Source organism: Oncorhynchus tshawytscha, linkage group LG31 (assembly GCF_018296145.1).
Source record: "Oncorhynchus tshawytscha isolate Ot180627B linkage group LG31, Otsh_v2.0, whole genome shotgun sequence".
NCBI lineage: Eukaryota > Metazoa > Chordata > Actinopteri > Salmoniformes > Salmonidae > Oncorhynchus > Oncorhynchus tshawytscha.
In genome coordinates this window covers 4,479,976-4,699,275 of record NC_056459.1, presented here as the reverse complement: position 1 = coordinate 4,699,275, position 219,300 = coordinate 4,479,976, and the positions used below count along the sequence as shown (strand labels likewise).

Genomic DNA, 219,300 nt, shown 5'->3' with positions numbered 1-219,300 from the left:
AGCATGTACGTTTGAGGAGTGTGTGCATCTGTGTCCGTGTGTGTGTGTGTGTGTGTGTTGGAGGAAGTCCTTAGTGTTCTGCCCCTCTTTTCTCTCTGACACACTGTATTTGATTCAGCGGGGAGGGCAACATCTGTTTCTGTTTTATTGTTGGAGAGAACCGAGGGTTAAGCACAAGGAGTACACTACTTCATTAACATATGGTTTAACACTTTGACTAAGTAGCACGGAGTGGAATGTGCTCTCTCGCTCTCTGTCATCTCTTGTGTCGCTGAACTTCACAGTACATAATGTTTGTTCTTGGCCAATGTTTTTTTCATGGCGAGTCGCAAGTAAGCCTTTTTTTCTTTCTCTTTCTTGTTGTACGTGTTCAATTCTCCCCTCCGTTATTTTTTGGTTTGTTGTTGTATTGAAATGTGGGGACTCTCATGTTCCTGCTCTCTTTCCCCTCCCTCGCTCTTTCTCTCGCTATTGCACTATCCTCTTCCTTGGTCTGTCCACTATGAGGCTTTGGGTGTAAGTGAGTTGAACACTATCTATCCTGTCCATGGCTGCTGGTCTGTCTCAGTCCCATCATCACTTCAGGTGGTGTGACCGATTCCCCACTTCAGCAGCCAAGGGTTAAGCCTCTTCCCCTTATCAGTTATTACAGCAGGATCGAGATCAAATTTGCGCCCATCCACTCGTGTGCACACACACACACACACACACACATACACACACACTTCACCTGGTTGAGCTCACTCTAAGCTACTTCTCATGTGTTGATCTCCTCCACTCCTCTGCAGGGCCTATGTTGTCACTCCAGAGGAACCACAACAGTGCTGGTGAATCATTACTGTCGGACTCCTCTCTCCGGTCTCACTCTCCCCTTACCACTCTGGCTCACTTCCCTGTGCCTGTGGAATTATCAGTAACTGTTCTGATAGGAAGCCCTAGACTGACTTGATAGATTCCGCACTGATGGATTCCGACAGTGTGGCCCTTGTTCGTCGTCTGCGGGAAAGGTTTTTCCGGCTTCCAGTTGCAGCGGGCGTTCTGAAAGCCGAACGGTCGACGGGTGTAGCGGTGAAGCCCGGCGACATTTCCCTTTCCCAGCGCCTCTCGCAGCGGCTTCCTGCCGCTCGACATCAAGGGGAGAGTCGGGGTAATTACAGTCGCGTTTACGTGTCAGGGAGAGTCAATTATGTCAGGGGGGGGGGTGAAGAGTAGCATGATAAAGGCTGTGTTTGTGATCCCGAGAGCAGGTGTGTGTGAAAGTTTGTACCCCGCGCCACTGTGTTAATGTGCTGGAGCTCCACAGGTTGCCAGAAACAATAAGGCCCCCTACCAACAACACACCCCACCTTCAATAGCTAGTGAACAGGCCAGAGCCAGCACAGTAGGGAACTGGAACCCGGGGCCCTCCAGCCGGCAGGCGCCACTGAGGAAGAAGGGGTGCTGTGAGCGTGCTCATTAAAAGTCTAGCGCTCTGCCCTAATGATATCCGCTGGCGCTCCCCCCCCCCAGTGAAGAAACCTGGGCCCGTCTGGTCTTGAAGTCTCTGTCACTGCCTCTTAATGAGGAGCCGAACTCGGGGACGACCGCTCTGGCTCTTTGTGGTACAAGATGGCCTCTCTCTTTCCCTCACACTTCCCACTGCTGGGTTGAGTTCAGGAATCTAGGGGACTGGTTATTATTAATAATTTACACCACAATGATGGGGAAGTTGGGAGATGAGATGATGTAACGTGTAGCCTTTGGTGGGAAATCCTCAACCCTCTCTCATTCAATTTCCGTGGGAAAGTACAGGATCCAGATAGGCCAAACATTGAGCTTTGATGGCACCTTTCATCCACTATGTAGGAGTCAATATTAATTTAAACTGTGTTTGAGTCCCATTTTCCACCTGGATGAGTGTTGTTTGATATCTGTGTATTTTCACATGAATCATTTAGCTTTGGTGTCCTTTTCCAGTGATAAAATTCCAGGAAACTCATGTTAATTATTTGTCCTTCCAGGTTCTAGGCCAATAGACGTCACCAACAAAACTTCCCCTTGGGCGCTAAGCTACCATAATTGTATTGTTGTGCAACATTTGGGGGTTTTGGTGAGTTTGTACAATTGGGCAAGCTTGCTTTTCCATTAACTGTTGTGCAACCTTTCCTGTGTGCCAATGATAAAAACACTGTGCAGTCAGGTTTTTCCAGTCATATTAGTGGTATGATGATGTCATAATACAGGAAATGGTGTGAATCCCTCGCTTTCTCTTATGCTGTAGTTCACCTAAAAGGGTGTGGAGAGTGTAGGTGTGTCCTACTACAGGGATCAGGTTAGTTACTAACACTTGTTTCTCTGTGTGTGTGTGTGTGTGTGTGTGTGTGTGTGTGTGTGTGTGTGTGTAAATGGCACCACTTTCTCACAGCCTCTGAACAATGGGGAGGGCACAGTATGCTCCCTCTACAACTCCGAGGACGTGCTATATTGCAATGACGTGACAATGATCTGTCGTTGCCCTCTTGGGATGGGTAGTTTGTGACTATTGTGTATATCTCTATCAAATCAGCCATTTCTCCTAGTTCTTAAATTGTCTCCAGATTTAAGTTGTCACGAATTAAGCATTACATCACCTCCCCCAGTGTGACCTCTCCCCGGTTTAAGACATTACATTGAATAAGAGGATTGATTTATTGATCAAACTGGACCCGGGAGATAAGGATTATGTTTCGGCTGTGTGAAGTTGTTGACACTCCTGTCGCCAGTGACCGCTCCAACATGTGACGGCTTGGGCACGTGCCCATCGACTGTGTATCTGTGGGGAGGGAGGAGAGGGTGGGAGTTAGTTTGGGGGTTGGGGGCTCAGCCTGGCAGGCCAGCTGGCAGCAAGGGCAGCCTCCAGCTCGGCTGGGTGCTGTGGGCATCCAGCTTGGCACACCGCGCACTGCGACAGCTGGGACCAGGGTGCCAACCAGGACAGCGGCACAGCTATCTGCCATGCCTACTCAGAGAGTCAGTGGGGAAGAGAGGCAGGGAAAGTTGACGAGAGCCAATAGTATGGCGGCAGAAGTGAAGTTGGGGTCAACGAGAGCCAATAGGAGAGCAGGAAAGGAAGTGTTAATGATGGACAATAGCAGAAGAGCAGAGGTACAGGTACAGTAGAAATTGTGGTTTCCCACTGTTTGAATGTTCAGCTCCAATGACTATGGCAGAAAGTGTTTAAAAAATAGAATTGACTAAGAAAGGATCTCCACACCATTTACTCTGTAGATCCCTATCTATTATTATGGCATACGATTCCTCCACACACTCTCCTTATCAACTGAATGTTTTGCATACTATTCACTGAACTGCGCAGCATGAAAAATGCCACAAGTTAGGGGCAAATCCTAACTCCGGTTTAAATCGAATTACACTTACAGATGCAGACCTTTTATTTGATCACTCTCTTGTTGCCGAGAAGTTTCTTGCACGGCAGGAAATTCCAACTTTTAGTGTATTCAACGTTTAAAAAGGCTTCTAAAGTTTTTAATTTCCACTTTAAAATTGCCACCTCGATTTGTCCTAATGAAAAATGTATCAACATCTACAGAAAGTTTAAATTCATTATAATCCACATTTCCCGTTTCCTGTTGCTGCAGGATTATTTTCCTATTGTAGCAAACTGGCTCAAATTAGGATCCTACATCTGTAGTCATTCATTGATGTCAATGGTAGACTAAGAGAAAATTATACTTAAGTCAAAGTATGGATTTGCCCCATACTGCACTGAGATCAGTTTCTTTATTCTTTGTCTTTTATAGACCTGGTCTGGATATGAGCAAATCTATGCAGGAAAAGTGGGTATCTACACTGTCACTGAGATATGTATCTCATAAAGTGGGTTGAATATCCCACCCAGCTAGCCAAGCTCACTGAAATATGCATTCCCTCTGATGTGCTTTGACAGCTCCAACTGCCTCAATATTAAACCCCTTTTGAATATGGAGTGAAACGGCTAGGTCAGATAAACATGACAGTTAGCTCCCAATGTGTGCTTCCCTCGCTCTCTGAAGCTGCAACAGTATTCAAGCATACACACTCACTGGTCAGTTTATTAGGTACAGTGCATTTGGAAAGTATTCAGACTCCTTGACTTTTTCACATTTTGTTACATTACAGCCGTATTCTAAATGTATTACATACAAATCCTCAATCTACACACAATACCCCATAATGACAAAATGAAAACAGATTTTGACATTTGTGCACATTTTATTAAAAAGGATACCATACTTATGTAAATATTCAGACCCTTTGCTATGAGATGCGAAGTTGAGCTCAGGGAGAGAAGGGCTTTGGTCAGGGAGGTGACCAAGAACCTGATGGTTACTCTGACAGAGCTCCAGAGTTCCTCTGTGGAGATGAGAGAACCTTCCAGAAGGACCACCATCTCTGCAGCATTCCACCAATCAGGTCTTTATGGCCGAGTGGCCAGACGCAAGCCACTCCTCAGTAAAAGGCACATGACAGCCCTCTTGGAGATTGCCAAAAGGCACCTAAAGGACTCTCAGACCATGAGAGACCAGATTCTCTGGTCTGATGAAACCAAAATGGAACTCTTTGGCCTGAATGCCAAGCATCACGTCTGGAGGAAACCTGGCACCATCCCTAAGGTGAAGCATGGTGGTGGCAGCATCATGCTGTGGGGATGTTTTTCAGCGGCAGGGACTGGGAGACTAGTCAGGATCGAGGGAAAGATGAATGGAGCAAAGGTCAGAGAGATCCTTGATTAAAACCTACTCCAGAGGGCTCAGGACCTCAGACTGGGGCGAAGGTTCATCTTCCAACAGGACAACAACTCTAAACACACAGCCAAGACATTGCAGGAGTGGCTTCGGGACAGGTCTCTGAATGTCCCAGCCAGAGCACCGACTTCAACTTGATTGAACATCACATTGCCAGCAGCAAACCCCCATGCATCCCATTAATGGCTTGATGCTGCTGGAAGTGGTGTTGGAGGGCCAGTAGGAGGCACTCCTTCCTCTGGTCTGAAAAAAAAAATCCAGATGCCCCAGGGCAGGAATTGGGAACATTGACCTGTGTAGGGTGCCGTCTTTCAGATGGAACGTTAAACGGGTGACCTGACTCTCTGTGGTCACTAAAGATCCCATGGCAACCCCAGTGTCCTGGATAAATTCCCAATCTGGCCCTCATACCATCATAGCCACCTAATCATCCCCAGCTTCCAATTGGTTCATTCATCCCCCTTCCTATTCCCCAGGTTGTAAATGAGAATGTGTTCTTAGTCAACTTACCTGGTAAAGTAAGAGTTAAATAAATCAAATAAAAATCTCTGGGCAGACCTGAAAATAGCTGTGCAGCGACCTGACCCATCCAACATGACAGAGCCTGAGAGGCTCTGCAGAGAAGAATTGGAAAAACTCCCCAAATACAGGTGTGCCAAGCTTGTAGCGTCATACCCAAGAAGACTCGAGGCTGTAATTACTGCCAAAGGTGCTTCAACAAAGTACTGAGTAAAGGGTCTGAATAGTTATGTAAGTGTGATATTTCAGTTTTGAATTTGTAAGAAATTTGCAAAAATTTCTAAAAACCTGTTTTTGTTTTGCCATTATGGGGTAATGTGTGTAGATTGATGAAAAAAAAAATATATATATATATACATATATTAGAATAAGGCTGTAACTTAACAAAATGTGGGAAAAGTCGAGGGGTCTGACAACTTTCCGAATGCGATGTACACCCTGTTCACGAAATTGGATTGCTTCTACAGACACGTGGCTGTGGCTTGTTCTATAAAGCATGCAGACAGGCATCGAGGCATTCAGTTGCTCTTCGAGTGAACGTTAGAATGGGATAAACTAGTGACCTAAGCGACTTTGAGCATGGTATGATTGTCGGCGCCAGGCGCGCCAGATCCAATATCTCAGAAATGTCCGCCCTCCTGGGCTTTTCACGCTCGACAGTGTCTAGGGTTTAACAAAAGTGATGCAACAAACAAAAAACATCCAGTCAGCGGCAGCCTTGTAGGCAAAAAACAGCCTGTTGATGAGAGAGGTCAAAGGAGAATGGCACGAATCGTGCAAGCTAACAAACAGACAAATAACGGCGCAGTACAACAGTTGTACAACAGTGTGCAGAACGGCGTCTTGGAACTCACAACTTGTCGATCCTTGTCATTGATGGGGCTATTGCAGCATACGACCACACCGGGTTCCACTCCTATCAACTTAAAACAAGAAGCGGCTCCAATTGGCACGCGATCACCAACACTAGACAATTGAGGAGTGAGAGATATCACCTGAAACATGACAGAAGGTTCAGTTTACTTGAGTGGCCTGTGCAGTCCCCAGACCCCAACCCAAGAGCACCTTCAGTATGAGATGGAATGGGCTGTAAGCAGCACAAATGTACCACTGTTGTCCAATCTTGAAGCAACTGCATGATGCCGTCACATCAGCATGGACCAACATCCTTGTGGAACATTTCTGATCCCTTGTAGAATGCCCGAAGAATTCAGAATGTTATGGAGGCAAAGGCAGGTACGAGATGGGTGTACCTAATATACTGTCCGGGTGGATATGGCATGGAATTCACACACACACTCGCATAAAATCTCCATGCACACTTCAGCAGACATAAAACATGACACAGACATACAGTTGAAGTCGGACGTTAACATACACCTTAGCCAAATACATTTAAACTCAGTTTTTCACAATTCCTGTCATTTAATCCTAGTAAAAATTCCCTGTCTTAGGTCAGTTAGGATCACCACTTTATTTAAAGAATGTGAAATATCAGAATAATATTAGAGATAATTATTTATTTCAGCTTTTATTTCTTTCATCACATTCCCAGTGGGTCAGAAGTTTGCATACACTCAATTAGTGTTTGGTAGCACTGCCTTTGAATTGTTTAACTTGGGTCAAACGTTTCGGATAACCTTCCACAAGCTTCCCACAATAAGTTTGGTGAATTTTGGTCCATTCCTCCTGACAGCTGGTGTAACTGAGTCAGGTTTGTAGGCCTCCTTGCTCGCACACGCTTTTTCAGTTCTGCCCACAAACTTTCTATAGGATTGAGGTCAGGGTTTTGTGATGGCCACTCCAATACCTTGACTTTGTTGTCCTTAAGCCATTTTGTCACAACTTTGGAAGTATGCTTGGTGTCATTGTCCATTTGGAAGACCCATTTGCGACCAAGCTTTAACTTCCTGACTGATGTCTTGAGATGTTGCTTCAATATATTGTGACGACCCTCCCACTCTGTCTGCCGTATTCTCTCTTTATTGTTTCCTTATTAGGATGTCGGTGGGCGGAGTTGGGAGGGTCGTCAGCTACATGGGAAACACCTGGGCCCGGTGTCTCCCAGGATAAATACACCACTTCCCAATTCATGGAGGAGACGCTCTCCATGCAGACACCTTTATGGATTTTGTTGTGTTTCTTGGTGGTTTTTGAGTTGTTTGCTTTTAGCATCTTTTCAACACCCTGCATTATCACATTCATGCATGCAAAACACTCACTTACACTACTGATTACTGATTACACACACCATTGTATATTTTCCTTAGTTGCTTTAGTTAATAAATATATTTTTTTTACGCCTTATCTCCACGTTGTCTCCCTTTTGTTACGGGCTTTGAGCCGGTTCGTAACAATATCCACATCATTTTCCTCCCTCATGATGCCATCTATTTTGTGAAGTGCACCAGTCCCTCCTGCAGCAAAGCACCCCCACAACATGATGCTGCCACCCCCGTGCTTCACGGTTGGAATGGTGTTCTTCGGCTTGCAAGCCTACCCCTTTTTCCTCCAAACATAATGATGGTCATTATGGCAAAACAGTTCTATTTTTGTTTCATCAGACCAGAGGACATTTCTCCAAAAAGTATGATCTTTGTCTCCATGTGCAGTTGCAAACCGTAGTCTGGCTTTTTTTTATGGCGGTTATGTCGATATAGGACTCGTTTTACTGTGGATATAGATACTTTTGTACCTGTTTCCTCTAGCATCTTCACAGGGTCCTTTGCTGTTCTGGGATTGATTTGCACTTTTCGCACCAAAGTACGTTCATCTCTAGGAGACAGAACGTGTCTCCTGCCTGAGCGGTATGACAGCTGCGTGGTCCCATGGTGTTTATATTTGCGTACTATTGTTTGTACAGATGAACGTGGTACCTTCAGGCATTTGGAAATTGCTCCCAAGGATGAACCAGACCTGTGGAGGTCTACATTTTTTTTCTGAAGTCTTGCTGATTTCTTTTGATTTTCCCATGAAGTCAAGCAAAGAGGCACTGCGTTTGAAGGTAGGCATTGAAATACATCCACAGGTACACCTCCAATTGACTCAAATTATGTCAATTAGCCTATGAGAAGCTTCTAAAGTCATGACATTTTCTGGAATTTTCCAAGCTGTTTAAAGGCACAGTCAATTTAGTGTATGTAAACTTCTGACCAACTGGAATTGTGATACAGTGAATTATAGGTGAAATAATCTGTCTGTAAACAATTGTTGGAAACATTTCTTGTGTCATGCACAAAGTAGATGTCCTAACCGACTTGCCAAAACTATTGTTCGTCAACAAGAAATTTGTGGAGTGGTTGAAAAACAAGTTTTAACAACTCCAACCTAAGTGAATATAAACTTCTGACTTCAACTGTACATGCATACATACACAAATCCACACACACACACCTCTGTCTGTGAATCCATTACATATCTCTCATAAGCCTTTTCAATCCGGCGGACCCGGGGCTTATGATCTGGCACACAGGAGGGGCCACACATCTTCCAACTGTGTGATGATGTATTGAGAAGGGAGCGGGGAATCCAAGGAGTGGCGGAGAGGCGGGTGCATAAGGGGGGCGCGTCAGCCTCCTGTCATAATTGCCCACACCTTCTCCTTTCCCCCCCTAACGACCTGGGATGGCAGCACTTTGTAAGGCCTGATTGTGATTAATTGCCTGCGTAACATTGCTGGAGCGGTCTAGTTCTTGCATGTGGGTCAGGTTGTACTTTGTGTTGACAACGAACCTTGACATACCCACAATTAAAGCAAACATTTTGCTAAAACTTATATAAATGATTTATACTGAACAAAAATAGGAACGCAACCTGTAAAGTGTTGGTCCCATGTTTCATGAGCTGAAATTAAAGTGCCTAGAATTAGGCACAAAAAGCTTACTTCTCTCAAAGTTTGTGCACATTTGTTTAGATCCCTGTTAGTGAGCATTCCTCGTTTGCCAAAGATAATGCATCCAACTGACAGGTTTGGCATATCAAGAAGCTGATTTAACAGCATAATCATTACACAGGTGCACCTTGTGCTGGGGACAATGAAAGGCACCACTAAAATGTGCAATTTTGTCACACAACACAATGCTGCAGATGTCTGAAGTTTTGAGGGGGTGTGCAATTGGCATGCTGACTACAGAAATGTCCACCAGAGCTGTTCCCAGAGAACCTAATGTTAATTTCTCAACCATAAGCCGCCTCTAACTTTGTTTTAGAGAATTTGTCTGTACGTTCAACTGGCCTCACAACCGCAGACCATGTGTAACCACACCAGCCCAGGACCTCCACATCCAGCCTCTTCACATGCGGTATTGTCTGGGACCAGCCACCCTGACAGCTGATGAAACTGTGGGTTTGAACAACCAAAGATTTTCTGAACAAACTGTCAGAAACCATCTCAGGGAAGCTCCTCTGCGTGCTCGTCGTCCTCACCAGGGTCTTGACCTGACTGCAGTTCGGAGTCGTAACTGACTTCAGTGGGCAAATGCTCACCTTTGATGGCCACTGGGACGCTGGAGAAGTGTGCACTTCATGGATGAATCCCAGGTTTCAACTGTATTAGGCAGATGGCAGAACGTGTGTATGGCGTTGTGTGGGCGAGTGGTTTTCTGATGTCAACTTTGTGAACAGAGTGCCCCATGGTGGCAGTGAGGTTATGGTGTGGGCAGGTATAAGCTACAGACAATGAACACAATTGCATTTTATCAATGTCAATTTTAATGCACAGCGATACCATGACGAGATCCTGAGGCCCATTGTCGTGCCATTCATCCGCCGCCATCACCTCAGGTTTCAGCATGATAATGCACGGCCCCATGTCACAAGGATCTGTACACAATTCCTGGAAGCTGAAAATGTTCCAGTGCTTCTATGGCCTGCATACTCACCGGACATGTCACCCGTTGAGCATGTTTGGGATGCTCTGGATCGACATGTATGACAGCGTGTCCCAGTTCCCGCCAATATCCAGCAACTTCGCATAGCCATTTAAGAGGAGCGGGACAACATTTCACAGGCCACAATCAACAGCCTGATCAACTCTATGCGAAGGAAATTTCACGCTGCATGAGGCAAATGGTGGTATTCCCAGGCATGTTATATCCATAGATGTGGGCATAATTAATTTATTTCAATTGACTGTGGTTTCGTTAGCAGTGCTTTGAATATATTCAGTTTAATGCTAGTTTCCACTACTGTATGTGTAACAGTATCAACACCAGGTGGTCTGTGCATTCAAGCCCACATTATCCCTCTGAGCTAAACCCAAGTCATTATGTCTTGGCGCCAACACAAGCCTTCAGGTCTCAGTCATGGTTACTCATCACGCAAGTTTGGTTCACTGAACAGCCTTTGCTACACATGATAAACCCACATACCCCCATCCACTCCCTAAAAATAGTAGAATTTTATACATAGTCTACTAACAGATACAGCCCCACACTGTCTTGCGACACACTAACCCTCATTTCTCACAGTTCACCTGGAGGCTCTATTTTACCTTATGCAGTTTTACAGTATGCTCTCTCTCTTGGCAGAGAAAGAATTTGTTCCACATTTTATACTCTTGAATCCTCTAGGTTTTTAGCTATTACAGTGAATGGAATGTCTGATAGTGATACTCTCCAAGCTGAGAGAGAGAGAGATTTCAGCTGCCTGAATTGGCACCTTTTAAATACGGTAGACAGCCATGAAATAATCTTAAAGACAGATGAGAGGGAGAGAGAAACCGAGCAAGGCAGAGACACAAGAAAAGAAACAGAGTGTGGAGACCGAGAGAAACAAACATGTGGAGAACCCCTTTCCAAGAGCCGGTCTTGACCCTTGAACTATACTTAAAGATGTTACAGTTCATATAAGGAAATGAGTCAGTTGAGACACTAATCTATGGATTTCACATGACTGGGCAAGGGCACAGCCTTAGGTGGGCCTGGGAGGGCATAGGCCCACCCACTTCTGAGCCAGGCCAACCCACTGGGAGCGAGACCCAGCCAATTAGAATGAGTTTTTAACAAAGCCCCACAAAAGGGCTTTATTACAGACAGAAATAATCCTCAGCACCCCCTCAGACGATCCTGCAGGTGAAGAAGACGGATGTGTAGGTCCTGGGCTGGCGTGGTTACACGTGGTCTGTGGTTGCTAGGCCGGTTGGACGTACTGACAAATTCTCTAAAACAACATTGGAGGTGGCTTATTGTAGAGAAATGAAAATTCAATTCTCTGGCAACAGCTCTGGTGGTCATTCCTGCAGTCAGCATGCCAACTGCACACTCTCTCAACTTGAGACATCTGTGGTATTGTGTTGTGTGACACAACTTCATATCTTAGAGTGGCCTTTTATTGTCCCCAGCACAAGGTGCACCTGTGTAATGATCATGCTGTTTAATCCATTTCTTGATATGCCACACCTGTCAGGTGGATGGGATAATCTTGGCAAAGGAGAACTGCTCGTTACATCCCTGTTTAACAAGTATATGTGATCAATTTGAGAGAAAAAGCTTTTTTTCTGGAATGTTTTATTTCATCTCATGAAACATGGGACCAACACTTTACATGTTGCATTTCTATTTTTGTCCAGTATATATTTATCCGAAAATGGCTGAACTCGTTGAACTGTGTCTTCTCCGGCTTCAAACCAGCTATCTGTATGTACTCTGTGTATACTCTGTGTACTCTGCATGTAGTGGCGGCTGTAACAAACCTGCCAAACCCTGCCTCAACACACTGTGGCCCTATATTACCACAATCATCCAGGCCCGCTGGTTCTCTCATGTCTCGCCATTCTCTGCCTGGGTAGCCTCCTCTGTTTACACCCAAGCCCGTCCTGTCCGGTGCCGGTTCAGGCCTGACATACAGGAGATAAATCTGCATCTTCTGTGTGCGCCATTGGAGCGATGCTGTCCTTCCCTCTCTCCATCTGGGTGGTTGACACAATGCAAAGCCAAAAGTTCAGGTTTAGAAATTCCCCAATTTCCAGGGTTTAGCGTGGATCTAGGAGAGGTGATTTATGACAAAGACCCTCCTCTGATAGAGGGGCGGAATAAACACCTGGTGATCGGGAGACTTGTTTGCAAACTGCTCATTTTAGGGCCTTTTCATGAGAGAGCAGTAGCGTGAAAGAGTGAGTTCAGGTCTCTCCTGTGGTCTTTTTTTGTGTGTAAATACTGTGTTAGTGTTATGACACACATCTGCAGCTGTCTTACTAATGATGGACAGCCTGGCTGATCTATGTCAATGAAAGTTTTTTGTGTGTGTGTGTGCGTGAATGTGTACTTGGTTATGCGTGTGTGTGTGTGTGTGTGCTTTCTTGTGAGAAACTTAGGGGTATAAACGTGTTAATGTTCTGATGACGTATACCATGTATAGGGGATGGTCTGTTTCTTTGGAGAGACATGTACAGTGCCTTCGGAAAGTATTCAGTATTAATTTTTTACATATACCTTATTTCCATAAGTAGTCAGACCCTCAAAATTGAGCTCAGCTGCATCCTGTTTCCATTGATCCTCCTTGAGATGTTTCTACAACTTGATTGAAGTCCACTTGTGGGAAATTCAATTGATTGGACATGATTTGAAAAGGCACACACCTGTCTACATAAAGTCCCACAGTTGACAGTGCATGTCAGAGCAAAGGCCAAGCCACAAGGTCGATTGAATTGTCCGTAGAGCTCCGAGACAGGATTGTATCGAGGCACAGATCTGGGGAAGGGTACTCAAAAATGTCTGCAGCATTGAAGGTCCCCGAGAACACAGGGTCCTCCATCAATCTTAAACGGAAGATGTTTGGAACCATCAAGACTCTTCCTATAGCTGGCCAGCCAGCCAAACTGAGCAAGCGGGAGAGAAGGGCCTTGGTCAGGGAGATGACCAAGAACCTGCTGGTCACTCTGACAGAGCTCTAGAGTTCCTCTGTGGAGATGTGAGAGCCTTCCAGAAGGACAACCATCTCTGCAGCACTCCACCAATCAGGCCTTTATGGTAGAGTGGCCAGATAGATGGCACTCCTCAGTAAAAGGCACATGACAAGATTTTCTGGTCTGATGAAACAAATATAGAACTTTTTGGCCTGAGTGCCAAGCGTCACGTCTGGAGGAAACCTTGCACCATCCCTATGGTGAAGCATGGTGGTGGCAGCATCATGCTGTGGGGATTGAGGCAAAGATGAACGGAGCAAAGTACAGAGCGGTCCTTGATGAAACCCTGCTCTAGAGAGCTTAGGACCTCAGACTGAGGTGAAGGTTCACCTTCCAACAGGACAACGACCCTAAGCACACAGACAAGACAACGCAGGAGTGGCTTCGTGACAAGTCTCTGAATGTCCATGAGTGGCCCAGACAGAGCCCCGGACTTGAACCTGATCGAAAATCTCCAGATAATAGATAAGAAGCAATGCTCCCCATCCAACATGACAGAGCTTGAGAGGATATGAAGAGAAGAATGGCAGAAACTCCCCAAATACAGGTGTGCCAAGCTTGTAGCGTCATACCCAAGAAGACTCAAGGCTGTAATCGCTGCCAAAGGTGCTTCAACAAAGTAGTACTGAGTAAAGGGTCTGAATAGTTATGTAAATGTGATATTCAAGTTTTTTTATTTTTAATAAATTAGCAAACATTTCTAAACCTGTTTTTGCTTTGTCATTATGAGGTATTGTGTGTAGATTGATGAGGGGAAAAAACAATGTAATCAATTTTAGAATAAGGCTGTAACCTAACAAAATGTGGGAAAAGTCAAGGGGTCTGAATACTTTCCGAAGGCACTGTACGTTAGTGGGGTACAATAACAAACAGATTCAACGTGGCCGAAGTACGAGTTATATAAACCTAAGGGTTTCTACATATTGTGTTTGGTGTACATACCACCAGTCCTAATGTAAAGAGCACAAACACTGAAGTCCATTCAGCCTGTCATCCTGTGCTCACTATATTAGCAAGCTGACATGACAGCAACAACGCTGACATTACACATCCAAGTATATGTGACCAAATTATGAAAGACGAGCATTGTAAATTTTGAATTCCGTAAAGTAAGTGTGGAAGAGGTGAAACAATTGTCTATCAACAATTACAAGTCACCGGGGTCTGACAGCTTGGATGGAAAATGACTGAGGATAATAGCAGATGATATTGCCACTCCTATTTGCCACATCTTCAATTTAAGCCTACTAGAAAGTGTGTGCCCTCAGGCCTGGAGGGAAGCGAAAGTCATTCAGCTACCTAAGAATAGTAAGTCTCCCTTTACTGGCACAAATAGCTGACCAATCAGCCTGTTATCAACCCTTAGTACACTTTTTGACTTTCAGCACGCTTATAGGGAAGGAGATTCAACAAGCACATCACTTACATAAATGACTGATGATTGGCCTAGAGAAATTGATGATAAAAAGATTGTGGGGGCTGTTTTGAGGCTTTTGACATTATCGAACATAGTCTGCTGCTGGAAAAACATTTGTGTTGTTATGGCTTTACACCCTCTGCTAATATTGTGGATGAAGAGTTACCTGTCTAACAGAACACAGTGTGTCTATATATGCGGATGACTCATCATACACATCAGCCACTACAGCGACTGAAATGACTTCTACACCCACCAAAGAGCTGAAGATAGTTTCAGTATGGGCGGTAAGGAATGCCAGTCCTAAATATTTAAACAACTAAAAAGCATTGTATTTGGGACTAATCATTCACTAAACCCTAAACCTCAACTAATTCTTGTAATGAATAATGTGGAAATTGAACTTGAAGTTGGGGTGATTAAACTACTTGGAGTAACCCTGGATTGTAAACTGTCATGGTCAAAACATATTGATACAACAGTAGCTAAGATGGGGAGTTGTCTGTCCATAATAAAGCGCTGGTCTGCCTTCTTCACAGCACGATCAACAAGGTAGGTCCTACAGGCCCTGGTTTTGTCACACCTGGACTACTGTTCAGTCGTGTGGTCAGATGCCACAAATGTGCAATAGGCTCAGAACAGGGCAGCACGGCTGGCTTTTGGATGTACACAGAGAGCTAATATTAATAATATGCATGTCAATCTCTCCTGGCTTAAAGTGGAGGAGAGACGGACTTCATCATTACTTGTATTTGTGAGAGGTATTGACATGTTGAATGCACCGAGCTGTCTGTTTGAACTACTGGCCCACAGCTCGGACACCCATGCATACCCCACAAGACATGCCACCATAGGTCAATTCACTGTCCCCAAGTCCCGAACAGACTATGGGAGGCGCACTGTACTACATAGAGCCATGACTACATGGCACTCTATTCCACATCAAGTAACTCATGCAAGCAGTAAAATTAGATAAAAATACACCTTATGGAACAGCGGGGACTGTGAAATAACAAACACGATGACATACACACTATACACACACATACACATATATTTATGTAGATATGTGGTAGTAGAGAGGAGGCCTGAGGGCGCACACTTAGTGTGTTGTGAATGTATTGTAATGTTTTTAAAATTGTTTAACTGCCTTCATTTTGCTGGACCCCCAGAATTTTCCTTTCGAGTAAATATTTGATGAAGGGACTTATCATACAGCATAGCAAATGTTGTTCTATAATCTTCATGTCGCCTTAGGCATTCTGTCCCTGCTTCAGTCAGCAGACTCGCTTCAACATTCAAATGAATAAAGAAACTTCCCATAACTGACAAACAGTGTACAGGCAAACTTCATTTAAACTAACCTGATTTTCAAGAATAAGTACCCGGCCAACATCCTTCTCATCCCCACCCACACTCTACTTTCCTTCCTTCTCATCCCCACCCACACTCTACTTTCCTTCCTTTTCATCCCCACCCACACTCTACTTTCCTTCCTTCTCATCCCCACCCACACTCTACTTTCCTTCCTTCTTATCACCACCCACACTCTACTTTCCTTCCTTCTCATCCCCACCCACACTCTATTTTCCTTCCTTCTCTCCCCACCCACACTCTACTTTCCTTCCTTCTCATCCCCACCCACAATCTACTTTCCTTCCTTCTCATCCCCACCCACACTCTACTTTCCTTCCTTCTCATCCCCACCCACACTCTATTTTCCTTCCTTCTCATCCCCACCCACACTCCTTCCTTCTCGGCACCCACGCCTAACTTACTTTAATTTTCATCTCCGTTTCTTTTTCCCGGGACAAAACAAATCAGGAAGCAAATGAGGAGGGAGGAGAAATGGGAGGTGAGGCATAACAGAGGAAAGGGGAGGAAGAGACAGGGCGAGCCAACAGATGACAAGCGGAAGAGAAGGAGAGAGAGATTGGACCTACGTGATCAAGAAAAAAAAAGCCCCCGAAAACAAGGGCTGAAAATAAAACGTGAATGAGAAAATGTTGGCCTTTTTTTCGTCCTGGGTAAAGCCAGGAGTTTTTCCTGACCACATTACCTGACCAGAAATTACACAGGGCCCTAATCATATGTTATGATATTGTCACACCCTGACCATAGTTTGCTTTGTATGTTTCTATGTTTTGGTTGGTCAGGGTGTGAGCTGAGTGGGCATTCTATGTTTCATGTCTAGTTTGTCTATTTCTATGTCTGGCCTGATATGGTTCTCAATCAGAGGCAGGTGTTAGTCATTGTCTCTGATTGGGAACCATATTTAGGTAGCCTGGTTTTCACTGTGTGTTTGTGGGTGATTGTTCCTGTCTCTGTGTTTGCACCAGATAGGGCTGTTTGAGTTCTCGCGTTTATTGTATTTTGTAGTTTCTTCATGTATAGGTTTTCCTTTATTAAAATAACATGAATCATCATGACGCTGCATTTTGGTCCGACTCTCCTTCACCAAAAGAGAACCGTTACAGATATTCCAAAAGATCAGGCATAGAATAAAGTACATGAATATTTGTCTTCATCTACACGTCACAACTATATTGATGGGAGATTTCGGCTTTGTTTTCGCGCTGACATCAGTCTTTCCCTCCTACATTCTAATCCATACCTCTAAACAGTGTTTGTTCCAAAGACATCCTCCAGCATTGTTTGCCTGACCGAGTTAATTGCGGAATCCAGGCAATCAAAAGTGCATGAATCAGCAGCAGCAGCAGCAACAACACAGATGTGAGAGCAGCAAGATACAATATTCTGTGGTAAATCCAGGATGGTTAAGAAAGACCGCTTGGAGAACAAAACATCCAAGAGGAACAAATGAGGTCAGTACAATACAAGCTGTGTCAGCGGAGAGCAAACGTCAGCTCAACGACTTCAATCAATAGTTAATATGCACCGTGTAAACATGGAATATTGAGAGAAAATGTGTGTTTTTTTTTTTACCATACAAGGTAGGTAGACCAGGAATGTTGCAGACTAATCCATTATATTTGAGGGAACAACAGTCAGTGGATTGAGTTTCTAGTGTCATTTTAACACAAAGTGTTTTCTACTCCATGGAATATGGAGAGATGGGTTTTTACCATACAAGATAAATCGATTGATTATATTTCACGATATAAGACTTATCAGTGATTAGATCGCTTTGTTGCGAATAGCGGACACTTACACTTTTTACTTTTTCAACAATAGAAAGTGTTTTTTTACTTAAACACCATCATATATATGCCTACATGGTAGAACTCCTGCTGCCATGTAAAACACCTGGTAATAACACCTGGTAATAAAAATACTGTACTGTACACTGAGTGCGCTATGCTGAGTGTACAAATCATTAAGAACACCTAACATTGAGTTACAATATTAGGAAGGTGTCCTTATGCCCTCAGAACAGCCTCAATTCGTCGGGGCATGGACTCTACAAAGGTGTCGAAAGCGTTCCACAGGGATGCTGGCCCATGTTGGCTGGATGTCCTTTGGGCGGTAGACCATTCTTGATACACATGGGAAACTGTTGACAAACCCAGCCGCGCTTGCGGTTCTTGACACAAACCGGTGAGCCTGGCACCTACTACCATGCCCCGTTTCAAAGGCACTTCAATCTTTTGTCTTGCCCATTCGCCCTCTGAATGGCACACACACACAATCCATGTCTCGACTGTCTCAAGGCTTAAAAAAACCTTCTTTAACCTGTCTCCTCCCCTTCATCTACATCACGTGTCAATCTCATTCCACGGAGGGCGAGTGTCTGCGGGTGTTCGCTCCTCCCATTCACTTGATTGATGAATTAAGGTCACTAATTAGTAAGGAACTCCCCTCACCTGGTTGTCTAGGTCTTAATTGAAAGGGAGAAAAAAACAAATACCAGCTGACACTAGGCCCTCCATGGAATGAGTTTGACACCCCGAACAATTGACATCAATATGGGATCATAGCTTTCACCTGGTCAGTTGGTCATGGAAAGAGCAGGTGTTCATAATGTTTTATACACTGTCTACTGTATAATCAAATCAAATCACATTGTATTGGTCACATACACATGGTTAGCAGATGCTAATGCGAGTGTAGCGAAATGCTTGTGCTTCTATTTCCGACAGTGCAGTAATATCTGACGAGTAATCTAACAATTTCACAACTACCTTGTACACACAAGTGTAAAGGGATGAATAAGAATATTTAGATATAAATATATGGATGAGCGATGGCCGTGCGACATAGGCAAGATGCAGTAGATGGTGGAATACAGTACATGCATATGAGATGAGTAATGTAGGGTATGTAAACATTATATGAAGTGGCATTGTTTAAAGTGACTAGTGATACATTTATTGCATCCAATTATTAAAGTGGCTAGAGATTTGAGTCTGTAGGTAGGTAGCAGCCACTCAATGTTAGTGATGGTTGTTTAGCAGTCTGATGGCCTTGAGATAGAAGCTGTTTTTCACTCTCCTGGTCCCAGCTTTGATGCACCTGTACTGACCTCGCCTTCTGGATGATAGTAGAGTGAACAGGCAGTGGCTCGGGTGGTTGTTGTCCCTGATGATCTTTTTGTCCTTCCTGTGACATCGGGTGCTGTAGGTGTCCTGGAGGGCAGGTAGTTTGCTCCCAGTGATGCGTTGTGCAGACCTCACTACCCTCTGGAGAGCCTTACGGTTGTGGGTGGAGCAGTTGCCGTACCAGGCAGTGATACAGCCTGACAGGATGCCCTTGATTGTGCATCTGTAAAAGTTTCTGAGTGTTTTCGGTGACTAGCCGAATTTCTTCAGCCTCCTGAGGTTGAAGAGGCGCTGTTGCGCCTTCTTCAGCACGCTATCTGTGTGGGTGGACCATTTCAGTTTGTCCATGATGTGTACGTTGAAGAACTTAAAACTTTCCACCTTCTCCACTACTGTCCCGTCGATGTGGATAGGGGGGTGCTCCCTCTGCTCTTTCCTGAAGTTCACGATCATCTCCTTTGTTTTGTTGACGTTGAGTGTGAGGTTATTTTCCTGACACCACACTCCGAGGGCCCTCACCTCCTCCCTGTAGGCTGTCTCGTCGTTGTTGGTAATCAAGCCTACCACTGTAGTGTTGTCTGCAAACTTGATGATTGAGTTGGAGGCGTGCATGGCCACACAGTCATGGGTGAACAGGGAGTACAGGAGAGGGCTGAGAACGCACCCTTGTGGGTGTTGGGGATCAGGGGAGTGGAGATGTTGTTTCCTACCCTCACCACCTGGGGGCGGCCTGTCAGAAAGTCCAGGACCCAGTTGGACAGGGCGGGGTCGAGACCCGGGGTCTTGAGCTTAATGACGAGATTGGAGGGTACTATGGTTTTAAATGCTGAGCTGTAGTCGATAAACAGCATTCTAGCATAGGTATTCCTCTTGTCCAGATGGGTTAGGGCAGTGTGATTGCGTCGTCAATGGACCTATTGGGCCAGTAAGCAAATTGGAGTGGGTCTAGGGTATCGGGTAGGGTGGAGGTGATATGATCCTTGACTAGTCTCTCAAAGCACTTCATGATGATGGAAGTGAGTGCTACGGGGCGATAGTCGTTTAGCTCAGTTACCTTACCTTCCTTGGGAACAGGAACAATGGTAGACATCTTGAAGCATATGGTTACAGCAGACTGGGATAGGGAGAGATTGAATATGTCCATAAACAAAGCAGTCAGCTGGTCTGCGCATGCTCTGAGGATGCGGCGAGGGATGATGTCTAGGCCGGCAGCCTTGCGAGGGTGAACACTTTTAAATGTTTTACTCACGTTGGCCACGGTGAAGGAGAGCCCACAGGTTTTGCTAGCGGGCTATGTCAGTGGCACTGTATTGTCCTCAAAGTGAGCAAAAATGTGTTTAATTTGTCTGGGAGCAAGACATCGGGGTCTGCGACGGGGCTGGTTTTCTTTTTGTAGTCCGTGATTGACTGTAGATCCTGCCACATATGTCTGGTGTTTGAGCAGTTGACTTGCGACTCTACTTTGTCTCTATACTGACGTTTAGCTTGTTTGATTGCCTTGCAGAGGGAATAACTAAACTGTTCTATTCGGTCATGTTTCCAGGTCGTCTTGCCATGATTAAAATCAGTGGTTCCCGCTTTCAGTTTTGCGCGAATGCTGCCATCAATCCATGGTTTCTGGTTAGTATTGCACAGTTCTAAGAGGCTCCCAGTCCTCAGTAGTCTGTGCTACTTTGTGTAGCGATAAGACTAACGCAACAGGACATTCATAATTAACCCAGTACTGTCAAGTCATGTGAATAGTCTGACATGTCCTCACTTGTCATTTTGACCTTTTGTGTGCGTCATTTTCTCCTCCATCAACCCAGCTGCCTGCATTCCTCGTTCTCCTGCGAGGGGACTATGAGGGGTGGGTCTTTGATCTATCCCCGCAGTGTTTCTACGTTAGAAAATGGTTCTCTTACTCCGCTCAAAAATGTATTTCTTTATGTGCTTTATGAAATGGATTTCTGATTAATTTTACATCACTGGTGAGAAATTGAGCCATGTCTATTTGACTATGAGTAATCAGTGGTATGTGCTATATACTGACAGCATCAAAGCTCATACTGTAAGTTCTCTTTCTCACTGACTCACCCCATCTCTCTCACGTCTCTTTAACACTATATCTTGCTCTTCCTGGAGCTGTCTAAAATTAGAACAAGAAGTCATTCAAATGGGTAAAACAAGAAAAAGGGTGAGAGAAAGAGGGACTATTTCCTCACAGTGTTAGGAGCATCTTTCCAGCAAAGAGTCATGGGAAGGACTGCATCCAGCTCTCTGATTCCATCCAAGCAGATTGGAAGAGGGAAATGGAGGATCGGGCACGAGGCAGTTCAAAGGGGTGAGAAAAGCCTGCTTAGATGTTTGGCAGTGGAGTTAATACACTAAGTCACACAGCAATAGAGGGCTTTTCCCCTGCATCTCTTCAAAGAAAAAGACAGGAAGAGATTGTGTATGTGGATGGAATATACTGTGTGTGTACTGCACAGTGCATTCGGAAAGTATTGAGACCCCTTGACTTTTCACGTTATGTTACAGCTTTATTTTAAAATATCCATCTACACACAATACCCCATAATAAATCAAAACTGAAATATCACTTTTATGTAAGTATTTAGACCCTTTACTCAGTACTTTGTTGAATAACCTTTGGCAACGATTACAAAGCTTGGCACACCTGTATTTGGGGAGTTTCTCCCATTCTTCTCTGCATATCCTCTCAAGATCTCTCAGGTTGAATGGGAAGCATCGCTGTACAGCCATTGTTTGGTCTCTCGAGATGTTAGTTTGGGTTCAAGTCCGGGCTCTGGCTGGGCCACTCAAGGACATTCAGAAACTTGTCCCGAACCCACTCCTGCGTTGTCTTGGCTGTGTACTTAGGGTCGTCGTCCTATTGGAAGGTGAAATCTTCGCCCCAGTCTGTTGTCCTGAGCACACTGAAGCAGGTTTTTATCAAGGGTCTCTCTGTACTTGCCCCGCTCATGTTTCCCTTGATGCTGACTAGTCTCCCAGTCCCTGCTGCTGATAAACATCCCCACAGCATGATACTGCCACTACCATGCTTCACCGTAGTGGTGGGGCCTGGTTTCCTCCAGATGTGGCGCTTGGCATTCAGGCCAAAGAGTTCATCAGACCAGAGAATCTAGTTGTTCATGGTCTGAGAGTCCTTTAGATGCCTGACAAACTCCAAGTAGGCTGTCATGTGCCTTTTACTGAGAAGTGGTTTCCGTCTGGCCACTCTACCATAAAGGCCTGATTGGTGGAGTGCTGCAGGGACTGATTGGGACCTTATATCGACAGGTGTGTACCTTTCCAAATCATGTCCAATCATTTGAATTTTCCACAGGTGGAGTCCAATCAAGTTGTAGAAACATCTGAAGGATGATCGATGGAAACAAGATGCACCTGAGCACAATTTCGAGTCTCATAGCAAAGGGTCTGAATACTCATGTTAATAAGGTATTTCGTTTTTTTTTTTAATACATTTGCTAAAATTTCTAAAAAACAGTTTTCACTTTGCCATTATGGGTTATTGTGTGTAGAATGATAAGGAAAACATTTAATTTAATCAATTTTAGAATAAGGCTGTAAGGTAACAAAATGTGGAAAAGGGGAAGGGGTTTGAATTCCTTCCGAATGCACTGTATATGTGCGTTCATGCATACGTGCGTGTGTGTGTGTGTGTGTGTGTGTGTGTGTGTGTGTGTGTGTGTGTGTGTGTGTGTGCGTGTGTGTGTGAGATTGGTTTCACTATGAATAGTGTGCTGACATGGTCTGTGTTCTATATTATTTACACCCAGTATCAGTGGGATTAGTAAAGTCTGTTTATTATTCTATGCACTTGTGGTTTGCATGGATAATTGTACATTAAGTGGATTAGCATGCAGTGGGAATCCCTAATGGGAATTAGCTACTTTGCTTTGAACACACGCAAATCATCATGCACTGTAGTACCCATCCACTTCTGCAACATCAGCATATTTCAAATAGTTGAAATCAGTGCTGTTATTCATTTTAATAAAATAGTATATAGAGTTTTAATGAAACTGACACTTGTTATGATTCGGTTCTGCAGTTACTTGTGTGATAGTCATATCTGATGTGGTAAGTCTCCGTTAGGTTGTTATTTGACACTCTTCATCATCTAAGGATCTCCAAACTCTTTGAGTTCCTGTTGTTTCTTCTTTCCTAAGCCACTCAACTGAAAATAAGAGATTCTTTCTTTAATCATGTAGTTTAAAACAATGCCATATGTAAAGTACCTCCTGCAGGCTTTTTTTTATGAGAAACTCTGCAAAGAACAATATAAAAAAGTATTCTCCCGGCTTCAATATCACCCAAATCCCAAATCAAAATCCGCCTCGGATAAATTGCAGTGGAATACAAATGAGTGGTTCAGGAGTCAGCGGCAGGGATTTTTAATGAGGACAAAAACCTATCACCACATCTAACCTGCTCCAGTTCATTTGCTGCCTTGGCGTCCCAGTAGAATTCCGGATTAAATTTCAGCGTTTCGGCCCCAGCTCGCTTTGAGCCCTGCAAACGATGACCGTCCTCCTCCCACATCCCAGAACATTTAAACCCTCACTTTGCCTAAAGAAATCCCTGCTCCTGCAGTCTAAAGGTCATTTGAAATAAATAAATAAAAAGGAGGAAGATTGCTATAGCATCCCACACACCAAGCTCTGAGCAGCATTTGAAAAGGCTGGGAACCCCAACTTAACATTCATTTGCCTAGAGGTATTCCGTGAGCGTGAGAGAAGGAGAACACAACTTCCAAGACCACACTAACTCCCACTCAGTAGCCGTAGCTACATGAGTCGCACTGTGCCTGTACAATGCTACTGTACTATATGACTTACTGAAAAGTCCTCTGGCCTTTTTAGGCGTTGTTGTGAGATGTCTATTGGCTTTGGGAAAGTCTACCACCAATGTTTATTGCATTGGGATGTTGAGCCCTCAAGGATTTAAATGACCGGGATTCTATTAGATTAAGTTGATATTTCTCCTCCAAACTTTTCACCTCTCCGAGTTTGCAGATATCATCCTTGAGAAATTATTAGAACACGTTGGTGACAAGACAATGGATGTGGAGTGAACATTTGAATAGGTGTAATGTATCCTAAACCCATCACAACAATGCCAGGGATAAACATTGTGTACAGTAGAACACACTCCCAAGGAGACCATGAATAGGAGATTACATCAATATAACTCAATTCCATGTTTTTATGAGCCTCTCCCTCTCCCTGTCTGTACAAAGTGACCTCTATTAGGTTTGCAGACCCTTTATTGCCCCCCCCCACACACACACACACACACACACACACAACAACAAATCCTGGCCTGCTGTGTTTTGGTTCCCAATGAGGGTGTGTTGGGATTTTGAGGTTGGGTTACACGGCCCTGTTGTGTTTGTCTGTTTTTGTGCTCACACACACTGCGTGCTCACACACACACACATCCTTTATCCAGGTCTATCTGCGTCTCCAGCCTCCTGGAGCACTCGAGCTCGTTACATCATCCTAAGGGGAGTTATCTGTGCCCGATCTGCACTCTCAAAGGCTGTTTTGTCTTCCATCTGCCTAGAACTCCCTGAACCCTGGGATTACCTTCCCAGCCGTGGGTATTTGTTTACCACCGCCCTAATTCACCGTGGCCTTTATCACAGTCGCCTGCCGATGCGGGGAGGAAGTGCTGCTTCACAAACAGCTCATCTGTATACCAGGGGAACCATAGGAATCCTTCAGGTAATCCAGCTGTTCTCAACCAACCAGAGGTGCCCTGTCTGGAGTTGGTTTAGCTCCCGAGTGGGGCTCCCGAGTGACGCAGGGGTCTAAGGCACTGCATCTCCGTGCTAGAGGTGTCACTTCAGACATCCTTGTTTGAGTCCAGGCTGTATCACAACCGGCCGTGATTGGGAGTCCCATAGGGCGGCGCACAATTGGCCCAGCCTCGTCCCGGTTTGGCCGGTGTAGCCTGTCATTGTAAATAATAATCTGTTCTTAACTGACTTGCCTAGTTAAATAAGGATTCAATAAAATAAAAAATCTCATGTAACACCATGTAGGAAAAGTGGGTCAGATTAGTTATAAATTATAACAGCAATTAATTGGTGATTAAATTAAATGTAATTGCCAGCAAGTGATTGCCACGAATAGCACGAGGGGCACAATTACTTTCAAAAGTAAATGAAGGGGTCCCTATGGCCCTAAAGGTGGCTGGTGATGGGGGCCTAAAGGAGGCTTTGTCTCAACGGCACACTAATACCCTATTTACACTACTGAGTCGAGCCGAACTAAGCTGAGCTGTATTGAACTGGCCTGGGTACAGGTTCCACGCATCCATAATTTATGGAACCAAGCTGGAAAAGACCATAAGAAGAGGGAATATCTGAGCCAGTACAGTATGGTTCAGGTTGGCACAATAGTGTGAATCAGGCGAATGTGCAAAAACATTTTTTTTGCCAGCACGGTCGGACTCGGCACTGCAGTATGAAAAAGGTAAAACTGAGGCTGGCTAACCCCCAGGATTCTGGCCCAGCTCCCAGCCGGTCCCTCTCATTGGTCATGTTTAATTACCACCCCCCTTCTTCCTAAACTAATTGGCCATAAAAAAAAACGAGGATGGCCCCTTCACCCAGCCTGAGTGTTGTTCCACAAAATGGCAGCTGTGTAGATTATGAGGCATGGTGTGCCTCCTCAAGAGCGATTTGGAGCTATTAATCTTTGTCATTAGTCAGTGCACTTTGGTTTGTGTGAGACTTTGTGTGAGATCTTTTTCGGCTCTGCACATTTATAGTTTTAAATAAATTATTTTTTATATGTTTGTGAAAATCTGTAGATGTATTATGTCTGATCAACCTATAGGCCTACACTTTCACTCACTCCTGAACCATCAATTTGTGCTATGTAAACGTTACCGTAGGGCACTCACCTTTGGTTACCGTAATTTTGTTTGCACACTAAAGCAACACTGGTTCTTGGCCACAGCCGCAACCTCTACTACAGGTAATAACATCAAACTAGTTATTTAAAGACAGTGGTGACAGTTTATCATCATTACTTGCAATATAATATGGAAAAACAATATATACTTATTGCGCAAAGTATTCGATAGTTTTCGATATTTTTACTCGCGCTTTAAATTCTTCGGCGAGAGCGCTCCAGTTGTGAATGGGTGCATTCGAAGCACTGCCTTTTCCGGTCCCAAGGATAGACCAATGGGAAAAGCGTATACACACTGATGGGACGTCAAATATGCTTCCATCGTGTCGGGATTGGAACATTACAGAGTAAGAATCGGAACAATTGAGTGTTTGGTAATTGGACACTAGGATCAAGGAATCCCATATCTGTAACAATTTCAATGCATTTGCGAAGTCACATTGTAACTGTAAGTACTGTCTGAGATCGTTGCGTCCGTTTCTTCGTTTATATCAGGCCCTATTCTCCGATGAGATTATTTTTTTTGTTGCGTGTATGAGGTCTGTCGGGAGATTAAAACATAAGAGAAATGCAGGGATTTGTGAGGCTACATTTGCACTGATGAACCGCTCTTGTTCTACTACGCTTTACTCGTTCGTTTATGGAACCATGGAGTGAAATATCGCTTTAGAAAGCGCGAGGAACAAGACGAATTCTATTCCGAGACCTCTGGATCTAAACCCGCCACACCGACTGCTTTAAATCCCAGCCGGCGTGTTAACGACTTTTACATCTCAGACGTGGGATACCTTTTCTGTGTTGGCCAAGGCAGGGAACCTCACGAACCCCTGCCGCTACTCTCGCAGGGTAAAGAGCAAATAAAAAGGCTTCGGGCACCTCTAACCGGGCGCAGTTTAGCATTTGAATACAGCTTGGCTGTATGAGGGAGGGAGCGAGAGGGGCAGAGTGCGTAGGATATTTGATTTGTTTTTACTTGGTCGAGGGAGTGAAATGGTAAAACTAGCTAGAAGGGGGAGAAAACGCATTTAAAATCGCCCACATGCTCTGGATCAATCGCTGGATTGGGGCACGGAATACGAAGAACTGGGAAGACACGAGTTTGAAATCTTTGCGGGCTGGAAGATGGCAGAGGGGTGCAGTTGGAAGTGGTGAGAGCCTAACTTCTGGCCACTTCGAATTTATTTGTAAACAACTTGCCCCTATTCGTAGGACACATGCAGGCCAAAAAACGATATTTAATCCTGCTCTCTGCCGGTACATGTCTAGTTCTACTGTTCTACTTTGGAGGTGTACAACTTCCATCTTCGGGCAGGAACCGGCATGACCGTAGCCACAATGGATATCGCCCCGACCAGCCGTGGCCACACTTCTCGGACCCTTTACAACAATTCCTACTCTGGGATCAACCGGACACCGAGGAATACAACATTCACATATCGCCAAGGCAAAAGAGGGACGTTAACACAAGTGTGTACAAAGGCAAAAGATGTCGCATGGATTCGTGCTTTGATTTCTCAGCATGCAAAAGGAACGATTTCAAAGTGTATGTCTACCCCCAGCAGAAAGGGGAGAAAATCTCTGAAAGTTACCAGAATATTTTGTCGATTGTTGAGGGATCCAGGTTCTACACCACTGACCCGGGTCAAGCTTGTCTATTCATCCTGAGCTTGGACACCCTGGACCGGGACTCGCTGTCTCCGCAGTACGTGCACAATCTCAAAACCAAGGTCCAGAACCTTCATCTCTGGAACAACGGCAGAAACCACCTCATATTTAACTTGTACTCTGGGACATGGCCGGACTACACGGAAGACCTAGGTTTCGACATAGGCCAGGCCATGTTGGCCAAGGCCAGCATCAGTACCGAGATCTTCAGGCCCAACTTTGACGTGTCCATTCCGCTGTTCTCCAAGGAGCACCCTAGGACCGGAGGGGACAGGGGGTACCTAAAGTACAACTCCATCCCACCTTTCAGGAAATACATGCTCGTGTTTAAGGGGAAGCGATACCTTACAGGGATAGGGTCAGACACGAGGAATGCCTTATATCATGTCCATAACCAGGAGGACGTGGTGCTCCTCACCACCTGCAAACACGGCAAGGATTGGCAGAAACACAAGGACGCACGCTGTGAAAAGGACAACGCAGAATATGACAAGTAAGTTATGTGTTGACGGATTAAAACGCATTTATAAGTGGTTTCGGTCATATTACCACTGTGTACATGAACAGTGATCACCTTTGGTCTCCATAACGGAGTTTACAATGGGTGTCCTTTACCATTCCAAAACTGGGCACCCTTGCGTGCATCCTTAAGGGTCTCCATGGCGTGCGGTATGGTGTGTGTGTGTTTTGTGAGCAGATTGTGAACTCATTTTATTGGCACACAAAGCCATTGACTGCTATTCTCAGGGACTGCAATGGTTTATGATTCCCTTCCTGGCCTACCCCCTAACCTTGCTCCCCTTTCAAGCGTGAACAAAAAAAAGTCTCCAGCCAGCCTGTCCATTACCTTTCCCGGGTCTGCCTAAATCACCCCGGACACCGCCCCCCTCGTACACAGGAATTGAACCCACTTCACTGATATTGTAGCCAAACGAGGATATGTATTCAAATGTTTTATTTGCAGTTTACTTTAACGGAATAAAGCAATGTGCACTGTGGGAGTGTGTGTGACCTTGCATCACACTGCTATAAACTCCCATTTATAATGAAAAAGCACAATGTTTATTAGGCCTAGAATTATTAGCCAAATCAGTTGGAATTCTGTTGTGTAATGCTGTTAATGTAATAAGGCCTGGCCTGGGTAGGGTAGGCCTGGCCTGGCCTGCATCCCAAATCAATTTCATCGTCATGGCCATATTACTTTGATAGTAGGCTAGGGTTGTGCTTTGCGTATTCTCACTGATCGTGGAGACCACATCTCATGTTTGGTCGCAATGATGCCAGTTTAAGTCAAATCACCCAAAGGACAGGTATCCCATTGTAACCATGATAGGACACTTTGTCATGGAAGGTTACACGAATCGTAAGCGTGTAAGCCCCCCCCATACTTTAGGCCAATGATGTTACTGTTTAAAAGTTCAGGGAAGTGAGAGATTGGATAAGACCGTACTACATTGAAGACTAAATACATCCAGACACTTGTGAGGGGCCATAACTAGCCCTATGTCCCAAATGGCACCCTATTCTCTATATAGTGCACTACTTTGTCTTGACCAGGGCCTAAAGTAATGCAGGGAATAGGGTGCCAGTTGGGACACACTCTATCTATAGGCCTAGTTTGGTCAAAGGGAAATAGAACTAAAGCTGAACTTTTCATGAACCGAAACTCACTGAAATGAGAACACGCTGCCCTATGACACACTGCCAATTGCAAATATGCTTTAACAACATCCCCACACGTAAGTGCTGGTCCATTTTGTTATCTTTCTCCCCTTTATCTGCCCTTGCAATCTGCTCTTCTCCCAGAGTGATGCTTTTGGCTCGTGTCACCTGTAGAAATGTCATCCATTATCTAAATTCCAGGTCATTTTCTCTCGACTGCTCAGGTTAGCACTGACATGGCTTGGACTGGTGCGTACTCTATGGGCTGCGTTCACAGCCAGAGTGTCTCTCACAATCAGGGGTGTATATTTTTTTTAGATATTTTCTGTCCATAGAGCTGTAAAACAATGGAACTCTCAACGTGGTGCCTCATCTCAACCTTTTTCCACTCTTGACCTCTGACCTTTCAGCCTCCTAAGAGGAATGTGGCAGGAGCAGCAGATATGGGAAGGCTTTTAAAACACACGTTCACACACAGGCAGTGCCTGGTAGCCCCGGACACTGTTGAAGGATTTTGACAATTGAGACATGGATTGTCTTAGTGTGCCATTCAGAAGGTGAATGGGTAAGATAAAATATTTCTGTGCCTTTGAATGGGGTATGGTAGTAGCATTGGCGTGTCTTCATGGATGACAAGTAAAAATTATTTTTCTCTTTAGTCTGTTTTTTCAGAATTTTTCGGTCAATTTGCAGGTGGCTGAAACTCACCGGAGAAATCATCCGAGTGAGGGGAAACAGAACCTCTGTCTCAGTATGTGTAGCCCATGTATCTGATGCTGTCTGGAATGAAAGAGCTGTAGCATTTGATTAATGCCAGAAAGCATCTGGCCTACCTTGATATTAAAAAATAAAAATAATAATAATTTGAGCTGAGGTCAACAGTGGGTTGTCCTGATGCAGCAAAACACCCCGAAAGGGAGGCCAGTTTTGGATTTGGCTTCACACCAATCAAACAACATCCTAAGCAAAAACATAATTGTCAGACAAATGTGTCTGTTTTCTGGTACCCCTTTTGTTGATGTCCTGCAGTAGCTTGCTTGCTAAACTGGCCCTTTCCCAAGCCACGGATGGAGATGTGAATTTGGACGTGTGGTTTTGACTTAATTCTCTGTACAGGCCTATGATTGATTCTGAACTTACCATCAATGCATATATTGTGCCACTGGCCTGGGCAGATTGAAGTTCAATATGTAGCCTAGATGTAAGCCTACATTAACTAGCTAGCCATCTTTGCTGGTTCATTGTTGCCCATGTGAGGAAGTTAGGCTAGCAAACATTTTAGCTAGGTAGCCAATGAAAACAGTGTACTGTATGACAGAGCCATAGACTGTTTTGCCATCATGAAAGAGAGGAGGATAGCATTGGTGTTCAACTAGTCTACAAGTAGGGTGGGTCAACTTTTTAAAAACTTGCACACCGACGGACACATCAGTACCATGGACAGCCACATGACTACATTGTTTTCAGTGTATTAAACTAAGAAAATTGCCTTGTTGTTTTGATGTTTTTAAGTTGAAATGGTGCTGGAATATCAGAGTCAGTGCTCCTGTTGTCTTTGTGCTGACTTGTGGTAACTCTCTGTGGTTCTAAATCAGTAGTTTTAGTAAATGGACAAACATGGACTTGCTTGACCATGCTGCAGGTCATGGAACTGTTTGTTACGTGCAGTATTTGCTTGTGGACTTCACCAGACAGATGTTCTCTGGTTTTGTGATGAAACAAACGTGCATGTAGTTGAATTTATTCCGCCACTGTGACTCTTTTTAAAAAAAAAAATGTTTTATATATATTTTTTTTGTCACGTCATCATGGTGTCTCACAGTGGTGTCTGAACGAATGGGTTGTAGAGCAAAAACCGCAATTATCTAAACATGTTGTAATATGGTTTTTCTATTGGCTTGGCTTCCCCAGTAGATTGTTACCCACTCACCGCTACAGAGTAGTATGTGCCAGCCACACCAGTTTGTGTCAAGAACTGTAACACTCAACCGTTTCCTGTGTGTCTCACTAATGGTCCACCACCCCAAATGACATCCAGCCAACTTGACACAATTGTGGGAAGCAGTGGAGCCAACATGGGCCAGCATCCCTGTGGAACGCTTTCGACGCCTTGTGGAGTCCAATGCCCCGGCGAATTGAGGCTGCTCTGAGGGCAAAAGGAGGGGGTGCAACTCTGTATTAGGAAGGTGTCCTTAATGTTGGGTGTACTCCGTGTCTGTGCTGCTAGTTACATTACAGCCTATATCAGAGTACTCTATCATAAGCTGTGAAATCTGTCCCAACTTTCCAACATGCCTCCTCCTCTCTTGAGTTTTGCTGCGTATTACTTGTTTCTTCCTCCTTACAACTTTCCCAGCAGACGGCTAGATCATGATTCCCCCATTTAATAGTTAACCAGTTTTGTCGGCCGGTATTGACTTTGTACTTTTAGCCACTTCACTAGCAGGCCGCCACATCTCAAGGTCACTCCAGGGACTCCTCTACTCCGTTGAGTGGGGGTGTTTTTATGAGAGCCAGAGTGTATTTGAGTGTGTACTGCATGTCTAAGAGTTACCCAATGTACGTGTGTATCTTATGTGTCTGTTGTCTTTCCTGTATGAAGCCCCCCCCAAGGCTGCAATATCAGGCAGAGGGATGGGTCGGAGGGATGGTGCATTTTTCATTTTTGCAACTGCGTCATCAGCAGGAATGTTCCCACTTGAGTAAATCCTCTTGAAGAGGAGGGGGCTGGCCATGCTGCGTTGCTCTCTCTCTCTCTCTCTCGTTCATTCTGTGCGATCAGAATGAAATGGAAACACTGTGATTTGGGGCGGCGGTGGCTTGCTGCCATATTTCCATTTCCTCCTTTACGACGCAGAGCGTGGCATTTTGTTGACACGGTGCCAGAGATGAATTAGCAAACCTGGCCAAGCGAAGACGGCATCCCCGTCTTATCATGTTTAAAATAGCATTATGAATACCATTTTCACACGTCGATGGCAGTTATTCTCTGGACTGATCTTGGCATGATAGTAGAGTGGATGTGGCACTCGAGGTTAACACAGAACATGTCATTTGCTGCATGCCACGGCCTCATACTCGGGGGAGGGGGTGTCCATGCTCCCCGGTTCGCAGTTGTTTGCTTACTCTTGTCAGATTAATACATCATGAATATTTCATCGTCCTCCTCTCACTTAAATAAAGCACTGGGCCATGATCACACCAAAATATGCTAATGACCAGCAGGAAATTAGCGGGGAATGCTAGTTTGCCCTAATTAGCATTGTTTGATTATTTCCATGGAAGAGTCCATAGTCTAGTCTACACCGGCGTGGACACTTTTGATCTCACCTGTCAATCTATTCATCCAATTTCTCCTCGACGTGTTTATGTTTATGGTTCCCTCACAATCAGAATCTCAGTTGTCGAGGCTTTGTACTCTATGATCGTCGGCCCCAACTCTGTGGGGGTTGCTCCTGATCATGCTGATATGTCTGTCTGCTTTGCATCTGTGTTTGTGTGTCTGCACACCTCTGTGGTGTGTGCGGGGCGAGGATGGGTTGTGAACTCTGTCTGTGCCTTGGCGGCCCACAGTCACCACGGGGATTACCATGACGACGTGGCTCTTGGCCCGTGGCAGCTGAGAGACCAGGTGGGACGAAACTGAGTCCGACCGAGCTGGGCTTTACTGGCTCAGTCCCAGTCCAGCCACCTCCGCTTGGCTAGTGGTGGGGAGGGATTGATCAATCGGGAGTGTTTCACTCCGAATGAACATCGATCTGGGCATTAGGGGAGTGCCGGGGCAGCCCCCTGTGGATCATTTCCTCCATTTAAGAGCCCACCGTTTCTCCAAAACCGGAGGCAAATCACGCAGCAGTAATTGAAAGTACAAAATTACAAGGTGGGAAAAGAAAGTCTTTTTGTTCCTGGACTGTCAGGGAATGCTTGGGAGGCATGAATTAATAAGTTGGAGGGGTACAGTGGTAAAATCATCTCTTCCCTCTTCCCCCCTACTCCCTCCATCCACTAAAGTGATGCGTTAGGCAGGTATTATTTTTTTTATTTGACCTTTTATTTAACTATGCAAGTCAGTTAAGAACAACTTCTTTTCAATGATGGCCTAGGTTAAAAACCTCTTGCTCCTACTTGAGACGCAGACGTCCCATCTAGAACTCTGGAAATGCAAATGTGCTACGCTAAACGCTAATAGTATTAGTTAAAACGCAAACGTTCATTAAAATACACATGCAGGGTATTGAATTAAAGCTACAATCGTTGTGAATCCAGGCACCAAGTCAGATTTTTAAAATGCTTTTCGGCGAAAGCATGAGAAGCTATTATCTGATAGCATGTAACACCCCAAAAGACCCGTAGGGGATGTAAACAAAATAATTAGCATAGTCGGCGCTACACAAACCGCACAATAAAATATAAAACATTCATTACCTTTGACCATCTTCTTTGTTGGCACTCCTTGATGTCCCATAATCAATACTGGGTCTTTTTTTCGATTAAATCGGTCCATATATAGCCTAGATATCGATCTATGAAGACTGTGTGATAAACTGAAAAAAATAGCGTTTCATAACGTAACGTCATTTTTTAAAAGTTAAAAAGTCGACGATAAACTTTCACAAAACACTTCGAAATACTTTTCTAATGCAACTTTAGGTATTAGTACACGTTAATAAGCGATAAAAATCATCAGGAGGCGATGTAAATTCGATAGGTGGTCGTCTGGAAAAAATGTCCGGAAAAAACTCAACCAATACATCAAGTTGGAGGTCGGAGGGAATCGGTTCCCTTGGGTCGGTTCTACCAAGAATCAAATCCGAAGCAAATGAGAAGACTCTAGACATCCTGTGGAAGCTGTAGGTACTGCAACCTCGGCCTCATTTAATACGGTTCACCTTTAACAATGGGTTGAAGTGGCGCATGGATATTTTTTCCACTTTCAGTGATCAGATTTTCCTGCGCTTTTCGATGAAACAGACGTTCTGTTATAGTCACAGCCGTGATTTAACCAGTTTTAGAAACGTGAGAGTTTTCTATACACACATACTAATCATATGCATATACTATATTCCTGGCATGAGTAGCAGGACGCCAAAATGTTGCGCGATTTTTAACAGAATGTTCGAAAAAGTAGGGGGTAGGCTTAAGAGGTTTTTAACTGCCTTGTTCAGTGGCAGAATGACAGATTTGTACCTTGTCAGCTTGGGGTAAGTTAACAGGCTATCCACTCAGTTTAAAGGATACTAAGAAATCAAGCCAAACATCTGATTTGGCTGTAAATTGAGTAACATGGCTGAAAATAATTTAAAGATGATTGAGGCCCCAATTGGTTGTACGTAGATTTAACTTCTTTAAAAAAAGTTTTTTAGCTCTGAGGCATTTGGAAGACCTGGCATTTACATTATGGAAGCCAAATGATTTTTGAGTTCTGACATCTGTCTCGTTTAGTGCATGAAAGCTTGTTCATCCGTGCTACTATGTGGATATGCTGTGGCAGGGCATCTCAGAGCATCTCATATTCTCTACCTCGCTGGCGATTTGCATATATACTTTGAGGAGAATTATTTTTTTAATTTAATTTTACCCTTTCGTGGTATCCAATTGTTAGTCGTTACTATCTTGTCTCATCGCTACAACTCCTGTACGGGCTCAGGAGAGACGAAGGTCGAATGCCATGCCTCCTCCGAAACACAACCCAACCAAGCCGCACTGCTTCTTAACACAGCGCGCATCCAACCCGGAAGCCAGCCGCACCAATGTGTCGGAGGAAACACCGCCACAGGAGTCGCTAGTGCGCAATGAGACAAGGATATCCCTACCGGCCTCCCTAACCCAGACGACGCTAGGCCGTCGCCCCATGGACCTCTCGGTCACGGCCGGCTGCGACAGAGCCTGGGCTTGAACCCAGGGTCTCTGGTGGCACAGCTAGCGCTGCGATGCAATGCCTTAGATCACTGCGCCACCCGGGAGGCCCCAATACTCATTCTTCTGGGGTAATATTTTCTCCTATACTCTACTCTTTCAGCACCTCTGACTGTTCTGTTTGTCTAGCTTTCATGGTCTACATTCTGAACGACAGCCCACTTGTGTTTGTATTTCTCTGGGTATTCGTTGACTGTAATTACTTGGAATTAGATTTAGCCTTCTTTAAGAATCTCTCTACAACCAATGAATCCCTGGCTGAGAAGCATGTGGGTCACTGGAAATTATATTCCATAAAGCACTTCCTGTAATCTAATGTTTTATTGTCTTCTGGGGGATCTCCTACTGTTAGGGTGCTCAAACTAGCCCAGTTGGCACACGCTTTACGGTCAGTGTGAATAGGCTGTGGTTGCATGCTTGTTAGCCTACATGGACTCAATTGGTGCTGTGAGTGAGGTGGGCTATGGGTGAGGGGGATGGTCATCTCAGGGATTCGTCGCTCTTCCCGAAATGACTCTCTGTGACCCATCCGGCTTTTGAAACCCATGACCGACCCCCATCTCGTCAGCGTGGGGGCAATAACCATGACCTACTTCTGTTCAGCACACTGACCAGGAACTGAGGCCTAGGGTAACTCGTTTTTTTGCTCCCCGACTGTCCTCCCTCAGGGCGTTACAGCACCAGGGGGTAGTTTTACAGCAGGAAAGGCACATTTGATAGCCCCAGGAGAAATGTAACACCACCTCGTGTCAGTACTTCAATGGAACGGCAGATAGTTTACGTCACCGTCTGGCCTCAATACACTGACCCTTTTCACCACCACGAGAGTGAAAACAAACGCCTCTCTCCACTGTATTCATATTCAAATAGTAATTTGTGAAAGGGGGGTGCCTTTGAATAAAAATTTTTTAAAAGCATTATGTTCCTGAAGAATGTTGACGTGTTTGGTAGAAAGTAGGAGGCTGGCCATCAGTGTTTTGCTGAAGTGGTGGCAGAGGGTCGTCTGGCTTGTCCTCCTAGCTTGTACTTTATGGGTTAGTGTGACTTCCCCTTTGTGGGTGTGAAGGCTCTGCTGCCCTAGGCGCTTAGAAAGGGGCCCTGTTGTGTGAAAGTCTGCTCTGGTTCATTAGCCATCGCCTGTGCCTTGTTGACGACGACAGCCCCCATATGGCTGCTCTGCCCCCCTCATTCCAAACCTCTCAAGGCTCTGAGCACCAAAAGTCCAGTCCCACGTCCCTCCCCCTAGATCTCTCCTCTTAGCCAATCATTACTTGAGGCTGCTCTCTCATTTACTTCCCCCCTTTTGAACCCTGGATGCCGGCAACAATGGCTGCTCAGACACTCCAGCAACCCCCCCCCTCTCATTTGGTGGAATCTCATGACACTCCCCACGGATCACCAGCCAACCCACACTGGGGGGGCGGAGTGGGGGTGGTGGATGTAGTGGGCGGCACCTGGTCTGGTGGAGGAGACTGTATGCCAAGCATGGATTGGGAGAATATTTAATTATTTTGTCTATCAGTGCAGTTTATTTTTTTGTACTTTGCAGTTTGTTTCTCTGTTTATTCACGAGTTCCTACATGGCCTCGTTTTCAGTTAAGGGGATTCAAAACAGGCGTTTTCTTTTTAAAATCATTTTAAGCTCTGCAAACTTAATCCGCTATACATATGGAATCTGCCCTGGCCGTTTACCAATTAGTGCAAACGCAGAAGTAAGCCAACGGCCTTCATGGGAAGGTAATGAAGGCATTTCTTCCATTAGGATTCTTTTGTGAAAGTCATTTGAGGTTGCATTTCTGTTGAGTGACTCAGAGGTGGCCCCCGCAGCCTGAGAGAGGACAGTTTCCCACCATTTTAAACTCTGTGTTCTGTGACCTAGGGATTTGTGGTTTTTCATCTGTCATGATTTTTTCCCCCCCCACCTTTTTTATTTAACTAGGCAAGTCCAGTTAAGAACAAATTCTTATTTACAATGACGGCCTACCGGGGAACAGTGGGTTTAACTGCCTTGTTCAGGGGCAGAACGACAGATTTTTACCTTGTCTGGTAAACTGATGCCGACGGTAATGGTTGCTTGTACAGTATTTTGAAACTGCATCCTGGTTTGCAGTGTTTTAGTCAACCGCATCTTCGGGATCAAAGCGACTCGAGGCCTGTGCTGGGAATCCGGCGCTTGCGCGTCTTACTCCGGTTAGCTGCTTGGCAGGTGATATTCCCGAGGTTTGAATGTTTATTTCCACAGGCAGTTGTGACACGGCAGCACTTTGTTTCCAGAGCTTCTGCTTTCTTGTTTTGTCTTGACGCTTTTGCTTGCTAGACTCCACGTTCTCTCAAGGTGAGAGCAGGAGGGAGGTCGGGGGACGCGACGTTGTAGAGCCATAGGCACAGTGACACCCCGGAATTTAACGAGTATTTTAATTCGGGTTTCAAGGTTTTGACGAAGCTGCTCGTTTTTATCTGGGGGGGGATTAGTGATCCTTTTTAATGCAGCAGTACATCTTTATGCCCTTTTAGACTGGTAGCAAAACTGTGACTAACCTCCCGCCTTTCAGTGTTTTATTCCCCGAGTCAGTGTCTCGCTTCTTTTCATACCGTTTGAATCAAATCCCAAAGTTGTTCATGCATGTTTGCCACCCCTCCCACTTGCTTTCTATGTTCATGGGTGTGTTTTGTGTTTAAAATACTATCACACTTAGGAGCGTGTTTGTTTCTGTCTCAATGAGTTTTCACTGACGTCTTTATGACGTCTGTAGACGTGTTTGTATCATGTTGGTCTGGCTCTTTGGCCTAATGGTTGTGTTTTAACCGATATGTATCAAGGTGTATGTAATGCAAAGTAAAATGCAACCATTGTACTAATTGTAAGCAATAGCAGGGGGTCACCTAGATTCTAATTTCAGCATCGTTTTCATTGGGATAGCGCTGCTCTGAGGTGAGCGTGGAGGACTCGTCGAGATAAATAAATGTCCGATTGTTGTTGTCACTGAATCTAGGTTTGGATGTTTGGTAACAATTAGGCTGGGGAAATGTTAGCTAAATTTGAAGTGAGTGCCAAATGACACACTATTCTAGTTTGCTCCTATTAGCTGATCAGAACATTTTGCTAGCATGTTACACAAGTGGATTTTGCGCTTCACTCACGTAGTAGACTGTCCTACTTCAGACCCAAAGCCTGTGACTTGCCTGATAGTCAATCAATGTGATTTTGTTTCACGGAATCTCTGTCTCTGTCTATTGGTTAATTGATCTCTGGCTGGATAAGTGATCGATGAGCCAACAAATTTAGCTATCACCGATCGGAACAATGTAGCATGCAATAATGTAGCCTTAAATCAAGTGTTTTATTTTTCTATTGGCTTTATCTATTCCTGTTGACCCAATCCCACTGAAACCCACAATCCTGACTCCTAACTTTATTCTCTGATCCATAGGTGGCATTATCAAAGCACGTCTTGCCTATGCATGTCAAAATACCTCTAACATTTCACCTGCTTCTCTTCGCTGTTTCCGTTTGCTGCCCATATGAGAGCTTTGTTAGAGAATGTGTTATCAACAAACGGTATGAGAGTGGCTATGGATATATTTTTTTAAACAGATGGTCCACGTTAAGATGCCTTGATATTTAAACAATTTACTCTCCATTTTCCTGTTATTCATGAGCTGGTCTGCTATCTGTGGTATTAACTCGATTTTTGCCAAATTGGAGATTCTGTCATTTGTTGGAGGTTATCTAGCAAGCTTAGCAAGTTTGACTGCCGATACAAAGTTTGTACGGTCCGACAACGCTGTAGCCTTCTCCAGGTGCACTCTTGTGTCGAGGTAGCCTAGGCCTACTGCTGAAATGTGCTGAATTAATGGAGGAACATGATAACGCTGGGAATTTATGAACGGCCTGTTTCGTAGTTCACAACAATGTCATTGGTAATCAAAGTTACTCTATCATTTAGAGGTCGACCGATTTTATGATTTTTCAATACCGATACCGATTATTGGAGGACCCCAAAAAAAAGCCGATACCGATTAATCGGCCGATTTATTTGTTATATTTTAAAAAATGTGTTTATTTGTAATAATGACAATTACAACAATACCGAATGAACACTTATTTTAACTTAATATAATACATCAATAAAATCAATTTAGCCTCAAATAAATAATGAAACATGTTCAATTTGGTTTAAATACTGCAAAAACAAAGTGTTGGAGAAGTAAATGTGCAATATGTGCCATGTAAAAAGCTAACGTTTGAGTTCCTTGCTCAGAATATGAAAGTTGGTGGATCCTTTTCAACATGAGACTTCAATATTCCAAGGTTAGAGGTTTTAGGTTGTAGTTAATATAGTATTTATAGGACTATTTCTCTCTACCATGTGTATTTCATATACCTTTGACTATTGGATGTTCTTATAGGCACTATAGTATTGCCAGTGGAACAGTATAGCTTCCATGCCTCTCCTCGCCCCTACCTGGGCTCGAACCAGGAACACATCGACAACAGCCACACTCGAAGCAGCGTTACCCATTGCTCCACAAAAGCCGAGGCCCTTGCAGAGCAAGGGGAATAACTACTCCAAGTCTCAGAGCGAGTGACGTTAGAAACGCTATTAGCGCACACCCTAGCTAACTAGCTAGCCATTTCACACCAGCCATTAGGCTGATAGGCTTGAAGTCAAACAGCTGTGCTTGTGAAGAGCTGCTGGCAAAACGCACTAAAGTGCTTTTAGAATGAATGCTTACGAGCCTGCTGCTGCCTACCAGTCAGACCACTCTATCAAATCATAGACAGAATTATAACATAATAACACACACAAATACAAGCCTTTGGTCATTAATATGGTCGAATCTGGAAACTATAATTTCGGGAAACAAAACGTTTATTTCAGTGAAATACGGAGCCGTTAGATAAAATACCTAAAGGATGGCATCCCTAAATCTAAATATTCTTGTTACATTGCACAACCTTCAATGTTATGTCATAATTATGTAAAATTCTGGCAAATATTCGTTCGCAATGAGCCAGGCTGGCCAAACTGTTGCATATAGCGTGCAATGAACGGAAGAGAAATGACAATTTCACGTGATTAATATTGCCTGCTAACCTGGATTTACTTTAGCTAAATATGCAGGTTTAAAAATATATACTTCTGTGTATTGATTTTAAGACGGGCATTGGTGTTTATGGTGTTTATGGTCGTTCACCGATTGTGCTTTTTTCGCAAATGCGCTTTTGTTTAATCATCCTCCAGCGTTGCATCGATTTATATGCAACGCAGGACACACTGGATAAATGAGTAATATCATCAACCATGTGTAGTTATAACTAGTGATTATGAATGATTGTTTTTTACAAGATAAGGCTAGCTCGCAACTTACCTTGGCTTCTACTGCATTTGCGTAACAGGCAGGCTCCTCGTGGAGTGCAATGAGAGGCAGGTGGTTAGACCGTTGGACTAGTTAACTGTAAGGTTGCAAGATTGGATCCCCGAGCCGACAAGGTGAAAATCTGTCGTTCTGCCCCTGAGCAAGGCAGTTAACCCACCATTCCTAGACCGTCATTGAAAATGTGTTCTTAACTGACATGCCTAGTTAAATAAAGGTATTAACTTTTTTAAATCGTCGGCCAAAAATACCGATTTCCGATTGTTATGAAAACTTGAAATCGGCCCTAATTAATCGGCCATTCCGATTAATCGGTCGACCTCTACTATCATTACTAAATATCAGTTTTCACTTGCTGTGAAATCTTTACATAGTGGAGCAGCCAAGCTGGTGTTGTGCCAAAAATCTCCCCCTGCCAGAATTCCCCCCTTTCGTGTGAGCGCTCAGACTCAATTGTTCATTTTTTAAAATTTTTTAGTATTTATTTCACCTTTATTTAACCAGGTAGGCTAGTTGAGAACAAGTTCTCATTTACAACTGTGACCTGGCCAAGATAAAGCAAAGCAGTGTGAACAGACAACACAGTTACACATGGAGTAAACAATAAACAAGTCAATAACACAGTATTTTTTTAAATATTTTTTTAAAGAGTCTATTTACATTGTGTGCAAAAGGCTGCGACTTGCTTGCTAGTTTCCTTGCCTGCTGAAATTTTCCTGCTCCTTCTATCTTGGGACTGCAAGGCCTGGCACACTTTAGAATAATTTTGGTAGAGGATACACACGGGCACACTTCAGAACCCTTTTGATAGCTCATGTTGACCAGTAGTGTGTGCCACAAAGTATTTGACTTTTGCCACAAAATCATGGAAAATAGGAGGGGGGTTTAGGCAGGCAGAAGGAAATGGCCTTGCCGAAATCCCCCCCTGCCCCTTCTAATTTCCTTAATTTTGTGGCTAGAGTCAAATACTTTCTGTGGCACACACTACTGGTCAACATGAGCTATCAAAATGTTTCTGAAGTGTGCCAGGCCTTGCAGTCCCAAGATGGAAGGGGCGGTTCTGGCAAGGGGGAGACTTTCGGCACAACACCGGCAATGTGCCGCAAAGACTATCTTATTTTGGAAGAACCTTAGCATATTGACCATATCTTGGTTTTAAATGAGTACTTCTGAAACTTGGTCGATTTTTCTGGGAAAATATTAATCCCTACTCCGTGTGTGTGTGTGTGTGTGTGTAGTCAAAGTATGTGCTGTTGGTGTTTTTTGTTTCGTTCGGACAGGTAGATTTGCACTTCCCGTCTGAGTCTGTCCATTGTGTTTGTACTACAGTGAGAGGAGAGGGTATGCTGTGTTGGCAGCCAGTATGTGTACAGTGTGTATCCTCTAAGTCGTGCCAAATCAGTAGTGCGTTCCAGATTTCTCTTCCTCCTGTGGAAGTCCTCTGGCACTTTGCTTCCCCGGTGTATCTTGTTTGGACGAATGCTGGGGCTGCTTTAACTGTGACCACTCATGTGGAACCCTGGAAGCTACACAAATGAATAATTTATCAGCAGGATATTTATTCATGTCTTTTTACTCTCTCCGTTTTTGTAGTATACAGTGCTACTGCTCATCCTTTTTGCAGGTAGCCTCGGGTTTTTATATTTATTCAGCGCCACGAATGCTGTGGGGTCTTGTATTATCGCAGACTTAAGAAATGTAATTAGAATTTCATCTTGGATAAGAAACTGATCTTAGCACTGTTTTGGGGAGAGTGAATTTGAGTTCAACGGTCTTAAAAGCAAGGAATACATTATTCCGTTTAAAGAATATGGACTCGGGCTGAGCTCATTTTTTTCCCCCCCTAGTCGACTTGTTGATTGTTTGGCCGACAAGACACCTGTTTTGATTCGCGCCTATCTGAGTGGACTAATGCATTGTGGAGGCCGTAGGGATGGCACAGTTCATCACTGGAAGATGTGCTACTGAAATTGTATATGGTTATATTATGTAAGATCTTATGATCATCATCATAAATGTCATTGTAAAGCAGCCTTGTATAACCATCAAGCTGCAGGCCTAAAAGGGCATCCTGTTTATTATTTAATGCCGTAATTTACTTAGGTCTATTTCAATGCTTTTATATAGGCTACTGTATCAATCAATCATTAATTTGTTCATGTCGTCACACAGCATACAAGTCATTCATGATTTGCATTTTTGTTAAATGAAATAACGCGTCCCAGGAATAATTAGTGTAAACAATAAAAAATAACCGTTCCATGTAGGAAATTGCATTCACGAATGAATGCGACTGTTTTTAGTCTTTGCTGTAATAAAGGCTTCACAAAAAACTGAACTTTACAACACTCTGGTACGCTTATAATTGATTTAGTGTTTACATTGTTCCAAAAGGTCTGAAAAATTAGTGTAATCTAACAGCATCTGTTTGGCACATATAATATGCACGCAGCGCTTGCTCTTTACTTTACTCATCTCCAGTATTTTCTACAACTAGTCAAATTTATTCCCACATCTGACTTCCCCTTTACCTCCTGAGCAACCAGTAAACATTCCCCCATTTCGAGTTGGTTTTTCCATGTCCTCTGCATCATTTTGCTGTCACGTGTGTTTTGGAGTTTGTTATAACCAATTTATTGATGTGATTATGATAGACTATTGGTCATGTGAATGTGATGCATACATGTCACGTAAAGAGAGAAAGAGTTGAGGGAATAGGGTATGTTTTTCCTAAACAAATGGCTGGAGCCTAATTATGTTGCAGCTTCAGCAACACGGACAGCGCAATAAACACCGATGTTCTGTGGTGGTCGCAGCAGCAAAGAGGAGAGCGAGACAACGTGTGCTAGTCACTCGCTGTAAAAAAAAAATTTAAAAATGTACAGCTAGTCTGAGCCCAACACAATCAAATTAAGTGCGGCCAGGGTCCCTCTAGTCATTTGTCTTAATTATTTCAGCAAACGGTGCGCTTAAAGCATCAGACAAGCTTATTGCATATAATTGATTTGATTAAAATGCACACAGGATGTTTCGATTTTATAAAAACATTCATCCGATCGAGTGGTTGAAAGAACAGACTCTCAGTCGAGTAAGAATATTTCTATTGGGGTGTGTGTGTGTGTGTGTGTGTGTGTGTGGTGTGTGTGTGTGTGTGTATCGGGACAGCCCTAATATGGACTGGGGCTTGAGTTGCTCTAGGCCGTTGGCATCTTGGCCGTTGGCATCTGATCACCCTTTCAAAAGAAATCAAGACTTCACAAAGATGTAGTCTGTATTTCATATAGCCTACCTATTGGTTTTGGTGGTGGACTCAAAAGGACATCGAAGGATGGTACCTTATGCCTTTACACAGGCACTTGTGGCGTGATTGCAAACAGATCATTTGACTAATTTAAACCACTTTCTTAAATTCTTAATCTGGCTACATATCCAAAAGATGTGCCATGCCATATTCTCTGAATATTGCCCAGATGAGCCCCCCATTCTATGTAAGTTGGTGAGTTCGCATGGCCTTTTCTGGGAGCAGGGTTGTGTTTTTGGCACGTTGCTATGTAGAATAAACATGTCTCTGTTGGCTCTTTGTCTTGCCATTTCTATCAGTAACATTTTGGTTAATAAACGTGGCCCTGGTGAACTCTCCTTGCTCTATAAGGAGGCTGGTTAAGGTCTCCTGAGGAGGCTTATGCTGGTCACATATTCTGCGATAGGGTCGGTGATAAAGGTTCCCTGTACTTTATGCACCCGCTGCGCTACACCTTCCCTCCTAATCCCAGAAGAGGATTAGGATCAGCACTGCCTCTTGTTAACTAATCGCTTCAATGTTGCCCAGCTCTCCTGTCCTCTGGATTAAGGGTGCACTTTCTCGCTCTCTTACTGTCCCTACTGGCTGAGGCAACATCGTCTAACCTACATATTGTTGGATTATGTTCATTCGTAGATGCGATAGTCGTGAATGTAGGCCTAGCCGACATGCAAGTGTTGACCTTGTAGCTGTCTTAATTTTGAGCCGAACAGTCTGGGTGTGCGTATTATGGTTCAGAAGTTGTAGAATATAGTTATGATGTGCCGTCTGGGTGTGTAGTGGTGGTGACTAGCGTGTGTTCTGCCCTTGGGCAGATTGTCACCGTCAACCTGCTGGTTAATGATTGACAGGGCTCTGAATTTTCTTATCACAGCGGTCCCTGTCCCACTGTCACTCCAGCACCTTGTCGAGGCCGACGACCCACATCTCCGACACCTTTTATGAGGTGACTAGCCCTCACTGAAAATGAATAGGTATGTCTATTGCTGGATCGCAGTGTTCTAGCGTCCTACCTCCTTTTGAAGTAAGGAGATGGAATTCGGTTGGGGATATTGTGTGCTCAGCCTCCCCATCGGCAGGCTGTATTCTCTCTCTCTCTTCACATAATGATTCACGCAGGCACACAGCAGGACAGGAAGCCCTTTGTCTTAATCAGAGTGGCACTCTCTCATTACTCTATGGTAATTCATGCTATTACTTACCGCGTTGACACTGCAGGTCTTTGATTGTGAAATTCGTTATCATCCAGCCTTGGGGCCACAGGCTCCCTCAGTGCTGGTTGGTGCTGTGAATGTGAATAAGCCTTTTTGACTGTTTGTCTTACCCCCTCTAGGCACAGTCTGGGATTGGGCTAGAGATCAAATCACATTCAGGTCAATGTACACTCTACTGTGAAAGACCTCTTGGACTGTGTGTGTGCGTGTGTTTTCTCAATAGAGTATTTTTTTTGTGTGTGCCCAAGCTGTGGTAGTGCCTGGACTTGCGGAAGTTGAATTACTCACGAAGGGGGGAAGTCTCTTCTCTACATGTCACATTCCATTGAGTTCACACAGATAGCTTCCCTCCCTGGCTCTAACTCTAGTCTCGACCAGTCTCACTGTCTGGCTTTTCCGTTTCCAGCAGAGGAACTTAATCATGCACCTCAGTGTAAGACAGCCAGTGTACACACGGCGACATGCAGAACTTCATTATGGGAAACACAAGCGTAGCGGTCAGGTTCGCAACCCTCTCCTCTAATGACGTTGTCAGCGCAGCACCTGTTCCAATGATGATCCTCTTTTCTTTTCTTTTGCTCTCGTTCCAACCCAGAGCTAGGTTGACGCAGCAGCGGCTGGGCAAGCCGAGTGCAATTATGTGGTTAAAGAAAGAAGACTGGCGGTGCTAGAGAGGGCTGAATGTCCTGGATTAGACTGCAGAGGCCCGAAGGAGAGCATTTTGTGGCAGTAATTTAGCACATGGGTGCCTCCGCTGCAGGGGTTATTGTAGCCGTCGCGGTCTGTTGAGTCCATGTAGACGCTGCCTGTGTTTTCAGTCTGACTGGCCACTAGACTCGCAACAATAGACAGCCAAATAGACCAAATCCTACTGCACCTGACCTTAACACAGACAGACCCCAATCAATTACCATACATGTGCTTGACCCTAACCGAAACAGACATTGGGAAAGCCTGACCCGAAACACAAACAGACCACACGTGTTTTGGACCCAAGTCAAAACACACCACAGCCCTGACTGTGCATGTGTTCGGCTCGTATACTTCGACAGACCACTTGGGGACTTGACCAGAACATAGACAGAGAACACGTGTCTTGACAGACCACACGGACTGTCTGAGCTGTACTTTTACCACAACAGAGAATAGACAGACCGCTGCCCTCGGTTGCTGTGGGGAGGGGTGGTGGCCCCTGCCATATTTAGCGTTGCGCGACATTGTCCAGCTTAGGATTTTTAAGCGTTAACCAAAAACTGCCAAACTTGTTAGCTCTGCTTTCTCTTAGCGCTTACTGCTGTCTCTTTAGCGCTTACTGCTGTCTGTTAGCGCTTGCTGCTGTCTGTTAGCGCTTGCTGCTGTCTGTTAGCGCTTGCTGCTGTCTGTTAGCGCTTGCTGCTGTCTGTTAGCGCTTGCTGCTGTCTGTTAGCGCTTGCTGCTGTCTGTTAGCGCTTGCTGCTGTCTGTTAGCGCTTGCTGCTGTCACGATTGTGCTGACGCTCCAGATCCTGTGACGAGCAAAATGGACAGATGCCTGCTTGTGCCAGGAAAATGAGCCATTGTTTCAGGGAAATAACAAGTATTTCAAAGGATGTCCTTATACTGAGGGACAATTTAAAGGGTGTGGAGGAGGATTGTGCCAAAGAGCAAGAGTTGAACAGAAGCTAAATGATAGACATGAAACGGATGATCATAGCCTGACCCTGTTCAAAAGTCAGAGCAACACTTAGCCACAACGTGTCACTGCCATTGTCCTCTGCTTGTCTGGAATAGTTTCTCCTTGTTGCAGTCCACTCGAAAAAAAGTGCCGTTTCCAAAGAGCTGTCTCCTCTATCCCTTCCCTTCTGTGTCGTGTTGAGAAAAGCTTTTGGCTGGCTGTTGCCAAGGAAAGAATGACTCCAGGCAAAGAGGGAAAAAATTACATTTGATTTTTTTACCTTCAGTCTGCCATTCCAACCCTTCCCTTCCTGTCACTCTCTGTGCTGGAAAATCTGACTTTTTCAAGGATCAAAGCCCACTGAAAGAATAACACCATGCCCAAACGGGACGCGAGTGCTATCGTGCGCAAATTGATTTTGTCCCCCCGCAGCAAACGCAATCACGACACGCAGGTTGAAATATCAAAACAAACTCCGAACCAATTATATGAATTTGAGGACCGGTCGTAAGCATTAAACATTTATGGCAATTTAGCTAGCTTGCTGTTGCTAGCTAATTTGTCCTGGGATAGAAACGTTGAGTCATTTTACCTGAAATGCACAAGGTCCTCTACTCCGACAATTAATCCACATATAAAATGGTAAACCGAATCGTTTTTAGTCATCTCTCCTCCTTCCAGGGTTTTTCTTCTTTGGACTTTATATGGCGATTGAGGAGACGGTAGAGGCAGGACTTGCACCGCGTTCAGCGTCACAAATAGAAATTACTTCTATTTTAGTGCTTGACACCGCAGACGTGAGCAGTGCGGTTGCAATGACTGAATAACGTGTGTACATTTTTATTTTGCGACTTGAGAGGTGTAGTTAGCATGTAAGCATCAGTCTGCCCTATTCTGGAACAAAATGTTACTGGTTGATATACATTTGTTTGAAGTTAGATGGACTTATCTTTTATTTTTGAGCCTACTGAACTTGGTAAATCCATGACTTACCGAGTTGACTTGACACACTGTGCTGGTTTTGAGTGAACCTAATAATTTTTTTTGGAGGCGTTTGTCACTCACTCGAAGAGCTATAACTAGCCATAGAAGAATCACAAGGATACAGCTGGGCTGAACTTACCTTGACCTGCGTTTCCTGTCAGTCAACTGTAAAATAAGAAACTAGGCGCCTGTAAACTGGTAGTGAGTATCTGATCCGGGAGGGCCAGGGCTGATATTATGGAAGGAAGATGCATTGTCAGGATTTATCATGGCTTTACAGTGGGGAAAGGGAAGAAGACGTTTGCATTTAAATCAACAGATGGGAAGCCACTTGAGCCCTACGAGGAAATAACATTCATCACAATGACTTCTTACCTAGGTTAAAACCCATGCAGGGAAGAGGACTTGGTGCAGTACGAGATGAGACACACGGCTTTGTGCTCAGCTACATGTAAAAGCCCCCTGCTGTGTTTCACTTGGCAGCATAATCTGCGTCTGACACGAGAAGGGATCCAGTTACAGCTCCGTTTCAATATTGTTAAATTATCAGGTTCCGTTATTGATCGTGCTGTAGGAAACTGCCATAGCTGGCTTTAATGAGGTGGTTATCCAGCTGCTTTGTTCAGGGGATAACAGAAAGTTACTGCATTTTAGCCCCATTCATTCAAAATTGTTGAGTGTGTCTTCATGACAGAGTATAATTTTTTGAATTTAAACTTTAGGTTTCCAAGATCCTTACACTCTAAGAAAATAGCAGTGTCCCCCCCTTGTTTTTCTCCTCCGCAGTACGGCCTCCAGAAATAGCCGCGGTGGAAACGGACACGTCTGGTAGCTAACCGCGTGACCAGAGTTGGTCCGGAGAACAAGGCTGACTGACCCACCATACGGGTTCTCCAGTCTCTCCATACACAGCTTCTTTGTGCTCTTCTTTGTCCATCATACTTAGACTCATAACATGTAGCATGTGACTACATAAGCGAGTATTTTATCGACTCGACTCCACATTTATTACAAGTAATCATTTTCTAGCCTTGGCATCGAAAGTACGATTTTTTTTTTTTTTTTGTACAGTTGGTCCTGCAATGCTGTGCCGGCTATGGTTATCCTGCGCAGAACTGGGCCCTATTACTGCAGTATTTTTGGCTGTAGGCTACCGTCCTGTGTGACCGTCATGCCATCTTGTAAGAATGCTGTAAGTCTTCTGAGCAGGACCTTGTACAGGGAGAGGAAGCAGCAGCAATGCCTCATTAGGCCATGGCAGGGAGAATGAGCAAGAGGAGGAAGAAAGATAAGGGAGGGGTGGGGGGCAGAGCAGGAAGCTCCATAGGTATCCGTAGGGTGGGAATCTCTGGAGACAATCAAGAGGAGCAGTCGCTTTTTTTTTTCTTTTTTTTTCTCTTCCCCATAGCAACCAATTTGCGCAATTGTTAGTCAGGGGGAAGGGGATAAACAGACCATTGATCTCTCACTAACTCACTTGCACTTTTTTTCCTCATTTTTCTCCGTTTCTCAAGCCTTCCTTCCCGCTCCTCGCTATCAGCGGAGATCCAGATTCATTCTCTTCCCCCTCAGTTTGAAGCTATGATCAGATGGCTTGTACGGCACTGTGGGGTATTCCCCGGTGCCTGCCTTTGCCGCTGGATCTGCCCGTGGTTTACAACCGTCAAATTGACACTTCTTTAAGGGGAGAGGAGATCAAACGCATGCCTCGAAGCCTGATGCGAGCATGCAAAGCTTTACCACTGAGAGAAGCAATGGGGAAGTCTAACTGTGCGTTGACACACTTTGTCAGCTCGGTTTTATAAGAACAGAGACCATGCTGTTATAGTATGGGGTGTTATATTCTTCTGTTTGGTGTTTTGTGTGACGATCGAAATGGTTGATTCACAGAAATCGGCCTTCCCAATGTTTTTTTGGCTGATAATATACGTTAAATGCCAGACGCGTCACTACGATTCTGAACGTTCCACTAAGATCCTACCAACCATGCTGTATTTCTTGAAGTCAATATTCAGTGGGGAGATTTGTTTTGAATTCAAACCTGGTCACCTCAATAAAATTCTCAGTCAAAACCATCCATCTGTCAGAACTTCTGTCTTTTTAGGTTAGGAGCTACAACGAGAAGGAAGTAGTAGCTATTTGATTTGATGTAGGTAGCTGAGAAGGAAAACAAGCGTTTGAGGGGGAGAAGGGGGGTTCATTGTTAGGCAGTCTGAGTCCTTCAGAGCACTACAGCCATGCCTCCAGAGCAGCATGGAGCCACCAAATGTCTGCCTGTATCCTGGCTCCTGCCATAGATGGCCTCTTATAAGGCTGGGAGACCGGGAAGCCGTGTGAGTGCACTCCCACAAAACGGCAGGTAGCCTAGTGGTTAGAGAGTTGGACTAGTAACCGAAAGGTTGCAAGATCGAATCCCCGAGCTGACCATGGTAGAACTCTGTCCTGCCCCTGAACAAGGCCGTTAAACCCACTGTTCCTATGCCGTCATTGAAAATAAGAACTTGTTCGTAACTGCCTTGCCTAGTTAAATAAAGGTTTAGAAACATTTTTTAAAAGCACAACCTCCCTTTCACCTGTAGAATCCCCACATGAAACGACTGCGGTACGTTGCGCTCACCCTGGCAATGCTGCATCTCTGTTTCTGTGGATTGGAAATGGGGCAAGAGGGCACGGCTGCCTTGTGGTGCACAGACTTAGAGCCGCACAAAGTCTGTGTGTGTGTACATAGTCAAAATGTATGTATGCCAGTGTATATTCTCATCCTGGCACTGTCGCAGGCTTCCCAACACCCAGCCAGGGATTGATTCTGGGGAAGAAAAAAGCTTTGATCTCTCTCGCTCTCTCTCTCTGTTCCCACTGAGGGCTCAGTCTCTCCACCCTACATAAACCCCATGCCCATAGAGATTGTCAGATGCTATTTAAAGCCATCTCCTCTCTGTGCCCTAGCCTTGTTTGTCCCTGTGTGATGCTATAGATGGTGTCTGCCTATACCGCAGTGACCTAGGGCTGACCGTTAGCTCTGGTAGGCTGACTCGTTCTCGTGTCTGATGTGATCACTGATAACCCAGTCACCTGTGGATGCATATATAAAAGGGTTTTCCTCAGTCTTCCACCTTGCCCAGTTCTCTCTCTCTCTGTCTCTCTCTCTCTGGCGGTGAATAGTTCTGCCTTTTTTGATTCACAGCAACACTAAATTCCCTTTGAAAGCATCAACCATCAACTGCCTCTCAACAAAGGCTGAGAGAAGTTCTATTGTCTTTCTATCCTTGCACTGCCCTCTGAGTATTTTTTTTATCCACATGTGTTAAGGGAGAAAGTGCTGAGATGTCCTCCAGTTGCATCGCCCACTTGCAGAGTGTTGTCTAATATTGACGTGTATTTTTTTGCAATCTGCTTGTCCGTGTGGCCCACTACTACTCAAGTCAAATGTTATCCAATTTTATTTGTCACATGCGGCGAATACAACTGGTGTAGACGGTGAAAATATTACTTACAAGCCCTTAACCAGCAAAGCAGTTCAAGAAAAATAGTTAAAATATTTACCAAATAAAGTAATGAATTGAAATACACTCCTCCTTGCTTCCGTGTCACCGTGCCATGTGTCACAATGAACTCTGTCTCTGACACTGGCTGTCCTGTGTCACTGAGCCTTTTGTGACTACCATGTCTGAGTGTTCATAACTCTGTCTTGTGTCACAATGACTCTGCACTGTGTCACTATGGCACTCTGACTCTGTTGGGTTGCTATGCACTAACAATAGCGCTCTGCTGTCATTTTGATATTATATTGGTCACTGAAAATGAGCCCCTTTCTCTCCTCATACATAATTGTGTGAAGCAGTTCACATGCACTTTAATTCCATGTCTCCCAGCTCTGAACCGGCCACGTTCAGGAACACTTATGCGGTGACTGTTTTCATGACATAAGCAGACTAGGGAGCCAGCTCTGTAATTTTCTCTTTTTTCCAGACTTCCCATTTTGCTTCCATGGACAGAAAATCCAGGGCGATGAGGGAATACCCCGTTTTAAAAAAATATATTTTTTGGTCATTTGATATGGTCTGTTTTGATGTGAGGGGATAGTGTGCAGCTGAACTGTTGCTGCTATTCGGGCAACATGCTCTTCAGTCCCAGGGAACATGTCTACTGACACATGATGTCTGACCGTCTGCGTATAGTCGTACTCCCAGGCTTTTTCTCTTTCTTCCCAGGCTTGGGGGCTGTTTTGTAAAAGGCCTTCCCAGACTGATTTACGTTAGTTAAGCTCACAATTTTTCCGGTAATGCTGCTCAGCTCAGTGTTCATGCTGATTAGGCATTCTGATTTTACGAGTTAATGTTTTATTTTTAAACGGTTCCAATAATATTCCTTCATTTTGAACTCTGTAACCTGCCTTGGATGAGGAAACTTATGTACCGCCTTGAGTCGAGCACATGAAAATGCCCTATAGACACACCAGCGCAGGCAGTCAAACGATAGAAATAGTGGCGTCGACCGCCGGGGGGCTCTTTTCATCCCCTTAGCGTGGGGGTGTGTTTGTCAGGGTTTCCGTTAGGAAAATGTGCACCGGACAAATCTCATTTAGATCACGGCCGTTCATTTGAACAGAACATGCAAGTCGAGGATCCTTTCGAATCCGATGCGCACTTTGACGATGTCAGAATAACTGTCCACATTGACTTTTTTTTTTTCTCAGCCAGCAAGACAAGTAACGGACAGCAACATCACTAGTTGACCTATTCTATTGGTCAACTTGTCGAAAGAAATGGCCCTGTTCCAAACACACTCTGGGACAGTTGTGGGGCAATCGATGGGTTGGAGATGACTTAGCCTAATACAGAAGGAAGCATGTCTGTCTAAAACAAAATCCGACAACCCCATAATAGAGTAGTTTACCTATTTACCTGGTCGGCTTGTTGTGTGTTAAATGCAAGATACGTTGTGAGAGCCATAGGAGGGAAACATTGTATTCAGATTGGTTGTGCATTTGACTGCTTAATGCCATCGCTGGAAAACCCGTTTTGAAAGCAGTTGTAGCAATGTGTTTTGAAATGTTTTATTTGTCTCTTTTAATTGTGCGTGGCATTGTTTTGTTTTTTACAAATGCAGATTTACAACCACAGTATCAAGCATGGTTTAGGCCCAGCTGCTCAACAGAGCTCTTAAAGGGGCAATGTCGTCTTAAAAGGGCAATGATATACTTTGTGATAGAAACATTTTTAAAACGAATAATAACAATCTGGATGTTGTGTCCATTTGAAGTAAATACAGATGGACAAACCACATGGAAATCTTATAGCCCCAATGCTTCATCAGTTGGACTGCAGGTGATAATTGTTATTGGTAATAGCCCATCTGATAATTGTATTTTTAATAATTTTATTTTACCTTTTATTTTACTAGGCAAGTCAGTTAAGAACAAATTTTTATTTTCAATGACAGCCTAGGAACAGTGGGTTAACTGCCTGTTCAGGGGCAGAACAACAGATTTTGTACCTTGTCAGCTCGGGATTTGAACTTGCAACCTTTCAGTTACTAGTCCAATGCTCTAACCACTAGGCTACCCTGCCGTCCGATAATAGACTATGCCTAGGCTGTATGGATAGTTCCAACAATGTTAAAACATTTTGACCAATCTGAGCAATAGAAAAGGCGTTCTCTGGAGTGACGAATCGGGCTTCACCATCTGGCAGTCTGACGGCTGAATCGGGGTTTGGCGGATGCCAGGAAAACGCTGCCTGCCCCGATGCATAGTGCCAAATGTAAAGTTTGGTGGAGGAAGAATAATGGTCTGTGGCTGTTTTCATTGTTCTGGTTAGGCCCCTTAGTTCCAGTGAATGGAAATCTTAACGCTTCGAGTTTTAATGTCACAAGTACAGTGAAATGCCTTTTCTTGGAAACAAAGCCCAACAATACAATAATCATTAACAATGTATTTTGAGAAAAAAAACACATGAAAAATAAGAATAGGAAATATGAAATACACCATTTTAAGTAAGCATACTATATACAGGAAATATTTAAAGTTAGTTCCAATACCATATTTGCATGTGCAGGGATACTGGAGTGATGGAGGTAGATATGTATAGGGATAAGAGGACTAGGCAGCAGAATATAAGATGGCATACATTGACATTTTAGACGATTCTTGTGCTTCCAATTTTGTGGCAACAGTTTGGGGGAAGGCCTTTCCTTTTTCAGCATGACAATGCCCCCGTGTACAAATTGAGGTCCATAGAGAAATAGTTTGTTGAGATCGGTGTAGAAGAACTTCACTGGCCTGCACAGGAACCCTGACCTCAACCCCATCAAATACCTTTGGGATGAATTGGAACGCTGACTGCGAGCCAGGCCTAATCACCCCAACATCAGTGCCCGACCTCACTAATGCTGTTGTGGCTGATTGGAAGCAAGTCCCCGCAGCAATGTTCCAACATCAAGTAGAAAGCCTTCCCAGAAGAGTGGAGGCTGTTATAGCGCAGAAGGGGATACCAACCCATATTTATGCCCATGGATTTGGAATGAAATGTTTGACGAGCAGGTGTCCACATACTTTTGGTCATGTGGTGCATCTACCTCAAATGCCTCGTACCTCTGCACATTGATCTGGTACTTTCTGTATACAGCTTCATTATTGTGTCGTTTAGTCCTTGTGTTACTATTTTATTTTTAACTCTGCATTGTTTGGGAAGGGCTCATAAGCAAGCATGTGTGTTAAATAAGATGCATAACGAATATACACACAATTTAATACTACTAAAATATGCAAATGAACCTTTAGACCTTTAGACCAATAAGTCAAATGTATTTCTCCCCCCAAATAATTTGTAATGGTATGGTTTTTTTTCTCCTGGAAAATTGTCCGGCAGCAATTTCATTTATCAGCTTTACAATTTTTTTGTTTGTTGTGGCCATAAGCCTGCTATTACCGGCTAAAGGAAACCCTGGTGTGTGTGTGCGCGCCCGTGCTGTTCAACGAGCCCCTTAGCGTGTGTGTGTGTCCTTGGGCACAGGACATTAATATTTGTAAACTCAGCAAAAAAAGAAAAGTCCTCTCACTGTCAACTGTTATTTTCAGCAAACTTAACGTGTAAATATTTGTATGAACATAACAAGATTCAACAACTGAGACATGAACTGAACAAGTTTCACAGCCATGTGACTAACAGAAATGGAATGATGTTTCCCTGAACAAAGGGGAGGTCAAAATCAAAAGTAACAGTCAGTATCTGGTGTGGCCACCAGCTGCATTAAGTACTGCAGTGCATCTCCTCCTCATGGACTGCACCAGATTTTCCAGTTCTTGCTGTGAGATGTTACACCACTCTTCCACCAAGGCACCTGCAAGTTCCTGGACATTTCTGGGGGGGGGGGGATTTATCAGCTTTACAATGCTCAATGGGATTGAGATCCGGGCTCTTCGCTGGCCATGGCAGAACACTGACATTCCTGTCTTTCAGGACATCACGCACAGAACGAGCAGTATGGCTGGTGGCATTGTGATGCTGGAGGGTCATGTCAGTATGAGCCTGCAGGAAGGGTACCACTTGAGGGAGGACGATGTCTTCCCTGTAATGCACAGCGTTAAGATTGCCTGCAATGACATTAAGCTCAGTCCGATGATGCTGTGACACACCGCCCCAGACCATGACTGACCCTCCAAATAGATCCCGCTCCAGAGTACAGGCCTCGGTGTAACGCTCATTCCTTCGACGATAAACGCGAATCCGACCATCACCCCTGGTGAGACAAAACTGCGACTCGTCAGTGAAGAACACTTTTTGCCAGTCCTGTCTGGTCCAGTGACGATGGGTTTGTGCCCATAGACGACATTGTTGCCGGTGATGTCTGGTGAGGTCCTGCCTTACAGCAGGCCTACAATCCCTCAGTCCAGCCTCTCTTGGCCTAATGCGGACAGTCTGAGCACGGATGGAGGGATTGTGCGTTCCTGGTGTAACTCGGGCAGTTGTTGCCATCCTGTACCTGTCACGCAGGTGTGATGTTCGGATGTATCGATCCTGTGCAGGTGTTACATGTGGTCTGCCACGGCGAGGAAGATCAACTGTCTGTCCTGTGCCCTGTAGCACTGTCTTAGGGGTCTCACAGTACAGACATTGCAATTTATTTCCCTGGCCTCATCTGCAGTCCTCATGCCTCCTTGCAGCATGCCTAAGGCACATTCACTCATGAGCCTGGACCCTGGGCATCTTTCTTTTGGTGTTGTTCTGAGTCATTAGAAAGGCCTCTTTAGTGTCCTAAGTTTTCATAACTGTGACCTTAATTGCCTACCGTCTGTAAGCTGTTAGTGTCTTAAGGACCATTCCCCATGTGCATGTAGATTAATTGTTTATGGTTCATTGAACAAGCATGGGAAACAGTGTTTAAACCCTTTACAATGACGATCTGTGAAGTTATTTGGATTTTTACGAATTATCTTTGAAAGACAGGGTCCTGAAAAAGGGACGTTTCTTTTTTTTGCTGAGTTTTACTTAGATGTGTTAGTGAGTTTGTCCCTGTCTCAGGCCCACTCTGTGTACTGTATGTATATAGAAGAGCTCTTGGTCCGTGTCCCCCCCCCCTTCAGCCCATCATGTTTGTCATCTGGTGTGTTGGACGGTCGTTTGGGGCCGAGATCACAAAATCGGAGAGCAGGTGGTCGCTGCTTAGTTTAGCCGAGGTGTACCCGGCCCCTCTCCAGTGCAGAGGTCAAAGGACGAGCCAGGAAAAGGCTGCTGCCGGACTGCCAGAGACATTCCGGCCATTCCTCTGTTGTCTAAATTGGAGCCAACATGGTGGCCCCTGATGACCAATGGGCAATATGTAGCGTTACTTTTACAAGGTGACTATAGGAAGCAAAACGGGCCTGACCGGGGCACACTGACAGCAGTCTGAAAACAACACCCAACAATTTGAGCTTGGAATCTGTTATTTTGATTAGTCTTCAATGAACTGTTACGCAAACTATTGTCATCACCGGTTTGTTTAACTTCACTTGCCAAGTCCTCATAGTCCCTTCTGGGCACATAAGGCCACAAGTCCTCTCTTCGTAGCTATATCGGGTTCTATTTCCCTCTCCAAAAACATGTTCTCTCAGAGTAATGTAAACATAGCAAAGCCCTATTCAGGCACTTGAAGGTAGAGTAAGCAGTCTGAAGGGGAGTGACTGAATTATTTATAAGGCTGATGGTCGGCCGCCTCGAAGCAGGCGTCCTTCAGCGACTGGCTGGACTCTCAGCTCAGACAGGACGCCAATGCCAGCGTTGCCAGGCTAACCCCTGGTTCAAAGGAGACATCACCTGCACAACCCAACCGACAGATTGGACAAAGACCTTCATGCTGAATGGATTGAATATGATTTTCTGAGAGGAAGCATTGAGACAACCTGCGAGGAGTACTATGGTTTGTCGAACCAGTCAAATTTTTTTGTGTGTGTTGCAGGCGGGGTTTTCAGACATTTTTAATGTCATTCCAGTGGTGTGCGGCAGCCAATGGCTGTGTGTGTTTAGTGTGTTGCCGAGCTGCTGATTCCTCAGCAGGGCTATTTGAGGGAGGTGGAGTCAGTGTAGCAGGCTAGCGGCTGAAGGGTTGCGAAGGAAGAAGTCAAGTGCGCCGAACAGCCGCTGCAACGGAGCTCGTAGAATGCCTCTTTCCACGGTGAGGAGGAAAGGAGAGCGCTGGGAAGGAGACAGGAGAGAGGGGGGGCAGAAAGGTCAGGACTGTTGGGTGTGTGGTGGCAGGCTAATTGATCAGCTTTTACACCGAAGCTGTGATGTTCTCTCTCTCTCTCTCTCTCTCTCTCTCTAGTCTAGCCTATACTCTGGCATCTTGAGAAGTGAAGATGGATGTAGGCAGCATTGGCTACACAGGGATTGTAGATCCCAAGGAAATGGTGTTTGTGCTCACACAATTCCAGCACCCAACAAACAATACAGTACCACACACACACACACACACACACACACACACTGCAAACGATCCCACAAAGCTGGAATCTCCCCTGGCAAGTAAAATAGATGTAGCTTTGCACTTGTGTGGGTTAGGTGCTGATGTGTGTGGTTAAATGTCCCTCTGTGTGCGTGCGAGAGTGTTTTATGTCTCTGTGTGCGCATGTGGCCCCTGACTGTGTGGATCTGTACCCCGGGAGCCTTGAGGGTGATATTAATGAAGCATCTCTCTGTGGAAGGAGCTGTCAGTGCAACACTCCTCTCCCACCAACCCCCTCTGTGATTAATAACTACCTCTCGCCCCTGTGATGGAATGCAGGCAGCCCCCCCTAACAGCACACAATACCTTTGGAAAAAATATATATAGCTTAATGAGACCAGTGCATTAGCCTATCCTGTTAATAGGGATATGTCAGTGTGCCAGCCAGGTCTGTTGCCAATCTAGACAGAAAACTCTGGTTTCTCTTGTTTTTGGTGTGGTCTCTCAGAGGTTAGAGCTCTGAGCTTTTTAACCTTCTTGTAATAAGGAAAACTGGTATGGTCCAATCACTACATAACGCATTACCAGGACATCCCACATGTGCACTCACCCTCTCCACTTAAATACTGCCAGCCGTGCATTACAAACATACACGTCACCGATGTTCTGCACTTACATACAGACGCGCTGAGCTGTGAAATCCGCCCCCGTAAGCAGCCACATCATTTATTTATTTATTTATCCAGGTCATCTTAAACAGCATAAGGACGGCGTCCCAAACGGTACCCGTTAACCTATATAGTGCACTACTTTTGTCCAGAGCCCTATGGGACCTCGTCAAAAGTAGTGTACTACATAGGTAACGGGGTGCCATTTGGGATGCGATTCATAGGTAGTAGCTCTGTGAAAACATTGGCCACCCTCTCTCCCCTTGAAGCCTTGGTGAACTGACAGCCGCCCCTGATGGTATGCTTGTCTTACAGATATCAGAGGTGGTATGTGTTGAGACGGTTACTTTGAGAAGCTTTGATTCTGGGACTCCTACGTTTTGAGCTTAGTGTTTCTTATTTCTTTTCCATGGCGTTCTGTGTTTTTTGGCTCAGTGGTGTTTTTAATTAAAAAAATAAAATAATTATAGCCCTCCCTGTGGAATGGTCCAATCTAGCCTACAGGATGCTGCGGAGCAAACACTGCAATGGCCAACGGAAGTTTCTGATTGGGTTGGAGGCAGGAAGTGCCAGTGTTACTTCCTGGGGTAAGTGTTTCACCCATTGGGACCCCGAAACCCACAGCGTGTTGTCCAACTATGTGCCTGGTGCGATAACGATCAGACTCTCCTACCAAGGAGAGAGAACAAATGAAACAAGCAAATACATCTGAAGTACACAATAATTGTTAGACCTGATCGTAATTCAAAAGGAGCCTAAGCCAATTTGAAATTTTGGGATGGCGCAATTCCCTCAGTAGCAATGTTAATTTTAATGTTAGTCAGTTTTTCCCGACTCTATTTGTGGCCTAAACGGAGGTTCTGTAAGGACGTCCCTAATTCGAACTGAGGGATTTTCTGGGTTGTGTCAGTCTTATGCCAGCAGGCGTTGCAATGTGCAATCAACAGGCACCTCTATGCTCCCGTCTCCTAGACCACATCAACCTTCCCATCAAGCCCTCTTCCCACTAATGGCATGATGAACAAACACACACACACACACACAGGCTTGCTGTTTCAAAGAACACTCTCGCTGTTGCCCAGTAAAAGCAAGACACTTTGTGTCAATCAATTACTGGTAATCTGCGGTTAGCATGCTGAAAGTAACACTTTTAGTTTCTTCCCACGTGGCTACAGTACTGTATGTGCAGAGGAAGTTGTTGGGTTTCCACACGTTGCTTCACCACACTGCAAAACCTAATAGAGAGAGATGGAATATCCGCTGCTGCACAGCAGGCAATGAGGAAGTACTGGACATGTCTAACTAAGGCTACGAGACTGTCAACACACAGATTTAGACTGGGGGTGGGTGGGTGGGGGGGCTTTGTTTAGGAGGAGGTTGGGATTCCTCATGCCCTTGTCTAGTTGATTTGTCTTCATCTTCAATAAGTAATAGTTTCAAGTACCAAGGAATATAGGCTGTGACTGTAGTGATTTGAGGTGTGAAATGACTGACTGAAAGTCATTTTTGTGCGGGGATAACCCCTTCTGTTTTATTTTTTCACCTCAAGGAGTGCATTTCCTGACACCTGCAGGGATATCTTTTCTTCAACCCACGTTGAATTTCCTCTGCAGTTATGACACCTGTGCTCAATCTTTCTCAGATTGAGGTGGGAGGAAGCAACACAACACACATTCTACACATTTATGAGAGGAGGACAAAATGTCAGGGTCTCAGAGGGTCTCAGAGGCTGGTGCCACTGTGGGCATGTAGACTGACTGGATTTGGACTCTGGCGGGTGGATTTCACTTCTTAAATGAACTTAACATTTCTAAACGCCCAAGGGAGTGACCGAGACATTGTGGTAGGTATGGGCATGTGTAATTGTCTTGACTCCATCTTCAACCAGAGCAACAAAAAAATGTATACTGTAAAACTATTTAGTCAAACTTTGTCTTTGCGGGACACAACAAAAGAGAAACCAAGGCAAGCATCACACAGTTCTGCTCACTCAATTGGGTTCTGACTGCTCCCTTTACACATGCGTGCTGTTTAGCAGTCTTATGGCTTGGGGGTAGAAGCTGTTTAGAAGCCTGTTGGTCCTAAACTTGGCACTCCGGTACCGCTTGCCATGCAGTAGCAGAGAGAACAGTCTATGACTGGGGTGGCCCGGATTCTTTGGCAATTGTTAGGGCCTTCCTCTGACACTGCCTGATATAGGGGTCCTGGATGGCAGGAAGCTGGGCCCCAGTACTGGGCCTTCTGTAGTCCCTTAACGTCGGATGCTGAGCAGTTGCCATACAAAGCGGGGATGCAACCAGTCAGGATGCTCTCTCTATTGCAGCTGTAGAACTTTTTGAGGATCTGAGGACCCATGTCAAATTTTCTCCTGAAGGGGAATGGGTGTTGTCATGCCCTCTTCACGACTGTCTTGGTGTGTTTTAACCATGATAGTTTGTTAGCGATATGGACGCCTAGGAACTTAAAGCTCTTGACCCGCTCCACTACAGCCACGTCAGTATAAATGGGGGCGTGCTTGGGCCCCCCCACCCCTGTAGTCCAAGATCAGCTCTTTTGTCTTGCTCACGTTGAGGGAGAAGTTGTTGTCCTGGCACTACACTGCCAGGTCTCCTCTCTGTAGGCTGTCTTATCAGGCCTACCACCGTTGTAGTTTGCAAACTTAATGATGGTGTTGGAGTCGTTCTTGGCCACACGGAGTACAGGAGGGGACTAAGCACACACACCTGAGGGGCCCCCGTGTTGAGGATCAGTGTGGCAGATGTGGTGTTGCCTACCACCTGGGGGGCAGCCCGTCAGGAAGTCCCGCTTCCAGTTGCCGAGGGAGATATTTAGTCCCGGGGTCCTTAGCTTAGTGATGAGCTTTGAGGGCACTATAGTGTTGTACGCTGAGCTGTAGTCAACGAACAGCATTCTCACGTAAGCGCTCCTTTTGTCCAGGTGGGAAAAGGCATTCTGCAGTGCAATAGATATTGCGTCATCTGTGGATCTGTTGGTGTGGTATGTGAATTATAGTGGGTCTAGGGTTTCTGGGATGATGGTGTTGATGTGAGCAATGAACAGCCTTTCAAAGCACTTCATGGCTACAGATGTGACTGCTACGGGCAGTAGGCATTTAGGCAGGTTACCTTGGCATTCTTGGGCACAGGGGTTATGGTGGTCTGTTTGAAACATGCACAGTTGAAGTCGGAAGTTTACATACACTTAGGTTGGAGTCATTTAAAACTCGTTTTTCAACCACTCCGCAAATTTATTGTTAACTATAGTTTTGGCAAGTCGTTTAGGACATCTACTTTGTGCATGACACAAGTAATGTTTCCAACAATTGTTTACAGACAGATTATTTCACTTAATTCGCTGTATCACAATTCCAGTGGGTTAGAAGTTTACATACACTAAGTTGACTATGCCTTTAAACAGCTTGGACATTTCCAGAAAATGATGTCATGGCTTTAGAAGCTTCTGATAGGCTAATTGACATCATTTGAGTCAATTGGAGGTGTACCTGTGGATGTATTTCAAGGTCTACCTTCAAACTCTGTGCCTCTTGGCCTGGCATCATGGGAAAATCAAAATAAATCAGCCAGACCGCAGAAAGACCGCAGAAAATAATTTTATGACCTCCACAAGTCTGGTTCATCCTTGGGAGCAATTTCCAAACGCCTGAAGGTACCACGTTCATCTGTACAAACAATAGTACACAAGTATAAACACCATGGGACTACGCAGCCGTCATACCGCTCAGGAAGGAGACTCGTTCTGTCTCCTAGAGATGAACATACTTTGGTGTGAGAAGTGCAAATCAATCCCAGAACAACAGCAAAGGACCTTGTGAAGATGGAGGAAACCGGTACAAAAGTATCTATATCCACAGTAAAACGAGTCCTAAATCGACATAACCTGAAAGGCCGCTCAGCAATGAAGAAGCCACTGCTCCAAAATCGCCATAAAAAAGCCAGACTACGGTTTGCAACTGCACATGGGGACAAAGATCGTACTTTTTGGAGAAATGTCCTCTGGTCTGATGAAACAAAAATAGAACTGTTTGACCATTATGTTTGGAGGAAAAAGGGGGAGGCTTTCAAGCCGAAGAACACCATCCCAACCGCAAGGCACGGGGATGGCAGCATCATGTTGTGGGGATGCTTTGCTGCAGGAGGGACTGGTGCACTTCACGAAATAAAGCTTGGTCGCAAATGGGTCTTCCAAATGGACAATGACCAAGTATATTTCCAAAGTTTTGGTAAAATGGCTTAAGGACAACAAAGGCAAGGTATTGGAGTGTCCATCACATAGCCCTGACCGCAATCCTATAGACAATTTGTGGCCAGAACTGAAAACGCGTGTGTGCGCAAGGAGGCCTACAAACCTGACTCAGTTACACTAGCTCTGTCTGGAGGAATGTGCCAAATTTCACCCAACTTATTGTGGGAACCTTGTGGAAGGCTACCGAAACGTTTGACCCAAGTTAAACAATTGAAAGGCAATGCTACACTCAATTAGTATTTGGTATGTAAACTTCTGACCCACTGGGAATGTGATGAAGGAAATAAAAGCTGAAATAAATCCTTCTCTTCTATTATTCTGACATTTCACATTCTTAAAATAAAGTGGTGATCCTAACTGACCTGAGACGGGGAATATTTACTAGGATTAAATGTCTTTAAGTTAAGTCTCTAAGTTTAAATGAATTTGGCTAAGGTGTAAACTTCCGACTTCACCTGTAGGTAGTATTACAGTCTCTGTATTTCTTATAACCGTCCGGATTAGTGTTCCTGCACCTTGAAAGTGGCAGCTCTAGCCTCAGTGTAGCTGTTGCCTGTAACCCATGGCTTCAGGTTGGGATATGTACAGAGGCGTCGGGATGTATTCAGACCCTATGACTTTTTCACATTTTGTCGCGTTACAGCCTTATTCTGAAATGGAGTAAAAGGCACATGACAGCCCACTTTGAGTTTGCCAAAAGGCATCTAAAGACTCTCAGACCATGAGGAAAAAGATTCTCTGGTCTGATGAAACCAAGATTGAACTTTTTGCCCTGAATGCCAAGCGTCACGTCTGGAGGAAACCTGGCACCATCCCAACGGTGAAGCATGGTGGTGGCCGCATCATGCTGTGTGGATGTTTTTCAGCTGCAGGGACTGGGAGACTATTCAGGATCGAGGGAAAGATCAACAGAGCAAAGTACAGAGAGGTCCTTGGTGAAAACCTGCTCCAGAGCGCTCCGACTGGGGCTCAGGTTTACCTTCCAACAGGACAACGACCCTAAGCACACAGCCAAGACGATGCATGAGTGGGTTCTCTGAATGTCCTTGAGTCAGAGCCGGAGTCCGGACTTTACCCCGATCTAACATATCTGGAGAGAACTCAAAATGTTTGTGCGGTGACGCTCCCCATCCAACCTGAAAGAGCTTTTGAGGATCTGCAGAGAAGAATGGGAGAAACTCCTCAAATACAGGTGTGTCAAGCTTGTAGCGTCATACCCAAAAAGACTTGGCTGTAATCGCTGCCTAAGGTGCTTCAACAAAGTACTGAGTAAAGGATCTGATTACTTGTGAAATTGTCCAATTTCAACTAAATTTTTTATACATTTGCACATTATTTTTTACCTGCTTTTGATTTGTCATTATGGGGTATTGTGTGTAGATTTAGGAGGGGGGGGGGAACTATGTAATCCATTTTAGAATAAGGCTGAAGTCAAGATGTCTGAATACTTTCCCGAATGCACTGTAGGTATGCGCACTATTGTTGCACCTTTTTTTTCTACTGCCGCCCTTGTTCTTAAGATGGCTTTTTTCCCCCGATTGAGTACTCCAGTACTTGGGGGGGAGGGGGGAGAATGTGAGTAATCGAACCGTCCTACATTCTTTTTGGGTGTCTGTTGCCGTTTGTACAAAACTCTGTTTTGCATGTCCCCTCCTGTACATTTCAGCCGACGCCTGGTCCTGAATATGGGTAAGGAAGGGCAACCTTTCTCTACGCAAACACCCACACTGACATACTGTTCATGGGAACTGACAACCTAGTTTACATTTGAATGGGATCAGTTCACTAGCATTTTCTGAACACAATAACGACCGTTGAATCCTCCAAGGATCAAAAAAAACGTTTGGCCTTAGGAATTCTCTATTTACCCCTATTAAAAACAGTTAACGCTTCAATTAAGTCTGAATGTACTCCAATATTCTACCTGCATAGCACCTGGTTCCATGGCATTTGACGAAGCCTTAAAGGAGAGAGGGAGACTGGGAGTTGTATCGAGTTCACTGCTCTGCACAGCTGCTCCCAACAGCGCAGGGATTTATGGGTAGCCTTAACCGACAAACCGCTCTTGCTCAGAGCGATTCCATCACTCTGGAAATATTCTGGTGTGTGTGTGGAACAGGAGGCTGGGACCAAGGGCTCGGAGTCTTGAGATTTTTTAAAGTCCCATCCCTTTGGCCACACAGCCTCGCGCTGCAGTCTTTGGTCAACTGGGACTGTGCCCTAAAGCCAACACCTCAGCCAGTCAAGTCCCTCTTTCTTCTTCTCTGACAGAGAGCGGCTCACGGCCTGGTTTCTGGGCTTCCTCCTCTCTCAGAGAAAATGCCAAACGAGCGTTAGACGTGTGGCTGCCCGCTCACGACACACTCGCACAATACACCACACACGTACACACACACACACACACACACACACACATATCCTCGAAAGAGAGGAAACCAGAGCAGCTAGCCAGAGCAGTTTTTTTCTCTCTGCTTATTACATTCTATCTGATAAGTTCTGGAGCCCACATTTATGACCTTCTGATCTAGCATGCTAGTTTTTTTTCTCTAGGTTTCTTCCTGTTTTCACACACCACAGGGACTTTCCCTTGTCGTAGTTCTCTTGCTTTGAAGGGGGTGTCAGACATTGGATTTTTGTTAAGTGCCCTTCAATGTGAGGCGTAGGTTGTTTTTATTTGAGTGCTCTACATCAGCCCCCCCAACCAAAAATAAACAATATATTTTTAACTCAAGTCTTTCAACTTACTCTTGAAAGTTGTAATAGTACAATGCACAAGGTGCAATTTTCAAAATTGGGTAGTGCATCATGAGTTCATCTTGTCATTGTTGACCTTAGAGTTATTTAGAACTGTTCTGAAATGTCCAGATCAACTAGTCGATGCCAGCGAATGTTTTTTTTGTTTGTTTTTAGCCCATAGATTTTTGTTTGAAACACTCAAATATCACATGAATACACATTAGACATGGCAAAATGATTTAACTGCAAGATTGCCTCTTCACGTCTTGGCAACGTGTGGAATTGTGGGAAATGAGCTTTAAAACCCGCAACATTTTCTCTCCGACAACAAGTTTGTGTCATGAACAATGCATGTGCCCATAGAAAAAGATGGGGCACACACTCTGGATGTTCCCCAATGCTGGAAGTGGGGCCTGAGTGAAAAAAAAGTTGAGAAACCCCTGCTCTTTAGTTCCCCATGACATTGAACACAATTGTCATGCTGAGCGTTGCTGGATAAGTAGACGACTGTAGAATATCCCACTTCCTTCACATTGTGACTTTTAAAAAAAATATTCAACCTTCTCATCGAACCACGTGATGTGCACTGTATGCAAACGCCGCTTCTGCTGACTAAGACGGCATGTCATTTCCGAAAAGAAGCCTCTCCCCTACACCCTCCCGCGTTCACTCGTCCACGTGTCCCTTCGTCCGTGCCGGACAGACGGCATTGTCCGCATGTACCCGTCACATTTGTCCCCAACCTCTTCACTCCAACACTCCTAATCGCACATGTTGTGGTGTACTACCTCTCACAGACCCATCAAAAACACAGAGACTGGAACAGTGGCGGCTGGTGAAGGGGACTATCAACGGGACATATCTCTGTTAATTTCTTTTCCTTGCTCTTCTCTCGCTCGCTCTGTGTTTTTTGTTTTCTCTTGCTTGTTCCCTCGCTCTTTTTTTTTCTTTCTCTCACTCTGTTTTCTCTCTCTGCTGTCTGGTACCCCTGTGTTTGACCTTTGGCAGGGGAGGGTTTGATGTACGCCCCCTGGGGGGCGAGCGGAGCGGCACTGGGGGGGGAAAAAACTGCAGGTCGGGGGTATGGACGGGTCACCTCTGTCAGGACTGGGCTGTCGCGACAAGGCCCGCCTGCTGATTTGGCTGGCCTAATTGTTTTTTTCCCCAGCAACCCTCTGGTGGTGTCTGCATGCTGCTTAGAACGTGAAGAGGAAGGCTGGCTGTGATTTGTGGAATGCCACAGCAGCTAGCTAGCTAGCATTTGAATGTTATGCCCCGACGAGTGTTGTGGATTTGTAACCGAGCTGCTTACTGGCGTAGACCTAAGGGTTGAATTAGAGATGGGCTATTCACTGTTGAAGTCAACACTAATCAAGCTTGTTCTCTGTCAAAATGGATTTGTGCTATGCTAAGAGATGTTTTTTCTTGGTGTGTGTTTGGGGGTGTTGTGTGAGAGGCTTTGGTGGGGGGAGCGTGGGGCGGCAGCGTGAGAACCCTCCATCTGCGGGGCGGCGAGCATGCTCAGACTGTCAATGGCGCCCCAGCGGACATGTAAACAAGCAGGCTTGGCCAGGGCCGCTGTCACAGGCCCACTGTCACGCCTCTCAAGACGCCCTTTCAGTTGCCCGAATAAAAGGCCACTTTCATCCTCTCCACCAAGGAGCGAGGCATGATCTCCTCAGATTAAAGATTTTTTTTTTTTTTTTAAGTGACTATTTTTCTGGCCTAGAGGAGCCCAACCAGCAGCCTTGTGGATAAGTGGTCTCTGTAGATGAAAGTTGACTAGCGGTACTGAGTTTTCGGGGTCATTCTGAGGTCATGGAATGAATAATTCACAGCATTATTAAAACATTCCATTGTTTTTTGCCTTTTCGGACAGGTTGAAATGAATTGCTTTTGAAAGCATTTGTTGTCCTGGTTGAAGTGATGCTCTTGAGATTTACTGGGGAAATTCCTGGTGTGGGAATGCAGCAGGAAAATGTGTGCGTCGGCGTTCCTGTACTAGGCAGATTTGTGTGTTTTTATGTGTGAGTGCATAAGACAATATGTGGGCAGCGGTGTTTCTATGGAGGGGACTGTGTGGGCGGAGTTATTACATGTTAATGATCTGCACACAGAGGGGGGTGAATTAACATACAAATCTATTTGAAAGCATACAAAATGCATAACACACACGCATGCATTATTGACCCTACTTGTTCAAAATAACTGATGCGGGTAAATGGAGTAATGTTCACATTTACATACTAACTAATCAGAAGGGCATTTTACATCCCAGTGGGTCTCCACACGTTTCTGAGGTGAAAAATGGAGATCCAGCTGGTTGGAGAGCAAAATGTCTCTTTTCTCGTCTCCTCTTCTCTGTTTTTATTTCCGCCTCCTGTTGTGTTTTTTGTCTGCTCTTCATAGACAGTTGACGGTCTCCTCTGTTTTCCCGTCCCCGCCATGGGAATTATTTAGGTCGCTGTGCCCCTGAAAGAGACAGGGCACCCTGACCACACGGGGTTGGTGGCACGTTAATTGGGGAGGACGGGCTTGTGGTATAGGCTGGAGCGGAGTCAGTGGAATGGTATCGACCACCTCGTTTCTAAGTGTTTGATGCCATTCCATTTGCTCCGTTCCAGCCATTATTATGAGCCGTCCTCCCCTCGGCAGCCTCCACTGACCTGGACATATTGGGGAGATGGAGATGATTATTTTCTTTCCATTTTCTTTATTGGTTATCAGTGTAGTTGTCGGCCCGACACTGATATTGCGTCAAAAAGGCCAATATATCAGCCGACAACATTGGTGAGCAGATAATATCGTATTCTCAACCCTCATCTCTTTCCCTCCTTTTCTGTTCTTAATGCATTCTTCCTCAGTGTGGAAGCAGGCTGGTCGGCAGGTCTGACGTGCTGTTATGGGAATGATGGTTGAAGGAAACTCTGGACACTGGGCGGCTTTGTGCTTTTTGATTAGGCCTTTCGTCTTTGTCAATCACTGCCTGAGTGTGTGTGTGACGGTGGTGGCGCACACACACACACAGCCTAATATGCATGCTAAGGACCCAGAACCATGAGTGTTTTCTGTAAACGACCCAACGTGGCTCAGCAGATCTAAGGCGATACTTGATCGTTCCTTGAATGACGAAACGGAGGAGTGAGATGAGGGAGAGTCAGGAAAGTAAAAAACGAGAGGGCCGATCGATTCAGACGCCCACACAGAAATGCAGCATTGATTTGCCCCTGGAGGGTCCGCGCCGAAGCCCAAAGCTTGGCTGCCTGCGCCTCGCTCATTCCGGCTCCAGCCAAAAAGTTTGTATCCCTCCCAGGCCGCCCTCCATAATGCTTTGATTACTTTAAGAAAAGGGGGAACGTTTTTTATTGTGTCTGACTCTTTAATCATATTAAGTGATGGTGGGAATCAATGCACAACACAACACACACACACACACTGTAGCTTTCTCTCACTGGCACACACATATACAGTTGAAGTTGGATGCTTACATACACCGTAGACAAATGCATTTAAACTCAGTTTTTCACCATTCCTGACATTTTGAATCCTAGTAAAAATTCCCTGTCATCAGTCAGTTAGGTTCACCACGTTACTTAATAATAATAATAATAATAGTAGAGATTTATTTCAGCTTCTAATTCTTTCGTCGCATTCCCAGTGGGTCAGAAGTTTACATACTATTTGAGTGTATTTGATAGCATTGCCTTTAAATTATTTAACTTGGGTCAAAAGCTTCCCACAATAAGTTGGGTGAATTTTGGCCCATTCCTCCTGACAGTGCTAGTGTAACTGAGGCAGGTTTGTAGGCCTCCTTGCTCGCACATGCTTTTTCAGTTCTGCCCACAAATTTTCTATAGGATTGAAGTCAGGGCTTTGTGATGGCCACTCACATACCTTGACTTTGTTGTCCTTAAGCCATTTTGCCACAATTTTGGAAGTATGCTTGCGGTCATTGTCCATTTGGAAGACCCATTTGCGACCAAGCTTTACCTTCCTGACTGTCTTGATGTTGCTTCAATATATCCACATAATTTTCTCTCCTCATGATGCCATCTATTTTGTGAAGTGCACCAGACCCTCCTGCAGCAAAGCACCCCCACAACATGATGCTGCCACCCCCGTACTTCACGGTTGGGATGGTGTTCTTCGACTTGCAAGCCTCCCCCTTTTTCCTCCAAACATAATTAGAATGTTTATGGCCAAACAGTTATATTTTTGTTTCATCAGCCCAGAAGACATTTCTCCAAAAGTTGCAAACCGTAGTCTGTCTTTTTTATGGTGGTTTTGGGGCACTGGCTTCTTCCTTGCTGAGCGGCCTTTCAGGTTATGTCGATTTATAGGACTCGTTTTACTGTGTATACAGATACTTTGGTACCAGTTAACTCCAGCATCTTCACAAGGTCTTTTGCTGCTGTTCTGGGATTGATTTGTACTTTTCGCACCAAAGTACATTAATCTCTAGGAGACCAGACGCGTCTCATTCCTGAGCTGTATGACGGCTGCCAAGTCCCATGGTGGTTATAATTGTGTACTATTGTTTGTACAGATGAACGTGGTACCTTCAGGCGTTTTAGAAATTGCTCCCAGGGATGAACCAGACTTGTGGAGGTCTACAAAAATAAAATCTGAGGTCTTGGCTGATTTTCTTTTGATTTCCCCATGATGTCAAGCAAAGAGGCACTGAGTTTGAAGGTAGGCCTTGAAATACATCCACAGGTACACCTCCAATTGAAATCTGTCTGTAAACAATTGTTGGAGAAAGTTATTGTGTCATGCACAAAGTAGATGTCCTAACCAACTTGCCAAAACTATAGTTTGTTAACAAGACATGTGTGGAGTGGTTGATAAACGGGTTTTAATGACTCCAACCTAGAAGTATGTAAACTTCTGACTTCAACTGTAGGTTCACATGTTATTTTTCTTATACCCACACACACCCCTCTTGCCACCTGATTGCTTTCCCATTTTTCTTGCTTGGAAAGATTTATGGTTTGGAGGACGTTTGAGACAGGCTATTACCATGAGCTCTTTGAACTCATCAGACAAAGTGGCAAAGGTGTAGTGTCGTTCGGAGACCTGGCTAAGAGCTGTACGCTCCTGCTTTTACTTTTGTTATGTTCACCCTCAGCTGTGCGCTACAATTATTCCACAGGTTGTTTGCCCTACTAGCTGGGAAATACCTGCCTTGTAGACCTAGGTTAGTGTGTGTTAGCGTCAAGTGAAGACTGTTTTGGTAGTCGAGTGCCGTGAAGTCCTTTTAAAAATTATGATTATTTTTTACTTTGAAAGACTAAAGGGGGAATGTGGCAAAGTATGAGTGTGCAGTGCGCTAACACTTCTGTCTTCTCTTCCAAACTGTAACACGCGCCTCGAGCGTTTTAATATTGCCAGCTCAAATTTGCTATGCACAGTAACATTTTAAAGCACTGTTTGCTCTGCCAGTTATCGCCATTTGAGTCTCAGGAAGAGTCTACACTCCGTTTGATGTTTGCGGCTTGCCATAGTTATCCGTATGAGGAGCGCAATCCTCCTCCCGACTCCAGTGTCAGCAGTTCCTGTGTGTGTTGCTGAGGGGAGTGCGCTTGTCAACTCCTGTCAGTCGAGCATTGTTGAGTTGTCGTCGGTCTGTCCCACTACACGGCACTAGGCCACACTGTCTTGGCGTCAGCCCAATAATCTTAATTGTAAGTGACTAGGCCCAGTTTGAAAAGTATGGAGATGAGACAAGAGTTCAAGCGTTACTTGCTCCGTCGTCTCTGGAAGGTTTGAGGGCAGTAGTCGAGTAGTAGCGAGACGACTTAATGGCTTAATTAACGGAGCCTATATTTCACGTACAATTGTTTGTGTTCCTTGCTGAGGAAGAGTATGTTTTGATGTCATTTTTTTCCCCTGTTAAAACCTGCGTACTTGGCATTTAGTGCTTTACGCGTCGACGAAACCAAGCATTCATTTCACCTCCGCCTCTACAACCAACGAGCCAGAATGTCACACTTATCTTCTTGAGACAGAAAATTAGCTCAAAGGGAGAGTGTTTGCCCTTCACTCTCCAAGCACCGAGTTCACACAGATGTGTGCATTAACACAGTATTAGCCAGCTGAAGAGGAGTCATCATGTATGTCCTGGGTACATAGCCAACACGTACGAAGGCTCTCAACTGCTCCCCTCTGCAGCCGTGTGTGTGATGGAGTGCTCTTCTGATAGGGTGTGTGCTCACCAATAAGTAACCTCTCTCAAGGGACTCATGAATAAAAAGCCTGTGAATATTTTCTCTCCGTAGCGACAGCGCTGAACGCGGGACACCAGAGCACCTCAGTAAGTAACCAAATCACAGCTAGGGATATATACTACTGCTCTTTAGTAACCGAAGCAGAGCGCCTTTTCTGTCAGGTAGACGCTTTTTACAACACGGCTAAAGGATTGGTTCATGTTGAGTAACCCGAGCATCGCTTTACATTACCACCACCAGCTAGCGGTCCTCATTGATAATCAAATCACAGTTGGAGTTGTTTTTCCCCCCTCACTTCAATAATCAATGCGTAGCTCGGGCTTAGGCCTATTAAGTAATCGAATCACATCAGTCGTATCACCCTTTTTCAAAAGCCAATTCAAAACGTGGACAGTCATTTTAAAGATCCCCCAGACCCGGTATATCCCCTATGGCGCGTGTGTGTCTCTGTCTTTTGGTGTCTAGATTTAGTTTTATTTCCTCTCTCGCCTCCATCTCCTTGACTGCCACCTCCCTGCCGTCCCTCCTCTACAAAGCCTTCATGTTCTCCATAGGAGACTCTGGGTCAAGGGAAGCCGCTCAGACCGCCTTTATTTGGAGCTGTGCCAGCGTTGTGTGTGGTGACAGAGAAAGGGCTTTGACTTAGAATGAGCCCTCTGTCTGTCAAACAGCGAGCCTCTAGGCTGATGGATATCTGAGAGGATACTATAGCGCGGGGGGGGGTGGCCTAGTAGCCAACAGCATACACAGCTTCTTCTCTGGCCTCGCAAGACAGCAGCCAGACGACGCTGCTTTTAGGGTCTGTCCGTCTTCCCAGGGCTAGAGAGGTGGAGAGGTGTGCTGGGCCCGTCTGAGTCTGTGGTGCTTTTGTAGGGAGAGACTTTGATATGGCCGTTTTGAATTATGGGTCTTGAGGGGCGATATCTTGGATTTTTGAATCTGACATTGATTGAACAATCGAGCTTTGCTTGCGAATGCCCCGACCATTTTTGTTCAACCTCATTGTTTGCATATTTCTCATAGAAGTGGTGAGCTTTCCTGATGATTTAGGCTATTATCGTCACAGTTAGGAAAATGTGTACTTTTCTACAGTCGGGGTGGTAATGCATGACCTTGAATGCACACTATTCTCTTGATGAGGGATATACATGGCTGGCTAACTATGAGTACCCATCACTGGGGCTCGTGGTGGCTAGGATTAAGCTAGAGTGATGAGCCAATTAAGTTTAGCTGGTGTGGCTGATTTTTACTGACTCTTACAACGAAAAGGGTAATTTTGCTCTAATGAATGCCGCTGAGTGTGGCGTCGCTCAGTTTAAACGTCCTTTTTAAAGATGAGCTCACATTGTTTACCATTTTGTGGAATTTCGGGTTAGACATCTGCCAAGGGTCATTTAAAGTCATTGTTGTCAAAACACTGGGAGTCGTGAATCGGACAACTCACCGGGATGTTGAAAGTATGTCTGTGAAAACGGACTGGGATCATTAGGTCCAATTTTTAGCAATGCTCACTGATGCGGATAATCAGACATGAACGGGCACAAAACTAAACTCTGTGGCCTACACACACACACTAGTTAAACTCTGTGGCCTACACACACACACACACACACACACTAGTTAAACTCCGTGGCCTGCTCACCTGAATTGAAACTTTAGTTCAGCTCGGCCTATTTACTTACAGACCGCTTTAAGTCACTCGCACGAAACCTCACCACACAACATACGCTCCGCTCACTTATACAAACCATATGCCTAGTCGAGCTCAATTATTATTGTTCGAGGAATGAAATGGCTTCTAAACTTTATTCAAATCGTCATCAGCATTGACCTATTTTTCGTCCAGACCAGCATCCACAATCCACATACTAGGAAAAACTGAATCATTGAAATCATTTATTCTCGGCCCTCATTCTCCTACACCGCATGGGTACTAGTGTGCAAGAGAATATCTATGTAATAAAAAATAAAACGACATTCCTTGTAATGGACAGCAGCCAAACGGTGCTTTGACAGTCTCGCCTGGTTCTGGCTGTTCTGGCGCCGTAGGCGAGACTCCAAAATGTCCGCCCTCCTGCTATCCTCACAAAACTAGAATAGTGTAGCCTCCGTGTCGGCCCACAATGCAATTTTATGCTGTACTGTTTGTGAAGCAGGCAGTTGCATTTATTATCCTAGGCTTAAGACTAATCATTTTGGCTATTTTAAGATCTGCATATCAGCTACCCAAGTTTTATCAGGAGTTATTTTGAGCCGAGTTGCAATGAGAATCAATGTGTTTACACAGTTGGAAATGCAGAAGTGTTTTTCTTTTTCTTCTGCTATGACCAGCTTGTCAGAAATGTATGAATAGGCCTACAATTGAAATCACGGATTCATGACAATTTAGACCATGGAGTGAAACTCCCGGACAGCAGTCACAAGTAGCCTAATTTCATTCCATATTGTCCTTACATGTCCTGTTTTTTTTAGGATATTTTGTATGTATATGTAAACAAACTCAAAAGTCTGATGTCCTTTTCCATGAAAACATACATGAATTGTGTTGCAAAACGAATAGGAAATATAGTCAAGACATTGACAAGGTTATAAATAATAATTGTGTCCTTTGCTTTTGTCTAAGAAATCTGAAAACATTTCACCCCATGCTTCCTGAAGGACCTCACACAAGTTGGATTTGGCTTGATGGGCACTTCTTACTTACCATATGGTCAAGCTGCTCCCACAACAGCTCCTCAATAGGGTTGAGATCACCTCAAACTTAGATTTGTCTGTCCATAACACTTTTTTCCAATCTTCCTCTGTCCAGTGTCTGTGTTCTTTTGCCCATCTTAATCTTTTATTTTTATTGGCCAGTCAGAGATGGCTTTTTTTTTCAACTCTGTCTAGAAGGCCAGCGGTGTTTTGTGGGTACTATTTAATGAAGCTGCCAGTTGAGGCATCGGTTTCATAAACTAGACACTCTAATGTACTTGTCCTCTTGCTCAGTTGTGCACCGGGGCCTCCCACTCTTTCTATTCTGGTTAGAGCTAGTTTGTGCTGTTCTGTGAAGGGAGGAGTTCAACAGCGTTGTACGAGATCTTCAGTTTCTTGGCAATTTCTCACATGGATTTCATTTCTCAGAACAAGAATAGACTGACTAGTTTCAGAAAAGTTCTTTGTTTCTGGACATTTTGAGCCTGTAATCAATCCCACAAATGCTTTGAATTTTTTATTTATTTTACCTTTATTTAACTAGGCAAGTCGGTTAAGAACAAATTCTTATTTTCAATGACGGCCTAGGAACAGTGGCTTAACTGCCTGTTCAGCTCGGGGATTTGAACTTGCAACCTTCCGGTTGTGAGTCCAACGCTCTAACCACTAGGCTACCCTGCCGCCCTGATGCTCCAAATACTCAACTAATCTAAAGAAGGCCAGTTTTATTGCTTCTTTAGTCAGCACAAAGTTTTCAGCTGTGCTAGCATAATTGCAAAACGGTTTTAAAATGATCAATTAGCCTTTTTTAAATGATAAACTTGGATTAGCTAACACAATGTGCCATTGGAACACAGGAGTGATGGTTGCTGATAATGGGCCTCTGTACGTCTATGTAGATATTCCATTCAAAATCTGCCGTTTCCAGCTACAATAGTCATTTACAACATTAACAATGTTTGCAGTGTATTTCTGATCAATTTGATGTTATTTTAATGGACAAAAGCAACAACAACAAAAATCTTTCGAAAACGAGGACATTTCTAAGTGACTCAACTTTTGTGTGTGTGAAAAGTTTAATCACATTTTATTTGATAAAGTGCCATTTAGGCTATATGATCGCAGACAAGGATGTGCATGATGAAAGGCTACAGGAAAACCACAGGCTACTTCTCTTTTTACTATAGGCTACATGATTTATGTTAGGTTTCTTGAGTGTTGGTGGGGGGCGCTGCAGCACATCGTCTCTCCAACGGTACACTGGAGAGGCGCGTTGAGCATGGACAAGTTTTCATTGTTTTGGGCAGATTTTTGTTAGGTGTAATATATTGTTGCAGGTGTGCCTCTTGGCCAGTTTAGCTCAGAAAAAGCTGCCCCAGTCAATCTTCCACCCTAATCCTGCCTAATGGGCGGGCTGACCCTGTTGACAGTGCAGTGCTGCTACAGTAACAGCCGTTGATGGATATCAGTTGAAACGTCCCTCGCCTGGAGCTGAGTGAGATCCACGTCCCTTTTGAGTTGTTAAAGGTGAATCCGTACTCCTCATTTGCCAGGTTAAGAGTTTGTCGTCGTTGGAATGCGAATGCCGCAGAAAAAAAACGGAGCCTCACTTGAAACAAGCATTAATCATGTTCTTCTACTCCTTAGTGCCTACTCGAGGGGTGCAGAAAATACCTAAAGCGGCATAAAGTGGAAGGGAAATAGGCCTAGCAGCTACCCCAAGAGCTTTCTCAGCCTTTAATTAGGGCCTGTTTTTTTCCTTTATGCTTCTGCTTTCTCCCGAGTCTACTTCTTGTGGTGTGTTAGAATTTTTTTTGCAATTTGTTGTTAACTATAGGAGTGATTATTATCTGATCGGGGTTCCAAATTGAGAATCCATCTTTTTTTTCCCTTCCAAGTCTCACCATGAAACTTTCCTCAGAGTTTCCGACGCAAATATTCATGAAGAGACTAATGAAATCACTCTGACGCCTAGAAAAGACCCCCGGGAGCGTTAGCGCTTATGCCAAAGCTTGGTTCTGCCTTTTTCTGTGCAGGATTTCCACATGACTTCATTGTCAGCTCAGCTGCTCTGTGGAAGAAAAAAAAAGAAATACTCAGAGTGTCTAAATATAAATCTTTGACCTTTTATTTCCCCATATGTTGCATTGGAAATTAGATCACTTTGGGGTTACCGACTGTTTAAAAAATATATATTTTTTTTATCCATTTGCTTTTAAATCTTCCTTTTTTCAATTTAATTCTTAGTGCCGGTGGTGGTTTGTCTCTGCTATGTTGTCTTTTTATCCAAGCACACAGTAGGCAATGTGCATAGGCTTTCTTTAGAAAACCTACAATCGTCATGATGTGGGGGGGGGGTCCAATGGTGATACTCACGGGTACCTCGCAGTTTCTCGGGATTAGATATTTATTTTTATGGCTCAGCGTATATTGCTAATCATGGCTGCTGGTTATTCTCAATGTTGGCGCCGCAACATTAAAGCGCACATTGCGGTGTTACTGACCCATATGTGAAATGTGTCGTCTCTGGCTTGTATACTGGAAATCTCCAAGATGGAGGTACCTTTTTGTCAAAGCTATGGCTTACAATGCCCGAGATGTACCATCTTGTATGAAGTTCTGAGGCAGTGGGTGTGACATCTGCACGTATTGTATTATACCAATGTTATGCATGTGTGCGGGGAACACTTCTTCAGCTTGAAAACCCTGGCAAGTCGATCAAGGCCCTGTTATGTTTGATTGCGAAGCCTGTAGAGAGGTCTGACAGTTGGAAGCTCTGGCTCGCATATGAGAAATGGCTGTCCAGAGGGCTCGGCTTTGAGCTCGCAGAGCGGGAGGGGGGCGTGCAGATCCTGTGAGCTCTAATTTGAAATGCGTTTAACCCAAGGTCAATCAGAGAGAGGGAGAGCGGGGATCTAGATAGAAAGAGGGAGGAGAAGAAGCCTTCTCGGCGCTGTAAATGGTTTCTTCAACTCCTTTGAACTGCTCCAGCTGAAGGGGAATGCGTCAGCGTTGCACAGAGGGGCACCCGGGACTTGCGCTGCCTTTTTCGATAGGAGCACTACTTAAAGTGGATGGTGCGAGCTCTCGCAGTGACGTTACTGATGATACCCTTTAACCTGCCATTTTCATTGCCTATCATTAGCGTTTTAGCTGAAACTCTTACGATTCTACGAAAACCTGACAATGCTTAGTAAAAGACTCATTCTTGGATTTCTTTCCTTGGCATTTACCCATCCATTAAAGGTTCTGCTGTCATGTCATCATGGCTTGCTGTTCTCAGCCATCTGTCCACCTGGGTCACTTCCGTGTCAGTTGTTCTCACTGAGTTATCCTCGGACATCAGAGGCTGTGTTGAGTTGACTTTTTTGACTTCAAAGCCAAGTGAGTGAAAGCAGAGAGATGGGCCTGATAAGATGGCGTCAACAGAAGGATGCCGGGCCCCAGTTATTTTCCTTAGCCTAATTGCCCTAAACTGCATCTGGGCCTGCAAGCACCATTTTCTCTTCACATTGCTCTATTGTTATGATTAGTATTACCATTAGCCGTTATTACAATGGTAATTACAGTCACTGTTGGAGCCGAAGCAGTTAGCCAGGCCTATTATGAGATGCAATGGTTTACTTGCTCTCTGAGTTGTTTCTCCAGCGGCTTGTGCTAACTTAGTCGACGGAAATTGCTGAACTCTTAGTCGGAGACAGTTAATGCCTTGGTGAGGTTATGACTTTCAGAGGCAGATTTGTCTCGATTGTCAGAGGGGGGTTGGCTAACAATGGCGGCTCCTCAAACACCTAATTCGGGGGAATTACATGGTTGGATAGGAGTCGACAGCTCCTCACTGAGATGGATCAAAGCACTAGATTACTCTTCCGCACCACAGTGAGGGGAAAAGACTAGATTATGCATTCAAGATGAGTGTCTAAGATAGGACTGAGTGTGTGTGTGTACCCCACAAAGAGAAATCCATATGTAGCGTTTGAGAATATGCATGGGCTGCTTGCGAACAGAGATGGTCGCGGCGTAATTGCCACTATTAATGCTTCGTTCTCTCCCCCTTCCCTTAGACCATCTCTCTCTCTTTTCCCGACCAACTCACCTTCAGCGTCTCCCTTTTTGAAATGAAGAAGTTGGCATTCTTAGTGACTGAAGTCATGGCTCTCTGGCAACAATATCCCTGCGTTGTAGATTCAAAAGGTAAACTCTGCTTGATTGCACACTGCGTGGAAAAAAATACTCTCTGGCGTTCTGATTGAAATGTGACACAGCCCCTGAAGGAGACTTTAGTCTGTCCCGTTACTGGGTTTAGGAGCCACGGTGCCAGGAGGTTCCTATGCGACACCGCAACAGGAATAGACCCGGCTACAGGAATTTAAATTACAATACGGTCAATTAGCTGGTGCTCTTATTCAAAACGACTTACGGTTCAGGCACACATTCAGTAGTTGCGACCCCATGCAGGAATCAAAGCCACAGCTCTGATGGTGTTGGCACCATGCTCCAGTCATCTGTGCGATTGGAACCCAACCTCAGGAGTGTAGATTCATGCGACCAATAGATCCCAATCTATTACGGTCTCATGACCTCTGGCCTATTAGTTTAGTGCTTATCAACCATATTTGATGGTCTATTGCATATGTAGTGCATATGTCAAACATCAGTTGTCCTCCCATCTCTTGCTTAATACCGATTTGACCCCTAGCCCTTACCCCCTATGCATTTCAGAAGATCTGAGAGGGATACAATGTATGCACAAATTCCACCTAGCAGATCAGAGAGCAAAGAGTTATTACCATATTGCTTAGGCCTTCCTTTCCAATCCTCTTGGATCATAAGGGCTAGGAGTCGGGGTCGATTTGGGATGGGGCCGTCTGTCTCACGCTCCCTCTATCTGCAAGTGAGACAAAGTAAGCCGCTGTGGTCCATCAGAAACAGGTTGCTAGGAGACTACTTAGTCGTCTGTATTATTGACTTATGATTCCCCGCCCCCGTCTTCTCTCTTCAGCCTTAGCGGGTTCATCGCTGGAAGTCAAGGCTCGCATTCAAACTCACTTTCTCATTCAATTTTGAACCCATTCCTTCTCTATCCGATCCTTTTATTGCGATTTGACGATTTTAATCTACAGTCGGTTCAGTCTGAAATGCGCCCTCTTAATTATTACTTGGGTACAAAATGAAGCGTGACGAAGTTCAGTGATTTCTTGTTCTGAGTAGGTTTGTCTGACACAAGGTCGGACATACAGTTCTTCCGCTTCTTTAGTCTAGACTCATGTAAAGAAGTCAAAGGGCTTCTATCTTTGGATAAGCTATTTCTTTGTGGTTTCTGTGCGGAAGGTGTTTCTCTTCAAATAATCTCTATTTTTCTAAGGTTTCTGCATGAAAGGTCTTTCTTTGTAGACTTGCTTTCTGGACTTTCACTGTAGTTTCTGCCTGTAAGCCTAGTTTTGGGCATGGTTGTTTTACTGCAATTTTGGCCTGTGTGCTAATGGATCTTTCACTCTAATCTCTTGAGTGTGAGGGAGATTCACTGTCGATTTAGCTACTTTGTGTTTGGGTTGTTCTGTTTTGGACTGTGGGTTTCTTGTATCTGCCATCTCTCTGTTGTCTCTCGTGTGACCCTCTCCTGGCCCTGTCTGTGAACAGCCCCTCTCCTCTGGGTCTCAGCCGCCCTGAGAACACAGCTGCAGCACGGCCGCTTCTCCCCCTGACCCCGCCGTCGAGTGCTCAGGAACAGCTGTTCCCCGTACAGCTCTCCTCGTCTCAGACGGCGCCACTACACCAGGGGCTGCTCACTGCTCTCACCTCGGGCTTAAAGAGGGAGGGGGGGAGAGAAAGATCACACACACACAGCCACAAAGCGAACAACACCGTTCAAAGACTACCACAACCCCCTGCCTTTTTGTTTTTTGGGCTAGTGACCAGAGTGCTCTTTGACCCCACTGACTCGACCCTAGGTTCCACCCAGGCTTCAGCCCTAAGATGGGTCATATGAGACCAGACGGCTAGCCAGTCATATGACTAAGATGTGTTGGTTGTAGCCAAAGGCCACCTTCTCTAGTGGCATTAGTCACATCAACAGACGAGAAACAATGCACAGAAACAATGACTCCTTTCTCTTAGGGTCAAATCCTAAGTCCTAGCTTGAGGTCTGTGAGAATAACTCTAATTTTCCCACAAATCCCCTCAATGCATGATTCATTCAGACATATGTGAAAGTGCTCACATTTTCACATCCGGATTAAGCCCTTTATAAAAACAGTGGGAGCATTTTGTATTGAATTCGATTTTTTTTCTGAATCATTTTTAATTGAACCATTGTCATACTGGTGTCTTTTCTCCCCTCGTTCTACGATTCATGTTGCTCCTGTGTCTTGGTACTTTGTAAGCTTCTCAACTGCACACGCGCGCGCACACACACACGCACGCACGCACACACACCCCTTTTGATTCCTGGAGGCACTGCAAGTGAATGGGCCCTTCAAAACACCACACAGCCAGCCAGCACTCTGCTCTCATTCACCCTCACTCTGTCAGACATTATCCCTGTGCAGCTCTCCTCTGTCATCCATTGTGAGGGTTTGCTGCGTCACCTTTGGATATGTCGGACTCACGCCGAGCATGATTGCTAGGGTTGGAGTGTAAGAGAGAGAACAGAATTATTTGTATTGGTATGTGTTGAAGAGAGTGCTACTCTAAATACTACTGTTAAAATGTACTGTGACTGTTTATGCCAGGGAATCATATCCTGAAACCTTTAGCGATCAGCCACCCACCACATCCAAACTCCGACCCAGGCTATCTTTATTCATTCACCCATTTATCTTTTTATTTGGGAGTCTGTGTTTTATTGTACTTTATCTCATGCTGTGCTGTAACTGGGGATGCATATGGCCCTGAGTGTGTGGTTTTAGCCTTTTAAAGGGAATTGTTATTTGAGTTAATTAGGTTTCCAGTCACCTTTCTTGAGGAGTGGAGCTAGAGGCAGATGGGACCAGGGCCATATGCACTGGGATTTTACTAGCTACCCATGTTCTGCACATTGTGTGTGTGTGCACGTGTTTCCATATTTATATGGTTAGTGTGCTGCAGATAGCAGAGGCCATATTTAGCCTTCTATCTATTCCAGCAGCTCTGACAAATGTTTGAGTTTAAAAGGAGGCTGCAGCGATGCATGTGCTGTCTAAATCCAAGGCTGTCTCTCACGCTCACACACACACACACACACACACACACACACACACACACACGTATACTCACACACGGACGGCACGCACACATGCATGACACACACACTGCGGCATCGTGAGGGCCATCTGGAAGTGCACTGCAGTATGAGACACAGCTGGTCTCCAGTGTGTATGCAGACGGTCTGGACCTCCGAGGTGTCTCAGGGCCCCGAACAGGGAGCAAATCGAAGTGACTGTAAAGTGGTTTGTATGTGTGTGTGTCAGACTACATGTGAACTGTCTTGGTGCTGTGTGACTATTGCGTGTGGCTGCGTGCATTGTTAGGCGCTAGCATTTTGCTGCACCCACTAGAACATCTGCTAAACTGTGTACGTGACCAATAAACTTTTGATTTGAAGTGTGTGTTGGGGGAGTTGAGAGTCCCTCTAAAAGTTCCCCCTTATCCTCTGGAGGGAGAGATAGTCATTGGGGACTCTGAGCACTAGGCAGATACTAAATGTAACTGAAAAATTGCCTCAATCTGTTTGCTGTGGGAAACGGCTAGGGGGGGAAAAAACGGAGAGAGCAAATTGAAAAAATTGCATTGGATAAAGCTGTCACAGTGAATTAGTATCTCTGCAGGAGGGACCCCTGTTATCGGTGTATTTGTAAAATATTCAGGCTTACGCATGTGACAGGGGAATGATAGGCTAGGAGGAAATGCTGGGGGGAGGTATGAGGTATAAGTGGGAAACTGATGCATTTGGCAGTTTAGAAGTTAGCATGCCATACGGGCTGTGTCACTGACTTCACTACCTCCTAGCTACGCTTAAACATTCAAGGTTTCTTTTTATGGTAGCATAGCTAAGCTAGCTAAGACCTTGACGATACATTCCTGAGGTAGCTGTTTTGGTTTTGAGTCCTTGTTTGGAGTTACTCAGCCTTCAAGTCACAGCACGCTAATGCTAACTAACTAGCTAGCCATCATCATTTGCAGATTGCTCATGAAATCTTCCACTTTCTCCCTGGAGTACTGACAATAACCCAAACTTTATTAGAAAATTATAATGTAAAAACAAAATGGGCTAATTGACGTTTAGACAACTGACTTAAACATATTTTTATATATTTTGGCTTTAGTTAGATGTGACTGACACTGATGGTCGGTTCTTAGGTGTAGTCCCTATAACTTGATGAACAAAGTGTCTTGCGTCTTCCTACAGGCATAATAGGGGAGTTTTTTTTGTTGCCTATTTAGAAAGGGAGACCTCTGAAAGTCAGTTGCTAAGTAAAGAGTAAGACTTACTGGAGTCTGGACTGTAAGTGAGCGTAATCGGATTCCCCCGTGTGTAGCCAGACCTCACGGCCGTCATGGGACCCTGCACACAGCCTGTGTGTTTGTTTGGGGAAGCGGACCTCAGGGTTACGTTATGCTAGGATGCTAATTGGAACTAGCATAAGCTGGATAATGAGGCCTAATTAGGGTAATGAATTAGTTGTGGAGGAGAGCGTGCTGGAGCGAGGAGGAGAGAAAGCCGGACACACACCACAGGGGCAGGGCATCCAGCCGCGGGGATGATGAGTGGGGAGTACAGGGGGCAGTGCTGAGCTCTTCGTGCTTTTTGAGGTCTGTTTGGTTTCTGTTCATTTTTTAAATTTGAATCACGGTTTCAACTATTTGGGTTGAATGCTGTAACACAGAATAAAACAAAAGTCCCATGATGGTAGTGACTGCTTATCACTTAACTATAATTCTTTCACGTTGCTTTGATAAAATATTTCAGTTGTGTACATTACATTTGTTTTATTTGATTACTTTTGATTTAATTCCAAGTCATCTCATCTCTATAGAGCTGCTGTCTGACAAAATCCCTATTTTGTAGTTCAAGGTAAATAAGGCATACTTTTATGGCTGCTGAATACCAACGATCAATCACTTAGATCATGTATTTTTAGGTAGAGATACCTCACGATGCAACAGCTGCTCTCTACATCACCTCAACATCTCGTATTCTTCTCTCTCTGTAGCAGGCGTTAAAAGAAACCCACCCGACTGGCGCAGCGGTCTAATGCACTGCATCTCAGTGCTAGAGGTGTCACTACAGACCCTGGTTCGATTCCAGGCTGTATCACAACCATCTGTGATTGGGGCGGCGAACAACAGGGCGGCGCACAATTGGCACAGCGTCGTTAGGGTTTGGCCGGGGTAGGCCGTCATTGTAAATAATGTATTTTTAACTGACTTGTCCAGTTAAATAAAGAAAAGGTGGATGGATTATGGTCATTGTAGTTAATTACTGCGTTTTATGCCCTAAACTATGTATAACATTGGCCTGTTGGAAACTACAACTCCCTACTACATCGCACAGTTCAGGCTGGATCTGATTGGTCTCTAGAGAAACTATGCAATGTTCGCATTGAGCTCACAGGAGAGGGAAAAAAAGCAACACAATGGAATTCAAATAATTGATCTGACTTGGGTCAGTTTAAATACCCCAAAATAACCAACATTTTGGTTAAGCGCCCAGCACTAAGCAGGGTTGATGGTTACGGGGACGTGTGCGCATGCACACTCAAACACACACACTATTACAGCCACACGTATATGGACACCGATAATCGTTCTTATGCAGACACACACCAACATGTGTCCCTGATATACAGCACACAAGTACACTGCCTGCCTTAATCAGTCACATACTGTACCATGCAGCACATCGGCCTCACTCACAGGCACTCACACCATATGCTCAGTCTTAATCACTCCTACACCTATAAGCCTGTATACTAATTAGCTTTCTCAAACATGCACACACGTTCTGACTGCATCACTCATTTGCCTTTTAATAATTCACTATCGCGCGCGCTCTCTTTCGCTCGCTCGGCGCGCACACACACACACACACACACACACCTCCCACGGTCTCCAGGTCTGACCGGAGTTTACAGCTAGCTCCCAGGCCTGACACACTATATCACAGTGGCCATAATCCTCCATTTTGCGGTGTTACTTCCATCCCCTCTCATTGTTACGATTAAGCCACACAGCTTCAGTCCTCACCGTCTTTGTGTCTTCAGACTGACAAAAAAACATCCCAGCCCCCTTCGGGCAATTTACGCGCACGCAGCGCATATACACACACACACACGGTAATTACACACGCAACGCGCACACACACACACACACACACACGGTAATTACACACGCAGCATACACACACACACGGCAATTACACACGCAGCATACACACACACGGTAATTACACACGCAGCGCGCACACACACTGGGAGAGAGACTAGAGATATCTTAGGCTAATGTGACAACAGCCTCATGAAAGTCCTTAATTGGATCCTTTCCTCGGTGTTTCTGGTGAACATCGATGTTTGCGGTTTTGTGTTTTCATCACTTTAGAACGAGCGGGCCCGGAGGGAGGGTTTGCTCTAGCTAGAGTCTGTCGGATACCCATACTGCTTCAGGCCTGACGGCAGTGCATCGCTGGCATCTTGCCCAGGCAAGCCCCCCTCCCTGGCTAATGGAGGACTAAGGAAGGATCTTTGTTTCGGAAAGAGTTTCTTTAAAAAAAAAATGTTTTTTAAATGGGAACACTTATTTTTTTTAACTGTGGTGATTTATTTTTGTGCGTCTGGATTAAGTTCAGAACTCATGGAATTAAGTCTCCTTACTAAGTGGAGGCACGAAACGGTGGTTGCCATGGCAACTGTTGAAAGTTGTTCTTGGTGGGTCTGCATGAGAGGTCACCTAATTGCAACAGACCTGTGAAACACACACACACAAATGATTTAATTAGGGTTTATTTTCAGTTCCTCTGATCTGAATCATATTTCCTCGGGATTGTGCGACGTTGGCTTTATTTACCAATGTTTTCACTCAAGGCACGACGCCCCTTTAACCAATAGCCTACTCATATGCTGCCCCGTTCTTTTTTTTTTCTCCCTCTCTCATAGTCTTTCTCTATCTCTCTTACACACACACAGCCTGTGGGCTCCTCGGTTCGCTCAGCAGTGGGTTTCCTCAGCAGCTCAAGGTCAGCAGGATGACAAAGCTCTGCTGCTGTTACAGAGGAAAAGGAAAATGGGATGGAGAAAGGAGAGCGGGCTCTACTGTACCCCTCAGCCAGTGACCAGTGACCCTGCTAAGTGCCCCAGCAAGCCGGCTGAAGGGGCAAGCAGTGGATAAGTCGGGTCTGGGCCACTCCTCTCTGGCTTTCACGGAGACGTGATAGAAGAGATGGAGGGTAGAACCCCACAAGATGCAGATCTTTACAAGACGTGAATAAATTGTCACCTTGAGAAAGAGATTATATATCATCTCTATATATAATCTCTCTCTCAAGGTGACAATTTATTCACTTCTTGTACAGCTCTGCATCTTGTGGAATCTACACCATTATCTGCAGACATGGACCCATCAGTCAGTTGTCATAATCTGACACTAGCTGTCATTACTGTTTAGGACATTATTATAACAGTGTTGGGCAGTCCTTGCTTCTGGATGCGTTAAATTTAAGTTTTGTGTTAAATTCACCTTACTGGTTATTAAATTTAACTAATGTAAAACTGGTGACCCCTAAGCTGATCCTAGATCTGTATCTACAACCAACTTGTACCTGTAGCATTCCAACCTCTGTCGTTAAGAGGCACCAGAGCCAGTTGCCTGCCTGTCTGGCTGCAGATCTGTCTTATCTAGCTGGATCTCTGTGTCTAGTATTTTATTAGGATCACCATTTGGCTCCAGCTGCAGCTCCTCTTCCTGGGGTCTACATAAAACATGACATTACACATAACGTTGAGGCCGTGGCTAAGGGATAAAGAGATTGTGCCCGCACCCTTCCCCCGCCCGCTCCTCCGGAAAACTCTTTCTTCAAGCCAGTCACTGGGACGGCATTCCAACTTGGGATGGGGGGAGGTTTTAATGGGTGGAATAGTAGAGAACAATTTGAGGTTTACTCAGTACCAGTGCAAATACCATGGTACTGCTATATCGACAATCAATCATTATGGTACTTTTTAATGGTAAGTTTACGAACATATATTATGTACTGTAAATATAATTGAAGCTTATCTCATTTATTGTAAATTGTGAAATAAGAAAATACTGTTAGTATTTACCTGGCTAAAAGAGAAGGAATATCATCTATTGTTTACAGGAAACTCATTCAACAATTGTAGATTAACTTGTGTGGCGAAAGGACTGAGGGGTTGAAATATACTTCAAAGAAACTCCAGGGCTGATATTAATTAACAATAATTTTGACCAGAATGCACCATCGAGAGCATTCTGACCAGTTGCATTAAGGCAACCGTAAGGCGCTATAGAGGGTCGTCACTGGGGCAAAGCTTCCTGCCATCCAGGACCTCTGTACTAGGCTGTGTCAGAGGAAGGCCCAAACAATTGTCAGGCTCCAGCCACCCTAGTCATAGGCTGTTCCCTCTGCTACCGCACGGCAAACTCTACCGGAGCACCAAGTCTTATGTCCAAGAAGCTTCTAAACCGCTTCTACCCTGAAGCCATAAGACTCCTTAACATCTAATCAAATGGCTACCCAGACTATTTCCCCCCACACCCTCTTTACACCGCTGCTACTCTGTTATCTATGCATAGTCACTTTAACTCTACCTACATGGACAGATTACCTCCAAACCGGTGCCCCTGCACATTGACTCCGTGCTCTTTAATTACTTGTTCCTTTCATTTCTTATTCGTATTTTTTAAACTGCATTGTTGGTTAGGGGCTTGTAGGTAAGCATTTCACTGTAAGGTCTACACCTGTTGTATTCGACACGTGACTAAAATTTGGTTTTGAAATAGCAATTACACTACAAATTTACAGTAGTGAGTGCATACATTTTCATACTATCTTCATACTGGACCCCCGTGGTAGTCGAACCCACAACCCTGGCGTCGCAAGTGCAATGCTCTACCACCTGAGCTACACGAGTCTCACCACGATATCAGCATATATGGCACCAGGGCGGTACACCACTGCTTAGAACGTTGGGCTGGCCAGAGGTGGAACGTAGCAAAACACAGATACCAGTCCCGTAGAGCACAGGGGGTCCCGTGTCTAATAATGTCACTGAGTGCCTATGGATACAAACAGGGCAGTCTGGCAATTTTTCATGTTCTTCTTAGCTGCTGAGTTGCATGCAGCCAAATTCGGATACACAAAACTCTGTATCCGTAGCCACTCAGTAAAAACATTAGACAATTCCAGCTGAAGGACAGAACCACATAAAAATGAAATCATACGTAACATTTAATAGACTGGTACAGAACTACATACAGTGCATGTAAAATAGAAGGCACACTTTCATTCTTATGAGTACATTGATGCGTGGATTACTAACGGCTACACTGCAAGTCGTCCATTTTTGTGAGTTGTTTTCTGTTACAATTGCAGGTCCTGCTCCTAATCTCTACGAACCAATTGTTCTGTGAACACGAGCGATAATCTCACATTAGGAATCACCTGTGTCCTTGGTTCTCCCGTGGTTTGACGTCCGTACTCATAACAATAATAATGTGATTCCTAGATGCGACTGAATGGAAACGACAATGGAAATGCAACCGTTACTCCAGCTAAGGCTTCAACCGCAGTTTTTCACCCTAGCGAGCGTGCCATTTCAGCTCATAAATGAGCTACAGACAGAGTTTCCTCCACACTAAGGCTTCAATTGAATCCTTCACTTCAACAACCGTGTTGGGAGTTTTTCTCCGGCTAGAAATTCAATTTAATCCTTCACTTTTAGCTACGTGCGTGGACTTTATTTTTTATAGATCCATCACTCCACTCCATTCAACAAATTGAAATGCATAGAAATGAACTTAAACCAAACAGTCGCTGTGTTAGTTTACTGACCAACATCTGTAAGCTAAAACCAGACTAATCATATATACGGTGCAGTACATCCCTTACTCTGAGGCTTTGCTTTACAAATGCTTTCTTTGAGCAGGCTCTGATATCCCGATGCCACGGGCACACCTTATCTTTAACCCAAAAACCAGATGTGCTCGGGAGGGAGACGCTACAGCTATTTAGGTCAGAGTTTGTCTCATTGATATTTTCTGGCATTAAGGCAGAGAGGGGCGGGGGGAGGCAGCACTGTACAGGGAGACAGCTGGTGCAGAAATATGTGTGCGGCCCCGTCTGTCTCCATCGGCAGGTGATGGAATGCCAATGCTTGGGTGTGCAGCTGTCGTCCGCTACTCAGCTCCTGGCCACCGAGGTGTGTGTGTGTGATGCATGTTATGTGCTAATAACTATGTTATATATGGGAGTTTCAGGACTGACTAGTGCGGTGCGCTGGCTAATTAGTTATTGGCTTGTGTGTGTGTGTGTGTGGGCGAGAGTGAATGGCTGTGTGTGCATGTGCTTTGAATCCTAGCAGTAGACTTGCCCTGGCTGTTGCCCTCTGCATCTTAGGTGAGCCTATATGTGATGTGAACACACACACACACTTCTGGTAGTGTCAGTAAATGGCCATCATCCCACTGCATACTGGGTGTTTCCACTCTCATGCCATTATGAATGGGGTGAGGGATAGAGAGAATGACTGGGTCCCTCCACCCCATCTAGACCGTGCTAAATGAGAAATGATTTTCTGCCTCCACTCTTTTAACCTCCTAAACCCGAAGGACTTGTCTTTAGGCCGCTCACACTCCCTCGCAAGTTCTGCAGTAGTAGCGGCAGGTAGCCTAGTGGTTAGAGCGTTGGGCCAGTGAATGAAAGGTTGCAGGTTCGAATCCCTGAGCTGACAAGGTTAAAAATCTGTTCTGCCCTTGAACAAGGCGGTTAACCCACCATTCCTAGGCCGTCATTGTAAATAAGAATTTGTTCTTAAACTGACTTGCCTGGTTAAATAAATATAATGGGAGGGAGAGAGGAAGGAGAAAGGGAATAGAGGAGAGTTGAAAAGCACTTTGTGACAACCGATGACGAGAAAGGGGCTTTTATAAATGTGATTAAGAGAAAATGGGACAAAGGCAATGGGAGAATCTCGAATGCATTTCCTTGATCCCACACATCCTCTTCTCACCCCACCTCTTTCTCAAAACCAATTGGATGAGAAGGCCAGAGTGGAGGGACCTCCTGACCTTCTCATCCAATGGGTTTTGGGAAAGAGGCGAGGAGAGAAGGGGAATCAAGGAAATGCAATTGAGAGACTCCCGATGACAGGAGAGGGAGAAGAGACTCTTTCTCCTGGGCCTAGTAGAGGTTAAATCCCCAGTAAACTGCTGTCTGTGTGAAATGGGAAAACATCTTCATATTATCCTCCCATCTGTGTACCTACTCTCTCTGCCACCCTGAGTGTGTGAATTCACTCGGGTGTGTACACACCGCTCCTGCTCTCTGGAGCACACATGCATACACACACACATTAAAGCAGACACCGCAGCAGAAGCTTGCCTCTTGGTAGCAGGTGTCAGTCAGCTCATTACCCCTGGCAGGGTTGATCATTCTGTTAGAATAGCAATAAGGCACACTTCACTGGAGAGGAGTGGGATGGAGGGAGCAAGCGGGAGATGAGGAATGGCACTGCAGTGAGAAACCCTAGGAAAATGTGTGTTGGTAATGGAGAGATGTCTGTCCTCTGTCCGTACCTGGATATGATTGATGGAGCTGAGGGACTTGCTGTATACTGGGGTGTGTGATCTTTTCTGTCAGTTTATTCAGTTCAGTACGGTGAGCTTAGCTCGTCCTGTGTAGACAAAGTATTCACATCCCACAACATTTTGTTGTTAAAGCCTGAATTTAAAATGTATTAAATTGAGCTTTTTTTTGTCACTGGCCTAAACACTACACCCCATGTCAAAGTGGAATGTTTTTTTCCTTTACAAATTAATAATTTAAAAAATGCAACTGATGTCTTCAGTCAATAAGTATTCAACCCCTTTTAAGGCAAGCCTAAATTAGTTCAGGAGTAAACATTTCCTTAGCAAGTCACAAGTTGCATGGACTGACTCTGTGTGCAATTTGTGTTTAACAATGGTTGTTGAACGTCTACCTCCATCTCCTGTGTCCCCCACAATTATCTGTGAGGTCCCTCAGTCGAGCAGATCATTTCAAACACAGATTTAACCACAGTCCAGGGAGGTTTTCCAATGCCTCACAAAGAAGGGCACCTATTGGTAGCTATGTAAAAAATTGACATTGAATATCTCTTTGAGCATGCTAAAGTTATTAAATTACACTTTGGAGGGTGTATCAATACATCCAGTCACTACAAAGGTACAGGCGTCCTTCCTAACTCAGTTTCCGGAGTGAGGAAGGAAACCACTCAGATTTCATCATGAGGCCAATGGTGGCTTTAAAACAGTTAGAGTTTAATGGCTGTGATAGGAGAAAACGAAGGATGACTGAAAATTGTAGTTACCCCACAATACTAACCTAATTGACAGAGGGAAAAGAAGGAAGCCTGTACAGAATAAAAACATCCTGTTTGCAACAAGACACTAAAGTAATTCTGCAAAAATCTGGCAAAGGAATTAACTTTTTGTCCTGAATACAAAGTGTTATGTTTGGGGCAAATCCAATACAACACATTACTGCGTACCACTCTCCATATTTTCAAGCATAGTGGTGGCTGCATCATGTTATGGGTATACTTATCATTAAGGACTAGAGAGTTGTTCATGATAAAAATGTAAAGGAATGTAGCTAAGTACAGGTAAAATGCTAGAGGAAAACTTGGATCAGTCTGATTTTCCACCAGACACTGGGAGACGAATTAACCTTTCAGCAGGACAATAACATAAAACACAAGGCCAAATCTACACTAGAGTTGCTTACCAAGACAACAGTGAATGTTCCTGAGTGGCCGAGTTATAGTTTTGACTTAAATCTACTTCCAAGTCTATGGCAAGACCTGAAAAATGGTGTCTAGCAATGATCAACAACCAATTTGACAGGGCTTGAAGAATTTTTAAAATAATAATGGATGCCCAATCCATGTGTGGAAATCTCATATAGTCAAGGGGTATGAATACTTTCTGAAGGCACTGTATGTTTGGTCCTGACGGTGTATGACTATTGGCGATAAACCTGACAGCCTCTACTTTATGTGTGTGTGTGTGTGTGTGTGTGACGTACAGTACTGGCCGTGTGTGACGTGTACTGACCATGTATGTTTTGTGTTTCTGCACAGATACGACTACAGAGAGATGCTACACAACTCCACTTTCTGCCTGGTGCCCCGGGGCAGACGCCTGGGATCCTTTCGCTTCCTGGAGGCGCTGCAAGTGAGTGGGCCCGCACACACACACACACACACACACACACACACACACACACACACACACACACACACACACACAGATTGACTCTACGATACCTGGAGGCACTGCAGTTCAGTGGGCTTCGACCAAATATCCCAGCACCTGTGAATGGGCTGGGAATGGACAGGGACGATATATCATCATCACGATACATACACTACCGTTCAAAATGTTTGGGGTCACTTAGAAATGTCCTTTCTTTTTGAAAGAAAAGCTCATTCTATGTCCATTTTAAATGAACATCAAATTGATTAGAAATACAGTGTATACTTTGCAACTGACTATTGTAGCTGGAAACGGCTGATTTTTGTTTTAAAGGGAATATATAGGCACACAGATCAGTAACCATCACTCTTGTGTTCCAATGGCACGTTGTGTTAGCTAAGTTTCTCATTTTAAAAGGCTAATTGATCATTGCAAAAAAGGGGTTTTCGAATGATGTTAGCACAGCTGAAAACTGTTGTACTCTTTTAAAGAAGCAATACAACTGGCCTTCTTTAGACTAGTTGAGTATCTGGATGGAGCATCAGTATTTGTGGGTTTGATTACAGGCTCAAAATGGCCAAGAAACTGAAGATCTCGTACAACGCTGTGAAGTACTCACTTCACAGAACAGCACAAACTAGCTCTAACCAGAATAGAAGGAGTGGGAGGCCCCGGGCCACAACTGAGCAAGAGGACAAGTACATTAGTGTGTCTAGTTTGAGAAACCGATGCCTCACAAGTCCTCAACTGGCAGCTTCATTAAATAGTACCTGCAAAACACCAGTCTCAACGTCAACAGTGAAGAGGCAACTCCAGGATGCTAGCCTTCTAGGCAGAGTTCACTCTGTCCAGTGAAGGCTAGCATCCCGGAATCGCCTCTTCACTGTTAAAGTTGAGACTGGCGTTTTGGCGATGTGCCACTCAGGAGACCAACTTTCTTTCTTTTTTACACTGCAAGTGCATTTTACTCCCACCCACCCACTCCATTTCATCTCCTCCCCGTATCACAGAACCCTTACACTCTCTTATATTCACACTTCATTACCACACTTGTAAGTGCACACGTACACCCACTCCATACATCTCCTCCAAGTATTGGCCAACCACAGAACACTCACACACTCATAACTGCTCCTATACCACATGATTACCACGCACTTTTAAGCACACTTCCTCCCGCTCCATATGCACTTTCCATACACCACTCAACTGCTGCACACTTTTGCCCTTCAGTCCCACCCTACAGCGTGTCCACTTGTCAGATTCCATCCAACCGCTGCACGCTGCGTAACCTTTACCTCACACCTGTTCCACACTTCCTCACTGAGTGCACTTACTCCCACCTCCAACTCTATCTACTATCACGCTCTGAAGTGCTCCGTCATCACCCCTAATATTGGTGCACACTTCTCCACAGAAAGTATACACTTGTCTCTCCCTCTCCTCTCTCCTACGCGTTCACTGACTCACACCACTGAGGCTGGCTCTCCACTCTTCTAGAAAGGAGACGGTGTGTGTGAGAGAGAACACGTTTAAAAGCCCTGTCTTGTGTATCTCTGTCTTTAGGCAGCCTGTGTGCCTGTGATGCTGAGTAACGGCTGGGAGCTGCCCTTCTCTGAGATCATCAACTGGAACACTGCGGCCGTCATCGGGGACGAGAGGCTCCTGCTGCAGGTACGACACACACACGTCAACCCCTTAACCCCGTCCATCCCTTTAATCCTACACCGCCTCCCTCCGGTACTGCTATTGGCTCTCCCTGTTTGTTAACGGATTGATGACCGGCATTGATTGGTCAGAGTCCAGTCACTGGGTCTCTCGGACCAGGGTCGGGTTCATTAAAGGCACACATGAAACGGGCATTTTGTTATTGGACAAGATCAGTTGGCCCCTCCCTGTTAACCCCCCACCCAGCGCTGACTGATTGACCATGGTGCGTTGTCTTACTACATCGCTACACCCCCCCATCCTCTTCCTGCCGTCATCCCCCTCTCTCTCTAACCGTGTCCCCCTTCCTCACATCCAGATCCCATCCACGGTGCGCTCCATCCATCAGGATAAGATCCTAGCTCTGAGGCAGCAGACCCAGTTCCTTTGGGAGGCCTACTTCTCCTCTGTGGAGAAGATTGTGTTGACCACTCTGGAGGTGAGAGACAGACACACGCACAGACACATTAAAACACTGAAAGAAAGACACACAGAACAACAGACACACACAAGTATAACCAGTTGCGATTTTAGCATGTAAATCTTGGTGGGGCAATCCCGCACAATTATTTTAGATACATGCCAGCAAAGCCACTACACAACACTAAACAATATATTATTTGCACTATAATGATGACAAATGGTACCCACAAACTGTTAGGGCCTACTTAAGCGGTCCCAACAGCAGAGCTTTCTTTTCAGCACCATGGAGTGATTCCTTACCACTGCTACACCTTGTTATCAGAGGTGCCTTGTCTGACAGCGAAACAGTTCATTCAGCCTCATTTACTGTCTTTTAAAAAAAACATAGCTGATATGGCTGACTTGATTAAACCGATGTGGTTTCAACTGATAATTGAGATGTGCAAACTATGGCATAAGGGAACAACGAGCAGATAAGAGGCAGTCCGTCATTTCGATTAAGCCTTAATGAGCGAGCCAGGACGAATGTATTCAATATAACTATTTGTTCAGCACTTTTGAAATGTACAGCGACATAATTCACAACTTGATCCGTTCTTACAGTATTCTTCCTGTACACCAAGTCAAAACCGTAGGATAAATGAAGAGGGCATATAAGCAGACAATGAAAGCTCTTATAATATTTGATTACATTTCTCTAAAACAGGCTATAGACTACATGTGCACCACCAAGTCAGAACTGTAGGCTAAGTTATGGAGGGGAAAGGGACCAAATAATTAGGGTGAGGCACATGCTACTATCAACTTACTACACAACATACACTTAGTATTACTTTAGCTACAGCATACATATTTCCCTGGCATATTACATAATTTATGCAGCAGCATACAATACATTTTTGAACTCCCCTTGTGCTTTGCTCACTTGAACAGGAAGGTGGTGCGGCGGTCCTTTGTGGGCAAATTTTGTCATCAAACTTTGTCATCAGTCTGGCATTGTTTGGCTTTGTGGTGCTTTCAAGGTGGAGGGGGGAACGAGGTCGAATCATGACTTCAGTGATCTTCAGGTTGGAGCTCTAGAAAGAGGCCTGAGTGGCGTTTTTTTTGCCTGAGTTCCCAGTTGTCTTGAACTCACTGAAGTCTGAGATTTCCCAGTTCTGAGTTTCCAGTTTTGAACACGGCAGAAATCATGCTGGATTGACAGCATAGCTAATGTATTCAACCTTTTCTGGCCCATAGTGTTGCATATGAATTTTTATCCTTTTAAGCTTGGAGAAGAGACACTTAAACTTGGACCACACACACTCTCCACTGAATAGCAGGCTAGGGATTTCTTTGCAAAGCTTGCAGTTAGCCACTGATTCCTTCCAAACCACTCATTGTTGAATTTACGATTTCCAACTTGTTGTGTAATATTTGTCCAATGGCAGATGAGCACCGATATGTTTTATCGGACACACAAATATGATGCTGATTTGATCGGTCCAATCAAATCTACAGTAAATATAATGTGTGTGTGTGGATATTGTGTATATGTAAGTGTGTGTGTGTACATGCATGCCTACATACATACATACATACATACATACATACATACATACATACATACATACATACATACATACATACATACATACAGTGGGGCAAAAAAGTATTTAGTCAGACACCAATTGTGCAAGTTCTCCCACTTAAAAAGATGAGAGGCCTATAATTTCCATCATAGATACACTTCAACTATGACAGACAAAATGAGAAAAAAAATCCAGAAAATCACATTGTAGGATTTTTAATGAATTTATTTGCAAATTATGGTGGAAAATAAGTATTTGGTCAATAACAAAAGTTTATCTCAATACTTTGTTATATACCCTTTGTTGGCAATGACAGAGGTCAAACGTTTTCTGTAAGTCTTCACAAGGTTTTCACACACTGTTGCTGGTATTTTGGCCCATTTCTCCATGCAGATCTCCTCTAGAGCAGTGATGTTTTGGGGCTGTTGCCGGGCAACACGGACTTGCAACTCCTTCCAAAGATTTTCTATGGTGTTGAGATCTGGAGAGTGGCTAGGCCACTCCAGGACCTTGAAATGCTTCTTACGAAGCCACTCCTTCGTTGCCCGGTCGGTGTGTTTGGGATCATTGTCATGCTGAAAGACCCAGCCACGTTTCATCTTCAATGCCCTTGCTGTAGGTTTTCACTCAAAATCTCACGATACATGGCCCCATTCATTCTTTCCTTTACACGGATCAGTCGTCCTGGTCCCTTTGCAGAAAAACAGCCCCAAAGCATGATGTTTCCACCCCCATGCTTCACAGTAGGTATGGTGTCCTTTGGATGCAACTCAAAAAAATTGTCCTAGTTAAAAGAAATGCATGTTAGCAGACAATATTAACTAAATATGCAGGTTTAAAAATATATACTTCTGTGTATTGACTTTGAGAAAGGTGTGTGTGTGTGTGTGTGTGTGCGAGAAACACTTCTATATATATATATATATATATATATATATATGAAATAACACGTGGAATCAAGTGGTAAATATATTTTAGATTCTTCAAAGTAGCCACCCTTTGCCTTGATGACAGCTTTGCGCACAAAGTATTTGGCTGTAATTGTAATGTTGCAGGGTGGCCAACCATCCTCCTGGATATTCCAGGAGAGCTTCTGGGTGTGCAGGCTTTTGCTCCAGCCATGCTCAAACAAACCACATAAAAAAATCAGCTGCTCAACAGTACCTTGATAAAGCGGAAAGGGGGATTCCTAGTCAGTTGTGCAACTGAATGCATTCAACTGAAATGTTGACTTATATTTTTTGGGGGGGCAAGTGACTTGAGCTTTCGGACAAGTAAAAAATCTGTCCGACTTGGAAAAGGACAAGTGGCTAAAAAAGCGAATGTCAAGCGCTGCTTTCTTTCTCCGTCACCTCTATCAATATCTCTCACTTCCAGAGTTCCAATGTCACACTAGCCTCACTGCAATCTCTCGGTTTATTCCCAAGTCTCTGTCTCATGCTAGACTTACCTTATGCCAGCCAGCTTTGCACACAGACCCCTCACACTACAGTTTCAAATGGGTCCCCCTTACCACTCTGAGCACAAGATGTTGGCACACACAAATGCACTCAGCTCCTTGCTCTTCTTTTTTAAAAATCTCCATCCAGTATTTTCCACAACTAGTCCAATTTATTCCACCCATCTGACCTAACCTCCTGAGCAACCAGTAAACATTCCCCGATTTCGAGTTTATTTGCCACGTCCCCTGCATCCATTTTGCTGTTACGGTGTTAGGAGTGCATGCGATGCATACATGTGTCACGTAAAGAGCGCAAGGGTTGAGGAAAAAGGGAATGTTTTTCCTAAACAAATGAGGGATTTCAGTAAGAGAACATTTCAGTCAGAAATGGCTGTAGTTTCGTTGCAGCTTCAGCAACACGGAAAGCACAAGAAACACTATTCTGTAGTGATCGCTGCAGCAGGGAGGAGAGGGAGATGATGGGTGCTAGTCCCACAGTCACACGCTGTCATTTAATTTTTTTACACAGCCCAGCAAGTCTGAGCCCGGCCTAGCAAAATCAAATCAATTGCGGTCGGACTCCCTCGTCATTTGTGTGTCCTAATTATTTTGTCAAACAGGGAGCTTAAAGCATCAGACAAGCTCCGTGCATATAGATTATTTGATTAAAACACATAGGATGAGTCTGTATAGATGGAAAAAATATACTTTTTTTTTGTCGGACAGCCCTAATGTCTTTTCAACGTCTTTTCAATGGTCATAGTTCACAGTGTACACAATGGCATTGCACCAATCTCAAATGTATCCATTTTCTACACAACCTTGGCGCTAAACCAACCTCTTGCCCCACAATCGCATCCATATCTCCATTCTGGGATTCATGCTAGCCTCCCACCAACCTGGTGGATATCTCTAGTCTGTCCCGCCAATCACCTTTTATCTGTACTCGTCTCAACCTGGGTTCGCTGCTATCTCACATATATACACATACACACACACACACACACACACACACACACACACACACGTCTCCATACGTCTCAGTGTCTGGGTCCCGGCTTGGCGGTGGTACCCAGACCTAACTGTGCCGAGGGGGGATTGTAACAAGGCACAGCCCGGTGACTTAGCTGTGTTTTATGTGGCGAATGTGTTCAAGTTAGAAATGAGGGCTAAACGGGTAAGCCAGAGCTAAAAGAGTAAGAGAGATTTGGTGGGGGGTTAGAGGGGTGACATATGTAAATGGCGTTGCCTTGGCAGCCCCGAGATAACGAGTGCCATGGTTTATTCATTCGGCGGTGTCTCACTCTCAGCTGCAGATCTAGGCCGATATACACACACCCATCTCTCTCGACAGATTTAATCTCCTCACATACACTCACTCCCTGTCATCCTCTCCCGACTTCACACACAAACCAGCGTCTGTGTGTGGCGGGCGGCTCATTTGGCAAGTGAGTAAACACGCGAGAGAACAAGCCCAACCAATCAAGTTGCGTTTCCTGTCAGGACGTTGAGATTGTTTCGACCAATCACAAAGCCAATGGAGCCTTCCCTGTTTCCGCCACATTCCGGCACACCTATTAAACGCACCTGTTAAACGGAATTAGTGTTTCCAAAAGAGAGTGGATTCATGTATCATCCTCCTAATTTGCTAATTGTAGCTGTTGGGAGGCTACATTGTGTCGTCATCATGCTCGGCCATGACTCTCAAGGGGAAGGATTTCAGCCATGCAAGAAAAATAGCCCCCCCCCTCCATAAGGTGTTAAGGCCCCAGTTTTAAGTTGGTGACAGCATTTTATTGAGAGGCTTAAGGATTCCAAGTTAATCTGTTGGGTGGAGGTAAATTCTTATCGACTGCCCTGAGGAGCCGTAGCAGTGGAAAACTGCCTCTGTCGTTTCTTTCCCCCCGCCTTCGCAGATTCATTTTTATCGCTTTGTCAATATTATTACAGTATTGCACACAGCCGTGATTGCATGGATCTCCAATTACTCAAGCAAAAAGCAGTGACCTTTTAAAAAAAAAAAATTTTTTTTTTTTTAAAAAACAGATTGAACAACATCCCATGGAACAGTGGGGTCTGTGAGGGGACACACTTTAAAACACACACTTCCTGTCTTAATGTTTGTATACCGTTGTATTTAACATTTGTGTGACTGTCGTCGTCTATCAGTGCTTTGTTATTTGTCGTGTTTTTTTTGTTTGTTGTGGACCCCAGGAAGAGTAGCTGCTCCTACTGCAGAAGCGTATGGGGATCCTAACAAACAGAGACCCCTCCAGCGGTATTATTACTTCCCGTCTCGAGTCGCCCCTGTCGCTTTCTATCTACAACCACCCGAGACGTTTCACATTGTTGCCAAGCCAACGGCCAAGTCACCCCGCCGCCTAGTCCACCACCATAGGATTCGATAGAGAGACATAAAACACGGCGGCAAACCTATCTGTTTTTACGGAAAGCAATTTAGCCCTTGCTCAAGGGCACAGTGGTAATATCTCTTTCTTGCGTGCCTCAATAACACAGCAGAAGCAAATTGCATCCCCCCCCTCAGAAAAAGCAATGGGGAAATGGCCCGTCCAGTATTGGTGTTTGGGTGTGAGTGACTGGTCTATTTGTGTGGGGAATGAATGAGTGGACTCCTCATTGGAGCGACTGGTGTTTTCACTAAAGCATCACTGGTTTGTTCGGGTGTGTGAAGTATGTTTTGGGCATAGCTTCTATTTGAGTGACTGACGGGTATATTTGGATGTCTCGTATGTTCCCGCAGACGTCTCACAGTGTTACGTGGCTGAAACGTTTTCGAGCCTTGCAAATAGAAATCAAGTCATGCGGTTGACTATTACCCTGTCGCCACCTGTAGTTTAAACATGGTCAGTCTCTCCAACCCTGTTCCTGGAGAGCTACAGTACCCTCCTGTAGGTTTTCGTTTCAACCCCAGTTGTTACTCGCCTGATTCAGTTTATCAACCAGCTAATTCTTAGCATCAGGTGCGCTGGATTGGGGTTGGAGTGTGAACCTGCAAGACGGTCGCTCTCCAGGAACAGGGTTGCAGAGGCCTGGTTTACTGCATTACACAGCGATCTGCAACATTCTGAATGGTTCACTCTACTGGACATACCCACCACCACATTTAATTAATAATATAGACACTAGGGTTATCTGTTTTGAGTGACTGGTGTTTTAGTGTCTATATATGAATGTTTTGTTTGGTTTAACCTCCAACCCTCCGGTCTTGCCCTCAGATCATCCAGGACCGGGTGCTGCAGCAGGAGTCCAGGAGCACCTTGATGTGGAACAGCCATCCCGGGGGGCTCTTTGCCCTGCCACAGTACTCTGCCCACCTGGGAGACTTCCCCTTCTACTACGCCACCCTAGGTGAGTACTCCTCTCAATCGACCAATCGATCACATGTATTTATGTGGCCTTTTCACACCAGCAGTTGTCACAGTCCTTTTACAGTTACCCGGTCTAGACCCCAAAGGGCAAGCACAAGCAGAAAAACATTGTCTAGGAAAAAAAACTCACCACCTCCATCGCATTCGTTGCATGGTAGAACCAGTCGTTCAGTATCTGTGCAACAGCTGTCCTTTATCCAAGACTTCTTGAGCAATAGATATATTAGGGCTACACATGGAAAGTTACCTTGCTCAAAGTTGGCTCACCTAGAATATATCAACTCATGTGTTTGGTCAAGTAGGACGTACTACGTACATACAATCTTTTGTTATGGGTCGATTCCTTGTAAACATCGCTCTTATCCTATAATATATACTAGCTACTAGCTCCCCTTCAAACATCCTTGAAATGAGAAACCGTTGTTTCCAGAACCTTGACCGCCAGCCGTGACAGTCTTAAACAACTATGTAGCTGACACACTGTCCCACCTTATCAATTGACTTGTTACAGTGGCTATAACACACCATTACTCAAAGTACCCTTGATTGATGCTCGCATTAGGCCCGCTGACACGCCAAGCGTTCAGTCAGTCGGGTGTTCGTTTCACTCGGGGAACACGCCATATACCACTGCGCCGGTTCACCAGCACAAACTGTGCCTCTGTAACAATCTGTGACCTCAAAGGCCCTTTTTATGTGTCCCAAATGGCTGCTTGTTCCCTAATATAGTGCACTACTGACCAGAACCCTATTGGCCCCGCTCAAAAGATAGAGTTACAATTCACAACACTTTTGATCGGGCGCAAGGCGCCGTTATTAAAACAATCGCGGGGTGACGAGCGCGGATGAACCCCGCGGTGAGTTTTTGTTTGTCACAGAGCCGACAATTTAAGCATGTGTACCTTTTTTAAAGGGACCAGGTGGAGGGTGGAGTGTTGGATGCCCTAAACGAGACCGATTCTCCGGTGTGTTATCCATGTCGCAATGACACTGAATCCAATCTGTTATTACGAGGAGCCAATAACTCGACTCTAGTTCGTTTACCGTAGTTCATCACAATGATTTGTGTCGTGGATGTGAATATTACACCCAGTGGGATCAGTCATTTAATAAGAAGTCTCCTTTCATCTCGCAAACAATGAGGTCATAATCAGCTGGTTATGTAAAGCATGGTCTATAAGTAAATACTCAAACATAACCACCGATAACTACAATGTGAAGACATACAGAGAAGGAACAATTTAGGTCTAGTTTAGAGTGATTTCTCCCAAATGTTTTGTCAGATTTGTTGCTATGCCTGCGGTAATTGAGGAGACTGAGGATAATGACTTTGAACAAACTGATGGATTTGGAGATATCAAAAGAAATGTCCCCAGAGGAGGCTGAACTTCTGAGAATCACCAATATTTGTCTCTTTGTTCAGTTGTATAAGACAGTGACGTCAACATCCTACTTTCTGTTTGTCTGTGTTCCAGCCCTCCAGCTGTAACAAATATTATGTTTGTCTGTATTGTAGGTATCAAACCGTACCAGTGAAGCTATACGTTTTGATTTGTGTTATGTTCCAGGTATAAAACCGTACCCCAAGTTCACAGCAGTCATCCATGCAGTCACCCCCCTGGTCTCCCAATCCCAGCCCATCCTCAAGCTGCTGGTGTCTGTTGCCAAATCACAGTACTGTGCACAGGTAAGAAGCCACAAATGTGTGTGTGTGTGTGTGTGTGTGTGTGTTTGGCGTGTGCACATTCCTGTGTGTCCCTTCAATTGTCAAAACTCTCCCGAAACCCAATATTACTCCAACTGGGAGTGATTTCATAGCATTTTTGCCGAGCCAGTTTTTTAAAATGACACTTCTCCATCACCATTAAAGGACCCAACCTCTCTCTACCATCTCAGAGTTAACTGCTGTGGATTGAATTAGAGAGGTGGGTATGTACCGATCGGGGAATCTGTCTCTATGGTACCAACTCCATCTCTCTCTCTGTGTGCGTGCCTGTGGCTGTGCGTGCGTGTCCTTCTGAAAGCCCTGTGGCTCAACTGGATACAAGTAGTATTGATCCCTTTGTTGGTTTTAACCAGTGCTGGGGAAATTAAACCCCCCCACCCCCACCCCGTCCGATGTACTATAATGTGTTACACACACTCCACCCTAATGCTTCTTAGATGTTTCCCAACGTACAGTGGGGTGTGCAACCCTCCCGTCTATAGAAGTGTTTTGTATTTGACCTTCCAGGCTCCCTGTGCAAAGCGGAGAGCCAGGTACATATTAAATTGATCAACATTTTCTATCATCTCGCTCTCAGCACACTAAGACTTCCATGTTGAGGGGGCCGGGGAAGTGGACGAGGAGGTGGAGAAGAGAGGGATATAAATAATGAACGGGAAGGAGGGAGAGAATGAAAGGGAGAGGGCGGGGGAGAGAAAATTGGGAGCAAGAAAGCCTTTGAGCCGGCTCTGGCAGAGACATGCATGCAGAGATTGTGGACCTCCTGCTGTGTGTGTGTGTGCTCCACAGTTTTACAGAGGAGTGGTGTGCGTCTGTCGCTCACATCACTGACACGCACACCTAGACACACTCCCACTTCAACACAAACGGGAACACACTAAACACACATACATACAACCCACTCGAACATGCACACACTCTCCCCTCTCTCTCTCACACACCCACCCACCCACCCAGCTGGCAGGTTGACAGAGACACCATCTGCCTGCCAACTTCTGTCATCATCAGAGGAAAGCAGGAATAGATCCATCTAAGAACTGATTCTTACGTTGCTCTGACAGTGTGTCTTAGCACTGTCCATTCAACACATTGCTGTAAGCATTGCTCATCCCTTTACAAGTCATCATCCATCCAGCCATCGCTCTACATGTCTCTCTCTGCCTGTCGCTCTCTCGTACGCGTTATCGCCCATGTCAGCTGGAGAAAAACAAAAGCATATGTGTGTGTGAGAGATGAAGCGCCGCAGAGGGACCCAACGTATCCCTGTGTAGTCGAACATTCAGGTTTCGTATTGTCCCTCCATTAAACACGTATGTGTCTGGGTGTCAAAAGTGAAGTGGCTCGTTAAGGTTAGCTCAAGGTATAATTACATGTTAGGGAAGTCTGTCACAACGGCACGGAACACACAGTTCCCATGTAGCCCTCATGTAAAACATAGTCTGAGACGGCTATTGTTGAAAAGGTGAAAAGGGATCCCATTCAACAGACGTTTTAGCACTCAATTCAATTTAACTGTGGGGTGTTTGGATGGATTGAAATGTCAGTTTGGAATTAGATAATGAGAAATGTTGAAGACGTACGATGGGGGAATGTAGTGGTAATGTGGTTAATAAATAAAAATGCAATTGAAGTGTCATTTTAGAATGTCATATGTGATTCTCATGATCTCCCTCCTCCTGCTCTGTCTCCCTCTTTGTCCCTCTTCCTCTCTCCACCTTTACCCCTCCTATCTTCTCAATCACTGTCTCTTCTCTTTATCTCGTCTGTCTTTCTCTTCCCCCTCCCCCATCTCTCATCTGTCTCAGATCATTGTGCTGTGGAACTGTGACAAGCCTCTCCCTGCTAAGCACCGCTGGCCTGCCACCTCCGTGCCCGTCATTGTCATCGAGGGAGAAAACAAGGTGAGCTGGGCCGCCATTTTGTTTTCTCTGTGCCCCCAAGCTTCGTTCAATACCATAATTTTGGCGTGTCTATGCTTTTGATCGACTGAAAACTTAACCAGAGTTAATAAACCCAGAGGCCCAACATCGCAACACTTCCGGGAACACTTCGCGAAGAAGACTCGACAGACCGGGGTTTGTGGTTTGGGAAGTCAATGAGAGAAGTGAAAAATGATTCCTTGGTAGTTTATTTTCTCTATTTCTAAAGACACAACTTATATTCAGTGTCTTAAAGGTGCTGCACATATAATTTATCCCCTGTGTGGAAGCTACAGTGCCTTGCAAAAGTATTCATCCCCCTTTGCGTTTTTCCTATTTTTTTAACCTATTTTGTTGCATGATTTTCTTTTCATGTAATGGACATACACAAAATAGTCAATTGGTGAAGTGACATGAAAAAAAAATACTTGTTTCAAAAGATTCTAAAAAATAAAAAAATATCAAACTTTGAACATCCCACGGAGCACCATTTTTTAAAAAGCATTATTAAAAAATTGAAAGACTATGGCACCACAACAAACCTGCCAAGAGAGGGCCACCCAACAAAACTCAGACCAGGCAAGGAGGGCATTAAAAACCTCTTTGGGCTGAGATCCCGCTAACAGGATCGATATGACAGCAGCCAGTGAAAGTGCAGGGCACCAAATTCTAAACAACAGAAATCCCATAATTAAAATTCCTCAAACATACAAGTATTTTAAGGCATTTTAAAGATACACTTCTTGTTAATCCAACCGCAGTGTCCAATTTCAAAAAGGCTTTACAGCGAAAGCAAACCAAACGTTTATGTTAGGTCAGAGCCAAGTCACAGAAAAACACAGCCATTTTTCCAACCAAAGAGAGGAGTCACAAAAAGCAGAAATAAAGATAAAATGAATCACTAACCTTTGATCTTCATCAGATGACACTTTTAGGACTTGATGTTACACAATACATGTTACACAATACATGTATGTTCTGTTCGGTAAAGTTAATTTATATCCAAAAATCCAAGTTTACATTGGTGCGTTATGTTCAATAGTTCCAAAACATCCGGTGATTTTGCAAAGAGCCACATCAATTTACAGAAATACTTATAATAAACATTGATAAAAGACACAACTATTATGCACAAAATTATAGATACACTTCTCCTTAATGCAACCGCTGTGTCATTCTTTTTTTTACTTTACGGTAAAAGCACACCATGCTATAATCTGAGTACGGCGCTCAGAGACCAAAACATCCCAAACAGATATCCGCCATGTTGTGTAGTCAACAGAAGTCAGAAATATCATTATAAATATTAACTTACCTTTGATGATCTTCATCAGAATGGAATCCCAGTTCCACAATAAATGTTTGTTTTGTTCGATAATGTCCATCATTTATGTCCAAATACCTCATTTTTGTTTGCGCGTTTAGACCAGTAATCAAAATTCATGACGCGCCATCACTAGGAGCAGACAAAGTCAAAAAGTTCCGTTACAGTCCGTAAAAACATGTCAAACGAAGTATAGAATCAATCTTTAGAATGTTCCTATCATAAATCTTCAATAATGTTCCAACCTGAGAATTCCTTTGTCTTCAGAAATGCAATGGAACTCTAGCTAACTCTCACGTGAATTCGCATCACAAGCTCGTGGCTCTCTGGCAGACCTCTGACTCATTCCCCTCTCATTCTCCCCCACCTCACAGTAGAAGCATCAGACAAGGTTCTAAAGACTGTTGACATCTAGTGGAAGCTGTAGGAAGTCCAATTTGACCCCATAGACACTATGTATTCGATAGGCCAAGAGTTGAAAAACTACAAACCTCAGATTTCCCACTTCCTGGTTAGATTTTTTTCTCAGGTTTTTGCCTGCCATATGATTTCTGTTATACACAGACATCATTCAAACAGTTTTAGAAACTTCAGGGTGATTTCTATCCAAATCTAATAATAATATGCATATATTAGCAACTGGGCCTGAGTAGCAGACAGTTTACTCTGGGCACCTTATTCATCCAAGCTACTCAATACTGCCCCCAACCTAAAGAAGTTAATCAGAGAGGCAACAAAGACACCAAAGGTAACCCTGAAGGTGCTGCAAAGCTCCACAGCGGCGATTGGAGTAACTGTCCATAGTACCACTTTAAGCTGTACACTCCCCAGAGCTGTATTTTACGGAAGAGTGGCCAGAAAAAAAGCCATTGCTTAAAACACGTTTGGTGTTTGCCAAAAGGAATGTGGGAGACTCCCCAAACATATGGAAGAAGGTTCTCTGGTCAGATGAGACTAAAATGTAGCTTTTTGACCATCAAGGAAAACGCTATATCGAGCGCAAACCCAACACCTCTCATCACCCTGAGAACACCCATCCTCACAGTGAAGCATGGTGGCAGCCTCATGCTGTGGGGATGTTTTTCATCGGCAGGGACTGGGAAACTGGTCAGAATAGAAGGAATGGCGCTAAATACAGGGAAATTCTCGAGGGAAACCTGTTTCAGTCTTCCAGAGATTTGAGGGGTTCACCTTCTATCAGGACAATGACCCTAAGCATACTGCTAAAGCAACACTTGAGTGGTTTAAGGGGAAACATTTCTATGTCTTGGAATGGCCTAGTCAACTCCCAGATCTCAATCCAATTGAGAATCTGTGGTATGACTTGAAGATTGCTGTACACCAGCGGAACTCATCCAACTTGAAGAAGCTGGAGCAGTTTTACCTTGAATGGGCAAAAATCCCAGTGGCTAGATGTGCCAAGCTTATAGAGACATACCCCAAGAGACTTGCAGCTCTAAATGCGGCAAAAGGTGTCTCTACAAAGTATTGACTTTGGGGGGTAAACAGTTATGCATGCTCAAGTTTTGTCTTGTTTCACAAATATTTTTGCATCTTCGAAGTGGTAGGCATGTTGTGTAAATCAAATTTATACAAACCCCCCCAAAAATCAATTTTAATTCCAGGTTGTAAGGCACCAAAATAGGACAAATGCCAAGGGGGTGAATACTTTTGCAAGCCACTGTAGGTGAATTGCAACAGCACTAGGCTGCGTTCAAAACAAATTTAGATGGTACAATAATTCCGTACACTAGCCAGTACTTGTTTTCTCACATAAAATGACATTTAGCGAACAGTGTCGAATTTTAGCAACCAGAAATGACGAAGCGATTTCGACATTGGTCGCTTGACCTGATTTCATCTAGATAACACAGCCACACAGTCAAAACAGTTTCCCCATTTTGACAACAAATGCCGCTCCGGCGGGAGAAATTAGATTGGCTGTGAATATCACAGCCAATCGCAGCACTGGTGGGTAGGTAATACTGTGAAACACCAACTTTCCACTATAACTGCAGATATATTATGGACATTTTCTACAAATACAAATACATTCTATGTGTAGCACTTTTTAAGTAGCTGAACATGTTAATACTCCAACCTCGTGAAATCGACAAACTGACACATCTTCATTTAGTCAAAAACAACCTTCTATTGACGGAGCGCCTTCGATTTGACTGCATGCATATGTGAGGTTCGGTGCGACACAATCGTTATACCCGATGATGTGTTTCCGCGCATGAGCTTAACTAGCTAACATCGCCATGACATCGCCTTAAAGTGTGATCAGGGATTTCTATTGGAAAAGCTGTTTCTAGACGTCTTCATACTAAACCATCCTTGACCTTGGTGCTGCATAATGCATATGCATGAAAAGCAGATGTCATAAGCTGACAGCTGACTTTGCAATTCCAAGCCATAAACCATTGTTTAGGTAAAGTAGGTTGTCGAGGAAATGACCTCTAAAAATCTGTAAGGAGATTATCTTGACAATGCTTTGTAGTCTGTCAGTGTTCAGTAGGGGGTCCGACTAATGTGTCTTGGTCTGTCTTTGCCCTCATCGTGAGAGGTCAAAGTTGACACAGGAAGTGTGATCTGAGTCTGTAGTTTGAGAGGCTGAAGTGGGGGTGTTAGTCAGGCTCATTCTAACAACAACTTTTGAGCTGTCAATCAAATTGACTGGTTTCTCGACACTCATCAGTCCCAACATTTTGGTTTCTCTCCACATCTCTGGTTTTCTTATGCTGTCAATCAGAGGGAGCGTTGTCTTTGGCTGTGGGTCGGCGACAACGGATGGAGCTGAGTACCACCCAAGTCTGTGGTTTGTTACGCTTGCGGCAGGCTCGTTGTTTACTGTGGAGGGCCCAGCCAAACGTAGCAAGCCTCTCTGAGCCACCATCCCAGTAGTGGGAAGTATGAGTACAGAAGGAGAGGAGCTATTCCTGGCCTCTCTGGGCTGGCATGGTGGCCATGCACCCACTGCTTTACGACTCTTTAATTTAAGGCCCAGCGAGCCACCAAGCAGTGTTATTGTGGTTTACACAACACATTTTGTTGGCCCTTTCTCTCACTCTCTCTGTCTTTGTGTGTCTTTCTTTACCCTCTCTCGCTATACGTCACTGTTTTTCTCTTTCTAACTTTCCTACCCTCTTTCCCTCTTCCCATCTCCCTCTCCTTTCTTCCTCTCCCTCTTTCTCTCCTTCGCCCTCTATCTCCTTCCCTCTCTCTTGCTCTCTGAGGAGTGTCGAAGGCTGATTTCCTCCTCTAAGAGCTGACATTCCTAGCGTGTACGAGCCCTCCCAGGCGAACGTGTCACACTTCTAACGTTACAAACCATCTGTGATGGGAACACAAGTCTCATCCTCAATCCCCCCCTCTCTTTTGCTCTCTTTTTCCACCACGTCAGTGGGAATGCAAAGAACGGAACGGAGGGGAAGGATTATAATTTTTGGGGGGCCTGTCTGAGCGACTAAAACGTGGCAAAACGTGGCTTGGAATTGTAGACATTTTGAGTCAGTTGTGTTATTAAGTCATACTTCTCTGCCGCATACAGTTCTACAGCACACAGCGATCTGAGTCATTTGGCTTAGGGTGCCAAGATGCGTTCCGTTTAGGGCACTTTGTGGCAGCGGTCGGTGGGTATGACGTGTTTAGAGGCCACCTGTGTATTTCTGACACATCAGCCTCTGTTCTCTAGCCTCTCTACCCAACGCTTTATGCATTAAACACACACTCCCAACACACAATGTTTTATATAAGTGGCACGTTTTTGGAAAGAACAGGGATTCTTGGAATGACCCGACCTTCAGGGCCGAGTCTTTCTTCCGAGACAAGGTTACGAGGAAATGGGTGGCTGTTACATAAAGTGTTCGAATGGGAGGGGGCAGGGGAGGGGGGGCGTGTGCAGTTCTCTGGCTGAAAGTGAGGCTGTGTGCATGTGTGGGAGGTATTTGATTTCTAGTGAATATACAGTACCAGTCAAAAGTTTGGACACCTACTCCATTCAAGTGTTTTTCTTTATTTTTACTATTTTCTACCTTGTAGAATAATAATGACATCAAAACTATGAAATAACACATATGGAATCCTGTAGTAACCAAAACATTGTTAAACAAATCCAGATTATATTTGAGGTTCTTAAGAGTAGCCACCCTTTGCCTTGATGACAGCTTTGCACACTCTTGGCATTCTCTCAACCAGCTTCATGAGGTAGTCACCTGGAATGCATTTCAAATAAACAGGTGTGCCTTGTTAATTTGTGGAATTTTTTTCCTTAATGCGTTTGAGCCAATCAGTTGTGTTGTGACAAGGTAGGGGTGGTATACAGAAGATATACCTATTTGGTGAAAGACCAAGTCCATATTATGGCAAGAACAGCTCAAATAAGCAAAAAGAAATGACAGTCCATCATTACTTTAAGACATGAAGGTCAGTCAATGTCGAACTTTTCAAGTGCAGTCGCAAAAACCATCAAGCGCGATGATGAAACTGGCTCTCATGAGGACCGCCACAGAAAGGAAGACCCAGAGTTACCTCTGCTGCAGAGGCTATGTTCATTTGAGTTACCAGCCTCAGGAATTGCAGCCCAAATAAATGCTTCACAGAGTTCAAGTAACAGACACATCTCAACATCAACTGTTCAGAGGAGACTGCGTCAATCAGGCATTCATGGTTGTATTACTGCAAAGAAACCACTACTAAAGGAAACCAATATATAAGAAGAGGCTTGATTGGGCCAAGAAACACGAGCAATGGACATTAGACTGGTGGAAATCTGTCCTGTATAATGACTCCAAATTTTAGATCTTTGCTTCCAACCGCGGAGTAGGTGAACGGATGATCTCCACATGTGTGGTTCCACCACGGAGCATGGAGGAGGTGTGATTGTGTGGGGGTGCTTTGCTGGTGACACTGATTTAGAATTCAAGGTACACAAAACCAGCATGGCTACCACAGTTGTATTTGCATCCTACCCTTGCACTGGGCTGTTATAATAATATATGCCATTTAGCAGATGCTTTTATTCAAAGGGACTTAGTCATGCGTGCATACATTTTACATACGGGTGGTTCCGGTAATCAAACCCTCTTTCCTGGTGTTGCAACCGCCATGCTCTACCAACTGAACTACTGAGGACAGTGTGCTGACCCTGTGTGCTCTCTGTCTCCCTTTGCAGGTGATGAGCAGTCGCTTCCTGCCCTACGAGACCATTGTCACCGACGCTGTGCTCAGTCTGGATGAGGATACGGTGCTCTCGACCACAGAGGTTAGTGTTCCTCCACACATCACTAAGGATACTGCCTACTACTGTGTTGGAATGGGGGACTACTTTCTTTCTAGAGCGCTGGTACTCTCCCCTGCTTTTCTACCCTTGAACTCTTTGCTTTTCTAAACTCACCTCACTCTACCTCATGCTGTTCTTTTAAAAAAAGTTTTGTGGCCACTCTCCCCCCATGTAGCTCCCCAGTCTATCCCCCTTCTCTCTTTTGCTCCTCTCTCTTCAAATCGAGCTTTTTGTCACATGCGCCGAATACAACAGGTGTAGACCTTACCGTGTACAGGGGGTACCGATACCGAGTCAATGTGCGTAACTACAGGTTAGTCGAGGTAATTTGTACATGTAGGTAGGGGTGAAGAGACTATGCATAGATAATAAACGGCGAGTAGCAGCAGTGTAAAAAATGGGGGGTGTAAATATGTAAATATTCCAGGTGACCATTTTTATTAATTGTTCAGCAGTCTTATGGCTTGGGAGTAGAAGCTGTTATGGAGCCTTTTGGACTCTTTACCTGCCGTGCGGTAGCAGAACAGTCTATGACTTGGGTGACTGGAGTCTTTGACAATTTTTTTGGGAGGTCCTGGATGGCAGGAAGCTTTTCCCCAGGGATGTACTGGGTCATACACACTACCCTCTGTAGTAGAGGTCGACCAATCTATGATTTTTCAACGCCGATACCGATTATTGGAGGACCAAAAAAGCCGATACCGATTAATCTGACTATTTTTTTTTATATATTTTTTTTGTAATAATGACAATTTCAACAATACTGAATGAACACTTATTTTAACTTAATATAATACATCAATAAAATCAATTTAGCCTCAAGTAAATAATGAAACATGTTCCATTTGGTTTAAATAATGCAAAAAAGTAAAAGTGCAATATGTGCTATGTAAAAAAGCTAATGTTTCAGTTCCTTGCTCAGAACATGAGAACATATGAAAGCTGGTGGTTCCTTTTAACATGAGTCTTCAATATTTCCAGGTAGAAGTTTTAGGTTGTAGTTATTATAGGAATTATATGACTATTTCCCTCTATTCCATTTGTATTTCATTAACCTTTGACTATTGGATGTTCTTATAGGCACTTTAGTATTGCCAGTGTAACAGTATAGCTTCCGTCCCTCTCCTCGCTCCTACCTGGGCTCGAACCAGGAACACATCGACAACAGCCACACTCGAAGCAGTGTCACCCATGCAGAGCATGGGAAACAACCACAGGCTCAGAGCGAGTGACGTTTGAGACGGTATTAGCGCGCACTAACTAGCTAGCCATTTCACATCGGTTACACCAGCCTCATCTCGGGAGTTGATAGGCTTGAAGTCATAAACAGCGCAATGCTTGACGCACAACGAAGAGCTGCTGGCAAAACGCACGAAAGTGCTGTTTGAATGAATGTTTACGTGCCTGTTTCTGCCTACCACCACTCTGATACTTAGATACTTGTATGCTTGTATGCTCAGTCAGATTATATGCAACGCAGGACACGCTAGATAATATCTAGTAATATCATCAACCATGTGTAGTTAACTAGTGATTGTTTTTTATAGATAAGTTTAATGCTAGCTAGCAACTTACCTTGGCTTACTGCATTCGCGTAACAGGTAGTCTCCTTGTGGAGTGCAACTAGAGAGGCAGGTCGTTATTGCGTTGGACTAGTTAACTGTAAGGTTGCAAGATTGGATCCCCCGAGCTGAAAAGGTGAAAATCTGTTCTGCCCCTGAACGAGGCAGTTAACCCACCGTTCCGAGGCCGTCATTGAAAATAAGAATGTTTTCTTAACCGACTTGCCTAGTTAAATAAAGATTTTTTTAAATCGGCAAATCGGCGCCCAAAAATACAGATTTCCGATTTGTTATGAAAACTTGAAATCGGTCCTGATTAATCGGTCGACCTCTACTCTGTAGTGCCATACCAGGCGGTGATGCAACCGGTCAGGATGCTCTCGATGTTGCAGCTGTAGGTGTTGTCGTGCACTCTTTACAACTGTCTTAGTGTGTTTGGACCATGATAGTTTGTTGGTGATGTGGACACCAAGGAACTCTCGACCTGCTCCACTACAGCCCCGTCAATGTTAATGGGGGCCTGTTCGGCCCGCCTTTTCCTATAGTCCACGATCAGCTCCTTTGCCTTGCTCACATTGAGGGAGAGGTTGTTGCCCTGGCACCACACTGCCAGGTCTCTGACCTGCTCCCTATAGGCTGTCTCATCGTTGTCAGTGCTCAGGCCTACCGCTGTTGTGTCGTCAGCAAACTCTCTCTTTCCCTGCCGGTCTCTGTATCTTTCCCCTACATCTCTCGCTCCATCTCTCAACCCGCTTTCTCTTTGCCTCCCTCTCAGTGTAGTGGCCGTCCAGACTGGCCTCGACTCAGCTCAGCTCAGCTCTGTTCTGCTGAGAGGGATAATGATGTCACCGTTGGCGTGACTCCAGGGTCCTCGGCACTTTGTGTGGTGCTGTGTGAGCACAAGGACCAGTGGTATAGTGCTATTTTGGGGGGGGAAGTGCAACACAAAACATATGTAAATGACATTTCCTCCAAGTTTGTACCGACAGATATAGCCAATTGAATAGCCTATCATTTATAGAATGTGCATAAAATGCATCCTTCAATTGCAAAGTCTGCCAATGACCACACACATTGTCTAAAGCACATTTTCAATTTTTTAACACCTTCAAACACCAAGTTAGGCATAGCAGGCTACTTAATCAAAATAGGCAATGGTATTTCTTCACGTTTTTTTTTTTACCGGTGTAACGTCCAAACTTAATCAGTTTTATGAATTACTGTTTGGTGGGTGAATTAGAGCAGATGGTGCTAACAAACTATTGGCCTTTCTTGCATTCTGTTTCAACCAAAGCATAAATCCTGCCCTCGCTGTTGAGTTTTGTTGCTTGATTTAAAGAAAAGACTATTCTGCTTCAGCTAACCATCCTAACATATAATTAGAGATGAGGAGGTGTTTGGGGTGTAACAGTAACGTTACAGTCCTGCTATTATATTAGGTTCTGTTATGTAACAAGCGCATTAATCATTATGCGATCTTGTAAGACATCGATTCAGCTTTGATCCCACTTTACTAAACGAGCGCCATTGTGAGACATGATCATTTTCTATTTGAAACAATAAGTGTTCAGTATTACTGTTAGGCGTAAGGAAACGGCTCTTGATGAGACGTCATTTTAAGTGGCGCTGAATGGACCGCGCCAGGATCGCGCAATGATGTTCGAGAAGTTAAGTGGTGCTGAAGGCTAGCTCTGCCATCCGGCCAGTTCAGGAACAAACAACAATCATTTTTTTTGTTATATTATTGTACTGTTTGCGAGGACCGCTTTATTGCGAGTAGGCGTTTCATTGTTTTGTGTAGCGTCCACGCTACAGAGACGGAGCACCACTGCACTGCGCTCCGGCAGCAATACACGCCTGCCAGGGACCAAGGCTGGCTGGCCCTATGAGTACAGCGGTAGGGAGAGAGAGCGAATGAAAGTATAGAGCGCTCCAAGCCTCCCTCTCTCACTGCTTCGCTCTGTCACTTTTGTCCCACATGCAACTTTCTCTTCCTCCCGCTGTTATATACTGTAGTATGTAGCCATCTCCCCTTTTCTCTCTCATTTTATCTCTAGCAGTTTCTCTATTGCGCTCTTTCTCTATCCTTCTGTCCCTCCCACTCCTTATATGCATTTTTTTTTTTACAACTTCTTGCTCTCCCCATCTTCCTCTACATCGCTCTCTGTCTGATTGTCATCTCTAATCGAGTTGTGATCCCCTGCAAATTGAGGAACTCGCCATTGTGTCTTTTTAAATGGATGTGCTGTTTAATTTCTCTGTCCTAGGGTGGCTTTTCTCTTCATTCCTCGAGCACAAGAGTTTGGCATAACACCATGAGAACACAGATGTTGCCGAGACGAGGTTTTGAGTGGGAGCCCATAAAGGCTGTTTTTGTGGCGACCATGTGGTTGCGTTATTACACACTCTTAATTTAGTCTCTGGTGGAGGCACTCTATTCGTCCAAAATGGCATCCTATTCCTGACACAGAGCACTACTCTTGACGACAAACGTAGTGCACTATATTGGGAGTAGGGTGCCATTTGGGACGCAGACTCTGGTTTTTCTGGCAGCTGCTGGAACCAGCCAGACTCCGTCTGATGTTTTCTCTAATTATTTGTTTAAATGCTTTGATCAACCAGCGAGAGGTCAGCCAACTGCAGGGGGCTTTTGAAAACACTTTTTTTGTAATGTCTGTGTGTTATGAGTTGTAATTGTGTGCGGGGCACTCGAGGGGTGTGTGTGTGTCTGTCTCTGTCTGTCTGTCTGTCTGTCTATGCCTATGCACATGGAGAGAATGTGCATTCATTATGTATGTGTGTTGAAGGGATACGTCAGGATTTTGGCAATAAGGCGCTTTATCTACTTTCCCAGAGTCCGATGTACTCGTGGATACCATTCTTATGTGTCTGCGTGCAGTTTGTTGCTAACTAGCATCAGCTCAATGACTTGAAGTCTATGGTATCTGCTAGCAAGTCATTGCGCTGACGCTAGTTAGCATTGATGCGTGAATCCCCCGCTAACTTCTTTCACACTGAACACAGACATTAAAATGGTATCCACAAGTTCATCTGACTCTGGGGAAGTAGATAAAGGGTCTCATTGCCAAAATCCCAAAGTATCCCTTTAATAACCTGACACTTTGTCTTCCTCCTCAGGTGGACTTTGCCTTCACGGTGTGGCAGAGCTTTCCAGAGAGGTTGGTGGGCTACCCGGCCCGGAGCCACTTCTGGGACAGTAACAAGGAGCGCTGGGGCTACACTTCCAAGTGGACCAACGACTACTCCATGGTGCTGACCGGAGCTGCCATCTACCACAGGTACAGAAAGCTACAGTACAAGCTCTGGGGTGAATGTTCCCTTAGGTATAGATCTAGGATAAGCTTCCCCTCCCCAAATCTTTAGCTTAACCATTAGTAGGGAAATGCAAAACTTACGCAAGATCAGTGTCGAGGGCCAAATTCTCCCTAATATACAGTACAACACTACCAGCAGTGGTTGACTTGGACTGAAATACAGTGGCTTGCAAGGGAGGGTATTCACCCACCTTGGCATTTTCCTTTGTTACCTTACAACCTGGAATTAAAATGTATTTTTGTGGGGTTTGTATCATTTGATTTACACAACATGCCTACCACTTTGAAGATGCAAAATATTTTGGGGGGTGAAAGAAACTAGAAATAACTTAAGCGTGCATCACTATTCACCCCCCCAAAGTCAATACTTTGTACAGCAATTACAGCTGCAAGTCTCTTGGGGTATGCCTCTATAAGCTAGGCACATCTAGTCACTGAGATTTTGAACCATTCTTCAAGGCAAAACTGCTCCATCTCCTTCAAGTTGGATTGGTTCTGCTGGTATACAGCAACCTTTTAAGTCATACCACAGATTCTCAATTGGATTGAGGTCTGGGCGTTGACTAGGCCATTCCAAGACATTTAAATGTTTCCCCTTAAACCACTTGAGTGTTGCTTTAGCAGTATGCATAGGGTCATTGTTCTGCTGTAAGGTGAACCTCCGTCCCAGTCTCAAGTCTCTGGAAGACAAGCGGTTTCCGTCAAGAATTTCCATGTATTTAGCGCCATCCATCATTCCTTCAATTCTGACCAGTTTCCCAGTCCCTGCTGATGAAAAACATCCCCACAGTATGATGCTGCCACCACCATGCTGCACTATGAGGGTGGTGTTCTCGGGGTGATGAGAGGTGTTGGGTTTGCGCCAGACATAGTATTTTCCTTGATGGCCAAAAAGCTCAATTTTTGTCTAATCTGACCAGAATTCCTTCTTCCATATGTTTGGGGAGTCTCCCACATGCCTTTTGGCAAGCACCAAAAACGTTTGCTTATTTTTTTTTTCTTTAAGAAATTGCTTTTTTCTGGCCACTCTTCCGTAAAGCCCAGCTCTGTGGAGTGTACAGCTTAGTGGTTCCATGGGCAGATACTCTGATCTCTGCTGTGGAGCTTTGCAGCTACTTCAGGTTTATTTTCGTTGCCTCTCTGATTAATGCCCTCCTGTCTGGTCCATGAGTTTTGGTGGGCGGCCCTCTCTTGGCAGGTTTGTTGTGATGCCATATTCTTTAAAAAATTTAATAATGGATTTAATGGTGCTCCGTGGGATGTTGCACACAGATGGGCATTATTTAACTAATTATGTGACTTCTGAAGGTAATTGGTTGGACCAGATCTTATTTAGAGGCTTCATATAGCGAAGGGGGTGAATACCACTTTCCTGTTGTTTAAAAAAAAATAAGGTATTTTTTTCATTTCACCAATTTGGACTATTTTGTGTCCATTACATGAAATCCTAATTAAAATCTGCTTCAATTACAGGTTGTAATGCAACAAAATATGAAAAACTGCAAAGGGGTGAATACTTTTGCAAGGCACTGTAGGTGCCAGTACTTATTTTGGATGCCGGTACTGTTTGTATGTCGGTGCAGGAACTTCACAATACCTTGGAGCTAATATTCAATAAGGGGTAAAGGAAGTCAAGCGGTAGAGAATTTGAGGTGCCAGTTCTCGGGTCCAGTGAGCTCCTGCTCAAGTCAAAGCACTGGCTACTAGTGGAGGAAGATGTCGGAGGATGGGCTCATTGTAATGGCTGAAATGGAATGAATGGAAAGGTATTGAACACAATTGAAAGTGACATCAGCCTCTACTGAACACTACTGTAGGAAGTAGCCCGAGGCTACATACGTCAGTCATGTTGAGTGGAGCATGATGGATCCTATCCCAACCCTCATTACATTGTCTTTTTCATACAGTTGTTCAACAAAGACTCAATTCATGTCTATAAAACGGACATTGAACTGCTTGATTAGCGTTGATTAACTCAAAGAAATCGATCCGAACTCTATCTTGAGTACGCCGTTGCAGATCTTTCCAAACACTTCCAAATCACCCTCTCAACTCTTCTTCTTCTCCCCTCCAGATATTATCACTTCCTGTTCACGAATGTTTTCTTCCTCCTCAGATATTACCACTTCCTTTACACAAACTTCCTGCCTGCCAGCCTGAAGGGCATGGTGGACCAGCTGGCCAACTGTGAGGACATCCTCATGAACTTCCTGGTGTCCGCAGTCACCAAGCTGCCGCCCATCAAGGTCACCCAGAAGAAGCAGTACAAAGAGACCATGATGGGACAGGTGTGTGTGTGTGTGTGTGTGTATATATATATGTATATATAATTATTATTTTTTATTTATTATAAACCGGGTAGTTTGGGTACTGGATGCTGATTGGCTGAAACAGCATTTCAGCCTTGTGTATATCAGACAATATTTACGGGTATGATGCAAAAATATTTGTTTACGGTTCAATTAATTTTTACTGTTCTAATTACGTTGGTAAACAAAAAGGTAATGGGTTCGCACTCAAAGATGTCGCATGAAGCTTACTGCCCTTTGTGCCTTTTCCCATACCCTATAATTCTCTATTTCTTTGTGACCAAAATACAGGTAGACCAGAAAAGCCACGTCCCTGATTGGTAGATTAGTTGCAACCCTGATTAGAAGCACCTGCTGCTCATTGGTTGTTCTTCACAAATGCAGTTTTGAATTCAAATAAAATTGTACCTACACACTGAAAAAGGCTATAAAGCTGAAACGTCTGTGTATGCTATCCCTGATGCAGTGAACATTATTTAAAAAATCTAATAAGGAAGTAAAGCTTGATGCAAAGTCTTTTTGAGTGCGAACCCATTACACCTTTGTGTTTTTCTGAACTTGCAGGTTATACGCACCAGACAAGCTTATGGGAGAGCACGATGGTTGATTACTAATCATGTTGGTAACCAGTTTAAAATAGCAATAAGGCCCGAGGGGGTGTGGTATATGGCCAATATACCATGGCTAAGAGCTGTTCTTAAGCACGACACAATGCGGAGTGCCTGGATATAGCAGTTAGCCATGATATATATACCACAAACCCCCAAGGTGCCGTATCGCTATTTTAAACTTGTTACCAACATGATTAGTAATCAACCATAGTAGTGCTCTCCCAGAAGCTTGTCTGGTGCGTATAACCTGCAAATTCAGATTATAAACTGGGTGGGTTCTGGCCCTGAATGCTGATGGGCTGAAAGCCGTGGTACAGTACACAACCAAAAGTATGTGGACACATCTGCTTCCAAAATCATGGGCATTAATACGGAGATGTTCACCCCTCTGGTGCTATAACAGCCTCCACTCTTCTGGGAAGGCTTTCCAGTTTTGTGTGCTTGTGTGGCCTACCACATCGCGGCTGAGCCGCTGTTGCTCCTACACGTTTCCACTTCACAATAACAGCACTTACAGTTGACCGGGGCAGCTCTAGCAGGGCAGAAATTTGACAAATGACTTGTTTGAAAGGTGGCATCCTATGACAGTGCCTATGAAGTTCATGCTTACATGATATGTTTGAGCTGCTTTTGAAGCAAAATTCGAATTGAAAACATTATTGCCGTTTGTTGAATTCGATTTTCATTATAGTAAGCTCGTGCTGATGGTTTGGTTAGTGGAAGTTAAAGGGCACCTCCACCACTTTTCAACCAAATGTGAAAGCACAATACCAGTGTTAACATATGTGGAAAAAGTTTCACCTGATGACGTCAAAAGTGATTTTCAAACAGTTAGTTTCGCGGTGAGGTGGGGAGCAAGAAAATGCCCTCCCTAGGTCTAGAAACCTGTCGCCTGTTTAGAAAAGGGAAAGCAGCACAAGAATGTGACCCTTGTTCAAAAATGATTATTTTCAAAGAAACTCCTGTTTTCGTTACCGAGATGAGTCCCAGCTTTCTGTGAGTATATACAGTTCCTTCAGGAGGAAATCGGGAGTAAAAAATGTGCTTAACAAGTCCCAACTTGCATGGCCTCCCTCTGTGCAATAATAGTGTTTAACATGATTTTTTTAATGACTACCTTGTCTCTGTACCCCAAACATACAATTATCTGTAGCGACCACAAAGACTAGTGAGATTTTCCAGTGCCTCGCAAAAAACGGGCACCTATTGGTCAATGTGGAAACCATTTTTTTAAAGCAGACATTGAATATCTATTTGAGCATGGTGACGTTATTAATTAGGTTTTTGGATGGTGTATCAAAACACCCAGTCACTATAAAGATGCAGATGTCCTTCGTAACTGAAAAGCCCGAATGAAATCAGATTAATTCTGCATCCTATTTTGACAGGTTGCACATCAAAATATCACTCATGCTTTTCTTGGATATGTTAGCTGAATTGGCTTTCTTTTTTATTCAGTTAATCTCGGTTGTCTTACTTGGCACTGGAAAATAATTGTCTAGAGCCCTGCAGCTAATGTAAAGTAACTTTCCATTAAAAAAAATATATATATATATATATTGTTGATATAGAGCAAAATAGTTACATTTATGGCAATATGACTTTTTCTCCGTATTACCCAGCTCTAGCACCCCCCCATAATTTATCACTATGGATTTTTGTCTATATCGCCCAGCTCTAGTCCCAACCATTTTGAGAAACCCTGACCTTATTTAGTGTCGTGACATGCTGCTGTGATCTAACAATATCTTCCATTTTTCTCTCTCCTCCCGCCGTGCAGTCGTCGCGGGCTTCGCGCTGGGCCGACCCGGACCACTTCGCCCAGCGGCAGACGTGCATGAACAAGTTCGCCAGCTGGTTTGGCGGCATGCCCCTGGTCCACTCCCAAATGAGGCTGGACCCAGTGCTGTTCAAGGACCAGGTCTCCATCCTGCGCAAGAAATACAGGGACATCGAGAGGCTCTGACAGGATGTGCACCCCCTGCCAGAGAGGCCGGGGGAGGCGGTAGCCGAAGGAGGACCACGACAGTGGCAGTAGGACAGTCAGCCACCTGGAGCCCAATCTAAGGCGGCGCTACAGCTCTGTCTTCCACTCAGCACATTGCCAATGACTACAGCAGCGCCAGGACTTGACGAGCGAAATGGTGTCTGGAGAACTATGCGTAAACACACACAGAATATACAGATCTGTAGTACGTTCACATAAACACACACAGACACTACTGACGAGACTCTTGGATAGAATATTTTTTTTGTATGAATGCCACGAAGGAGCGAATTACGACAGACTTTCCTGCGACTCTCTGCACATGTGCAGGATGGTAGAGGAAGGGAGGTGTCCAACATGGCAACCCAACCTCAGATCAGATCCGCCCCGGGCTGGTAACCTAGAGTCAATGCAACCCCACCTTGACTCCTTCATGACCTCCCTATGTCTGCATCAGGACCACTGAGACACCACCAGCCCCTGCTCTGGACCCTAGGAAACCATGTCTCTCCATTACTTTCCTAACCATACTTCCCTCCCATATGTACACTGGTTTGAAGCCTTGGGGTCTTATCTTCCTAAGAACTGTCCCCTGATTAAATTAAATTCAACATTTGGTAGTAAAGGTCGAGAAAAGTTGAGTCCAAGCTTTCCCCCCCCTTATATTTTTGTTATTCTTTTACTGGAAGGGTGGTTTAAAATCTACCATTTTCAAATGGTGCCACTCATATTGCCATGAGGCAGTCGCAAAACCCACAGGAACACCCACTCTATGCTCAGTCTTTGATTTTCTGATAGTTAGATTTTTATTTCTGTCTGTTTCTCCGATTTATCCCAACGATAAGCCAGAAGCATGTCACATTTTAAATGTACCCTTTCCCTTCAAAACTCTCAACTCTCAAAAGCAGTTTCACTTTTCTCCTCGTCTTTCCCCTCGGAAGCTCCGTACCAGTGTGTGTACAGAGGTTGAATGTAGGCTCATCCCCACCATAAGCCCAAGCAGAGCACTTTCCCTCTGTCGGAATGAGCAACATGAACATTCCTGGATGAAATGGAGCAGAACACTGCCCTCTAAACCAAACCCTTTTCACCCATTTTTTTATTTCCCCTTTATTGTTTGAGCAATCCCGTGGCAGGAGTGCATGCTAAATTTAGACCCTGCTTCATTTCCACAGGGGTGTTACAGATTTCAGTGACTCGTCTGTTGTGCCATGTCCCCGAAATTCACATTAGGGCTGCCTTTTTAAAATTGCTTATTGCACATATTTTCCGTAAATCGATATCGAAAGCAGGAGAACATGCTATCTGGTCGAAATGCCCTCTGTAATATTCGTTGTTCTTCCTAGATGCCCTCATCATAACGATGTTGGCGAAATACAAGCCTCAAAGCCATTCGATAGACATAGGCAATTTTCAGACAACATTTGTCAGAGGACATATGTTTTGTGTTTAATGAGAGAAAGACGTTTCATTTGAAGTGTTGGTTTCCCTGGGGAGCAGCCCATGCTGAAACCGTCTGTCTCTATATTTCCCATCATGTCTGACTCTGCTCTGGATGCGGTGACCCACAACCATGACCCTTTTGGCTCTAGGCGTACAGTGAAAAGACAACCAGCTCCCCCTTCACCTAGCCTTGTCATTGTAACGTTCTTCATTACCCTCTTTGGTCATCATTTCTGTTGCTCCTAGTTTTCCTGTGATGCTGGTGTGCTCACAATAGACTCATCCCAGCTCAACTACATTTTGTCTGACACGTTGTTTTGTATTGTGGTCCGATATGAAAAACCTCCATACTTCCTTTTAATTGATCAATTTCAAGGAAATAGCTTTGAGATGTGGTAGCTCGTGGCTTTATAGTGAAATCCTATTGTGAACAGGCTTTAGTCTTTGTACCACACAAAGAGCCCTGCTAGTTCACTCGAACAGGTACTTGAATGTCTGAAGACTTGAAGGAGCGTAAGTGTGCTTGAGTGGCCTTTTTTTATTGTGAAGGTGACTGAAGGTGTCCATTGAAAGTGCATTTTTGTTCAGAACTAGGCTGCATCTGGCTCCCGAGAAACCGGCCCATAGTGTATCAGCTGTGAGCCAAAGCTCAACTATCCATTTTTTTCTCTATCCCCTTCGTCGTATCTGCGCCATTTCTTATTGAGGGCGTTGTAGACTCTTTTTTTACATTTTGATGTTTTCATCTTCCATATCAGGAAACAATCAATGGAGGTCAGTGTCCACTAGGTGTATACATGGCCAATGAGTTGATATTGTGTCATTGGTGGGCCTGGCCCATCTACTCTTGTCATTTTCACAATGTCAAATGTGATATTATCAGCATAACACTTCATACTACAGTACAGTTAGATTTAGTACAGTTTCAAAGCTGGTACATTGTCAATATATTGTTTGTTTTTTTCACAAAATGTTTGCATTTCATGTTTATTTTCTTTCTGGCAATGTACTCGGGAGAAGTTTTGGAATGACCTTGTATGACTTGATATTGGCCAAGAGAGATTTACGTTGTATTTTGATGTTGACTTACAGCAAGCCTTGGATCTCTTGGCACTAGACATGCATCTCATTGATTCTGAAAAACGTTGGCCTGCATCTGGTCCCCTTTTTTGAAGTTCAGTCAACCATCTTTGTATCAAGCCTTTTTCTATCTAGAATTGTCTGAACGAACTTGTTATATCTCAAGAGCGAAAGTCCCCAGCCTTGCACATTGACTTCACGGGCGAAACCAGAGACATTAACATTTCTGTACATAAACATGTATATTTATTTTCATATGTGAGAAAAACCAGACTGTGTATAGTATGAAATGACAGGGGAAAATAACAGGATTTCATGGCTGAAGGAATAGTTGATGAGCAAAAAAAGAAATCTGATTTTGTAAGTTATATACATTTCTTTAACCCTTGTGCTTTGCTGGGCGGAAAAAAATTAGTCCATTGTGGTATGGGTCAGATTGACCCGCACAGTGTAAACACACTCGACAGTCAAAGAATCAAGTAAAAACAGACAAAATGTTTGTCTTGTCAGACCTTTCATAAAGAAGAAATACAAGAACATTTGATTTCAAAAACTCTACATTGAACTATTTGTTAAATATATTTGTCACAAACCAGCATTTTCTGTTTCCCCAAGAAGGCTTTTTTTTCCTTCTTTTTTTCCCCCAGTAACACTTAGGTGTGATTTGACCCTATTGAATTATCCCACATGTTGAACACAATGCACGTGTGTGCTTTCTGCAGATGTACAGTTGAAGTCGGAAGTTTACATACACCTCAGCCAAATACATTTAAACTCAGTTTTAAACTATTCCTGACATTTAATCCTCGTAAAATGTCCCTATCTTAGGTCAGTTAGGATCACCAAATTATTTTAAGAATGTGAAAGGTTAGAATAATAGTGATTTATTTCAGCTTTTATTTCTTTCATCCCATTCCCAGTGGGTCAGAAGTTTACATACACTCAATTAGTATTTGGTAGCATTGCCTTTAAATTAACTTTGGTCAAACATTTCGGATAGCCTTCCACAAGCTTCCCACAATAAGTTGGGTGAATTTTGGCCCATTCCTCCTGACAGAGCTGGTGTACCTGAGTCAGGTTTGTTGGCCTCCTTGCTCGCACATGCTTTTTCAGTTCTGCCCAAAAATGTTCTATGGGATTGAGGTCAGCGCTTTGTGATGGCCAATCCAATACCTTGACTTTGTTGTCCTTTAGCCATTTTGCCACAACTTTGGAAGTATGCTTGGGGTCATTGTCCATTTGGAAGACCCATTTGCGACCAAGCTTAACTTCCTGACTGATGTCTTGATGTTACTTCAATATATCCACATCATTTTCTCTCCTCGTGATGCCATCTATTTTGTGAAGTGCATCAGTCCCTCCTGCAGCAAAGCACCCCCACAACATGATGCTGCCACCCCCTTGCTTCATGGTTGGGGTGTTTTTTTCCCGGCTTGCAAGCCTCCCCCTTTTTCCTCCAAACATAACAAGTCATTATGGCCAAAAGGTTCTATTTTTGTTTCATCAGACCAGAGGACATTTCTCCAAAAAGTACAATCTTTGTCCCCATGTGCAGTTCAAACCGTAGTTGGGCTTTTTTATGGCAGTTTTGGAGCAGTAGCTTCTTCCTTGCTGAGCGGCCTTTCAGGTTATGTTGATATAGGACTTGTTTTACTGTGGATATTGATACTTTTGTTCCTGTTTCCTCCAGCATCTTCACAAGGTCCGTTTGCTGTTGTTCTGGGATTGATTTTCACTTCTCGCACCAAAGTGTGTTAATCTCTAGGAGACACGACACGTCTCCTTCCTGAGCGGTATGACGGCTGCGTAGTCCCATGGTGTTTATACTTGCATACTATTATTGTTTGTACAGATGAACGTGGTACCTTCAGGCGTTTTGAAATTGCTCCACAATTTATTTTCTGAGGTCTCGGCTGATTTCTTTTGATTTTCCCATGATGTCAAGCAAAGAGGTACTGAGTTTGAAGGTAGGCCTTGAAATACATCCACAGGTACACCTCCAATTGACTCAAATGATGTCAATTAGCCTATCAGACGCTTCTAAAGCCATGACATAATTTTATGGAATTTTCCAAGCTATTTAAAGGCAGTCAACTTGGTGTATGTAAACTTGAGCCTCTGGAATTGTGATACAGTGAAATAATCTGTCTGTAAAAAATTGTTGGAAAAATGGTGTGTCATGCACAAAGTAGATGTCCTAACCGACTTGCCAAAACTATAGTTTGTTAACAAGAAATTTGTGGAGTGGTTAAAAACTAGTTTTAATGACTCCAACCTAAGTGTATGTAAACTTCCGACTTCAACTGGATTTATTGCATTCTACACAAATGGTGCTGGTTTTACTGTCTTTGCGGGGGCCCTGGAACAATTTTGAGCTGACAGCCTACCTTGACTTCGCTGTTGTGACCATTCTAATATAACCATCTTTAGATGTCCATGTCCTCTCTTCTCTGGATGATGGCTGTTGCATGATGCTCTCTCTCTCGTCGGATGGAGGGGATGGTATGGCAGACTCCACCTCCTGAATCCTCTTCATCAGAGAAATATTCACAAATCTGGATCAATAGCATTGTCCGGTCTCTGAAACCTCTTCTATTTCACTGTCACAGTCCAAAGTTTGTGATGAGGCTTCAATGACTGAAAATCTTTTGGAGCTCATATGTATGACTGTCTGTGTTGGCGATCTGCTGCTCTCGAACTGAGAAGGAGAAGCTTGGGGAGACTCCTTTCCACCCAAACATAATTCTAAAAGTGCAACCAGAACCAGTCAAAACAGAATACATCAGACACCTTATTTATTTTGGACCTGTGCAAATATCTATACACAATGAAAGCCTCTGGGTCAAAATGACCCACAACAGCATGTTTGTATACAAAATCTACACACATTCCACAACATATCAGCGTGTCCACATTTTGAAGTTAGGTTCATGACCCTAAATGAGGAACAGTAATTTATGGAGGAAGAGGTTAACTAGTATTTTAGACAACACAAACGTGGAAATGGGTCAAATTGACCAACATAATAGGAGGGTTAATTGTTTTCACATTGTTGCCAATATATATATATTTTTTGTTTCCGTGGAATAAAACCATCCCTTTTTGCTTTTAAAATCTTCATCTATAGAGCAACTGCAACCATTATAGAAATCCATTTGTGTTACCATGTCAGTTAATTCATAATCACCATGGAGACAAGATGATACCAATCTAGAATTGGATTTGCTGTGATTTCAATGGCAGCTGGGTCTCTTGAACAGATCAAGGGTTTTCGTTTGTTGCTACAGTGTATTTTAGATTCACCATGTTTTTTTTGTCACTGTTCACATCTGCATACTCATTGATAGTTTGGGGAAAACTGGTCATTCTCTTGACTCATATCTGGTACAAATGTAAAACAACTCATTTAAACATGTCCTTCCATAAAACCATAGGATACCATACATTCTATGGTTTATCAATGCATGGCATCTGTATCAGTGTGGTTGGATGTGCAGGATGGTTCTGTCTGTGATGTTGTTTTTTCAATCAAATTTTGGATTTTGAGCTCATGGTAACAAACTGCCATTTGAACTGTCAGTCAGAAGAGGAGCGCCATACAGGGCTCTCGTTCAACTGGACGTACACTGGAGATTTAGCACCGCTTTCATTGATTCTTGACCACTCTTCTGTCGGATATTAAACTGTGGTGATGGCCGACAACGCACCTGCATGACCACTTCTACGGAATTATTTATCAGTACTTGGCTGTATCAGACAGACAAGATTTTTTTTTTTTAACGACTTAATTTGCTCCCAGCTGTCCTGATGCCTTCCTCCTGCCTACCTTGTAATTAACAAATGACTTTTATAGAGGTAAATGAAATAGAAACATGCCAATTTTTGTAAGAATGATTTATAATAAAAAAACTTTTGATCATTGATGCGTGACTGTTTATTGCTTTGAGACAATGTCTAACCTACTGCTAAGCATAGTAATGTCGAGTTACATTACAGAATGGACAAGGCACATTTTGGGGGGTTTAAAACCCCTCTAGGTCTAAGCCCTTGGATTGCAATATCTACTAAGCTAACATGGAATTGTTTTAAGATTGTCGTATCATTTTATGACCCCTGTAGGTATAAAAAGCCTAGCTCTCACCCTCCAATCCAACAGGTCCCAGACATGCTCAATGGGATTGAGATCCGGGCTCTTCGCTGGCCATGGCAGAACACTGACATTCCTGTCTTGCAGGAAATCACGCACAGAACGAGCAGTATGGCTGGTGGCATTGTCATGGTGGAGGGTCATGTCAGGATGAGCCTGCAGGAAGGGTACCACTTGAGGGAGGATGATGTCTTCCCTGTAATGCACAGCGTTGAGATTGCCTGCAATGACAACAAGCTCAGTCCGATGATGCTGTGACACACCGCCCCAGACCATGACGGACCCTCCAAATTAATCCCGCTCCAGAGTACAGGCCTCGGTGTAACACTCATTCCTTCGATGAAAAAAGCGAATCTGTCCATCACCCCTGGTGAGACAAAACCGAGACTCATCAGTGAAGAGCATTTTTTTGCCAGTCCTGTCTGGTCCAGCGACGGTGGGTTTGTGCCCATAGGTGACGTTGTTGCCGGTGATGTCTGGTGAGAACCTGCCTTACAACAGGCTGACAAGCCCTCAGTCCAGCTTCTCTCAGCCTATTGCAGACAGTCTGAGCACTGATGGAGGTATTGTGCGTTCCTGGTGTAACTTGGGCAGTTGATGTTGCCATCCTGTACCTGTCCCGCAGGTATGATGTTCGGATGTACCGATCCTGTGCAGGTGTTGTTACACGTGGTCTGCCACTGCGAGGACGATCAGCTGTCCGTTCTGTCTCCCTGTAGCGCTGTCTTGGGCGTCTCACAGTACAGACATTGCAATTTATTACCCTGGCCACATCTTCATGCCTCCTTGCTTAAGGCATGTTCACGCAGATGAGCAGGGGGGACCCTGGGCATCTTTCTTTTGGTGTTTTTCAGAGTCAGTAGAAAGGCCTCTAGTGTCCTAAGTTTTCATAATTGTGACCTTAATTGCCTAAGCTGTTAGCGTCTTAACGACCGTTCCACAGGTGAATGTTCATTCATTGTTTATGGTTCATTGAACAAGCATTGGAAACGGTGTTTGAATTTTTACAAATTATCGTTGAAAGACAGGGTCCTGAAAAAGGGACGTTTCATTTTTTGATCATGTCACCAGAATAAAATCCTTTATTTATTGCAAAGGTGCATCAAGCTCATCACCTTGCAGTTTCACCACCCTGTGAAATTAATTATTTGATCTGTATCCTAATAAACAGCATGCTTTCCCGGACGAGTCGTAGTGCGAGGACTACACATGTCATCGCGTTACTTCGACATGATGGGTTATTATATCAATATTTGCGCACAAAAGCATTTCCACTGACATTTGTAGCATAATTTACTTTACAGACACAAAAAGATCCCACATTGTCTAGGGTATTTTGTCGACATTTGGAATGGAATATAACATTTAATGACAACTTAACTCAATTCAGTGTAACATTGATACAATTGCACAATTCTAATTTGTACATAGGTCACAAATAAAGCTATCCCCAGTAAAATTGGTGCCCACCTCCTGCACTGCTCACACCTAATCCAGTCCCCACCTGTGACTGAAAAAAGGGGGAAGAGATGCCAATTGAAAAGCTCTCTCTTAAAAACATAGCAAGCTATGTGACATAAAATGCAGTGTAAAATACATAAAAGGGTAGAAAGTAACATTAAATGTAACACATTAAATGTAACACAATCACTAGAGTAAACATTTCTAACTGCAAATAAGTTGCGTTATCTTTTTAATGTATTTTACCTCAGACAATCTGGTAGTAAGGTTGCTAGCTAGCATTCCTAGCACCTTATGCTGACTAGCATTTACTGATCGCACTAGTTTATGCTAGCTAGCAACTTCACTAACTGGGCTAGTCATTGTCTAAATGACAGGTAGAAACGTATTCATAACCATAAAGGGGAAACTAGCCCCCAGGGGCCAGCTACCCCCTTTACTAAATAAAAATGACCTACATTTCTCTCTAAACAAGTGGATTATTTATCATAAGGCTTTCCTACTTATCTCATTTTTTAAAGTTTTATTGGAATATATCTACAACATTTTGAAAATAGCAAAAAAATTACAAATTTACCAGAATCGTTTTGAAATATCTCAAAGTTGTGATGACAGAGGACATTTTTGTTGAGCAAGAGCAGTGACAACAAGGAAAATAATTTGGTGACATCTTGTGGTCTTAATGTGAATTACAGGGGGGAGGGGGTTACCCCCTTGTACCGTACTTTTACAAGCATAAAAAGTTTGGCTGGAAACCTGGTTTGTGAAAATAAATCATGATCCACTATCCAGCGATTGATTCTTATTCTGTGGAAGGCGTGTCTTTGCTTTCCTCCCTATTCTGCTTCCCAAATGACACCATATCCCCTACATAATGCACTGCTTTTGACCGGAGACCCATGCGCTCTGGTCAAAAGTAGTACACTATATAGGGAACAGTGTGAAATTTGGGATGGAGTTGCATACTATGTCCTCTAACATTTGCCTGAGGACAAGAACCTCATAACACAACTTGGATATGACCCCAACCATCTTCTTAATTATTTATCGTAATCTTATCTGAAGATAATATTGATATTAATATGAGACCTGATAGCCTGCGGCCCCCCTTTCTGTTTCTCTGTCGGCCACAGTCCATCTTTCCACCTATAGACGGCCGTAGCCTTATGCAAAAAAAAAAAAAAAAAAAAAAAAAAAAGCTTGCTGGCAAAACTTTTTAGGGCCCCCCTCTTGGCAGCGGAGAGAGAAATGTGCGGTTTTGCCATGGGTTTCATAGAAAAGTTTGCAGTTTAAAAGCAAATTTCCTGCAATTCTACATATTTTGCCATGGCTTATGCCATTTTAAAGACATCTGAGAGAGTGACTAAAAAAATCGATGGGGGCCCGCCCCCTGCATGCCTAGTTCGTAATTCAGCCATGATTACTACAAGGTTTAGATATCTGGCTAGACTAACTTACCTAGCAACCTAAAACATTTTAGCCAACATGGGCTTACTGACTGATTGTAAGAAGACTATTTGGGAGTAACAAGCTACCTACCCTACATTCCTGACTGGAAGTTATTTAATGCTCTGGTGTTTTCACATATTTAAAGCTATTCAGTCAAATGTTGAAAGTTAATAGATTAGAAATGTAATTAGTTAAGAATGTTCGGAAAGGTTGGAAAACAAAAGTCGTAATCTTGATTTGAACTGGCAACCAAGCGGGTTGCAACACGCATGTAATGCCTCCAACCTATTTTTAACCACCTACTTTCATCCAACCAATCACAATAGTTCTGCTCAAGACGGAGCTTCCCTCAGAACATGATTGAGGCCAATGTGATGCTAATGATTTGTCAAGACTGATGGTTTGTTTACGTAGCAGGTTAGGAGAATGAGGGGTTGGATTTAATCTGTATTGCGGGAGATCTGTGTTATAGCGTTTGCAGGGAGTGCATTCACGGTAAATGCTGCATATGTCGACCTAATTGGAAATTACCTTTACATTGTAACGCAGATCTTCCACGATACAGATTGAATCCAACCTGAGGTTAAGGTTAGGAAAAGGGTTAGGCTTAGCTAAAATGAAACAGATGGAGCTGTAGGCCTACTCCATCCAGCTACAACCGTAGAAACCATCACTTACACTGCATTCGGGAATGTATTCAGACCCCTTGACTTTTTCCACAATTTTATGTTACAGCCTTATTCTAAAATTGATTAAATAAAACATTTTTCTCATCAATCTACACACAATACCCATAATGACAAAACAAAAACACTCAATTGAGCTCAGGTGCATCCTGTTTCCATGGATCATCCTTGAGATGTTTCTACAACGTAATTGGAGTCCACCTGCGGTAAAATAAATTGATTGGACATGATTTGGTAAGGCACACACCTGTCTATACAAGGTCCCACAGTTGTCAGAGCAAAATCCAAGCCATGAGGTTGAAGGAATTGTCCGTAGAGCTCTAAAAACAGATTGTGTCTAGGCACAGACATGCGGAAGGGTACCAAAAAAATGTATTTAGAATTGAAGGTCCTCAAGAACACAGTGGTATCCATCACTCATGAATGTTAAGAAGTTTGGAACCGCCAAGACTCTTCCTAGAGCTGGCCGCCTGGCCAAACTGAGCAACTGGGGGAGAAGGGCCTTGGTGAGGGAGGTGACCAAGAACCCGATGGTCACCCTGACAGAATTCCAGAGTTCCTCTGAGGAGATGGGAGGACAACCATCTCTGCAGCACTCCACCAATCAGGCCTTTATTGTAGAGCGCCCAGGCGGAAGCCACTGCTCAGTAAAAGGCACATGACAGCCTGCTTTGAGTTTGCCACAAAGTCTGAAAGTCCTTTAGGTGCCATGACAAACAAGATTCTCTGGTCTGATGAAACTAAGATTGAACTCTTTGGCCTAAATGCCAAGCGTCACGTCTGGAGGAAACCAGGCACCACTCATCCCATGGCCAATACCATCCATACGGTGAAGCTTGGTGGTGACAGTATCATGCTGTGGGATGGTTTTCAGAGGCAGGGACTGAGAGACTAGTCAGGATCGAGGGAAAGATGAACGGAGCAAAGTACAGAGATCCTTGATGACAACCTGCTCCATAGTGCTCAGGACCTCAGACTGGGGCGAATGTTCACGAATGTCAACCAGGACAATGACCCTAAGCACACAGCCAAGACAACATAGGAGTGGCTTCTGGAAAAGTCTGAATGTCCTTGAGTGGCCCAGCCAGAGCCCGGACTTGAATCCGATCCAACATATCTGACCTGAAAATAGCTATGCAGTGACGCTCCCCATCCAGCCTGACAGAGCTTGAGAGGATTTGCAGAAATACAGGTGTGCCAAGCTTGTAGCATCATGCCCAAGAAGACTCGAGGCTGCCAAAGGTGCTTAAACAAAGTACTGGGTAAAGGGTCTGAATGTGAATGTGATGGTTTTTTTCTTTGTAATATTGCTAAAATTTCTAAACCTGTTTTTGCTTTGTCATTATGGGGTATTGTGTGTAGATTGATGAAGGAAAAAACATTTGAATCCATTTTAGAATAAGGTTGTAACAAAATGTGGAAAAAGTGAAGGGGTCTCAATACCTTCCGAATGCACTGTACGTAAAGAAACGCTCTGTTCCGACAAAACATCAGTATAATAACACCAGGATTCAATCAAAGGGTCAGGGGGCCTCAGTGGCCGCGGGGCCCTACTAAGTTGTTTATGTTGCTTTTTGACTCGGCACTGTTTCTGGCTGTATTTTTTTTTTTTACTTTTAAAGCCTGGGGACAATCCAAAAAAGACCACAAAGAGACCTGATCTGACGGTCCTCGTGAGCAGTGAGAACACAGATCTAAAAATAGAACAGAAAGAAACAGTGGCCTAAATCAAAGCAGGATTTATAGCGCCATAGAATTACAAAAGTTAACGAGACATTGTGATGATCATAAAAAGTCCAGTAAAAATAATTGCAAACCTCAATCTGGCAGTGATTTAATTTGAAACTTATTTTCAAAAATGTGCCCTAGTATTTTTTTTATATGTCTGTGCTCTCCTTCACAAATGTTGCCCTCCTTTTAGCTAAAATGGTTAAGGAATGTATAAAAACATCTTGAGGGAAATAGAACATCAAAACCCCTTTAAATGGGTAATCTGAGTAATTGTCATATTTTGGGATAGAGATTAAATATATAAAATGTTGTACGATTGACTACATATTGTCCTGCATTTATACCTAGTGCCTACAATAAATCAACAGTTGATTTGAATTCTACTGAAAGCCATGACTATGGTCTTTCAAACCACAACTCTGAAAGTCCTCAACCATATTGTAGGCGATAACTACACTCACCGGCCAAAAACAGCCCGTTGATGAGAGAGGTCGAAGGAGAATGGCAAGACTCATGCAAGTTAACAAGTGGGCTACAAACAAATAATGGCGCAGAACGGCATCTCAGGACACACAACTCGTTGGTCCTTGTCGTGGATGGGGCTATTGCAGCAGATGACCAGTCTGATCCCAGTACTAAATGGGTGTGCCTAATAAATTGGCCGGTTAGTGTATATCAGCATTTCCCCATTGCATGACTTATCTTCATTCTTCTTTGCTTTTTTCCCCATCTTCTCTCCCAACTCATCTTGTGGGAAAGAGTAGTATATTGTGAAAGCCTGTACTTCTTAAGTGCCACCTTAGAGGGACCCTGTCACTTATCCAGTTAATAGCCATATCTTCCAGTCGGTGGTGTGTGTGTGTGTGTGTGTGTATGCACGCCCTCTGTGTCGCCGTGTTTGGCATTCAATTCCTAACAGCCAGCATGGAGTTTATCTCCCAGATGAGGTTTCGGAGCTGGTCCATTATCTGCTTCAGCTGTTGGTTCTTCTGTTTGAGCTTCTGTAATAAAGCACATGAAATCACATTGTCAGAGTCGATCAAACAAGCCGTAGTCACATAAGTATTTACACAGTGGTGGTTGGTTGATAAGATGCCTTTGAAAAGCTTTGGAAGGGGCATTAGGTTCAAGAGCCTCAACTGAAAGAACATACGGTCATTTTTCATGAGAGGATTTTCTTTTTGTTTTTCAACTAGGAGAGCTGATTGGCTGACATGATCAATCCCTGCAGTAGTTTAATCTCTAAACTAACACATCTGGCCCTAACTCACAGGTATAGTACACAACCCAACAGGGCAAAGTCAATCACTCAGACAGTTGACTGAAGATTACCTTTGAATACACAAGTCCAATCTTAGTCAACAGCTGCGGTTTACTCAAGTGCCTTATTGCTGAGGTTTAGGCACAAACAAATCATGGCAGAGCCTAAGCTGCTCCAAAAGCACACCTGCCAACAGTGTCCTTATAGGACTTAAGTCAGGCCCTAGCACCAGCGTTGGAGAAGTCTACCTAGCCATAGTGGTCTGACTAGCTATCAGAAGATAGCATGGGGAGAGATACTCAGGAGCTACTGTATCTGCAATTCAGTGCCAATACAGTGCTGTGAAAAAGTATTGCCCCTTTGTGATTTTTTTTGCATATTTTTGTATTTTAAGTTATGCAACATCCAATTCCCCTGTGTGAAAAAGTAATTGCCACCTTTAGCGGCAATGACTGCAACCAAATGATTCCTGTCGTTGTAAATCAGTCTCTCACGTCACTGTGGAGGAATTTTGGCCCACTCTTGCATGCAGAACTGCTTTACCTCAGCGACATTTGTGGGTTTTGAATCATGAACTGCTCGTTTTAAGTCTTGCCACAACATCTCAATTGGGATTAGGTCTGGACTTTGACTAGGCCATTCTAAAACTTAAAATGTCTTGCTTTTTAACCATTTTCATTTAGACATGATTGTATGTTTTGGATCATTGTCTTTCTGCATGACCCAACTGCGCTTCAGCTCACAGACGGATGGTCTGACATTCTCCTGTAGAATTCTCTGATGCAGAACAGAATTATCCTGGATGATCATCAAGACTCTTGGAAGAATGTTCTATGGACAAATTAGTCAAAAGTAAAACTTTTTTGGGTAACATGGGTCCCATTTATGCCTGGTGAAAAACCAAAACACCGCATTTCACAGTAAGAACCTCATTCCAGCATGGTGGTAGTAGTGTGATGATTTGGGGATGCTTTACTGCCACAGGAACTGGACGAATTGCCTTAATAGAAGGAACAATAAATTCTGATCTGTATTGGAGAATGTCAGGGAATGTCAGGAGCTGAAACTGAAGCGCAGCTGGGTCATGATCCAAAACACACAATCAAAGTCTAAATGAAAATGGTTAAAAAGCAACAGGTTTTGGAATGGCTTAGTCAAAGTCCAGACCTAATCCCAATTGAGATGTTGTGGCAAGACTTAAAACGAGCAGTTCATGATTCAAAACCCACAAATGTCGCTGAGTTAAAGCAGTTCTGCATGCAAGAGTGGGCCAAAATTCCTCCACAGCGATGTGGGAGACTGATTTACAACTACAGGAAGCATTTGGTGGTAGTCATTGCAGCTAAACGATGGCACAACCAGTAATTGAATGCAAGTGGGCAATTACTTATGTTATTTATTTAATTAACAAAGTTATGTAACTTTTTGTTATTTATAAACTCAGGTTCTCTTTATTAGGTTTTGGTTGAAGATCAGATAACATTCAGTATGTTATTCAGTATAAGCAAAAATAGAGAAAATCAGAAAGAGGGCAATACTTTTTCACAGCACTGTATATTAAGATGAAATCCATTTTGCGCTCTCTAATGCTCCTTTAGCCGTGACTAATTACCAGCCATTTTTTGCGAGCGCAGATAACACCTTCAGCAATCGATTTCACACAGCCCCTCTTAATATAAACTATTTATCTGATTGTCCTTGGAAGATATTCCTGAGTGGAACATTTGGAACAGTTCCAGTGTGTCTCTAGGGGGTTCTTCTCTCTCTTTTGCCACCAGCCTTTCACTATGAGTCACTGGGAGGGAGGAGTGTGTACTGTACTATATGGGATGTACCTCATTAACCCCACCAGTGACTAAATAAAAGCTGTTCTTTATCCTCTGAGTTGAGAGATTAATCAGTAAATCTTTGGAATTTCAATTCAGTCACGAGACTCACACAGCAAGTCTTCCGTTGGGAGAAAAACGGACGACAGTGGAATATGTTTTTAACACTCATATTTCAGAGCTGCAGGTCTACGAACGATCCCACTGCTGATGGAAAGTGATGGTTCTGACTGGTTGGTCAAATCTGAGAGAACAGCCATGCCTTCCGCTCCTCTGACAGCCTAGCCTGCCTTCTGCCACAGGGTCCAACTCCCTCCCTCACTTCAGGGATCCTGGGGATGCGCTCTCTCATTTCCTTGCCTGCCACTCAAGACCGTTTTCATCCACATTCATTCCTTTTGACATTGTGCAGGGCGCAGCAGGGTGGCTGGTCAACAAATCATGAAAGTAAACACAGAATTGCGTTTTCAGCTGCCGTCTGTAGAGGCCTTCCACAGACAATAGGCCTACCTGAGCTAGCATAGGCACAGCTTGATACAGTACACTACAGTGAGCTGACAGACGAGTGTACGTGCACGCAGGTTACTGTTATAGTTGTTTCCTCTTTCCCATGACAGCCAGCTGTGGTATGGGGGAAGATGAGATGGGGGGGATGAAAGTGTTTCCAGGGATGTGAGGTGAACGTGACGAGTGACAGCCAACTGCCGAGAAGATCCTGCTTTCATGGCACACCTGGGCAGAGGACAGAGAGGCGGTTTCGCTCGGGCAGATGTTGGAATGCTCCAGGGCACCGGCAATTCTCATGTCAGCATATCTCCTCTCATATGTACTTCATCTTTGTCCTTCCAAATCTGCTGAGTGAGAGAAGAGCGATTTCAAGATGATACCCATTACTCATTAATACCCAGAACTTTTATCTTGACAGCTTCCGTGATCTTCTCCTTTCTTAGTCTGACTTGAAAGGGTTCCTCTCAAGTCGAATCAGTGTGTTTAAAAAAAGCAAACAGACAAAGGGGATATGCATATCTGAGGGACGGTTAGATTTGAAACGGAATGACTTCGTCATTAGTCACACCTTTAAAGGAGAACAATTGGAAGGAGTGCGAGAACTATCGGAGAGGCGATGGCTTATCATATAGAACTCTGTGGACTGAGTGAACGTAGAGGCCGAAGCGTTGGGGATGTTCCTCTCTCTCGCTCCGTTCCCTTCATCTGATTCTCTTCAACCCTCATCTGGAAATGATATCAAAAGGAGCCGTCCTCAATAATGGGGTGAGAGACGTAAGGCTTTTTGATCAAACCGTCTTCTTATAAAAATTCTGGTTCATTCAAATATGCCAAAGAGTGATGGAGTTCTAAGAGCAAATTTTGGAAACAACATCTCAGCCACCCTTACACTGTAATTTCTATTACTTTCAAACAGTCCCGAAAGTACAGACAGTCTATTATCTTACATAATTGACATTTCTGTGTTCATTGATTGTTGGATGTTTGTCCCATTAGACATTCAGGGTTTTTGAATGATTAGACGCAAACTAATCTTGTTATGATATCATACCAATAGATGAGAGATTCCTCCTTTTTCTGTTTCTTCTACAATTAAAAATATCGACCGCCACCCTTTCAGAACCCGGCAGCTTTATAATTGAGCGGATTTCGACGATAACTGACCAACGGCTTTAAAGTTGCCGGCCAAAGTCAAGAATAGTGAGTCATTCTAAAAATTAAAAAAACGTGCCTTCAGTCTGGATTTCACTTGGCTAATCCGCCCTGTCGCTGGCTATTCAAAATCGTTGCTTTCACTCCGGTTGGATCTGGCTGGGAATTACAAGTGTAAGTGTCTGTGAGTGAGGCGAGGGGATTAGGCAGTTGGAGAGGACAGAGGAGAGAGGAAAGAAAAGGAGAAGAGTGTTCTCATATTGCTGCGAGAGCACCCTCCTCCATAATCTATCAGTGCTTCCTCGCTTTCATTGGCAGCCGAGGATGAGTCAGTTCTGAGCTTGTCAAAGACCCGTTCAAACGCCATCTCACATTTCCACCAAACATATCTACAATATTCAGTCGTCGTCTGTGTTTTTGGGCATGCCGTTGGGTGGGCGTGCCATTGTCAAGAAAGGGGTTGGTCATGAAAAAAAAAAGCGGGAGTTGAACTCATGACACTTTCTTTACAGGTTCATCTTTATGCTGCGTGGACTATCTAGTGCCACCACAGACTTTTGTAGAGGTCTATTGTGTAGTGAGTTAGGCAGGTCCCTCAGTAAGCAGTAAGAACTGAACTGAGGTGGTAAGCCAGCAGCCTTCTGATAGTAAGTGTGCTTTGGAGTTGACAGCAGCCTACTTAAGAACTGTGCATACTTTGGAGAGGTGTGTGGCCACATGGAGACATCATTTAGTCCTCTCGCTCAAACCCTTGTCCTTTTTTTGTTCTTATGCTGCACCTACCATAAACCGTCGGCATGTCCCGTTCCATTATTTATTTGATCTGATTTTAAAGTAAGAATATAATTGAACTTGATATTTTTTCAGAGTGAGTGCGCATATGAAGTGGCTATGTTGGAGTGTAAAAGTGGTTTTGAAACAGGCCCTATATGCTAGATGTAGAGTTATTTGGCGACTTTAGTTGTGAATGATACACACCTTAGAATGTGTTTAGAAATCAAAACATATATGGGCTGCATGGTGCGACGATAGGCTATTGATCATTTGAATAAGTGGCAAAAAAGAAAAGCTAAGTTGCTTGTCTCGGGCTGCACAGCTGTTCTCTCATCAAGTGATCCTATTATCACCCATCAGACTATTCTCAATTTAATCTTTACTAATATGTCAAATTAGTTTTGATTTAGAATGGCCATCAATCAAATGGGCAGGAACAGGGGCAGGGATGGAAAATACATGTCATCTGTGTGCACTCAAATATGGAATGGAGGCCGTGCGCTTCCCCCGCCAGTCTGTTTTATAGGCTACTTCGGTTTTATAGCGGAGCTGTGTTTAACATGAGCAGCTGATAAATAAATATAAAGAACACTTATTTCCCTCCCCACATCAACCACTGTTTGAGGAGTATGCTCTCACTGCCCGACAGGTGATATTCTGCCCAAACTCTGTATGCCATGGGCTCTCAAACCTTGTTCCTGCAGCTACCCAGTGCTTCATGAAAGCTGTTCGGGAATATCAATAGTGACATGCTTTCGCAACGAAACATATTTCACTAAACTGTTGAGAGCCTTTCTGCGCGCCCAAGAAAAGAATATTGGACAGAAAATGGGAGATGGATGGTGGCGAGATTCTGTATAGCTGAAGGTAAAGTCTCACTCAATTCATTCTGAAAATATAAAAACAATACTAGGCTATTCAAAATCAAATACAAATTCACTTATTGTAAACTAACTGTAATCCGCCATGCACAATCAATGAACCGACAGCATCGACTATACATTCTCTACCCGACTCATGGATTTTGGAGTGTAGCATAAGGTAATCAGTCCATCCAGTATGCAACATAATACAGTCCACACTCCAAGGTGATTACACAACTGTTTACTTTTGGTGTATAGGCTAGACCAATTATGTACCGAAGACATCTTAAATTAGTTTTTTTTTTTTTTGCCATGCATAATATGCAGGAGTAGGATAAATATATATATATTTATTTTTTTCTCTTGTGTTTGGGCTCATAAGGCTATGCATATGCATACGTTCTAATATGCATATGGGTGTTTTGAATGAATCATCACCTTAGAAAGCGCTGTCCATTTTGTTGTTAGGCTTTGAAACAACATCCACAAACAACCATGTTTTACACTGTTTCAACCTGCTGTTGAACTTCTTTCTCCAAATTGACCATCACAGTGAGGTGAGTTTTAAAAGTATGATAGGTCTACTGTTTGAATTACAATTGTTTGATGTGATTTCCGATAGCATTTATATTGATGCCAGAGTAGTTAGAGGGACAATAGAACCCTGAGTACCAGGCCATTCGGCCCTAATGGTAGTTAGCAAGTTGGGTACTACCGACGCATGTCCAGAGTATATAAAAGGAAATTACCGTGACTCAATGGTCACATGGAATTTTAGTGTGGTCATGACTCATGACTGCAGGTCTGTTTTTAGTATCTGCACCCCACCTAGGAGCCTTAACATGTTCGATACCAATGTATGTCAGAGAGCTGATGTCGTGACGAGCCTCCATGAAATGCGCAGCTACAGGGCTTCTCTGATCAAGAGTCCTGATATTACTCCTGTATTCTGCTATCCTTGTTTTCAGAGCTCAGTTAGTTTTTCCTACACAGCATAGACCACAAATACACTTGATCAGGTATACCACATTTGTTGGAGAATAAGTAATGACGCCCTTAATCTTAATGGCTCTGCCCGCGATGGGGTGATTGAACATTGTGCATTTGTTTCGTAAAGTTACACTGGGTACATCGGCCACATCTGTAATTACCGTCCCGGCAGGTGCTAAGTGGCACCGGTAGAAGAGACCGACAGACCTCCCCACCCTTTGACTGAAGTTGGAGGTGTGTCTAAAGACTACCTGCGCGGGTTCTTTTAAACATCTTTTCCAGTTGTGCTCAAGATGTGACAGCGTTTTTTATTTTTATGATATGGTTGAACTGTTTGCCGAGGGGGGAGTATTGAAGGAAGCATTGGACTCGTTGGTCAGAGGGTGGTTTGTGAGTGAGGATGTCATCCTGGGTCATATTTTTGTAACAGTCCTGTGTGTCATACAGCCATTCCTCTGGGTAACACCGGAGTCTAAAGCGTTCATCCAGACAATTTTTTAAAATGACTAGTTGGTTTAGCCATGAAAAAAGACAGGAACCTTCCTGCTAACCATGATAGGCTGAGATAATGGACTGGCTGGACATGCCAAGAGATATGATTGGTCTGCCATGTTGCCCGCTTCTGTCTATGAGCTGGTCAGTATTTGTCGGTAATCCTTTCTAACGCAGTTTTTTTTAAAGATATCAAAGTGTTGCTCTCCACTTCCTGGAGGACCGAGTTTTGAAATCAGTGGAAGGCCCGGGGGAATTAGAGTATGATAGCTGATAGGAGATGGAGAACATTCTGGCCTTTGATTGCAAATATGCAGAGGGAGTCAAAAAGAGAACAAGATAGATAGTCTGGCTGGCTACATTTTCAAGATATTTCATGTTTCTAATTTTGTCAAATACATTTTCTGGCTGGCTCGCTAGCTAACGTTACATGTATGATCTGTGTATTAATATTCATATCTCAGAGCCATTTGCATTGCTAGTTATACCCTAATGTTAGCTAGCTAACATTGAACCTGGTTGGCTTGCTACCTGCAGATTCATGCAGGGTAGTAACGTTATGAGTTGGGATTATGGTTCATTGTTTAGCTATCTAGCCACATGTCTAATCCAAAGACTCCACTATGCAAGTAACCATTTCAATAGAATGTTCATGACAACTGTCGATAGACATAGCTGGTAACTAACTGATACATTTACGAAGGCTCAATGCCGTTGAACATGGCCGGTATTGGCATAAAAGCATAATTAAATGTTGCCAGCAGCACAGTTACAGTCACTAACGCTCTAGATAACATAAAAACAGCCTAATCAGCTCTGCTAGGGCTACTAAAACGGTCAGAGTGAGCTGTTCTCGCTGTTATGTCTGGAAGTAGCTAGCAAGCTAGCCAACATTAGCCAGTTAGCTTGGGCGCTTGACTGCTGCAGTTAGGTCAGAACACTCGGATCAACCCAACTCCACGGTCAGAACGTCCAGTGTGTATTCTGAACGCTCCGAGAGCGAAACACTCAACATTTACGAACGGACAATCTGACAACGCTCTAAATTTACGAATGCCCAGAGCGCACTCTGGCACTCCAATGTACGAATACACCCGTAGTATAAACCAACATTTAGTCTTGAAATCTTTGGTTGCTTAGTACATGGCCTCACATGTGAATCCTTAAATAGTTGGGCGGGGGTAAGGCTTAAGAGGGTGTGAACGATGCTGAATGGGTGTAGACAAAGAAGAGCTCTCCAGTAGGTACCAAAACATTCAAGGAACATTTTCTCAAAAGTGAGGTTACAAGTTCATCAACTTTCAAAGCAGAATTACTTTCTCATTGTTCCTCAACTGCAGTGTATGATATACCATTTTCTGTCTCTACTTTTATTCAATGTAAAAAAAAAAAAAAACACACCATTTCAAATTTTGCTACATAAGACCGATTCGGTCACAAACAAGAGAGTAAAATTATGTAATAAGAGTCAAATGGCACTGAATTATGCCAATCTGTATTTGGGGTTGTTCGAATAGAATGTGATTTTCAGCCCTAACAATCCATTCTTGCACCATATCAAGCTCTGGAAACACTTAATTGATGACATTCCTTCGATTTTAGGGCACAGCAAACTTCATAAATTCCACTCCATCAATACTGAACCTCTGAAATTCACGATCACCTTTGTGTGCATGAAACAAGTATTCTGGACATTTTGATATAGAGGGAGAGAGGGTGGTTTTAATGCGGACCTATACGGGAAGCCAAACAGCAGGAATTCCCTGTTACGCGAAGATAGCTTCCACCCTGTACCCCTGAAAAAGAGTCTCCCCATAAGCCAGTACAGTCTCAAATATGCAGGATCTGTAGTACAGAGTGACAGAGCACCTACCTAGACAATGAGACGAATGGTAATTAGAGATGTGGCCGATCTAACCAGTGTAACTTTACGAACAAATGCACAACGTTCAATCACCCCATTGCGGGCAAGGCCATTAAGATTAAAGGGCGTCATTACTTATTCTCCAACAAATGTGGTATACCTGATCAAGTGTATTTGTGGTCTATGCTGTGTAGGAAAAAACTAACTGAGCTCTGAAAACAAGGATAGCAGAACACAGGAGTAATATCAGGACTCTTGATCAGAGAAGCCCTGTGGCTGCGCATTTCATGGAGGCTCGTCACGACATCAGCTCTCTGACATACATTGGTATCGAACATGTTAAGGCTCCTAGGAGGTGCGGAGATACTGGGTTCGGCGGATGCCAGGAGAACGCTACCTGCCCGAACATGGCATTTTGTATATATGTATATATTAGATTTTCTGTATCTGCTACATGTGCCAATCTAATTGATATCAAATTATTAGAGGTACGCAAGTTGTTTTTGAATTAGGTGACTAATTATATCTACGGCCACCGCGGCCAATGGTCATACTGTTGCCTAGGTTATAACTCGGACCCATTTGTATGTATATAATCCGGTATGCTTCATTATGGTTGACTATGGGCAAAAGTGAATTGTTTCCACACCAACCATGCGTCATGTAAAGAGGAATGTGTATCTTTTGAGTTGGGAGCACTCCCGTCTCTTTGACGTGACGGAAATCCGTTTGGGATCGAAACGTTGTTAACAAAGTGGTGAATTGGGAGCATAAACAGCCTTCCTGTTCTTTGTATGTTGCACCTACCCCGCGTGTTCCAGGAATATTCTTACCGTGTTACTGAATGTATTCAGAGTATTTTTAGACTTTGTAATCAACAGATGTGGCGAAAAGAACAGTAGATGTAAAACGCACATACAAATCAACAGAGTAATGTTTCATTTAAAGTTTTGTTTCAGGTGAACTGTTGTGTCCTCACCTTTGGTCTGATCATTTTCCCATAATCTCCAAACGGTCATCTTTTTAAAAAATATATTTTTTTTTTACACCTTTATTTAACTAGGCAAGTCAGTTAAGAACAAATTCCTATTTACAATGATGGCCTACACCGGCCAGACCCGGACAACGCTGGGCCAATTGTGTGCCGCCCTATGGGACTCCCAATCAGGGCCGGTTATGATACAGACTGGATTCGCAACAGGGTGTCTGTTGTGACGCCTCAAGCACTGAGATGCAGTGCCTTAGACCGCTGCGCCACTCGGGAGCCCATTGGTACCGTGGTTATTATTTCCTCCGTAATAAACATTTACATTTTGCCCTATCCATATAGGCCAATTTCCATGAGTGTAAAGGGTTAATTCCCTTCATTTAATTGATAAACTCTCCCTTAAAAAAAAAGCCAGAAAGTTTAACTGCCCAAGTGTACACTAGCTGACATGGGCCTCCCAGGAGGACAAGGGCCCAAGGTATGGTGGGGAAGATAACGGCTTCCACTGCTCACTGGCAGAAATACAATGGCCATGTTGTCATCCTCTGCATACACCACGCCTTTCAATATGTCCTCAGCCCTGAGCTGGAAAGCTTGCAGTGTCAGCTGACTGTGGCAGAACAGTTCCCATTGATTCTGCTGCTTTTCTTTTCCTTCTTCACCCTGCCCGGCCCTCTGCAGCACTTGACCTGCCGCCAGGTAGCGGTATTGACTGGGCTCTGCTTTGTGATTATATATGAGGGCCACAAAGGCAAAACTGCCATTTCACACCCTCTCTTTAAAACCAAATGGCGGGGCCAAACACAGCCCATTGCATATGATGTATAACTGTTTTTGTGCTGGATAACGTGACTTGCAGAACAACGGCGAGTAGGCACATTTCGTCTGACCTAAGCGCTTGTACTACAAATGCGTTCTTTGGAATACGTTAAGTATTCAAAACCAGGGGATCCACTCTCACATCAGCGTTTTAAGTTACTTTACAGTCAAAGGGGCATACATGTATTTTCAGTACAGAAAATGTGTAATCCCAGAGTTGAAAAGTTCATCCCATCTTGAAAGCAGTGTTTAGGATTCAAAGCCAGAGTAGGCTGATGAGGGTAGAGTGTAGGTTGTGTGCCCGGGGCGTGAATTGATAAGCAATAATTAAATTAGAAGCACAAGAAGAAACCTGCCCTGTTGCGATTGGGGGGCCTGTGAGATGATTAGCTTGTATATAGGGTTCAGATGGTGCAAATGGTCTGAGAATTGTGCTCGGAAACTAGAAACTCCAAAAGTTGTGGGTTCAATACCAAGCGCCCACGACAAGTTCCTTCAAATAAAAGCATTTGCACAGTGATCAGGCAGAAAAGTAGATAAGCGGGACAGTGGAGACATGAGGGAGGGGAAGACTTTCGATGATACAGATGATGCCTTCAAATCAAAGTTTTTTTTTAAATTAAACATCCAGTCTCATTAGATAACAACTTAATAGTCCTCCCTCATCATCTCTTCGGATAATATTGGGAGAAGAGTAGAGAGAGATCATAGGTTTAGAAGAATCCAGTAAGGGAAACAATAAGAACAAAAGGGAAGGAACTTGCCCATCTGGAGTAACCCTCTTACGGCAGAGTCAGAGTTGCAAAAGAACATACACAACATGAACAAGAGTATGTGGACACTTGCTCATCGAACATCTCATTCCAAAATCATGGGCATTAATATGGAGTTGGTCACCTCTCTGCTGCTATAACAGCCTCCACTCTTCTGAGAAGGCTTTCCACCCACTAGATGTTGGAACATTGCTGTGGGGGCTTCCTTCCATTCAGCCACAAGAGCAGTGAGTTAAATGATATTCTTCTTACTATAAAATAATGGCATGGGGGTTATTAGCATATCTTGTCTGTTAAATAAACGAGCCTACAGCCCATGACACGGCGCTTAGACAGATAACATGCAGTAGGCCAAGTCATATTCTGTTCTTCTGAAATACATTTTCTTCATATCATCATTATCCTTTAGTCCTGTCTAAAATAAACAATGGATTTATTGTGATGGTGTATATTAAATTGATTTGTTCAAAAGGCGCGCATCAGCAACTAGTATGAGTGGAGGCCTGGAGATGTAAAATATGTCAATTACCGCGAGACCGACAGACTTTTGCATGACAATAACAGCATCTGCTAAATGACTAAAAAGTAAAAATGTAGAGGGTTAGCTTGGAGAGCTCGCAGGTGTAAGGGGATTTAGGCTGGCATTTGCTCGGTAATGCCCCCCCCCCCTCCATCTCAGTGCCAACGAGCCGGGCTCTTTCATCTCTGCCTCAGCTGTCAGGGGCTTACAGCATCTGGGCTAGATCTTATACGCAACCGTGAAGAGAAAAAAAGGAGGCAGGCGGAAATCTGGGAGGATGAAAAGGCGGTGTAATTCTACTTTAAAGTCTCAACCGACTGGAGATGTTATTTTAGCTCCTCCTATGCAAGTGGAACGAGAACAGGGTTTGGGGAGAGTGGTGGCAAAGTGTCCCTTTTTGTTTTTGTCGGCCCAGAAGGTTCCAGTCGTTGGCCCGATTTACTCTTCGCAACAACAGATCTAAAGTTCACAGGATCCATTTATTAACAGGTAGGGATCACGGTGTTCCGGCAGCCAAATCTGTCAACCTGGTGGCGTAACCAAGGTCAAGATAGACAAACAGTTGTACTGTTTGCCTAGTCCTTCCTCTTTCTAACCAGTAAGACTTTCAGCCAGCCTTGCTGTAGTTAACGAATCCAAACCCACTTTGAGAAGAAGAAAAAAAACTCCAGTCAACTTGATTACAAATTCCTTAAACAGTTTAACAAAATTGAAAATAGAATTGGGGAATTCACTCGAGATTAATAGCACTAGAAACTGCTGGAAAACCTTCTCATTCCAAACACAGCACTCTGATCCTTCAACAACAAGCGATGCACCGCGTTTCCCCTCTGACCTCCTGTTCACCAATTAAAAAGCCCCTGGCTGCTCTAATGGGCTACATATGAGCCTGATAATAACATGGAGGTTTGTGCACCTCCTGTGAACAGCCTGCTAATGCATGTAGCGAGAGAGAGATAGAAAGGGGGATGCCTAGTCAGTCGTACAACTGAATGCATTCAACTGAAACGTGTCTTCCGCATTTAACCCAACAGCCATATCATCAGAGCCCGGGAGCAGTTGCTGTTGGGGATTAACTGCATTTCGGTTGCTGGCCCAAGAGAGGGGGAGAGAGAAATTGAGAGAGAGAGAGTAGTTGAGAGAGAGAGAGAGAGAGAGAGTTGAGAGAGAGAGACAGTAGTTGAGAGAGAGAGACAGTAGTTGAGAGACAGAGACAGTAGTTGAGAGAGAGAGACAGTAGTTGAGAGGTAGAGTAGTTGAGAGAGGTAGAGAGTAGTTGAGAGAAAGCGAGGGAGAGGTTGGGGTTCAGAGAGATGGGTAGAGAAACTGCATATGTCCTCTACTGTATGCTTATTGTGACCCTTGGTTACTGTTGTCAATTTTGATTCTTATTATCTTAATATTGTAAATATCCAAAGAAAGCTTTGGCAATATGTACATTGTTACGTCAAGCCAATAAAGTAAATTGAAGGGAGTAGTTGAGAGAGAGCGAGGGAGTAGTTGAGAGGAGGTAGTTGAGAGAGGAGGTAGTCGAGAGAGAGAGAGGAGGTAGTTGAGAGAGGAAGTAGTTGAGAGAGGAAGTAGTTGAGAGAGGGAGTAGTTGACAGAGGGAGTAGTTGACAGAGGGAGGAGGTAGTCTAGAGAGCGAGAGAGGAGGTAGTTGAGAGAGAGGAGGTAGTTGAGAGAGAGGAAGTAGTTGAGAGGAAGTAGTTGAGAGAGAGAGGAGTAGTTGAGAGAGAGAGAGAGGAAGTAGTTGAGAGAGAGAGGAAGTAGTTGAGAGAGAGAGGAAGTAGTTGAGAGAGAGAGGAGTAGTTGAGAGAGAGGAGTAGTTGAGAGAGAGAGGAGTAGTTGAGAGAGAGAGAGAGGAGTAGTTGAGAGAGGAGTAGTTGAGAGAGGAGTAGTTGAGAGAGAGAGAGGAGAAGTTGAGAGAGAGAGAGGAGTAGTTGAGAGAGAGAGGAGTAGTTGAGAGAGAGAGGAGTAGTTGAGAGAGAGAGAGAGGAGAATTGAGAGAGAGAGAGGAGTAATTGAGAGAGAGAGAGAGAGGAGTAGTTGAGAGAGAGAGAGAGAGGAGTAGTTGAGAGAGAGAGAGAGAGGAAAAGTTGAGAGAGAGAGAGAGGAGTAGTTGAGAGAGAGAGGAGGAGTTGAGAGAGAGAGAGGAGGAGTTGAGAGAGAGAGAGGAGTAGTTGAGAGAGGAGTAGTTGAGAGAGGAGGTAGTTGAGAGAGAGAGAGGAGTAGTTGAGAGAGAGAGAGAGAGAGGAGTAGTTGAGAGAGAGAGGAATAGTTGAGAGAGAGAGGAATAGTTGAGAGAGAGAGGAGTAGTTGAGAGAGAGAGGAGTAGTTGAGAGAGAGAGAGGAGTTGAGAGAGAGAGGAGTAGTTGAGAGAGGAGTAGTTGAGAGAAGAAGTTGAGAGAGGAGTAGTTGAGAGAGGAGTAGTTGAGAGAGGAGTAGTTGAGAGAGGAGTAGTTGAGAGAGGAGTAGTTGAGAGAGGAGTAGTTGAGAGAGAGGAGTAGTTGAGAGAGAGAGAGGAGTAGTTGAGAGAGAGAGAGAGGAAGTTGAGAGAGAGAGAGAGAGAGAGAGAGAGAGAGTTGAGAGAGAGAGAGAGGAGAAAGAGAGAGAGAGAGAGGAGTAGTTGAGAGAGAGGAGTAAATGAGAGAGAGGAGTAGTTGAGAGAGAGGAAAGTTGAGAGAGAGAAATGAATTGAGAGAGAGAGAGGAGTAGTTGAGAGAGAGAGGAGAATTGAGAGAGAGAGGAGTAGTTGAGAGAGAGAGGAGAATGAATTGAGAGAGAGAGAAGAAGTTGAGAGAGAGAGAGGAGTAGTTGAGAGAGAGAGAGGAGAAAAGTTGAGAGAGAGGAAAGTTGAGAGAGAGAGAGGTAGTTGAGAGAGAGAGAGGAGTAGTTGAGAGAGAGAGAGGAGTAGTTGAGAGAGAGAGAGGAGTAGTTGAGAGAGAGAGAGGAGTAGTTGAGAGAGAGAGAGGAGTAGTTGAGAGAGAGAGAGGAATTGAGAGAGAGAGAGAGTAGTTGAGAGAGAGAGAGAAGTTGAGAGAGAGAGAGAGGAGAAGTTGAGAGAGAGAGAGGAGTAGTTGAGAGAGAGAGAAAGAGAGAGAGAGGAGAGTTGAGAGAGAGAGGAGTAGTTGAGAGAGAGAGAGGAGTAGTTGAGAGAGAGAGAGGAGTAGTTGAGAGAGAGAGAGGAGTAGTTGAGAGAGAGAGAGAGGAGTAGTTGAGAGAGGAGTAGTTGAGAGAGGAAGTTGAGAGAGGAGAGTTGAGAGAGGAGTAGTTGAGAGAGGAGTAGTTGAGAGAGAGAGAGGATGAATTGAGAGAGAGAGGAATAGTTGAGAGAGAGAGGAGTAGTTGAGAGAGAGGAGAAGTTGAGAGAGAGAGAGGAGAAATTGAGAGAGAGAGGAGAAGTTGAGAGAGAGAGAGAAGTTGAGAGAGAGAGAGGAGTAGTTGAGAGAGAGAGAGAAGGAGTAGTTGAGAGAGAGAGAGAGAGGAGTAGTTGAGAGAGAGGAAGTTGAGAGAGAGAGAGGAGTTGAGAGAGAGAGAGTTGAGAGAGAGAGAGGAGTAGTTGAGAGAGAGAGGAGAGTTGAGAGAGAGAGGAGAAGTTGAGAGAGAGAGGAGTAGTTGAGAGAGAGAGGAGTAGTTGAGAGAGAGAGGAAGTTGAGAGAGAGAGGAGTAGTTGAGAGAGAGAGGAGTAGTAGTTGAGAGAGAGAGGAGTAGTTGAGAGAGAGAGAGGAGTAGTTGAGAGAGAGAGAGGAGTAGTTGAGAGAGAGAGGAGAAGTTGAGAGAGAGAAAAGTAGTTGAGAGAGAGAGGAGTAGTTGAGAGAGAGAGGAAGTTGAGAGAGAGAGGATGTAGTTGAGAGAGAGAGGAGTAGTTGAGAGAGAGAGGAGTAGTTGAGAGAGAGAGGAGTAGTTGAGAGAGAGAGGAGTAGTTGAGAGAGAGAGGAATGAATGAGAGAGAGAGGAGAAGTGAGAGAGAGAGGAGTAGTTGAGAGAGAGAGGATGAATTGAGAGAGAGAGGAATAGTTGAGAGAGAGAGGAGTAAGTTGAGAGAGAGAGGAATTGAGAGAGAGAGAAATGAGTTGAGAGAGAGAGGAGAAGTTGAGAGAGAGGAGTAGTTGAGAGAGAGAGGAGTAGTTGAGAGAGAGAGGAGAAGTTGAGAGAGAGAGGAGTAGTTGAGAGAGAGAGGAATAGTTGAGAGAGAGAGGAATAGTTGAGAGAGAGAGGAGTAGTTGAGAGAGAGAGGAGTAGTTGAGAGAGAGAGGAGTAGTTGAGAGAGAGGAATGAGTTGAGAGAGGAGGAATAGTTGAGAGAGAGAGGAGGAGTAGTTGAGAGAGAGAGGAGGAGTAGTTGAGAGAGAGAGGAGGAGTAGTTGAGAGAGAGAGGAGTAGTTGAGAGAGAGAGGAGTAGTTGAGAGAGAGAAATAGTTGAGAGAGAGAGAGGAGTAGTTGAGAGAGAGAGAGGAATGAATTGAGAGAGAGAGAGGAGAAGTTGAGAGAGAGAGAGGAATAGTTGAGAGAGAGAGAGGAGTAGTTGAGAGAGAGAGGAAAAATTGAGAGAGAGAGGATGAGTTGAGAGAGAGAGGAGTAGTTGAGAGAGAGAGGAGAAATAGTTGAGAGAGAGAGGAGTAGTTGAGAGAGAGAGGTAGTTGAGAGAGAGGAGGTAGTTGAGAGAGAGGAAGTAGTTGACAGAGGAAGTAGTTGACAGAGGAAGTAGTTGAGAGAGGAGGTAGTCGAGAGAGAAAGAGAGGAGGTAGCTGAGAGAGAGGAAGTAGTTGAGAGAGAGAGAGGAAGTAGTTGAGAGACACTGACATTGACCTCTCCTCCATTAGTGCATTCACTGTCAGATCACAGTCAGATCAACGTGTTTCTGAAGAAATTAACAGGCAACATTCATTAAAAAAAACAGCCCAATAGACTCTACAACATAAACCAATGGTACAGATGGGCTCCAAACAGTGCAGAGAGATACATTGAACTGAAATATACAGTTGTTCAATAACTCACAATACCAAAACAATAAAGATGGTGTCAATTTGGCTACTCAAAACATCAACTGCATATTCCAAAAAGCAGCATCAAAACTAAATTTGAGAAAACCAAAGAAATACAACATCAGAAACAAAAAAACTAAATGTTTCTGAAAAGTGGTCTGATAATGAATGTAAAACAATTAGAAAACACCTAAGACAAATGTCAAATGAAAAACATAAGCAGCAAAACAACTAAATGAAAAGCTCAAATCTATTAAATCAAAGGCGGCTTGTGGTCTAGATAACATCAGCAATGAAATGCTGAAAAACAGCACAACCGAGTTTCAAAATGCTGTGCTTAAATTGTTCAACATGGGGGGCCTCCCGGTTGGCTCAGTGGTCTGAGGCACTGCATCGCTGTGCTCCCAGAGACTCTGGGTTCGCGCCTCTGTCGTCGTCCGGGTTAGGGAGGGTTTGGCCGGTAGGGATATCCTTGTCTCATCGCACACTAGCGACTCCTGTGGCGGGCCGGGTGCAGTGCACGCTGACCAGGTCGCCAGGTACATGGTGTTTCTTCCGACACATTGGTGTGGCTGGCTTCCGGGTTGGATGCGCGCTGTGTTAAGAAGCAGTGCGGCTTGGTTGGGTTGTGTTTCGAGGACGCATGGCTTTCGACCTTCATCTCTCCCGAGCAATGAGCGATGAGACAAGATAGTAACTACTAACAATTGGATACCACGAAATTGGGGAGAAAAGGGGGGTAAGAAATTATTATTTTTACATTTTACATCAAGCACAAAAGTGGAGACAAATCAGTCCCCAATAATTACAGGGGAATTTGCATAAACAGCAACTTGGAAAGGTTTTCTGTAGCATTTTGAATTCAAGAATTCAAACCTTTCATCACGAAAAAAATGTAATAAGTAAATGTAAAATTGGCTTTCTCCCCAACCGTCGCACTACTGACCATATATACACTATACACACTAATTAATACACCATCAAAAAATATATACACTATACACACCACCAAAAAAAAGAGGGCAAAATCTTTGCTTGCTTTATTGACCATTCTCCAGCCCCAGGACTCACACTATTTGACACAGAGGTAAAATACCTGCTATATGCTAATGACTTGGTACTTCTATCACCAACCAAAGAAGGTCTTCAACAGAACCTTAATATTCTAGAGCAACATTGCCATAATTGGGCCCTGGCAGTACAATCAAAAATAATAATATGAAAATCCTGTTTTTGGGGGGATCATATGTCAGAAACACAAATTCACCCTGAACAACACCATAATTGAACACACTAAAAGTACGCATATCTTGGTCTGACCATATCTGCATCAGGAAACTTTAATATGGCAGTGAATGCACTCAAAGAAAAAGCCTGCAGAACATCCCAATTAGAATTTGGACCAAAATATTTGACAGTGTAATCCTACCAATAGCTCTTTACGGAAGTGAGGTTTGGGGGCAACTCAATAAACTGGACTTTAAAATGTGGGACAAACATCAAATTGAAGCCCTACATGCAGATTTATGCCAGAAAATTCTGCAAGCCCAGAGAAATCCACCAATGCATGTAGGGCAGAATTGGGCCGTAATGAAAATACAGAAAAGATCGTACATTTTTTTGCTACATCTAAATTCAAGTCCGAATTCAAGTCTGCAATTGAAAGCACTTCAAACCCCAGAGCTGAGCCCAGAAACGAGCCCTCTCAGTCAGCTGGTGTTGGACATCACCAACCAAGCTGAGCCCAGGAACGAGCCCTCTCAGTCAGCTGGTGTTGGACATCACCAACCAAGCTGAGCCCAGGAACGAGCCCTCTCAGTCAGCTGGTGTTGGACATCACCAACCAAGCTGACACCAGCACTGCTTCAAAAGAAAGAATTCCAATAAACAAAACCATGAACCAATCAAAAGGACTCATATTTACAACATTGGAAAAACGAAACAATATCCCAAAGCTGACTGAATTGCTATCTGACCCTAAACAGAGAATATGAATTGGGCTGATTATCTCTACTCTGTCAGAGATACGGAGCAGAGACATATCCTTGCCAAGTACAGGCTGAGTGACCACCAATTGGCAATAGAAACCGGTGGACATGAAAAGACATGGCTACCCAAAGAGGAGCATGTATGTGGTCACTGCACGACAGGGGAGGTAGAAACAGAGATGCCCTTTCTCCTTTACTGTGAGAAATATTCCTCACCAATAGATTCATTATTCACAGAAATGACTACATTTATTCCAAATGTTAACTTACTTAACACAGAGGAAAAACTAAATATACTCATGGGCAAAGGAGCAATGGCTCCTCTTGCAGTATGTATTTGCCTGAGGGACACTGAATAATAACATCTGCATAGTAAATAGTAACTTACTTATTATTAGTATTATTGCTATTACTATTATTTCTATTATCATTGTTGTTTATCATTCCAAATAGTAGTTGTATGGGTAGTAGGGTGATGGTAATGATAGCAGTTTAATGATGTCCTACATCAACATAACCTGAAAGGCCACTCAGCAAGGAAGAAGCCACTGCTCCAAAATCACCATTAAAAAAGCCAGACTATGGTTGGCAACTGCACATGGGGACAAAGATAGTACTTTTTGGAGAAATGTCCTCTGGTCTGATGAAACAAAAATATAACTATTTGGCCATAATGAACATTGCTATGTTTGGAGGGAAAAGGGGGAGGCTTGCAAGCAGAAGAACACCATCCCAACCGTGAAGCACGGGGTGGCAGCATCATGTCGCGGGGATGCTTTGCTGCAGGAGGGACTGGTGCGCTTCACAAAATAGATGGCATCCTGAGAAAGGAAAATTATGTGGATATATTGAAGCAACATCTCAAGACATCAGTCAGGAAGTTAAAGCTTGGTCACAAATGGGTCTTCCAAATGGACAATGACCCCAAGCATACTTCCAAAGTTGTGGTAAAATGGCTTAAGGACAACAAAGTCAAGGTCTTGGAGTGGCCATCACAAAGCCCTGACCTCAATCCGATAGAAAATTTGTGGGCAGAACTGAAAAAGCGTGTGTGAGCAAGGAGGCCTACAAACCTGACTAAGTTACACCAGCTCTGTCAGGAGGAATGGGCCAAAATTCACCCAACTTATTGTGGGAAGCTTGTGGAAGGCTACCTGAAACGTTTGACGCAAGTTAAACAATTTAAAGGCAATGCTACCAAATACTAATTCAGTGTATGTAAACGTCTGACCCACTGGGAATGTGATCAAAGAAATTAAAGCTGAAATAAATCACTCTACTATTATTCTGACATTACACATTATAAAATAAAGTGGTGATCCTAACTGACCTAAAACAGGGATTTTTTTACTAGGATTAAATGTCAGGAATTGTGAAAAACGGAGTTTAAATGTATTTGGCTAAGGTGTATGTAAACTTCCGACTTCAACTGTACCTCTCTCCGAGTGAGTCTCATTACCATCCAGGTCTCTGTTTGTTTATCATCAGGCCTCCACAGATCCTGCCCTGCTCTTCAGATAACGCTGCTAACCTGCCAATACCACTGGAATTCATTATCCACAACAGTTACCCCTCCCCCCCTCACCCTTCCCCTATTTGGAATTACAAATATCCATTGCATTTAATTTCTCACCTTCTCATTTGAATAAAGAGGACGGACGCTGTAATTAACAGGATATTAAGAAAAGCGAGGGAGTGCGTACAAGCGAGGGATAGAGTGAGGGAAGGAGGAAGACGAGAGAGGAGGAGAGATGGAGAGAGAAAGAGAGGAGCTGTGGAGAATTAATAACAGGCCAGATCTCTCCAAGGCCCCCTTAATGGGCTATGACAGGAATTTATTCACACTTAGGCTGGTATTAAATCAAAGGCTGGCCGAGTGGTGATGGCTGGGCTGCAATGGAGAGGCACTGGGGATGGTCCCGGGTACTAACTGTGACACCCCCGTAGGAACTGGTCATCAGTTAGGATCTGTTGGGGGGAGAAGAGAAGGAAAGATGGAGGAAAGGAATGAGGGTAGAGGAGGGTGAAGCAGGAGGAGGGAAGGGAAAGAGTGATGGGGAGATGACAGGGCAGCAGCCTCATATCCCAGATGGAATGATTATCAAGTACTCTTGAGAGCCCAGTGAATCATTATCCGTTCTGCAGAAAACGCAGTCATTCAGGGGTCCTTCTTGGACGGAAAAGGAGACAGATGGGACGAAAATGCCTGTCTGCCAGACATCTTCAGAATTTCAATTCGATACATTTCAATTGGTCTGTTTTCCTATTCATTGTTTCCTCTCATTAATTGGCGTGCAAGCACTAATGCAAGGCATTCATTAAGGATCTAATTTGTGGTCACTTGGGCGCTTCATAGTTTGTGTGTCTCGTTGGAGCAGAGGAGAGGAAAGCGGAATTGATATGTACAATCACAATCTGCTGTACAAAAGGTCTGCTGCTCAGAGATTGAGCAATCGCAGACCATTAGGTGGCAATGAATTATGGCTAATGCATCTCTCTCGCTCTCCCCCAATCAACATAACGAGAGCAGGCTATCACTCACACACAGGACGGCCCATAAAGCAGCAAGACATTACCATGGAAGAGTCATTTATTTTGGAGCTCCTCCAGTGTACCTCCTATACCCTAAAATACTCTACTCTTTACCTACCTTTCCTACTGCGTCGAACATCTCAGGCTTCCCACTAGATGTTGGAACATTGCTGCGGGGACTTGCTTGCCATCAGCCACAAGAGCATTAATGAGGTCGGGCACTAATGGGCGATTAGGCCGGGGCCTCAGTCGGCGTTCCAATTCATCCCAAAGGTGTTTGATGGGGTTGAGGTCAGGGCACTGTGCAGGCCAATCAAGTTCTTCCACACCGATCTCGACAAACGATTTCTATATGGACCTCGCTTTGTGCATGGGGGCATTGTCATGCTGAAACATGAAAGGACTTTCCACAAAGTTGGAAGCACAGAATTGTCTAAAATGTCATTGTATGCTGTAGCGTTAAGATTTCCCTTCACTGGAACTACGGGGCCTAGCCCGAACCATGAAAAACAGCCCCAGACCATTATTACTCCTCAACCAAACTTTACAGTTGGCCCTATGCATTGGGGCTGGTAGCGTTCTCCTGGCATCCACCAAACGCAGATTAGTCCGTTGGACTGCTAGATGGTAAAGCGTGATTCATCACTCCAGAGAATGCGTTTCCACTGCTCCAAAGTCCAATGACGGCAAGCTTTACACCACTCCAGCGACGCTTGGCATTGTGTGTGGCTGCTCCGCCATGGAAACCCATTTCATGAAGCTCCCGACGAACAGGTTTTATGCTGATTTTACTTTCAGGGGCAGTTTGGAACGCAGTAGTGAGTGCAACCGAGAACAGATGATTTTTACACGCTACGCGCTTCGGCCATCCCGTTGTTGCTTGTCATGACTGTCCTGGGAGGATGAGTCTGAATAGTTCAGATCAGCTTTGCAATAAATAACTTCAACCAGACCCCTTCTCACCCGCAGAGGGGGTTAAATGGAACTGGATGGGGGCTGACAGCTCATGCCCTGTTGTGAATCAAGGACAGAACATTCAGCCATCTCCCTCTCCAAATTCACCCAAGGAATGTGCCTTTGTTTCAACACACTTTTCCTGCCGACACTACACGTTCTAAAGCGAATACTGGAACAATATTTCTAACCGAGCATGGGGAATGGGCGGAGGTGACCTAAAAGAACACTAATGTCAGTTTGGTTGCTATTTTGTGATGTCATTAAACATTTTATAAAGGAAATACTGTAACTTGGAAAGTATACCCACTATTTGCGTGAAGTGTCCATCCGATGCATTGTGCATGAAATATGAAAAATTGTGTTTTTGTTAAGAGAGGGATGTAAATCTTAAAAACTATAAGAGAAAGTTGTTTCTATAACTTTGTACAAGTAAGTAGTCACCGCTCCCTTGAGTGAGGTCAGACAGCGTGTAAGCCTGACGGAACCGCCCCTTTTGAACAAACTGTACAAAATGATGGGTTAAGAATTAACATATCAGACCAGAGAGACATTAAGCTGCAGCTCACGTCCAAAGTGAGTCGAACTCTGAAATTTCAACACGAGGTACATATGATAAAGTCACCTCCCGGACAATCATTGGTACGGCTGATTAGCTGTCCTAAGTAAAGTCTCTAGGAAAGCAAATTTAAGTGGGACCATTCTACCACGCTTCTCAAATCACTGTAGTATGCTACTCTCATCACCCCACTGAGAACCATTGACAAGGCTGGCTAGTCTATCTTCGAATAAGCATCTTCCAGAGTGAATGGAGGTAGAATAAACTCTGTAGTTCTGTTCAGGACTTCACAAGTTACCGGATACCAGACGACAGCAGTGGAGAACAACAGTAGAAGACGGATGGGGAGCACTTTTGGACAATCAGAGCCTTACAAGTGTGCCGCAAAAAAGGCCCAACACCCTTTCCAAGAAGACCTGGTTCTGACAGAAATACACGAAGAACCGAGACATTTCCACGTAAATACATTCATGATTTCTTACTCCAAGTGGGAGGTGGTTCGTGTGCAAAGTACAAGTGAGAATAGTTTCAAAATGTACCAACGTTAAGTGTCTCTGTCTCTCTCGCCCTCTCCATGTCTTTCGTAACAAGCCCCTCCATATTGTTGTGAGTCCGCTAGAGACCTGTTTCTAATGTATTAAGTTTGGATGTTTGTCCTGTGTTACCATTTAGTTAGCTAGTGAATAAATAATTAAACCAATGTGTAGTACTGAATCATAAGGCTCTGGTTTTTGCAGATGCAAGGCGGTTACGTCTGTTCAGAATGATTATATGATACGAGGTTATGATTAATAAGTTGACTGTTTATGGATGTAATAGGTAGAGCTTTAGAGTTTAATTAGGGAGATGGTAACTCCTTTAAAAAAACTGCTCTCGTAGTGCCCCAAATCCTAATGAGTTAATCGTTACATGATTAATTTAAATTGGGTAACAATTAAACATAGTTGATTAGATAAATAACAGTCATCGTATTTTTGAAAGTAAAGTCACGACATGCTCCTAGACATTTCCACTTCACCATAACAACACTTCAGTTGACCGGGGCAGCTCTAGCAGGGCAGAAATTTGACAAACTCACTTTGCCATGTTGAAAGTCACTGAGCTCTTCATTAAGGCCTTCCTAATGTCAATGTTGGTCTATGGGGATTGCATGGCTGTGTGCTAGATGTTATACACCTGTCAGCAACGGGTGTGGCTGAGATAACCAAATCCACTCATTTGAATGGGTGTCCACACACTATATATACAAAAGTATCGGTCTGTTCTAGTCTTCCATCTATTGGTATTCTCTCTTTCAAGTGTCTCCTCTTTTTCCTCTCTTCTAATTGAAAATCCTCTCTGGCTCCATATGGAGACCTTCCCTCCAACATCTTCCCTTTGTCCACCCGGTCATCTATTTGTCTTCTACATATTTTTTTTACTCTCTCAGTATTCTTTATTTTCCCTTCTTTCTCTCCTCCTCTGGAATGACGGAAATCCTATCCGTCTCAATATGTCTACCCACTAAAATCTCCATTAAAATCTTCAGCCCGTTTCACTTTCTCTGGAATGTTATCTGGCTCAACATGCACAGTATGTCTTCACAGTAAAATCTCCTCTTTATCCATGCAGTCCGGTTATCCATCCATCTTTATCTTCTCTCTCTCTGTAGCCTCTCTTTTCTCTCTCGTCCTGTGGAATCCGGTATTTGGCTCAATATGTGGCCCGTCTTCACACTCAAATCTTCCCATCTATCCCATCCGGTTACATGTCAACTCTCGTTTCCCATCTCTTTCCCTCAATCTCTTTTCCTTGTGGAATCTGGTGTATCCATCCGGCTCAGGTCGTTGAGGCAGATGCAGCTGAGCCTCCTAAACATCTGTTTTCCGCATTCTGCCGCATCCCTCCCGTCCTGATGAGTTAACCTCTAACTCCCCAAAACATGTTCTTCTCATCGCAGCTTTAATATTCAGCTGGGCATTTGGGCTCTGGGCAGAGCAGTGTGGAGTGGAAAGGGGATGGCTGCTGCAGACATGCAAGTGAAGCCTACCTTTTCGCTATCCTTTTTTTTCCCCCTGGTGTTTTGGGTAGTAACTTTGTGGTATGGGCAGCTAAGATGGTAAATGTTTGATTGTCCACTTCACTGTTTGCTCAGTGCTTCCAAATTTAAATGAGTCTTTTCATTGTTTTCGTTGCTATATTTTCATCCAGCTCCTGGGCTACATTTGGATATTCGTAGTTACTCTGCATTCAATTTATAAACGCAACATGCAACAATTTCAACAATTTTGCAGTTCATATAAGGAAAATCAGTCAATTGAAATCAATTCCTTAGGCCCTAATTTATGGATTTCACATGACTGGGCAGGGGCGCAGCCATGGGTGGGCCTGGGAGGGCATAGGCCCAGCCAAGGCTTTATTATAGACAAAAATACTCCTCAGTGGACGCATGACTCAACCTTTGCCTCCCGAGCCCATTGAGGAGTTGTCTCATTGCTGCACGATCAAAATTGTGGAGAAAAGTGGGTTAAAATATCAGTTTCATCAGCTGTTCGGGTGGCTGGTCTCAGACGATACCGCAGGTGAATAATCCTGATGTGGAGGTCCTGGGATGGTGTGGTCTGCAGTTGTGAGACGGTTGGATGTACTGCCAAATTCTTAAAAATGATGCAGAATTTAAAAATAAAAAAATTTGTTTAACTAGGCAAGTCAGTTAAGAACAAATTATTATTTACAATGACGGCCTACCCCGGCCAAACCCGGATGATGCTGGGTCAATTGTGTGCCGCCCTATGGGACTCCCAATCACGGCTGGATGTGATACAGCCTGGATTTGAATCAGGGACTGTAGTGAAGCCTCTAGTACTGAGATGCAGTGCCTTAGACCATTGCGCAACTCTGGAGCAGCGGCCTTATGGTAGAGAAATGAACATTACATTCTCTGGCAACAGCTCTGGTGGACATTCCTGCAGTCAGCATGCCAATTGCACGCTCCCTCAAAACTTAGGAGACATCTGTGGCATTGTATTGTGTGACAAAATTGACAACCTGTCAGGTGGATGGATTATCTTGGCAATGGAGAAATGCTCACTAACAGGGATGAAAATGGAAAACTTCTGAGATCTTTTGTTTCAGCTCATGAAACATGGGACCAACACATTACATTTTAAGTTTATATTTTTGTTCCGTATAGTTTGAGCCGGTGTTATTGTTTGGATGTGCCTGTTTGCTCTCCTTTCAGTGTTGGTATGCTTCATAGCGATATGGTCAGCTAGAATGCTGATATTGATGCTTATGGAGGGTTTGTGTACTTGCAGTGGATACACAATTTGTTTGGTATCTGCCTGAGTTGAGGTAAGCTCAGCGCTCACGCCCATGTTTTACAGTAGTAGTTACCTTTAGCAGCAGCGAGGGAGCTAGTGCTCTTAAAAATAACCAATACTCATCCATGACATCTGTGACCTTGCTCCATTATGATTCAGCACACTCAAGACAGACAAGAATGCACACAGGCGTGCACACACCATGACTGGGGAGCTAATAAAAGCTGCAACACTGCCAAATAATGCATGTTGCAGTTTATCTAAAACTATTTTCAACAGTCAAAGAGAGACTATTACTACTTCAGGTAAATTACAGTACAGAGTACTGAGAGTATTGTGCACAATATGTAGCTTGTTTCTTCACACTATTTTTCCATTTATTTTGTTCTCTTCGTAGAATCTGTTCTCTCTCTCTCTTTTGGCCCATTTCTCTCCCCCTGGAATCCCTATTGAGGTTACCTTTTTATATACAGGGCTGTGCGCTCTAAATCCCAGCCTACTGTACATTTACATCGCTAAAGCCCCAGTGGGCAGCTCACCTTGTTAACCTCCAGGATCTCCCCCCTCTCTTCTGTTTCCGGGCGGGCCTGGCTGGCCGAGCGTTCATTGTGTCTGGAGCTGCCGTCCTCCTCCACATACGGGATGAGTTGCTGTGTGGGGGGAGGGTATATCAAAATATACAATGGGGGATGTTAAATTGATAGTAGTTTGGTACGTTGGCTTGGAAAATACATTTATTGTCTCTTGTCTGTGGCTCCGTTGCAAAAGAGATTACCATTTCAAATGGGTCTCGCCTGGTTATATAAAGGATAAATAAAACATTAACAAATAAATAAGGTTCATTGGCTTGTCTCTCAAACAAAATAAATAAGTAGGGATTGTGTGTAGAACACCAAAACACTCATCTACAAACAGTTCCATACCACCACCGACATTTCTGAATTAGGACTTCTCCACAGTCCATACCCAAGCTCTTAATTCATTTATAAGCACTCTCTGTGCTTGACGTTGTCTGGCTGACACTATACCGACTGTTTTGATGAAAACCCTCTCAGAATGCTGAGGTCTTTCCCTTCCTCCCTCCCTCCTTTTCGCTCTGCCTGGCTGTTCCTCCTGTTTTTAAATCACACTGACACCTGCTGGTCTGCAGGATAACGAGCAGTGCCGTATGGAACACATGGTTGTTTATTGCACTGCATCAAGAGCAACGGGCTTATCTTAAATAGTACCATTATACTAGTGTTACACTATCGTCTACTGGGTTCCTATTATCATACATGGCTGTGTGATGTGAGATTGCTTAAACGGTTATGTAGGAACGAGGTAATGATTTGAGAAAAGCATAAGATTGGGTACAAGAGAAAAGCATAAGATTAGGTACAAGGGGAATAACGATTACTGGCCAACCAAAAGCCTTACCAGGTGTGAAAACACAGCGAAGTCCAAAACAAATCTGAGGCTGAGTGCTATTCTACATTCTGAAAAGCCTAGTAGTTGATTGCATTTCATTGCAGTCAGTGACCTGAAGTTTAGCAACTGGCAGAGGCCAAGAGTAGACAGTGATTGATGCAGGCTGTGACCAAAGCATTACTGCAGGGCTGAACGGGGCTGGATAGGGCCAAAAGACAGACAGAGACAAAGGCAGGGAGAGAGAATCAAATGAGAAACATGAGACCGCTATGGCAGTTCTCTAGTCAGTCAGAGACCGATGCCAAACCCAAAGCTGTCTGATTCGTATTAGAGAGAAGACAGAAGACAAGCTGGATATTATATTAGGCCAACACTGTAATTGTTAGGGCTGTAGAATCAGAGAGGAAAAAACGTCTACTTCCAGCTATAAGCCAAACGCATTTTGAATTTAAAGGTAAGAGCTTTTTTTGGCAGTCGGAAGGGGGAAAATGTGCGGGGTTAGAGAGAGAAGGCGAGGGCGAGAGAGAAAGCGTGTGTGTGTGTGTGTCTCTGTGACTGTGTGTGTGTGAGTCATAACCCGTCTCTCTCCGCCACACTAGGATGGATGTGGTTTGCCTGTTGACAGAGAAGAATGGGGGTAATTAAGTTATCCAGGTTGCCTTACTTAGAAAGGGGGAACGAAATAGGGAGAAGAAAGGAGAGAAATGCCGTGGAGGATAAGTAAATTAAATGACATGGCCGCTCACGGTGCAGGAAATGCCAAAGAACGACAAGAGCTCAGTTGATTGCCTGGCTTGGGGAGAAAACAGAAAACCGCTGACGTGGGCAGCCTTCGCCAGCTGTTCATTACCAGGCCCACTGCTAATTAGGAACGCGATGAGGTCATGCTGGCCGAGTCATTGATTTCACTTCCTGTTTGGGGAAAGCCCAGTCAGCCAATAGCACGACTGTCAGGACTGTGGCCGGCCAATAGCAGGCTTGTCAGCCACTTGAGTTTTAGGGGATGATAAATAGCGATGTGTGGAGGGCCAACATCAACTTCCTCCAACCAACATGGTATGGTGAGGTACTGGTTGGTTAGCACAATAAGTCATTTTCATAGCTTCTGGGAATATGTAAACATTTTAAATGAAGTGGTACAACTGGGGAGTGTAAATGGACAGTGAGGTTTATATAAAAAGTGTAACTTTTCAGAGGGAGAGAAATACAGCACGCCGGTATGCCATATGGGAAATTCCACCTTCACGGAATTATGCTGAGACGCATATTTTTCACATGAAAATGTATGCCAAAGAAAAACCATTGACTTCAAAGTTTAACAAACCATACAACTCTATGCACAAGGACCACTATGAATAATTTACAAAATAAAACATTTACTGTAAAAAAGTTTAGAAACAAAATTGTATCTGCACAGATCTTCCTATAAATGTGTTTTTGTTGAAAATAGTTTTTGTTTGATATACATTTGAGTGAAAAATCTGAGTCTCACCGTAATTCCGTTACCATGGAATTGCCCATGTATAAAACAAACAAATGTAATGTACAGTACCAGTCAAACGTTTGCCCCCGGTGATGCGTTGTGCAGACCGCACCACATTCTGGAGAGCCCTGCGGTTGTGGGTGGTGCAGTTGCCGTACCAGGCAGTGATACAGCCCTAGAGGATGCTCTCAATTGTGCATCTGTAAAAGTTTGTGAGGGTTTTAGGTGACAAGACAAATTTCTTCAGCCTCCTGAGGCAAAGAGAAACGACAGTCCATCATTACTTTGAAAGTTTCTTCAAGTACAGTCGCAAAAACCATCAAGTGCTATGATGAAACTGACTCTCATGAGGACCGCCACAGGAAAGGAAGACCCAGAGTTACCTCTGCTGCAGAAGACAAGTTCATTAGAGTTAACTGCACCACAGATTGCAGCCCAAATAAATGCTTCACAGAGTTCAAGTAACAGATACATCAACATCAACTGTTCAGAGGGACTGAGTGAATCAGGCCTTCATGGTTGAATTGTTGCAAAGAAACCACTACTAAAAGGACACCAATAAGAAGAAGAGACTTGCTTGGGCCAAGAAACATGAGGAATGGACATTAGACCGGTGGAAATCTGTCCTTTAGTCTGATGAGTCCACATTTGAAATTTTTGGTTCCAACCGTGTCTTTGTGAGATGCAGAGTAGGTGAACGGATGATCTCTGGATATGTGGTTCCCACCATGAAGCATGGAGGAGGAGGTGTGGGGGTGCTTTGCTGGTGACACTGTCGCTGATTTAGAATTCAAGCACACTTAATCAGCATGGCTACCACAGCATTCTGCAGCGATACGCCATCCCATCTGGTTTGCAGTTAGTGGGACTATCATTTGTTTTTCAACAGGACAATGACCCAACACACTTCCAGGCAGTGTAAGGGCTATTTGACCAAGAAGAAGAGTGATGGAGTGCTGCATCAAATGACCTGGCCTCCACAATCCCCCAAACTCAACCCAAATGAGATGGTTTGGGATGAGTTGGACTGCAGTGTGAAGGAAAAGTACCCAATAAGTGCTCAGCATATATGAGAACTCTTTCAAGACTGTTGGAAAAGCTTTCCAGGTGAAGCTGGTTGAGAGAATGCCAAGCGTGTACAAAGCTGTCATCAAGGCAAAGGATGGCTACTTTTTTTTCTTTTTGAATTTTACCCCCTTTTCTCCCCAATTTTGTGGTATCCAATTGTTAGGAGTTACTATCTTGTCTCATCGCTACAACTCCCGTACAGGCTCGGGAGAGACGAAGTTCGAAAGCCATGCGTCCTCCGAAACACAACCCAACCAAGCCGCACTGCTTCTTAACACAGCGCGCATCCAACCCGGAAGCCAGCCGCACCAATGTGTCGGAGGAAACACCGTGCACCTAGCGACCTGGTTAGCGTGCACTGTGCCCGGCCCGCCACAGGAGTCGCTAGTGCACGATGAGACAAGGATATCCCTACCGGCCAAACCCTCCCTAACCCGGACGGCCAATTGTGCGTCGCCCCACAGACCTCCCGGTCGAGGTCGGCTGCGACAGAGCCTGGGCTCGAACCCAGAGTCTCTGGTGGCACAGCTAGCACTGCGATGCAGTGCCCTAGACCACTGCGAAAGGGTGGCTACTTTAAAGAATCTAAAATATATTTAGATTTGTTTAACATTTTTTGGGGTTACTGCATGAGGTGTTATTTGATAGTTTTGATGTCTTCACTATTATTCCACAATGTTTTAAAAAATGAAGTAAAAACCCTTGAATGAGTAGCTGTATCCAAACTTGAGTGGTAATTTACATGTTTAATGCAAAATGCCTCTGTCAGATGTAAGAAAAGCCTAATTAAACGTGTGCATGCAGTCCGCTCTAAAAGATTGGTTTAAAACCAATTGGCTCCAAACCAATAGGAGAAAAGACTGCAACAATAAAACTACAAATAAAAACAATGGAATCGCCCAGCATGAGGTCTGAAACAACAGCCGCCCCAGTAACTCAGTAAAATAAAGTGGTGGGTGGGTGTCCATAACAGCCACTAAGGAGGCCCTAGGGACAAACACAGAGAGCAATTTAATTGAATGTGGAGCTGAGCCAAGGGTCTGTGTCCCAAATGGATACAAATTCCTTGTACAGTGCACTACTTTTGACCAGAGCCTTGTCAAAAGTAGTGCACTATATAGGGAATAGGGTGTGCCGAGGTAGACCGGGACAGAGTGGGAGAGGCACCAAGTAAATGATGTCCAGTTCAAATTAGTTAGATATTGATTGTGATCGACAGAGTGGTCCTGGGACAGTGGTCAGTCACCTCTGGGGTTACGGGGTCCAGACCGGTGCAGTTTTCATTGCATTTGTCGTAGACGAGGCGCAGCTTGCGGAAGAGTACAGAGAGCATACGCAGGTGCTCCTGCAGTTTGCCCAGCCTGTCCTGGTGGGTGCTGGGGTGGTACGTCACTCCATTTGGCAGCTGGGGGAGAAGACATAGGAAGGAAGTGTTTTTCTCTTTTAGTAATGTAATAACATTTTAATAATTGTTTCAGGCCAATACAAGGCCTCCTATTTACTCCTTGACTAGTACCTTCTTGACTACTGGTAATCAGCGTGTGATTACATAAATGTTTATGGTGGTCACTGAAGTGTAGAAGTTTTGTAAAATAATGACTTTTTTTTTTTTTTTTTGCAATGTAGACCAAAAAAAAAAGAAGTATTAATTTTACTGTGCTGTTACATGGCATTACACCAGGAGAAGTTACATATGATATGTGTATAACTTAAAACTGCTTCGGACTGTTTAACCTGAGCTTTATGCTAACTAACTTTAGCTTTAGGCACTTTTAACTGATCATTTCAACTGAGGTTTAATGCTAACTAGCTTTAGCTTAAGGCACTTTAAACTGATAATTTCAACGGAGCTTTAATGCTAACTAGCTGTAGGTGCTTTTAACCGATCGTAATCATCCTGTGCAGCCTGAAATGATTCCCTGCATGAGGGTAGGTGAGGTGTATACCTGTATACATGCCTACCAGAGTGATCTTTTTTCACACAGTCTGTGATCTGTGAAACAAGTCACAACAGTGCTGTTTGTGCATTCTGTGGCGGGGAAGCGCGGCTTGTGTTGTGGTGGTAATGCATTCTTCTTCTTTTGTCTTTGACTTTCTCGTCGTTGTTTTAATGAGCTGCAGAAGGATCTTCTTTGAGACACAGAGCGAGAGAGACAATGTCTGACAATGTCCCAAATGGCACCCTATTCCTTATATAGTGCACTACTTTTGACCAGAGTCCTAGTATGGGCCCTGGTCAAAAGTAGTGAACTACATAGGGAATTATGTGCCATTTAGGACAGAGAAAACCTGTCCTGAACTCATCTCCAGGGCACCGTCTGATCTTTCCAATGTGTCAACAGAAGGACGAGAAGAGGTATAAACAGATGGTGACTGTCTAATGATAAAATGGAGACCTTTTCATACCCAATTATATCACCCATGTTTTAAAACTAATGTGAAACAGGATTGGGACATTTATTTGTATTTAACTAGGCAAGTCAGTTAAGAACCAATTCTGATTTACAATGACTGCCTACCTCGGCCAAACCCTAACGACGCTTGGCCAATTGTGCCCCGCCCTATGGGACTCCCAATCACAGCCGGTTGTGATACAGCCTGGAATCGAACCAGGGTCTGTAGTGACACCTCTAGCACTGAAATGCAGTGCCTTAGACCACTGCGCCACTCGGGAGACATGCCTTCCTAGGGCAATAATAAAAGCTGGCTTAGTTGGCCTAGCTTTCTGCTCGTAGGCCCATATCCATCTTCATCATAAAACAGAGTGACAATACATGTCATATTGTGTTAATGTTATTTGATATAACTGTGAGGAGAGAGAGGGATATTTATTTGGTTGAACAGACTCCAACCAGTGCCACACGATTTTTACCTCTTGGATGGCAGTCAATTCATGTTGTGCTCTCAGTTTATGTAATGCTGTCGGTCTGGGGTCAAATAAGGCTGAATGCTTTGCGTGTAATAAAGGTGGTTGACAGACCAGCACCATCCATAATCAAAGGCAACCCATGAACTTCATTCAGCTTTTACACCGCCCCAATACAAAAAGTCACAAACACTCACCTGCATGTTCCTCAACAGCTGGAAGATCTCCATGGTGCGTAAGACAATATCCTGCACCGTCTCCTGGCCGATGCGACAGAGCGACGCCGTGTTGACATCACGGGCAGCCTGAGCCTGCTGCCCAGCGAACGCCACCATGGGAGGGGTGGTCATGTGGACAGCAGAGGACCTGTAGGTGCAGTGATGAGTCAGCTTATTCTACACTGGCACACCCTGGCATGCCTGGTCGTATGATATTGGAAGGATGGAAAAGGGAAGGGTTGGGAGAGAGACAGGGAAAAAGAAACAGACTGGTTAATTTCTTGATGTTACATTCCCAATGATGAGTTGATGAATTAATGAATATATAAATAAATAAACTATTGTTGCCAGACAAATTTCCTTATGGGACAATAATTAATTCATTTAATCCAAAAATAATTGCAAACTATTTATCTCCAAGCTTCCCCTTAACCCTTTAGTCCATCAGCCCGTTCCATACTCAAAGGGGGAAAAAAGTGGCAGTATAGAGTGAAATAATGTGCTAAACAAAATTGATTTTATTTTTATGTATGGAACTAAACTAGAAATATTTTTGCATCTCGGTCTCTTTGATTTTTCCTTATGTTTTTTTTGTGTGTAAGTTAAAGGTTTGTGTGTGATCACCTGCTGAAACCCTAGAACTTACCTATCTACAGTGCCTTTGGAAAGTAGTCAGACCCCTTGACATTTTCCACATTTTGGTAGGTTACAGCCTTACTCTCAAATTGATTAAATGTGTTTTATTTCCTCATCGATCTACACACAATAACCCAATAATGACAAAGAAAAACTGGATTTTAGACATTTTTGGAAAAAACTGAAATATCACATTTACATAAGTTTTCAGACCCTTTACTCAGTACTTTGAGGCACTTTCGGCAGCGATTGCAGCCTTGAGTCTTCTTGGGTGACGCTACAAGCTTGGCACACCTGTATTTGGAGAGTTTCTCCCATTCTTCTCTGCAGATCCTCTCAAGCTCTGACAGGTTGGATGGGGAGTGATGCTGCACAGCTATTTTAGGGTCTCTCCCGAGATGTTCGACTGGGTTCGAGTCTGGGCTCAGGCTGGGTCACTCAAGGACATTGAGACTTGTCCCAAAGCCACTCCTGCATTTTCTTGGCTGTGTGCTTAGGGTCATTGTCCTGTTGGAAGGTGAACCTTTGCCCTAGTCTGAGGTCCTGAGCGCTCTGGAGCAGGTTTTTATCAAGGATCTCTCTGTACTTTGCTCTGTTCATCTTTGGCTCAATCCTGACAAGACTCCCAGTTCCTGCCACTCAAAAACATCCCCACAGCATGATGCTGCCACCACTACTATGCTTCACCGCAGGGATGGTGCTAGGTTTCCTCCAGAAGTGACGCTTGGCAATCAGCCTAAAGAGTTCAATCTTGGTTTCATCATGGTCTGAGAGACTTAAGGTGGCTTTTGGCAAACTACAAGCGGGCTGCCATTCCATCTGGCCACTTTGCCATAAAGGCCTGATTGGTGGAGTGCTGCAGAGATGGTTGTCCTTCTGGAAGGTTCTCCCATCTCCACAGAGGAACTCTAGAGCTCTGTCAGAGTGACCAAGGCCATTCTCCTGATTTGCTCAGGCGGCCAGCTCTAAGAATTGTCTTGGTGGTACCAAACTTCTTTCATTGAAGAATGGAGCCCACTGTGGTTATTTATTTTACCTTTATTTAACTAGGCAAGTCAGTTAAGAACAAATTCTTATTTTCAATTATGGCCTACCAGAAGGTAAAAGACTTCCTGGGGGGACAGGGGCTGGGATTAAAAAATTAAATACAAATATAGGACAAAATACACGACACTACACTACACTACACTAATCTTGGGAACCTTCAATGCTGCAGATATTTTTTTTGGTACCCTTCCCTAGATCTGTGTCTTGACACAATCTTGTCTCGGCGCTCTACGGACAATTGCTTCCACCTCAGGGCTTGGTTTTGGCCCTGGCTTACACTGTCAATTGTGGGACCTATATAGACAGGTGTGTGCCTTTCCAAATCATGTCCAATCAGTTGAATTTACCACAGGTGGACTCCAATCAAGTTGTAGAAACATCAAGGAAGAACAATGGAAACAGGATGCACCTGAGCATAGAAAAGGGTCTAAAACCTTTTTTTTTCTCTACATTTTCACTTTGTCATTATGGGGTAGTGTGTAGATTGCGGAGGATTTTAATTGTTTTAACCCATTTTTAATAAGGTTTTAACTTAACAAAATGTGAAAAAAGTGAAGGGGTCTGAATACTTTCCCAAAGGTACTGTATATATATTTATTTCTTATCTTAACTAAGGTAAAAGAAACACAGGAGCGGTCATTAAAATTATTTATTTTTATTGAAATTTAGGCAGGCAACAGTTTTCCCAGGCCTCCACTGAAGATCTCACCTTACTCAGGTAGCTGTAAAACCTCTTCCAGGCTGAGACCTTTGTCAGTCTGAGCCTTGCAGCCCTCGGGCTTTGAGACAGCCTCTTTGACACTGCCAAGCTCATTCCTCAGGGGGAGGCCCCAGTTGCTGTCTTTGCTACTCCCCATGGTGCTGAAGGTAGGGCGCAACAACTTTTCTTCGCACATGGGGAAAATAGCAAAGGGCCAGTAGACTCCACTATCAGAGTACGGATCAGCCTCCTCCTTTCCACATGCAAACTTGGGTAGGGGTAGAAGAGACCCATCACTTTTTTTACTAGTGACCATTGGTCTATGGCATAGTCTACAAGCTGAAGCTCTAGTGAACTGTAAGTCATGATGATGAGATGAATAATAACAAACAAGGTGCAGCTACTGCAGAAGGTGCAACTGAAGTTGAATGACACGTTCTGGTTTTTAAAATCAAATCTCTATTTAAAAAAACTAATAATAATAACCACGGCTCAAACACTAACGTTACGTCTTTTCAGAAATGGCTACGCTCTCCGTATAGAGACAGAGGAAACGGCTCGAGTCGCACAAAAGGGAATATGACGTTGCAGATAAAGTTCGGAAGGACATAATTTCATGTGCACAACATCTAAAGCCCCGGATCACTATACCGAGAGCTTTGCCATTTCTAAAAGGACGTATTTCGGTGTTTTTGAAGCCTTTGTAAAAAAATATATATAAAAAGGCTCCACCCTTCAATAACATAGCAATTCACATGCACTAGAATAGCCTGGCAAATTAACTGTATATACAGTACATTTCTGGAAGGCATGGACACTTACATCAGTGTAAACGGACAGCTCTATGCATTGTATCTGCAACGTTGCACCCCAACTTCACACGCCACAGTTAACGTAATAACGGTTTATTTAGCTAGATGGCTAACGTTGCTGGCTACAGACAGCAAGCTGTTAGCAAACGAGACGATAGTTATTTCAAATAGCTTTAACATGCATTTGTCCTCTTGCTATACAAAACAAAAAGTTGACTTTGGCGCTTTTCATATTGTCCAACTGACTAAAAACGCAATACGTAAACTTACCTGTGCTAGCTAGTATGAATGTATATTTTTTGTTGACATGTGTGTCAAGTTCCATTTCTCCAGGATATCGAAAGTGTCAAACATCGCGAGACCTTACATTGAGTATCTTAACCGTAAAGCATGAAATATGAGCGTTTATTAAAGCTTTACTCCTTGGTTGCTAGCAACATTACTTATACCCATTGGTTCTTGAAGAATGTAACTTATACATGCCTAATGAGCTTAGTTTAACTGTCGTACCCCATCATAACCCAAAATATAACACGCTTGTTATACTCCAATGTTTGTAAACAAACACTGTATAGCCTCAACATGGTTAAAACTGTACTTTTGAGATCATGGATAGTCAGTCCTTGCAAACAGAGCTCTAAAATACAAATTCTCCAGGCCCATATCCATCAGCTTTCTATCAAAACACATGTGAGGTGACACTTTGTTATTGTTCAATTAAGGATTCCAGCTTTAAAAATGTGGATTATTGTTGCTGCCATTGATTGCACTGAAATATATTGATGACTATGAAAAAACACCAACTCCAATACAAAAAAAAATGCATTAGCATTATCTTACAGCAGATACGGTATGTACATCAAATATAGGTGTTTAATACCCCACTCATGTTACGGTAGAGCAGAGCTCCACTGCAAGTTCACCTGTGTAAAAGCGACACCTGGTGGTCATTCTGCGATCAACACTGCCCTGTACAATTTATCTTTCAACCCTCTGGTCTATTTGAACTTTTTGGTGAAGTGACTTACTGTATTTGTATACGATTTAGCTGGGATCATCCCTAACGTGTCATGTGTCATCATAATCTTCCTCTTCGTATAAAAAAAACACCATTCAAACTTGTGTGAGCCCCTAATCCTATGTTATTAATGGTAGAATGGACAAAAACTATAATTCTCTGCAAAGAGAGGACCACCTTTTGCTAGGTTTCCATTCATAGCTCACAAAGCAATCTGTTACGAGTTATCTTTATTTAAATTAAAGTATCAAACACAAGGATGTGCCTGAAATAGATACTTACTCATCCTGTGCGCCCTGCCGTGCTAAATTGCTGCTCTGAGTGACAAGGAGAATAAGAGAGGGTTTTATTGAAAAAAATGAAAGGCTTCTTCAGGCTTCAGGCTTGAGTGAAGCTGAAGTTTGAAAATAATGCCTGTTACTTAATTTCCATTATTCCTTCAAATGTGGGGTTATACGGCTACAGGATGGATTTAAATGTCAATTTATCTAGTGTGGGAGGCTGAGTTGGGTAATTGTAAACCTTGAGACAGGTTTTATTTTCTTCTCTCTAAAGCTCTCTGTGTAAGCTGCTGAAACAGAAACGGGCACAGAAACGCCATGTCAGTTCACTTGGCTGCTGACAACTTCTTAATTTGCGAAAACGAATGCCGTTTAGTTCACCACGATGAATGAGTTCCAATCTGGCTCGTCACAGGTTGTTAGATCCTAATTTCCTAGGTTATAATTTGTTTCGCACATATGAATATTGAATAACTGAGGCTTGGTGTGACACGTGGCTCTATTTTGAGGCATTTGCACAAAATATGTAGACACAATTCTGGTTCTGTTGTGTCATGCCTGTAGTGTTTAAGTCTTTTATAACAGAATTATGAATATTCCAAGTCCATAAAGATGAAGACAAATTTCGCATCTGATACAGAATCTATACTTAACATATGCTTCCAATGACCATACCTTACCTTTACACCCTCAAGCACAGACCGAGATAAAGCACATAGTTGATAGAGAAGTTTTCTCAAATACTGTTCAATTACCATGAATTATACAAACATTGAATAAATAGGCTACTATATTTAAGAAGAGAGATTTGCTCTATGACACATATTCTAACCACTTAGAAACTTCTTAAATATAAGATGACCTTGGTGTGATTTCAGGGTGTACAGTACAGTATTGGACCATATCACCTACACCAAACCAGCAGAGAGCCTCAACAATGGCCAGATTCAAGGCCCCAGAGTGTTGGAAGGGAAAACTCCCAGTGAGGGGAGAGGAAACGTGAACCATATAATGACTGCTGAGGGATATCAGGCTAAATCGGATTATCTACCATACTCAGCCGTCTCGTGCTTTAATTAAAAACACTCTGATCTTGTTTCTCCAGGGTTAGGTTCGGGAGGGGCGCAGTGCACAATAGTCTGCTCTCCCACTTCAACCAGGACAGTGTCTGACGTTGAAGAGGATTAAAAGAGAGAATGGACCAAGCTACAGACAAGGAGAGAGATAATATAGGAGTAGGGCTAAATTGCACGGTTCTGTGCCCCTCTGCCTCATGTGGAATCCTGTGCGAATTTCAGCCCAACAGTGACTGCCAGAGCAGCAGTTGGATAAAGGGCTTAACTTTCTCTGTGTGTTTGTCTCTGTGTGTGTGAGCTGAGTAGAGTGGGGTGCAAAGAGTGTGTGTGTGTGTGTGTGAGAGAGAGTAATGTAGAGCAGACAAAAGCAGGGTGCAAAGAGGATGGGGTGCACAGGAGATGGGATACTGCCAGGGGTCAGCTGATTTCAGGGAAACACAATCCATCAATCAGATGTTAAACACACACACGCTGCTCTAATCTGCCAAGTCATGCTCACACAGCCCACAGAGTGGAGTGCAAATGCAGAGGTTAAATGTTGATCCACTCACACATTCTAGAGAGCTTGTGATTGCCTTGCTGAAATGGTTTGCTACAACAAAACAAGTTAGCTGTGAAATCATTATTACACAATATAACTTGGCCTTAAAAAACAACAAAGACCTCAAAAACAAAATGCATACTTAATCACTGACTCTCCCTTCCTTAATTGACTTATTCTATATGTTTCAAATACCCCCTAATAGCTTTCAGTACACAAACTGAACCTTCCCCCTGTGTACATTTGATCAATTAATGTTATCAGGGTCTGATTTTCAACAGATTGATTGAAGTCTCCCTTTAAGGGAGGGTGAGGCCAAACCAGAGATGTGTGTATGATACTGGGCCAGTAACACTAAGGGACCCTTGAGACCCAAGATGGCTGATCCATTGGATTGACGGCCTACAGCTGCACCAGACTGGCTGAAGGTCGAGGAGGGGACAGGGAAATGAAAAGGGATCAAGGTGTGCAAAGAGACAATGGATCCACTGAGTGCTGTGTTGCTGAGCAACCCGTATCCTTATCAGGAACTATAGCAGAAGGCAAAAGGGCAAACATGATTATTGACAACAGTAGATTTGATTCAAATCAGTATTTTAAATATAAGGACAGTTTTGTTCTCTTAATTATTAGCATCTAACACCGTGCAGTTTCATCTAATGTTCTTTAAACGATACAGTGACCAGCATTTCAATATAGACACTTAAACCATTAAGCACTCAAATGACATTTTAATATGTGGACTTACAGTAAGACAAAAACATATATAAATATAATTCATGGTGCAACACTTTCAAGCCTGTGATCAGCTATGGCACCCCATCCCTGATCTCTTCAATCTTTACTTCTTTGGGAATGTTGGCACAGAGGCACTTTCTTGTGACTATAGAATGACCACCTCAGCTTTCAGAGATAAACAAACTAACCACAACAAAAGGGATAAAATACAAAGCAGGATCAGTGAGTTAGCCAGCTATCTTTGATAAACAACCCCAAATAACTTATTGATTTTCCTGGTTCATTAAGAAATGTAAATTTAGATATGTGTTTTTGGTTGTTGAGTCAATTGGGAGGGGCGGGGTAAATTATCTAAACTTGTAATCATGGTCGAATTATTAACAACTCTCCAACCTATGGCAAAATGTGTCGCTGTAAAACTGCTACATTTCCTCTCCACCCCATGACAAAATGAGTAGAATTGCAAGAAATGTGTTATAAAATTGCTAAATCTTCTCTACACCCCATGGCAGAATGTGTAGAATTGCGGGAAATTAACTCTATCTTAACAAACCTAACGCAATCGTCAATCTAAGCGTTGGCAGTAGCGCTATAGGTTCGAGGGTGTGTCCAAAATATTTTTGCTATTTTTACAACCACAATTATTTGCGCAGTTGCTGGCGGTGGCTCGAAAGGGCTGGGATTTGATGAATAAATAAGTTGTGGGTGTGTTGAGGCTTGACCCCTCACTGGCCAATCAGAACGTGCTCCATGGCTAAATATGTGGTTGCTTCAATTTGTGTATATACAGTCTTGTATATATTACCTTGGGATCAACTCAAATTCCAATGTTAGTCCACTATAGTTTGTTAAACAGCTTACAGAAAGAAAATAACTAAATGTAGATCCCGTATTTGCTAAACTTGAACCTGTTTGCAGTCCACATTGTTCTAAGTAATTGCTTCAATAGCATTCGCACTGATTTAGGGGCTAGGCCTACTGTAAATTGCATTATGGCTGAGCATGGACATGCCAAATGTTGTCAATAAGCAAGATTAAATTCACACTGAAAATTATGAGTTTGTTTTAATAAAATTAAACAAAAAGCAAGAAATCTGTTTTATTTTTTTTCAACAACAATAAATGCATGTCAAATGTAATGATATCACAAAATCACCATCATAAAAAAAACACAACACATTGCTGTTGAACCAGCCTTCGCTATAGTAGTCCTAGGGTAAGGGTAGTCTGTGGAGGGCTTGGATTTTTTTTTTAAAGTTGAAATGGAAAACAAGCAATTGTTACATGAAAATAACTTCTAAATACGAGGTTCACCGGTATTCACCGAGGATCTCATCTCTCCTTTCACGATGGGCACGTAGACATGTAACCTATATCACGGAGGGAGTCTTACACACGTCCAAAGCATGGCTAAAATAATGTAGGCCTGCCTACAATGCACAGATAAAAAGGGAATGTCAGCTCTTTTGCTCCTTTCAAACTTGATACAGTATTTTAATAAAGCTTGGGTGATTAAGATTTATTTCCAAGAGGTCTCACGAGCCAAACCCTTTATCGACAGTCTTGTCTAGCCTACTTGATTACATTGGGCAGGACAAAAAGAAAACAGCCTTCCTTGAGAGGGGAGGCTATGCTTGGTTTTTAATCAAATAAAATGGGGGAAAAACATGAATGTTTTATGTTTCTAAATATGAAGTATACAGGTACCAAATCACATCTTGTTCCATGTTCATGTGGGCAGTGTGCGCGTCACGGCTGGATAGGCTGTGTTTCAGCTGTCAAAATTCATACCATAACCAACTGCGTTACCATTAAAACCAGCTTTTGATCGGTCTTAAATATCCCTGCCAGTGCCAGCTAAAATTAGTACTTTGGATCATGTTAAGGGCACGCCTAAAATATTTACACTCCTCCCATCTGAGCGTAAGCATGCTGATGTTAGACGGATAAATTGCCAAACCTGGCGTTAGGGTGGGAAAATGCCAGTCTGACAGTTTTCACGTGACGAAATTGCAAACTAACTTGCGTATGACACTAGCACCTCCTTAACACCAGCTGAAAATAGAGCCCTAAAACATTGAACCTGCTTTGTAGTATACCCCTCTGGTCCAATATCCATGATTGAGTTGTTCGCTGTAACATATAGTCAAAAAAAGTTGTGTTCTATTCTATTTGGAGTGCTGTTTATATTAAGGTGCCACAACGCTGCAATATTTTAGGCCGCATTCTATAAAAGGTGCAGGAACTCTAGCGGTACAAATGTGAGGTGCGAGAAATCAGTTCCAATATGTTCCTGGTCAAGTCAAGCACTTGCCAAAAGACTGTGTCCAGGCTACAACTAAATCCTGGTTAGGTAGCTTAACTTAGCCTTATTCCTCTGGACTCCTGGCCTCTCCCATGGGCTTAAACAGGTGTCTACATTTTGGGGTCCTCACACAGACTACACCCAGGCTTCTGGTCGGCCTGCTGTTCCAGCTGTAAGGTGACTGAATGAAAGTTGTAGTTGGAGAAGCAGGTTTGGGTCATCTCCCTTAGGACTGGCTGGGCATCCACTATGTCATCTGTGGAGGGAAAGGAAATGCAAATATGATGACACTGACCAACTGACAATTTCGCAAGTCACTACAGTCTGATCAAGTCAAGTCACAAGCAGTGCACACATATAGTGGAAACAGCAGTGGTATTTCCGCAGAATGTTTCATTCTCGGGTGCATGACAAGCGGAAAAAAATGTGTCAGGGACACAATAAAGCCATCATCATCATCACATATTCGAGTTGTAACATAACAGGAGGTTCACTGACAGCCTAGTCCAGCTACACTCACCTATAGCCACGTGTGCTGTGAGCACCGTCTGGTTCATAGTCAGGGCCCAGATATGGAGGCTATGGACAGACTTCACCCCCTTCACTGCCAGCAGCCGATCCCTCACCTCACCGTGCTTCACTCCAGCTGGGGTACCTGGGGAGAAATAAGAGAGGGAGGGAGGGAAAGAGAGAGAGAGAGATGGATTTCATTACATGCAAATGCACACACAGAGAGGGGGGACTGGGCACAAAAGATGGGCATCTTGGGCAACTTTTGGGCAACGCTTGTGATCATAAAACTTTTAGACATGTTGCAATCGTCAACTCTTGCACAAATCATATCCTTATGGCTGTCGTCCCTATAAATCATTCCTCGTCTACAATAAGACGTCTACTTTGACATAATCCCGAAACAGGGACGATAGAGAAAACTCACTGTATTACCTTCCATGAGGACAAGCAGGATGTCTCTCATAATGGTGACGGTGGTTCCCAGGACAAACATGGAAAACAGGAACGTACAGATCGGGTCAGCTATCTTATACTCAGGCTGTGGGAAACAAAGAGAAAGCGAGAGTAAGGACCGTAATCATTACATTGTCATTGCATGATCTATTTTCCACCCAATATATTTAACTTTAGTTAAGACATACTTGTGGTAAAACATACAGGGGACATCTCGATCTCACGTTAGAAACACATGAACGTTTGTGCTTGTACAGCATCACAAAAGGGATCATTCTATTGAGGATTGCCTGCTAGCAATATCAGTTTAAAAAAATACATCAATCTCTAGTTTTGGAGTTACCTTTGAGAACATGACGCAGTAGATTTCAGTGCCTACGGAGGTGCATGCTCAGCACATGAAGATTTTGAGAGATTATCACACACAGGAAGGAAGAGGGGGGGGGGGTCTAAAAGTCACACTGGACTTACTGTGAAATTAACAGTAAACTACTGTAACAGAGCGGTCCATTGTGTACTGCAATGATACTTAATTAATTTGTCGAGAGTGTCATTTTTGCAGCCTCGGCATGGGGCACAAGGCAATAAATCCCAAAGTGGATAAAGTCAACAATTTATAATACAGTAAATTGCCGCTAACTAGAAGTTATATGATCTTCCATCAATTACTGATTGATTCTTTCAATTATTGAAATCCCACTTGTGTTTTGCTGAGAGTTTTCAATAGTATTTATGTACAATTTATGCAAATTCAAAAAGACTTTAACTTAATCTATGAAATTAGACTTAATAACCTAACGTTGTCGGGGCTCTATTTGGGCCACTCTTTGAGTATGTGACATATTGTATGTTTCATTCTAATGCAATGAGTATTCAGCTATCTAAATGACCAGATCAAAAGGACATCTTACGAAAGCCAGGAAGAGTGTGTCAACACGAACATCCGCCTCATCCTTATCTAACATGCCCATTGTGCCTCAGTCCTAATCTTCTCACCCCAACGCCCTCTCCACCCCAGTTGACCACTACCTCCCCCATCACCCCAGTTGACCACTACCTCCCCCATCACCCCAGTTGACCACTACCTTCCCATCACCCCAGTTGGCCACTACCTCCCAAATGACCACTACCTCCCACGTGGCCACACCCCCAAATGACCACTACCTCCCACATAACCCCAGTTGACCACTACCTCCCCTGTCACCCCAGTTGACCACTACCTCCCCTGTCACCCCAGTTGATCACCATCTCCCCGTCACCCCAGTTGACCACTACCTCCATGACCCCAGTTGACCACTACCTCCCACATGACCCCAGTTGACCACTACCTCCCACATGACCCCAGTTGACCACTACCTCCCACATGACCCCAGTTGACCACTACCTCCCCCCCCCATGACCCCAGACCCCAGTTGACCACTACCTACCCCCCATGACCCCAGTTGACCACTACCTCCCCCATGACCCCAGTTGACCACTACCTACCCCGTCACCCCAGTTGACCACTACCTACCCCGTCACCCCAGTTGATCACCATCTCCCACGTCACCCCAGTTGATCTCTGACCACTGACCTTAAAGAAGATGATGATGGCGCTGACCAGCACGCTGATGCTCTGGAGCAGGTCTCCCACGACATGCACGAAGGCAGCACGCACGCTGGCATTGGCCTGAGGTCGTGACCCCGCCGACTTCTGCTGCTGACCGTCCACCCCATTGTGCTGCTCCACGTCGCCATTTCCATGGGAATGGTTTTCTTGGTTACCGTTACTGTGCGAGTGGCTGCTCTTGTGGCTGTGCCCATGCCCATTGCCCGCCGCGTGGCTGTGCCCATGCTTGCTCTTGTCGTTAGTGCTGTGGCTGTGGCCGTGCCCACTGCTGAGGCCCCCGTGGCTGTGCCCATGCCCAGACTGGTGCAGGGTGAAAGCCATACTGCCCACAGGACATTCAGAAAGACATAACATATTAAAAGCCTTGTTATTAGGCATTATAAATGCTCATATATGCTTACAACACATTATATAACATTATACATGGATGCTTCCTGCTGTCGAAGATGTCTGTAGGCTGTTTACGTGACAATACCTGTATATCTACTTGCTACTGTTGAGTAACACTGCTCTACAGACTGTCAGTAACATTTCAACTAACTATCTACTAACCATAACCCTAGCTCTAGCTCTAACCCTAATGTTAACCCTTGACCTTATTCTAAACCAAACCCTAACAGTAACCTTAGCAAGCAGTTGCTTATTAACAGACAGTTTGCTGATAGTATGACCATCTGTAGAGCATCTACAGATGGAAAATCTAAACTATCCAAATAAAGCGTGACCTACTGTGGTTTGATTTTCACTTGTGAATCACCAATATCTAGCCCTAACGGGGAACCATTAACAACCCAGAAATACTACTTACAGGGACTAAAGCCCACGGAAATCCACGTCACTTTCTCAGCTTGTCTGTCATCCGAAGTCGTCAATCGTAAACACTACATTAGTCATGGTTACAGCAGACTACGTCAATTCCAAAGATGAAGTCAATTCATGAATGGAATTTAATTGAATTTAAAATTCAATTCAAACGAAATTACATTTCAATTCAGATATTGTGAACTTCAATTCAGGAAGTGAATTTCAGCTAAGCCACTGAATTGAAAAGGAAGTGACCCCAGCCCTGTTGACCGTGACAGCCCGAACGAATGGGCTGCGTTTTGGCGTCGGTGGACTCACATGATGTTTGCCAGCACAGCGCAGCCTGAAGTAATGAGCATGATGGTCCCCTCGATCTCATAATTATCGCTGATGAGGCGCTGCACAGCCAGGTAAACCAGCACACCTGTCACCAGCCAGATGGTCACCACCGAGAGGAGAGCACCCAAGATCTCTAGAGGATAGAGGGAGAGGGGACACACAGGAGAGGAGAGAAAGAGAACACGTGACGTTTTAATCAGAGACCATAGTGAGAGAAATGTGATGGGACAGATATATTACAGTAAAGAGCTGCAGAAAAACCCATTTCATATTGCCAGCAGTGCCCGGCACAACCATGCAGTGCCAAACGTACCACATAGTGAGAGCCAAGAGGAAAAGGTCTCCAATTAGAGACACAGGTAGCCTAGTTTTACAAAACTCTAGTTGAAACGTGAATCATTGTCCTATGCACAAATATTCACCTGAACGGGAATCGATGCATCTAATGGTATCTGATTTTTTTAAGTATCTACTGTCCGGTTCCTATTGTAAAGGCCATGATACATAAATCACAATGCTACAAACAACCATAGGAATGCTATTCTATAAACACATTAAATTACTCCACTTCAACTTACTTGTTCCTGAAAGAGTATAAAGCACACGCATTAAGTGGCTCATGAGATTGGGATACAGCATGTATTGATTATTGTTGAAGATGGCAGTGATGATGAGGGTGAGCATTTTATGATAATGATGATCATGATTAAAATGAAGGTGATGATGATGACGATGATAAAGACAAATAATGACGATGATGATGATGAGGCTGATGATCTCACCTGCACGATGCCAGCCATAGCTGAGTGTGCGTGTGGCAGGTCTGGACGAGAGCCACAGAGACACCAGGCTGATGATGAAGCTGGCGAAGTCTACCAGCAGGTGGGCGGCGTCTGTCATCACCGCCAGACTCCCCGCAAAGTAACCACCTACAGGCAGAGAAAGGGAGAGCGAGAGAGGAGTGAGAGAGAGCGAGAGAGAGCGAGGAGTATGTCACTAACGACTAACCAACTAACTGACTGCCTGACTGAGAGACACAGACTCACTGACTAACTAATTGACAGGCTAGCCAATAGTCTTTTATCATTTCACCACTTACCCAGGATCTCTCCGATCATGAAGACCAAGCAGACAGCCGAGACCACGTAGAGCCTCTTCCTGGCCAACTGCTTCTCCCGCTCCCTGTCTTCCGTAGCTTGGCTGTTGTCATGGCAATGCTTGATGTTGCTGTCCTTCTCCTTCTGCATTATCCCATCTGTGGACACACTGTGGGGGGACAGGAAAAGAAGACAACAGGCATATGGATTATCCAAAAATTGAGGTGGGGGTGAAAAGGGGAAAGGGGGAAGACAAGAGAGATGGACGTCGTGAAATTCATCCAAGAGGGAGGAGGAGAAGGGGGGACAGAACGCAGAGACTGAGGTAGAGCCTGTAAGAATGGCTGTCCCTCTCGTGTTGTGCCCAGAAAGACCAGACAAGCGAGATGGATGTCATGAAAGTCGTCCAAGAATTAGGAGCAGGAGGGGGAATGGAAAGAAGAGAGAAAGACTGAGGCTGAGCAGAGTTTGTATGAAAGAATGGCTCTCTCGTGTTGTGCCCGCCTTGTGTGCCGTTACTTGTTGCACTCAGCTGCGCATTCAGGCACTTCCACAGCCCAAAATGAATTCTCAGTATCGGCACTCAGGCAGTGGCAAAGAAAAACTTCTTACAATTCTACACATTTTGCCATTGGGGCAAAGAGAAACATATGCAGCTTTATAGCTAATCTCATGCTATTCTACACATTTTGCCATGAGGCTGAGAGAAAATGTTGCTGATTTAAAGCTAATTTCCTGCTATTCCATACATTGCCATGAGGCAGAGCGGGGAAAAAAACGCTAGTTTGTTCATTAACAGTGTAGTGTTAGGGGTTTTCTTTCTCAAAATGGAAATTCTACATCCATTATGTTAATGACATTGTCTGTGATGTTAATTACATTGTATGCATTAAGCATGACATACTTATCTTTTAGTAATAGGTTTCTGTCTGTAGTATTTTTAAGTTAGTGAGTGTCATTAAAACTGTAATAATGTTGTATGTTGTGGTTACAATCCGTAGCATTCCCAGTGCCTCAAGTGTTTTTACTGTCTGCCATAAAGTCAACTGTTGACCCCCTCTTTCCAACACCCCAGGGCGAATACTACCCAAATTGAGTCACCAAATACAGTCAGTAGCATATACAGTCCACCTCTGTTTGGCCTGTTTGGTACATGAAAGGACACCCCTCAGGAAAACCAGGTTGGTAGGGGGCCTTATAAGCTCCAATGTCGACAATTTACATTATCTGGGTTATATCCATAACTAGAGGCCTTATGAGAGACACCTTGGTACCTTGGGGTCATTGGGGACTTTTATTTTGCTTGATCCATGTACTACTGATAGTGGTGTAACCGTAGTTGAACCGTAGTTGAACCCCCCCCCCACGGTTCGGCACGCACGTGAACCGTGGATCAATTGCAAAGTTTAACCATCATAGTGGGAAATACAGTTTCACTGACACTGTTACTTTTCAAAGTAATAATTCCCTAAATCTCGATGCAGAGTCGCAGTGGAAAGATAAAGACAAGACAGATGCGTGCTGTGTTTTACTCTGAAGCCTGAAGGTTGATTTTATTATTACTTTTAAAGCAGTTGTGTGGACTGTTCATGTGAACGGAGAATGTTGAATCCCAACGAATCAGTCCCGGATGCTCGTGTTGGAATAAGCAAAGAAGAAAAAAGAGCAGTGACAGCCACTGCTGGCGGAGGAGCTGACGAACTGGAAAAGCCTCCCGCTTCATTTAAGTCTCATGTACGGGAGCATTTTGGCTTCCCTGTCAAATATGATGACGGAAGAAGGGTGGTGGACAACACCGTTACGGTGTGTAGGCTTAGTGCCACAAGAAAGCCATATGATCATGGAAATACATTGAGCATGGCCACACATTTAAAGCGCCATCACCCTGGTGTGTCAGTGACGGGAGACAACTCAGCCAAGAGACAACAACTTCTCACCGCGACATTTAAGCAGCCCTTTGCTACAGAATCAGACCGGGCTGAAGCCATCACCAAATCTATTGGAATGTTTATCGCTGCAGAGATGAGGCCATACTCTGTTGTAGAAAACAAAGGGTTTAAAAATATGGTGAAAGTGCTTGAGCCACGCTACGAAATCCCCTGGCGCACCCACTATTGCCCAATAGCAATATCCCAATCACCGCAGATAATGCCAAGAACCAAGTAAATGCAGTGATAGAAGATGGACTCGGGCCACAGATAGCTTGCTTTGCACGTGTGGTCAATTTAGCATCCCAAATGGGAATCTCAGGTCACCAGATGAACCGCCTCCTTGGGAGGATCAGGAAGGTGGTTTCCTTTTTCCCCTGAAGCACAACAGCCGCTCGTGTGCTTAAGACCAAGCACGAAATGCTACAACTACCGACCCACAAGCTCATACACGATGTCACAACAAGATGGAACTCCACTTATGACATGTTGGAGCACCATCTTGAGCAGCAGGCAGCTGTATACTCTGCACTGACAGACATGACGCTGAAAAAAATATAAAGACATCGTCACCTTGTCTGATGACGACGCGAAAGTGGCAGAGGAGGTCCTCCAGGTGCTCAAATCCCTCAAAACGGTTGCAATTCTATTGAGCACTGAAACTGCACCGTCTGTGTCCATGATACTACCTCAGAGGCATCTCCTCCACAAAATAATTTGTCCATGAAGAAGCTTTTCGGGGACAAAAGTTTGCCAACACCATCAAAGAGGAGATGGCATCCTACAAGGCAGCAAGCGGCATTCCAGTGGATGGTGATCCACTGGCATGGTGGAAAAACAATGAGTGTGAATACCCTCACATTGCCACGATGGCAATGAGTCCCTAGCGAGAGGGTGTTCTCCACGGCAGGGGACATAGTGACTGCAGAGGTCTACCTGCAGAGGTCTATCTATCTATCTATCTTTCTTTTTTTTACATTTATTTTTGATGATGTGGACACGGGCCATTTTCTTTAATTCACTATTGTTCAAAGGAAGAAGGTATCATGCATTACATTGCACTTTAATTTAACAATTGAGTATTGAATCATTTATTTTAAGATTTGATTTAAACATTGAAAAGTTCCTTGCTTTAAGTGTTCTTTAAGTAATAAAAATGGAAAGCAGAGTTATTTGTTTCCCTTTCTTTTTTTTTTTTTTGCTAATCTGAAAAATGATCCGATCCGTGACTCAAAACCGTGATTCGAACCGTGAGTTTTGTGATCCGTTGCACCACTAACTACTGAACACTGAACCAGTTGCATCTGTTAGGCTAACTGACTGTGTTCAACCTTGTAGCTCCTGGACTATCCTTCCTTTAAATCCCCCACCCAGGGACCAGATCATGGATGTGATGGGAGAGTCGTGTTGGGGAGGAGTGAACTACAGTACATGTAGTTCAACTAGTAATTGAAATACATTTTGCAGTAGCTTGGCAGTAGTTGAGCTTAATTCAAATCTTGGTAGTGTTTTAAGTAGTAAATTACTTATTTTCCATGTAGCAGTCTAGCTAACTACCGGAACTAGACACTAGTTTTTTTTTGCCAAAATGTGCAAAAAAACATGTGTGAAGTAGGTAAGAGTTTCCTTTCTTTTTGGGCAACAGACCTGCCCAATTTTCACTTGAAACATAGTTTTTGTGTTTAATAGGCCAAATTACACATTCTGTTAACATCTGACTCCCGATTAATCTGTTTTTGCCTATTTTAGTCTATGACATTTCAGATTTAGATATGATCATTTATCACAAATTAGTTTGGATGTGGTGAACTACCTTTTCAAAGTTACTTTAGCAATCAGCAGTAGAAACAATTTTTTTAAAAGCTGAGGGTTGAGGCTGGAGACTCAAATTCAGGACTGACCATCAATGATATCAAAATTATAGCTTTAACCATGATTTGAGGCTATGTAGTGTGTGTTTACATTTACTTTGTTTACAAACATTGGAGTAAAACAAGTTTATATGTTGGATTATGATGGTGGTATGACAGTTGAACTAAGCTCATTAGGCATTTATAAATTATATTCTTCAATAATCAACACTGTGGGAGTGATAACGCCAGATTTGGTGTGGATGCTATTAAATAACTAAAGATACCGTGCACTCTAAGCATGACAATTAGCCCTAAATTAAGTTTAACATCGCAGAAGGAGCGTGAACTGACTGCTGAACTCCTGTCATACTTACTGCAGAGCAATTGCAAACCTAAAATTGGAACCCGTGCGCAAAAAGTTTTTTACGCATGACTGGAGCAAGGGTAATAGCCTATCTTAGATGATTTAAAAAACGGCGTTTTATTCAATAAATGAACAATGGCAATTAAAATAATATGTCAACGAAACTCACCATGGGCGCTCAACACCATCCTCGTTCAGCATTGACATCAGCCAAACTTTATTTTCCAACGTCATAAGTTTCAAGAGAGGGGGATTCTCGTGTTCTTGACCCTCCAATTTTGTTCACCCCTAAAGCTAGCACAGAACTAGAACCGTGTGTAAAAGTTTGTAGACTATAAATCAGCCAGCCTAGCAGGAGCCCAGGCTGAGTTTGAGTACAGAGAACGCCTAAAAAAAGGTGAACTCATGGCTGTCTGCTGTATATAAAACATTAAAACAAACTGTCAAAATAAATGTGACTGCGTATGAAATGTGATAACTAGGACTAATCGTTCATTAGCACAATAAAATAATAATATCGTCCTATACATGTGGATATGGTTCAAGTGACAGAAACATCAACTCATCATCAAGTTGCTCAAGTTGTTTTCAGATATCATAAATGTAAATGACAACATTGAAAACAACAGCCTGACACTTTAAATACACAATAAATAAACGGAATACTTTACCTTTCCATGGTGATGCTATACATGGTGCCTTTCTCCGTGACCAGTTGAGTTTTCTCTGTGTCGTTTCTGAACATGATTTCGTGCTTCAGGGATGACCGTAAACAAATGAAACAAGTTACACTATTAACCCCCAGCCAATATATTTAGACGGAGAAATTAAAACAGAAGACAAAATATAAATGCACTCAAAAATATCTATATTTTTTAATGGACTAATGTAAACTATATGTTTTCAGCGTTATCATCATCTAAATAGATATCATCTCACAAAAGAGGGTAAGTTCCACGCATCATTGCTTGAGTGACTATGCAAGCAGTGTTAGTATTTGAAGCCTTGTGACCACGCACCGTGTGCAAATTTAGCCGCTTGCAGCACCTTTGGGCAAAAGTTTTTTATTCAGGGAGAGGGTGGGAATTTTAATAAGAGAGCTTCTGTTTCGAAAAAGTCATATTCCTTAAAATAAGGTTTGCTTCTAATCTTAGGAATGTAGGCCGCCCAAATTGAACATGAAGGAAAATATGGATTATTTTATTACAACCGAATCCTCAGCTTTCGCATTTAGCCTCCCGAGTGGCACAGCGTTCTAAGGCACTGTGCTAAAGGCTATGGGATGTCCTTGTCCCATTACGCTCTAGCGACTCCTTGTGGTGTGCTGGGCGCATGCACGCTGACTTTCGGTCACCAGTTGTATGGTGTTTCCTCGACACATTGGTGTGGCTGGTTAAGGGCTTGGCAGAGGCATGTTTCAGAGGACGTATGGCTCTTGACCTTTGCCTCTACCGAGTCCGTACAGTAGTTGCAGCAATGGGACAAGACTGTAATGACCAATTGGATATCATGAAATTAGGGAGATAAAAAGTACGAAACAAAAGCAATACTCACCCTCCATTTGGCAAGTCTGACCATAATTATCTCCATCCCCCTGATTCTTGCTTACAAGCAAAAACTCAAACAGGAAGTACCAATACGGAAGTGGTCCGATTAAGCGGATGCTAAACCACAGGAGCGTTTCGCTAGCACAGACTGGAATATGTTCCCGGATTCATCCGATAACATTGAGGAGTTTACCACATCAGTCACTGGCTTCATTAATAAGTGCATCAACGACATCGTCCTCACAGTGACCGTACGTACATATGCCAATCAGAAGCCATGGATTACAGGCAACATCTGAAATGAACTAAAGACTAGAGTTGCCGCTTCCAAAGAGCAAGACACTAACCCAGACACTTATAAGAAATCCTGCTACGACCTCTGACGAGCAATCACAGTCAAAACGTCAATACAGGACTAAGATTGAATTTTACTAAGCCGGCTCTGAAGCACGTCAGATGTGGCAGGGCTTGCAAACTATCACGGATTACGAAGGGATAACCCAGCTGCAAGCTGCCCATTGACACAAGCCTTTTCAGGCCAGCGAAATTCCTTCTTTGTTCACTTCAAGGCAAGCAACACTGAACCATGTATGAGAGCACCAGCTGTTCCGGCCAACTGTGTGATCTCTTTCTACGTAGCTGATGTGAGTAAGACCTTTAAACAAGTTAACATTCACAAGGCAGTGGGGCCAGACGGATTACCAGGATGCGTACATAGAGCATGCGCTGACCAGCTAGCAAATGTCCTCACTGACATTTTCCAACCACCAAGACACTTTCGAGAGCTGGCTGCCCGGACAAACTGAGCAATCGGGGGAGAAGGGCCTTGGTCAGGGAGGTGACCAATAACCCGATGGTCACTCTGCCAGAGCTCCAGAGTTCCTCTGTGGAGATGGGAGAATGTTCCAGAATGACAACCATCTCTGCAGCACTCCACCAATTAGGCCTTTGTGGTAGAGTGGCCAGACGGAAGCCACTCCTCAAATTAAAATGTGTAAATTGATCGAGTGAAAACTGTTAGGGATCTAACCATAGAGATGAATGGGTTTGTGGCTAAGCTAGGCTAGGCTAGCCAATATAATAACTTTTGACAAAATGGCGCCTGCTATGTTCTGATATAGCTCCTCTAATATAATATTGTGATTACTTTCGGTATTTGTTTCAATTGTCCATTGTTGATATAGTCCCAAAACTTTTAGCATGTCAGCAATCAAGTTTTCAAGATATGTAACTTTCAAAATACAGACATTTGGCCCCTATGATATGTTTTGTATCATATGATGCAAAACGCAGCATCATATGATGCAAAATGCATCATACGGGACAGATTTCTCCTACATGTGGCAACCACTTATCGGATTCCGGGTCACGGAGGAGACGGGGATGGAGGAGTCGAGGAGAGGACAGATTTTTACCCAATGGAGAATTTCCCAATGGTTAGGTTTGAATCGGGATGTGGACATCAACCTGGGGTTAGGGTTGTGGTTACTGCATGGGTTAGGGTTGCACAGGGATGTGGACATGAAGCCAGGGTTGGGGATAGTGTTAGAGTTAGAGTTAGGGTTAGGGTTGAACTGGGTCACGGACACGAAGCTAGGGTTAAGATTACTGCTGTAAGTACAGTGTAATAATAATGAGTCATTACAAACAAGAAAGTATGACATAAGCTTATAGATCATTTTCAAAGCATCCGTATACATTGTAGGGTCGGAAATGATTGACACCCTTGATAAAGACGAGCAATAATACTATATAAAATGAATAAATCAAATAATGAGCTATATAGTATGCAAAAGAAAACATTGGGAAATGTTACTATTTTGTACTAATGCAATTGCTCAGAGAAAGAGATTTTGTTTAACAATTACAACAACAAAAAATCTCAAAAAGGTAGGAGTGAAACTTATTGACACCCTTCAAGATTCTCATCAATAAATGAGTCAAACGTTTAGTATTTTGGTCCCACATTCCTAGCAGGCAATGACCACATGAAGCTTGTGACCACAGACTTGTTGGATGCATTGCAGTTCATTTTGCTTGTGTTTAAGATAATTTTGTGCCTTTAATAAATTAATGGCAAATACAGTATTGTGCCATTTTGGAGACACTTTTATTGTAAATAAGAATAGAATATGTTACCAAACACTTTAATGTGGATGCTACCACGATTACAGATCATTCTTAATTAATCATAAATAATGATGAGTGACAAAGTTACAGGGTCAAAGGTCATACTTCCAAAACATGCTAACCTACCCTGTTATTGGTAAATGTATGATATATAAAGCCTTTATAAATTGAAGTTAGTTTAATGAAGTGGGACCAGAACTTTTCTTTCCCGGCGTGTAAAGCAGGAAATGACCAAAAGGTGGTGATAAGACTCTTCGGCACTCTCACCAAGCCAGCGTTTGGCTGTCTGCAGCAGGACTCTGCTCCTCAGGGTCCTGGTTCATTTCTGTCAGATCAGCTGGAGAACCGGCGTCTTCTTAACAGGTCACTAGATCTTGTTCACCAAGTGCAGGATCACAGCTTTAGTTTAATCAAACAGAAACCCCTTATATCCTGTAAAACTGTAGGCTATCACGTTAATCTGTATTTGTTCTGTAAGAGTCCAGAACGGAGTGAAGCAACAAATGATGTTGGCAACTCGTGTGGCCTAACACATTCCACTCATTTGAGGGCATGGGGGTGGGTTTCAATGTGGTTCAGTGACTTGCAATAGCTTAGTTCCTCATATTACGCAATATGTCACTGGCTATCTCACATTCACATTGCAGTGACATTAGTACAAAACCTACCATCCTTATCAAGAGGTTGTTGCCTCTTGGTGTAATGGCTAAAATATGTTAGACTGAGAGTCACAGGTATCCTGAGTTCGAACCCGGTCAGGCTACATGTGGCTACACATGTACACATCTACACACAGGCTACAGTACATGTGTCAGGAGTGGGATGGTCTATCATCTCGTATACAAAAAAAGCACATTTGCCTCATGTTACTCACAATATTTGTATTTATTGTTTTGGTCTGGAGATGCCTTTGTTTCTGCAATTCTAAATGTAGATGCAAACGTGTCAAAGCTATTTTAGTCAATTTGTCTGGATCTGCAGCTTTGTTTGTAGGGGTTGCTAGGTGCAGCTCAGACAACTAAGACAGAGTCTGTCTGTCTGTCTGTCTGTCTGTCTGTCTGTCTGTCTGTCTGTCTGTCTAAGTATTGAAGGGGGACAGCTGTCTGTAAGTATTGAAGGGGGACAGCTTTAGGGCTTTGAGGAACAAGCAGTCCACACTAAATTATGTCCTTGTTAACAGGGGTGACATGACAACGAGCCAAGGACATTCCACAGACTACCCGTTATCCTCAAGAGCACAATGGAGGTAACCTGGGCAACTGTCATTCTTCTCCGTTCCTTCTTTTCCTCCTCCTCCCTCTTCCTTCTCCATAGGGGGAGTGTGTGTGTGTGTGTGTTAAAAAGAGACCCCAAAATGGTAAACAAGCACGGGTCGGGCATTCAGACAATGGCAAAGAGCTGACATCACTCCTGCTGCATCACACTAACACATGACTGACGCCACTCCACTGTCCCACAGAGGAGGGGGTTGAGGAAAACAGAGGAGAACCTCTTTAAGTTTCCAGTCCAGTGCAGAACTACCACTGACACGAGAGAGGACACGAGGAAGTGGGAGTAGTGAAGCAGAAAGAGCAGAGTTCTCCAGACAACGCTGTATCTTGCTACAGCCGAGAGAAGCTTAGACCAAACATAGATTCCATAAGAATACTGATTGATTTTCAGCCCAGATTGTAGAACTTGAAGCCTATCATGATGGAAGTGGTCCTGACTAGACTGAGAGACTTCTCCTCTAAGGACGCCACCTTTGATGCCTGTAAGTCAACTGGGCCCGTTGTGTCCGGCGACCCACGGACCATTAGAGACCCCTGCCCAGAGGAAGGGCTCCGGATGGTGGGCTGCATGGCCGGAGTACAAAGCAGCAGCACCTACAAACTGGACATTGAGAGTGCACTGGCATGGCTGCGCAGGGAACTGGTAAGACTGGACAAATGACTGAAGTCTTTGGTTGTGATAAAGTCTCTCTAGAACTGATCAAATTTGTAATCTGTCTATGGGCTTGAGTAAAAAGATACTCAGCTAAATGTACTGTATTTGAATGTATTGATGTGTTTTGTATTTGCAACAGAAATACACATTTGTATTTGAAAATTGTAGAGGACAATTTGATCTTTCCTGTATGTTAACAGATGATAATGGAAATTGGATTGTAATTATTCATCACTTTTACTGTGAGTTACTGTGAGACTCCAGGGTGATCTTGTCTTTCATTACTTTATATTTGTAGAGAAAGATGACATGTTCAAATTATTCTGTGCTAGATATATGACTACTCAAGACCCCAAAATAATGACCTGTGTGTGGTCTTCTGGCTCTGTGGGGCACTGTGGAAATGGATACATTGTTATTGGCTATTAGGGCTAAGGTCAAGCCATCTGTCACCCAATGAAATTACCTTCTTGGCCATTCAAATCGTTAGTGCGTGGGACTGTCACGTTATTGCATTCTTATAATTGAGATGGGCAGGCGATGTTACGATGTCACCTTTCCAGCTTCCATTCAACCCCCCTTCCCATATGGAAAATAATCATGAAAATCAAATAAGAATCTTGTATGGCAGAAGAAGATTATATGTACAAAATCCTCTTCCTTCTCCTCCTTGCGGCGGACTTTGATTCTCGTGTGTCACATTGCATGTGTCAATAACGTCAGACAGTGGTACACGATACCTTTTGAAATTTGTATGGCCCATGTATGTGAGACCGTAGAAGGCTCAGCTTACATGTCTCTCATATGTTTGTTTTTTTATACAATACATACAACAGCTTGTTATTACTATGATCCAAGTGCTTTGAAATGAATTTGTCCTATGAACAGGTATGTGAGACCTCACAACGCTTAGCTGACATGTCTCTTGTATGTTTTCTATATAATTATAGGATGCAACATCTCTGTTAGGTCTAAATGTTAATCACCCATATAAGTCAGACGTTACAAGAATATTCTATGAATCCTGTCAGTTTATTTGCTGTTATATGTCTTACTTACAAATTACAGGTAGAACACATTGTTAACTTATTCTACATCTTTTCCTTATTGGACTAGTTGGTTAGAAATTCAAAGAGGGCCTATTGTCAATGATTAATATATCGCTTGGCATTTAGTCTTCGCCTGGTGCCTCGTCATGGAAACCAAGTGTCATGAGCACACAAAGCCCACCAAATCTCAGATGGGACAGAGATACAGAGGCAAACTGGAGACTGTAGGTTACTTTACTGGTATAGCTCTGGTTTAGTTGGTTCAATAGAATCGCATAGTTGAACGGGTTCTAATTTTGGCATAACTTAGAGAATGCTGTGTAAGCTAATAGTAGTTCAGAGAGACATGTTCATTGTCAAACCAACAACAACAACTAAAGTTATCTAAGTCATACACTATAGGCATTGGACTACATGGGGGAACACTTGAAACTTTACAGTACTGTATCCAGAGCGACTTACATGAGCAATTCGGGTTAAGTGCCTTGATCAAGGGCACATGGACAGGTTTTTCCCCTAGTTGGCTCTGGGATTCAAACCGTCAACCTTTCGGCTACTGGCCCAATGCTCTTAACCGCTATGCTACTGTACCAGTCTAAAGTTTGGACACACCTACTCATTCCAGGGTTTTTACTTGATTTTTTACTATGTTCTACATTGTAGAATAATAATGAAGACATCAAAACTATGAAATAACACATATGGAATCATCTAGTAAGCAAAAAAGTGTTAAACAAATCAAAATATATTTTATATTTGAAATTCTTCAAAGTAGCCACCCTTTACCTTGATGGCAGCTTTGCACACTCTTGGCATTCTCTCAACAAGCTTCATGAGGTAGTCACGTGGAATGTATTTCAATCAACAGGTGTGCCTTGTTAAATGTTAAGTTGTGAAATTTATTTTGTTCTTAGGCGTTTGAGTCAATCAGTTGTGTTGTGACAGGGTAGGCGTGGTATACAGAAGATAGCCCTATTTGATAAAAGACCAAGTACATATTATGGCAAGAACAGCTCAAATAAGCAAAGAGAAACGACAGTCCATCCATCATTATTTTAAGCCATGAAGGTCAGTCAATACGGACATTTTCAAGAACTTTAAAAGTTTCTTCAAGTGCTATGATAAAACTGGCTCTCATGAGGACCGCCATAGGAAAAGAAGGCCCAGAGTTACCTCTGCTGCAGAGGATAAGTTCATTAGAGTTACCAGCCTCAGAATTTGCAGCCCAAATAAATTCTTCATGGAGTTCAAGTAACAGACACATCTCAACATCAACTGTTCAGGGGAGACTGCGTGAATCAGGCCTTTGTGGTCGAATTGCTACAAAGAAAGCACTTACTAAAGGACACCAATAATAAGAGACATTAGACCTGTGGAAATCTGTCCTTTGGTCTGATGAGATCAATTTTTTTATTTTTGGTTCCAACCGCCATGTCTTTGTGCGACTCAGAGTAGGTGAACGGATGATCTCCGCATGTGTGCTTCCCACCGTGAAGCATGGAGGAGGAGGTGTGATGGTGTAAGGGGGCTTTGCTGGTGGCACTGCCAGTGATTTTAATTAGAGTTCAAGGCACACTTAACCATCATGGCTACCACAGCATTCTGCAGACATACCCATCCCATCTGGTTTGCGCTTGGTAGGACTAACAGTTTGGTGTGTCTAAAATTTGGACTAGTACTGTACCTGCTGCCCTATGGCCAAAATGTTTCATATAGATCCACTGGTCCATAAGAGACATGTTATTAAACCATCTACACTATCAGCCCTCCGTCCTCTTTCATTCTCAAACCTCCAACACAAAAGACACCCATGTAAACTCTATCCAATTATTACACTTCCCAGTGACCAATGATTGCTGGCCTTTGATGTCATGAGACGTGGGTTTGTGCAGATGCGGTAGGAACCTTCCCAGGTCCAGTCTCTTTGTCCAGTATTCAGACAAACATAGCCACAAACTAGCCCAAATAGAAGTGACTTCCACCAATTAGAACCATCGCCTTTTATCAAGTCTCATGGCCCAGTACTCAGTTGTTCTCTTAAAAGAGAAAGCAAGAACTCCAGTAAGAACAAGTGCTTGTTTACTGTCCACCATGGTACATTAGACATAGTTTGATCTGTTGCAACGGCTGGGCAAAGGACATACAGACAGAGCACACACACAAACACACGTCGAGAGGTGATATCACCCCCCAGGAAGCCCACTGCTCAAACTTCACTCAAAGGAAAGTTGATGTTTCTTCTTTTATCCCTCTTTGAAACAAAGCTTTTAAAGCCACATCGCATCCTTTCAGTCGGAGCCCAATCCCAGTCTGAGGCTGTAATTAACAGAGAAAGAAATGCAGATCTGGTCATGATTGGTTTTTGTTCGAACATTCCTCTCCCTGGGACAAACTTGGACTTGGCGAATTTGGTGGAATTCTGTGTATTCTATTCTCAAAATGAGGGCAATTAGACCGGCTCTCATAAATAGAGAAGAAAGAGAGAGAAAGAAAGAAAGAAAGAGAGAAAAGCATTTGCATCTGAAAGAGGCAGCGCTCAACTGAAATGGTTTAACCAGGTTATGTCAGGGAAAGGACGTGAACTTCATCATCTAAAAGAGACTAAAGGAAGCTGCAGCGCAGTTCCAAAAGAGAGATTTAGGCCTAGAACTCAGTAGCCTAGAGTAGCCTGCACTGGTTCTTTTCATTACATAACATTTGGTTCTGTGTTTTGAGCTATTTTTTCTATACTACTTGACAGCTGTAACTGCTATCTAGTCTTATTTTTGATAGCCATTTGTTTCTTTGTAACAGTTGGTATTTGCTTATGAATACCGTATGTCACAACCAAACCAACTGTTTTTGAAATGGTGTTGTGTCTGTTTCAGTGTCTGTTACGTCTGTCTGCCTCTTTTATGTGCCCATATTGTTATGTCTGTATCTACATGTCTGTTTACGTCTCTTTTTGTTTGTTTATTTGTTATGTCTGTGTCACTCTGTTTAATTGAACAATCCTAACTTTTTTTTACAGATGGAGATGCGATCTCAGGACCAGGCCTTGATACGACAGCTGATGGACCTTCACGCTGGAATACAAGAGCTCAAGCTGGAGTGTGCCGAAGCAGAGGAGGAGGAAGAGGAGGATGACGAGACAGAGGAGGAAGGGAGCTGGGACTTTGGTAGTGAGGCAGGGGGCAGTGGTAGTAGTGTTTACTCCAGCTCAGGGGAAGTGGGCTTTTCCATATCTTGCCTGTCCACTAGAAGGACTCCACCTCCTCTGGGGTCATCTCTACCTAGAAGGACTTCCAGCAGAAGAAGCTCCTTGCCTTAATAAAAACAACAAACAGTAGTCTCTTATGGACCAACCGTGGTCAATGTGTAGGTCAATGTCACTGTCATATACCACAGTATCATCTATTCTATTGTCACCGTGTTTGCAAAGAAAATCACACAAGCATATTTTGAATAGGCTGCAATAGATTCCATATAGCACCTAAAGATAATATATAGATTTAAGGCTTAGATTGACCTAAGGCAATCATATTTGCCTAATGCCTTATTGTGTTAGGAAGTTGAAAAAGGGATTGTGTGTGTGTGTGTGTCTGTCTGTCTGTCTGTCTGTCTGTCTGTCTGTCTGTCTGTCTGTCTGTGCGCTCGTGTGTGAGAAAAAATATATATTTTCATGAGACAATTGACAGACTGCAGAGCTTACACTTACTAAGTAAGCTGTGTAACTTTTCAACTCTAACTAGATGGAAGAAACAACAGCAGCTGCTATCACTGTACAAAGGTCATAATAGTACATTTAAGAGAGAATATCCATTACTTACAGTAGTATATTGACTGTGATGTCTCAACAATGGATTTGTAAAAACTCTTGTAATAGTGACTCTAAAAGCGATTTAAATATCACGACAATTCACGATCTTCCATATTACTTGAAAATGTCTGTCATTACTGAAATACAGTATTTTCGAAGGTCTAATTAATATGCAGTTATCATCCACTCACATACCGTATATATTGATTTGTTGTACAACACTGTAATTGAACACTGATGTCAATAGACTAAAACATGAATGTCACTAACATACAGTGTATGTACTTATTATAATTAATGACAACACACCTTAGATTGAGCTGGCCTTTTGCAGTTTGGCCTTTTGCAGTAGTTCAAGTTGGCCGACCCAGCAGACTCATACAACATAATGAATGTTCAAGTTAACAAAAAAATCTTGAAAAAAGGGCATCAAAGTGAACAAGATAGGATACTCCCCCAATTTCCCAATTGAACTGAGTTCAAAAGGAGTTCATCTGTGATAAAGTGACAACACTTATTATGTTAATGTTTAGTGGACAAGTGGATGTGTTTATCCTTGCTACTGTAACTGCATTTGGGACAGGTACTGTACATAGTATGCCAAGACAATAAAGAACTACAAATTGAAATGTACTGTACATATATTTCTGTCATAACAGAAAACATCAAAGTCAAAAACACAACTGTTACCGAGACTTTTTCTTTTTTTTTAAATCTGTTGCTTCTGCACAGCAAATTGGCTAGTGTAACTTAGTGTTACATTTTTCAGTGTAACAGTTCTAGTGTTAATTAGGGAGTTAAATTACCTCTGTAAGTGTTAAATTAACAGTTATTGGTGTAAAATAACCCAGTGTTGGTGTTAATAACCAGCATTAAACCAAAACCACGGCCATTATTATCATATTTCCCAGCATGCTCTATTGCAGCTAGATTTTTTTTTATTGTTTCTTTCAATACCTATGTTTTCTAATTGATTAATTAATCTTATGCTACTCAAATATAAATTACATAAATGTTTCTAAACTAATCCAATCTGTTACTCATTGCACCCGTTACTTAAACGGTTGTTCCAGTTTAGATGATCTAAGTAGTCTCATAACTTTGGGCATTTTCACACTTTGTTTTGAGCTTTAGTTCGAATCAGAGTTTGATTATTTGTTACATTGTATTTAAAAAAAAAAAATTGTCCAGTTGGTTTAACGTTTCCAAATGTCAAATTAACTATAATTCCTAAACAAAACCACCCCACTAGCCACAGACGTAAATTCAATGTCTATACCAAGTTGGTTAAATGTAATTATGTGGAAACAACGTTGATTCAAGCAGTGTGTGCTCAGTGGGATGTGTCCATTGAAGTCAATTGTTTATAGGCCAAAAAATGCTCACGTTATATCCATCTATGATTATCATGAAGCATCACTTACAGTGGGGCAAAAAAGTATTTAGTCAGCCACCAATTGTGCAAGTTCTCCCACTTAAAAAGATGAGAGAGGCCTGTCCTTTGACATCTCTTTGGTCTTGGCCATAGTGGAGTTTGGAGTGTGACTGTTTGAGGTTGTGGACAGGTGTCTTTTATACTGATAACAAGTTCAAACAGGTGCCATTAATACAGGTAACGAGTGGAGGACAGAGGAGCATCTTAAAGAAGAAGTTACAGGTCTGTGAGAGCCAGAAATCTTGCTTGTTTGTAGGTGACCAAATACTTATTTTCCACCATAATTTGCAAATAAATTCATTAAAAATACTACAATGTGATTTTCTGGATTTTTTTTCTCATTTTGTCTGTCATAGTTGAAGTGTACCTATGATGGAAACTACAGGCCTCTCTCATCTTTTTAAGTGGGAGAACTTGCACAATTGGTCCTGTCTAAATACTTTTTTGCCCCACTGTATGTGTCCCAATCTTCATATTACTTTTGTTTTGGTCTTCCAACAACATTCGGGAGGAAACAGCACAATAGTCGCTCCGACTGTGACTGAATAGGCTAAATGAATAGACTATATTCAGTAGCATCTATCTCCAGTATAGCTCCAGTCTCCACTAATCTGCATCGGATGCGCTGCTACACACAGAATGTGTCAGATATTTCAAGTTATGATCTTGCGGGCATTTCATCAAATGCTTGCAGTCAAACAACCACTAATAGTGCGTGTCTCTGGATATTTTCCTGTGTTTGGTCCAGACTGCGTTCTCACCGGCAGCAAACTGCACCAGGGTACGAAATTAATCGCATTAGAGACCAACATTTTTGAGCGAACCACGGTGCGTTAGTGCAGATAGAGTGTTCACACCAGAGCAAACAAAACAAACAAACCAAACTAAGGGGGTAAACGCACCAGAGTTCGGAAAAACTGCTCCAAGCCAATTCAGTGTGATACCCCCTTAGTCTTCCTAACACTGGCAATCATTCTGAATGCAGTTTGTGGGTGACTAAAAATTCAGAATGTTGGATTCTGGTAGAATTCCAATAGGAGTAACACATCACTTTGCAAACCAGCATAATGTGATTTATAGGCCTGATTTGACCTGTAAAAACCTGAGTTTCAGGCCACTGTATTAAGGTAAAACTAGGCCCTCAAAATAAGGCCTTATGAAATAACGATTGTTTTGTCTTAAATAATAGGATTTTAATGATAACATATTCGCTTTGGATCTCACTTGGTGAGTGACACAGGACTGAAAATGTATGCATGCAACATTGAACACTACCTCACAAGTTTGAAACATTCTTATGTCTATGACTCATCGAATCCTATCCAGTCCATTGGGTCCCTCACAGCCAACATCAAACATGCCATGTGACCTTTACAAGGGAATCCTCATTCCAAGGGTCTCGTTTGTGTAACACTTCCACGTATCTGTTTTAGAAATGCCAAAGGACATAGTCTGGTCATGGATTCAGACAGGGTTCCAGGAAATTCCAGCAGGAAACCTCCACCCTCACTCTCTGTTTCCCCCAGGGGAGGTGCACTGGGTGGGGTTGGTTAGTGGTGTTCACCCCCCTCCGGCTCCAGAGCCCCAGACATACTCTCCCGCCTCAGTCTCTGGATCTCATTGTTGAGTCCCAGCAGGGTCTGGGCCAGCTGTTGGTCCTGAGAGCGCATTTCCAGCTGCATGGTAATGATGGGAGAATAGATCATATTTTCCTATCAAACACACACACATTCATGCAGGTGAAGAATAGTCCATTCTGATCAAATTGGCAGACTTTCGTTCATTTGTATGTGGTTTCTTTATTTGCACTACATTGGCACACCTTAACAAGGCCTTTGAGTGATTCCTCCCATGATTTTTGGGATTATCATCAGATTTAATCCATCGAATGGTACTTTGGAGGATCGATTGTTGACATATATTTGACGTTTGTATCTAAGAGCATAATTGAGAAATAATTCATCCAAGTTGGCATATTTAATCAATTGTGGCCTTATTAAGGCCTCCTTTAAAACTCTGTAACGTTTTATCTGTAGGGGCTAAAAAGCAAACCTGTATGTCATATCAAGATTTACCACTTGCTCTGTAAGTGAGATGTATTTGAGTCTTATTTTGATTTCAATAAGCATTTTCTTACATTTATTTATGAATATTGACAAATAGAAACATGAATATTGACAAATAGAAACATGAATATTGAAATTTGATTTGTCAGTTTATATATATATATATTGCTGAACATAATATACTCTATGGGTAGAGTGGGATCTCTGCTAGTTTTATAGTTTTGGCATATTTCTTACAGATACATTGGCATAGTAGGCAATGTAACAAATCACATCCCTCCTTGTACTTGTATGATGGGACATTGTGCAAATTTGAACATAAAAGAGAGCTGCACACTAAGAGCTCAGATGCAAAAATGTCATGTCCAACGTTTCGACAGGCAAGCTGTCATACCCTGAAGAAATGTCGAAATGTTGAACATTACATTTTTGCATCTGAGCTCTTAGAGTGTGCGGCTCTCCTTTATTTTCAAGTTTTCCACTCCGCTAGCCAGCACCTCGCCTAAATAGGTGTGCGTTTCTTTTTCCTCTACATTGTGCAAATTACCAGCAGAGGGCGACCATTTTGAATCCATTTTCACATTCACTCTGTTGGTAATGCTTATGAATTGCATCATAACTCTTATGAATTGCATCATAACCACCACAGAGCTTCTAAACCCACAGGCGCAACATTGCTAGACTTCCAGGAACGCTTGTGAAACAGACCAAACAAACCAGGCTGGGGTTTGGGGTTTGAGAAGTCAATGAGAAAAGTAAAAATTCATCCTTAGTTTTTAATTTTCTCATAATCTAAAGACACAACCTAGATTCCAACCAGGTTGAACATGTTATTACTCCAACCTTATGAAAGCGACAAACTGCAACGTTTTTATTTTTGTCAAAAACAACTTTATATCGAAGGAGTGCCTTTGATTTGATGGCCTGCACATGCACAGTTCAGCGCGAGACGACCGGTAGACCCGATGATGTGTTCTACACATGAGCTTAGCTAGCCAACGCCGCCATGACATCGCCTACAAGTGTGATCAGGGATTTCTATTGGAGAAGCAGTTTTAGCCTTCATACTGTACTGTCTTTGGCCCCACTCTGAAACTTTGATATGCCCGTAGATAATATTATGTTCAAGAATATTTTGAAACATTTCCAAATAATTTTTTTTATATTTTCTTTATTCATGTTTATATTTTTCAATATTCATAAATTAATGTAAGAAAATTGTCATATACATCAAAATACTACTATTACAGAGCAAGTGGTAAATCTCCATATGACACCAATTATTTTTTCTCACCAACAGATTAAACATGATGTAGTCTTGAAAGAGGTCGGGGTAAGGGCAAAATGTCCTAAATAAACTTTGATTTATTATTTCTCAATTATGATTTTAGATACAAATGTCAAATATATGTCCATCATCCTCTGAAGGACCCTTCTATGGATTAAATCCTGTGAACATTTTTGTCCTGGTTTCGTGAGGAATCACACCTTTGCAACACAGACATTTCAGGTAAATGTTTAATTATTTGATTCATTGAGGGCTAGATGACTCATAGGGACTATGACTGAACAGTGCACAATCACAGCAACAATAAATAAAACACTAATGAATTCTTACCTTTGGGTTACACTTCTATACAATCCAATAATGCCAAACTCTACAATGCTGCACAGCAACATACTACACTGTCAAAGAGTCAACAGTATTCTACAAGGTACAGATAACTCACCAGTTCAGATCTTAGCCAGGTTATGGCTCCATCTATCTTAGCTCTCCGCAGTTCCTCATTGGCTTGGTAACTCCTGCCAATGCTAAAGGGCCCAGTAGTAGACTCTGGGGCATCCCGTGGTTCACCAGTGGTCCTGAATGCATGAATCAGTTTGTTCTTGATGTTCTCCAGAACCATGGTTGACAAAGTGTCCTCACTTTGACTGTCTCGATTCATGCTGCCTTCCAAGGAGGCACAAATGTGGATGTGAGTATGTGTGTGTGTATCTTTTCCCCGCGTGTCAAGCACTCTCTTCCAGCACCGCCAGTCTCCAATATATATCTTTTTTTGTCCTACTTTTGTTGTTTTTTCTCCTTTTTTCCCCCTTTGCTCCTTCACTTGTCTCAATCGACTGGACCCACTGTCCTCTCAGTTTTCCTCGTCCTGTCTAGTCGTCCTCCTCCTTGTCTTCCCTCGCTGCAGGAGCAGGATTCCTCCCTCTGTTTCTCAGCAGAAGTTACTGTGCTTCTGTTCAGCTGCCTCACTCATCCCATTCCCCGCTTTGTGTGGGACCGGCTTGTTTTGTTCCCGTTACTATGGAAAACCAGCCCTCCCTCCGCCCCCCCTTTGGTAACCCCAATAAGAATGGTGGAAGATCTTGGACAAAGACCATTGTTGCCTCAAAAAGAACTGAAAGGACTCCCCTAACCCCACCCACCCCCTTTCTCTCTCACTCGCCCTCACTCCCGCCTCCATACAATTTCAGTGTGAGAAATGCTGTGTGGGGGAGCTCTCACTTGTGTGCAGTGTCTATGTGTAGACCTGTGTGTGTGCTTGTGTCAAATCTGTTAAACCTTTTCAGTGTCAGTGTTGCTCACCCATCTAAAAGACCTGCTTGTCAGCTTAAGAGACAGGTTGGGTGGGACCGGGGAAGGACATAGGCTTGGTGTAGCCGATTGAGAGGCACAAAGGCCGTCCAGTGGTGAAATATATCCAGGTCTTTTGTGTCCATTCCCTGTGGGTTTTCTGGATTGGTTGTTGGCACAGACTACAGTCATTCTGACTTTTCTATAGCGATAACACAGAAGTCTAGTGTCCGCTCCTCCCTGACATATGTAACTCTGCAGCAATTTCCCAGAGTAGTTAAATGGCTCACCAGTTTGACGAAGTATTGCAAATGATTGTGCACAACAAGTGTTTCTCCAAGAGGGTGAGAGGTGAAAAAAGAAATAAAGAGAGAGAGGGAGAGCGAGAGAGACAGAGACAGACAGAGAGACAGAGAGAGAGAGAGAGAGAGAGACAGAGACAGACAGAGAGAGAAGGAGAGGGAGAGAGAGACAGACAGAGAGAGAGAGAGAGACAAAGAGAGCGAGAGAGACAGACAGACAGACAGACAGACAGACAGACAGACAGACAGAGAAAGAGAGAGAGAGACAGAGAGAGAGAGAGAGAGAGAGAGAGAGAGAGAGAGAGAGGAGAGGGAGAGAGAGAGAGAGAGATACAGAGAGATACAGAGAGCGAGAAAGAGAGGGAGAGATGCAGAGATAGAGCGACATATTGTGAGAGAAATGGGAAGAGGCAGAGAGAGAGAGAGTGAGGCAGATGAATATTCATTTCCCATTGCACATACTGACATCATCAACATTTCATCAATCGATGTTAGTTCACAAAGCTCTGCTCGTCTTCAAATTGAACTAGTGTTGAATTCCAGGCCATACCGTATAGAAACAGTTTTTCCCTGCAGTCTAGAGCCATAGTCATTATGCTTAATTCTATGTAAAAAATTTTAAAAAAGTAGCTTTTTCTGCATAGGTTATCTAAGCATACCTCTTTACCTGCTCAATTGCCATTTTAATGAGGATGTCATTCTGACTGTTGTAAATCACACATCTCAATATACTGCACTAACATGCCTTGGATAGTACATCCAAATTACAACACAGTACATGGGACCATAACACACATCATCAATACAAGCACATATCATGACATCATAATTAATACACAAATGTCATGATATTATCACAAGGTGAGAGATTACCTTTAAACCAAGTATTGCTGTATGTATCCTCCTGGCTGGTGGTTCTTATTTTAAATAAACTAAATATGCTTCTCTGCATCTCTGCCAAAACAAATAGTAAAATATTGAAAGGAATGAGTGTTATTCAGTGCATTTAGTAATTGCTTGCTTTTCTGAAGTCTAGCAACCTTGCCAGCAGGCATGCCAGCTAAGATAGTCAGACAAGTTACTCTAACTTGATAGCCTGAAATGGCTTGGTAGCTAGTGATGACGTTGGGAGATTGTGAACCTACATAACTAACATTATCCTTTTATTTATTCATCAAGAATGAATCAATAGGCTACATAGCTTGATCCAATTCATTTACATACATACAGTGCTTTCAGAAAGTATTCATACCCCTTGACTCATTCCACATTTTATTGCGTTACAGCCTGAATTCAAAATGGATTAATATTGATTTATTTTCTCACCCATTTACACACAATACCCCATAACGACAAAGTGAAAACATGTTTTTCGAATTGTTTGAACATTTATTGAAAATAAATTACAGAAATATCTCATTTACATAAGTATTCACACCCGCTGAGTCAATACATGTTAGAATCACCTTTGGCATCGATTACAGCTTTGAGTCTTTCTGGGTAAGTCTTGAAGAGCTTTACACACCTGGATTGTACAATATTTGCACATTATTTTTTAAATTATTCAAGCTCTGTCGGGTTGGTTGTTGATCGTTGCTAGAAAGCCATTTTCAAGTCTTGCCATAGATTTTCAAGCCGATTTAAGTCAAAACTGTAATTAGGTCACTCAGGAACATTCAATGTTGTTTTGGTAAGCAACTCCAGTGTATATTTGGCCTTGTGTTTTAGGTGATTGTCCTGCAGAAATAACAATTGACAAGCATACCCCTAACATGATGCAGCCACCACCATGCTTGAATATGAAGAGTGGTACTTGTATTCAGGACATAACATTAATTTCTTTGCCACATTTCTTGTAGTTTTACTTTAGTGCCTTATTGCAAACAGGATGCATGTTTTGGAATATTATTTTTCTGTCATTTAGTATTGTGGAGTATCCACAGTGTTGTTGATCCATCCTCAGTTTTCTCCTATTTATTTAACCTTTATTTTATCATGGAGTCATACTGAGACCAAGGTCTCCTAAATTCAAAATGCAAGCAGAAAGTAAAACACAGTCATTAAAAACAAAACACATTTATCCCTAATAAGGTCCCCGGGGGCTGGAACATAATTACAAATAATGTGTAGACTGCAAATTGATTGCAATAATCACAAACATATATAATATTTGACAAAAACATGATAATTGCAAACATTGCTTACATTTGCATACGATCACGTGTCTCTTTATTAAGCGTGTGAATACTTGGGAACAGATTTCCAAGAATTCAAATAAGGGGTATATTTTATATATATATATATATATATATATATATATATATATATATATTATTACTGTTCAGAAAGGGCGGCCAAACAAAACAGTGCAGGGCCAGTTGGGGAACCCTGAACCCTGCCCTGAAGGCACCAAAAAATCGAATTTAAGAACATTTTGAAGATTGTTCCACAAACAAGGTGCAAGAAAACTAAAAGCTGATTTACCTAACTCAATAGAGGCCAAAGGAATTTCAAGAGTTAGCCATCCCTAAGACTGGGTGTGGTAACTTGTATGTCTAAAGTTTAATAAAGTTTAATAATGATATTAGGTACAGTGGGACTTTTTGTAAAAAGGCTATAACATAGCAATATATCAACCTACAGTTGAAGTCAGAAGTTTACATACACTTAGGTTGGAGTCATTAAAACTTGTTTTTCAACCACTACACAAATGTATTGTTCACAAACTATAGTTTTGGCAAGTCGGTTACAACATCTACTTTGTGCATGACAACAAGTCATTTTTGCAACAATTGTTTACAGACAGATTATTTCACTTACAATTCACTGTATCACAATTCCAGTGGGTCAGAAGTTTATTTACACTAAGTTGACTGTGCCTTTAAACAGCTTGGAAAATTCCAGAAAATGATGTCATGGCTTTAGACCTTTCTGAAAGGCTAATTGAGTCAATTGGAGGTGTACCTGTGAATGTATTTCAAGGCCTATCTTCAAACTCAGTGCCTCTTTGCTTGACATCATGGGAAAATCAAAAGAAATCAGCCAAGACCTTGGAAAAAAAATGTTTGGTTTACATACACCTTAGCCAAATACATTTAAACTCAGTTTTTCACAATTCCTGACATTTAATCCATGTAAATATTCCCTGTTTTAGGTCAGTTATGATCATTATTTTAAGAATGTGAAATGTCAGAATAATAGTAGAGAGAATAATTTATTTCAGCTTTTATTTCTTTCATCACATTCCCAGTAGGTCAGAAGTTAACATACACTCAATTAGTATTTGGTAGCATTGCCTTTAAATTGTTTAACTTGTGTCAAACGTTTCAGGTAGCCTTCCACAAGCTTCCACAATGAGTTGGGTGAATTTTGTCCCATTCCTCCTCACAGAACCGGTGTAACTGAGTTAGGTTTGTAGGCCTTCTTGCTCACACATGCATTTTCAGTTCTGTCCACAAATTCTTTATAGGACTAATGTCAGGGCTTTGTGATGGCCACTTGGAAGACCCATTTGCGACCAAGTTTTAACTTTCTGACTGATGTCTTGAGAGATTGCTTCAATATATCCACATGATTTTCTCTCCTCATGATGCCATCTATTTTGTGAAGTGCACCAGTCCCTCCTGCAGCAAAGCACCCCCACAACATGATGGCTGCCACCCCTGTGCTTCACAGTTGGGACGGTGTTCTCCCCCTTTTTCCTCCAAACATAATGATGGGCATTATGGCCAAACAGTTCTATTTTTGTTTCATCTGACCAGAGGACATTTCTCCAAAAAGTATGATTTTTGCTCCCATGTGCAGTTGCAAACCGTAGTCTGCTTTTTTTATCGCGGTTTTGGAGCAGTGGCTTCTTCCTTGCTCAGTGGCCTTTCAGGTTATTTTTCGATATAGGATTTGTTTTACTGTGGATATAGATACTTTTGTACCCATTTCCTCCAGCATCTTCACAAGATCCTTTGCTGTTTTTCTGGGATTGACTTGCACTTTTTGCAACAAAGTACGTTCATCTCTAGGAGACAGAATACATTCACAGGTACACCTCCAATTGACTCAAATGATGTCAATTAGCCTATCAGAAGCTTCTAATGTCATGACATCATTTTCTGGAATTTTCCAAGCTGTTTAAAGGCACAGTTAACTTATTGTATGTAAACTTCTGACCCACTGAAATTGTGATACAGTGAATTATAAGTTAAATAATCTGTCTGTAAACAATTGTTGGAAAAATGACTTGTGTCATTCACAAAGTAGATGTCGTAACCGACTTTCCAAAACGATATTTTTTTCACAAAGATAATTGTAATTGTTTTTAATAACCTGCCTAGGGACTGCGGTTGAAAATTAGCCGGCTGGCTAAAACCGACACTTTTACTGAAACGTTGATTCATGTGCACGGTCCCTGTAAAAATAAAATAAACTCAAACTCAAACGCAAACAAGAAGTTTGTGGAGTGGTTGAAAAACGAGTTAATGACTCCAACCTAAGTGTATGTAAACATCTGACTTCAACTGTATCCAATTATTCTCAGAACGTGCTTTGGCATGGAAGAAGACGAATTTGTATGCTTCAGTACATTTACTCTTTTCCAACATTTTGAAGGATCAGCAGGAAAGTCAGACATTGTGCTTGAAAAGTAACTTGATTTAGCTTTCTTAATCGACATAGTACATCTGTTTCTCAATTGTGTGAAATATTTGCCAGTTCACTACAGAGTCAGTTTTATTAGACAATCCAGATTTTAAAAATGATCAACTCCGAGGACAGAAAAGGAGTTAAACATTCAGATATAGCACCAATAACATCTGCCATGGAGACAGTGGTGGCAGTTTATGGACACATCTACAACCAAGAGCTTAACTTTCTTGGGAACAGAAATATTTAATGATTGGGACGCCATGAAGTTAGATTAGACATATATTGCCACTCCTCCCCCTTAACTGTAATCTGTAACATCTAAATACATTATAATAATTTACTTTATCAGAGACAGAACCATTTAACCATGTTTCCCGAGAGATCCACGTCCTGTTCCCAAATGTACCCAAATTTCTTTATCATACTTCGCAGATTTAGGTCACCATTGGCCTCATGGTGAAATCACTGAGTGGTTTCCTTCCTCTCCGGCAACTGAGTTAGGAAGGACGCTTGTATCTTTGTAGTGACTGGCTGTATTGATACAGCCAGTGTAATTCATAACTTTACCATGCTCAAAGGGATTTTCAATGTCTGATTTGTATTTTTACCATTGGAAAGCCTCCTTGGTCATTGTGGTTGAATCTGTGTTTGAAATTCACTGCTTGTCTCAGAGAGCTTACAGATAATTGTATATGTGGGATACAGAGATGAGGTAGTCATTCAAAAATCAAGAAAGTATATATATATATGGTATATAGCATATTATAATACATTATTATTATAGCGTAATATTGCCTCTCTGACCCCCTACGGCTTGGGCCAAGGGGCTTCCCTGTAAAGCCCCTGAATTAATCCAGTCACAAAGCTAGTGTGAAAAGTCTGGACAACCCCTCCCTCTCTCTCTCCAATTGATGTCACCTCTCCCGATGACATCTGCCCCCTCTCTTTCCGTTTTATTGTAACCAGCATCCTCACCCACTGAGCACCAACCGACACCGGACGTCCATGGACCTTGAAAAGTACTTCAAATTTTGTCAGTCTGTCCTGGCCTTGATTTCAACATCTACAGACATCGTTTTTTGGTCCGGCCTTGATCTCAACATCCACAGAGGTTTGGATCGGGCTTCATTTGGTCCTTGTTTTATTTGGCCCAAGTTTGGACAGCACAGTACATAACAGTACAGTACAGTACTGTAAAGAAAAGTAGAGTATAGTTCAGTACAGTACATTACAGTACAGTAGAGCACAGTAGAGTAGAGTACTGTAAAGTAGAGTATAGATCAGTACAGTACAGTAAAGAAAAGTAGCATATAGTTCAAGTACTGTAGAGTAGAATAGAGTGGAGTAGAATTCAGTACAGTACACAGTTGATCACACTAGAGTTGAGTACACTGTAATATACTGTACAGAACTATACTGTACTGAACTATACTCTACTTTACTATATTGAACTGTACTTTACTGAACGCTACAGTGCTGTACTTTGATGTCCAAACTTGTGAAACATGATTGGTTCAGATTTGGCCCGGTCTGGACCAACCAAATTTGGTCTTGTTTGTTTGTCGGAGCTCATTATAATAATAGCCAGTGTGTAGAACAATACCCAAATATGGAGGAGGATAGGAGGATAGTCATATTTTTACCTTTGTGTACCTATTTAGGATACATCACCATGAATAGAATGACATTCATATCCATAATAATGCATTTCTGTGGAGTACAGGTCAGGGAACCATGACGAAATCCCCTTACCACAATTCTATTACGCAGTGTACATACACTTCACTTACTTTAGTTCAATAACCAAAATATATATATATATATTTTATCAAAGTCAAGGTGTCATATCACCCACTTTTATCTGCAGAAATCTTTGAACCTTAATTTATAGCAGATATTTAACGTAGTGTTTGGAAAATATGGTCGCATAATAAATGGAGGGAGATTTTACCGAAATTCTGTTACCAAATTTTGCATCCGCACAGTAATTGTGTTTTGGTAAAATGTTCAGTGTAAATTGTTAATAGTAGTCCTTGTGCATCTAGTTGTATGGTTTGTTAAACTTTCAAATCAACGGGGACTGTAAACAGTGAGGCACACGTCCAAAAGTGGAAGTCGTGTCACAGGCTCTCTTGCATTTCCCCTATAAACCATATGGAGCTGTGGATGGGTAACCAGTGGAGATGGATGACTCATGACTCGTCCAGGATGAGTCTTGGAAATTGAAATGCACTTGTCAGAGCACATAATAAGAGCCCATTTGTGCAGTTTCCTGTGGAACATGAGAAGAGGTTGGAGGATTGAGCCTTTTGTGACTAGGGGGCAGTATTTTCATTTTTGGAAAAATAACGTTCCCGTAGTAAACGGGATATTTTGTCAGGACAAGATGCTAGAATATGCATATAATTGACAGCTTAGGATCGAAAACACTCTAAATTTTCCAAAACTGTAAAAATATTGTCTGTGAGTATAAGAGAACTGTTATTGCAGACGAAAGCCTGAGAAAAATCCAATCCGGAAGTGACTCATCTTTTGAAAGGTCTGCGTTCCAATGCGTCCCTATTGAGCAGTGAATGGGCTATCAACCAGATTACTTTTTCTCCGTATTCCCCAAGGTGTATTGTGATGTAGTTTTATGCATTTATGTTGAAGAATACCCGTAAGCGGCAACATTGCGCAAGTGGTCACCTAATGGCTCTCAGAGTGATTCTCGTGTAAAATACAGAGGTAGCCATTATTCCAATCGGTCCTACTGAAAAACAAATTGTCCCGGTGGATATATTATCGAATATATATTTGAAAAACACCTTGGGGATTGATTATAAACAACGGTTGCCATGTTTCTGTTGATATTATGGAGCTAATTTGGAATATTTTTCTGAGTTTTCGTGACTGCAATTTCCGGGCGATTTCTCAGCCAAACGTGAAGAACAAACGGAGCTATTTCGCCTACAAAAGTTATCTTTTTTGAAAAAAGGAACATTGGCTATCTAATGGGAGTCTCGTGAGTGAAAACATCAGAAGCTCATCAAAGATAAACGATTTAATTTGATTTATTTTCTGATTTCCGTGACCAAGTTACCTGCTGCTAGCTGGACAAAATGCTATGCTAGGCTATCGATAAACTTACACAAATGCTTGTCTAGCTTTGGCTGTAAAGCATATTTTGACAATCTGAGATGACAGGGTGATTAACAAAAGGCTAAGCTGTGTCTCGATATATTTCACTTGTGATTTTCATGAATAGGAATATTTTCTAGGAATATTTATGTCCGTTGCGTTATGCTAATTAGTGTCAGTCGATGATTACGCTCCCGGATCCTGGGATGGGGAGTTACTAGAGTTAAGGTAAATAAAGTGAAGTAACAAATTACCGCAGTGACAGGAACAAATTATCCACTTGTTGAATACACAGAGTCTTGAGACAGAAAGGTTTAATGTGGATGGAGAGTAGCTCTGATGGACTTGGATGTTTGTAGTCCATCAACTGATGTGTGTGCAACTGTACTGTAGGGGCATGTTACATTCTCTTCCCCACCACTCAACATGGTCGCAGGGCATTTCGTATTATTCTGTATGTAAATTCAAACACTCCATTTAGTATGATATGTTACATTTGGTATGGTATGTATTAATTTGTGGATGTCCATCAGCAATTTCATTTGACATGTTACAAATTGCAATATGTATTTTGTTTAATTTAAACAAAAAAATTTTTCACTAGGCAAGTCAGTTTTGAACAAATTCTTTAAAATGATTCAAATGACGGCCTAGGAACAGTGGGTTAAGTGCCTTGTTCAGGGGCAGAACTACAGATTTTTACCATGTCAGCTCAGGGATCCGTTCTAGCAACCTTTCGGTTACTGGCCCAGTGCTCTAACCACTGCGCTACCTGTCGCCCCAATTATATGTTACGAATTTGCGAAATGTATGATATTTTAACAATTCTAGCTAGCTGGCTAACGTTAGCAAGCTGGCTAACATTAGTTAGGCTAAGGGTTAGGGTTAAGGTTAAGTTTAGGAGAAAGGTTAAAGGGTTAATATTAGGGGAAGGTTTATCTAAATGTGTTAAGATTGGGTTTATGGTTAGGGGAAGGGTTAGCTAACATACCCAAAGGCAGGACAACAGGATGATGTTGCGAGACATTCGCGGGACACTGTAGCCTACATGGATAACCCGCCCACCCCACACACACAACATTCCCCCTCCCGTTCATGGTGTAGAGCACATTTTTTTAGGTGCTGGAGAGCAATACAATTTTAAATTACGTAATAATTTCTCAAAGTTTCTACAGACAGATGTAGCCTATTCAAAATTATTATAAAATGTGCATCATTCCAATTGCAATGTATCCATGTGCCCACACATAGTCTAAATAATATTTCCTATTTTTCAAACCCTCAGACACCAAGTTAGAAATAAAGTGCATTTGTACAGTATTTGACCCCTGGACTTTTTCCACATTTTGTTAAGTTACAGCCTTATTCTAAGTTACAGCCATCAATCTACACACGGTAGTCCATAATGACAAAGCAAAAACAGATTTTTTGTATTTTTTTGCTAAGTATTCAGACTCTTTTACTCAGTACTTTGTTGAAAAACCTTTGGCAACGATTACAGCCTCCAGTCTTCAAGTGTATGACGCTACAAGCTTGGCACACCTGTATTTCGGGTGTTTCTTCCATTCTTCTCTGCAGATCCTCTCAAGCTCTATCAGGTTGGATGGGGAGTGTCGCTACACAGCTATTTTCAGGTCTCTCCAGAGATGTTCGATTGGGTTCAAGTCCAGGGTCTAGCTGGGCCACTCAAGGACATTCAGAGACTTGTCCCGAAGCCACACCTGCGTTGTCTTGGCTGTGTGCTTAGGGTCGTTGTCCTATTGGAAGGTAAACATTCGCCCCAGTCTGAGGTACTGAGCACTCTGGAGCAGATTTTCATCAAGGATCTGTCTGTACATTGATCTGTTCATCTTTCCCTCGATCCTAACTAGTCTCCCAGTCCCAGTCCCTGAAAGCATAAGCTACAGCTAGCTAGCACTACAGTGCATAACATGTGGTGAGTAGTTAGCTTAAAGAGTAAGAAAGACAATAGTTGAACAGTTTCATTTCTACATAAATGAAAGAGAAGCAAGAGAGAGAGTCGCCGCGAGAGTCGCCGCGTTAAAGAGGCCACGGAGGCGGGTAAAGAGGCGGAGAAGGACTATGGTGGAGTGGGGTCCACGTCCCGCGCCAGAGCCGCCACCACGGACAGACACCCACCCAGACCCTCCCCTATAGGTTTAGGTTTTGCGGCCGGAGTCTGCACCTTTGGGGTGGGGGTACTGTCACGTTCTGACCTTAGTTCTTTTATTATGTCTTTGTTTTAGTATGGTCAGGGGGTGAGTTGGGTGGGTTGTCTATGTTCCTTTTTCTATGTTTTGGGATTTCTGTGTTTGGCCTGGTATGGTTCTCAATCAGAGGCAGCTGTTTATCGTTGTCCCTGATTGAGAACCATATTTAGGTAGCCTAGTTTCACTTTTGAGTTGTGGGTGATTATTTTCCGTGTTAGTGTTTGTTACCACACGGGGCCGTGTCGTTTGTTTCACTTTGTTATTTTGTATTTTTGTAGTGTTCAGTTTGTCTTATTAAAATGGACACTTACCACGCTGCAAATTGGTCCGACCTCTCTTACTCCTCATCAGAGGAAGACGATGAACGTTACAGTTACACTGAGCAGGGTGAATGGAATATGAATGACAGTCATCTAATATGCTGTTACAGAAATAAGGCCATAATCATTTTTTAAATTTTTTAATCTTAAACGGCATCGACGACCACTGGTCTGCATGCCAATCATTTGATCTCAATCAGTTTCATGGGAATATGCATTTAGATCTTCTTGAATTACCATTTCATGAGCGAAGTAGAGTAGATGGTGTTAATGTCTTCCCTTGCAAATTAAGGTTAAAACTACAGTGCCTTGCGAAAGTATTCGGCCCCCTTGAACTTTGCGACCTTTTGCCACATTTCAGGCTTCAAACATAAAGATATAAAACGGTATTTTTTTGTGAAGAATCAACAACAAGTGGGACACAATCATGAAGTGGAACGACATTTATTGGATATTTCAAACTTTTTTAACAAATCAAAAACTGAAAAATTGGCCGTGCAAAATTATTCAGCCCCCTTAAGTTAATACTTTGTAGCGCCACCTTTTGCTGCGATTACAGCTGTAAATCGCTTGGGGTATGTCTCTATTAGTTTTGCACATCGAGAGACTGAAATTTTTTCCCATTCCTCCTTGCAAAACAGCTCGAGCTCAGTGAGGTTGGATGGAGAGCATTTGTGAACAGCAGTTTTCAGTTCTTTCCACAGAATCTCGATTGGATTCAGGTCTGGATTTTGACTTGGCCATTCTAACACCTGGATATTTTTAGCAAAAATTCTAAAATAAAAATATGGGGGGGCTTGCCTGTTTTGCATGTTATTTTGGCATTAATATGAGTCACATACCAGTTTGCAAACAATGTAAAATATATATATCATGGAGTTAATAAAGCAGCAGACAAACATGGTCTCTTTTTTTGTTTTCTTGAGTAAGGCAGCTCCAAAATGCAGGTGTTTCAGCCTAGCTCAGTGCTTTCTGTGGTGGGGCAAGCCAGCAGAACATAGGAGTGTTGCGCCGTGATTGGCTGTGTTCTGTCACTCATGGGGACACTACGTCACGGCCAAGTAGTAAGGGTAGACATCGAAAATTCAAGCCTTTAGGCTCCTGCCATAGAATTACATTAGTATTGCCCTTCCAAGAAGGCTCAAGGTCATTGGCCACAGATAAAATGATGTCAAATAACGTTATATGTACAGTAGCTTTGATTGGACTGATCATGTCAACAACTTACTTTCAAAATCTTAGCAAGCAGTCATTTTGACTGAATCAATTTGATAATCTACTGGCAAATCCTTTTCAATCCTTGTCATACAAAGAGAAATAATGAAGAGAGATTATAGATAAAACGTATCGGTGCTCATCAGCCATTGGACATAAACATTACACAAGTTGGAAATCGCAAATTCAACAAAGAGTGGTTTGGAAGGAATCGGTGACAGTGGCTAACTGGAAGCATGGCAACTGGGAAGTCAGGAATAAACGAGCACAGACTGGGAAAATACATTTTGAAAGGTCATCCAACTTGGAATTGTAAATCTGTCCTCTTTGCACATGATGGGACCGCCGTGCCACCTTCCTGTTCAAGTGAGCAAATCACAAGGTGAGTCCAAAAATGTCTAATATGCTGCTGCATAAATTATGTAATATGCCAGGGAGATATGTATACTGTAGCTAAGAAAGTAATACAACATTGTCTAGTAAGCTGGTAGCCAATGTGCCTCACCCTAATAATTTGGTCTATTTTCCCCTCTTAATTTTGCCAAACGTTACAGTTCTGACTCAGTGTTGCACATGTAGTCTATAACCTGTTTTTGATAAACGTAATCATCGAATATTGTTAGAGCTTTCATTGTCTGAATATGCGCCCCCTTTATTTATCCTACGGTTCCGACTTGGTGTACAGGGAGAACACTGTAAGAACGGCCCATGTTCTGAATTCTGTTGCTGTACATTTCAAAAGTGCTGAACAAATAGTTATATTGACTACATCCGTCCTGGCTCATTCATTAATGTCTTAAACGAAATTACGGATTGCCTCTTATCCGCTTGTTGTCCCCTTATGCCATAGTTTGTACATCTCAACTGTCAGTAGAAACCACATTTGTTTAAGCAAGTCTGCCATATCAGTTATGTTTTTGAAAAGCCAGTAAATGAGGCAGAATAAACTGTGTCGCTGCCAGACAAGGCTACACTGATAGCCAGATGTAACGTGTGTTGGGACTGCTGTTGGGACAGCTTTATGTATGCCCTAACAGTTTGTGGGCATTGTTTGTCACCGTTATAGTGCAATTAATGTATTGCTTAGTGTTGTGTAATGACTTTGCTGGTGTAACAGTTTTGCTTCCGTCCCTTTCCTCGCCCCTACCTGGGCTCAAACCAGAGACCCTCTGCACACATTGACAACAGCCACCCTCGAAGCATCGTTACTCATCGCTCCACAAAAGCTGCGGCCCTTGCAGAGCAAGGGGAACAACTACTTCAAGGTCTCAGAGCGAGTGACGTCACCAATTGAAATGCTATTAGCGCGCACCCCGCTAACTAGCTAGCCAATTCACATCGTCCTACTTTTTTTCCCCACCAAGATTTACATGCTAAAATCGCCACTGATCAAAAGTACCAATAGTAGCCTGATTTCAGATTTGTCCATGTAAACAGGATTAGTAGGGAAATTGTTCTTATTGCAAAGCATGTAACTTAAACGTTTTAAACAAACTATTATATTAACCTGACTATCCACAATAATCACATTATTGTGTGCATGTAACCGTGCTCAATGTGTGCCCACAAACTGACATAGTCTCAGGGGAAATTATAAAATCTTCACTTCTGTCACTGGGATAAACAGTCGGTCACAGCCAACAGGACTCTCGGTGATGATAGTATAACAGGTTTCGTTAGCTAACGTTACCTTGGTAGATTATAGCCATGTAAATGTTGTACAGCAATAAATAAAAAATTGTAAACATCTAATGTACGAAGAACTTCAGCAGTGGGGAAGAGAATGGAACATACACCTACAGTAGCACACACATCAGTTGACGGACGACAAACATGCAAGTCCATCAGAGCTACTCCGTGACTATATTAAACCCTCCACTCTCAAATCTCTGTGAATTCAACTAGTGGGCCATTTGTCCCTGTCATTGTGGTCATTCCGTTACTTCGCTTTCTTGACTTTAAAGGCTCAATCTGCCAACCTCTTCTTATGCTCCACAGAACACTGCATAAATGGGCACATGACTTATAATGTGCTCTGACAAGTGCAGTTCAATTTTCGACACTCCTCTTGGATGAGTTATGAGTCATCCATCTCCACTGGTTAGCCACCATCAGTGCCATCGGCAAAAATCAGACACATATGGTTTTCAAAGAAAAAGCAAGAGAGCCTGTGACACGACTTCCACTTTTGGACGTGTGCCTCGCTGTTTACAGTCCCCGTTGAAACATATGGGCAATTCCACAATGATGAATTGAGACTCAGATGTCTGAGTTAAAATGTATGCCAAACAAGAAACATTGATTTCAAAGTTTCTCAAACCATACAATTCGATGCACAAGGACTACTGTCAACAATTTACATTTGACAAAAACACAATTACTGGAGGATCTGTGCAGATGCAAAGTTTGGTAACAACATTTCGGTAAAATCTCCCTCAGGTTAAATATCTGCTCTGAAATAAAATTCAAAGATGTCTGCAGAAAGAATGGGGTGTCACCTATGACATGGCACCTTGACTTGGATTAAAATATATATATATATTTGGTTACTGAACTACTGTAAGTGATGTGTATGTGTATCATACAGTTGAAGTCGGAAGTTAACATGCACTTAGGTTGGAGTCATTAAAACTCGTTTTTCAACCACTCCACAAATTTCTTGTAAACAAACTATAGTTTTGGCAAGTCGGTTAGGATCTACTTTGTGCATGTCACAAGTCATTTTTCCAACAATTGTTTACAGACAGACTATTTCACTTATAATTCACGGTATCACAATTCCAGTGGGTCAGAGGCTTACATACACTAAGTTGACTGTGCCTTTAAACAGCTTGGAAAATTCCAGAAAATTATGTCATGGCTTTAGAAGCTTCTGATAGGCTAATTGACATCATTTGAGTCAATTGGAGGTGTACCTGTGGATGTATTTCAAGGCCTACCTTCCAACTCAGTGCCTCTTTGCTCTGACATGAAAATCAAAAGAAATCAGCCAAGACCTCAGAAAGAAATTGTATGCCTCAAGTCTAGTTCATCCTTGGGAGCAACTTCCAAACACCTCAAGTTACCACATTCATCTGTACAAACAATAGTATGCAAGTATAAACACCATGGGACCATGCAGCCGTCATACCGCTCAGGAAGGAAATGTGTTCTGTGTCCTAGAGATGAATGTACTTTGGTGCGAAAAGTGCAAATCAATCCCAGAACAACAGCAAAGGACCTTGTGAAGATGCTGGAGGAAACAGGTACAAAAGTACCTATATCCACAGTAAAACAAGTCCTATATCCACATAACCTGAAAGGCCGTTGAGCAAGGAAGAAGCCACTGCTCCAAAACCGCCATAAAAAAGCCAGACTGCGGTTTGCAGCTAAACATGGGGACAAAGAGCGTACTTTTTGGAGAAATGTCCTCTGGTCTGATTAAACAAAAATAGAACTGTTTGGCCATTATGACCATCGTTATGTTTGGAGGAAAAAGGGGAGGCTTGCAAGCCGAAGAACACCAACCCATCCGTGATGCACGGGGTGGCAGCATCAAATTGATGGCATCATGAGGATGGAGAATGATGTGGATGGAAAATTATGTGGATATATTGAAGCAACATCTCAAGACATCAGTCAGGAAGTTAAAGCTTGGTCACAAATGGGTCTTCCAAATGTACTTCCAAAGTTGTGGCGAAATGGCTTAAGGACAACAAAGTCAAGGTATTGGAGTGGCCATCACAAAGCCCTGACCTCAATCCTATAGAAAAATTGTGGGCAGAACTGAAAGATTGTGTGCGAGCAAGGAGGACTATAAACCTGACTCAGTTACATCAGCTCTGTCAGGAGGAATGGGCCAAAATTCACCTAACTTATTGTGGGAAGCTTGTGGAAGGTTACCCAGAACGTTTAACCCAAGTTAAACAATTTAAAGGCAATGCTACCAAATACTAATTGAGTGTATGTAAATTTCTGACGCACTGGGAATGTGATGGAAGAAATAAAGCTGAAATAAATCATTCTCTCTACTATTATTATGACATTTCACATTCTTAAAATAAAGTGGTGATCCTAACTGACTTAAGACAGGGAATTTTTACTCTGATTAAATGTCAGGAATTGTGAAAAACTGAGTTTAAAAGTATTGTAAACTTCCGAACTTCAACTGTAATTGCGGTAAGGGAATTTCATGGGTCCCTGATCTGTACACAGAAATACATAAGTATTGAAATGAATGTCCTTCTCTTCATGGTGATGTATCCTAAATAGGTATACAAAGGTAAAAATATGAAATATCCTCCTTTGCATATTTGGGTATTATTTTAATGAGCTCTGCCACCAAACAAGACCAAATGTGGTTGGTCCATACCGAGCAACATCTGAACCTAGCATTGACAACTATATTTCACAAATTTGGACATCAAAGTACAGCTCAGTAGAGTACAGCACACAACAATAAAGTAGAGTAGAGTTCAGTACAGTATAGTCAAGTAGTATATTTCAGTACAGTATAGTACAGTACTGTTATGGGATTTTTATGAATAATGCCTAAATTATGTATACATTTAGCTTAGAATTATAACTAAACAGAATACTACTCTGTTACTGTCTGAATCTTATTATAATCATAATACTGAATATAAGGTGTGTAGTTTTAGTCAAGAATTAGAACAAGGGCTTTCTGTTCCTTGGTAGAAACGAATGGAGCTATCGTCAGACCGGCTGGAATACTGTGTTCCTTACAGGACATTCTGTCCCTACCCAGGGAGGGGAGAGACCTTGGGCTTGTAGTAGATTGTTTAACAGGTGGCATACAATGTGAGAAGGCTTGTGAACTATTTTGCCATTGTATCTGAGAGGAGGAGGGACATTTATGACGAAATGTGAGGTATATAACCAATGTACATGGTTTTGTGACCAGGGAGGTGTCATTGTAAATAAGAATGTATTCTTAACTGACTTGGCTAATTAAACAAAAATAAAAACAGGGCTCATTGTGTGAGGGTGGCAATTTTTTGTCTCGCTTAGGGCGGCCACCCATAAAAAAAAATTGGTGCAGCTGCGTGTGCTCACAAAGGAGATCCCGTACCGGGAAGGAATTAAATATACTTTCACATATACTTTCACCCCTGGTTATAACAATCAAACAGATTTATTGCTTAATGAAAAACCTGTAGGCTGTTTGCTTCCCAATTATACAAGAGTAATTGTAATGAGCCTTATTCACAAAAAAACAATTGTATCGTCATCCAATGGTAGTCGAACAAACATCATGAGTTATAGGCCTAATAATGATTTATTGGTAAATGAAAAACTGGTAGACTAGTAACCGACTTAAAAATTACTTTTATTTTCATATTTAGTTAGCAGTTTGTTGTGTTTTGTTAACATTCAAAAGCCACAGTATGATTCTCATAATATTAAGAATAGAGTGACTTAGCTCTCCCAACCTTGTTTCACATGGTTGATGTAACGCCTATCGCTGTTGATCCTCCCACTTCTGATGACACACCCACGTATGCAGTTACCCATACTTGCAGGTGGAAGCCAAGTACCCCTCAAGAGGCAAAGACAGTAATGTTCTTGTTGTCAACTGCCTCCACATAGAACATCTCAATCTCTCTGTAACATGAATGGTTCCTTGAGAATATTTTCCTCTTCATCCAGGCCATCATACAACCGAGGTCTGCGGTGCTGCCTCTAAGGTGTCCCTTATAAGAACATCTGCTTCCTTGAAGAAAAAGGAAGAATGAATATTAAGAGTAGTGCCTAATTGGTTGATCAAGTCCAATTACAACCTACTTTCACAATACCACCATGCAAACAAAAGCCACTATTACTAAAAGGGGTTTTCAGTGATATCTATAACTACTCAGGTCATCACAACTATTATGTCTTGCCATGCATCAAGCCTTCAGCATTACAGACAGTAGACTACATAACCAGTTCACAGCTCACCGTGCATTTTGTTTTCAGTATCACCTAGAAAGAAAACAGATTGTGGTCATTAAGTAATGTAAAGGAACCTCTCGGGATGTGTATATAAGAATGCACCTTACTTTAGCTAATACCCTATACAGTACCTGATCCTGCAGAGCTGGATGCTGAAGTGACATGCTGTGACTTCTCGGGGGGTGGGTCTTCTACATCATCCTGAAATATATTGGAGGAGGGGGGTTAAGTCTTTAAACATTGGTTTAAGACTATACCACTCATCATAAGACTCCTACATGTAGTGCGTTTTGTTTTTGCCGCCTTTTTCGATCTTTCAACCTCTCTTCTTCAGACCTTAGTGACTGAATGACATATATTCAATATGAAAATATATTC

General features: G+C 43.3%; 4 protein-coding genes and 1 long non-coding RNA gene across 10 annotated transcripts; 2 read left to right on the top strand and 3 right to left on the bottom strand.

Annotated features, from left to right (window-relative positions):
- The first annotated feature begins 26,363 nt into the window (after positions 1–26,363).
- LOC112229932 (exostosin-1b) lies at positions 26,364–123,705 on the top strand. The gene is made up of 11 exons (XM_024396085.2): positions 26,364–28,188; positions 91,647–91,740; positions 93,328–93,435; positions 93,788–93,907; positions 100,140–100,272; positions 101,861–101,979; positions 103,824–103,919; positions 110,438–110,527; positions 115,246–115,406; positions 117,559–117,730; positions 120,143–123,705. The coding sequence occupies exons 1-11, from the start codon at positions 27,245–27,247 to the stop codon at positions 120,326–120,328; spliced, it is 2,223 nt and encodes a 740-aa protein (XP_024251853.1). The 5' UTR covers positions 26,364–27,244; the 3' UTR covers positions 120,329–123,705.
- An 8,489-nt stretch (positions 123,706–132,194) lies between these two features.
- LOC112229933 (mediator of RNA polymerase II transcription subunit 30) lies at positions 132,195–166,674 on the bottom strand. Of its 2 annotated transcripts, none has more exons than XM_024396088.2 (4): positions 166,522–166,674; positions 164,705–164,863; positions 160,037–160,147; positions 132,195–133,347 (listed from the first exon to the last, which is right to left on the bottom strand). In XM_024396088.2, exons 1-4 carry the CDS (start codon positions 166,672–166,674, stop codon positions 133,252–133,254), a joined length of 519 nt encoding a protein of 172 aa, XP_024251856.1. In that variant the 3' UTR covers positions 132,195–133,251. The 2 variants fall into 2 exon arrangements, with proteins under 2 accessions (XP_024251856.1, XP_042165886.1); XM_042309952.1 differs by lacking the exon at positions 132,195–133,347 and adding an exon at positions 153,760–154,118.
- Positions 166,675–168,697: 2,023 nt separating this feature from the next.
- Positions 168,698–172,770, top strand: LOC112229934. The gene is made up of 3 exons (XR_002950236.2): positions 168,698–168,804; positions 168,895–168,943; positions 172,142–172,770. It is a non-coding gene; the product is annotated as an uncharacterized LOC112229934 (long non-coding RNA).
- Positions 172,771–174,475: 1,705 nt separating this feature from the next.
- Positions 174,476–188,833, bottom strand: LOC112229935 (zinc transporter 8). 4 transcript variants are annotated; one of them, XM_024396089.2, is made up of 9 exons: positions 188,601–188,833; positions 185,328–185,410; positions 180,514–180,680; positions 180,197–180,343; positions 179,394–179,547; positions 178,236–178,593; positions 176,642–176,747; positions 176,217–176,351; positions 174,476–175,952 (listed from the first exon to the last, which is right to left on the bottom strand). In XM_024396089.2, exons 2-9 carry the CDS (start codon positions 185,399–185,401, stop codon positions 175,807–175,809), a joined length of 1,287 nt encoding a protein of 428 aa, XP_024251857.1. In that variant the 5' UTR covers positions 185,402–185,410; positions 188,601–188,833; the 3' UTR covers positions 174,476–175,806. The 4 variants fall into 4 exon arrangements, with proteins under 4 accessions (XP_024251857.1, XP_024251860.1, XP_024251858.1 ...); XM_024396092.2 differs by lacking the exon at positions 188,601–188,833 and adding an exon at positions 188,460–188,531; XM_024396090.2 differs by lacking the exon at positions 188,601–188,833 and adding an exon at positions 185,676–185,904.
- Positions 188,834–196,978: 8,145 nt separating this feature from the next.
- Positions 196,979–200,970, bottom strand: si:ch211-153f2.3 (protein FAM167A). Of its 2 annotated transcripts, none has more exons than XM_024395126.1 (2): positions 200,339–200,970; positions 196,979–198,254 (listed from the first exon to the last, which is right to left on the bottom strand). In XM_024395126.1, the coding sequence occupies exons 1-2, from the start codon at positions 200,552–200,554 to the stop codon at positions 198,093–198,095; spliced, it is 378 nt and encodes a 125-aa protein (XP_024250894.1). In that variant the 5' UTR covers positions 200,555–200,970; the 3' UTR covers positions 196,979–198,092. The 2 variants fall into 2 exon arrangements, with proteins under 2 accessions (XP_024250894.1, XP_024250895.1); XM_024395127.1 differs by having other exon boundaries at positions 196,979–198,218.
- Positions 200,971–219,300: the final 18,330 nt, after the last annotated feature.

Excerpts from the sequence above, each read along its gene's own strand:
- LOC112229932 (XM_024396085.2), top strand. The coding sequence starts at position 27,245 with ATGCAGGCCAAAAAACGATATTTAATCCTGCTCTCTGCCGGTACATGT. Across the intron at positions 100,273-101,860 it reads CTTCTACTACGCCACCCTAG|GTATAAAACCGTACCCCAAG; the intron begins GTGAGTACTCCT and ends GTTATGTTCCAG. Across the intron at positions 110,528-115,245 it reads CGGTGCTCTCGACCACAGAG|GTGGACTTTGCCTTCACGGT; the intron begins GTTAGTGTTCCT and ends CTTCCTCCTCAG.
- LOC112229933 (XM_024396088.2), bottom strand. The coding sequence starts at position 166,674 with ATGACCACCCCTCCCATGGTGGCGTTCGCTGGGCAGCAGGCTCAGGCT. Across the intron at positions 160,148-164,704 it reads TGGACCCCGTAACCCCAGAG|CAACTCATCCCGTATGTGGA; the intron begins GTGACTGACCAC and ends CCCCCCACACAG. Across the intron at positions 133,348-160,036 it reads AGATCCTGGAGGTTAACAAG|AAGCTCAAACAGAAGAACCA; the intron begins GTGAGCTGCCCA and ends GCTTTATTACAG.
- LOC112229935 (XM_024396089.2), bottom strand. The coding sequence starts at position 185,401 with ATGTTCAGAAACGACACAGAGAAAACTCAACTGGTCACGGAGAAAGGC. Across the intron at positions 176,748-178,235 it reads CCATCATCATCTTCTTTAAG|CCTGAGTATAAGATAGCTGA; the intron begins GTCAGTGGTCAG and ends TGTTTCCCACAG. Across the intron at positions 176,352-176,641 it reads CCTGCTTGTCCTCATGGAAG|GTACCCCAGCTGGAGTGAAG; the intron begins GTAATACAGTGA and ends ATTTCTCCCCAG.
- si:ch211-153f2.3 (XM_024395126.1), bottom strand. The coding sequence starts at position 200,554 with ATGAATCGAGACAGTCAAAGTGAGGACACTTTGTCAACCATGGTTCTG. Across the intron at positions 198,255-200,338 it reads CCTGGCTAAGATCTGAACTG|GAAAATATGATCTATTCTCC; the intron begins GTGAGTTATCTG and ends TGTGTTTGATAG.